Source organism: Ceratotherium simum, chromosome 5, assembly GCF_057802395.1.
Source record: "Ceratotherium simum simum isolate JZ-2026a chromosome 5, ASM5780239v1, whole genome shotgun sequence".
Taxonomy (NCBI): Eukaryota; Metazoa; Chordata; class Mammalia; order Perissodactyla; family Rhinocerotidae; genus Ceratotherium; species Ceratotherium simum.
The window spans coordinates 84,327,744-84,596,857 of record NC_141904.1 but is presented as its reverse complement, the minus strand read 5'-3'; the positions used below and the strand labels follow the sequence as shown (position 1 = coordinate 84,596,857).

The following is a 269,114-nucleotide window of genomic DNA, read 5'->3' as shown; positions in this document are numbered from 1 at the left end:
AACAAACAAAAAAATAACTAGCCTTAAAGACCCTAACTCAGGTTTCAATTAAATTGAGAAAATGTAAAAGTAAGTGTTAATAAGATTATAAAGGTTGGGATGTTTCAGCTAATTTTATATAAAGAGGTTATATCAACTTTGCCTGAGTGTGTTTTAGAATGTTTGACTGGGAATGCTTCCTCTGTCCAAAATTATAAGACCAAGACCTATTGATAAAGTCCTAATGAAAGCTATGATTAGAGGTATAAGAGTTGATGCAATTCAGATGAAATTTTGTAGAAAAATTGATATATTTACAGGCTTTATGTGAAGTGATTGTACCTCTTTTTGCCTGACTGTATTACAGATTGTATTGTGGGGATAGACACTGTGTCTCACAGGGGAACGTTTCTTGTGCCTGATTGTAAGACAGCATGTAAATCTGCTCTTCAGACAGCGTTAATTAAGGTTACCAAAGGGAAGGCAATAGGGTTGCCTGAGCCCACACTGTATGAGAAAAAAACTAGAGGCTAATGTCAGGTGCTAATAAAAATGGATAATAAAAGCCCCTCCCCCAGGTAAATTGGTCTAGGGTTAACTTGTACACTTAAAAAGAGGGCCTTTAAATGCTTTGTGCAGACTTTTAAAGGGGTGGTACATCTTCCTAAAGTTTTAAAACAATAGCTGTGGAGTCTCTGTGTATGTGCGTCTATATGTATGCTATACATGTGTGATATTTTACTTCCGGATGGTATGGCCACGATTAAGAGTGCTGTTTAATTGACTTAAAGTAAGCACTTATGTGTCTTTCAAGTTAACACGATGTGAAATAATCTTTGGTAAACGAAAGCTTGTTTAAGCGTGTTGGTTTGATCAAAATAGGCGTGTCCTCAGAGTTATCAGCAGTGGCTCTGCTGCAGACATGCAGCCTTTATTCTACATTTATTGGTCAAATAAGCTGATGCTCTCTTCATCAGAAAACTGGTTAACAAAAATAATAACTTAAAATAACAGAGCTGATTTTGTCTAATATCTCATGAATCTTTCTTGGATAATCTAAACATAATTGTCGGGAACAAATGACAGCGTTTATAGATACATTTTTAGCAATAATTGTAGTTTGTGACATGTGTACTTAAAATAACTCCCAAAATCTGTTTGGTAACTTGAAACTTTGAAGTTTTGCTAGGTTAATTTAAATGGTAAAAATTCATTGAGTATTTAGATCAATTTCAAATAAGATAAGATATTAGACATTAATTACTAAATATAAGTTTACCTACTTTTGGCTTCTTATTAGAGAAAAACTAAAAGGTGTTTTGGGTCTATTGGTAAACATGTCTTGTATTTTATAAAAGATTGTACTATAAAGTAAGATGATTCCAGAGATTATAAAAAGGTTTATAAATTTGTCAAGCCCCAGAATGCTAATGTAAAAGACAATTCATAATTGCTTGTTTACTTAGTTGTCACTAAAAATTAAGGTTTCTAAGGGTTAAAAATTCTAATATGTGATTAAAACTACTAAAACCTTAAAAAATATATCTTTGTATTCAAGGAAAGGAAGATGTAAGATGTATGTTTTAAGTAAAGAAGGTATAAAAATGGAAATATTTTTGTTTGTTTTGTTAAGAAAGATAAATTTGTGCCAAAATACTAGAGGGAAACTAAGATTAAAATAAATTTAATGAAGTGAATAAGTTTTAATATCAAAAGTAAGCTGGTCCAAAATTAGAATTTGTTTTATGCCCTCTCTTAAAAGGATAATTTTCTTGAACTTTTAGTCTGGTCTTGGTAAAGGGATTATAAAAGGTTTTTCTTTGAGCAGTCTACCAGAAAGGTAGGGATTTTGTGTTTTATCAAAATAAATTTCCTATATTGTTTTTATAAGGTCTCTAATCATAGGTGCTAAGGTTTTTCTTACAGCTATTTAATTTTCTGCATTTGCCTGAAAATCTTTAACTGTCACCACGGTCAAGTAGATAACTAAGCATTGTTTCACAGGGACCTATGATACTGTGTGGGTGAATGTTATTGATGTAAGTGTTTTAAGAATTATGTAACATTCCTAGAATTCTGATCTGTTATCAGTCATAATTCTAGTTATTATCTTAAAGGGTTGTACGTCACAGAAATAACCAAGTTTCCTTGTCAGTTGTCATTTTTAAGTCTTTTGGCATTTCAAGACAGTTATTGTTTTACTCTGATGCTTTTGCAAATGTTTTCATCTTCAGAGAGATTCAGGGAAAGGACTCTGACGTTTACTCTCGAAAGCAGGTTTCTGACAAACTTTCAGGTTATAAAAGTGAACGACAGAACTCTAACAGAGAAACTGACGACTTCATGAAACTGCCAACAAAAGACCAAGATCAAAAGTTGGTTATGTGACACTAAATGAACTGACGATGATTATAATTTTTATGACTTTTCATTTAAGATATTGCTGATTTTTTTTATGGGGCTGGCCCCGTGGCCTAGTGATTAAGTGTGGTGTGCTCTGCTTTGGCGGCCTGGGTTCAGTTCCCGGGCGTGGACCTACACCGCACGTCAGTGGCCATGCTGTGGCGGCCCATGTACAAAATAGAGGAAGATGGGCACAGATGTTAGCTCAGGGCAAATCTTCCTCAGCAGAAAGAGGAAGATTGGCAACAGATGTTAGCTCAGGGCGACTCTTCCACAGGAAAAAAATAAAATAAAATATTGCTGATTTTTAAAAAATGTTTTTTTCAGATTTAAGGAAAACTTTTTCTCTGTTCTCTTAAGCTGACGATGACTTACCGCAATTTGGTAAGCCATGCTTTTGTAAACAGAATTGAAGCATCTATCTTTTTCTCCCTACCTGACCCCTCCAGAATTTGGAAACTCTTAGTGAGTGAGTATTGTTACGTAAACATGTGTTGAGCGAATGAATGAATGAACGCTTGAGTCCATAAGATAGTACGGGAGCCAGCTGACTCTCCCTGTATTTTAGACGCAATGATTTTGAGACAAAGTCTCCCCTCCACGTATGTCCTGAGGGTGTGGTGGAAGAATCCCCCCCCACACCAGGCAGTTTCCTCCCAGTGACCTTTTGACTCAGCCAAATACACACTCCCCTGGCCTGTGACGATTCTAGTCGAAAGGAAGAAATCCTCCACCACTTAGAGTAGCTCTTCCTCTCCCATGCAGCCCATTGCTGGGACTGGTGGACTTTCAAAGGAAAACTCCAAGGGCACTTCTAAGAAAGCCACAGAGACAATTCTTGGGATGCAGAGGCTTGGCTGGGTTGGTAAAGAAAGGATGGCGGGTGTTCCCTGTGAAGACCCCTCCCCAAGAAGCCACCTGTCTCAGGTTGGCTTCCCCCAGAAGCAGACCTTGAGACGAGGATTTGAACGCAAGCAGCTTCTTCAGGAGGTGCCCCCAGGAAGCACTGGTAGGGGCACGGAGGAGGGGGAGGAGGAAGGAAGGAAATAAACGGCTCCTCACTGAGGAGCTGACCGCTGTGGGAGACTGGGGCAGAGAGCACCCCTCAGAGCTGCACCACAGAGGGGTCTGAGCCCGGGGATCCGCCCGCCACCTCCCGCCCCTCAATGGCCGAGGGCCGCTTCCAGGAGCACAGCCTGCCCCGCACCCTGCCTGCCCCGCACGGCCAAGAGGAAGCCCTCGTGAGGAGAGGGCAGGTCCTTGCAGTGGGCACTGCACATCCACCCTCGCCTGAAATGCACCACCCGTCATTCAGCCACAGGACAGAGCCCCCTGTGACGTGCGTCCTGTTTGCTCCTGAGTCCGTGGGTTTGCATCGCCACCGTCTGTGCGGAGTTTTGCCCCTGACATCCCTTCCTCACCGTGTTCACTCGGGCCTGTGAGGTTGTGGGAGCCATCAGCTGCGTTTTACAGAAGAGGAAACTGAGGCATGGAGATTACATACCTTCCCCCACGATCTTGCAGTTGGTGAGTGGGCAAAATAATCGAAATTCCTGCCCTGACGTAGTGTAAATTCTCAGAGAAGACAGACAATAAATAAAATAGGTAAGTAAAATGTACGGAGCTTTAAAAGGCAACGAGTGCTACGGAGAAAACTAAAGGAGGGACGGGGATTGGGAGGACAAAATGAAATGGGGGTATCAGACAAAAGTCCCTGAGGCCACGGCGTTTGGGCCCAGACTCACAGGGAGTGAGGGCAGGAGGGGTCCACGTGAGGGAACCGAGTTGAGGGAGCGCGCAGGGTAAATACAAACCCCTGAGAGGAGAGTCTGCCTGTTGCCCGCCAGGGGGCAGGTGTGGCTGAGATGAGGGGGCGTCCCAGGGGACGGGGCTGGGGGGCTGCTGAAGGACTTTGATGCCCGCTGGGAGAGAGGTGGCTCCTGATTTACGCTGAACAGCATCCCTCTGGCTACCACGCTGAGAAGAGAGTGAAGTCATGTGTGAATGAATGAATGAGCGAGTGAGGCAATTAGTGGCTGAGTGAGAGAATGAGTGAGAGAATGAGCATCCTTGTGCCTTTTCATAGACTGGTCTTAACCCCTTGCTTTCTGGGGAGACGGGAGGCAGGAGAGGACAGGAGGCTGGTGGAAACGCACACCGCGCGCGGGGTCTGGAATCCGGGCGGGCCCGCAGACAGCAGCTGGCCTGGCGGGAAGCTGATGGCCTTTTCTGTGTTCCCAGCTGCCCTTGCCGCCAGCACAACCTCAGGGTGCTGGTGTGACCACAGACATGAAAGTGAGCCCCACGCAGAGCAGATGATCAGAACCCTCGTGACCACTGTTCCCCTCAGAGGGCGGCTGTCCTGAGGCCCCAGGCCGTCCCGGCAGCCTTCTCATCCTCCTCCAGCCCCTGCGCAGCAGCCCCAGGCAGCAGGCTGAGGCTGCAACCCTCCCGCCCCACAGGGGATGGCACAGCTGCCGAGACACTAATCACACTCGGAGGAAGCCAGCCCTGCTGTGAAGGGAGGAGGCCCAGCGGCCTGTGAGGCACGCCTCAGGGGCGCAGGTCAGAATGTCGCCACAGAGGACTGATCCCCCCAAGAGGGCATCAGCTCCTTGGAATCGAGCTTTGTGCCCTCTCTCTCTCTCTGCCTTTGAATGGCAAATCGGGAAGGTTGAGAGAGAGGAAGGAAAAGATGGAGCTCAATGGGCAGGAAAAGGAAGGGGGGAAAGTAAAGGAAGAGTGGAAAAGAAGAAAAGGAGTGGGAGGCCCTTCTGGGAACATCAACTCCAGCAGACACGTTACCGAGGCTTCTATTCGTCGGTTCACTGAAACCACAGGACAGCGCTGGGAAGGAGGTCCTGTCCCTATGCCCGTCCTGCAGATGTGGAAAATGAGGCTCAGAGAGGTTAAGTCACCTGCCCACAGACACAGAGTGAGGAAGTGACAGAGCGGGGGTCCTGCCTCCTAATGCGGACCCTGCCTGCATACGACAGTCTGACGTGGGCGCCTTCTGTGCCTCGTCCCTTGGCGGGCGCAGGACTGGGCAGCCTGAGATCCCTGCAGCCCAGGCTCCGGGCGCGGGTGAGTGACGGAGCCTGAGAGAGGGAAGGACGCCAGACAAGGAGCTCGGCTGCTGCCTGTCTCCGGCCCCCAGCGCTCCCCTCTGGTCCGGCCCCAGGCCTCACTCGGCCCCAAGCCGCCCCGTGTCTCCCCTCAGCCACCACCCCGGACCGGGCCGTGCGGGGGCCTCCGAGAGAACTCAGACGTCAGCCCTGCCCTCACGGGGCTTCCAGTCCAGGCGGCACACACGACCAAACCCCGAGCTAGAAGTTTTCCACTAGTCCCAAAGGACCTCCTTCAGGCTTCAGTGGGAACTCGACCGATTCTGTCCCCTCCCCGCCATTCCCTGCGCGTCTCTCTGGGATGGGCTCTGTGGCTGACCCTGGGGCTACAACGGGGAATGAGAGCTCCCTCCAGGAGCTGGCAGCCAGGCTACCAGGGGAGGTGGAGGTGCACACAGATAGATCCAGAGCAAGAGTATAAATGCCTCTGGGACAATCTTTTCAGAGCTGAGTGAAAACCCAGAAAGTGCTGATGGGAGAACGTAGAGTGGGCTTTGAAGCATGATTAGGCGTTTTCTCAAACCAAGAAGAGAGGCCTGAGCATTCCAGGTGGAGGGAACAGCTTGGGTAAAGGCCCAGGGGTGTGAAAGGTCGTGGTGTGGCCAGGGAATTGCCAGGAGGCCAAGGCAGAAGGACCGACCAGAACGTGCCCTCGTTTCTTCCTCTCTCTTCTCCCCATGCAGTCTCTAAAACTCTCCTTTACTGCAGGAGCCATTCTGCTCTGCCCTCAATTTGCATTCCTTAAGTCCAACGTTCCCTTTGGAGATCTCACCTCCAAACCCCAGAAAGGTATACGAGTATTCAGCCAAATAAAACCCCTCTCTTTCCGGGGAGGAAATGAGCTTCCGAGAGCGTGTGAGTTTCCCCTCTGGTTACCCAGGAGCTGGGGAAGCGCTGTTTCACTCAATCTGAGGACAGGAGTTGGGAAGAGGCTGCCACTAGCCGGGGAGGCTGAGCGACGAGGCGTGGCACGGGAGTGGACTAGGGAGCAGGGCAAGCGAGGGGCGGAGAGGAGGGAGAGGCTGGATGCAGACGAAGGAGGGCAAGAACCCGGCGGAGCTGCTGGAACGCTGCCGGAAGCAGGGGTGCCATGGGCCGCTCGGCCGGCCTGGGACCTGGGACCTGGGCCAGTGGCCACCCCAGGCTTGCTCGGGCTGAGCACAGAGCCGGCACTCGGAGCTGTCAGAAGGGGTTAATTCATCACAACTCAGCACAGTGGATGGAAGCTAATTCAAGCCCCTCCGAACAAGGGGCGGCTCCTGAGAGCTGCGGCGTTAACCTCTCCCTCGCTTCCCCTGGCAGGGCACACTCTGGGCCTGGAGGGGTGAGCGTGGCCGGTGGGCTCTGGGCCGCCAGCCCCCCTCCAGTGTGAGGACAGACTCACGCTCAGCAACTCTGGCGGGCCAGAGCCCAGTGACACTTAGAGATGATCAGGCCCAACTCCTGCCACTTTGCAGACGGAGAAACTAAGGCTCACGGAGGTGCGGGGGCTTGCCCAGGGTCACTCAGCAAGAAAGAAACAGAGCTGGGACTTGCCTCCAGGCCTGAGCCCTTCCCACTCTGCTCTTCTGTCTCCCGGCCCCTGGTGCACACCCACGTGCCAGTCACCACGCCAGCCAGAAGGAAAGGCTAGAGCTGGCCACAGCCCTCAGCTGACTACAGGTAAATAGGTGGGGCCTTGTGGGAGGACAGCAACCTCATCTCATTCAACGCCACACCCCAGCCCCCTGCCCGAGTTCTGATTCAGAGAAGCTGCTTAAGAAAATGTAGAACAGGGCGGGTCCCGTGGCTTAGCGGTTAAGTGCGTGTGCTCCGCTACCGGCGGCCCGGGTTCGGATCCCGGGCGCGCACCGACACACCACTTGTCCGGCCATGCTGAGGCCGCGTCCCACATACAGCAACTAGAAGGATGTGCAGCTATGACATACAACTATCTACTGGGGCTTTGGGGGAAAAATAAATAAATAAAATTATAAAAGAAAATGTAGAACAAATTCATGAATGAGTGAACTCTAATTCAGGCCAGAATGTGAATAGGTGTTTTAATCAGGGACAAACTGCTCTGTGAGTTTGGACGAGGAAGAGATCAAGGAAGGCTTCCTGGAGGAAGAAACATCAGAAGTGGGCCTTTAAGTTAAGAGGCACAGACTGGCCCTGCCTGGGGCTGCTCTGAGCATCTTCTCATCTCATCCTCACCACAACAACCCAATGACGATTACAGCAGTGATTACACCCATTTCACAGATGAGGAAACTGAGGTCTGGTCAGGCTAAGTCCTTTGCCCAGGGTTCCACAGCCAGGAAGCAAAGGAGTTGGGACTTGAACCCAGGTCTTCCTGTCACCAAAGCCCATGCCCTCCCCAGCGTCTGAAGGACAGCTCAAATAGCCTTGCCAAGGGAAAGTCTTCCCAAAATTCCCCAGGATGTGGCCACTCCTGGGACCCCCACGTCACTCCAACTCAAGCTCACGCTTGCCCCCTCCTGCTGTGGGTCCCGGTCAGGTGTGTCTACAGGTGGGGGTCACCATGGCATCGCCCACACCCACACCCAGTGGGGGGCCTTGCAGGCTGGCAGCCACCCACGGATGTCTGCCCGGGAGACTTTAGTCCTGAGACCTGAGATCTCGCAAACGTCCTCCGCTGACGGCTGCTGTGAGGATTCCGGGAGCGCACGCTCCTGAGGCGCCTGGCTCAGCGCTGGGCACGCAGTGGGCACTCCTGCAGGGGAAGGCGCCGGCGGGCTGTTCACTGTTATTCGGATTCAACTAGCCTCCCCTCCTGGATTCAGGGCAATTCCTGTCCCCAGGGAGAGGCAGACCAGGAAAGGTCACAGTCACCTGAGACTCGAAGCCCAGTTTACAGACTCCTGACTCCGCAGGAAGTGCTCCTTGACCCGCAGAAACTTGCCCGCTCAGCCTCGGCTGAGTCCTGCATCCTTTGACAACATAAAAGCCCCTTTGAATGAAATAATTCAACCACAACTCCATCCCAGAACCACGCATCTATTCCCATCTCATCCCCCGTGCCCACCCCCTCCCTGTTCCTAATCAGAGGGTGGAGACATTGCGTGCCAGACCAGCCTGGAGCGTGCTGGGGAGAGTGTGTGACCCAGGGGTGTGTGTGTGTGTGTGTGTGTGTGTGTGAGCTCTGCAGGAGTGTGTGCACAAGAAAAAACGCTCCCCCTGTGTGCGTCTCCTTTACAGTCACACTACTGCCACACTCAACACTACTGACAGCAGATGTGCTCAAGCAATTCTGCAGCACCAGCCGGGCGCCCTACAGTTCAATTCCGTTCCGACACCATCTACCTGGAGTTAGCGTTGGACCCCACAGGTTAAGAGCTCAGTCCCACAAGACTGACCCCACTTCAGATGCCAAATGCATGTCCCAGGTTGTCACCTGTGCTTCTGGCCAACCGGATAGAAATCAGAGTTTCCACACGCCCCTCCTTGGGTGTGATAATTTGCTAGAGGGGCTCACAGAACTCGGGGAAACACTCACTTGTGTTACCAGTTTATCACATAATAAAGGATGTGAGAAAGGATACACACGAACAGCCAGATGAAGAGGTGTGTACAGCGAGGTCCAGAAGGTTCCCCAGTGCAGGAGCCTCTATCCCCGTGGAATCGGGGTGTGCCCCCCTCCCGACATGTAGATGCTCTCTGAATCCCATACTTCTGGGTTCCTACGGAGGCTTCACCGTGTTGGCGTGATTGACCATTAACTCAGTCTCCAGCCCCTCTCCCCTCCCAGAGGATGGGGGCTGGAGCTGAAATTTCGATGCTTTTAATCATGGCTTGGTTTTTCGGGGGACCAGCCCCCACCCTGAAGCCATCCAGGAGCCCACCAAGAATCATCCCCTTAGAACAAAAGACACTCAATCATTCAGGAAATTCCAAGGGACTTCGGAGCTCTGCGTGAGGGACAGGGTCAAAGACCAAGCACGAAACAAGAGACGCCCCTAGGGGTCTTATCCCTTAGGAAATTACCAGCGTTTTAGGAGCTCTGTGCCAGGAACTGGGGGCAGAGACCAACACGTGCTGTTTTTCTATTGTTTCACAGTGTGTGTGTGAGCCCAGTGTGAGTGTGAGTGTGAGCCCCGTGTGTGTGCGTGTGTGTGAAGTGTCTGAGCCCAGTGGGAGCGTGTGCGTCGAAGAGTTGCTTCAGCCAGCCAAGGCTGCGCTCTGCTGCAGAACAAACCCCCCCGCATCTCAGGAGCTCCCATCAGCAGAGCTATTTCTCAGCATCTACCAGTTAATCCACGGTCACCTACGGCTCCGCTCCCTGTCCACTGCCCCTTGGGGCCCGGGGCAGATGGGCAGCCTCCACCTGGGATGCTGCTCGTTGCCACGGCAGAGGGCAAAGGGAACACGGAGGAGCTGTGAGCTGGCTCTTAAAGCTCCCGCCTGGAAGTGACCCTCGGCTCCTCCTCTCCTGTTTCACGGGCAGGAGCTGGTCACGTGACCAAGCCTGTCCTCAACACGATGGGAAGTGGACCCCACCCTCAGGGCCAGGAAACACCCGTGAACAAGGAGACAGCCCACCCCACGGTGATTCAGGTGTGCGAGGAGCCAACCCAAATGAGTGTCTGCATCTCCGTGGGGCTCGGTTAGTGTGAGAAAGTGCAGTGCACAAATCTACCCATTGGGGTGCCCTGTGCTCTGGGTGTGGACAGGTGGAGGCTGGTGTTTCTGGATGTAAAAAAAGTGTGTAAGTGGTGTGTACAAGAACCTGTGGATGAATGGACAAACGTGAGCATGCATGTGAACGCGGGTCAGGGGAGTGTGAGCATATGGGTGTGCATGCATGGGTGTGAGCATGTGGCACGTGTGCACATGAGCCTTGTGCATGGTAGCATGTGTGTGTGCGTGTGTGTATGGAAGTACGTGTGAGCGTGTGTGTGTGAGTGTGTGTGCACACAAGCCCTAGCCACAGCACTGAGTCCATCTGTACGCACACGGAACGCCCCCCACACTCACACCCAAACACACTCTCCCTTCCACAGGGAGAGGCTCCCGCAGATGCGAGACAAGATCCTCAATTTCCCAGCTGATGATTTAGCGGGTTGTTCACCCCTCATTTGCGGCCATCTGTCACCTTCCACGCTGCGCTGTCTCCACCTGGCCTGCGCACGGTGGCTGCAAAGGAACAGGGGCAGGACGGGAAGGCAGGGATTCTGTTCTCAGCTCCCAACTCTGTGGCAGGGGTTCCCCTCCCAGTCCCAGGACTGACTCTCTCGGACCCGCCCTGAGGGCTGGGAGCCCTCTGGGGGACAGACCCAGCCCTGAGCCATTCCCAAGGAGAAGTCTCTTCCAAAGGGATTTGGGGTTCTCCAAAATGCCTTAGACTCCCCTAAACCTCCAGCAACCCTTCCCTACTTCTGGCTCACTGCCTCCTTCCCCACGGGAACCTCCAGCCAGAACAAGCCAGCCCCTGATAATCCCTGAGGGAGTCCCCACTCCTCCAGGGGCTGGGCCTGCGACAGGCTCTGTGCTACGCACTTGACGCGTGCTGTCTCATTTAATCCTACAAAACTCGAGACACAGGTGCTACAGTTCTGCCTGTCTGACAGATGAGGAAACTGAGGCACAGAGAGGTGCACTTGTAGCACACACAGCCCACTCGTAGCAAACCGGGTCTTGTGCTAAGGCCTCCCTGTTCATCCTTTTTAAATGGGTCCAGGGCTGCTCCAGGTCACCTTCTCCAGGAAGCCATCCCAACCAACGGCCTGAGATGTGGATACTGGGGGGGGAGGCAGAGCTGAGAGTCCAGGTCACCCCATCTTCTTCTCTGAGGAATGAGGCCAACCTGCAGTGACACAGCAGGGAGGGAGCCCAGGGACAGACACCCCACTGGGGGATGGGCAGTGTGCCCTTGGACCTGAGCACCCACCCTCCTCCAGGCCTCCCTTCTGCCAGGGCCTCCCACTGGCTGAACCCAGCCCTTCGTCAGAGGACAGGGAGCCTGAGGGTGTAGTTCTTACAGGCCAGCCTTCTGGGCCATAGGGCAGCTTGCAGAAGTCTGGAGAGTGGACCTGGAGCCGAGAACAGAACATGTCCATTAGAGGGAGGTGCCATGATTATCATTCCCTCGTAGGACTGGTAAAGCCATTGTCAGGGCTCAGTGCAAAATGAAATTGCCGATCCCCTTGTTAAAAAATTATCAAGAATTTCAAGACAGTGATAGAATTAAACCACGTCACATGCCCATGAAGCCAACCTTGTTCCCTTGTTACAGAGGAGGAAACTGAGGCACAGAGAGATTAAAGCGTCTCATCCAAGACAGTTATACCTGGGCTTTGAGTCCTGGCTTGGCCCCTTTCTAGCTGTGGAGCCTCAGACAAACCACTTTACTGGCATCCCAGAGGGTCTCAAGATAGCTAACCACTGGGGGGGGGGTGTTACTAAGCAGGGGGGAGTGAAAACAGGGCAGGCAGGCTTGTGCTGGGGGCTCGCCTTTGGGAGCTGTCCAAGGTTCTGATACTGCCTGGGGGCTCGCCTTTGGGAGCTGTCCAAGGTTCTGATACTGCCTGGGGCTCGCCTTTGGGAGCTGTCCAAGGTTCTGATACTGCCTGGGGGCTCGCCTTTTGGGAGCTGTCCAAGGTTCTGATACCGCTTTGGGCGTGCCTTTTGGGAGCTGTCCAAGGTTCTGATACTGCCTGTGGCTCCCTGGGCTCTGCGTGTCTCTTGGATGCTGAGGCTGGCAGCAACCTTTGAAATAACCCGTTCCCACTTCCAGTCTGTCTCTGGGCTCCTCTAAGCATCAGGGTACTGAGTGCTGGAGTGTTATTGTCTGGAGTTTGGGCAGTGATGGGCTGAGCTGGAAAGAGCACAGGAGTGGGAAGTCAGGAAATGGGAATTTAACTAGGGTAGTTTTGACATCGTCTGATTTCACCCTCACAACCGTTCATCAGAATGACTACCTTAGTCACACCACACGCTTTGTTGAACACTTACTGTGTGCCAAGCACGACCACTGCACAATTACTCTATCACGTAAGTGCTGTTATCATCCTCACTTACCAATCAGGAATCTCAGGGCAAGAGAGGAAGTCACTACTGCAGTGGAATCTGTCAGGGCATCACACATCATGCTTGTCCAGTGCACCGGGAAAGCAGCAAATGCTGGAGCTAATGCCCATGGAAACAGCTGTCAACCAATGGCAGGCAAGGTTTGCGTGGAAACATACCCCAGTGTCCTCAGCTGTAGGCTGGGATGACTCCGAGGCATGTTCTACACTGTCTCCCAGAGTCCCTCTTCGGGGTTGGCCTCTAGTTGCCCACAGCGGGACCTGGCTTGATAACACATCCTCTCTTGGCTTCCTTTGCTTCCCCCATCCCACTTCCTGTCACAGCCAGCCTCTAAGCTGGCCCCCAGGATCCCCACCTCCTGGTGTTCACACCCCCTGTAGCCACTCCCATGCTGCATCAGGGAGGGCTATGTGACCAATAAAATATAACAAAAGTGATGATATGTCACTTCTGAGATTACGTTTTAAAGGACACTGTGGCTCCCAACTTGATCTCTCTCTCTCCCCACCATCACTCACTCTAGGGAGATCCTGCTTCCATGTCATGGGTAGTCCTATGGAGAGGCCACATTGTGAGGAATTGGAGCCCATAGCCAGCAGCCAGTTGGGAATAAAGTGCTGCCAACAACCAGGAGAGTGAGCTTTGGAGTGAATCCTTCGGCCTCAGTGGATCCTACAGACGACTGCAGCCCTGGCTGATGGCTTGACTGAAGCTGCCTGAAAGAAACTAAACCCCTCCCAGATTCCTGACCCTCAAAAACTATTAGATAATAGACATTTGTTATTTTACACTGACAAGTTTTGGGGTAATTTGTTATGGCAATAGACAATTAATACACTTTCTCACTTCACTACTTATGTTTCCTGGGTTCACCTCCCAAACAAACTATTTAAACTTGAATCTTTGTTTCAGGTTCAGCCTCTGGAGGAGCTCAAACTCAGACCTTTAACCAAGGGCACCTGCCTGCTAAGTGGAGGAGCCGGGATTCAAATCCAGAGCACATGACGTGTCTGCTCCAGAGCCCAGCGCTGTATGTGTCAGTCACACCTGGCTTCAGCCTGCAAGGACCTTGGTGGCAGGGACCAGAGGTCTTGGTTCCCTCGGCAGCCTCAGGACTCAGCTCAGTGCTTCCACATACTAGGTGCTCAGTATGTGTTGCTTCCCTTCTGCTCCCTGCCCTGCCCTTTATTATGGATGTTTGACTTCATCAAGCATAACTCTGTTGTTTTAGGTTGAGATTTAAGAATACGTACTCTGGATTTAGGCTATCTGCATTCAAACCCCGGCTCTGGAATTCACTAGGGTGTCTTTGGGCAAGTTATTTAACCATTTTGTGCCTCAGTTTCTTCCTCTATAAAATCAGGATGACAATGGTCCCACCTCAGTGTTGCGGGGAGGATGAAATGAATGTATGTATCATCTTGGTCAATGCCCAGCTCTTAGGAAGTGCTATGTAAGGGTTTGTGTTACTAGGATCATTTCATGCCTGTTCCCACTCTCCCTGCACATACCCATCCAAAGCGCACACAGCTCAGGCAGCCATTGCCAGCCTTCATTAGAGAGATGACTTTGAGAGACATGAGAGATGATTTTTTCAATTCCCAGAGCCCCATAGGGATCTTTCCCAGACAGAGACAACTTAGAATGAGGCCTCACCCTCCCTGCCACACACACAGGGAGCCTCTTTGGGAGTGGGAAGGGGATGGGGGTCTGGGGGATGAAGGCATGCCCTGTGAACTTCAAATACGTTTTTTTTGCCAAGAACAAATCCTGTCTGCCTCCCCAGCAGGTGCTCAGTCAATACACATCAAGAGGTGGTTGGAGAAATGCCAAAATGTACATCGCTGCCTTGAAAATAGGGGTGCATGTTACATAAAATAACATCTCCTGGGGACACTCATACAGCAACACCCCTGAATACACACACATGTCCTGCACTCTTCTCTTCCTTCTGAACTGGTGACCCCAACGCTTGGTTGGCATTGATATCTCTAGCAGAGACCCTGAAGGCACCATAATTCATATTCATCTCCCACGTTGGGTTAGGAACATTGGCCCATTTATGCCCTGATTATGCTAACTGACGAGTTTTTTTTTTAAAGGAGACAATTATTACCTTCAGTTTGACGGTTTCTAACTCCATTAGCAGTCACAGCTGCCAGCATCATGGTGCAGATTAGTTACCTCAAATTGCTCAGAGAAAGACAATTAACATCAGGGTGCACCCCCAGCCTCTCTTGCAGTGATGGGGTGCTGGGCTCAGTGATTTCCAGTGAGCTGGAGTCGAGGGAGACGAGGCCGCAGCCGGCGGGGTCAAGAGCTCTGACTCGTCTCAGCAAAGGCAATGCAGTGGGAGCAGGAGGCCAGTGGAGTGGAGATCAGGCAGCTGTGGCTGCCGCTCCCCGCCCAACCATGTCACTTTCCGTGGTCTTGAAACACTACGCACCGGGCCCCTCGTTTCTCCTAACCCTTGGCTCCCGGTCTGGCAACTCAGGGACAACTATTTCCACAGCTCATATTTTTTTCTCTATTTTTAAATTCTTTATCTCTTTATAAACATTTTTGTCATTTTTTTATACTGTCACTGAATAGTTAGGCTGTGACTTATTAATAATTCACAGGAGTGATTTCATATACCTTTGACAGTTCCAAAATGCTTCTGACAGTTACACACTTTATTTTTGTCTCTGAGAGGCTGCGAGGGGGGCTCGCGTGACCTGAGCTGCCTTCCCCAAGGTTCTGCTTTTGAGTGGCAGGTGCACTTGGGGGAGGGTGAGAATGAGGCCTCCGGGAATGCTGCCTTCCACCTTAGGGAGCCGAGGGCCAGGGGCTGACCGGTGCCACCAAAGGGACAGTAAAGAGGGAGACGGGGGTCTTAAGCAGAAGGTGGGAGTCTGGGCCCATGGTCTCTGGCCCCTATCTGTGTCATCTCAGTTATAGTCATATATGTCCTCTATGCCAGGTATGGGGCTAGAAGCACTCCGCAGGCATTTTTCCCGCCTGATGTCCACTAGAATCCTGAGAAGTGGGAAGCATCAGCCTCATTTTGCAGATGAGGATACTGAGACTTAGAGACATCCAGACCCTTTCCCAAAGCTTGTGACTGGTGGATCCAGGATTTGCCCGCCGATTCTATCTGAGTCCCCCCTCCTCTGCCACTTTGCCTCGTCTGTAAGGTGGGCTTATAATCCCCACGGTTGTTGTGGGGACGAGAGGAAACGACATCTGTGAAAGACTTGATAGCAGTAACTGAGTTCCTTTCTTCCTTCCTCCTCCTTAACCCACCGAGAGCCCTCTGCCTCCTCGTGCCCCCACTTGCTCTCCCTGGGGTGGAGTGAGCAGGTCTGCAGTGCAGGCAGGTGACCTGTTGGGGACTCCCGCTGGGACTGTGGGCTCCGTGACCCCCTCTGCCTATCGGCAGCTGTGGCTGGTTTGTATGAGAGCTCCTAGGCTACAGTCTGGAGACTGAGAAAGCGTGCACATATATGTGTGCACACACGTGTCCACATATAGTGGGCTCACACACCCCTGCAGGTGCAGTCACACACGTAGTGTTCATGTGGGTTCAGGACTTGAACACACATGCACAGGGCATGACATGCACATGTGACTCTGTGCGTGAACAGATACTTGCCCCGGGCCCCTGAGCCATCACATACCGCTCTGGGTGAAACAGAGACAGATGGTGGGAGAAGGCAATGGAGGACGTGAGAGGGAGACGGACTGAGGTTGGGAGAAGGAGAAGCCCCAGAGATTGCAGGGAGGAGAGGAACAAGTGGAGGGTGAGGCCACCCAGGGAACACCCAGACTTCCCTCCAATACCTGTGGCATTCACAGGTCACAGTCACAAAGGTCCAACCCACTCACGGAGCAAACCAAGAAACCAAGACCCAGAGGGGCATCCCCCTGTACCAGGTCACACTGTGTGTAGATGGCAGAGTCAGGGTAGGACGCAGGCTCCTGAGCCAGGCTCAGGTTCCCCTCAACTCCGAATCTGAGGCAAGAACTTGCTCGAGGTGGTTTGTGTGAAAAGTGAGGCAGGGCGTAGGATCAGGGGATCCGGGAGAGTGAGACGGGAAGGAGGAGAAGCTAATGCAAGGGCATGATCCAGGCTGCCGCCGTGGCAACAGGGACTCGAAGATGTCAGCTTCTTCTGCAGAATACACAGAAAGCCTCCCGGAAGTGCCCTTTTGTCAAGGGTTGTCCGGAACAGTGGCACTGACTCCCCTGTACTTCTTTTTTTATAATTTTTATTTATTTATTTATTTTTCCCCCAAAGCCCCAGTAGATAGCTGTATGTCATAGCTGCACACGCTTCTAGCTGCTGTATGTGGGACGCGGCCTCAGCATGGCCGGAGAAGCTGTGCGTCGGTGCGCGTCCGGGATCCGAACCCCGGGCGCCAGCAGCGGAGCGCGCGCACTTAACCGCTAAGCCACGGGGCGGACCCTTCCCCCGTACTTCTGAGCTACAGTGCACGAGGTCCAGTAAGCTCTGTGGGCACCCCCCACGTTTAGGCAAAGACTCCAACATGTGCTGGAGCAGAGCGAGGAAGAGCCGCACAGACAGCCGCACTGAAATCAGAGGGGTCAGGAGCGTGCCCAGTTGAGCTCACAGGTGTCAGATGCACTCTGGGCACGAAAATGCATCTGCCACGTACATCGGCTTCCTTTGGGTAACTCCTTGATAATTCACCCGTCTGTGCCCTCTGCCCCTGGCAGGGTCACTCACTCTGATAACAATACCAGATAACACTTACTAAGCCTTTGCTATGTGCCAAGCCCTGTTCTCATCACTTTACATATATGAACTCATTTAAACCTCCCAACCACCCTGAGGGCAGTCCTAATATTCTTGTTTTCATTTTACAGATGAGAAAACCGAGGCAGAGCTAGTAAGTGGTGAGGGTTGGATACAAACCTGGCTCCAAATTCTGAGTCTCTAATTACTCCCCTATGATACCCCAAATTCCAAGTTGCCAGAGCCCCAGGGGGAGCTCTGGGATATTTCTACCTTAGTAACACGTGGCCAGCAGCTGGCTCACATCACTTCCTGGGGAGGGCTTTTGGGCAGAGGGTGTCCCCAGGACTGGGGTGCTGGGGAGAATGGGGCTCCCCTGGCCCTCAAAGCCTGGGGGTGTCTCTTTTAACCCCTGCAGGCCGCCCCGGGGCTGCTCTCTGCAGACCGCCCAGGCTCTCTCCTCCGCCTCTGGCTGCTCACCGGGTCTGGGTCTCAGCAGAGCCTCGTTTCACACGCTGGGGGTGCGGGCACAAGCGCTGCCGAGAAATAGCGTCCAGGCAGCTATTTCCGGACGCAGCTGCTTTCCGGCAGCTGTGGCAGGAGAGTCGCTAGGGCGCTGAGAACCGGGAAGCTGCCAGGCCACAAGTGCCCACTGCTTGCCTCTGAACGCACCTCTCCCTGGAAGCTCAGGGAGTTGCTCCTGACGCTGCTCCACACACTGTGCGTGTGGTCTGTGCATGGTGCCGTGTGTGTGTGTGGTGTGTGTGTGTGTGTGTAGGGTGTCGTCTGTGTGTGGCGTGTGTGTGTAGTTTGTGTGTGTGTGGGGGGGTGTGGTGTGTCATTTGTGTGTGGTGTGTGTGGTGTGTGCGTGGAGTGTGTGTAGTTTGTGTGTGTGTGTGGTGTGTGTGGGGGAGCCCCTGCTAGGTTCTCCCTAGCACCATGATGAGCAGCGTGGGGTGCGGTCTGAGTCTAGGGAACAGGAGAGAATGTTGCTGACTCCAGACCTCACCCAGCCAGCCAGCGAGACTCTCAGGGGGACCCTGCGGTTGCCAGGCAACCATGGCCCTCCCCAGCCTCATACCTGTCTCCTGGCCCCGTGGGTGACGTCTTTCCTTCCTCCCGCAGCTGCACCAAGGACCCGGTGAGCTCCCGTCCTGACTCCCTCCTCACACCCTCACACCTAAACCCGATTGTAGGGCAAACATCTGCCCCCGGGAATGGAGCAGCGGCAAAGTCAGAACTAAGGAAGGTGTGCCCTGGGGGTGGGAGATGCCTGGTTTTCAGCCTGGCTACTGCCAAGCCCTGGAGGAGACAAACAAGAAAGGAAGGGAGGGGTAAAAAGTTCCCTGAGTGCCACCTCTGTGTCCGGCACCCACTCCCCCCTTTAGTTTTCGCAGGGAGGGCTCGCTATCATCAAACCCATTCTACACACCTAGAGTCTGAGGTTCAGAGAGGTGAAGGAGTTTGCCCACGGCCACAAAGCAAGACAGCGCAGAGCTAAGACCTGAGGTTGTCTGACTCCCAGACCCCATGTGCATTTCATTCTGCCACAGTTCTCTGGGCCTCAGTTTCCCCATCTGTAAAATGAGAGGGTCAGAGCAAATAAGAGATAATAAACGGGTTTATCTTGCATGCCAGCTCTGATCCATTGTTAGCACTGCCTGACCACTGTGTTGAGAATTCTGAGGCTAAGGCTGGGCTCGGTGGGAAGGAGTATGGTTGTTGATTAGCAAAGTCTGCCCTGGCTCAGGAACTGAGGGTTATAGTGCACGTGCCCTTTAGGGGCCAGCTTTCGGAAACCTGCCATCTCAGACATTTTGGTGCCAGGATGTGTTGACTCTAGTGGCCTTGGGCAAGTCCCTGCACATCTCTGAGGCCCCATCTCTCACGGGGCCTGGCCTGGGAACGGCTTCCACCGGCCTCTTTGTGAAGGACAGAGCCAGCTGCTCAGCCTCCCCCACCCAACCTCTGCTTGTACCCTCAGCCACGAGCCTAGCAACAAGGGGAGTGGAAGGGACGGAGAGGGCTGCAGAAGCCCGGAATCTGGGCACACATCCTGCCTATCACCCACATCCCAGGCATGGGCCTTGGAGACCCTGTGCCAGCCCTGCGAGGGTCCCTGGAGCTGGGGCCCAGTACCAGGTGATGGGGGGAGACGGGTCTTGAGGGGCCACACAGCTGAGTTCCGTCTGTGGACTCGGGGCATGTGGCCGCGCCCTCCTGAGATCGGTGTCTTTGTGTATGACATGGGTAAATCATCCAACCCGGCCGAGGCACGGGGAGGGTTATGAAGACGATGGGTGTGAAGGTGCCCTGGGAGTCTTAACCCTCCTCCCTCCGAGGGCTCATCTAGAAACTCAGGAACTGGCTCAGATGTCCACCCCTGGCCCAGATGTCTAGCCTGGAACCAGGGTCAATCCCTAGCCACCTACTAAAGTTACTAAGCACCCACCGCGTGTGGAGCCTGGTGCCAAGCACCTTGATACATTAGCTTGTGGAATCCTCACAACAACCCTGGGAGGCAGGAACTAGCCTCATCCCCATTTCACAGATGGGGAAACTGAGACCCAGAGGGGTCAAGTGACAAGTCCAGGGTTACACAGCCAGGAAGTGGCAGAGCCAGGATTTGAACCCAGGCCTGTGTGACTCCAGAGCCTGTGCTCTTGAACTTTGACCTGACAAAGCCTCCCCTAGATCCCCTTTGTTCTACACTCTCCTCCCACCACAGCCGGGCCTGCTCCCTGCCCCTGAGGCCACTCTGCTCTGCACAAGGACATCAGGGGAGGACTTCTGAGGGCTTGTGTCTCCCTCGTCTTCTCCTTCCTCAGGATCGGGACGTTGGAGCCCCTCTTGACAGTGGTGGAGGGGCTCTGAAATCCGTGGATAACAGCATAGGGCTGCGGGTCAAGTTCCCCGCCTGGCCTGTCCACAGGGAGGTCATCTCCTCAGGTCATTTGTGGAAACATCGTGGCCTGGCCTGGCGCCTGCCCCCTCCCTGGGGCCCTGGGCTGGGTGGACAGGGGGCCTGGGTCGGGTATGCAGAGGGGAGCAGGGGGTGGTGCTGCAGAGAGGGAGATACACAGGGACAAGGTGGTCAGACAGGGAGGGTGTAAAACGATGGGAAGGGGGGAGGAGGCAGCAGGGGTGTGCCCAGGAGAGGAGGCCCATGGGAGCGGGGGCGGGGAAGGAGGAGGAGGATTAGGAGCGGGGAGGGAGTGGAGACGCTGAAGAGAGAAAGAGGAAGTGAGGAGGGAAGGATGAGGGATGCTGGAGAGAGAAGGGGCCTCAGAGCAGCTGAGAGGAGAGGAGAGAGCTGACCTGCACACTCCCCAGAAAGCCCTGGGGCTGCCAGTGCCCCTCACCCAGGAGTGGGGCAGGTCGTTCTCCTTCCCAGCGCTGCCCAGGACCCAGGGGCCAAGTGGAAAATCTAGTGAGAATGCCAGTCTCTTTGCCAGAGCTCTGGAGCCCCTGCTGCTGCCAACAGGCCTTTGCTTCAGCTGCCAGGGGATTCTGAGGACCAGGGCAGGGTCTCCACTGCCCCTAGCTCCCCACACCCCAGAAGGTCAGGGCTCCCTTGACCTAGAGAACCACAGGCTCTCCTAGGCAGGGAGAGGAATCCTGGGCTCAGACCCAAAGCATGCATCCCTCCGTGACCTCCTTCCAAGTGGATCTGCAGAATCTCCCTGCATTCCTCCCTCCACGGGGAGCTTACTACCCGCAGGGCAGCCCGACCCCTCCCAGGAGAGTTCCAGGAAGTGAGGTTTGCGCTCCATCTAACGAAGGAGCAGGAGTGAACTGGAATGAGCAGGGAGAGAAGGTGCCGCAAGAGAAGGGACAGCAATGCAAAGGCCCTCTGGTGGCCAGGCACAGAGTGGGCAGAAGTCTGAAATCTGAAAGGAGACCAGGGAACTGCAAGGAGAGGGGGTGGTGGTGTAAAACGAGGCTGGAGAGGAGGCGGTGGCCAGTCCCTGCGGGGTCTTGCAGGCCACAGTGTGGGGCTTCGTCTTTATTCCTGGCAATTCTTTATTCTTTACAGGGATAGGGAGCCACTGATGGTTTAAGCCGAGGGGGAGCGCTGGTGTTCAGATTTGCGTTTCAAGATCCTTCCATCTGCTGTGTAGAAAAAGGACAAACAGGCCGGGACGGCAGCAGGGAGTCCAGGCAGGAGGCTGCTGCAGGGGTCTGGGCACGCGCCAACCGGGCACGCGCTGGGGCGGGGAGCAGTGGGGGTGCAGAGAGCCAGGTGGACTAGAGGCCCATCGGAGAGCAGAACAGACAAGTCTTGTGGATGGATGGGGCTGGGCGCTGTGAGGGAGTCTGGGGGCAGGATTGACCCTTGTCAGGCAGAACCACCGACCCTCACCTGGAGAGTGTCTTAGAACAGTAATTCCTGGGCCCCTCCCAGGCCTATTGATCTTAGATCTCTAAGGATGGGGTCCAGAATCAGCATTTTTAAAGTGTGCTTCCAGCTTATTCCAAGAATCAGTCCATCCAGCGTGGGCAATGGCCTAGAGATTGGGGCACCCTGAGTCAAACCCCTGTTCTACAGAGGAAGAGCCAGGCCCTGGGAAGGGAAGCAGTTTTCCAGGATCACACAGGACTAGCAGAGCAGAAAACTAGCTTTAGACGTCTGCTACTGTTCCCACTCGTGGTCGCCCTTTGAGCAGGCTGTGGGGGGGTGGGACACAAGGCTTGGCCATCGCAGCGACCTTGGCTTAGATCCCGACGTGGCCATTCCCCAGCTGGGTGGCGCTGGGCAAGTCACATCACCTCTGTTAGCCTCAGGGTCCTCGCTTGCACATGAGCACAGACTATGTGTCCCAGAAGACGATGGTGGCGTGTGCACCTGGCACGTGCTCAGTAGGGGAAGCTCTGATGACTGAAGTGCAATGTGGCTGCACCGAGGGCAGCCTCCAGTGCAGGCAGAGGCGGGAGCCATCTCTCTGAGTGTGTGCGCGGGCGCACGTGTGTGTGTGCGTATGTGCGCACGGGCACGTGTGTGATGGGGTGTTTTGAAGAGTCCCTCCCCCTCATGACCCGTCACGACGTCTGAAAGCCCGTCGTTAAAGCTGCACTTTCCTGCGACTCTTGTTCCCAACTTCTTGAGCGCAGAATTTGGCAGCGGAGGAATAGAGGCCAGGGCGAGGGGGAGTCGCCTGCGCAACGCCCCCGCGGGAGAGGCGGCAGGGGCCCCAGCCCGCTGTGGGCGTGTGGCGCACCCGCCGGCCAGGCGGCCCCTGGTGGGGAGCGGAGCGGAGCGGAGCGGAGCGTGTACTCCCCGCAGAGCCTGGGGAGGGGCTGGGCCGCGCTCGCCATCATCAAGGCGCAATCAGCGCTAATCAGCGTGTTCTTGAAATAGACCCAACTGGATGGGGAAGCTAGCAGCCGCCCGGTTTGTATAGCGGCAATCAAACGCGGGCAATTTTAGATCCGCGGGAACAACGGCTTTGTCAGCGCGCCTCTGCCGAGCTCTGCGGAGCCCGCTGCGGCTGGGAGTCACAAACAGTCCTCGGGGCTGCAGCTGCGCCGGCCCAGGAAGGGGGGCTCGGGCAGGGGGTCCAGCTGCCTCCAGGGAGAAGGCCAAACTCTTCAGCACCTTGGCGGGACACTACTATGTGTTGCGTGCACGCGCAGCTGCCTTTTTGGTGAGAAGCGGGCTCCGTTCTGCAGGGGAGAGGATGAAGGCTCAGAGGGGGCTTTGCCCTAGGTCACCGGCTGGAGTGGCGGAGCTGGGATGGGCATCCAGTCTGCCTGACTCCAGAGCTGGGGCCTATTGTTTCCCGGGCAGGGGGAATCAGGCCTAGAAGACATCATCCTAGGTTAAGCCAACACGCGAATGGAACTCCCAGGTCTTGCAAACATCTTAAGGCCTGAGGATTATGGGTCCCAATTAGCAGATGAGGCAAACTGAGGCTCAGAGAGGTGAAGGAACTTGCTCAAGGGCACCCAGATGGTGTAAGTGGTGGAGCCAGCATTTAACCCACATCTGTGAGGAGCCAGAGCCGCCCCACTTGAGATCACTAAGCTCTGAGCTCCTGCAAAGGCCCAGCCCTTGCCACCACTGCCAGGAAGCCTTCCCTGCCAACTCTAGGGGTGCCATCCTCTCTCCCTCTGAATGATGCTTGATTATCGTGGAACTGGCCCCAGACGATGGGTGTGGCTGGGTGATGGACTTCATGGGGTTTTTGGCGACCCAGTGTCATTCTCCATTCTGTGGGTACTGGTGCCCCCCTGCTGTCCTTTTGGGGTGGTAACTTTCAGAAGCAATGCTCTGACAGTGGGCAGTGAGGCGGGAAGTACTCTGGCTCAGGTCCCCCAGCCAGGAGCACCAACAGGTGTGACGTGCTTTATTACAGGAGAGAATGCATTGGAGGAGCAGGGGGGCAGGCAGGCCAGGTGGAAGGCCCCAGCAGAGGTCCAGGTGATGCTGCGGATGGAGGGGTGTGAGTGGATCTGTGAGATTTCCAGGAGGAAGGACCAAGGCGCTCGCTGACTGGTGGAATGCGGAGAGTGAAGAGGGTGTCTCCCCCGACCAGCTGGCCCCATACCTCGGTCATCCTTGACTGCTTTCTTCTTCTCCCACCCCACCTCCAACCACCAGGAAATCTCGTCGGTCTAGCTTCAAAATACGTCCAGAATCTAATCACATCTGCCCCTCTCTCTCCCGGGTCCAGCCACTGTCACTGCTCACCTGGACTAGAACAGCCTCCTCACTGTTCTCCCTGCTTCCACCCAAGCCTGCACAGCAGCTGAAGGGGTCTTACTAAAACAAAAACCAGGTTATGTCCTTCTGCTCACCACCTTCCTGTGGCTCACGTGACATCTACACCAGCCTCCCCGGCTCTCCGTGATCTGCCCACCACGTCTCTCAACTCACCTTTTACACTCTCCCTTGCTCACTTGGCTTCAGCCACCCTGGTCTCCTATGGCTCTGGGAACCCTCAGATAAGCTCTCACCCTGGGGCCTTTGCACATGCTGTGTCCTCTGCCTGGAATGCTCTTCCCAAGACACCCACAGGCTCCCTCCCTCCCCTTCTGGGTGAGGCATTCCCTGACCATCCTCTTCAAAATTCCAACCCCACCCATACTCCCTGGCCCTCCCTATACCTCTTCCTCACTTTATTTCTAGCCCAATCGTTTAACGTCCTTGCCCCACTGTTGTAGGCAGGTAGTGAGTCAGACACAAGCAGGGGAAGGGATAACAGCTGACAAACCACCATAGAAGAAGCCTCCTCGGATGGGCCCCCTTCAACGCTCACAACGTCCTGTTTGCAGCCAGACAGGCACAGAGCCAGCGTCCACCTGCTGCCCCCTAACCTCACCCCCATTATACTAAAATCATAACAAATTTACATCGTGGTTTTGACCCCCCTTGTGGGGGATGGATGCCATGACAGATCCACTAGGGACCATCTAAGGGGAAAAACTCCCCCTCCTGACATAAGGGAGGGGGCAACAAGCCAATTGTACAGACCCCCTTCAATCCCCTCCTATCCCCCTCCACCACCTATATAACCAAAAATTACTCAAACCTCGGGGCAGCCGCTCACCTCGGGACTGCCTGCTCCCTCTCTTGGAATGTATTTTCGCTTTGCAAATAAATCCCTTCTTGCTCTGAACTTTGTGTGTTCACTCACAAATTCTTTTGCAACGCCAAACAAGAACCTGGAAAAACCAGCCAGCCCACCTGGTAACGCTACCTTACAGTTTACTTTTCAAAATATTCCTTGTCCTGTCCTCCCACTAGAATGTCAGCTCCACGAAGGCAGGGTCATAGTGGGTACTCAGTATTTGCTGAATGAAGGACGTGGTTGGATGTGGTGTCATTTATGGACATAGGGAGGAACAGACCGGTGGCATGGGGGTTGGAGGAGATGAATCCAAGTGGAGAAACTGAGTTTGAGATGCCCCAGTGGACACCCAAAAGGAGCTATCCAGAAGGCAGTCGGATATACAAGTGCCTACCTTAGTTTCTCCATCTGTAAATTGAGCTAATAACCCGCTCCCTTAACGGGTGTGTGCGGGGAGGGGGGGGTCTGTGGAGATAAAAGGGGTGGCAGCAACTAGCACACAGTCAGCCCTCAACAAAGGGGGCTGCCTTGCTTGTTTGCTTCCTAACTTCTTTCTCAAACAGCTGTGACAAGCTCCCTGGTCGCCCAGATCCCACAGGGGACGCGCGAGCCAAGGACTGAATCAACATCTGTAGTGGCCACGCCTCCCCTCCCTTCTGCCCCTCGCTGTTTCTTCCAACCACATGAGAATCCTTTCTCAATCCCCGGGGGCCTTCATTTGGGACCAACCTCTCAGTGACAAGGAGAGGATTTTTAAAAATAGCTTTATCAATTTTATTTTTTAGAATATAAAAGCAATAGACGTTCTTTGCTAAAGAAAAATTAGATGGTATGGAAAAAAAGGAGAAAATAAAAATCCCAAGCCTTATCGCTCAGAGATCATCATCATCTACATTTCAGTGTTTGGCCCTCCATCTTTGCTCTACATTTTGTGTTGAAATGGGTTTGGAGCAGGACTCCAGGGCAGATGGAGCGAGGCAGGGACTGGGGGAGGCTGGGCAGGCACCACGCAGCGCCCAGCTGACGGGGCTGTGTAACCGCTGGTGTGAGAGCGCCCCACAGCTGTCCACGCACAGGTCAGTTCTGAGGGGCCACCTGCGCTCCTCACACCTGATCCCCATTTGCGTGTTCACTTAGCCACACCCCCTGGAAACTTGAATATTTTCAACAATCACCTTTCCTGTTTATTTGGAGCTTTATAAACAAATGCCACAGAGCCACTACCTCACTGAATCCTCAGAACAACCAAGAGAGAGTCCCTGTGATTAGCCCCATTTTACAGATGAGGAAACTAAGGCCCAAGAGGCAAAGTGACTTTGTCCAAGGCACACAGATCATTCAGAACTAGGACACAGGTCTCCTGACACCGGCTGGCGCCCTTCTGACTATGGTCCTGAGAGGAGTGACATGCAACAGAAACCACATTCCTTCTATGTGTCAGACACTTGGCACACACCATCGTCTCATTTGATCCTCTCAATGTCCCTGCCAGAAGGGGCTTCTTCTGTCCTTTTGCGCAGATGAGGAAACTGAAGTCAGAGAGGGGAAGTCCCTTGCCTGGGGCCACACAGCCAGCGAGTGGGGGAGTTGAGAAGGAACTCAGGTGTGGCCGGCTGTTGGGGTACTGCTGCAAACAGGAGTTAGGGATGGGGCAGGGGAGGAGGGGGGTTGCGTCCTGTTGTCAAGGGCAGCCTCTTTCCCCTCATCTGGGCACCCAGAGTGGGGCCTCTGGACCCTCTAGTCTCCAGGTCTGGTCCCAGCTCGTCTCACCGCTCAGAGCTGGGACCACAGGCAGGGGGCTTGGGTTTAGCAGCACCGCCACCTGGTGGCTGATTTGCTGCCACCAGAGCCTGTCTGAGCAGGACTCTGGGTGGCAGGGCAGTGACGAGGAGAGGGAGACCAGGGCTCATTCTTCCCTGGGACCCGGGACAACCCAAGAGCTGCCTGGTAAAGAGAAAAAAAAACAAGGACTCTGGGTGTGACAGACCTGGCTTTGAATTTCAGCTCACTCCGTGTGACACTGGGCACGTTCCCACACCTACCTCTCTGAGTCTGTTCCCACATCTGTAAATGAGAATAAACCACAGTTGCAGCAGTGGTTCTGAGGCTTATGGGAAATACCTGACCCTATCCCAGGTGCGTGCTAGGTGCTCAATGAATGATGCTTTAGGTGGTCAATAAATGATGCTTGCCTTTGCTCTACTGTTTCCTCTGACCCCTCTCCCCACTATCTGACCAGGGGCTCCCACTGGTCGGGTCCAGACCCTCTGTTGGGCTTCTCCTGAGTTACCCCTTTCTGCCGGGGCCCGAGCTCCTGCTGGACCGGGCTCCAAGAGAGCTCTCACTCCAGAGATGGGTGGCTTTGGAAAGATACTCAAAGGGAAGGCAGAGAAAACTCCTGAGAGAATAAGAAAAGGCAAGTGTCGGCTAGGACTGATATCTGACACACCTGGGGCAGGGGGGAGCCAAGCCTGCTCCATGCTCCAGAGGTCGAGGTCCTCCGAGCTGGCGTCCCTGGCCCGTGCCCCATGTGTCTGCCACCCCTCGTGGTTTGCAGCTTTGGCCGGGCCTCCCCACCACCTGCAGGGAGGCTCTGCCCCTCTTCACGCACACTCGCTCCAGCCCACTGTCTACACCCCCGCCTCTGAAAGCATAGCCAAGCATTTCCTGCCCTCCTTCGCTTTCCCGAGGCTGCGTCCTGCAGAGTGCTCTTCAGAGGCGCACTTCCCCCGAGGTGACCCCAGGTTCCCCTAGAAGTTTGGTGGTCCCAAAGCCTCCCAGTAATGACCCCTGACATTTTTATAACTCTGGATGGCCCTCAGTAACTCTGACGTGCTTCCCAATGATCCTCTACTTTTCCCAGCAGTCCCCTGTAACTCCAGTACGCTCAACCCCTCGTGACTCCAAAGGGCTCATCACCCACTGACAGCTCAACGCGATTCCACCGGACCCCAGGGCCTCCCACCCTCTCTCAGGTCTCCAGGGTCCCAATGGTCCCTTCCGCTCTCAATGCCTCCCACTGGCCCAAAACATCCCCTTGTGCCTCTCGGTGAACCTCAGTGGCATTATATCATTTCTGGGGAAATGCAGAGGCTTCCAGAGGCCCCTAACATAACCAAAGGTGTTTCAAGGCTCCTGGAGACCCTCAGGACTTCCCCTCGTGGCTTCCACCAACATGGCCTTGAAGGATCCATCAGTGCTGATGGCCATGGCGGCACGTGGTGGCTCCCAAAAGTGGTCTGTGGAAAGTGCACGGGCCTTGGAGCCAGAGAGCCCTGGGGCTGTTCCTGCAGCTCTGCCGCGCTCCGGGACCCTGGGCAGTCGACTCTGCTTCTCTGAGCCTGTTTCCTCGGTAGAACGTGAATACCACGCAAACCCACAGGGAGCCGAGGGCAAGGGAATACTATAGAAGGGCCCAGCATGGTTCCAGTGTCAAGCAGGTCTTCAGTGCCTATTTCTTCCCTTTCCCGAGGCTCCTCACTCCGGGGCCAGCTGGGCACATGTCCATCGAAGCCCCTGCCCGTGGAGCACCTCCTCTGTGCTGAGCATGGTGTAGCCTAAACCCCTTGCTCTGTCCGAGAGGGTGGGGAGGGGCCGCCCCAGCCTCACAGCAGAAGAGGTTGCACAAGGGCTCATAAAAGCAGACCAGGGATGGGGAGGACTTCGGTTTCCATGTCCCCCCAAGACATTTTTCTGCCTCTACCTTTGCTCAGGCTGTTCCTTCATCTCAAATGCCCTTCCCTGCCTGGCGAAATCTTCTCACCTCTCAAGGTGCAGCCAAGTCGCCACATCCTTGGTTAAGTGGTTGGGTTTGTGGGCTCTACTTAGACTCAGCCAACCTTAGTCCAACCCAGCTTCTCTACCTTCCAGGAGGTATACCTGGCATCTCTGTGGACAAATTATTTACAGTCTCTAAACTTTAGTTCCTTCATATGAAAAATGAGATCAACAACGTTTACCTCTTAGATTTGGGAGGCTCTGATGACGGAACGCAGGTGTGACCCCGGAACAGAGTGGGTGCTCAACCAACAGCTCCCACGCCTGCCCTTGGCACCCCCGAGCACCTGGCCCCTGGCACGTCCTGCCCTGTAGGTCCTCGGGGGGTGTTCTGACGCTTCAGCTAGCCCGGACGCTCTGAGAACAGTGCATGTGTATCTCCCACAAAGTGGACTTTATTCCAAAGTGAGGGGCAGAGGAGGCCAAGAGTCGGCAACAGAGACTGACACTGCTCCCTGATGGGTAACAAGGTGCCAGGCCAATGGCTCATTAGACGATGAGACGACTGGACTGAGACGATGCAGGGGGCTGAGTATGAGACAGGAGTGCACATGACTTCTAGGGGAATCTTGAGCCAGCTCTGTTCCCTCTCTGGTCTCACTTTCTTCACCATTCTACTGATGGCTAAGCTGAGGCCCAGAGAAGTGGGCACCCTTGCCCAGCCACACCACAGAGCTCAAGTGGCTGGAGAAGGTTGGGAACGGGCATACAGAATAGCTTCTCCTCCATGCACTTACCCCTGTCCAGGGGAGCGTGGACACCATCCTCGACTAAGAAGACCAGGAATGTTCAAGGAAAGGGGCTGTTCCACTTGTCTCAATATCCCTAGTCCTAGGTCCGGGCATGGAACATGGGCTCAGTAAAGGCCTGCTGAATACAGGAAAGGACCCCGTTTTCCAAGATTTGCAGCTCTCAGTAGAAGGTGCCATCTGTTTGGTGCCTGATCCCCTCCCTCATCCCACAGGAAAATCTCTTAGGCTTGAAGTAGCCTTTGACTTCACTTCCAAAGTTCCCCTCTCCTTCTCTGGCTAATTGCAGTGCCTAATAGAGCTAGGCTGCAGAGTCACACTTGGCCAGCAGGGGTCGCTAGCACACACTGCAGCCTGCAGGGTCTACCTGGTTAATTAATGTCTATGTCATCAATTCTGTAAGCTCAAGAGTCTGCAAATCAGATTTCCTGGGAATGAGGGAGACCCACATTTCTGTGACCCAGCCTCTTCATGTCTTGCTGCTGACTGCTGCCTAATACAATATATGTTCAGACACGAGGAGGGAATGGTGGCAGGGGACAGGCCACTGCACCAATCCCAGTGGCTCTGTGAAGTTAGGAAGTACTCAGGGACCCTCTGGGGATCACAGAGATTTTCTGAATTCTGGAACTTTGTGAGATGCTTTCCCTGTGAGCAGACGTTACCACTGCAGAGAGGGTGAGAGGCCAAGGCAGGTTCAGGGGGACCCCCAGATCCCCTGACTCTTTTAAGCAGAAGAGTCAACCAGTCAGGAACGAGCAGACACCATGCATGGATAATCTTACTGTACCATGCGCTGGCAGGACAAAACACGCTCTGTGGTCTTGAGCCACTGTTTGCAAATCTCAGACATAAATTTAGAGATTTTGTCTAAGTTGTGAACAATACCAAACTTTTAGCACTTAGGCACTATTCATTCAGGATAATAATAACCAGTGAGAATACACAGCCTCACTCATACCCAGAGCTCACAGCATCTTCATAATCACCCTGAGTTTGAAACAGGAGCTACCACCCTTATTTTAGAGATGAGAAAACCAAGGCTGGCGAGGGCAGATCCTGGAGCCCAAACCAGGGCCGCATGCTGTAAATCTTCCTCTCCACCCCACCTGCCCGCCGCAGACATGCAGTGTGCCGACCAGGACAGGTGCCCGGGCTCTGCGGCAGAGGCTGCTGCCATTGTGGGGTGGCTCATGCCTCCTTCGGGGCCTCCCAGCAGGAGAAACAGCAGGGCATAACGATTAAGAGACCGAGCTTTGAGGTCCGACAGAGTTGACTTCTCTTTCTGGTCCTGCTGTTTACTAGCTGTGCAACTGGGCAAGTGGCTTGACTTCTCTGGGCCTCAATTTGCCCTATCTGTCAAGTGGGGGAAGTAACAAACAAATCAAGCGGGGGAAGTGCCTACTCTGGGGTGGCTGTGCGGATTAAAGCAAGAACTTCCGTAAAGCATCCAGCACACGGGAGACATTCGGTGCACGGGGAACACAGGAAGGGAAGTGTGCGCTCTTGACACACCCCTGTGTGTTTCTAATTTGTAATCCCAAGTTGAGACTGCAACCTCCACATCTGGAACCAAGAGGGTTTTGCAGGAATATCACGGAGATCATAAAAAACATGAAGAAAAACCCAGTGAAAACCATTCTGCTGGGAACAGCCATGTATAGTCGGTTCATTCCTTTAATTTTTAAAAATGAGTAAGCAATCGTGTGCCCTTTGAATACCCAATAAAAAACGTTCATTATGCAAAACAGTACAACCTTTTTCATTTTTTAATAACACTGTAAATATCTCAGAAAGGATGTATTGTTTCTAATGAATATCAAAAAAGTCACCACATGGATGTTTCCCCTGCCCCCACATTTCCCTCCCCTCCCGCCAAAGTTACCCAAATACTAGTAGGAAATTACAAAAACCAGAAAGCCCTCCCTCCGCCCGGCCCCAGTAGTGTTACGTGAGACCGCGGGGCTGCGCGTCTGAGAGCTGTTGGTGGAGAACCGGCAGCAGCAGCAGTGGGGAGACCCCCTCCCCAGACCTGGTGGGAGAAGAGCAGACAGGACAGACACAAGCAGGGGCAGTCTTCCTGGGTCCGCTTCCTGGGTCCACCGGATCAGACAGCTCAGGGAGAGGCCTGGGCCGTGCGTGCAAAAGGGTGTCCAGAACCAGGCATCCTGACCTGCCCGGGGGCACCGGGGATCTCTCCTAGCAAACTCGGGCTTCAGAGGGGGCTGGCCAGAGCAGAGAAGCTGGGAGTTTGGAAACTTCTGGATGAATCAAACATGTGTGTTCATTACAGGAAACTAAAACTTCAGTTTGGAGAAAGTTTGCATTTCCACCAAATAAAATTGGGAACATAAAGGAAGAGGATAAAGAATGCACCTTCCCTGTCCCCAAATAACCGAGAATCCAAGGCAGAGGCTTGACATGGGGTCTAATGAGGAGAGAGAGGGAGCAGTAGAGAGGTCTGCAGCAGGGCCAGCCTCCCCCCGGGCCCCAGGCCTGCACCGAGGGAACCGGGTCTCTCCTCCAGGAAGACCTGAGGCTCCTCAGCCCCCTGGGAGAGAGAGGTGGGGGTGGGGGGTGGGATGGCTCCTGAGAAAAGGGTAGGGAAGAAGCCTCCAAAGGTTCTGCTGGTGCCAGGAGGATGGGGAGGGAATTGAGAGGTGACAGGATGGCAGGAGAGGGAGGGAGGCAGGGACAGCAAGAGTGAGAAGAGCCGGTGGGGGATGAAGAAGGGGCTGGAGGAAACCAGGCCCCAGGCCCCACGGGCTCCTTCCCCCGGAGCTGGCGGAAGGTCCCACAGTGCAGATCCCGGCGGGGCAGCGGCAGGACCAACAGCCGCAAGCAGAATCGAGGCCGCTTCCTGACCCGGAAAAGCAGCGCCCGGGCGACTCCAGCCAGCCCCGCCGAGGCTGCGGAGCAGAGCTGCGGCTGCGAGCAGGCGGGACAGGAGCCCATCATGCGGCCAGGACCGGGCTGGTCTCCAGAGAACAAGCGGCTCACAGATGAAATCAAACTCGAGTTTTGGGGAAAACACACATCACCGCCACCATTTCCAGGATAAACTTGACTGAAAAAGGGCAGGTGGGGGTGGGAGCAGGGACGGCTGCCTGCGAGCCTTCGGAAGAAGGCAAGATCTACGGCAGGTCTGCAAGCCAGCGAGGCCGCCAAGAGAATCCCCAGGAGAGCGCCAGGCCGGGAGGGACCTCAGAGATCACCTGATCCCGCCCTCCCCATCTGGGAGGGGGGGAACTGAGGCCCAGGGAGGGGAAGGGAGTGCCCAAGGTCACTTAGTGGATCAGGGCAGAGGGGGGCCGCAAGCCAGGAGTCCGGGGTCTGGCAGGACCTCTGTGGCACAGCCTTGCTCTGGGCAAACCTGCCCTGAGAGGTTGGGGAGGGAGGGGGCTGCGATGGTCAGGGAAAAACAGGGGACATGGACTGGGCGGTTAAAAGGCTGACGCCGGAGGGCAGGCAACGCTCCCACCCCATCCGCCCCACAGCCAGAATATAAAAGTTTGACCATATAATACATTTCTTCCTAACCCCTAGAAAACACTGGTTAAAGCCATCCTAGCACGAGAAGATTCTGCTAGGCCCTGTACAGTAGTATCTCTTCGTAATGTTACTTACATGATAACTGGGGGCGAGGAGGGAATACGACTTTAAACCCGAGTGTACACGGCCACCTTAAAATTAACTTGTTAATAAATCCTGTGCAAAACGAGCAAGCCTCTACCACTAGGTGAAGTACGCGGTTCAGGTATTCACTTATACACATGGGGGAGGAGCAGGAGGGAGAGGCATCCGAGGCGGCAGGTGGACGCTCAGAAGTATGTCTCCTTCTCTGTGATGGCGGCAATGGTCCCATCGCCCTTGAGTTTGGCTTCACAGTCATTAACCGTCACCGTCCGTGGGCCTGCTCCAAGCTTGCCCCGCATTTTCAGATCAGCGCTGGGGGTTGTCAACTTCCGGAATTTCTAGATAGTTGGAGAAGAGGAGAAGAACTGTCTGAGAGCAGCTTCCAGGGTCCTGGGGCCTGCCTCGGCCTCTTCCAACCACACCACCATCAGAGCGAGGGCCGGGCCCCCAGCTCTGCCACTGAGAGCTCTGTCCTGGGTGACAACTGACCTCTGTGGGTCTCAGTTTCCTCCTCTGGGAAATGGGGATAACGGAGGTAGCCACCCCTGGCGTTTGCTGAGTGAGGAGGTGGTGCGCGGAAGTGCTCAGCCTTGTATGTGGCCAACCGCAGGTGACCAGGACGGAGCGCCGATGCCTCGCCCCATCCCTCCGGTGGAGACTGAGTCGCTGCTCGGCCATCACTAGCTGTGTTGGGCAAGTCACCTCACCTCTGTGAAGTGGGATCACAGTACCTGCCTGAAGGGCTGATGTGAGGGTGAGCTGAGGCACCTCTAGGGCTGTTCATACAATGATTGCTGGATAAATGGGTACATTTCCCAAAAAACGGATGTCATCACGCTGCCACCATCCAGAGGAACATGTGGTGGGTACCATGCTCGAAGATGGAAACCTTATCACTAACACCAACACTCACAGCCACAGCCTCACACCGCCTTGCACAGGGCTGGCCCTGGGCTACGCAGACGGGATGGCTATCGTCCCTGCACCGACGAGGGAGCGGAGGCCACGGGCAGACTTCTGACCGGCTCCTGCTGCCACAGCCCTGCCCCGGGGCCCCACACCTCAGCTTCACGTGCACTCCCAGGCTCCCGGGAGAGGATGCCGGGCCAGGATGTGGGAGATCCCTTCTGGGCATAAACCCTTTCCCCAGGAAGCCTGGGAAGACTTTGGGGTGGCTGGTTTCTCATGGTCAAGGTTCTGTCTTTTCGTTCAGATCCTGCCACACCTAAGGGGCTGAGCCGACACTGCCCAGGTGGGAACAACAGGGGGTTCTGCAGACCCCCGTGCAGAACACCTGCTGTGTGCCGGGCACAGGCTCCGGGGCCGGGCGCCTGGGTTTGATCCCAGCTCTGCCACTCAACTGCGGCAAGAAACTTTCTTCTCTGCCTCCTCGTTGTCACAGGGGTAACAACGGTGCCTGCCTTCCAGGATTATCATGAGGTTCAGGTTAGTCGACCTGGCCACAGATTAGCACAGATTATCCATCCTCACAGCAATTCTCCGAGCTAAGCACCAGGGACCCCAATTTTCCTTCCGGATTCTTCCTGTCAGCTGGCAGAACATTCTGGAAATGGAGAGAGGTGAACTAACTGGCACAAGTTCCCTCAGTAAGGAAGGCCTGGAGACCAGGTTTGACGACCTCCAAAGAATTCGCTCTGTGTGCCAGCAGGCGTGTGAGTGTAGGGAGATGGAGGGGGTTCAGGAGAGCAGCCTCTCCTCCCTCCCATGCCGGGCCTGAGATAACCTCTGGAGGATTCTTGAGGAGACGCTGGGTCATTTCTGAACGCCAAATGCCACTGGAAATTCGGGCAGGGGCCTGCAGGGGCCAATGATACGGTTTGGTTCCAGATCGGAATTAACCAACCGCCTTTGAGCTACATTCCCTGCAGGAGCCAAGGAGCCTGACTTTCTCTGGGGGCACGAGCAGGCCTGGGAAAGGGACCTCCCTCTGGCGGCTCCTTCCGACAGCACGTGTGGCTTTTTCTGGAGCGCAGGCCCCTCGGTGGGCCGGGTGAAGCTGTCAGCTGGCACTCGCATCCGCACCGCTCCCATCCCCTCTGGCCTTGTCCTGGGAGGCAAAGGTCAAACCCCTGAGATCCCTGGGCTGTGGCGCTGGGGCAGAGACAGGGCCCCGAGACGAGTGCGGCCAGTCCAGCAGAGGACAGAGGCAGAGAAACTCAGGGGATGAGAGCAGAGTCCCGAGTTTCTGCTCCACCACCCAGAGGCTGTGTGCCCTGGGGCAAGTTGCTTCACCTCTCTGTGCTTCAGCCTCCTCATCTGTGAAATGGGGACAATAAGAGCCTCTACCTCAAAGGACTGTTACGAAGACGAAATGGCTTCGTATTTGTAAATGGCTGAGAACAGTGTCTGGCACACAGCAAACGTCTTGCTAAGTGAGTGAGAAGCTGACTCAAACTGTGTGGTGTGCCGACCGGTGGGAAGGGGAGTGAACAGAGCGGGTGCTCTGGAGGAGGGCAGCCGGGCTCTAATTCAGTCTGCTACACAGACACAAACCATATGATTTCACTGATGGGAAACGTCCAGAACACACAAGTCCAGAGACAGAGAGGAGAGTCGTGGCTGTCTGGGGGCGGGAAGAGGGTCAACTGGGAGTGGGCAGGGATCTTATGAGGGTGATGAAAATGTTCTGAAACTCACTTATGGTGATGATGGCACTACACAGGAAGTCACTAAGAATCACTGAATTGTATACTGAAATGGGTGAATTTTATATTTAAACATACCTCAATAAAATTGTTTCAAGAAATTTGGTTTCCACTATGGAAAACAGTATGGCATTTCCTCAAAAAATTAAAAATAGAACTACCATATGATCCAGTAATTCCACTTCTGGGTATTTATTTGAAAGAAAGGAAAACAGTCACTCGAAAAGATATATGCACCCCCATGTTCATAGCAGCATTATTTACAGTAGCCAAGCCATGGAAGCAACCTAAGCGTCCATTGATGGATGAATGGATAAAGAATACACACACACACACACACACACACACACACACAATGGAATATTATTCAGCCATAAAAAAGGAAATCTTGCCATTTGTGACAACATAGGTGGACCTTGAGGGCATTTTGCTAAGCAAGATAAGTCAGACAGAGAAATACAAATACCACATAATCTCACTTATGTGTGGAATATAAAAAAAACAAAAACAAGCTCAGAGATAAAGAGAACAGACTGGTGGTTGCCAGAGGCAATGGGTAGAAAGTGGGTGAAACGGGTGAAGGGAGTCAAAAGGTACAAACTTCCAGTTATAAAGTAAATAAGGCATGGGGATGTAATGTACAGCATGGTGACTATAGTTAATAATACTGTATTGCATAATGGAAAGTTGCTAAGAGAGCAGGTCTTAGTTCTCATCACAAGAAAAAAAATTATAACTATGTGTGGTGATGGATGTTCACTAGACTTATTGTGCTCATTTCACAAAATATACACACATCGCATCACTATATTGTACCCCTGAAACTAATATAATGTTATATGTCAATTATATCTCAATAAAGAAAATCCTGTTTGCTAATTTTTGCCTGTGATGCTCATTTTTGATTGAGTGATGATTTCTCTGAGCTTCAATTTCTCCATTATATGCAGAAAATGATGCCAGCACCCCGGTTTGCTCTGAGGACTCAAGGAGATACAGCACATAGAGAGCCTGGCACGGTGATGACATGGGACAGGTGTCCCCAAATGTCAGACCCTCCCCTCTGCCCTGGGAACGGGGTCCTCAATGAATTAACAGGACAGTAAGAGGTAACAGGTGCTCACTCTCGGTCCCAGGTTCCAGGCTAAGTGTTTTCCCAATATGAACCACTGAGTCCTCAGGAAAACCTCTGTAAGGAAGCCCGGGACTGCGGTTGGCCCCATATTATAGATGAGGAAACCGAGGCTGAGCTCAGTGAAACTGGCTTGACCCGAGGCCTCACAGAAATGTCTCCACACGATGGTAATGATGAACACCTGTCATGGAGGAGCTGTCCCTGGCTTCCCTGAGCGACACATGGGGGCACGTTCTCATCACATCATTGCCCAGAGGAGGGAGCCGAGCCTCACAGCCTCGCCATGCTCACCAGCCCTCCCGGGCAGGGCCAGGCCGGCACTCCCCTGGCCGTCTCACCTGGGGCAGCGTCCCCTCTGTCTTCCACACCTTGAGGAAGGTCCAGAGCGGGATGCAGAGCATGGAGGACAGGGCCATGAGCCAGCCGATGCTGTAGCCCCAGGCAGGGTAGGTGTAGACGTTGTTGTACTTGAGGGGCTTGTACTTGACCAGGAAGAAGATGAAGATGCCCTGTGGAGAGACGGGCAGAGGTCCCGGGGGCCGGACTCCAGCCCTGCTTAACCAGGAGGGACCCAGGGGTGGGTCTGCGTGCAGGAGGTCGGCAGGGAAGAGGGTCGACCCCACGTGACAGCCTCGGAGAGGCAAGGCCCTGCCCTGGGCCACAGGGGGCTCGAGGCCCGTCCCGCCAGCATCAGAAACGCAGGGAATGGACCCCCACAGATCCCGGGACCTCGCTGGGGCTGTGAGACCCTCATCACCCCCCGGCAGCCTCGGCCCAGCCTCTACCCAGTCAGGAATCAATTTTTATTTTTTCCTAGCTGTTTCCCAGGGCTGGTGTCAAAGCTGCCTTTCACAACTACGATGGTTTGTGAAGACGCTTTGACATACTTGCAGGACCAAGAACTGAGTGAAGAGCAGTGGGGTTGTTCTCGTATTAAACATCTGCTCACAAAGGCCTCCTCGTGGTCTGCTCTGAAGGCAGGCGTGAGCCCGACTTTACCCTCAGTTCTGCTGCTTCCACAGCCAACAACAAAGCCGAACGTGGCCTCCGGCACGATCCTCCCCCCGGGAGGCAGGTCCCAGCTGCCTAATCTGCGGGCACAGACTCTGAGAAGGGAGGTGGCTTGCTCGTGGTCACACAGCAACCCAGTGGCATAGCCGGGCTCCCAGTGAGGCCCTCTCTCGCCAAGCCCGGAGACTGTCCCCACGACTCAAACTGAGAAAGGTGTCAGGTGCCCTGGACTTTCTGAACGCACAGAGCGTCACCCAGGGGGCACCATCTCCTCAGTTTCGGCCTTGGCCAGGCTTGGGCTCTAGAGCGGAAAAGTGGGTGGGTGGGCTGGAGGCGGCTCCTGGCAGGGCGCTTACCGCACAGATCCCGGGGGTGACGACCTTCCAGCACCATTTAATGAGCGACAACGGCCGGTAGCCAATCATGTCTTCGATGTTATCATAGAAGCGGTTGCTTCCTGTCCAGAAGAAAACAGACAGGCACACACACCCAGAGAGTTTCTGTACAAGACTCAGAGGAAAGGCCAGGAGGGTCTGCTTTCCCCGCCCGAGACAGACAAATTGTGGCAGGGATCTTCTTTATCACTTAAAAACTACCCAGATGTTACATGGGTGAGGTTTCAGAACAAACTGCAGCAGGAGGGATTCTGATCCGATACTGGGGACACCCCTCCTGACCCTGGGCGGTGAGGCCCAGGAATGGTGAAGAGATCCTGGGAGAGAGGTGGACGGCAGGGCCACCCACCCTTCGAGAGGCAGGGCCAGGGGTTGGCTGACTTGCCAGGGTGAGGGTCTGGGCTCTGCAGGCGAGGGCCTGGCTGGCTGCTAATGAGCGGGGGGCCTGCAGGGCTGTCTGTTCCCTCTCACGCTCCAAGTGGGAGTGTCCGTGATCACGGGGCCCAGCACCCTCACCCCCTCACTCAGTCTGGGGAGCAGAGGACCAGAAGGCAGGTGCGGATGCAGGGCCGGGCACTGTGCGGCTGCTCTGCCTACTTCCTCTCCTACTTGGAGACACGCTGATAACCACCCCATGTTACAGACGGGGAAACCGAGGCTGTGGCAGAAGGACGGGCCCAAGGTCACAGCGCCTGAGCCCAGAGCCCCTCCCTGTGATGCAGGGCTGCCAGAGCAGGCAGGTCTCGCGACACGTGGGAAAGGCCAAGGAGTCCCTGAGGGGAAGGAGGGAGGACACAGGTGGAGACAGGCCACAGAGAACGGGCGCCCACCCGGCCCCGGGCACCACGGCCTCTGCTCACCGTACACCCAGCCGATGCAGATGCACTCAAAGACGGCCACGAAGAGAAGGCACATCCCGCTGGCGGCGTACGAGTCAAAGAGCTGGAAGACGTACATGCCGCCCTGTGGGCGGGGACAGACACACGGACAGGAGAGCAGGGTCAGCTCCGCCCTGTGGCTACCGCCAGCCAGGAGTCACCGCCACCAGGGCACACTGCTTCTCCCCAGCACCCCAGAACACTGCACCCCCGCACCTGGGCGACCCCCCAGACGCCACCCGCGGCGGGCTGCTGGGATCACCTTGGTCTGTCTCCTCTCTCTCCCCAAATGCCAGAGACAGCACCGACGACCAGAGACTGGAGGTTGGCCAGCCTCAGCTCCTCTCCCGATGGTTCTAACAGCCTCCCACTGGCCTCCCTGCCTCCAGCCTCGCCCTCCCCAATCCTTCCTCACACCAGCTTTCACACGGAGCTTTCTAATGTGCAAATCCAACCAGGTCACTCGCAGTTTAAAATTACACCTTGGCTTCCTCTGGCCTGCCAGTCAGGGCCGCCCTCCTCACTGGGCTTCATCTCCCCTCCTAGCAGCCACCCTCAACAAGCTCCCTCCTGAACAGACCAAGGGACAGCCTCACCTCTGTACCTGGGCACAGGCTGTTCCCTTTCACTTGGCAAGTTCCTTCAAAGCTCAGCTCAAACGTCACCTCCTCCAAGAAGCCCTCCTGGACAGCCTCATTCTTCCTTTGGGCCTCCACAACATGTTTTATGGACTCCCAATTTAAAATAAAGTGTCCCCCTGGCAGCTGCTCTGTTAGCACTGAGCTCCCGCTGGGAAGGCCCGCACGCGGGTCCTCTTCGTGTCTCCAGCCCTCATCGCAGGGCCTGGCTTGCAGTAGGACCTCATTAAGCGCAAACTGAATTGTGTGGAGTGAGAGACCCGTGGGGGAGGAACTCGACTGGCTTGTCCACAGCCGTGTCCCTGTCCTGGCCCAGGACTTGGCACACAGTAGGTGTGCAGTCAATCTTCATGGGATGTGGGAATGACGTGAGCCAGCTCTGTAATACACAAATCTGTGATGATTAAGTTCAGTGGGAGGCCCGGGAGGTGAGCTCAGCTGGCCAAGGTCATCCAGGAAGGTTCCCTAAGAGGGAGGGGGTGTCTGGGTGGGCAGAGGAGGGGAGGCCAGCTGCAGGTGTGGGGAGGGGGCATCTATAACGAAAGTCTATATAACGCAATGAGGGTCCTCAGGGGGCAGAAGCAAAAGCAGGGGCAATAAATGTGCCAAAGGGAGGGAGGGTCAGGTAGGGGAGGCACTCTGAATGCCAGGACGGGGTTGGGAGGCCAGGACAGAGCCTGGACAGCCTCCTGTGTGTCTACATGGGGGCTGATTTGAATTAAGCTGCCTCCCTGCACTCACACAGCCCCCAGGACCTCCCTCTATCATGCGAGCCCACACACCCCGGGACTGTGTTTCCTCATTCATCTCTTCAACTAGATCGGCAACATCTCAGTACCCACAGGGCCAGACAGATAACACAAGTGAGAAAAGTGGGCTGGCTGCGAGACACCAGGGAGTGGTGGGGACTATGGCTAACTGGAGAGTACAGGCCCCATTTGGCCACACAATTCTGGTCAATTGTTGCTGGGGGACATAGGCCCAGGTTGCAGCCAGATCTGCAGATTTTCTGGAAGACACCAGAAATCCAGATTTTCATGAGAAATCTGTTTGTTGACAATCTTTTCATGTTTAAAAAAAATACAGTAAACAAAACCCCAGATATCTGGGCTGTATCTGGTCTGGGGCCTCCCACCTGTGACGGATATGGTAGATATTCGGGTCTGCGAGGGTAAGGAGCAGGTCTGAGGCTCCTCGGTGACTAGCAGCGGGCTTGGCTTTCTCAGCTAAACCACCCTCCTAATTGTTCTCCTGGCTGCCTCCTTCCACGAACATCACGCATTTAAGAAAGAACAAGAGGGCACCCACACGTACTGCTCTCCAATCACCAGGCTCTGTTTTAACTGCTTCCCACGTGTCAATCCAGTCGCTCCTTCACAGTGCGATTTCAAGGCAGGCACTATTTTACCCTGTGTTCATATGGGGAAACTGAGGCACGGAGCGCTAAGAACACGCCGCAGGTCATCCAGCTAGCCGGGCGCGGGGCTGAGGACGGAACCCAGGTGGCCCCGGCTGCAGAGCCCACGCTCTCAGCTACCCAGCACACCGCCCCCGGGAGGGCAGAAGCTCGTGGCCTGTTTTTTCCTGGAGCTGAGCATTAAGTGTCCCTAAATGAGGGACAGGAGCCCGCCACCAACCACGGGGACGGCCGAGGCCGGCACGGCCCACTTGGCCCTCTGGACTTCTCCAGCACGACTGCTCACCGATTCTCCTCCACGGAGGAGGGAGCCGGCATGTGGAGCCCCAGCACCGCTGATTAATGGTCTGGGGCAGCCAAGCGCAGCCCCTGACGGGCCCGCGGCCACGAGGCGCCCTTGGGCACAGCCGAGGCCCCAGGCGGAGGGCGGACACGAAGACTGCGAGCTGGGGGCGCCCAGGGCCGAGGTCCAGGAGGGCCCACCACCCGTCGGCTCTGAGCCAGGGACGCCCACCCAGCGCCCGCTCTTCTTGTAGCCCTGCCCCTGTCAGCCTCTTAAACGCGTCAGGTTAACCCCCCAATTTGTACGTGACAGAAAACTCTACGTTGCGTAATTAATCAGCACTTAACGAGGCCCTGGTTTCCCCGTGTGGGAAGAGGCAAGGTGGAAACGGGAAGGACCGCACAGTTCATTTGCCGGAACGCTGATTATCACTCCCATTAATGTGACAATGACTAGGAGCAGTCATAACACCAGCCACCACGCCCCAGTGCCGCTCTGTGCCCTGGGGGCCTGGCCCAGGGCAGGCACGGAGCCGAGCGAGGCCAGCTCCTGTTCTCGTGGACCTTGGGGTCTGATGGGGGAGACAGGTGGACAGACGGTCATTGTAATGGGGGGAGGGAGGCCGGGCTGGGCTTGGAACAAAGTGCTGCAAGGAAGGAAAGCAAAGGAGGCTTCCAGGAGGAGGCGGCGTTTGGTCTGAGACATGGAGGATGAGGAGGATCAACGGACCTCCTTACTTCAGTACCACAGCAACTGCTTTGACGGATCCTCAGTTCCCCCATTTCTTTCCATGTTTCTTACAAAACCTCTTCTTGTTTCTAGGCAACAGTTTTTTTTTTCCTGCTTTTTAAATTAATTTTCTGAGTGTGGGGAAAAAAGATATCTAATCTCATCTGCCCAAGACACTTGAGGAAGTATTTATGAGACAGGATGGCTGCAAGAGGGGAGAGAAACACGGTTTTATGAGACAGTCTTAATTTGGGGGGGGGTCACAGTGAACCCCTCCTCACCCACAGGCCCAGCAGAGACGAGAAGAGGGGTACACACGGAGGGCTGGGGCTAGAACTCACTGCAGCTGAAGGTGCCAAATTTCATCACGTGTCTATTCTCCGTGATGCCCCAGAAAAGCCTGCTCTGAACTTTAGGCCAGTAACAACTAGTCGAGGGGTCCATGGCTGACACTGTCCCCTTCACCCAGAAGTTACTGTAAGGGGTGGCCTGGGCATCCAGATGCTCACGATTACCAGACAAACCCGGCATGTCCCTCTGTGAGTTACTCCCCTCTGGTAACGAGAGCGGTGACCTTTAGCTGAGCATCCACACATGCGAAACACTGTGCTAAGGGCTTGATGAGAACTTCCATTCGCTTCATAAGAACCCATTAGGAAGATGAGAAAACTGGGTCACAGGGGACTCGGCGTGGCCAGGTCACACAGCCAGTAGATTTCAGAGCTGGGGTTTGACATCACCGCCTAATCCAAAGCCCAGACACTTAAATCGCGTGCCACCTTGTTCACACCGCTTACCCTGTCCACACCACTCACCTCTGTTAACATCACGAGGCCCAGAAAATAGGAGACGATCGACAGGGCCAGGATGAGCAGCTCCCGCCGGTAGCCCCTCCGGAAGACCTTGGGGTACATGTCCACCACAGCGGTCACGAGGCTTTCCACACACACAAACTGCACGGGGTAGACGTGACGGTGTGAGGCCCAAGAAAAAGGCAGTTCTCGGCGGCCCTCGCTCTGGGCCAGCACAGCAGGCCTAAACCCCGGGCTTCCCGCCCACACTCACTCACACTGACGGGGGCCCGATAACAACAGTCCCGGCTCTTACAGAGCTCCAGCAGGCCCATTTAACAGATGAAGACACTGAGGCTCAGAGAGGGGAAGCAACCTGCCTAAGATCACTCAGCAAGGAAGTGGCAGAGTCAGCACTTGAGTCAGGGTCTCCTGACTCGAAAGCTAGCACTTCTTCTTTCCCCTGTGCTGCCTGTCATGCATCTATGTGCATGACAGGCCCTGCTCTGGGGCTGAGGATTTAAAGGAGGGCCAGCCCTTGCCCGGGGGCAGGACGGGAGTCTGGGACTGTCCTGAGAGCTCAGTGCTCCGCGGGTGGGGGGCTCTGGTCAGTCTGTGTGGGCTCTGGCAGTGTGTGCGGCCAGCCTCCATTTGCTCCTGCTCCAGGATGGTGACAGCTGCCCCGCCCTTTGCTTCTGGTGGATGAGCGCCCCTCTGCCGGTGCAGGGCAGTCAGGCGAGCCCACCCTGGCTCTTGTGTTTCCACCGAGTCTCCGGGCCCCGGGCAGACTGTGCAGGCTTAGACGGCGGAGCGTGAGCCGCCAAGTGTCTGCACCACGCCACGCTGAGACAGCGCCAGGCACGTGGTATCAGTTCCACTCCTATTTACCCATCAACACCCAGCCCAAATGTCCCAACACACCAGTCCCCCTCCCCGGGTTCTCCTGGCTCTGGAGGCAGATCTCCTACAGGAGTCTGTCCCTGAACAGAACAGGACAGAACAGACCCTCCCTCTCCTCTATGCCCAGGCCGTGCCCCTCACCCCGAGGGGCCTGTGCTTGCTTACATCTATCTCCTTACAAGAAGGTGAGACTCTGCAAGGCAGGGGCCATGTCATTGTCATCTATTTCCAGTGGCACAGAGGAGATGCTCAGAAAATGATAAATGAATAATAATAATAATAATAATGGCAAACACATGGTGTGTGTTGTGTGTCAGGCCCTGTTCTAAGCAGTTAACAGATATCAATGTATTTAATCTGTATGCGGTAAGTAGTACTATTACCCCCATTTTACAAATGAGCACAGGGAAGCATAGCGGGGTAAGCCCCTGCCCGAGGTCACAGAAGGATGACACGGCAGAGCCTGGATTTGAACCAGGCAATCTTGTTCCAGAGAACTGGCTTTAACCACTGTGCTGCACTCTGGGAGGGAGAGAGGAAGGGACGAGCTAAAGGATTCTTTTGCTGGTCACCATGTGGGGGCACCTCCCTTCCCTGAAGCCATTTCTTGGCCCAAATCCTTTCTGATTCACTTCTACCTCCTTAAGAAAGGTATTTCCATCCTCACTGTGCAGACAAAGGGACTGCAGCACAGAGAGGTGAGGTGACTAGCCCAGAGCCACACAGCTGGCAAGAGTCATGAAGGCTGGGACTCAACCTGAGCCCTGCCTCACTCCAAAGCCCAGACTCCTAGCCTCCCCGCTGCCCTGCCTCTGCCGGAGGCTGGCTGTGCTCATCCTTTCTCCAGGGTCCCCAGGGAAGGAAGGAGACAGTTCAGGGGAGGCTGAAGAGACATCAGAGCACGTGGGCTAAGGGGCAGACGGACCTGGGTGCATGTCACTCAGCACCTCTGAGTCTGTTTCTTCCTCTGCAAAATGGGGGCAACAAGAGGGGCCCCCAGTCCCTGTGGTTATCGTGATGGCGACCCGAGGACACAGCCCAGGCACATAGTAAGCGCAGCACACGTGGAAGTGCGTGCGTCGCCCTCTGTGCCCGACCGCTGGGCCCCCGGCCCCCATGCAGACTGAGCATCCCAGCCTGGGTGCCGGCCTGGCTCAGCCCGGGACTCGCAGAGCTGAGGCCCAGCCCCAACCCCCTGCGGAGGCGGCCCTGTCTGGGTCACGCACAAGCTGCAGATCCTCCGGGGCTCCCCCCGCCCCCCAACAATCAGGAGAAGATCATGGGCAGAAACACCCGGCGTCGCAGCGGCTCGACTTAGCGGTTTCTGAGAAACCATCAGGGGAGGACACTGGACCTGGCTGGGCTGACAGACACGTGGGCCGCGGGGCTCGGGTGCTCAGTGACTCGCCCGAGGTCACGGGGGGCGGGGCGGGCAGCACCTCGCCAACAGCCCTCAGTCTGCGCGCAGAGCCGCCGCTTTGGCGGGAGGACGTTCTCTGGGGTCTCAGGGCAACGAGCCGCGACGCAGCAGCAGGGCGAAGGGCAGGTTTCTGGGAGGGAGGAGCGCGCAGGCCGCAGGACTCGGGCTGGAAAACCAGGGAGGGGACTGCAGGAGAGCGGGGAGGGCAGGCTGGCGTGCGTTTTCCAGGGCGAGAAGACGGAAGCGCACGCATTCGAGTGGAGATAAAGGAGGATGTGCACAGGTAAAGGGCCAGCTCTAACTCCAGCCCTCGCGGAGGAAGGCAGGCTGCCGAGTGGAGGCCGGGTCCGAGGGAGCCTTCCAGACGAGGACGAGAACAGAGCCAGGCGGCGGAGCGGGGGGGCGGGAGCAGGTGGCGGTACTGAGGAGCCCTGTGGCCGCTGGGGCACCTCACAGGGGCCCCAACACAGAGACGGAGGAAGGAAGAGGGGCTTTTCCATGTCCCCGGGTCCTCCGTGACTTGCACGGGACAGGGACACGCGCTGGCGGGGTCCCCGGACCCCAGGAGCCACAGCCCACTAGCTGGGAATCTTCCGCTTTGCCACGTGGTGCGCTTGGGCCGAAGTAGTTTAGCAAAATGGAAGTATTTAGCAATTTTTTAAAAATTTGGATTGGGAGTTGGGAATTCCAGGTGTTAAAGAGAAAACCACAAGCCCAAAATGGTGTCGCTTGTGCTAAAGCCCATAATGCCAAACTTAGATTTAATACCTAACCTAACTGCAGTTTCACACTCGCCCAGAAAAGTAATCTTAATCAAGCAGTCTGGAATTTTCCAGTCAGCACCAATGAGGTAATCCGTCATGCAGGCCCTTTGCATCCCCCGGAGGAAGAAGGGACAATCTACATGATAAAACCCTTGTGGTCCCTTTCCCCCAAAAAGATGCTCTTGCCTAAAAATAATCCTTTCTTTTGCTAATAGCTCCCTTGCCCACTCTTCTTCCTATGAAGACCTTCCACTCTGTACAACCCCTCGGAGAGCATCTCTCTGCTTGCTAGACAAGATGCTGCCGATTCATGAATCGCCTAATAAAGCCAACTAGATCTTCAAATTTACTCAGCTGAATTTTGTTTTTTAACACAGATGAGGAAAACAGTGTTTGGGAAGATGTGGAGGGACCCGAGCAGACGTGTTTGGGGGTGACTGTGGAGACCTGCAGGTGGACGGGAGGGTGTGCTGGAACGGTGGGGGGCCCTGATGACCAACACCAGGAGGTGGTGGCTAGGCCCTGAGCCGCTCCTAAGAGCAGCGTCTGGTCTCCCCACCCTCCCAGCCCGGGCACCCCCTTACCTGGCTGTCCAGGCCCAGGAAGATGAGCATCATGAAGAACAAGGCAGCCCACAGCGGGGAGAGGGGCATCATGGTGACAGCCTTGGGATAAGCGATAAAGGCCAGGCCGGGGCCTGGAGAGGGAGGAGAGAAAGGTGCTGGGTGGAGTGCAGTCCCTCGTTCAATTATTATTTTAATCCATCTGTGTACTGAGTGCTTCTGTTGTGCCAGGCGCTGTGCCTAATTCTCACTCAAATCACTTACATCTCCCAGCCACCCTATGCAGTTGGTACTATTATGATGTCCATTTTGCAGAGGAGCAAGCTGAGGCATAGAAAGGTGAGCAAGGGTCTGGAAAGGTCGGGATTCAAAGCCTGGGTGGTCTGACACACAGACCTTCCTCTGCACAGACCCATCTCTACTGTTCTCACCGAGGCCAGGTTCTTGTTAAAATGCAGGTTCTCAGGCCCACCCCAGAGCCTTGGATTCGTCAGTCTAGGGTGAGCCAGGGACCAGGTTCCCGATGAGTCCAGCACAGGCAGTTAGGAATCCAGGCTTGGAGAAAAGCTGGGCCACCCAGGACGCCTCTTCTTTTGGGGTCCTCCCCTCATTTCCCAGGGCCACATTCACTTATTTTGGCTGCTCCAAATAGAGGGCTTGGTTAGCACGTCCTCAGGATGACCTCTAGCCCTGTAGCACAGAGGTCAGGGGTCCAGCTCTGCAGCCAGACGGCCTGGGTTCAAGTCCTCCTTCTTGACTGTGATCTATAGCTCAGCTGAAAAAATGAGGATAATGAAGTCCTGCCTAATAAGGTGGTTTTGAGAGTTCAGTGAGATGATGCAGAATATGGAAAGCACTTAAAAAGGTAAATGCTTAATAAACATGAGCTCTGATTATTATTTTTTACCTTAAAAGCAGCCTTATTAAAGTCTAATTTACCTACAATAAGCATTCATTTTAAGTGTACAGTTCAATGAGTTGTGAAAAGTGTGTACCCCCAGACAACCACTGCAGTCACACATGGAACATTTCCATCGTCCCCCTGGGCCCCTCGCAGTGCCTCCACCCCCACTCCCTGTCTTCACCCTGGGCAACCATTGATCAGATTTTTTTTTTTCACTTTAGAGTAGCTCTTCCCATCTTACCTAGTAGTGAAATTGCTGGGTCCTATGGCAATTGCATGTTTAACTTTCTAAGAAATGCCAAACCGATTTCCTAAGTAGCTCTGATAACTTTACACTCCTACCAGCAATGTTTGAGTTCCAGTGGCTCCACATCCTTGCCAACACTTGATATTGTCAGCCTTTTAAATGTAGTCATTATAGTGGGTGTGAGGTGTTATATATCATTGTGGTTTTAATTTGTATTTCCCTGATGACTAACGATGTCTTCACATATCTTTATTGTCCATTCATATATATTCTTTTATGAAGTGCCCGTTGAGTGTTTGCCTTTTTTAGAGGCTGTCTCCTTTTTACTGAGTTGTGAGAATTCTTTATATATTTGAGATATAAATCCTTTACCAGAGCAGTGTTACAAATATTTTCTCCTCATCTGTGGCTCGCCTTTTCATTGTCTTAATGGCGTCTTGTGAAGAGCAGTAGTTTAAAACTTTCCAGTTGTTTGTTGCCAGCATCTTAAAAATACAATTGATTTTGGTTTATTGTCCTTTTATCCTGTGACCTTACTAAGTTCACTTGTTAATTTTTTCTGTAGGTTTCTTAGGGTTTTTTGTGTGGTTAAGCATGTTGTTTATGAATAACAACAGTTTTTATTCTTCCTTTCCAATCTTAATGTTTTTATTTTTCTCGCCTTCTTGCACTCTTTAGGAACTCCAGTACTGTATGGAACAGAGGCAGAGGCAGCACACTTCCCTGCTTTGTTTCTGATTTTAGGGGAAAGCATTCAACATTTAACAGTCAGGAAATGAGCACTGGTACATACTATTAGTTAAACCACAGAGCTTATTCACGTTCTACCAGTTTTTCTCCTTATGTCCTTTTTTCTGTTCCAGTATCCAGTCCAGGATTCCACATGCACTTCACGTCTCTTTAGTCTCCTCCAATCTGTGACAGCTCCTCGGTCTTTTCCTGTCTTTCACGAGCTTGACATTTTTGATGAGTACTGGCAACTATTTTGCAGAATGGTTCTCAGTGTGGGTTTGTCTGATGCTTTCTCATGATTAAACTTAGGTTATACATTTTTTGGCAAGAAAACCATAGAAGTAATGCTGTGTCCTTCTCAACATACCATATTAGGGGGTATATGATGTCAATCAACCCTATTACTAGTGATGTTTACCTTGATCAGTTGGTTAGGCTGGTGCCTGCCAGGTTTCTCCACTGTCAAGTTACTCTTTTTCTCTTTGTAATTGATAAATATTTGGGGAGGAAATTTGAGATTATGAAAATATCCTGTTTCTAGTCAAACTTTTACCCATTGATTTTAGCATCCATTGGTGGATCTTGCCTGCAACAATTATTACTCTAGTGTTTGCCTAATGGTGGTTGGTATTTTCTTCATTCCTTCTACATTTACTAGTCAGCATTCTTCTGTAAGGAAGAGTTGTCCCTTCACACCTATTTCTTTCTTTCTTCAATTTTCATTTATTTCAGTATGGACTCCTGGGTATTTAGTTTATTCTCTGGGTCACAATCCAATACTACCATTATTTATTTTGCTGTTCAAATTCTTCCAGGCTTGGCCACTGGGAGCTTCTCTAGGTTGAGTCCTGTGTCCTGACACGCCTCCATCCTTTTTCTGAGCACGTCCTTATCTTCGGCACCACAACATGCTGCAGCTTCATTCATCCTCGACCTGAGTGAACTGCTTCTCCAAAGGGCTCTGGCTCCTTTCGCTGGAGAATGGGGTTTAGACACCAAGATCTGGCCACTGGGGATGCTCACTGCCGCTGGAGTCTCATCGCCCAGAGGCCTTCTAGCACACACAGCTAGGAAATGCGTGTATGTATGTTTACCTACATACACACGCACAGATATTTCTACATCTATCTGTATACGTATTAAAACCAGGAGTTCATGCTGATATCTCCAATTCCCGTACAGTCCTTCTAGCTTCTCCACTTTCCTTATTGCTCAGTGAAAAACCTGGCACTAATTATCTATATTTACTTGTTTGTTCAATCCTACATACACCAGTTACAGAATTGCTAACCCATACCCCTGTGCTACCAGGAGTATGTGCAGAGATTTTTATCTAGCCTTACAGTATCCAGTCAAAATACTGCTTCCGGAAATTTACTCAGCTTAGTTCTTTTCTTCCCCCGTTCTCTTCAGTGTGGAATACTGTAGTATTCCCCTGTAATACAGCTAAGTTCATTTATTTGTACTCCATTTTGGGTTCTATCCACAAAAAGTAACTGTTTGTTTATCTTGGGTGGTATGTGCAACATTACGTGGTTCTAGGAGTCAGAGCTAAGGAACAAAGATATACTCAGCAAAGTGTTGCTTCCCTCTCATCTTACTACCGCATTCTCATTCCTCTGTACTTTCTACCTCTTCCACTCAACTCTGTCAGTAACCATTCTCTTTATTTTCTAGTTTAACCTTTCTGTATTTCTTTTGCACAAATGAGCAGACATACTTTCTTTTTTCTTTTTTTTGTGAGGAAGATCAGCCCTGTGCTAACATCTGCCAATCCTCCTCTTTTTTTTTGCTGAGGAAGACTGGCCCTGGGCTAACATCCATGCCCATCTTTCTCCACTTTATACGGGACGCCGCCACAGCATGGCTTGCCAAGTGGTGCGTCAGTGCGCGCCCGGGATCCGAACCGGCGAACCCTGGGCTGCCACAGCAGAGCACATGCACTTAACCACTTAAGCCACTGGGCCAGCCCCTGGACATACTTTCTTATATCTTTTTTTCTTACATGATGCATAGAATACTATAGATACTTGCTTTTTTAACTTCTATACGCACAAACATTTATCATTTAAAAAAATACCCCCAATTTCTATTTACTTGATTATTTTTTATTGTGAATGGGAGTTAAATTTTGTCAAAGACATTTTCAGCATCTATGGAGATAATTTTATGATTTACTTTGTTGGAGCTATTAAAATGGTATAGGATACCAATGGATTTCCTAGAATTTAACCAACCTTGCATTATTCCTGGAATAAATCCTACTTGGTCATAGGATAGTACCTTCTTAATGTGATTTTGGATGCTAATATTTTGGATTTTGATTTGCTGATATTTTATTAGTATTTTCACATCAATATGCATGAGTGGTATTGATTTGTAGTTTTCTTTCTTTGCATTGTCTTTATTTGGTTTAGGTCTCAATGTTATACATGTTTATATAAGGAGTTAACAAGTTTCTCTTCTCTTTCAGTGCTCTAGAATAACATACAGAACACTGGGACTGTTTGGTCCTCGAAGGTTTGGTAGAATTCCTCCGTGAAACCATCTGGGCCAGGTGTTTTTTTGTGGGGTAGTTCCTCAATAACTTTGTCTATTTCTTCTATGGAAATTGGCCTGTTTATGCTTTCTAAATCAAATTAGATTTTTGGCCATCTGTAGTTTCCTAGAAAACATTCATTTCATCTAGGTTTTCAAATTTTTGTGCATAGACAATTGCAAAGTAATCCCTTATGATTTTTAAAGATTTGTTCTGCTTCAATGTTTATTTCCTCTTTGTCATTTCCTGTTTTGCTATTTATGTGTTCTTCCTTTTTTTCTTGATCATCTGGTGATTTGTCTCTTTTAACTTTTAAAAACTCAGGATTTTAAGTTATTAATTAGATCTACTGTTTCTCTAGTCTCTACTCTAATTTTTGCTTTTATCTTTATTATTTCCTTCCTTGTGCTTTCTTTTGGCTCACTTTGTTGTTTTTCTTGTTTCTTGGTTCTTTTTTAGTTGTGGATATAATTAATTTATTTTCACTCTTTTATTGATAAATATGTTTAATATAGTTTTTTCTTATTGTTAGTTTATTTCTATCTATGTCTGCTTGTATCTCCTGCAGTTTTTGTTTCATAAAGATAATTGCTGTGTTATTTAGCGCATACATTTTCATTCGTATTATAGCTTCATTGTGAATTGTGGTTTTTAACATTAAAAAGTGTGCTTTGTCATGCTTAATCCTTTTGGGCTTAAATTCTACTTTGTCTGATATCAGGATTGCTATCATTGCCTATCACTTTATTTTTAGCCTTTGTGAATCACTTTGTTTCAGGCATGTCTCTTTATACAGCATATAATGTAGGCCTTGTTTTCTGAGCCAAACTGAAAATCTTTTTCTTTTAATAGATGAGTTAAGGCCATTCACATGTATTGATATGACTGATATATTTAGTCTGACAAAATATTTTATAGTTATATGTATTTTTTATATTTGTTATGTTTCTCTATGATTTGTGTGTTCTTTGTTCATTTATTTGTAAATGTATTTTGGTATTTAGGAAGGTTCATGTTTTTGTTCTAGTCGTCACCTTTATACTTACACTTTTTTTAACGCCCTTAGGTCCCTGTTTTCTTATTTAAACCTTTGCTATCTGCTTTCCAGGTTTCCCCCGCATCCTTTACCACCACCTACCGCCATAAACAACGAGCTCTATTTTCCTCTCGCCTTCTCTTTCCATTGTTCAGCTGAATGAGTTCCACTTTGTGCCAGTACGCAGCGTTTCTCCATTAGTCCTCTACCCTCTTCCCCACCTTTGTTTTAGTCTCACAGGTACATTTATATATTTTTAAGTGCTCACCATCAGTCCTTTTTCTGAAGTTTTCCCAGTCATTATTGGGTTGGATGAAGCTCACCTCTAGTAAATTCCTCCAAAGGACTGATAAGTGAAGTCTCTAAGTTCTTGTATGTTTAAATGGTTTTTCTATAGCCTTGACATTTGAAGAAATGGCTGGATATTAAATCCTTGATTCACAATTTTTTGTGAATTAAAAAAAAAACGCTGCTCTATAGTTGCCTTGCTTTGGTTTTGAGAAGTGTGATGGCAGACTAATTCTTTTCCCTTCCTAAGTTATTTGATCTTTTTTGCCTAGAAGCCTTGAAGACTTTATCCTGATCTTTGAAAGCTAATATCTTTACTAAGATGTCTTGGGGTTGATCATTCTGGGTTAATTTTCCCTAGTCCCCAAGAGGTCCTTTCAATGTGTAGATTAAGCTCTTTTTGTTTCTGAAACGTTTTCTTGGTTTATCGTTTTAAAGATTACCTCTGTTCCATTGTTTTATATTTCTTCTCCAGGGACTCTGGTAATATGAATATTTTTCTTCTTTGCCAGTCTTCATTTCTATTTTTTTAGGGGGATCATTTTTACTTTTATGTCATTTTCACTCACTTGGTTGTTTTCCTTCATTAAATGCCTCTTATCGAGACTATTCTCCATGGGGCACTTTGTAATTTATTCTTCATTTCTGAAATTTCTGAAATAACTTTGTCTTTTCTCTTTTCCCATTTTTTTCCTGAGTTCAATTAACTCTCTTTTCATTTATTCCTGTTCTCTCCCTCCGCCACTTGTTAAATTTTCTAGTTCAAGGTGTTTTTTCACCTCCTCAGACGCTTGTTTGAGTATATTTAATTCTGTGCGGAGTGTTGACTTACAACTGCCTTCTGTTTCACAGCTCGTTTTCAAAGGGGAAGTGTGGCTCTTCATTGATGCGTAGGAAACTTCTATTCCTGATTTTCTGCAATAGCTCTGTCAGGACTTTATTTCTCTCTTGTTCATGATCATGCATGTCTTGGGTATTTTACGATATTTCCAGTTGGTAGCGCCCTCTTCTGTCAGTATAGCAAAGTCCAGGTACTTTAGCAGTTTTATTTTGATAATGGGGGAAGGGTGAGCTCCCCTCCCCACTCCCTGATCTTTTTTTATTTTATTTTATTTTATTTATTTATTTCTTTTTCCCCAAAGCCCCAGTAGATAGTTGCATGTCATAGTTGCACATCCTTCTAGTTGCTGTATGTGGGACGCGGCCTCAGCATGGCCAGAGAAGCGGTGCGTCGGTGCGTGACCGGGATCCGAACCTGGGCCGCCAGCAGTGGAGCGCACGCACTTAACCGCTAAGCCATGGGGCCGGCCCCCCACTCCCTGATCTTATGGGTCTCTTGTTTTGCAAGACTTTACATTTTATCTCCTTGTCTTGGTTTTCCCTTAACTACCTAATTGTCAAAGGGTGCTTCTATCTTTTTGCCTTTTTTTCTCCCCTGGAAGCTTTGTGTTTTAAAGGGTGCCTCCTTAAAATTGTGCCTGCCCCTTGAAATGGTCCCTGCCCCTTTAAATTACACATACTTCGAATCTCTCCTCAGCAGTCCCTGCTCCCGAGTCTGCATGGATCCTCTGCAGTATTTTCCGACATAAAGTGGATTTCATCTTTCTGGTGATTGCTCCAAATTACTCTTGGGTCCTGTCACCAGCCTCTGTCCTCTGTCTGTCCCACAGTTCTTCTCAGCGGGGCCTCTGCTCACCACGGCCCTTGCAGCCGTGAGGGCACAGGTGCTAGCCGGAGAGTGTGCACCGAAACTGGTGCTTCTTCCTTTGTTACAGTCTTTACAGCTCCAATATTTCCTGTCTTCAAGTTATGCAGGGCACATGGTTTTGTGTAGAATATACTGTTCCCTTCTTGCTTTTTTCTTGTTGTTTGGGAAAAAAATTGGGGGATATAAGTAGCCATATAGCTGTCATTGTGCTCAGATACTTAGAAGTCCTACTTTCTCTTATTTTTAAGCGTTTGTGTAAGATTGATATTATTTCTTTTTTAAATGTTTGGTAGAATTCACCAGTGAAACCATCAGGGCCTCGAGTGTTCTGGATAGAAAGGGTTTTGATAATGAATTCAATTTCTTTAAAAGATACAGAGCTATTCAGTTTTTCTATTTCTTCTTAAGTCAGTCTAAATCAATTATATTTTTAAAGGAATTTGTCCATTTAATCCACATTATCAAATATATCAACTTGAAGATGTTCATAATATTCCCTTATTCTCACTTTCAATGTTTGTAAGATCTGTAGCCATATCGTCTCTTTCATTCCTGATATTGTAGTTTGTGTTTTCTCATTTTTTTTTCTTGGTTAGTCTTACTAGGGGGTTATAAATTTTATCTTTTCTAATACGACACTTTGGCTTTGAAATCTTCTCTATTGCTTGTATGTCTCACCTTTATTATTTCTTTGCTTAATTGGTACTTTTTCAGCTCCTTCAGAGAGAAACTTAAGTTTTTTACTTTAAATCTCTCTTCTTTCTAATATAAGTATTTAAAGGTATGAATTTCCCTGTAAGCACTTTAACTACATTACACAATTTTTGATATGTTGTGTTTTCATTACCATTCAGTTTGAAATATTTTCTTCTTTGACTCATGGGATATTTAGACATTAATTTACACATGCTTGGGGATTTCCTAGATATCTTCTCGTTATGGATTTCTAATTTAATTCAATGGTAGTCAGAGAATAGACTTGGTATTTATTGAGACTTTTTTTTTTTTGTGAGGAGATCAGCCCTGTGCTAACATCTGCCAATCCTCCTCTTTTTTTGCTGAGGAAGACTGGCCCTGGGCCAACATCCGTGCCCATTTTCCTCCACTCTATATGGGACGCCACCATAGCATGGCCTGCCAAGCGGTGCGTCGGTGGGCACTCGGGATCCGAACCGGCGAACCCCAGGCCGCTGCAGCAGAGCGTGTGCACCCAACTGCTTGCGCCACTGGGCTGGCCCCATATTAAGACTTATTTTATGGCCCAGTTTCTGATCTCTCTTGATGATGTTCCATGCACATTTGAAAAGAACTGTACTCTGCAGTGTTGGGTGCAGTGTTTTATAAATGTTGATTAAGTCAACGTGGTTGATAGTGTTGTTCAGCTCTTGTCTCGATTGCTATTCTGTACAGTCGTTCCAACATTAGTGGAAGAGGAGCGTTAAAATCTCCAACTCTGATTGTGGGTTTGTCTATAGTCCCGTTTAGTTTGTCAGCGTTTGCTTCATGTCTTGTAAATCTCTGTCATTAGGTACAAACACATGAAGGATTACACGTCTTACCAATGAACTGCCCCTTTTATAAACATTACGAAGTGTCTCTCTTTATCTCTAGCAATACTCTTTGACTTGGAGCCTACTCTGTCTAATACTAAGATAGCCAAGCCGGTTTTCCTATGCTTACTGTTTGTGTGGTATGTCTTTTACTCTGTATCTGTGTCTCTAAAGTGTGTCTCTTTTAGACAGCTTATAGCTGAGTCTAGCTTTTTGACTCAGTCTGATCATCTCTGCCTTTTAATTGGAGTATTTGGTCCATTTTCATTATGTAATTATTGATATGGTTGGGTTAAGTCTGCCATTTTGTATTTGTTTTCTTTTTCTCCCTCCTGGGTTTGCTTTATTTTGTTTTTGTTTACTCTGTTGTATTTTTCCTGCCTTCTTTTGGGCTAATCGATATTTTTAAATATTTAATTTAAAATATTTCATTGTATTTCATCTATTAGCTTTGTAGCGCTACGTCTTTAATTATTTTCTAAGCTTTGGGCCAACAATAGGCATCTGTAACTCATCAAAGTCTACCCAGAGTTAATAACGTATCACTTTCTACTGCTATCACACATCTAACACTTCTCACTTCTGATGATCATTCTGACATTTTCTGCCTTGAAACAGACTTCAGGACCTAACCACAATTACACAATGCAAATAGGCCAAATAATCCTATTAAAATATAGAGATGATCAGACTGGATAAAACAGCAAGATCCAACTATAAACTGTGTAAAATCTTGACCCCAGGAGAGGGCTCCCTGACTGGAAACAGTACCAGAGAAAGAGACCGAGGGGCACGTGGGAAAGGGCAGCAAATCTCGGGTGCTGGGCTCATGGCAGGACAAAATCTGAGCCCTGCGAGAGCACATCTGCCTTCTTGCCTCAGGCTCCAGGTGTGCTGGGGCATCTCACTGAGTGTTCTGCCATCTAATTAGGTATTTTCCAAAACTTATTCCTCAGAAAGTGGGCCCAGGTCCTGCCGAGCAAGGTTAAATGGCTACACATTCACTTGCAATTTCTCCAAATGGCGGGGGCTCCTAAGGAAGATCTTGGTCTGATCCACACCCCCAACCAGGGGCACAGAGCAGGCTTCCCTGCTTGGTACCAAGAGCCACACAGGAGGGTGATGCAGAAGAGGTCAGAGTCAGGCTGCACCACCTACAGGCTGTGTGGCCTTAGGTGGACCACTCACGCTCTGAGCTGTGGGGTCCTTATCTGTGACGGGCAGTAGAAAGCCCAGGGCTGCTGTCTATGTGAATGGCGCCCCCGGAGGTGTGCAGCGCACATTCTGCATGGCCACGACGGAGGACTCGACACAGCCCATGCTGCAGAGGTGCCGTGGGCATTTCATGAGGTTGTGTCTGAAAAAGAACCCCCCCAGGCCTGACAAGCGAGACAGAGTAAATCAGTGATGGTACACCAACTCAGTGGAATTCCGCATGGCCATTAAGACTCACGACTGAGATCTCTGTTACGTGAGGCAGAAACTCCGCATACTTATTGTGATGGGAAAATGCAGTCTACAGAATATGAAGGATAATACGATCCAGTTTTCATCAACACAAATATAGCTACATATGCATGGAAAATCCTGGCAGGAGAACCCCGAAGTGTTTTCGGATGTGGAGTGGAGATTTTTTCCTTTGTCAGTATTTCCACATTTTTCTCCAATGAATATGTTTTCAATTTGAAATAAGAAAAAAACCAATAAAATTTATATTTTTACTTGGCTCCTCTCCTTTCTATTTATGACTCCTCTCTGAGCTTCATCCATAAAATGGAAATAATGATTAAGAAGAGTAACAACAGGGGGCTGGCCTGGTGGCATAGCGGTTAAGTTCTCACACTCCATTTTGGCGGCCCAGGGTTCACAGGTTCGGATCCCAGGCGCGGACTGACGCACCGCTTATCAAGCCATGCTGTAGCGGCGTCCCATATACAGTAGAAGAAGATGGGCATGGATGTTAGCCCAGGGCCAATCTTCCTCAGCAAAAAAAAAAAAAGAAGAAGAAGAAGAATAACAACAGTGTACTAGATGTCCCATCTCACTCAACACCCGGGGTGGGAATTAGGACGTCCATTTTACAGAGGAAGGAGCAGATTCTCACAGAGGGCAGAGCTCCCTCAGGGGAGGTACCACTCCCTCCTCACGGGGCTGCCCTGTGGTTTAACATGAGGAAGAGCCTGCATGTTCTGTGAAGCACCAGCTGCTCTGCCCACAGTGGGCAGTAGGACGGAGTGGTCAGAGCGTGGGCTCTGGCGCCAGATGGCCTGGATTAAACCCAGCTCTGTTCCTCCCAGCCTGTGTGACCTTGGGTAAGCGCCCTCACCTCTCTGAGCCTCAGCTTCCTCACCTGTGTAATGGGGGCAGCAAAAGTGCCCCTCAGAGGATCACATGACACAGTTTCTGCCCACAGCAGCTGCTCGAGGATGGAGAGCTTCGGTCACAGTAACATCCTCTGGTCCAGCACTGGACGCCTGATTTTAGCAGAGACTGTCTCTGACACACGGCATCCAGAGGAAGGTGGACCCCGAGTGGCCATGGAGCAGAGCTCGGCAACCGGCTTCCTGCTCTGATGTCCACACCCGCTGCCCTGCCTGGCGAGGTGGGTCAGAGGGTGCTATCGCGTCCGTGCACGCCACACAAAAACAGCCACATCCCGGACTCGGGTTCGGAGCAGAGGCAGTGCGGCCCAGGGGGGCTGGGGTCATCACAGTGAATGGGGGCGGGACTGGCAGGAGTAGACGGAGGCCAGGGAGGCTGCGCTCCCCGTGCTGCTTTTGACAAACTGTCCCACCAAACATTCTTGTAGGTGAAAAGCCTATTTAGACTTATCTGAGGTTAGAATCTAACGCTGCCATGTAACACAAACCATTTTTGTACTTTTTAACATATAATGAATTTTCGCAGAATTCAAACACCACACAAATCAAGAGAAGAGTTATTCACTATTTTGCACAATCACCTCAGCAGCAATAACTGCCTGTGGTGTGTTTGATACAAACACACATCAATCTACACTTAAGAAAGTCACACTCACGGTGATTCTACATCTAGCACAGGGAAAGGGAGAGAGAGGCTCTCTAAGCAGAGGGAACAGCATGTGCAAAGGCCCTGGGGTGCGAGGGAACAAGCTATGTCACAGAAGTGAAAGCAGACCACTGTGGTGGGATGGAGTGAGCATGGGGGAAGGAGGTGGGTGGTGAGGCTGGGGAGGCCACAGGAGCTGGGCAACACAGGGCCTCGTGGGCTAAGAGTTCAGCACTGTGAGAAGCCAAGAAAGGTTTTTCATCAGAGAAGGACCTGTTCTGATTTGCATTTTGAAAAAAATCACTCTGCAGGGTAGTGCACGGAATGGAAGGGGCAATAGTGGAGGCAGGGAGGTTCCTGCGAGAGGTTCCTGCAGTCATCAGGTGAGCAGGGATAGCGGTCTGGGCCGGTGGGGAGACAGCGGAGCTGGCAGGAAGTGGATGAAGGGAAACAACATCGAGCAGGCAGAATCACACAACCTGGGGATGCCCTGGATTCGGGAGTGAGGCAGTGTCAAGGGTTCCCTCCCAGGTAATTCCCAGGATCCTGGTTTGTGGAGGGACCATGGGGCCACCTCCCGAGACCTGAACAAAGGAGAATGAGCTAAGGAGAAAGATCATATTTTCGGTGTAACCATCACCGAAGGCTTCCCCAACCTCTGGCAAACTTACCTGACTCTGCCACCTCAGCAATGGGCACCCCCTGCTCGTACGCCATGAAGCCCAGGACCGAGAAGATGGCAAAGCCGGCCACGAAGCTGGTGCCACTGTTCAGACAACAGAGCATGACGCAGTCCCTGTGGGGAAGCAGCGAGAGGGGCTCGGCTCAGCGCGGGTGGAACAGGCGCTCTGCTCCCACCTGCTGTCTGAGCACCATGGCCGTCTTGTGGGGCCGGCAGGGCAGAGCAGGCACGGACTGCCCCATTTGCCTGATGAAGCCCTTGTGGTTCAGAGAGGTTAGGTGGCTGGTCCAGGGTCACACAGCTTCTCCTGTAGCTCTGGAAGATAAGGTAGGTCACACACCAGAAGCACAGAGAGGGAGTGGCAAGGAAGAGAGGCAGGCAGATGGGAAAATGCACAACTAGTGAGAAAACACTCGGAGACAAACCAACACTCCTGCAAATCCCTAGTAAGGGAGAAAACCAAGGAAAGAAAGAGAGCTCTGATTTCCTGGGAGCTCAAAGCAAGGAGGGCAGGAGACGCCTCTGAGACACGGCTGCCCCTCAGCCAGGGGAGCGCCGCGGACTTCACACCGGAAGCCCCCAGCAGCCTCGGGAGGAGATACCCCTCCCGGCCAAGCTCTGCGGCTGCCAAGGGGCAGCCCCTTCCAGGCCAGACCCCTCACGGAGGGGTTTACCGGAGCAGTGACTGTCCCCTGCTCTTGGGACGGCTCATCAGCAAAGAAGTACCAGCATAAAGCTGCGATCCAGGAGAAATCCGACTACACACGGCGGGGCTTTGCCAAGATGAAGGAGATGGGACCCTCGAGTCCTGGGCTCTCCTCCCTCGGGACCGCGTCCTCACAAGGCCACGCCAGGGAATCGGCCTCAGATCTCCACTGTACTTGCCAGGTAGGCCTACAATACACGCGATGCTCCACTTTAAAGGCAGGAGCCCCTGGCAGGACTGGCCCGAGGCCTGGCTAGCTTAGAGCATCCTGTGGTGGTGGTGAGCTGCCCTGCTCACACCCCAGCGAGCAGGAGCTCGGCCCGTCGCTCCCCGGGCCTGCCCCTGGTCGGACGGCCCCTGCTGTCCACGGCGGGAAGAATCTCCTCATGCCGTGCTCCACCCAAATCCGCCTGCTCTGATACGGTTTCGGTTTCGTTCCACCCTCCCAGACAGCCTGGAGCTCCTTTAGGCTTGGGAGATCTGAAGACAGTGGCCCTACAGCTCCTGAGTTTCTGCTCTCTCAGTTAAACGTCCCAGTTCCCTTACCAGTTCCTCCCCCGCTCCTGATCTGTAACACACTCCAGCTTGCTCGCCCCTCTTCAAATGTCACACCCAGGACTGAACTCTAGCCTCAAGAACGGAGTAGGACTCTCGCCTCCTCTTTTCCTGACACCGTACTTTTTGTAATGCAACCAAAGCGTGCGCTGACACTGCTGATTGTAACCACCTGCTGTCCGGCAACGACCCTGGGGATCAAGGGCGTAGTGGAGAGAGCGTTAGACCAGGGTCAGGAGCGTCGACTTCCAATCCTTTTTGGACCTTTTCTTCTCTCCGGTAATATGTTTTCCTGGGGCTGATCGTACCAGTTATAGGATAAGGTGCTCGATAACAGGGTCTCTTGGGCCTTGTCAGAGATGAAATCAGTTTCCAGTGAGTAGTCACTCCTCCACCTTCTTTCTCGGGGTGGAGCATATCTCCCGGCCCCACTGACTTTGGACTCAGCCACGTGACTTGTTTTGGCCAACGGGATATTAGCAGAGGTGACGCAAGCAGGGGCCTGAGATGCGCTTGTGCGACTGGACTTGTCCTTTATCCCCTCGTGACGTGCCACGAGAGGAACTTCCCCAGGGGAGCTGCTGTCCCCGCAGCCTGCACCCCAGGCCAGAACTACACACACGGAGCAGACCTGCGCCTGCCTGCACCCTGCAGCCAAACCCACACAGCCCAGGGCCTTGAGAGCGTCCCAGGCTGACCAGCAGACTTGCGAGCGACAAAAACAAACACTGGTGGCGGTCAGCCCCTGAGTCCTGGGGTTGCTGGTTACACAGCATTACTGTGGAAGCCAGTGACTGATACGGGTTCCTTCACAGAACCCTTCTGGCACTAGACACAAGCGGGGCTGGCGGACCTGAGGACTTCATCTGCAAGCCTGATTTACCTTCTCGCAAAAGGAAACTGAGCTCAGCCCAGGCAAGGGCAGGGCTCTTCCTAAGGCTGGGATAAATCTGCTCTTTGTGCCCATTTCCTTTCTGGAATTCTCCTGTAACACCTGGACCTGTGGTGTGCCCAGCCCTGCGCCAGGGTTTCTTGAACACTGTGTCACTGAGTCCTGGGCCTCAGGGAGGAGAGTCACACACTCAAGGTCTCAGCCATCTGCTGGTGAAGTTGGGGTGTGCATCCCTTTATCTCAGACACCAAAGCCCACGCTGTTTCTAGGAGTTATACAAAAACGCTGCTCCCTAAGAATTAAGACTTCCAAATCCTGACTTGTGGACAATTATCTCTGGGCATCCACGTAGTTGGTGAAAAACAAATGTCCCTTTGCAAAGTCCCCATCTTCGCCCCAGAGGCCTCCCATGTGATTTCTTCACACCACAGAGAGACAGAGGCTCTGAGTGGACCCGAGGTGCTTCCAGCCCTGTGCCCTGCACCCCCGCGCTCCGAGCACCCACACTTCAAGCAGACAGAGCTCAGCCGCCTGTGTTCTGAAGTGAGGATTTTCCCCGCCTGGCTTGCTCCATCCCCATCCCTCTAATTCCCTCCCTGCACGGCACCTTCCAGGGAAAAGGCTTATGTAACGAGTGCTTTGAAGTTGGCAGGAGCTGAGCTGGGCTCCGAAGACCTCCAGAAGCTATTACGCTGTCAGAAGAGAGGGTATTAATTTACTCCCTCTGAGTTAGGAAGACCTGCTCGTGGAGCAACTTGGAAACGGAAATAAAATGAGCCTTCGGATCTTGCAATGTCACCCAGGGGGTTTGCTCTCTTCTGCTGACAGGAGGGCAAAAACCCTGCTTGTCGGATGGGAAAGCAGACGGGATCCACGGTGACCAGCACACTTCACCCACGTGCTCGCTGGGAACAAGGTTGCTGCTAACCCGAGCCACAGCCTGACGACAAGGCAGTCTGGCCAAATCCTCTTCAGCGGCAGGCGTCGGGAAAGAACTGGCCGCCCCCAGTCATGAGGAACAGGAGAGCAGGAACCGGAGGGGCTCAGGGTCAGAGCCCCGTTCCATCACTGGTGACGTGAACACGAGCAAGTCACGTACCCTCGGGCCTCAGTTTGCTCGTCTGTATAACCGTGTGGCTCCTTCCCCCTTCCTTACGTGTCAGCCAGCACTATACTAGGCTGGAAGGATGGTGGCAAACAAGAAGACCCAGCCCGTGTCCTCACGGAGCTGACAGCCTTGCTGGAGGTGATGGAGAGTGACCACGGATTTCCGCAGTGCCCGGCAGAGAGGGCCCCGCGCTGAGCGCTGGCTGCTGATGTGCTGACAGCTGTATGCAGACGGCACCCTCTCCAGCGTCCCAAGGGTGTCACACTCGCCCCGGGCCAGAGGTCTGCCGTGATGCTCTCCTGTCCCAGTGCCTTGGCCTGTCTGCCCACAGGTACTATTTTGTGTTGTGGCTGACAGCGCTCATCCCCCAGACCCACCACCTGCCCTGAAGGTGGAAAGGATCTTGTGGACAACCTGGTCTGACCTCCACCTCTCTAGAATCCCTCTGTCCAGCCACAGCCAGTTACCTCTCTGCCCAAAGGCCCCCACGAACAGCAGAACTTGCTGCCTAAAGGCGCACTGGCTTCCACAATGGCTCTTCCTTCAGCATGTTGGATCTGCCCACTTGCACTGCCTCGGTTTCCCCAAATCACAATCTCTATAGCCTGGAGCTGTGCCATCACTGTGTGTATCTCCCAAGGTGTCGATTCCGGCGTCTCACACTTAGTATACACACAATGCACATGGCTGACCCGACAAATGGGTTAGTAAAGTGACCACAAAGCTGGCTTGCAAAGGGGACGCAGCAGAGGGCTGGGGTGGAGACGTAGAGACCTTGGCCAGAGTCCAGCTGAGGGACGAGCTCAATTTCCCTATCTGGAAGACAGAGGTAAGGTGGGAGGGACTTTATCCTTGACAAACTTCTTTGAAATGATGCTGCCGCTAGAGCCACACAAGTCACATGGTTGTCAGGCCAAGTGCCTGCCGCCAGCGGAGTGGGACACGCCCTCTCCCTGCACCACCGACACCGAACAGCGTTCATGTCTAGACCTCTGCCGCTTCGCTAGTTGAGGAAAACGAGCTCATCATTTTAAGAGCGTGCTGTTGATTTCTCTATTGGTGTTTAGGTTGCTCATGTTGATCTGCTCCTCTTCTTTACATACTAGTGACACAAACCCTTCGAGTATCATATTATATGTTGTTAGCATGCTCTTTAGCTCTGCAAATGGTTTTCACAGTGTTTATTTGGAGATATCATACAGAAGGGTATGTAGATAACATTTGTATCAACTTGATTTTTTTTAAATTATGAGAGCAATATGTACTCAAAGTGGGAAAAAAACCATTTAAATTGTATAAAACAAAACAAAGCATTTAAACTCTATAGGAAGGTACAGGTGGGAAAAGCCCACCTCCCCATCTCTGACTTCCCAGTCCCACTCTCCAGAGCGGGCTATTTTTAATAGTTTCCTCCCAGAAATTTTATGAGTTCTAGATTTTTATGTGGACCAATCTGTCACTTTTTTCCTTTGTGATTTCTTTAATTATTTTGATATTTTCTATATCCTTTCCCAATCTGAAAACAATATTTTATTCCTAGTTTTAGGATGGTTTCCTTTTAAAAAATATTTAACTCTTTGATCAATCTGACACGGTGGTACACAGGGGACGAGATCTGAGCATCTACCTTGATTATTTCTCTCCAAATATTTATCCTTTCTCAGAATCATTTGCTGAACAACCCTTCCTTTTTCGACTAATCTGTGATCAGGGATGGCTTCACGGCCATGAGTCCACGAGTTTACACCTACATAAGGAGCTCTTGGACTGCAAGGAACAGATGTGTCCAGCCGTCCCTGCACCATCACCTGCTGTGACCAGGCACTGCGTTCAGGGCTGCAGAGGCCTCAGCAAACAGCCCATCGGCCTAGAGTCAGAGACCAGGGTGCAAATTTCACTTCCACTATGTGCTTCCAGGTGACCTTGGACAAGTCCCTGGCCCTCTGTGGGTCTCAGAACTCAGGCTGCAGGCACGAGAGGCCAGGCAGCCAAGTCAGGCAGCCTCAGGCTGCCCTCCCCACGGGAGCCCCCTCCCAGCCCTGGGGACAGCCAGAGGCATGAGGCTGGGGAGGGAGGCCTGTCAGGTCGAGAGGCAAGACAGGGCACCAGCCACTCCAGGTGGGGCAGGAGAGGACCCTACAGTCAAGTGAATAGGGGTAGGAAGCTGGTTTCTCAACAGAAGGCAGAAAAACAAGACCTTTGGTGTTAAAGCCTGGGTTCAAGTCCCAGCTTTGTCACTTACTAGCTGTGTGACCTCGGGCAAGTCACTTAACCACCCTGGGATAAATCTATGCTGCACAGGGTGGGACAGAGATCTAAATAAGATTTCAGGAGTGGATTCGCTTTGCAGCCTGGAATGCACTCTGATCACATTTGCTACTTTCCTATCTCCTCTGGTGGCCCAGGGTAGGGAGAGGCTGAGAAAGAGCCCATCTGTCTCCGCCTGGCCCTGCAAGGTGAGAGGACAAACATGAACCAGCCGGGCAGCGTGGAGGGTCATGGGGTTCGGTGGAGAGCTGGCAGGGCCCCGGGAAATGCTCACCTGTAGCAGTTGTTGTTGTAATTGTTATAACTTCCCAGAGCAGTCAGACAACCCAGGCAGATGGCATAGGAGAAAAAGATCTGTGTTCCAGCATCTACCCAGACCTGCAGGAAGGCACAAAGAAGTTGGCACAGAGACAAGAAGTCAGATGTGTGGAGGCCCTGTTCTCTGGAACCCCCACCCACACCCTACCCTCCAAAAAGACTCCACAAAGGGATAACCAAACTGCCTAACCTTCTCAGGAACGTGTTTTTAGGAGTTCTATTCTGGGGGAATGCTTGATTAAATACAAACGTCCTTAATTAATTCCAGAGTTTTCCAGAGGTTATGGATAATAGCTCACTCAATAGCAAGAACTTGGTGTTTAGGACACTGCTCCAGCTGTGTGACCTTGGAAAAGTGACTTAACCTCTCTGAGGCTGAGTCTCCTCATCTGCAAAGGGGGGAATGACCCTCCCTCTCAGGATTGAGGATTCACGCGGTAAGGAGGGTAAGCCCTGGGACCCGGCGCGTCATGAGGTAAGTTACGTTTAAGCCACACACGTGATTTTCCTTCTTTGTGATGAGACCACCATGAGAAAACTGCCCCAGGATTCCACAGGGGAAACCGTCTGCACAGCTGGCTGAGCACAAGAGGAGGCAGGGATGGAGGGGAAGGCAGAGCCCACCCGTCCAGCCCCTTCCCCACGGGTCTGGGGTACAGACGGAAACGACCTCCTCAGCCTCTAGGTGCCTCTCTGACCACCGCTGTAGACGGCACGGCGTGCACCACAGGAGTTACGGACGCTTCTCATCACCTCCCCAGGCTCTCTGTACCCAGCTCCTGGGTGTCGCCAAGGAAAACCCACGGCTAAAACCCAACTGCAGCTGAGGAGACGCACGCTGGAGAGCCAGATGCCACCTCGAGACCAGGGTGTTGCACTCAATACAAACACTGGCAAACATGCACTGAGCACTCACTGTGCTCCAGGCACCTGTGCCGCACCCCGGAGGCATTACTGCACTGCGACAGTCACAGCAGCCCTATGCAGCAGGTGCTGTTATTAGCCCCCTTACAGCTGAGGAAACCGAGGAACAGAGAGTTGATAATTTGCTCAAGACCACACAGCTGGGAAGTGGCGGACGCAAGTCCACGCAGACCCACCTCTGGAGATGCACGCTGACCCCTCCCAGAACCTGAGAAGTGCTCTGGCGCAGCCTCCACCCAACACAAGACCCTCCTCTGAGTCTCCTGACAGAACAGTCCCCGGATTACCACCAGGGATGGAGAGCTCTCTCTCTCCTGACCCGGCCCCTCTCTTCTTGAGAGAGTTCTGACCATTAGGACATTTCCTAAAATGAAAGGAAGTCTCCCTGTCCATCTTCCTAGCTCTGGGCCCCCCACATCTCTCTGCCCTGTGGTAGCACTTTAGAGATTAGAGGAAAGCACCAGTGCCCCTGGGCCCTAGAACTCTCCCTTTTCCAGACAAAAGATCTCTATGTCCTCTCTCTTGGGGATTTGATTACACGGTCCAGGTCACTCTACCCTGGATTTGCTCGAGTTTATTAAATCATTCAATAAATACTTATTAAAATTGAAGATCCTAATGCTGCCTCTCAACCTAAGAAATGAATCCATTTTTTCCCCTCTACCTTAGGGTCCCTGGGTTTAGTGTCCTGGAGCTAAATGAAGAACTTAGGGAGAATTTTTTAAAGAAAATTTAGAGAAGGGAGGATTTTTGTGTGTGTGTGTGAGGAAGATTGGCCCTGGGCTAACATCCGTGCTCATCTTCCTCTACTTTATATGGGACGCCACCACAGCATGGCTTGGCAAGCACTGCGTCGGTGCCTGGGATTCGAACCCCAGGCCGCCGCAGCGGAGCAACCGCACTTAACCGCTTGCGCCACCGGGCCGGCCCCAGAAAAGGGAGGATTTTTAAAAAACTGGTAGAAACTTGAGGATGCTTAAATGTTGATAGGAAGGGTCTGGTGCAGAAAAAAGTGTTGAAGATTCAGGAGAGAAATGGATGTATTTTAAATTCTTCCTTCTCTGCCTCAGTTTCCCCACTTGCTACCTCAGTGGATTTCCCGTTCTGCTCGTAAGGCCAGTAAACCACGTGGAGAAGCACAAACAGTACAGCTGCTGACCCAGGAAACAAAACCGGCTCACAGGAGCAACCCCCCGGGATGCTCAGGGCTCAACCGAGCACTGCTCCCCGAGTTTCCTGCACTTGGTTTTAACGCCTCTGCAAACGGAGTGTCCCGCTTCCAGAACCTTCTTGTCCCCTGGCTGAGTGCACAGGCCAGAGTGAGAGAAGCCCCCAGACTTGCGGGAAAACCGGCTCCTCCATCGCAGCTGGGCCCCACGGTGAATGCCCCCAAAACATGGTAAATAAACTCTGTGAGTTTGAAAATATCAGAGAGAGCTTTCCATCCACATGTCCCAAAGATGGACCCCCAAATCATGATTTTCACTTGCAGGGAGTTTTTCTTACAGTTTACACACTGAGCACGTCAACACTAAAACGACGTCTGCTGTTTCTGCCCACCTGGCATCCATTGCTCCTTTTCAGGCAACAGCACCTCCATTTTACTTTGGGAAACCATCTCCTCCCCACTCAGATAACTTTGCCAGTTGTCACATGACCCAGGCCTGGCCAATCAAAGCATCTCTCTCGGCCACAGTGATTGGTTCAGGGATGAGCACATGATGCAAGCCAAGCCAATCAAATTCAGTCCTGGGACTCTCAGTGGAGCCACTGGAAACGGGAGACATTCTTTCCTCCTGCAGACATTAAGCTTGTACCTGCTGGGGTCATCGCTGACCACGAGGAAAGAGCCTGCCTGAGAACACGGCCAACACCGCGGAAAGCAGAGTCTAGAGCAAAAAAGACTGATACTCGTGACCTGACTCGAGTCCCTGGATCCAGCCATACTGAAAATCAGACCTACCCTAGAACATTTCAATTTCAGAGGCCTATCAATTCCTCTTTTTCTTAAGTCAAGTTGAAAGGCATTGCCGTCACTTCAAATGGAAAGAATTCTAACAGCAACACTAAGCTCTTAAAAAAAAACCCAGAGGCTGTAAGCCCAAATCCTTCAATTAATCCTGAACTACCAAAGAACAAGCATTTATTGAGTGCCTTCTGTATGCAAAACCCTGTGCCAGACTCTGAAAGAGGTACTGTCCATTATATATGGCACTCCATCTCTGTGCGCAGGTGAGACAAGATTCAGAGAAGAAGGCACCCAGTACCAGGAGTGGTGGATGAGGGAGAAGATTAACACGTGCTAGGACAATCAGAGAAGGCTGTCTGGAGGAGGCACACCTTTAAAGACCAGAGAAGCGATGAGAGAGGACACATTGGGCCTGGAGGTTCATGTGAGAGAGGGATGTGTTCTCAAATGATTTTCCCTCTTGTTCCCTTACCTCTGTGGGAAAAAGCCTGTCATGTTCCTTCTGATGGTTACCATTAAATCGACACCTTTATACCATGCCCTTGGCATGCCCCATTTTTGACAATGTCTGTTGGTTCCCTGCTATGAGGAATATTGAAATAAGCCAACAGTCTCTATTTCTCTCCCTTCCCTTTCCTCTAGCACCTGATTTGAAGAAACATCCATTAGTTCCCAGTTAATATGTAAGGGCAGTGTGTGAATTTATTCTCCTTTTCACACGCACGCTCCATTCTCTCTCCAGTTTCTAATGCCTGCACTGTATCTGCATTATCAGAACCTACAACTGTTCCATATCCTATTATTTCCCTTACAGTCATTATCCAGTGTGAGTCCACAGGTGACTAGAAATTTAATGCTCCCTCTCAGCCCTTATGTTAATATCTCTCCAGTCAATTTGGTTGCCTGTAGCTGGCTGTCTAGTCAATTCCTCTGGAAAGGCTTATGGGAAATATCTCCCAGGTTCCTGCATGTTCATAATGGTTGATCTGCGGCTTTCGTACTTGCAAGTCGGTTTGGCTGCATAAAATCCTTGGCTCTCTTTTTCTTTTCCTGACTATCTTGAGTATGTTGCGTGGTTGTCTCCTGGCACAAAGAGCTGCTGTAGAAAAGTCTGACACCACTCTCATCTGTTTCCCCTTATAAAGCACTTGCTTTTTTTGTCTGAATGACCAACAGGTTTTTTCCTTTCTCTGTGAAGTCCAATAATGTTTATTAGAATATGTCTTAATGTTGATTCTTCCGGGTTGTGGTGTACTTCTTCAAGATGGAAGTTCAAGTCTTGTCTTTTATTTTAGGGGAAAAAATCCCTGAACTATTGTTTTTAGTATTTGTTCTCTTCCATTGCATTGGGTTTCTTCTCGGGGTACTTGTATGCTGGGTCTTCTTTGTCTATCTTTTATACCTCTCACTTTTTCTTGCATCCTTTAAAAAATCTCTTTCTTCATTTCTGACTTTGTTTTTTATTTTCCTCCTTTACAACCTCTATTTACCTTCTGATATTATCCATGGTGCCTACTCACCCCTTTACCCTTCTATTGAGTTATTTATTCTGAAATATTTTTTTCTTTTGTAAACTGCCCTTCCTGTCAGCTCTTTTCAAATCTTCTAACAATTTCACATATGCTACTGTTTCATAGCATCTCTTGGTTTCTCAATTTCTTTTAGCTTGTTTTGAAATAACTAAGTTTCAGTGCTTAGATGTTTTGTGGGTCTTTGTGGAATGTATGATCTATAGGAACACTATTCTCTTCATAATTATTTTTCTTATAATAGCTTTGCATGAGATATGACCACAGTCCTTTTCTGCTGCTCGTGTGTAGGTGAGATGCATGTTCTCGTACTCTTAGAAGGGGGTTTTCTTGTGTCGAGGAATGGGGGTGCTCTGGGGTCGATTTCCTGACCTCACAGTTCCAGGGCTGCCTCTTCTGTTATTACCAAAAAGTCTTTAAACTATGGCCACACAGTTAGTTCTTTCTGAAACTACTGTTCTCCGTTCCCTTCCTCCACTCTTATCTGGAACTTCTCTTTTGGTTTCCTCTAGTGTCTCCATCCTGCTCAATTCGGATTCTGCTTCCAGTGGCTTCTCCTCAGTGTGGGGCTCTCTCTGACCACGGAGCCTCAGCTGGTCAGTCCCTGGAGTTCCCAGGGCCCAGACCCCCACCTGAACTTCCCTCAGTCCTCGCTCACTCACCCATGACTCGCAGCCTGCACAGATCTTTCCCACATTTGTCTCACGTTCTCAGCTCTACCAAGCTTCCACTCCCAGTCCTCTCTTCCTAGAGCTGAGGACATGTTAGAGATTTCGGGGTTTCTTGGCTAGCCTTCTGAATTCCCTTTGCCTTCACCTTCATCTCACCCACAGAGCTGGTATCACACAGACGTATTGCTGTTGGTGTTTGGCCCTACCTGTCCACATTTTGTGGTTCATGGAGTCACCTAGACATGTGGAAGGTGCTGTCCACAGGTTTTTTGTTTTACTATCCTAGTTTCTCTATTTGGGTAGAGAGATTCTGGGAAATTAAAAAAAATTTTTTTTTCTGTTGCCATTCTTGTCTCCTTGGTTCTCAAAAAATCTTTACAGGGCAAATTAAACAAAATCAGTCTCAACTGGAGGTGGCAGAATATCCAGAGCTGAGTAATTTGGTGGATGGGCATGCAACACTCAAGGATGAGCCCGTTTTTGTAAGGGAGGGTGAAGGTGTAAAGTAGGGAAATGGGCAAGTACACTTCTCGGCGAGGCAAGTTTGAGACAGTGAGTGAGATGTGCAGGACCCAGGAGGAAAGTCTAGGGCTAAATATCGTGGTCTGGGCTGGAGACACAGATCTGGAAGTCATCAGAATTTTAGCATCAACTTAACATCTCCACGACTCCAGATCCAAAACTTTCTTCACTGGCATTTTCTATTTTCCACATTTGGAAAACCCATGTTGATATCAACTTTTCTGCTGAGACACATGTTCATTGGGCATGCAGTGCCCAAGAACCTTCAGGATTAGATTTCTTGACAAAGTCTCACAAAGAAGCACGATATGTCTTCACAGGGAGTCCACATCATTAGACTCCTTAACAGACTGGCATAACTGATGTGTGTCTATGTTCTTAAACATATGCCTATGGTTGCGAAAATGCAACAGGGCCCCAGTTGTCAGTCTTCCTCTTCAGTCCGGGAAAGAAAAAATTACTCATAAGGAAGCTGCTATATTTGCTAAGATAATTACTGATAGGCTATGCTGGATTAAACAGTAAACCCCAAAATCTCAATGGCTTAGCACAACAGAAGTTTATTTCTTGCCAGACACAGATTGTGAAGGGGCTCTCTTCCACCCAAGGGCTTAGTGATATAAGCCTTCCTATCTTATTATGATATTTCCATGTCAACACAGCCTCTGAGGCAGAGGAACAGAGAACTGGAGGTTTGCTTGGGAAATTTTTAAGAGCCAGGCCTGGCATTTGGTATCAACGGTATCATTGACCAGAACCAAGTCACATGGTCCCAACCTAAAGGCAAGGGAATCTGGGAAAGGTAGTCTTCCCATTTACCCAAGAAAAAAAAAAAATAGTTGGTGAACACACAGCATTATCTCTGCTAAAGGCATTATCCCAAGTCCATGTCATCTCAGGCTACTTCTTTCTTCAACTAGGAATTCCTCAAACACCCAGAGGTCACACAAGATCACGGTGGCCACTGGAATGACTTGACAAAAGGGGCAAAGAGAGGGTAACAAATCAGGCTAAGAGAACACTCATGAACCCTTCTACCAGTTTGATGACACCTTAAGAAGTAGGAAACTTGAGTCAACATTTGCTGAAAACCTACTGTGTACTCGGGGCTTTCATGGACACAGTCTCATAATTTACAGAATCGTCTCCCTAGGGAAGTGTTATCATCTCCATTTTTATAGAAGAGGAAACAGATCCATAAAAGGTCAAACAGCTAATAAGGGAGCGAATCAGGCTCGAACCCAAGGCATTCTGGCTCCACGTTCTACAGAGAAAAGCTGGGGCCTCCTGGGGTGCTGAGCAGGCCTGGAGCATTGGCTGGCCAGGATTTACATAGCTCTGTGGCTGTCAAGTCAAACAGGACAAAGGCAACCCCACCTCCACGAATGAAGACCAGGCAACTGAGCCCCATTGACCAGCATTTCCCAGGACGCTGCAAAGGGGGCAGCTCAGCGGAGAAAGGGCTTCCTATTTCTCAACACAATTTGAAGGGAAAATAGTCTTCTCAAAACAAACCCTAAGGAAGCTGGGTCAATAGCTGAGAAACGGATCACTCCCCATGTTCTGCAGCAATGAATGGGGGGCGTTCTGGCAGCGTGGCTGGGGGCGGTCCACATTCAGAGGTTTGGAGGACAGATTTGTATGGGAACAGGGGAGCAGAGCCCCTTCAGAAGAGAGGTCGTCCTGCCCTCTAGCTCTGGGGTAACCTCACCTCTCTCTGGGCACCTGGTTCCAATGAACCCCGGTACACAGTAGGTGCAGAAAGCAATGGATTAGGTATAATACGCCTTCCCAACTAGACCCTCAGGGCCCAGCACGGGTCGGCACAGAGTAGGTCCTCAGTGATCTCGGCTGGGAGGAGCAAGGAAGGATGGAGGGACAAGGACACTTCTTCCCTACCCACATTCAGAGGCTATATTTGTCACGATGGATGCTCAGTGTATGCTGCCCCAGTCCACATGCATAGCACTTTACAGTTTATAAGGCATCTTATATCCTGTGACCTGCACACTGCCCTGCGGTGGGCATCATTATCCCCAGGTTAGAAGCTGCATGTGGGTGGAAACACTCTTGCCCTCTCCCCACATGCCCACCTGGACCACGTGAGGGTGTCTAACCTCCTAGAAGTCTGGGGAGAGAGCTTCATGTCTTTTTCTCACCTCTTGGAGAGAAGTGACTTATCCGACCGGGGAGACTGGGGAGAGGGTCACTGCGCACATGTGGCTAGCGCCTCCCTCTTTTTCCCTCACACACAAAAGATTAAAAAGACAATATGTGTGAAACAAATATTCTGCACAGTGCCCAGGTCTTGGGGAGCACTGAGGAAGCACTCAGAAACCCAGCCGTGAGCGCTAACCAACAGCAGGTGCTTAGTCCACATTGCTGCCCCCCAGGACACGCCAGTCTTCAAAGATCTGGAGAAATAAAGCCTCTTCCCTCGTTCCCCACAATAAACATGCGGTGAGTGTCTGCTGTGTGCCAGGCGCAGTTCCAAGAGCTCCCGCCCTCAGGAAGCTTACATTCCAGAGGAGAGACGGCGTACGCAAAGGCAGAGAAGATGTAATATCACACCTGGGGCAGGGCAGTGAGGGAGGACCGGGGAGACGAGGTTGCGGGGCAGCAGGGGCCAGGGCCCGGCCCTGTGAGGGTACGGCTGCAGTCCGGGGAGCTGGAGGGGAGTGGAGGCGCAACAGCGATCTTCCACGGCGTCTACGGCACCATGGGCTACAGAGAAGCTCCCCTAGAAACGTGCTTGGACGAGAGCCACCGTCAGAGCGAGGGCAGCACCTCTGTCCGTCCTCAACGCAGTGCCAGAAGGCGGGCCTGGCCCATCCACCTCCGCGTCCTGGAGTCGGTGGTGGTCGCTGCACTCGTGCTTTAAGGGCTCTGACAAACGCAGCGTTCACCCACCCTGCCACGAGAGCACGAGTAAGAGGAGGTAGGTGATGATGGTGATGCTGATAGCCACAGCGACACCTGCTCACCTCCGTCAGCACCCACGACACAGCAGGGGCTGTTCTAAGCGCTTTACAGGGATTAGACTCACTGTTCACAAGTATTAGACTCAAAGGGTGCTATCATTATCCCCTTTCTATAGATGAAAAAATGAACACTCAGAGAGGTGAGGTCGCTTGTCCATTTAGCTCTGGAGAGATGTACATGCTGACCACTGTGTGAGGAGTCCCCTTGCTCTTAGGGACAAATTAACCTCCGGAACTGCCCCCTGGAACCTGGCCTGGCTTTGGGAGAAGGCACTGAAGCACCAAGCAAAGGGGGACTAAGTTAAATGAGATGGCTTTTGTCGGGTGCCTGTCTCTGAGCCTTACAGGGGCTTAACGGAAAGGGTGTGAGCTTCGGGGCAGGTAGACCCGGGCTGGAGCCCTGTTCTTCCATTTACCTGCTGTGGTACCCTGGGCAAGTTACTTCACCTCTCTGACCCTCAACTTGCTTGTCCGTAAAAGAAAGATATGCTGAATGTAAAGGACGCAGTGGGTACCTGGTACGATTCTCTTAATCTGATTTCTTTTGGTGGCTAACACTTCTCAACTACACTATAAAAACAAGCTCCTACGTCTTTTCCACTATCCCAGTCCCCCTCCCACCAGTGAACTAACCAGATTTCTGAGCAGCACTGCATGCTGTGGCCGCGCATCACTAAAGCAGACGCGCCTGCCCTTGGGGCCGAGAGCAAGGGTACCAGCGAGGGGCGGAAGGAGCCAGCCTCCCACTGCTCCCACGCTCCCTGCCATCCCCACAGCACATGTGGCGTTTGCCTTTTGGATCCAAGTAGCCAGGACAGGGCTGGGTGGTCCTCCTGAGCCTTTTCTCTCTTTAACATTCTCTTTTCAAACAGACAGCCACACACAGACACACAAACACACACACACAACACAACTTTTGTAAGCGGAGCCTTCAACTGAGGCAAGAACATAACTTATATGGCCCGGCAGAAAATGGCTGAATTAAGCACTTTCTTTTCGCCTTTTATATCGGTAAAGATTCTCAAAAGATTAAAAGTAGGTTAGGAGAACAATACAACAGCTGTGTTTCCAGTGTGTACCTGACAGCAGCTTTTGTAGAAGTGAATAATTACATGAAAATCACTTCCTGCCCACCTCTTTCTGGGCCCCTCCAGGTTGCTAGGCGCCCTCTCTCCTCCTCTCCGCTAATGCCACATACAGACGCTGACTAACACAGTATGGCCATTGTGAGGGAAGGGAGTCTGGGGGGGAGGATTCAAACGCTCCCTCCTGGGTGGACTCAACGCGGGGAGAGGGCTCTGGGGGCGCCGACTCTGGACAGATTTAAACGCTAATGCGCCGGGCAGGGGGGCAGGGCCAGCAGGGACAGTGGTGGGAAGGGGCAGAAGCTCTTGGCCTAGCCCACTGGAAATATGTTCTGCAGCCTGTGGCTCCGGCGCCAAGCCCTCCCCTGGGCAGCCAGCCCTGGGGGCCAACTTGGGTCCTGCCAGAGGGCCTGCCAGTAAAGTGTTGCCGGGCCGAAGAGCTGCACTGCGGGCGGCGAGGAGGGGCGGCGAGGAGCTGTTCAGTTCTGTGGGGGGAGCCTGAGTGTGTAGGCTGACCCTCGCGGCCCCTCTGTGTGGAGCAGGGAGCCGGGTCACTGTGGCTGGGCTTTTGCCCAGAGGCTGGACAGCCGTGCCCCAGTCACAGAGCACAGAGGCAGTGGACAGGCGGTTGCCAGCACTGGGCCGATGGCAATGACCTCCATGCCTCGTGGTAGAATCCTGGGGGCTGCACACGCCTACCCCTTAATCCATCGCATGAGACAATGGAGCCCCATTTTACCAAAGGGCTAAACAGAGGAGGTTGGGAGCAATGGAAAGCATGGGCAAGGCCCGAAGACGGCCATCTCTGAGCTTTTCCCAGGATGCACCCTCGGGGGGCTACGTTTTAGGCCAAGGTCTTCCCCCATCGGTGTTCCTCTAAGGGGATGCTACTGGCGCTTTGGACAGGACGATTCATTGTGCAGGACTGTCCTGCACATTGTAGGAGGTTTAGCATCACTGGCTCCCACTCTCTAAATGCTACAGGTGGCCCCGTCATCATGGAACCAGAATTACTCCCCCACGTGTTTCTAAGTGACCCTGGGCAGTGGGCCTACCTAGCCCTGGTTGAGAACCACGGAGGCAGGGCAGTCTGAGCTGGCGTCAGTGGTGGGGCTGCAGAACCCACATCCCATCACTGGGGAGCACAAGGTCAGGGTCTTCTGGGCCAAACCAGACGTCAGCTCCCAACCAAGGCCCAAGCCGGCACGTTCTACTGTGTCAGCCGAGCAAGCAGCCGATGGAGCCTCATCATCTCACACCATAACCACCTCTCTCCTCTCACAGCCATGGAGCTGGTGCCAGGCAGAGAGCCAGGGAGAGAAAGGGCATACCAGGATGCTCCACGCCCTGGGACAGCCAAGAGGCCGCGTATACTCCAGTCTATAAAAAGGACTAAGCCCTTGGGAGGGAAATGAAAAAGGAAACAGCCACAGTTCATGGTTGGTAAAGGCAGCCGCCGCCGCATCTGCCCAGAGACAAAGAAGTAGATACATTTACCCACATCATCATATTCACTGTTTACTGTCTGCGTCCTCCAACTGGAACAGAAGCTCCAGGAGGGCAGGGAGTCTCGTCTGTGTTTTCCACTGACGCATCCCTGGCACTGCGCACACTGCCTGGCACATGGTAAGCACTCAAAAACATTTGTTGAAGACCCACAGCTGCTTAGAGTCTCCAGGACACAGGAAGGGAGCACTCAAGGCTCATACCGAGTCCTAGCTGCCAGCGCACGTGGAGAACGTGCTGGACTGAGAGGGTCAGGACACCTGGTTCCAATTCCAGGTTGCCCTGACAGTTCCTGTGTGTTCTCCTGAAAGCTCTTGCTTTTCTCCTGGCCTCAGTTTTCTAATCTGTAAAATAAGGAGACTGGATTGCAATGGAGATGACAAATACGTGGCATGCACATCCCACCCCCATTCCTGTCAGCGGCAGACATTGCCCATCAATCCTACTCCCATTCCTTCCAGTGGCAGACATTGCTAATCAATCATACCTACCATTCCTCCCGTGGCAGACATTGCTAATCAATCACAGCACTCCTTTGCCCTCAGTCCAGCTATGGTGGAAGAAGTCCACCACCAGTCAGAGTTGGTAAGTGAGCTAAAACCTGAGAGAGATGGTCTTCTAGCCCTGACATCCCAGGCTTATAAAGCAAGGATTTGTTTTGGGGGTCAGTTGAGGCTCATTTTCCTCAGGGTGTTTCAGCCTTACAGTCTTGAAAGCCCAGGAAGACTGTGACACCACAGAGTTTAAGCTCCTGCCCCACACTAGTGACAATTTCAAGTGAAATGCAGGGGGAGGAGAGTCTTTATAAAGGGAAGGGGAGAATGACACCACGTTCATGGAGATACACGAGTGCAATGGCTTTTGGCACTTGTCCTGGCCTGGGAGGAAGTGGCAGCACATTCCCGTGATGCAAGTGGTATCAGCGAAGCCTAGAGGTAGGAAAAGCAAAGACGTGCGAGAAGTCGCCCAGCAGGAGTGCTTATGAGCAAAGGACTGAGAGTGGGGATGGAACGTACCTCCTTGGACCCCACAGACTCACAGAGCTGGTATTTCATTCATCACGATGTCTTTGGTTGGAAGCTTCTCAGAGTTTGAGTGGGAAAATGTGAGTGGCAGCCACAGGGAGGATGCAGGAAGATGCTACTCAATCCCATGGGAAACCAAATTCTGACAGTGAAAGGGAAAGCACTCAAATTCTTGCCTGAGGAGCCACCCAGAGGGGACCCCTAGTGGCTAGGGGGTGGGGACAGTCACAGTCAGCAGCAGAAGAGGTTCCTCCCTGGCTGAGAGCTCCAGCCCTGGGATGAGCTCCCTGTTGCCAGAAGTAACCAAGTAGTTGGGGATGCGGTGAGGAAATTCTTGCATTGCATTAGAAGTTAGGGCAGAAATCTCTGAGGTTTTCTGCTGCTAAGAAACTTAACGGTCAGTGGGTCAACTCCCCCCAACAACATTTTCCGAGCATCATATACCTGCCAGCCATAGAGAATATAGAGATGATTAAGACCCCCATCCCCTGTTCAGGAGCTGCAATCGAGCAAGTGTATGAGGGAAAGGAAGTCAGACAAGCACCCTCCCCGGTCCCCAGACTCACACAGAGCTGGGTGAGTGCCAGCTCCGCTGGGCGACCTTGGGGAGGCCACTTCTGTGAGCCTCAGTTTCTTCATGGGTACAGTGGGGACAGCAGCAGCTCCAAGCGGCCAGCACTGTTCTGGAGACAAAACGAGATGATGTGTGTAGAGCACACACTGACACCTGGCTCACGGCAAATGCAGCATCCGGTGGGAGGGGCTGAGTGGCCGGAGAGGGGTCATTATTTCCAGCTTGAGAAAGCATCTTTGGAGGGTCTGTGGGGCTGAGGAGGTGTGTCCCAGGAGGGGAAGCAGAAGAAAAGTCCGCTATTCTGGACTGGTCCCAGAGCCCCGGCCTCCTCCCCACCCCAGGGTGAGTGCTCCCACAAGGGGCAGGCAGCCTGCCTACTCCCCGGCTCACAGCTCCCCTCCAGGCCCAGCAGATGACCCCAGGGAGCTGGGCTCTGCAGCCTCACTTGGGGCCTCGCCGTCTCCTTGGGGCCATCGCTTCTGCGCAGCATCAGGAGTGAGAATGGAGGGAAACCCACCACCTCTGCTGGGCCTTTGAGGAGCCGTGCAAGCTGCTCAAACGAGCATCACCTGGAGAGGCAAGGGCGCCCTTTGCTCCTAGAAAAAGGTGAGTGGATCCTCTTACACCATCTCAGCAGCAGACAACAGGCCCTCAAATCCTCACGGACTTCACTTCTGCGCTGGGGGCTTACGAGGCTGACAGTTTACATAGTCCTCACAACAACACTGTGAACTCAGTATTACTATTATCTCCACTTTACAGATGAGGAAACTGAGGCCCAGAGAGGCTACAGAAGCAGCCCTCCATCACCCAGCCAGTAAGTGGAAGACTCAAACCCAGATCTGTCTGACCCCAAAGCCCTCCCTTTAACCTTCCCAGGAGATGGGCACCGTCCCAACCCAGAGGAGAGAGCCCAGGGTGACCAGCCTGGCACACACGTCTCTGCTCCTCACAGGCCCAGCACAAAAGGATGCGGTGCCTGACATGCGACCACCTGCCTGTGTCAGCTCAGAGCCTGCTCTCCGGCCACCTCTCCACATCCTCGCCAGCCTTCACGGTCACACGGCCCCTGCTCCACACTGCCTCTCCTCTGCTCATCCAAGTGGGGAGGGGGCAGCTTTCCCCGACACCAGATCCTCAGGAATCTGACGAACGGGGCAGCAAGTCCAGAGCGCTCAGGGCAGAGGGCAGAAGCAGGTGGCGTGACGGGCGAATGAACGACCACAGCAGCACGGCAGGCCGCTTTCACCGCGAGCTTTGACACCATCTTCCCGACCACGGGATGGTTTTGGAGGACAGAACACAGGACGGACAGCTAACCTCACTGGTGGACTAACGGGAGATGTGACAGGCTGCCACAACACTCCCTCCCAAAGGCTGCTCCAGTACTGTGGCCTCGGCTCTGGGCAAAGCCACCACGAGAGAGGGGCTGTCCGCACCCCTCACGCCTCCCTCAGGGACTTCCCCAGGCATCGGCTTGAGCAACAAAATCAAGAACAATAATTTTAAAAATAAATCAATACATGACTACGGAAGTGTTTAGGGGGTGAAGCGTGCTGATGTCTGCAACTTACTTTGAAATGTATCAAAAAAATAAAATGGATGGATTGATAGAAGCCTTGGAGAGGCCTGTGATGAAGCAGACACAGCACGATCTCGATGGCAGAAGCTAGGTGGTGGGTACGTGGGTGCCCCCTGTGCAGGCAGAACCAACAAGACCACAGAGGGGAAGCTCCCGTCCCAGCGGTGGGAACTGGCGGGCTCCCCGAGGAGGGGAGTCACATCTGCCAAAAGGGAAGGGACACCCCTTCCAGGGGCGCGTTGGTGACAAGGTGTATGCTTTGTGACCAGTAACTCACAATCACAGGCGTAAACCGAGGAAATCCCTCCCCTGCCCAGGGGGCAGTCAGGAGCCAAACCCAGTGTTCAGCCCCCCAGCAGAAAACCTGGGAGTGTTCTGGGATTCCACTGTCTCCTCCTTGACATCACCTCAAGGACTAACAATACTTCTGAATTCCTTACATCATCCAACTGCAATTCATGGACTGATCTGAGTTCTTAAACCTCATTTTCAGCCACAGTTCTCTTTCGGATGAGGAGGAATGACCTTCCAGGGCTCAAGGGACAATGAGGAGCCACGGACAAGAATGGACAAGTATAAACCCCCAGGCATCCTCTGCACAGTCTTATGGATTCCTTTCATGTTGTCTCCGAGGCATTCACTAAGAAGCCCGTGTCTGTAGTCCATTTTCCTCACCCGTCTTTCTTAGAGAACGCCTTCTTTCTTTCCCACTTTGTGTCTTCTCCACTTGGTCACCTATTTTGAGGTGTAAACAATTACCACAGCACCCACAGCCCTGGGCAAAAGCACAGCACTGAGATGGAGACCACATTCTACAGCAAGTGTTTAGTGAGCACTTACTATGTGCTGAGCAATATGCAAGCCCCCAGGGGAGAGGTAGGGCTGGATAAGACATTGACCGCGCTCTGGAAGGGCTCTGGAAGGGTAGTCGTGGGTGGTGATCAAGCATAGTTTGGATTATCTCCCCAAGGATGTTGACCACACACTTGCCTAGAATGACATTCATCTGACCCTCTCCCACTTACTCTCCAGGCCTTGAGAAATCGTAAAGCTCTATCATCTATAACCTTGGGACATGTGGCTGATTTATAATACAAAAACACTCACATGACCACAGATAAATCATCTCATCTCTCGGGGCCTCATTTCCACAAAGCACATTTTAAAGAATAATTCCTGGGCTCTGCCTCAGACACACATAACCGCTAATAGGAACTTGCTGTCAGCATCAAACAGCCCATGGGAATGGGCCATGAGGGGGGAAAGAAAAGGGTAATTGACAGAGAAAAGATTGAAAACCAGTGATTTCACTCGCTGTCCTCATTTTATGGCTGAGGGCACTCTGGCACGAGGAGGGACAATGACTGTTCAAGGTCACCGAGGGAGCTGGGTCCCCTGATTCTGAGCCTGCGGGTTTCCCACAATGCAACACTGCCTCCTGGGGGCAGGGAGGGTGCAAAATGCAAGGACCAGGCCTTTCCAACACTGGAGGCTGAGCTGCACGCAGGCGCCTCTAACATTTGCAAGGTCTCGAAGGCTCTAATCAAGGAGACAGCTCTGCCTGACCTCCTTGTGAACAGTGTGCAGGACTCGGCGCCTGCCCTGCAGGCCTTTCCAGAGCGTGGCTTGCATATGAGAAGTGAGGGGAGCGGAACCTGAGATTCACACACCAGTGAGCTTTCACAGAGAAGAACATCAAATGCCACAATCCCAGCAAACTAAGATGTATCAAAGCCCCATCACCCTGCTGCTCACAGACAGAGAAACCCCCTGCCCTCCTTGCTCCCATCTGTGCTGGGTCAGGAATCACCAGAACACACTGCATTTGCAAGGCACTCTTCTTCCTGACCAAGGAGGCGTCGCAGGAGACAGTCTCAGCATCTTAATTACGAGAACCGCACGCACCTCCCTCAGCCCTTGTGTTTCTCGGAGCTCTGTTGTGCATGTCAGCCTGTCTGATACTCTTGACAGTCATTTGAGGTAGAGAGGGTAGGGCTTATTAAGATGGAAGCCCAGAGAGGTTAGGCGATCTGCCTAAGGTCACAAAGCTAGTGAACCAGGACTGATTCCACGTCTACTGTAATCTCTTGATTTCACAGATGAGAAAACAGGCTCAAAGGGTGGAAAGATGACAGACGCTGCCTCCTAGCCCAGCTCTCCACCAGCTGGGTAAGTCACGTCCTTTCTCTGGGAACCAGCCACTCACCACAACAGAAGAAAGTGAGTCTAGACAATGACTCTCAAACTTGTTAAAATAGCAAATAAATGGGATCCATGGGGCTTTCAGTCCAATACCTTGATGAATACGATTTTACTCCATATGCCAGAAGCAAATTTACTGTCAGAAAATATATTCACGGATAGTATGAAATACAAAATCATCGCCACAAACATATGACGTTATGAATAAAATCACACTGTTGAATTAAGCATGAATGACTAAGGGCTACTTCCATCAATATTAATTTACTGCTTAAACATTCACTATGTCATGTTCAAGACCAGCAGGTGAAAAGAAGCAAATACTGAGAATTAAGCATATTTTATGGGACATACAGAAGACATACAATCATGGAATATAATAGACATTTTAAACTCACAGCTTGGCTTGAAAGGAAGATAGAAAATTCTCCCAGATGCCCGAAACGAGAGAAGTCAAAGCTGAAAGATAAGGAAGAACAGACCCAGCAGCCCATGGGGTATCCAAGCACACAGAAGCCCACGAGGCTGGGGTTACAGTTGCTTCCCAAGGACAGAGTTAAGATTGCAGGCCCTGGGCATGACCAAAAGCTGAGTGGGCTCACAGCTAGGAGCCAGAAGGGGATTGTCCTACAGTGACTGAGATGTTAGAACACTCTGCCCCTCAGCCCAGGGCTCAACATGGAAGTGCCAGGTACGGGTGTGACTATGCACTGCTCCTGCAATGGGGGCACCCAAGTTAAACTGTAACTTTAAAATTACCATCCTAGAATTCCATACCCAGCTAAACTCCCATTCAAGAGTGACAGTGAAATAAATATCTTTTCAGACATATACAGACTAAGAGAGCTTAGTTTCCACAGGCCCTTGTGGAAAGAACTACTAAAGGATGTACTTCAACAAGAAGAAAACTTAATCTAGTAGAAAGGAGTGAAAGTAACAAGGAGCAAAGAAATTGGTAAACACATCGTAAAATCCAAGGAAGTATCAACTATAAAAAATAATAAGGCAGAATTTAAAAAGTGATAGATCACAATAAAGCAAGGATGATGGGGGGATGGAATTTGGAGGGAAATTTGTGTCCTATGGTATTTTTTGGTTCCGAAAGAGGATGAGGCTAGTTAGCCACGCTGGCTAATGGGGCCCCCACATTTTCTGTCTTTCCACTGTACTCAGGGGCAGACCCTTTCCTCCCAGCCGGGGCTGCTGTGTGTGCAGCTGTCACAGACTTCTTCGCACTTCACAGGGTGGACATCCACATATAGCCCTTTCTGCCGGAGACAACCGTGGCCACAGCTCTGGTTCTGATTCCTCACTGTGCATTCTTTGAGCTCTTCTGGAAATAACCAGGCCCCTAGGGGTGGAGGAAGGAAACCCATAATACTGACAGCAGTCTTTGGGGAGCCAGGGGTCACCACTCCACTTCCAAGAGCCTGTGCAACATGAGTTTGTTTCCACAGACGCCCCTGCTCCTTGGGCCTTCTTCCCTCTACAGCACTACTGTCCAACAGAATTTCCTGCAATGACAGAAATGTTCTACATCTGCTCTGTCCAGTGTGGTAGCCCCGAGCCACATGCGGCTATGGAGTGCCTGAAATATGACTAGTGAAACTGAGGAACTGAACTTTAACTTTCATTTAATTTCAATTACTTTAAATTTAAATGGTTAGACATGGCTTGTGGCTCTCATGTTGGACAGTGTAGTTCTAGAGGGTGGGCAGTCCCTGAAAGGATCCGTTCCATTCCCAAATGGTCCCGAGAGACGGGTGCAGGGATCCTGGACCGTGCTCTCCCTCCTTCTGCCCTGAGTGGAGCGGGAGCAGGTGGGTGGCCCCGACACCCAGGAAATCCCTCTTGCTCACCTAACTCGGCCCCAGCACCTCTGCCCGCTCTGACCATAGCCCTCACTGCTGTGTCTGACAGGTCTCCCCTGCCCCTAATGCTCTCAGACCGGCGCTCCTCAAACTTTCATGTTATGCAAACCAGCGGGGACGTTGCTGAAACGCAGACTCTGACGGAGCAGGTTTGGGATGGGGCCCGAGAGCCTGCATTTCTAACAAGCTCCCAAATACGGCTGCTGCTGCTGCTGGTCTGCGGACCACACGTCGAGGCGTCAGGTTTTCGACAGCTGTCTTGAGGTGTCAGTTAGCTCTGCCCACAGGCACAGTGACAGCCAGCACAATAACAGCTCACATTAACCTCTGTATCTTCTCTTTTTGCCCTATCGGTTCTCCATAGGCTTTTAAGAGCATACTCTGTGGGAGAGGATGGGTCAAATCGGTTCACGCTATGCAGCATCACAAAAATGCCTCAAGTTTTGGTCAAGACAATAAAATTAAAGGCATATTCATCTCTTAAAGAAAATAATAGCTAACATTTACTGAGCATTTACTATGTGCTGGACACAACGCTATGCGCATTGCGAACGAGCATTCTCTCATTTAATCCTCACAACAACCCCCTTTACAGATGAGGAAATCAAGGCACAGAGAGGCTGAGTAACCCGCCGGAGGTTACGCAGTTCGTAAGCGGACCAGCCATGACTCAGACCCAAGCAGTCTGACGGGAACCCCCACACGGTACCTGCAGCTTTGCTTGAAAGCTCAAGAACAGGGATCCCGCCTACTGGGGACTCTTCTCAAGAAAAATATGCTTAATGAAATGCCTGCGCCCAAATGTTCACAGCAGCTTTACTCACAAATCTGGAAGCACCCAAGGTGTCCATCAATGGAGGAAAGGATAACACACTGTGTACATCCAGACAATGGAAGATTATTCAGAGATAAAAACAAAGAGCTAGCAAGCCACAAAAAGACATGCAGGAACCTTAAATGTTACGAAGTGAAAGAAGCCAACCTGAAAAGACTACACAATGCGCGACATTCTGGAAAAGGCAAATCTGTGGAGGCGGGAAAAAGATCAGCGGTTGCCGGGGCAGGGGAGGGAGGAAGAGGGATGGCTAGGCGGAGCACAGGGGATTTTTAAGGCAGTGAAACTAGTCCGTACGACACTGTAATGGTGGAAACATAACATTACGCATTTGTCAAAACCCACAGAATATACAACACAAAGAGTGAACCCTAATGTAAACTACGGACTTATTCAGTCAATAATAATGTATCAATACTTTCTCATCAATTGTAACAAATGTACCACACTAATGTAAGATGCTAATAATAGGGAAAACTAGGGGCGGGGGTGAGGAGGTCTATGGGAACTCTCCATATTTTCTGACTAATTTTTCTGGAAAGCTAAAACTGCTTTTAAAAAGTTTATTAATTAAGAAAAGTACATGCCTAATGCACAAAATTTTATGTCCAACTTTGGGGAGGGGGCCAAAGACCCTCCCCCAGTTAAAAACTCCTGTCCTAGGACACATCACCAGCCACCCCTCCACCCCACTCCCACTGAGCCCAGCAAATGGCTGGCAAGAGTGGATACCTTACACATTTCAAGACCTAGCCCAATGCCTGGCATACAGTAGGTGCTCAATAATACCTGCTGGATGAAGAAACGTTAAGGTTGGAATTCTACAAAACGGCCTAAGAATTCCTGGGCTCGCAGCCGTCCCTCCCCGGGGCTGGTACGGCTGGAGTTGTCACCCTCCACGGCTCGCACCAGCCCCTCCTGTGGCCACTGTGGTGAAATCTCTCTCCTCTGGGAGATGGCAAAATCCTCAAGGGCAAAAACATCCCTCGCACTCCTACTGTGCGGTCAGGGCTCGCACAGTAGGTGTATCCCGAATATTCGCTGACATCTCTTTGCCTCCTTCCTCTGAGGTACCTCTCGGGCTTCTGGAAGTAGCTGGACAAACTCACACAGTGGCACTAACTCCAGCCACATCTGCCCATAAACGCGGGACGGCACAGCTGGAGGGCCGCTTCTCACATCCCCTACAACACACAGAGCCTCCGCCACCCTGGCAGACAGACTCCTTCCTTGCTCCCCCAGCCCGCCCTCAAATCAAGGTCATTTGATATGTGTCTCCACTTCTCTCCCCTTCACCTCCAAATTCACTCTATTTCCTTGTTCTTTCTATGCACCTGGAGAAGTTTACATGTGCTGTTTCTTCTAACCTTACCGCATCTACGAGGGGGCAGGAGACGTGTAAAAGATTGGACCCTGCCCTCTAGAAGCTTACAAGAGAGGAAACTGAGGCTCAGAGATGGCAAGTCATCTGCTCAAGGTCACACAGTGGGTGGGTGAGAGGCAGGCATTCAAATGCAGTGCTGACTCTAAAACCCTCTGCCACAGAGCTCTGCTGAGCCTCTCTTGTCTGAGTAATCCACCGAAGCTACAGCTCTGTTCACGCCAGGCGATCTCTTGCCCAGAAACACTCAACAGCTGCCCACTGACCACCGAGTGAGGTCTTAGACTCTTTGGTCTTGGCACCCAAGGCTGCCAGTGAAGGGCCTTGGTTTACTGTCTCAACCTTATTTCTTACGATTCCCTGTCACAAAACCTGTCCTGTAGCCACACTGAACTACTCACCATCTCCTTCATATATGTAGACTTTGTGGGTTTTGCTTATCTCCAAGCAGCCTCCCTTTCCCAATCCTTCAAGGATCGAATCAAAGGCGACCTGTTTCATAAAGTCTTCTCTAGGACATGCAATTGGACATAATTTTGTTCTCTTCTTACTGTTTTCAGTCCTTTATCTAAACCACCATATGGTACCCACCCATCCACCCACCCACCCATCCATCCTTTCATCCACCCACCCACATCCATCCATCCACCCACCCACCCATGCATCCACCCACCCACCCATCCATCCACCCATTTATCCACCTACCCATCCACCCATCCATCCATCCATCCATCCACCTACCCATCCATCCATCCTTTCATCCACCCACCCGCCCATCCATCCACCCATTTACCCACCTACCCATCCATCCATCCACCCACCTACCCATCCATCCATCCACCCATCCATCCATCCACCTACCCACCCATCCATCCACCCACCCATCCACCCATTTACCCATCCATCCACCCATTTACCCACCTACCCATCCATCCATCCACCTACCCATCCATCCATCCATCCATTCATCCATCCATCCACCTACCCACCCATCCATCCACCCACCCATCTACCCATTTACCCATCCACCCACCCATCCAGTATTGACTGGGAGCCTAACATGTGCCAGGCTCTGTGCCAGGTGCCAGGGAGTCCACAGTGGACAACACAAAAAGTTCTTTGCTTACACGGAGCTGACATTCCAACTGGGGGAGACTAACTGTGAGCACATCAACAAACGAACACATGCAATTGCTTCAGACCACCATCAGCCCCGTGAATAAAATAAAACAGGGGCCTGGTTAAAGTCAGGGGGTTTAGTGAGGATGTTTGAGCTCAGCTGGTCAGAGATGAGCTGACTTTGGCACCGAGACCGGCAGGGTGAGAGCGAGCCAGCCATGGGAACATCTGGGGGAACAGTGATCCAGACAGACAGAGCCTGTGGTAGGAAAGAGCCTGCAATGCCCAGGGCTGTGTGGGAGACGGGACCAGGCCACAGAGAGCTCCTCAGCCTTGGCCACGGCGAGCAGTCTGGATTTTAATCCTAGTGCAAGGGGAGTTGTAAGCAGGAGAGGTTCTGCTTCTGGTCATGACTGAGTGACTGGTAAAGGAATGGCCCTCCTGCAAAAGCAATTATCAAAGCAGACAGAATACAAGAGGCAACTGTTTTCAGGCCGTAGATAACATGCAGGGCAAGACCACTACCCCCGAGAGATGGGGACCACCAAGGGGTCTCCGCCCAGCCCTCCACCAGGGGACGACAGCTGGAGTCTGAGCAGAACACACGGCCTCACCAAGCTGAGGAGGTAGGGCGAGTGTGGGGCAGCTGAGACAGCTGGAATCCACAGACCCAGAGGGCCAGGTAGAGGTCCCCCGTGAGGCTGTGGCTGATGGCTGGGCTGTAAATGTCCAGGTTTTCCAGATAGCACTGGCATGGGGTCGAGAGTGCAGCAGAGACACTAGAGGTCGGACACTGCTGGGGACTGGGGCTCCCGCCCTGCCGCAGTGGACAGATCTGGTCAACGCCAAGTACTCACCTTGGGTACCAGCTGAGACACAGAAAGACCTCCCTTTAGGAGCAAGAACCATGCCCTCAGGCAGGGCTTCTCCACTGCGGCACTACGGATATTTTGGGCCCCATAATGCGTTGTTGCGGGGGCTGTTCTGTGCACTGTAGGGTGTTTAGCAGCATCTCTGGCCTCTACTCACTAGATGCCAGTAGCCCCCCAAGTTGTGACAATCAAAACTGTTTCCAGACATTGCCAAATGTCTCCTGGGAGGCAAAACATCCCTGGTTGAGTGCCATTGCTCAAGAGTAAGAACTACTCTAGACCCATCCGAATAAAGCCTAAAGCCAGACTCTGACGAGACCTACAGGGGAGACAGAGCTGAGGATCCTATTACAGCCTACTGAGTCCTATTAAGTTAGAGGGCCTCGGGAAACAGCTTGCGACGTCCACAGAGTTGCACTAAGAAAACATAAAGATGAACCACCATAAAATCAGCCAGTAATTGAGCTACCTATTAAAATAAAAACCAGCACTCTTCAGAGGAAGATAACAGAATCCAGAGCTTCCACAACATAGTATCCATAACACTCAATCACAGTCCACAGTATTCAATCAAAAACTAGCAGACATGCAAAGAAACAGGAAAAGATGATCCGTACTCTAGAAAAAAAGATGTTAGATTTAGCAAAGACTTTAAAGTAACTATTATAAATCTACTCAAAGAATTAAAGGAAAATACACTCAAAGAACAATGACAGGAAGCTGCACGAGCCAAGATTGCTTTTTCAAAGCTCCCTCAGTCTGCTGGGTGAGGGATGGAGCAGTGGGGAGCAAAGGCAGGCAGCCCACCTTACAGGCTCTCCTATTAGCCCAGAGGAGGCCGGCTTGTGCCTTGGTTGTTTAGGCTGCACTTATATTGGTATGTCCAACCCTGGTGGATACCCTCAAAGTGGGGCACTGCCAATTAGAGCAGAAGAGTCAAGAAAGAATAAGCAAATTAAAGAATGAATGACTATCTCAACGTTGGGAACCAGGTGAGCAGTGGGGTGTCCCAAAGTGAGAATGAGGGTCTTCGCTGCCACAGGAGGGGCCAGTCAGAGGCTGACCAGCTTACTACAGAGGGGTTTCCTGCACTGGGTGGGGCCACACCTCTCCGATGCTGAGACTCTAGGATTCTTGAAGAGCAGTCACGAAGGTCTGAGGTGCTCAAAGACCCCAGAGCCAGGATTGCCAACCCAGGGCTGGGCAGAGCCAGAGCGAGGCCAGAAAATCAGATACAACAGAGAGTTTCCGCACGGCATCCTTTACACGGCCAAGTCAGACTTACCTCGGTTCAGTGCTAGATGTGCAAGAAGCGGGCAAGTGCTCAAAGCTCTCGGAGCCTCAGTCCCTTCATCTCTAAAACCTCAGGACACAGGGGCTGGCCCAGTGGCGCAGCAGTTAAGTGCGTGCGTTCTGCTGCAGCGGCCAGGGGTTCGCAGGTTCGGATCTCGGGCGCGCACCGAAGCACCGCTTGTCAAGCCACGCTGTGGTGGCATCCCATATAAAGTGGAGGAAGATGGGCACACATGTTAGCCCAGGGCCAGCCTTCCTCAGCAAAAAAAGGAGGACTGGTGACAGATGTGAGCTCAGGGCTGATCTTCCTCACAAAAAATAAAAATAAATAAATAAATAAAACTTCAGGACATAAGTCTGAAAATCCGCACGACCCATAAGATAGGACCTTTCTCCTGGTCACAGGATCTTAAGGACCCATCTTATAGGTCATGAGAAGTTAGGGTACTTACATATAGCACTTAGCTCCTAGGTCTAGAACATCATAATTTTTAATAACTGACTATTTGTTGATTGAGTGAATTGGATAAATTAAATCACAAGTTTGTAAATCATAGTACCCAACATAGAGTCAGCTGCCAAGAAACCATAACTAGCATCACCACACTCAGTGGTACCCGAGCAGCTATTCATCCCCTGAGACTGCAGACTAATAACGTGCTGCTAAAACAGCCAAGAACGAAAGATCAGGAACCTTCACCCTGAGGAAACCCGTGGCTGAGAGAATGTAATGAGGCACCCCAGCAATGCACAGAACCTCAAGGAAGGAGAAACATTCACTATCTTTCTTTAGGTGGGCATGATGTTAGATCACCAATGCGTCTCTAATTCTTGGGGAGTTTACCTGATGGCTGGAAGGAGCACGCCTGTATCAGGTGAATTCCAACCCCAGCACGGCCCTTCACTCTGCAATCACTGACTTAATTATGTGTCTCACCCCAGAGACCGTCATCTCCTTGAAGACGAGAACCACGTGTGATCAGATTCTGCATCCCCAGTGGTACTGAGTGGACAACAAACCAATGCTGGGGGGACAGTGACCCTAACCCAGAACCAAACATACTGAAAGGAAACCTTGGGGGATTTTCAGTCCCAGAGAGCAGCCTCCACGTCACTGAGGTTTGCAATATTTTCAAAATCATACCCAATGTCTCTAAGTCCATGTCAATTTTGCAAATTTGGTTTGAAAGTCCAACAGCCAAGAGGCCCGTTTTTCCTTGGGTCCTTGCCTGGGATCAGAGCACATTGCCACCAGGTGGCAGCAACTCCACGGTCACATCCACGAGGTTCCTCAGGTAGGGTTTTACACCAGGGTCTTGTTTGCCCTGACCCGACCTCCTGTGGTGTGGGGAGGAGAGAGATTTGGTATTCTGAGGTGCTCTCACTGTTGGGGCATCCTTTGACCGCATCCTCAGGGTCTGGACTCCTTAGCTGCAGACTCCAGTTCCCTCCATAGAGGAGGCCTTCCTGGGGAACTTGCTCACGCCCTGGGAAAGCAGACCCCGCGATCTGGATCCGTGACAGGCCTTTCTGTTCTTGCCCTGAAAACACACACTTGAAACACAATGCGGAGTGAGAGTGGCAGGAATCTGGGGCAGGGAAAATGTGATTTCCTGCAAGAGTCCCTCCCTCCCCAAAGTCTGAAAAGACAGAAAATAAAAATTTGAGGGGAAAAAAATTGGAGTGGAAGCACTTCACACTTCAGAGAGAACACAGGGCTGACAGAGACGACAAATAGATGTTTGGAAAGTTATAACAGACCACGGAATGCAAATCGCCAGGAGACAAAGAAGGCAGCTGCTGTGTCGCTTCAAGTTCTTGACGAGAAACTTAATTTACTGGATCCATAGTAAAGGCACTCAGTTCTGAGTTCAAAGCCTCCCCCTTGGGCTGTGGGGCTCGGACTCGTCCTGACCAGAGCCAGTGACATGGAGGCAAAGTGAGGAACAACACCAGTGTCCCTGGAGCCCTACTGCGTGCCACGCCCTGGGCCGAGCACCAAAAATGAGAAGGAAAAGTGCCCTTGCATTCATGTGCACGCTGGCTTCATAGCTACCCTGTGCAATAGATATCCTGACCCCAACAGACAGGTGAGAACCCAGAGCCCAGAGAGGTCAAGGCACACGCTGAAGGTCACCCAGCTGGTCAATGGCAGTAGAGTGACTCAAATTTCCTTCCCTTGACACCAGATTCCACCACACCAAAACCCTCTCTCTGGAGAGTGTACCCACAACCGTAGTATATGCTGCATCACTGCAACACAAAGTCACACAGCCTCTGCCAGAAACTGTCCTTCATTCATTCCAAAAATATTTACTGAGTGCTCACCGTGTGGCAGTGGCTGTTCTGGGGGCTGGAGAGCCAGTGGGGAATGCACAGGTCAGCTCTCTGCCCTCATGGAGCTTACACTGTAGCGAGTGGAGGATGGTGATACAACATGAACGGTGTCTGAGATGGTGGCAAGTGTGACGGAGGAAACCAAAGCCCGGAAGGTGGACGGGATGTGCCGGGGTTGAAGGGGGAGCAATTTTAACCCAGGTGGCCAGGAAACCCTCACGGAGATGATAACAGCATGGCGCACAGCCCTTTAGACCTTAGAGCAACTTCCCTGGCTCTGTCTCTCGACCTCGGGGTCACCCAGCGAGGACGGGATTCTCCTTGGCTTCCAGGCTCTCCACAGGGAGTTCTCTTTCCGTCCTTTCTGGAGACAGGAGGGAGCCGCTATGAATGTGCCCACCCACCCCACTCAACACTTCATCAGCCTCCATGCGGAATCCCTGCCACACAAGCCCAGAGGGGCCAGGAGGGCTCCTCAAAGGGAATTCTTCCTCGACTAAGGCCCCAGAGCTGGGGTCCAGAGCTTTGCACCATCAGGCGCCCTGTGTCCCTTCAGAAATGTAAATGACACAGCAAACAGGCGTGTCTGAGCCCCTTGTAGGCAGTGGGGAAGGGGACCAGGGCAGGGTCTGGAATGAATGGAGGTCCTGGATCATGGATCACGGAGCAGCTGCAGGGCTCCCTCAGAGCTCCTCCTCACGGGGTCGGGATGCAGGGAGCGGGGAGAGGAGCGTCCTACGGCGGGGCGGGGAAGGCACCTGGAGACTGTCTTCTTCCGGGGGGTCGTTTCTTCCCCTCCTCCTGCTGACCTGCATGGCCACTCCCCCCAGTCCAGGCCCCAGACTTCACGAAACCCCAAACATGTCTGCAGAGAAGCAAAGCTCTGATGCTAATGGGCAACCCCACAGCTATTACTGGAGCACCTGGCCCTCCAGGCTGCTGGAGAGAGAAGGCATCTCCCGGGTTCTGTCTAATGCCTGGGGCATCGGCCATCAGCCCTCTCCTCCACCCAAGGAAGCCCCTGGTAAGGCTAGAGAGCGAAAGCGATGGCAAGGGTGCAGCCACTTTAGATCCGCTCCAGTGTATAAAAGGCAGGAGTCGTTCTCAGCTTCGGCACAAGGACCATTATCGATAACAAGCTGCTAGGTTCTTTTCAAAAGACCAAAAGGAAGGATGAGAAGCTCTGATCTCCCCCAACCCCACTTCCCTCTTCCTGTAGGGAGAGAAACAGGCGGGGAGAGGTGCGACTCTGCCCTCTGCCACAGACTATGGGCTCCTCGGGGAGAAGGGGGTCCTATTCATCCTACACACTGAGCGTCTGGCACACAGAGGCATGCCACAAACGTCAGGGGAATAAACTAAGGAACAGCTGTGCCGGACTCTGGCGACAGATGACTGGTACACAGGACTATGGTGACCCCTGACTTCATGGAGGCGACAGACCAGGGAGGACTCCCAGTCAAGGGCTCATTCCACCCCCTGCTGGCCTCAGTCCACCTGAGACCACCCCCAGGGACTGGGTGGAGGAACCCAGGGGGCCAGGGGGGCTCAGAGGCTGGAGACGCGAGTGTGTCCTGGAGTTCACCCTCTGACCAGCCCTCTGACCTCCCCCGGACTCCCTCCCCCGGTCACCTCTCCTTCCCATCTCTCCACCCACAAGAGACATCTCGGTGGCTCCAGAATCGACCCATTAGTCCTCTAGTCCCTCATAGCTGCAGGAGGCCTCAACACTGCAACTTCTAGATCATCCCCAAGAGACAAGGGTGTTCACGCCCAGGCCAGCCAAGCCACCAGGCCTAGTGACACTTCCTGGGAACTTTCCTTCCTGGGGTAATCTGAAGTACAAATGAGGAACTAAGGCAGGACGATTACTCAGGAAACAAAAATCCAGGCTTGTGAAAAGGAGAACACTCCCAAGGGACTCTGGACAGAGCCTTTCACCGACCGCCTGTAAAACGCTTCCAGCCGGAGCTCCCCTGACCTACTTTCCAACTCCAGAGCGGTGCCTCGGCTGTCTTGCACGCACCACGCGCTATCTGAAGTCCCGACGCTATCCCAGGGCGCTTCTCCTGCCCCAGCTGCATCCTAAACGGGAGCCAACCATCTTCCACCTGTGCCGTTTTTCCATGTCCATGTATATTCCAATATTTATTTATAGCTGCCTTTCAAGTGACCTTGCTTTCTATCATATATATGATATGTGCACATAGATGTACGTATACGTGCGTGTGTGTGTGCACATACATGTCTCCTCATTCTAGCAATAACAACTATGAAGTCATGGTTTAATGTTGATGTCCCGGGTTTTTTCTAATGCACGTTAAAATATATACATAACTGTAAAAGGAAAAAAGTGTTCCTCCACCAACTGGGTCATCATACTTGAACTTCACAACCATCTGACAGGGCAGGCAAGTACAACCTGCGACCCTCATGCTAGGGAAGAGGGTGCTGGCCCCAGAGAGGTGAGGAGACAGACTCGAGGCCAGGCCACCAGTAACAGCAGAGCAGGAATCGAAATCAGTGCCCTCCTGCTGCTTCGTGGTCTGGGGTGTTCACAAATGGGAACGGTTGGCACAGGTGGTGTGGATCTGTCGTTCTGTTCTTAAGACCTCACCTTCCCTCATTTAGGAGCTCTCCCCCCAGAACCCAGGAACCCTGGGCTCTAAGTCCTAACTGGGTTGCTAAGCTGCTGTGTGGCCATAGACAAGTAGCTCAGCCTCTCTGACCTGGATCTCTCTATCTGTCGAGTGGACGTTCCAGCTGGGGCACTGTGATTCTTCCCTCAGCACACAGAGACAGGCTGTGCGTGATGCACCAGCCTCCAAAGTTTGAGGAGCCCTCACGACCCCTCCATGGACCCAACATGACTGTATACCCCGCTACCAGCCTCTCAGCCCCGAGAGCAGACTGAGAGCCGGCCCATGGCTGCCCCCGCCTCCCTTCCCAGCCATGCTGGGCCTTCCCTGCAGCACACTCCAGCTTCCAAAACCAGCAGCGACACGATCTTGTCTCCCTTTCCCTCTGACAGACAATCGGCTGTCACTGCTGCTTTTGGGAACACACACACACAGACACACACACACACACTCAGATCCATTTCCTGGGATCACTGATAGAAAATGAGGAAACATTACAGCTCACAGATCTGGTGAGCTGGAATTTTTTAGACTTTTTGCTAAAGCAACAGAATCTTTCTTCAAAAATCAAAATAGCTCTGGCTATTGTGTGATATATATATATACACACACACACACACACACACACATAATTATATAAATATTTCACTGCAAACATGATAAGTACTTTGGAAAATACACGCAGAATACTTGGGGGGGGTATGCATGGGTGGCAGTTGGGAAAGACCTGCCTGACAAAGTGATGTTTAAACTGAGTGCTAAAGGATGAGTGGATGTTAGGCAAAGTGGGGTAGGAGGGTCTAGGGAAGAAAGAGGGAGTGTTTCTAGCAGAGAAACAGCATGTGCAAAGGTCCTGTGGCAGAAAGGAGGCCAATATCTGAAATGAACTGAAAAAGGGGGAGAGTGATAGGGGGTGCAGCAAGGAGGCAGCTCATGGAGGACCTTGGAAGCCCCACCGTTTGGATCTCATTCCAAAGACCACAGGGAACCTGAGAAGGGATTTAAGCAAAGAGGTGCTCATCAGATTTATATTTCTTTATTATTATTACCACTTATTATTATAAGATCACTCTGCTGCTGGGTGGACAGTGGCCTAGAGGGGTCAAGAGCCATTTCTGGAAGACCAGTTAGGAGGCTGCTGCAGTTATCAAGTGGGAGATGGTGGTGGCCTGGACCAGGCTGGTGGCAGCAGAGGCAGAGAGCCACATGAATGGAGTGGAGGTCACAGCCCATCAGCTCTCCCCTCACAGGGGTCTGAGGGTTCTTCAGCTCAGGAATACACAAACTTTTTCTAGAAAAGGCCAAATAGTAAATATTTTAGGTCTTGCAGGTGTGCAGGAAAGAGTGACTGCAGTGGGCTGGAGGTTGCTCTCCAGTAGGGCCTGCTTGCTGCGTTGGCTTTGACTGGTGTCGGAGACCTTGGCTTTGAAGACGGTCCTAAGTGACACGGTTGTTCTGTTTGCCTGGGGCACTGAACTCGGCTGTGCCAGCCTGCCTGCCCTGCTTGTGCAAGCAACGTGATTTATGGTGAACACCTGCTTTCCCTCTGCGAGTCTGGAATTCTGAGGACTGTGGTCGCTCACGCAGGCAGGAAGTACCCGTGCACTTAACAACACGCCCCCATTAAAGACCTGGACTCTGAGTCCTGAGCAGGCTCCTCTGGACAGAAATACCGCCCACAGGCTGCCGCATTTCGATGCTGGAAGAAGGAGCACGTTCCGTGCGGCCTCTCCCGGCAGGAGGGGGACTGTGGGAAGCCTGCGCGCCAATTCCTCCAGACTGCGCCTGATGTGTCTTTTCCTCACACTCGTGGTGGAAATGAACCATATCTCAGAGCGTAGCTGCTTCTGAGTCCTGTGAGCCCTTCCAGTAAATCACCGAATGTGTGGGGGTCTTGGGACCTTCAACATAGGGGGTCATACAGATTCTGTCTCAATTACTCAATGCTGCCTTTGAGTTATGCCTTTGAGCAGCCACAGACAACATGTAAAAGAAATAATAATCACATGGCTGTGTTTCAATAAGACTATTTATAAACACGGGCAGAGGGCTGAATAATTTGGCTCGCAGGTCGTAGTCTGCCCACCCACAGCTCACAGAAAACTCAGGGTTCTCCGAATCCATGTTGAAAACCACTGATGGAATTCAACTCCATCATGTCATCTGTGGGGAAACTGAGGCCCAGAAGAGGAAAGAGAAGAAACTTGTCCTAGGCCCCTCAGGATCAGTGGCAGCACCAGAGGGAGAACCCACAGCCTGACACCCAGCCCAGAGTTTTCCACGACTCCAAGCAGCCGCTCCACAGAACAGGCCTGCAGACCAGCGCTGGCCCAGGAGCCGAGGCCTAAACGGAAGGAGACAGCAGGACACCGGGATGATTAGGGCACAGACGGTCTGAACGGTGAACTGCGTGGCCTCACCTTTGCTCTGCGTGTGAGTGTGTTTCTGCGTGCACATGCGTATATGTGCAGGGCTCTAAGGTTGAAAAGGCTGTCCGGGTTTCCCCAAACTTTTCTGATCATCAGAATCCCCTCTGAAACCTCTTAATAATGATGATGCCCAGTGCCAGCTCAGAGCCCCTGAAACTGAATCTCCAGGGGCAGGGCCTGGAATCTGCATTTTTAACACGTTCCCAAGTGTTCTGATGAGCAGCCAGCTTTGGAAACTGGGTGATGCTCAAGACCTCGACTGACTACCTCGAGAACCAGGAACAGGGAGCCTGTGAGCAGAGGAGAGAACAGGAAATCTGTCCCGGATCAAGGCAGAATTTGTGGACCTAACAAAAATACACAGACCAGTGATTTTGGAAACACATTTTCCAGAACTGCTTCTTCAACTGAGCCTTTGCCGCCCGAGGTTGGAGCGGGCGAGGCCGACAGTCAGGAGCTACTTTCCTTCCTCCTCGGGGTTCTGCCTGCAGCTCGGGATGCTGCCTTCAGGCGCCTGGTGGTGCCCTGAGCCTCAGGGCCCCTCACTGCATGGCAATCCGAGACAGAAACGAGCACCCGTTGCCACCCCCCCGCCCACTTTCATTCACGGTGAGGAGCTGCATCTGAGTCGCATTAACCAGCACTGCACAACATCTGCACCCAAGTTCTCCTAACGGGGTGGCCGGAAACCACAGCCACAGAGTTGACGTTGCTTGCAAGACTCCTGTTCCATTGAATGCGGATTCCACATTCCACCGCGTGAGCTGCCTGTTTTAATAGAAAAGTGGGTGTCTCCTCCCCCACTCACACATCTTGGAGTACGTTGTTTCACACACTGGAATTACCCGGGGACTTTAAAATATACTGACACCTGGGACCCGCTCCGGAAAGTTTAGTTTAATTGGTTCGTGTTGCGCTCTGGGAATTGGGATTTTCAAAAGCTCCCCAAAGCTTCTAATAAACAGCCAGGTTGAGAAACCCATGGCCCCTAAGATGCTCTGCTTCCATCTCTTGTCTAACACACCCCAGGCACACCACCGCAGATCCACTTAGAGAAGCTTAGGTGGAAACAATTACTACGCAATATGCAGAATGGCCAATGCCCTACCAAAGGCAGCTACCAGGTTAGCCAGTTTTCACCAATGCTTTCTAACCCCGAGCTACCCCCACAAAGAAAATCAGTCGCCAACCAAGACCTGGTTTCTCTCAGTGAGATGCACAGCTGCAGAGATCTGTGATCTTAGGTGGGGGGAAAATATGTTTTTACTTGCACTAACCTGTAACTGAAATTTAGCATTTCCTTCAATTATGTATACAGGCAACAAACCACAGTATTGTTAGCAGTAGGGATCCCAGATACTTTCATATCACAGTATAGATATCACCAAATATCCTTTACGCTCATGGCTGCTTTGAAATCGTGGAAATTACTGGACCTGTTGCTGGATCTTGCTATGTAATGTAATGATAAAGAGGCACATATATTATCACATCACAAATTTTTCCTTTTGAATGTTTTGGTGATTGTATTTCAATATATTTAATTTTCTATGTATTTAATTTATGCATTAAACTTATTATTCTGAGAAGGGGTCCACGGGCTTCCAACTGCTCAACTGGCCATGGAGCCTCCGTGGCTGGCAGCAGGGGCCCGCAGAAGGCTTCCCGGTGGTGGCAGGCGACGGTGCAGCAAGCAAGCAACTCTTACCTGCGGGTCGGAGAGCCGGGAGAGGTCGGGGTACAGGTAGAACTTGATGCCTTCGGAGGCCCCGGGCAACGTGACCCCCCGGATCAGGAGGATCAGAAGCATGATATAGGGGAATGTCGCAGTGACGTAGACAACCTGCCCGGGAAAGGAGAGGAAAGAATCAGAAGGGGTGACACGGTGGAGGACACGGTAGGCAAAGTGGAAGGCCCCTCATGTCTCGCCGGGGCAAAGGGCTTTCCAGTGCAGGGACAGGCAGTGAACCCCTAATGCAGCCTGATCTCCCGCCTCGTCTCTCAACATCATCCCCTCAAGGGCTGGTCTCTTCAGCAAGCACCTACTGCGTGCCTACAAGGATGCCTGACCTCAGTGTTTTTCAAACAGTTTTGACCACAACCCACAGAAAGAAATACAGCTGGTATCACAACCCCGCACACAGTGAGCTGAAACAGAAAGTTTCACAAAATCCTATTCACTCTTACACGTGTGAGGCACTCGATACTTTCTATCATACTCTATCTCATTTTTTTTTTAAAGCTGTTGACCCTCCAAGTTCGTGTCATAATTCACCAATGGGCCAAGACCCCCATTTTTGAAAAACATTGCTCTTAATGAAAATCCGGTTTCTACAGCCAAGGACAGGATAGAGTGGGGCAGAGGAGGGAGGGGCGGCCAGACCCAGTGTTGGCCTGGAATCCTCTCGGCTCAGTCTGCTCAGAGGCAGGTGACGGGACCCCGGGAACCGAGAGGCCCTTTCAGCCCAGGGAGTCTGTGTAAGAATCAAGACGGTGAAAGGGACAAAATCTCCCCTGGTCTCCTCACACAAGAGCACTTAGAAGCAACCCCTTCACAGACTGTAGGAGCTCCTGTCCTGGGGCCAGCCCTGCCTGAGGTCCCTGCAGGACCAGCGACCCCTCCAGTGCTGGTTTCTTCTCCTTTGTCACATTCTCTGCTCCAATCACCTGGTTCCTTCCTCCCAGCGGGGTCTGTCTGTGCCATCTGTTTGGATCAGCAACTTGTCAACATGGAGGCCATGGACACTTGTGAGAATCTGAGGACAGCCATGGACCCCCACCCCTTCCCCCAGTGTGCAGAGACACAGGCAGGTGTGCAAGCTTTTGGATGGTTCAGAGACTCATTCCCCAGGTAACGACCCTGTGCAGCCTCTCACCCCCGACAACCCAGGCTTCCTTCTACCAGTGGTTTGGTCCTTCACTCCATTCACTCACCCACTCGTCCACCTACTCACTCACAAATGCCAAAACACTCCTGTGTACCAAGCACTGAGCCAGGCTCTGGAATGCACAAATAAGAATGAGTCACAGGGGCCGGCCCTGTGGCTTGGTGGTTGAGTGCGCGCGCTGCGATGCTGGTGGCCCGGGTTCGGATCCCGGGTGCGCATCGAGGCACCACTTCTCCGTTCATCCTGAGGCCGAGTCCCACATACAACAACTAGAAGGATGTGCAGCTATGACATACAACTATCCACTGGGGCTTTGGGAAAAATAAAATAAATAAAATCTTTAAAAAAAAAAAAAAAAAAAAAAAGTCAATGAAGAATTTAAAAAAAAAAAAAAAAAAAAGAATGAGTCACAGGATGGAGGTTCTGCTTCAAGAGGCTTCCCCACTGGTAGAAAAGACAGACCTGTAGGCAGGTAGGTAATCAATGCACTACGTAATCAGGGGAGTGCAGGATGGTGGAGCACAGAGCAGCTACACTGCAGGGGCAGTCAGGGAGGGCTTCTCCAAGGAGGTGATTCAGGTGTTGGCCCATAAAGGAGGAGTAGGAGTTCAGGACATGGGACAGGAGGATGGAAGGAGGAAGAGAAGAAGTAAAATCCAACTCCATGCCAGGCACTTCACATATGCCGACAGCGATGGCTCCATTTATTCAGCACTTCCACACACCAGGCACTCATTCTTTGAATGGGCATGATTATCCTCTTTTCACATAGGAGGAGGGTCAGAGAGGCCACGAGTAACTTGCCTAGGACGGCCCAGTTAATGAATGGCAGGTGTGGGATTCACAACAAGGCCTGCCTGACTTCAAGGTCATGCATTCAACAGTCAGGCTATGTACAAGACTCGCGACGGCAATGCACACTCGGGGCAAACTTATCCCCCCATTTTAGAGATGCAACTCAGGAAGTAAAGTCATTCGGCTGGTAAGTGATAAAGCAGGTTAAACCCAGTTCTTGAAAACAGGAAACAAGAACCAGCAGGGTGGTGTCAATGGGTCCTGCCGACACAACCCGGAAGGCTGGATTATTCCATCCAGACACTGTCCCCAGCCTACAATGCTGGCGCCATCCTCAGCCCACTCACAGCCCCGCCCCACCAATTTCGGCATCCCTGTTTCCCAACCAACCATCGGCTCAGTCAACACGTCATGTAATCAATACAATCTCCTGCTGTCATATATAATGTAACCCAGAGAAGGTAAATACAGGTCACATACAGAATAACAAGACATCAGTAGCCGATATTAATAATAACGGCCAGCAGTCAACAAGGGTTGATGGTTCCTGCCCAGGGAGCTATCAGTGCTATAAAATAAGTCTCCATCACCCTTAGCTTTGTAGGCACAACCTATCACAGATCTTCAGCATTTCATGTAAATTCTTGAGTCTCTTCCTTCTAAACAAACCCTCCAGTCAACCAGCTTAAGTCTATGAAAAGTCAGGCTAAAAATCTACTGCTTTCACTGAGTAATTTCCACTTTCACCTCTGTTGTACGGCAGAAGATCAATTGTCCAGAATGCCCAGGACCTGATTAACGATATTTTGGGGCTTAGCCATCTTAACCCCCAATGCTCACAAAATTTAAGGAAAAGAACATTACCATGTAAAACGTAAGAAAAACTGAAAATCACAGGAATTTGTCCTTTATCTGTGGGACCACTTCATGTGACTAAACTTGTTGGTTATGCCCCGCTCAGTCTGTTTAGAGTGGACTGGGCCACTGGGGTGTGATTAAGTGGTCACTTATAACCTGGCCAAATGCACTCTTACCATGCCCCTGGCAACACACATAGCTGATGCTCCTCAACGACCTCAGTGCCGTGATTTATTAAAGGGCTGATGACTATTTTGAGGCAATTCCATTGTTTAGAGTTCTAAATGGATACTCTGTTTCTATATTATATTTAGGAGAAGTACACTCCCTCCACTGGTATCCACACCTTCATTTTTACACTCCTTTTATAAAACCATAAGGGAAATAAAATATTCAGATGAATTGCCCAAAGACCACAGCATAGACAATGAGTTAGGCTGCCAAAATGAAACCACTGGCTGGCAGGCTTCAGCTAGAAAAATTCCTTTGTAAGCTGAGGTTTGAGAGCTTCAGGGTACAAAAGGTGATTTAGGGGCACCATTATGTAATGCACACAAATGGCGAGTGGTGTGAAAGGTGAAACACAACGCCGAGGACAGCCTGTATCTGTCGCTGGTGCCAGCTTTCCTAAAAGCCCCTTCTAATCCGTTTCTACCCTCAGCCACACTAGACACTTGGACATCACCTTTGATTTTTCCTGAGGACAGCTGCAGGCTGTCCAAACAATACAGATCTAGCCATCAACACACTGCACATAAACAGCATGCACGCTGCCACACCCCTCCTGTGCTCAGGGCAGACATCACTAATTGATCACAACATGCTGGATGCAGCCTCAGAACCCTCCACACAGGACTCTGGGAGCCCCCATAATCAGTTGGGAACAAACCCACTATCTACCACTCTTTATCTAGCTCATTTTTTATTTATGTGTTCAGAGTCTCCTGCAGGTCCCCAGTCTCTGTCCTCAACAGTCAGACCCAGGTCGTGCGCTGAAGGAAAGGACTGCTGAGTGCGTGCATCATGAACGCGACGCCTGGGGTCAGGACACCACGGCAGCAGGGTGAATCAGGGAAAGGAGGTGAGAGGGACAGGTCAGGAAGGTCTCTGTGAAGGGATTCAGCCTTCTCCTAGCTGTGATGGGGCGGCTGGAGCTGGTCTCCAAGGGTAAGGAGGAACGGGAGAGGCCGAGTCAGGCAGGGAAGACGTGGAACCAGCCAAGGACGTGGAAATGGGCACAGAATCTTGTCCCCTGGGACGTCCAGGAACCTCCAGGGGCTCAAGCTGGAGGCAGCCTCTCCTCTTTCCTCAGCTTCTGCCACATTCAATCAGTACGATCAAGTCCTGCCAACTTGATCCCCAAGTGTATTCTGAAGTCAGACCCCTCTTCAGCCTCATCCTCGGGGGCCCCGTCACCTTTCTTCTCCATCATGCGACAGCCCGCACCGTGGCCCAAGTTTTTTTTTTTTTTTTTTTAATAATTTTATTTATTTATTTTTCCCCCAAAGCCCCAGTAGATAGTTGTATGTCATAGCTGCACATCCTTCTAGTTGCTGTATGTGGGACGCGGCCTCAGCATGGCCGGAGAAGCGGTGCGTTGGTGCGCGCCCGGGATCCGAACCCAGGCTGCCAGTAGCAGAGCGCGCACACTTAACCGCTAAGCCATGGGGCCGCGTGGCCCAAGTTTTAAGAAGACAGAAGTGGCATGTGTCTCCCTGCTCCTCTGAGTCTACCTCCCCCCTCACATTCAGGGTTGTGGGATACTGCAAAGGGCTGGACTTGCAGGCAGGGGGGCCTGGGTTCACACCCTGGCGCTGCCCCGACTCGCGGTGTGGCTGGGCCGGCCTCCACCCTCCCCCAACCACTGCTCTCTCCGCCGCGCCAGGGCCCTCGCCGCTGGGGAGCACGCCAGGCTCCCTCAGGCCTCCTTGCCTTTTCACGCCTCCCTTTGTCCACAACGTCCATCCCCAGCCCCCGGGCCACCCACTGTGTCAGTCCTGGGCGTGCCTGAATCTCCAAAAGGCTGAGGACTCCCCGGCCAGGGACCCCCTCTCCAGCTGCGATACCACTGCCCTACCCACCTCAGAGGGCAGGCAGCAGGAGTCCACAGAGGTCGACGGGAAGCGCCTCAGTCTCACCTCCGGAGCCACGCTCCTACCCGTAAAGCATGCGTCTGCCCAAACGTTGCTGAGAGGCTGAAGTGCCAGGTCCTCCCTGACCCCTGTCCCACGTTCATCCCCCAGACACTCCCGTATCCTCCCAGCACTACGGCTGCTCTCCACCAGCTGTTTTACTGCCTTGTAAGTTTAAAATTTCTACAACGTAAGTTCCACGAGGGAAGGGAGTTCTGTCTGTTGCTTTCCCAGCTGTGTCCACGGTGCCCAGGACAGCATATGGTACATAAAATGTGCTCATCAAATATTTGCTGGATGGATAAACAAATAAGCAGGCTGATATCTGGAACTGAGGTTAGAATGCAGGTCTTCAGAACACCACTCTGTCCTTTGTCTTTAAGAAACAGTGGATCCACATAAACCAAGATTCCAGAAATTGAATCAGATTTTAAGAGGAGTGTTTATAAAGACATCACAAGAGATTTGATTTTAAATGAAAGACCAGTTTGGATACAAAGGGCAAGGAAGTTCGGGTGCAAGGTGCTTCCGGGCAGAGTTGAGAGTCCCTTTTGAGACGCCTGAGGCCCCGGGACTAGTCCGGAAGAGCCAAGCAGGGCTCAGGCATTATGCTAAATTATGCGCGTTTGGTGACGGGCACAATAACGTCAACGACGAGGTACCAGCCAGCCCGGCTGCTCCAGGCCACTGCCAGTGGTGGCTCAGACCCAGCGAGGTGGGCGTGGGGGAAGGAGACTCCAATCTGTCAGACTTCTCAGGCCCCAAAATGAGGCTCCTGCACAAAGCACACCCCTCGGTTAAGAAAGAGGTTTTTACTATTGTTTAGTTTTGTTTAAGCGGGTCAAGTCCTTCTGAATATAAAGGTTAGCACAATTGGTGGTAATTATACTGTATCCTGCTTTAATTGACTCTAATTGCTCATTTGCATTCCAATACTGGAATTGTGGGGGTCTTCCCCTTACTTCCAGGACACAGCCATTTATTTCATAGCAGGGGGATTGTCTGATCATTGGGAACGCCACAAAGGCTGGAGAAGTGCCCCCCTCCCCAAGTTTTCCGGGATAATGGGGTCAGCTTGAAAGCTGAGCGTTGTTCAAAAGGCACTGGGCAAGGAGGGTAAGAACCCAGGACTACAGGGTCAAAAGAGCCAATGTGCTGGGCAGCCTGGGCAAGTTCCCACCCTCTCTGGGCTGGCATTTCACCATCTACAAAGAGGCAGGGGTGAACTAATCCAAACTTCAGTCACTCTTGTACCATTTTCCCAATATTTTTTTTGCCATACACATGTACCGCTTTTGTATTATTTACTCAACATTTCTATAAATCAATATGCTCTCTTGCATTAAATAAATATATGTAATGAGAAAACTGTGAATTATCATCATAAACCAAAAACTTTTATCTCTTACCACAAATAGAAGGTAAATGCAAAAACAAATGCAATGAAAACCAGATGTGATTAAATTCCAGCCAGAGGCTCTGAGTCCCAGCTGTGCTCTCCCTTTGTCCAAAAGCAAGAGTAGCAAGTGTCAAAGTGGAGCCGGCTTACTGCTCCCGTTGCCTTAGGAGACACGCAAAGGGAACGTTTTCTCATCATGTGATTGGAAGTTCTTTCATCTGTGTTCATGTACCACTAAATCATCCTGTGGACTGCCAGTAGGAAGAACACTTCCCATATTTGTGGGAAAGACCAGACGGCTGATCGTTGAGGTCCATCCCAGCAACTGCAGTGTTTTCTAGAACAGTCCACCATCAACCACAACCCTTTTCAAAGGACCAGGACTCCCTGGAGCTATCCAAGGTCCTGACACTGATCTGGGCTGAACATTCTGTAAGCCAATTACAGAGCCTTGGAAGACACTGCCATTATTGAGCACCTACTGGGCACCAGAAGTGTGTCATGGAGTATCTCTAACTGACCTTCATACCCTTAAATAGGTTCTATCCTCATTTTGCAGACAAAGAAGAAAACCGAGGATTAGAAACAGAGTGGCTTGTTCCAGATAACAGAGCAGTAAGTGATCGGAAGTCTGCTCTCTACCATGGCTGTGCTCTCTGCGGCACACCTGGCCAGGCATTGTCTTCCTGTTTCCAACTCCTGTTTTCTCCTCTGTCTGCCCTTAACCTCAAAAGTCCAGCTCGCCTGACTTTTGGCAAGAAGTCATCATTCCCAGCCTGGGAAATACTGTGTTAGCCCAGCCCTCCCACAATTCCCTTCCAGCCAGGCTTGCCTCTGTGTCTGGGGTACATCTGCCCATCCCATATGGTTGGAAAGCATGGTACTGAACATCCAATCCTCAGAGAATCATTGTTTTGAATGCCAAAAGATTTTTCCCAGCTTTGGTTTTTGCGAGAGCACTACCTGAATTCCCAGGAGAAAACACTACAGCAGGCACCAAATAGTATGGCATCACGTCCACTAAGATGATATTCATCTCTGGGAACACGATGCTAAGAGAATGTGAATCTGAAGAAGGGAGGTCATCATGGACACATCTGGCCTCTTCACCATTGTTTGAGGTATTCTTAGACTATTCGAACAGAAATAGTAAATGGAAAAAAAAGTTCTGTTTTAATCAACCCAATTCTAAATAGCTGGAGGGAGTCATGTTTTCATAAGAAAATAGTGAAGATATTCATTATTCAAGGAGGTGATGGTATTTTAGCAATGCAGCAATATTTCCACGTGGAGCTAAAGTTACAACTTTTGTGCAATGACAGTGGCTTGTCATTAGCTATGAAAGTTAGCCATGTGTGGAGCCTCAAGAATATACCAACATACTGGCTCACCTTGGGATTCCTGTCTCATGGCATCGTCCCTGAGCTGGGCTGAAGAGGAAGAGGGGAGAGCTGACGAGGGACAGGGTTAGAGCAGGTTAGAGCAGCCCACACAGGGTGGGACGACCAGGTTCTAGTCCCCACTCCACCACAGCGGTAGAGACCATGAGTCCCTCCCCCAGCAAGAGCTGCTCTCCCTTCTTCTGCAGTAACAAAACCCCGAATTTTCAACTAGATCCATGGCTACCTAGAATAAGACATTTCCCAGCCTCTCGTGCAGCTAGGTATGACCATGTGACTACGTTCTGGCCAATCAGATACGAACAAAGGTGCCGTGTACAGCTCCCAGGTCGTGTCCTTAAAGGGAAGGTCTGTATCCTATCCTTCCCTTCTTGCCCTTCCCATGGGCTGGAAGGAAGACCAGGTGTTGAGCCACCTTAGACCATGGAAATGAAGGCGACACCCAAGGGAAGGCAGAGCAACAAAACAAAAGGAGTTTAGGTCCCCAAAAGCAGGCAGCTCACGCTTGGACTATTAGAGGAGAGAGAAATACACTATCTTGTTTCCACTATTGCTCTTTGATGTCTCCACTGTAAGGAGCCTAACATGTAACCTAAATATCTAACCACCCATTGCCTCTGTGATCATGGGTAGGTCCTGTTCCTGCTCTAAGTCTGCATCATTTTTTGTTAAATGAAGGCCCCAGCCCAGATGATCCACACTCTTCCTTTCTACTCAGAATGAAGAGAAGATGCTGAGGACGAACTGAGGATCCCAAAGGTGGACTCTTGCGAGTGACCATCCTACACTTGGGGTCAACCAGGAATGTCAACAAATAGTCAGGAAGTCTTCAGAAAGGTGCAGTCAGTAACATGAAAAGAGCAGTTAGAACAGACCTGCCAAAGAGATCACCATGTCTTGGTAAGCCACAGTTCTAACCTCCTCTGTCATAGTTTAGAATGAGCCTCACAGGGTGGGGAGCCAAATTTGGTGTGGACCCCACCATCAAGTACCAAGCTGTGTGCATGTGTTAGAAAAACTCTGAGGCTTTCCTCTGCCTCCATCTTCCTCACGTGTGGAATGAGGATAATGCCTATTTCAAAGGTGGACGTGAGGATTAGAAATCACACAAAGCACCTGACACAGACATCACTCAATAATTGGAAGGATTATGATTGCCTTTGCTGGCCATCACTGGGTCAATAAACAATGCCCCTCCAGTCCAGCAAGTGAGTGGCCTTGACTGGCAGAGGGGTTCAAGAATGCAAACAGAGAGGCTGGAGTCAGCCCTGTCTTGGCTGTAAGGGGGGCTGGGGGAGTGGCTCCTGAAAATCCTTATGGGATCCTCTCACTGACAAGGGAGGTGACTGGCAATGTGGCGGCAGTGGAAGGCTGGTGTAAAGAGGTGGTAATACATTAGCTGGGAAAATCTGCGTGAATAGGACGCAGAGATAAGAAAACCACTAGGACAGAAGGGAAGTGTACACAGCCATGCTGAGGAGTTACAGCAGCCAGACTCTGGAATGAAGGCTAGAGGGCAGTAGGAGTAAGCCAAGATAACCATTACGGACCAGAATTCTCTGGAGTCCCAGCTCCAGCCAACAGCTATGGCAGCTGAGGGGCCAGGGTGAAGACAGTCTTAGATGGAATGGAAGATATTACTGCAGGAAGGAACCAGGTGAGACCAAATTCCAATTTAAAAGAACAGAAGGGACTCAAAAGCTGAATTGGGGCCAGCACTGTGGCATGGTGGTTAAGTTCACAAGCTCTGCTTGGTGGCCTGGGTTCGCGGGTTTGGATCCCAGGCATGGACCTAGACCACTCATCAGCCATGCTGTGGCCGTGATCCACATACAAAAAAAAAACAAGAGAGGAAGATTGACACAGATGTTAGCTCAGGGAGAATCTTCCTCAGCAAAAAAAAAAAGGCTGAATTGAAAGGAAGGATAGGCCCTGGCTGTGTCATCACAGACACATACGTGACAGGAGTGAAGCTTGCCCCGTAAAGAGCGAGGCCAGGCTTTGAGGAGAAGCCAAGGACAATGAGCATCACCAACCTTTGTGAGGCTCCAGTGAGAAAGGAGCTGGGGGATTCCCCACTGAGGGGTACATGGTTGCTGTGGGCTCAGTGCAGCTTATGGAGGGAAACTTGCTGAGACTCCTCAGATACGGATCCCACAGTGCCACTCTCAGCCCTGATAGGTCACGAGGAAGGATTAGATCCACGCAGCATCTTCAGGGGTTGGGGCATTGTGGGCAAGAAACCAAACGCCTTAGGAGCCCAGGGAATGGCGTTACTCCTTCTTCTTGCTGATGATGGGGACCATAAAGATCATCGACACCCATGGCCTGTTCTAACCTTGAGATTCCATGGCTTTCTTCTTTAGTAATCAGGGACACCCTGGTTGGAAGCAGAGGGCTTACGAGGGAAAAGTGCTCAGGTCAGAGGAAATGGAAGATCGGGAGGTATCTAATAATAACGGGACTGACATTTACTCTTGGCTCTACACGTTTCATTCTTATGTCACCCAGCTCTATAAGACAGAAACTATCATCATTCCCACTTGGCACAAGTAGAAACTGAAGCACCCAGAAGTCGGGTATTTGGCCCATGGTTGCACAGCTCGAAAAAGGCAGGATTCAAGCTCAGATCCATCTGATCACAGCCTGACCAACCCCCACCCGGCCCACGGGGAATTTCAGTGCCCCCAGAACCCAACCAGCTTCACCTCACACCACATCTTCCCGTGTTCCTTGAACAAACGACACTTTCCTGCCTGTAAGCCTTCGCTTTTGTCACTCCCATCACCTGGAAGATCCTTGCTCCCTTCTCTACTAACCACAATCTTGCCAGGCTTCAAGACCAGCTCAATCACTAAGTCTTCCAGAACTGAGCACGAGGCCATCCAGGCAGGAAGAAATGCTTCTTCTACAGCCGACAGCACACTGGGAAATATGGCATGCAGATACGGGATCCGCCCAAGTTCAAATCCAGCCTCTGGCGCTTTCTATGTGTGTGACTGACTTTCCGCAAGTTATTGTCTTTCTAGGTCTTGTTAGTCTCCTCTATAAAATGGGGATAATGCAGCAGATTAACTCAATCCCTTTGAGCCTTAGGTTCTTAATCTATGGAATGTGAATAAGAGTTCCCACCTCCCATGGTAAGTGCGAGAATTAAATGAGCCACTGTCACACAGCACCAGGCACAGTGACGCGGTACGTCAGCCCTTAGTAGACAGCTCCCCTTCCTCCTTTCACTTAGCCCTATCTCAGTCCAACTTCTCACACACCTGCCTCTCCCGCTAGGCTGGGAGCTACTGAAGGGCAAGGGCGTCACTCACCTTTACAGGCTCTGAAACGCTTCCTGCAAAGACATACATAGACTGCAAATAGTTGATGAATGAATACATTCCGACCTCAATAACCCAGTGAGAAGGAATGGAACAAAACGGGGTATGACCCCCCGTGTCTGCAATGGGTCATCGGTGCACACAGCCCCTATTCTCACTGAGTTTCTCCATCTGAGAGTAAAGAACTTTCTGGTTAATTCCATTCATCAGCCATTTACCGAGCCCACTGTGTGGCAGGTGCTGCCCTGGCTTCAGAAAGCATGCTGAGGAATGAGCCGGCCCTCACCCGCAAGGGCGTATGAGCTAGCCCTCGACATGGTCAGACATGATGGCCCATTCAGGGGATGGCAGTGGTGGGAGCTCCGGGACACACAGAGTGACAAGGAACAGCTGGACAGGTCCTCCTGGAGCTGGGCTCTGAAGGGGGACAGGCTGTCCCTGTCACTCCAAAGACTCCTGATCTAGAAAGTATCAGGTGAATCACTCCTTAGAGCAAGAAGGGCTCGGGACATGGAGCATGTGGGATGCTTCAGCCTGGAATGTCACCTCCAGGGGAAGAAACAAGCTCTGCGTGGTGGCAGGGAAGCTGGGCCCGGAGGTGACAAGATACTTAAATAGCAACCACTATCATTAAGACGGTTGAGCCCAATTCAATCCTTGTCCACAGGATATTTAAAAAGCACTGGATGGGAGTCTAGTGTTTAAACCTATTTCATGGCGAATTAAGATTAGCCACAGAGTCAGTGCTATTGATTGTTACATAGTTCCACCGTAAAGACCACACAAATGAAAACAAATCCCCAAACAAGCCCAGCGACATAAATATTCCATGCAGTATGTCAGGCTTACACCGGCATTAGGAGCTATTATTTACTGCCTGGAAAACACACTCAGTACCTTGGCTAATAATGATTTAAACCCCATCCATCTCTCTTGGACTAGAAGGCTGGTGTCGCCATGGTGACCAAGGGCACCATTAAAGCACACCACTAAATCCCAGGCAGGGATTTAGCAGTGTGGGGAGGCTGTCGGATGAGAAGCACCACTCCATGTCCTCCTACCCTAGTCTTCAACACGCTCCTGGTGGTGGAGGTGTGGAGAGGAGGGCGCCGACGCTCGGGGACCACGTCTGCAGCCAGAAAGAGCAACGAGCTGCCTGGACGCTGCAGGCATCACCTGCTCTCTACGACAGACTGTCTCCCGTCCATCCGGCAGGCCAACAACCTGGGGCTCTCCTGCGCCCTTCCTCAGGCTCCCTGAGCAACACGGGTCCCTCCCAGGCCACCTGCGCTGGTTACAACACGCTGCTTCCAAAACAGCTTCATTTCTTGAAAGAGAAATCTGTGCTCGCCTCCCATCCTCGCATCAGTTGACAGCGGTCTACCTTCTGCCTCCCGCCTCTCCACTCAGCAGCCACCCCAGAGGACACCAGGGCCCCTCTGTTAAGTCAAACGAATAGCTTCTTAGGGCTTAGTCTTCTCCAATTTTTCAGCTTTAAACCTCCCTCATTAGACTTTTCTGGTTTTCTGCTTCCTTTCCTCATGATTTTTTTAGTCTCTAACAGGTTCATTTCTTCACACATTCTTCCCATCAATTAATCAACCAATCAATCAACCAACTTGGATTAGCACCTGTTATGTGCCAGATACCACGGCAGGCACAGGGCACACAAAGACAGACCAGGAGCGGGCCCTGCTCTCCCGCTCACCCTGTGGCGGCTTGCTCTCCGTACATTTCTAAGCTGTTTCCCACAAGTCTGGCCTCATCCCATGTCTATTCTCTCTCCACTGCTCGCCTGGCGTTTCTTACCTACTCCTGTGGGTTTAGGAGCCAGCGACGTGCCGACGAGCAATCTCTCTCATCAGCCCAGCAGTATCGCTTGAGTTTAAGACCCATTATTTTCAACTTTCTTAGGAAATGGACCTGGATTTCCTACCTAAATTCCACACGTTCAAAACCAAAACCGTGACTTTCTCCCTGAAACCTGTTCCTCCCTGTGTCCCCTTCTTGGATAACGGTGCCACCCAAGCTACAACCCCCAGGCCATCTTTGATTTCAACTTCTCTCTCTCGCCCCCTCTCCGTGAACAAACCCTTTCAAAGGAGAAATGCACAGTCAGGCTCCACTGCCCTGCAGCCCCTCCTGCTCTCACCAGGCATGGCCGGTCCCAGGGGGCTCTCCCTCTCCCCCTCCTCCTCTCCTCGACGCCTCACCATCCTGAATTTTCTCTGCTTCCCAGAGAACTCAGCTTCCACACAGGCTCCTCCTCTCGGCTCCCCAAGTCCCATCTTATCCCTCCGCCCTTCTCCCGAATTCTCTCCCTGAGTCTCTCACTGTTGCCAGAGCTTCACTTCCATCAATCCTAAGACGCACGCTTTGAGCACGGTTCATCTCATTACCTCTGAAATCCGGATGGCCCCCAGGTGGCAGCTGCAGTGTAGTTCCAGCTCCCCGAGTGTCAGGGACCTAGATCAGAGCTGCTCCTATTATCATCACTTCAGTTGAGTTACGGGCTTTGTTGGTTAAAATATTTTTATTTAAATAAATTTAAGTCAATTGCTGTTTAATGTTTAGAGTGTCTTTTTAAAAGATTACACTGTGTTTCTGCAGAAAGGCACAGAAACAGACAGGGGAGAAAGTTGATACTGTAAAGCAAATATAAACCATTAGAGAACTGACCACGATCCCATATTTTCCTGCAAAGAAACAACCAAGTACTCTATAGATCTAAGAAGATACCCACGAGTAGATGAAGCTGTATTATGCTGTTACTGCAGTACCTACAAACTGACTGCTATTATCCTCAAACAATACACGATTCCTTTGGAAGACATAAAAAAACTTCAAAGCAACAAGAGTCTGGTATGGTATCTCATGTGCCACACAGGAAGAACTTTAAGGCAATGTAGAGCAGATGACTTGGAAGTGTTTTTGCTTCTGGTAAACATCTTTCTTAATTGGTAGTATTAGGTACCTTCTGGTATATAAAATAATGATGTAACTTAGACCAGATGAAATACGGAATATCAGGAGTTTCTCATCTTTTGGGGGATACAGGCCCATTCAAAAATCAGATGATACGTTGTGTTTTTATTTTCATTTGCCCTAAGTTCATGGCAGCATTATTCACAATAGCCAAGATGTGGAAGCAACCCAAGTGCTCAGCAATGGATGAACAGATAAAGAAAATGTGGTATACACACACACACACACACAATGGAATACTACTCAGCCATAAAAAAGACAAAATCGTACCATTTGCAACAACATGGATGGACCTTGAGGGTATTATGCTAAGCAAAATAAGCCAGACAGAGAAAGATAAACATTGTATGATTTCACTCATATGTAGAAGATAAACAAACACACGGATAAGGAGAACTAGTGGGCACCAGAGGGGAAGGTGGTGGGGGGCGGGGAGGCAAAAGGGGTAAAGGGGCACATATATATGGTGATGGATAAAAACTAGACTATTGGTGGTGAGCACAATGCAGTCTATATAGAAACAGACATATAATAATGTACACCTGAAATTTCACATGTTATAAGCCAATATGACCTCAATAAAATAATTAAATTTAAAAAATCAGATGATTGCTATGGACCCTCATCCTAGAAAAATGTACTTATTCACATGATCCCATAATTTTTATACAATTCCAAGGGGTTCAGGGGCCTCTGGAAGCATCTGTGGACCGCAGGTGAAGAAATCCCAACATACATGCTGATGACTCGACTCTACTCCCTCTCCCGAGCTCCACACCTCCTCAGTCTCAGGCATCACAAACATATTGGGTCCCCAAAGAGACGCACTGTCCCCCTCCACTCCAGCCAAGCTCCAACTCCCGCTGCCTCACCCCACCTCTCCCAACCCCCTCCTCCCGCCGCCTCTCCCCACCCCTCCTCACCCCACCTCTCCCAACCCCTCCTCCCGCCGCCTCTCCCCACCCCTCCTCACCCCACCTCTCCCAACCCCTCCTCCCGCCGCCTCTCCCCACCCCCTCCTCACCCCACCTCTCCCAACCCCCTCCTCCCGCCGCCTCTCCCCACCCCCTCCTCCGGCCGCATCACTCCATCTCTCTCAACAGCACCACCGAGCACCAGGCACTCAAGCCAGGAGGTGCACCGTGGACATCTCCGTCTCCTTCACCCTCTACATTCAGTCACCAGCGCTTATGTCACACTCGGGTATTTCTCAAATCCGACCTCCTCTGTCCACCTCAAAGCCGCCACCATCTCCTACTGAACCCATCTCCTGCTGAACGACCACTACGTGGACTCCAGCCTCGGCTCCCGTCTGCCCACTCCCCACGTCACAATCACACTGCCTTTTTACAAAGAAAACCGGTCATCCCCCCCTGCTTTCAGCCCCTCAGTGACCGTCCACGGCCTTCCTCTTCTCACAAGGCTCTCTACGTGCCCTTCCCAAGCCGGCCCTGCCTACAGTCCAGCCTGCCCCTCCCGCTCCGTCTCAAGGACTGCCCGCTCCCGCCACACACAACCTCCTGCTCCCTCCTGAGCCGCGTTCTCGCACACGCTGCACAGGGACCACAGCCTCGATATCCGCCTGTGTGTCTCCAGGACTTACCAGGGTGCTGTAATCCAGTGCGTGTTTAGTACTCGCGTGTTGAGTTAATCTTAAGGCACATGGTTCCATAAACACCAACACACTATGAAACGCCACAGCGAGGCAGACGAACAGGGCGGGTTCCGGGCCCAGCGCCGTGACCCTGAGCAGACCAGGGCGCCGCTCTGCGCCTCAGCGGGCGCGTCCACGAAGTGGGGGTGGACACAGACTGTGGAGGACTGCTGCAGAGCTTAAACCGCGGAATCCAACTTGGTGGCTGCCACACAAGCAGCACTGTCCTCCGAGGGGCAATCTGGGGACATGCGTGGCCCTCTCAGGCCATCACAAAGATTGAGGGGTGGCATGTAATGACCAAGGGCTAGGAAAGCTGGAATACTGCGATGCAGGGGGCAGTCCTCGCACAACAGAAAACCGCCCCGTTTCTCATGATTTCCAGCCGTCCCCCCAGACATTCGTGGTGGGGGGGCTGTTCATAATTCTCAAGTCGAACTCTGTTTTACGTATAATCTCAAAGTATATTTTACCTCATTTTAATATAAACTGAATTTTCCACAAATGCAATTACCATGTAGAAGAGGGAAGGCTGGACTCTCATTCAGCGCTTTCCCAAACATTATTCATCGTTTCAGAAAATCACATCACGACGGCGCTGCCACCCGTGGAGTCTGAGAGGCCGGTGCAACGCCCTCCCCTCGGCCCACACTTGTGGCCGCTGGGTTTGCGGCGATGCTGTAGGAACAGACGTGGTTAGCCCTCCCTCAGACGGGAACCACAGAGAACAAGCACTGGCAGGATGCAGCGGAACCTCGGCTCCCTCACCTCACGTCCACACGGGGTCACTCCAGGTGGCGGCGGCTCCTAATACTCCCTTACCCTGAGAGTGCCTACGCATTGAGAGTGCCTACGCATTGACACGCGTGCTGTTTTTTCACAAGTCGCTTCCCTTTTGCTTTTCCTTTAAAATATAGCTAGAGTACTCTATCGATTTTCTCGAACTTACTCGTGCAGGTAGATTATTTATGAGTTGCACCTCAGGGTAGTAAACGCGCTGTTACAAATCCTCGTCATACACAAGGGGTGCTGGGTCCGTGAGTGGCTTCAGCAGCGCTGGGGGCTTGTAGAGGCCCCCGTACCCGGGCTGGCATGGAGTACGCACTTGCTTCCTGGTGTTGCTACTATTATCGCCAGCATCCTGGGTCAGTCATAACTGTGACAACACACTTGTGATTCAGGATAAAGATCATGCCTGGCTCCTGCAGCGCGTGAGCGTCTGCTCCAGTTCTCACGGGAGGTTCTGGTTCATCACACACGGGGGCCGTCAAACCGGGAGGAAGACAGCTGCTGCTGCAGCACAGAGCATGGTGTGAGGCCCGTCTGTGATGTCTCCACCTTCCCAAAACATACTCCTGCTCAAGAACCCTCAATGGCTCCCCACTGCCCATGGGACCGTGGTCTGGCACTTGTGCTCCCCTACCCTAAAGTCTGTCCCAGCCTATTGCTTCCTAACCTCCACACCCACCCCTGACCCCCACTTCCTCACCCCTCCTCCACTGGGAGGCCCAGCTCAGCCCCTCCACTTGGCTGCCCTTCAAAGTAAAATCCCACCTCTTCCAGGAGGCCCTTCCAAACTCTGGGCCACTTCCTTATCCAAACTCGGTACCAGCACTGAATGTGCCATTATTTGACAGTTAATATACACTACAGAATCGGGTTCATTATCTTCAGGTGAGTGAATCCCATCTTAGCTCCCCACCAGATTGAGAACTCTTTTAGGTCAGAGAATGCGTTTATAAAAATTACAACCAATGGGGGCCAGCCCAGTGGCACAAGTGGTTAAGTGCGCGCGCTCCACTGCAGCAGCCCAGGGTTCGCCAGTTCGGATCCCGGGCACGCACCGATGCACCACTTGTCAAGCCATGCTGTGGCGGCGTCCCATATAAAGTGGAGGAAGATGGGCATGGATGTTAGCCCAGGGCCAGTCTTCCTCAGCATAAAAGAGGAGGATTGGCAGCTGTTAGCTCAGGGCTGATCTTTCTCACCAAAAAAAAAAAAAATTACGAGCAATAAAATAAAAACAACAGTGATTTGCGTGTTGACCGTGCGACAAGCACCCTGTGAGCGTTTACACGCATCCGCTCACTGAAGCCTCACGGCGACCCAGTGAGACAGGTGTTCTTACTGTCCCAGTGAAGGCTGAGGATGGTGCTCGCAGGCAGAGAAGCCCACGTCCACGGTCAACCACGGGCAGAGCTGCGATTCAAACCCATGCCCACCCGGCTCTGCTCTCTGGTGCCTGACCACCTCCACGCCACCAACCAGCAGTGCCCGCTCACGGTAAACACTTGGGCAGGTGGGGGACGAATGTTCACCTAGGCAAGCAAGGGAGCCAACACCTCCTGAGGGCTCCGCATGCACCGGTGGGAAGAACACTGGATTTGGCATCCATCCTGGCAGTCCTGGGTTCACATCCTGCCTCCTCCACTAGCTGTGTGACCCTGTGCACACCACTCACCTCTCTGGGCCTCAGCATTTTCATTTATAAAGTGGGCTTGCTAACACTTACATGTTGTGAAGGTTAAATTAATGAATGAATGCAGGGTGCCAAGCCCCACGTCAGGCACACAGTAGGTGCTCTGTAAATGATGTTTCCTTAGCTTAGGAGACCGGAGCTTCGACTGGGCCAGTCTGACTCCTTGACTTCTGTGCCCCTCCCCATCTCTATGCATGCCTTGGCCTGCGATCTCCCCCCATGTGCGGCACGGCTGTGCACCCAGGATCACACACATTCCTACCGACCCTGCCTCATTCTTCACTCCTCGCCCCTAATCAGGTTTTCCCTCTGCTGCTTCCTTAGCCACTGGGGGGAGGGCCTGGCTGTGTGACTGTCCGGAAGTGCTGTGGAACTTTCTCCTGTCAATCAGACGGGTCCCAGCACATGACGGCCATCACACACACCTGGCTGACGGCATCGCTCCCAACACCTACCAGGTGGCTCCCCAGGGACACAGACATGCGTAAGAGCCCCTGACGTGCAATGCGTGCTCACTCGACACACAGGAGGAGGAAGAGAGAAGGGAAAGGAAGAGAGGAGGGAGAGAGAGGACGCAGCTGGCTCTGGGGCACTGTCCACAGCTCCTCTGCCCTGGAATCCTCTTTCTCCACGGCCTTCAGTAATCAATAACCAGCCATGCTTCACTGGCCTGCTCGGACGCCACTCCCTCCCCGGGGCCGTGTTTACCCCCAGCACAGGGAGGTTTTGTAACTGCCCGTTTACCTGTCTGCCTGCACTCGAGCCTCTGAACTTGCTCAGAGTCGATATCTGCAGTGCCCGGCACAGGACATGGTACACAGGACACTCTTAATAAATATTTGCCTCCTGGGCTAAGAAATCTCCCTGGGCCCACAAGCCAGGCAGTCATGACACAGTAAGAGGCAAACTCAGGGCAACTGGATGTTGCTGCCGGCAAGAGGCACAGGAGGACTGAGAAGAAGGCCAAGAAGGATGAGGGTGGGAGGGTCAGCGCAGGCTCCCTGGAGGAGCGAGAGACAGCAGGGTGATGAGGAAGTGACAGACGGAGGAGGGCAAAGTGCTGCCCGTCACCCTGCCAGGGAGCACGGGGGGACTGGAGGCGAGGGGCAGAGATGGGGGCCTGCCCGTCACCCTGCCAGGGAGCACAGGGGGGACCGGAGGCGAGGGGCGGAGACGGGGGCCTGCCCATCACCCTGCTAGGGAGCACAGGGAGGACTAGAGATGAGGGGCAGAGACGGGGGCCTGCCCATCACCCTGCTAGGGAGCACAGGGAGGACTAGAGATGAGGGGCGGAGACAGGCGCAGGTGTGAGGGAGCAATTGTTTGGGGTGAGGGAGACAAACCTCCTCCATCCAATTCTAACATTTCCCAAATATCAGGACAGGACTCGAGCTGGGCTTCAACCATGAGCAGAGTGTCAGGGGGGAAGGCATCCAGGCACAAGACGAGAGGTGGTAGGGGCCCAGGCTCACTGAGGGAGGCAGAGAGAGGACAGAGATTTTCCGGGCAGATAAGACAGGCGATTGTGGCAGATGTTGCCCACTTTTTAAGCTTCCTAACAAAATGATCTCCCCGAGGGAAGAACAACCATGTGAAAAAAGCATTTCCTTTAGCATTTTCCTTTCTTTTTTTTTTTGGTGAGGAAGACTGGCCCTGAGCTAACATCTGTTGCCGATCTTCCTCTTTTTGCTTGAGGAAATTGTCCCTGAGCTAACATCTGTGCCAATCTTCCTCTACTTTGTATATGGGACATGGTCACAGCATGGCTTGATGAGTGTTGTGTATATCTGTGCCCGGGATCTGAACCTGCAAACCCCAGGCTGCCGAAGCAGAGCGTGCGAACTTAATCACTACACCACCAGACACTACCAGGCCAGGCCCCCTTTAGCATTTTCAATGACGTGAAAAACTGTAAATATCCTACAAGTCCAACAGTCATGGAATAGTCTATGATGTCATAGGATATTTACTCAATGGAATTTAAAAACCATCTTTCGGCAAAATGGCGGTGGGGGGGACGCTGGGTGATGGACTGTTAAATGAAAAAGGCAAAATATTAAATTCTATCATATCATTAAACAAGGTACAAACCATGGTTACACACATCTAAGTATTAGAGGGAACATGTAAATGATTTGAGGAGACTGTTTTTTCACTTTGAAATAGTTGTCGTTACAATATTGTTTGGGCAGTAGGCGCCCCAGGTGATGGGAAGCTACTGGGGAGTTCCGAGGGGAAGAGTTACGCAATGGAAGCCATAGTCAAGGAAGCCGAGTCTGGCAGTGGCAGACAAACGGCCTGGGCAGGCGTGGCAGGGTGGCCTCTGTGCCATCGTCCTGATGTGAGGTGGGGCACGCGTGGATGAAGGTGCTGGGAAGGCTCTGTAATATGCACGGTCTGGGCTACAGTCCTCAGCTATCCATACACGAATTGAGGTGTTGCCATGAAGGTGTTTTGTAAACATGATTGAAGTTCATCATCAGTTGACTTTAAGTAAGGGAGATTATCCTACATGACCTGGGTGGGCCTGGTTCAATCAGCTGAAAAGCCTTTCAAGCAGAACTGAGGTTTCCCTAATGAAGAACTTCTACCTGCCGACAGCAGCTTCAGCTCATGCCAGAGAGTTCCAGCCTGCCCTTCCTGGCAGCCTGCCTTCTGGATTCCAGACCTGCCCCACCAGCCCCCACGACCACCAATTCCTCGACCTGCGTCTCTTAATAGGTATCTCTCATGGTTCGGCTGCTCTGGTTGAATGCTGCCTGACACAGGTGACAAGGGGTGGGGAGGAAGGGGCATCCAGTGTGCACTCTGGAGGATGACAGCGGCTCCCTGTCAATTCCCACTGCTCTGGAGTGGGCTGGCCCACCACCCCTCGGCTGACAGCAAATGGGGGCCTCTGTAACCTGCCAGGCCCCCACTCAGCCATCGGGCCACAGTCTGCCCAGGCTCACGTCAGCTCTCACTGCTCCCCAAACACCCCTCGGGGCCTTTGCTCATCACTGTTCCCACCACTTCTGCCAGAGCCACCCACATGTCACCCAGCCTGGAGCCTCTAGAACATACTGACCCCATGTCCTCCCCTGCTCCGAACACTCTGGCTGCCAGGCCCCCCGACCCACTCGTTCTCTCACTAGCGTGAGAGAACATAGCCCCCAACCTGTCACAGCACTTGTCATGCTAACCCTGAAAAAAGGGGAAACTGAGGCCCAGAGAGACGAAGTGACATGAACAACCAGAGAAGGTCGTGGTGGCCTGCACTAAATGACACAGTTGGCAAGCGGTGGGGCCGGACTTGTGACTCTTGACATTGGCTCATTTCATCCTTCTTCATCGTTACCTCTGTCTTTCTCTTCTTTGCCCAATTCTTGAGGGCAGATACGCAGATAACAACTCTTTTAACCCTCCCCCAACCAGTGCCTAGAACAGTGCTAATATGCCGTAAGCACAAAATCAATACGTCACTCGTTTCTGGTGTAGTTGTCCAACAGCAGGGTGCTTGGTCTCCCGTGGAGAGCAAAGCTACATTGACTCTTCCGTGCCTGCTCTCGGGAGGGTGGGTTTCCGTTGCCCTGGGAGACCCAGGGACGTGGGCGGGCTCTGCACAGTGCCAGGCCCCCCGAGGTGCTCCCTAAGGGTTAACGGCGCCCACCCCTGCCAGGGCCCCCTCTCAGTGCTCCAGCCAGCTTTCTCAGGAGGCAGCCAGCCCTGCAGAACCTCTCCCACCCAGCAACCACTCGGACTTTGGGGGGCCTTTGTGCTTTAATAAAGACGGTATTACTGAGTCACAAAGCTTCCCTCCTTTCCAACCTTCCTCGCTGCCAGGGTTCCCGCTAAAGGTGAAGCGCTGTCATTCAAGGCCAAAGAAAGGGCTGAATCAAGATGCTAAACTGTTTTGACTTAATGTTACCATCCAGGGCTCTCCGCGAACCACAGCTGTGGGAGAAGTGCTCCCAACTCCGCACAAAAGCCCCTCGGCGGCCGCTTAGGGCGTCCTGGGTTCTGGGGGCCGAGGGCAGGGCTTTCTGCATGCATCTCATGAGCGCTCTAGTTTCCTCTCTGAATGCAGACATCAGCCGCCTGGAGAGCCCCGCCACCAACGCCGCTCCTTGCTCGCTTCAGGCGGCAACAAAGGCCACTTGAGGGCCGAGAGACAGCACTGCCCAGTTCCTTTCCTGGGCCTGTTCTCTTCCCTTTCACACGTCTTTCCCTTTCATTCCCCCCCTTTACTCCCACTTTCTGCCTCATTGAATCCATTAGCCACTTTACAGGGTGCTCCCGAAGAATAAATTTCTGTGTGGGGCTCCTGATGGTTTCCCCGCTGGCGGCTCCAACCCGGCCGCGTCTCCATTTGGCAGCTCTTGGGCGGGCTGGCTCGGGCAGGCGCCCTCACCTGCCAAGGGCCCCACCCTGCTCCTCCCGACCCCGGCGGGCTCCGATTCCCCCAGATCCTAGGGCAAGCAGCTTGAGCCCTGGGAGCCTTTGTCTTCTCTCTGCAAAATGGGGATGATAACAGTCCCCTTCTCCTAGGGTCATTGCGAGGACTCAATGGGTTAATGCAGCAAGGGCCTTAGAACAGCGCCTGGATAGTACAAAACGCCGCTCAAGCATCTGCTTTCCTAGATCATCGGGCGGACGGCACGGGCTGTTTAAGAGTCCTTGTGCCACCTCCAGTTTCCCCACTTGCTGGTGAATGAAGAGAAGGAAAGAAAAAAGTCAATTCAATTCAAGGCTATTTGCGGCTGTTTCTGTGTGAGCGCGTCTGTCTGTGTGTGTGTGTTTTCTTTTTTCCTGCCTTGGTGTCCTGGAGCTCTGAAAAGAATAAAAACAGAGCCCTGAAGCAGTGAAAAGGCAAGATTCTTCTTAAAATCCCAGCTAATCCTGCAGCTTCCTTTAAAGTGGCAAGAGGAGGAGGAGGGGAAGGGACCAGAATTGTTTTTGCAGCGTCCTCCCCTCCCAACCACTGCTCCTGGAGACCAGGAAACGAGGGGGAAAAATCCATAAATCATCCACGGAGAGGAGGACAGAGAAGGAACCGGGCAGGGGAGACAGCAAAGAACAGGAGCCAGCTGGGGAGGGAGTGGGGGCGGCATGAGGGGACACTGACTATCTGGTGGGCAGGACGGCTGCCTGCAGAGGGCAGAGCATCCTGGGCCAGCTGCCCTGGCTCAAAAGTGGAAGGACAGCAAGGTCTGGAAGTCCTGTGCAACATCGGGCCCTCCAGCACCAAAAGGTGTCTCTGATCTGACCAGTTCTCTCCATTCTGCTGCCACCCGCACCCTGGTCACCCGCTAACAGGACTCCCACAGCCTCTCTGTCCCCTACACATCCATTCGCAACAAGCAGCCAGAGCCAGCTTTTAAGGGTGAAAATCAGATCATGCCACACCTACTTAAGAACTTTCAGCGGCTCTCCATTGCACTTAGAATAAAATCCCCGACCCTTCACCATGGCCTGCGAGGTCCGGCCCCTGCCGACTGCCCCTGCCTCCTCTCATGCCTCCATCTCCCCCCACCACTGACTCCGTCTGACCCCCAACTTGCTTTGCCTCTCCAATTCACCAGCTGCTTCCCACCTGAGCACTTCGTTTGTGCTGCCCACCCGGCCAATCCCTTCCCCTCCATCCCATCACAGGTTGGGGAAGGCTCTCCTGAACCCTCTGAGGAGTCCCCTGCCCTCATTCTTCTCACAGCCCCCTTCTGCCGTCCACAGCACTGCTGTGACTTGTTCATTTTCCATCTCCCCACCAGGCTGTAAGCTCCATGGTCTGGTTCACTCCCCGCTGACAAGAGCCCCCGGCCTGGTGCCTGGCACACAGCAGGTGCACAATAAACACTTACTGGATGAATGAAAGAACGAACGAGCGAATGAGCAACATCCAGAGCAAGCGAGCATTTGGACACAAGAAGTAGCATCTCTGGGGCTGGAAAGGCCGGGGTGAGATTTTTGAGGATCTTTCAGAAAAGCTCTCCATTGACAACCATCACTGTAGCTTTTCGGTGTTTGAAACCGTCCATGCTCTGAGTGATAGCAGTTTAGATGTTAGTTTCTTGTTAAATAGCAAACAGTTCGCATGAAGTAGTTTAATAGCTTAGACTAGAGAGCCACAACTATTTTGTAAATGGCCAGATAGTGAATATTTTAGGCTCTGTGGGTGATGTGGTCTCTGTTGCAACTACTCAACTCTGCCATTGCAGTAGCACAAAAGTGGTCATGACAATGCATAAGTGAGTGGAGGTGGCTGTGTTCCAATAAAACTTTATTTACAAAAACAGGTCGTGGGCTGGATACGGCCCCAAGGCCATAGTTGGCCAATCTGTGGATTAGACTAAAGCCTGGCAAAGCAACAAGAGAAAGACACATAGTAATGACCAGTTTTTTGGTCTTCAACAAATATGCATAGCAGGTACTAGGAATATATCACAAAATCATAATGTTGCTTCACATGCTGTCATATGATAAAACAGAATAAAAACAGGAACACCTAGAATTTATTTGAAATTATTGTTTCATAGAATACAAAGGATTTCAGTTGTCTCATTCTGTATGTCAGGAATATGTTTGTACAAGTGGGAAATTCTCAGAGTCGTTTTCACTCTGGAGGTACTGGGGAGTCACTGAGGGTTCAATATTTGTTGACTGTGTGGGTGGGTGAGTGGATGGATGGATAACAAAAATGGACAGGATAGGATGTTTTCCAGGGTGATTACAAAAGTAGACTTCGTCAATAATTGGATGAGAGGTAAAGAAAGAAGTTGTCAAAAATGACTTAGTGGTTTCAGGCCTACAAAACCAGGGGGAGGAGCTACTCGCAGGGATGGCCAAGATGAATTTGGTTGATGAATATAAAAACAAGGTAAGAGCAAAGATAGTCTTTTCAATAAATGGACACCCACATGTAAAACAACGAACTAGACACAGACCTTATACCCTTCACAAAAATTAACTCAAAATGGATCATAGACCTAAATGTAAAATGCAAAACTATAAAACTCCTAGAAGGTAACATAGGAGAAAACCTATATGACTTTTTAGATACAACACCAAAGGCACAATCCATGACAGAAATAATTGATAAGCTGGACTTCATTAAATTAAAAACTTCTGCCCTGTGAAAGACAATGACAAGAGAATGAGAAAACAAACCACAGACTGGGAGAAAATATTTGCAAAAGACACATCCGATATATCCAATATACACAAAAAACTCTTAAAATGCAAGAAGAAGAAAACAACGTGATTACAAAACGGGTCAAAGACCTTAATGGACACCTCACCAAAGAAGATACACAGATGGTAAAGAAGCATACGAAAAGATGCTCCACATCACCTCTCATCGGGGAAATGCAAATTAAAACAACGAGATGCCACTACACTCTATTAGGATGGCCCAAATCCAAAACACTGACACCACTAAATGCTGGCGAGGATGTGGAGCGACAGGAACTCTCATTCACTGCTGGTGGGAATGTAAAATGGGACAGCCACTGTGGAAGCCAGTTTGGCAGTTTTGTACAAAATCAAACATACTCTTATGATAAGATCCAGTAATTGCACTCCTCGGTATTTATCCAAAGGAGCTGAAAACTTATGTCCACACAAAAATCTGTACACGAATGTTTACAGCACTTTATACATAATTGCCAAATTTGGAAGTACCCAACATGTCCTTCAGCAGGTGAATAAACCGTGGTGCATCCAAACAATGAAATATTATTCAGTGATAAAAAGAAATGAGTTATCAAGCCATGAAAAGGCATGGAGGAACATGCATATTACTAAGTAAAAGGAGTCAATCTGAAAAAGCTACATACAGTATGATTCCAGTGATATGACATTCTGGAAAAGTCAAAACTATGAAGACAGTAAAAAGACCAGTCATTGCCAGGGGTGGGGAAGGGGGAGAGGAACAGAAGAGAGCACAGAGGATTTTTAGGGCAGTGAAACTATTGGTGAATACATGTCATTACACATTTGTCAAAACCCATGGAATGCACACCACCAAGAGGGAACCCTAAGGTCATCTATGGACTCTGGGTGATTATGTCGTGTCAATGCAGGCTCATCAATTGTAACACATGTACCACTCTGGTGGGGGATGCTGATGATGGGGGAGGCTGTGCTTAAGTGGTAATGTGGGAACTCGTTGTACCTTCCTCCCAATTTTGCTGTGAATCTAAAACTGCTCTAAAAAATAAAGTCTTTAAAGACAAAAACAAAAAACAAGGACACAGGAAAATCACAAACATGTCTCCACGTTCTGGTCATTTGATTTCAATTATCCATGTTCCAATTTTCCAGACTGAAACTGTCTATCATCTAGAAGATGACAAGTGATAAACAGCCTGCAAGTTTCCTCTGAAGAAACCAAGTGTTTCAGAATCCTACATTTTCTCGGGACTTAATATACACCTGAGAAAGGTTCTTATTTATTTTTTTAATCCAGACTTCTAGAATTTCCAACAGCGTCTGGAGAGAGGAATGACTATGCAGAACTGAGGGTGCAGCTGTCGCGCTGGGGCAGGGAGACGGCTTACCAAGCACCTGCAGGGGCTCGGAACCGTGATCGACGCGCTCATGTTGAACCTCACGTGGACTCCCAGCGCGAGGCCTCAGAACAGATGAGGACCAGGCTTACAGAAGGCAGTCGACCCGGGTTTGAATCCCTGCACTGCTCCTTCCAAGTAGGGTGGCCTTGGGCAACCCTTGGGACCTCTCTGGGCCTCCACTTCCCTATTTGTAAAATAGGGTTTAGACTTAAAAGCCAAGATGCCTCCCAGCTCTGACATGCCATGTTCTAATCTTCCAGAGCCAGTCCTCAACCGTTAGAATCCCTGCGTTCTCGGGATCTGATTCTCTAACTGTCCTTTGTTTATTGCTAGCACCGATACGTACACTGAATCGCAACTGCTTCCGTGTCTGTGCCCGCCCTACTAGGATGCACGCTCTGCGGGGACAAGACTGTCCCCCGTCCTCTCCATTGCATCCCAGCGCCTCGCAGGGAGCCCCAGGCACAGGCGGGATTCATTCCCTCCACAAATGTTTATGAAGCAAAGGGATGTGGCACCCTGGAACCAGCTGGAATCTGGTTAATGTCTCTCTCAGCCCAGAGCAGCTTCCTCTGAGAGTAGAGGTTGCCCGCTCTGACCCTGGGGAGACCCCGAATGCCAGCCTCTGTGTCGTCAGAAGGTTGTAAAGCACCTGAGGAGGGTGCAGCTGAAGGACACCTGCGGAGGTTGGCCCCGGGGGACGTCAGGCCAGCGCAGCCTGGGGCCTCGCACTGCCCCACAGGCCCCTGGGAGCATGGCCGCCCCGTCACCTGTGGCAGTGTCGAGGCCTCACCTGTACCCTACTTATTTGTGACCTGATCCCAAATCCCCACTTAGACAAGCAACTCCCGAAAGGCTGAGCCCGCAGTGCCGGCCCACCTGCGGGGGGACGTGCTTGCCGAATTGAGTCCAAGTTGGGGTCCTAGTTTTTACCTTGGAGACAGGAGGGCGCCAGGAACTTTCCTCAAATTAATAAAATTTCAGAAATCTCTGCTTGCGGCCTGAGTATGGGAAGTGGGCTGGCACTCGGGATGAAGAGGAAATGCCAACTTAGTCGTGGCCCGGACGACGGCGGCAAGATGGGGTTCTCCTTCATGAGCAGCCTCGTGGAAACGGCTCTGGCCAGGGTTCTGCAGGCAGGGGGCAGGGGCGACCTCTGACCACTCGGGAAGACTCAGATGACCCAGTGTTTATTTTTAGCTGTTTTTGTACAGAACCCGATAAACCTTTGGACGCTGTGCTCATGGCCAAGGTGAGGCAAGTAATAAACAGTAACTTCTCCTGAAGAGCCCACGTGCCGATCCGGGGACTCCTGGTCTCCAGAAACTACCCGACGTGACCCCAGAACCTCATCAGTTATAAACAGCCGGGGAGCTGGGCCACCAGGCTCTAGTTTCTGAAGTGACACTTACTCGCTGTGTGACCTTGTTCCCCATCCATAAAATAAGGATGGGGGTGGACCAGACAGTCTCTAAGGAATCTCACAGCTCCAGCAAACCACATCTCAGCCCGATGCTAACTCTGGTCTTGGGCATGGAACACGGGGAAGAGCCCATGAAACCCAGCCTTCAGGAAAATCCTTAATCGGCTCATGTGATTTCAGCATTTCACTTAAAAGCACCATTTAGATCCATCTGCAACAAACAACCATTGAGCACCTATGTGCTAAGCTATCTCATTAACTGCTTTTCTGTAACTAGCCCATAAGAAAATCGTCATTGTCCCCATGTCACAGGTGACAGGCACTATGGAACACTCATCCAGAGCATGGGCCAGGCGGTTACCAAGGCTTGGGGTTAATACTGGCCACTTGCTTCCTGCCTGAGGGTCCTTGAGCAAGCCAGGTAATCCCTCCGAGTTTCCTCATCTGTAAAATGGAGCTAACGCTAGCGCCAGCTCATGGGGTTGTTTCAAGGTCTGAATGGAAGTGGCACATGAAGTACTCAATAACTATTACTTATTACTACTTATCAGTATTATTACTACAGCCATCATTACCATTTCTACTGGAGAGGAGAAACAGCAGGCTCAGGGAGGGTGTGTGAAAGGACGTCACTCAAACCACCACAATGTTCTACATTTTCATCGAGTCCAAGTTCAGGCAAGGCGGAGGAGCTCTCGGTCCGTGCTGAGGTGCAAAGTTGCCGTGTAACTCCGTACTCAACCTCTCGGCCTCAGGGTCTCCGCCTGTGACACAGAGGCACTATCTCCCCAGTTTCTGGGATCTTATGTGCTAACGTAGAGGGAAGACCCCGGGCACGGGGTCGAGTGAGCAGCAGGCCGTGGATGGACGCTCTCCCCTGTGCCTTCCCCACATGCCTCTCCTGAAATCTCCAAGAACGTAGCCTGCCTGTCCTTCCTTGAAACTCGGTCCCTGCCTTGGAATTCGAACACACAGGTTCGATGGCCCAGCCAATAGCCAGTGGCCCCACCATGGGATCGAGCTTCCCCCTGAGGGCAGAGTGGAACCAAATTTTGCCATGGCCCATCCTGGGCCCAAGCGTGCAAGGCCACATGTGCACATGGACAACTGACACGTGTACACGCACCACAACCCCGTCCAAGCAGTCCTCGCAGCAACCGCACACCACACCACGCAGCCAAGCCCCGCTGGCCTCAGCGTCGACTCCCAAGAAGGCAGCGATTGCAGTAGGAGGAATGATGAGACCAACCCTGACACCCCCTCCCGCCTCGCTGTGGTTCACAAAGCGCTTTCATGCATGTTGTCTGGGTGGGGGAGAGGCCACCTTTTACTCATCTTTAGATATCTGCTGGATAACGCTATGTATAGAGCAAATACTCAGAAACTACTGCCTAAATGAATAAATGTCATCTTCATAACAAGATTTTTAGAAATCACCATCACTCGGTACTTACTCTTAGTTAACACTCTGCTAAGTGCTGAATGTGCATCCTTGCATTTCCTCCTGGAAACCACCCTGTGAGGTGAGCTCCATTATCAATCCTTGTCTTGCAGAAGAGGAGACTGAGGCTCAGAGAAATTAAGTAGCGTGCCCAAGGTCGCAGCTAGTGCACGACAGACCTGAGGTGTGAATCCTGACTCCAGACCCTGGTTCTGGATGCCCCCAGTCACAGTCTCCTCCTCGTTAGCCGGAAGAGGCAGCAAGGAGGGTGACAGGGGCAGCGTGTGTGTAGTCTGAAGAAGTATATCAATAATGCAATAATTTTTATATTTGTAAAACCAGAAAAACTCTATTGTCTTTATGATACAACCAGAGAAGTAAAGACCAGCCAAGTCACCTTGGCTGAAGGGACACTGGAGTCTCTGTTCTGCTTCCTCTGGTCCCCACGCACACTCGTGACCACTTTCCAGAACATGCTCAGCTTCTCTACAGCCCACAGCACGGAGCTTGTTGACATCTCTTCTCTGCCATCCCAACCTCCCTCCTGCAGCTCCCCCACATCCAGCATTCTAGCAGTCTCCTCTTGATCCCACCCACCGCTACGGGAGCCAAGGGGACCATCTTTTATAAAAGGGCCCAGAATTGTTAAGTTCCTGTCTCCTTGGAGGTTTTAACTCTAGCCCCTGTCCCAGCCAATAGCTTAGAATAAAGTTTATGAGCAACTGCCTACCAGAAGCAGGCAGGCAAGGAGAGTCGTGGTCGGGGTGACGGAGGCATAAGAAAAGCTTCATTTTCCTCTTTTCCATAAGAAATGAACAGCACAAATGAGGAAACTAATGGCACTGACATTCCGCCACAGGACTGGGGCGATAAGGAATGGTGAGGACTGTGGTCAACCAAAGTATCCCTAGGAGGAGGCGGCTGCTGCTCAGCTCAGCCCAGTGCTGCCGTGTAGGTACGCAGGTGCAGTGTTGCCAAATCTTTCAACTTTCTAAGGGTTGCCAGAATCAGATTTCTTTTTTCCACCCGAAATCTCCTGATTTTTAAATGTTGGCAACTAACTCTCCCCCCACTGCCGTCTGCTCTTTTTTAAATAAAGCACATGAGCGGGCTGGACTTGGCCATGAGCTATAACCTCTGTATTGATCCTTGTGGCATGGACGGCCAGGCTCCCGGGTGACCCTGGGCTCCCCTACACTTCCCGGCCTCCCTTGCGGTTAGGTGAGGCCCTGCCTCAGGTTCTGGCCGGTGGTCTGCGAGGGGAAGAGCCGTGGTAACTGCCAGGCCAGGGCAGTTAAAGCTGGCTGTCTCCTCCCATTTCTCTCCCACTGATGAGGCGCCGGCCCTGGAGGCCACGTGGTGCGGGCGGCACAGCAAGGCAATGAGATGGAAGCGGCTGCCCTCCCTCCACGGACGCCAAGCGAGTGAGACCTCGGGGTCTGTCAGCGGAGGCTGCCAGCACTACCTGCGCCAGCACACGCCTCGAGCGCACGTCTGAATTACAAAAAACTACATGGCGGCAGTTCGGCACTTCCTGGCTGTCAAAGCACTTTAGTTCCCCTTTCCTTGTGCGACTCTCAGCTCAGTAAGAGGGACAAGGCTTTGCTATTTCACAGATGAGCAAACGGAGGCTCAGAGGGTAGAAGGGAACAGCCCTGAGGTGTGCGGCCAATACGTGGTGGACTGGGATTCTGGCTCTGGGCTCCTGAGTGGACTCCAGTCCAGGCTCCTCCTCCCTCCCAAGTTAAGAGCTGGCCTTTGCAACGCGAACTCCTCGCACTCTCTGGGTCTCCTGTGAGCTCGTGCAACGACAGCTCGCACCCACCCCCGGCCGCGGCTAGGTGCCTGAAGATCCACCTCCTACCTTCCCCGTGGACTTGGTCCCCTTCCAGATACAGAAGTAGCAGACGGTCCAGGCGGCCAGGAGACACAAGGCCAGCTCCCAGCGGAGGTTCCCGATGTGCTCGATCCCATCCGAGATGGCCAGGACCCGGCGCCTGCAGAAGGGAGGGCGGAGAGTCAGGGGGGCTGCAGACAGCCCACCTCGATCCCCACCTCGGGCAAAGCTAGCACTGCAGAGGGGCAGGGTCGGGCCCACGCGCTGACCCGCCCGCCCCCAAAGCGTCTTCTCTGAGCCAAACCCAGGGCTGGGCGTGGGGGCCTCAGAGAGGAACAAGACCCAGCCCCCCGCCTTCATGGATTCCCTCCATGGGGGAAAGAGGGCCAGTCGGAGATGGTTTACCGCACAGCGTGGTAAAGGCGAGGATGCAGGAAGTGCAGGGGCTTTGGGAAGACCGAGGAGCACCCAGCCCACCTCAGGGGAGCCGGGAACTCGCAGTACTGTCCACAAACACTCCAGGTCCTCCCTCAGGGAAGAGTACACATCCCTGGCCTGCTGAACTCAGCAGTGGCCAGAGGACTCGTCCCTTGGACAGAAGCTTTCAGAGCCAGGGGGTGTGGTTCGCCACGTTCTCTTTTCCCTATCTTACTGTCACGACAGGAGCATGTGTCACAATGGAGCCTCTAGAAGCCTGAGTTCCTGAGTGACTATGTAAGCCCTCCCGCCACCCTGTGTCAGAGATGTTTTGTGAGTAAGAAATAAACTTTGTTGCTTTAAACTATTGAGATCTTTGGGGGCATTTGTTACTGCAGCATAACCCACCCTATCCTGACTGCTACAGGGGATCAGGGAGAGCTTCCTGGAAGAAGGGATATTTGAGCCAAACTTTGAAGGATGATGGAATTTAGCCAGGGGAGGGAAGGGGTAAAGATTGTTTTAGGTCAAGGGAATAGCACAAGAAAAGTCCAGAAGGCAGAGTATGGGACACCTGGAGAAGGCTGGAGCACAGGGATCAAGGGGAAAGCAGGAAAGGTCAGCAGAGGAGGACCACAGAGCCTTGACCAGCATGCTGAGGGGAGGGGTGTCTCAGACGGCCCAGGCCACGGGAGAACGAGGATGCCTGGGTGCACGGGGCCACGGCTCGAGCCACGGCCTTCCCTCAGAACCATCAATGCTTCAGAGCTGACACAGGCCTGGCTCCAGAGCCCATGCCTGGGGCTTGTGTTCCTTTAAAGTCAAACTCGCCACGCTCCATATTGTGCAGAACCATGGCACCAACACAAACTCCCTCCAAACTCGCTCCACGAACCCCGTTCCAGCTGCCAAACCACCCCCACCGGACCACGCCAGCCGCCTCAGTGCTCTGGGAACGTCCTTTGAGAAAGCAGCTCCCATCCCACCAAGCATGAAAGCCTCCCTCAGTGTCTGTCGCCCTGGGAATCCGCTCAGGGCCTGATTCTGCATTAATTACTCAATGACACCAATTAGCACTGGTCTGCAGGCTCCCTCCAACCCCAAACCCCGCTGGAGAAATCAGGCAGGCCCCCAAACAAAATCGGGCTGTGTGCGGCCATGGATTTATGCAAAAGGAAACCAGCTCTCAGACCTATGGCCAGGACAAGGGGGAACATCAACTTAAATACACACTCATGGAGCACCAACTGCGTGCCAGGCACTATGTTGACACTGAGGATAAAAACGGGCACAGGGTCTGGCTCTTGCCCCCTACTAGGATAAGCCAGACAAAAAAGAAGTCCAAGTTATTTGAGAAAGAAAGGAGGCAGGCACGTAGTTATAACAACCGTTACTTTATCTGCTTCTTATGTCTTACCAGTATCTGGCTCTAATTCATTTTAAAACTACAGACCTTATTAAATGAAACCTTCAAGAGTTTCCATTATTATAACAGAGCGGTGGGCCCCAGAGCATGGTCCTTGTGGGGTACTTGCCAAACACACAGAAATTCCTGCACCCCATCCCAGACCCACTGAGTCCCAATCTCTGTGAAGGGCTCTCCCAGGAAGACACATTTTGCCACGTTTCCCCAAGGCCTACTTATGCACGGTATGGCTTGAGCACCATAGAAGCAGTTTGCCAGCAATGAAGGAATGACCTACAAACTCCACCTGAATAGTTTTTTTTTTTTTTTTTTGGTGAGGAAGATTATTCCTGAGCTAACATCTGTTGCCAATCCTCCTCTTGTTGCTGAGGAAGATTGGCCCTGGGCTAACATCTGTGCCCATCTTCCTCTACTTTATATGTGGGATGCCTGCCACAGCACGGCTTCATAAGCTGTGCATAGGTCTGCACCAGGGATCCGAACTTGCAAACCCTGGGCCGCTCAAGCGGAGTATGCGAACTTAACCACCACGCCACCGGGCCGGACCCTTTTTATCCTTTTTTTTGGCAAGGACCTGGGGAGGGAGTGAGGGGTGTTTTGAGAAGCTACCATTGGGATGGGCTTTCTCCCCGGAGAAATTCCCTAATGCACCTACTCACTCCCAGAATTCTGCAGGGAACTCCAGGGTGCTCACCGGCTCCCCTGTCTCCGGATGAAGAACCTTGCAGCCAGCCTATGCCTGCCACCTTACAAACTGCCCCCAAAAGCGTCCCAAATGCCCCTCAGCTGGTGAATGAGAAGGGACAACCCCGAGCAGGAAAGAAAACGGGCCGCTGCAGGGGGAACCGACCTGGGTGTGCTCCGCCCCAGGCCACTCCCGACTCTGCATGTTTCACTAAAGGAACACACAAGGCCCCTAACTAGCAGGGGTGCACACACATGCGTTCTTGTGGATGTCGCTGTTTTCTGAACGGAGAATCTGAAAACTGGAAACCGCGTGGGATGGAGGGAGAAAGCAGCAGCAGACCTGTCAGGAGCAAACCAGCTCCGGTCCCCTCTCTTCCACATTCTGGATGCTGCAAACTTTTGAGCCATGCAGCCTGCGTCAGCGCCCTCGCTTAACTGAACACTCTCACCCCAGAGTGAAGCAGACTACTAGAAGCGACGCAGGACCAACCGCTCTTCTGTCCCACCAGACACTATCTGAGAACATCCCCAAACTATTTTCTTTAGGTTTTACCAGCGCTGACTCTAGCCACAGACCTTGAGTCCCAAAGGAGGGGCTCGGAGGCCAGGTTCTCAGCCTGCAGGGCTGTGGGGTTGTTCTGAAACCCCCAAGGGCAGCCTTTGAGAGCGCGGGGGCTGGGACACTCAACTCCGGAGACTCGGAGAAGGCACAGCTCCTCCTGGGAGAACGCTCTCTCAATGCCTCTCCCCCACGAAGCGCTGGGACAGAAGAAAGCCCTGAATGAGGACAGGCTGCTGTCAGCACCCTGGCCAAAGGAGACCCAGGACAGCCCTCCCACCACCGCCCAGGGAGCAGGAAACGCTGGAGACGAGATGGGGCTCTGAGGCCTTTAGTAAATATTACTCATCTACACGAGCAGTGTTGTGCAGCTACTGTGAGCCAGGCAAGAAAGCAGATTCTGCATGAAGCGTGTTTTTCTGGCCATAAGAGTAGAATATTTCTGGAGATTTCCACCCAGAGGCTGAAATCTCAGAGCCTGCAGGCATAATACGTCTGATTCTGCAGCCACTGGCACACACAAAGACAGGCTGGGCTCAAATCCAAGCTCTGCTCCTTACGAGCTGTGTGACCTCAGGTAATGGCATCACCTCTCTGAGCTCCCTCATCAGTAAAATGGGAAGGATGATACCTCTCTTCTCCAGGTTTTTAAGCACAAACTCATCTAACTCTCTCAACAATCCTTGAGGTAGGCACAATTACTATCATCATTTCAAAGATGGGGAACCTGAGGTGCAGAGAGGTTAAGTAACTTGCTGGAAGTCATATCACAAGCAAGCGACAGAGCTGGGATCTGAACTCAGGGCTCCTGGCTCCAGAGCCCACACTTTCAGCCTCAATGCTCTCTCCTGGACTCCCCACCACACTCAAATCACCGCCTTCCCCTCCTTTGTAAGCTAAAGCTGTGGTAAATGCACGCCCCAAAGCTGTCTCTGTGTGCTAAGTAAAAGGAGTACACAGCACATGTCCTTCATGCATTTGTTAATCTGTTCAAGTAATCCTTAGTAAGGTGTCTTCAGTGTGCCAGGTCCTGTGTACGTCTGTGCGTCCTTAAAGAGCTTGTGCTCTGATGGGGAGGGCAGATGAGGAAACAGAGCAGGGCGTGGAGAGGTCATATAGAGAAAAGCCGGGACCCTCATGGGGGTCTGGCCAATCTCAGGATGTGGGGGTGCGGTGGCGGTCCTGAAGGGTAGGAGGAGAGTTAGCAAACCAGAAGGGGGGTATTTGGGGCAGAAAGTCCATCAAGGGCAAATGCCAGGAGGCTGGAAGGAAGGCTCGGCGAGGCCAGGGAAGGGCATGGCGTGTTGGTCAGTGCAGAGGAGGCAGGGAGAGGTGGTGGTGAGGACAAGGCTGGAGGGGAGAGCAAGGGCCGGACCGTGAGCCTTGCTGAGGAGCTGGGGCTGCATCCTGAGGGCGGTGGAGGCCTAGAAGAATCTTAAACAAGGGCGAGACCCCGTCAGATGCACGTTTCAGAAAACTCTCTGGCTGCAGTGGGAAGAATGGACGGTAAGGGTGGAACGGGGCAGGGTGCCCAGTGCAGAGAATTTTGCCTTAATTTGGACAATAAACGGGGAGGCTGTGGACCAAGGAAGGGGAATGGCCCTAGACGGGAACAGGAAGGTTTGAGAGCAGCAGAAGCACAAGGGGACTGCCTGGGGGTAGTGGGTACCAGGGAAGAGGGAGGTCTAGGCAGACAGCCAGGTTCACACCTGGATGGACGGAGGTTATTAGCTGAGCAGGAGTGAACTGCACATGGGGAAGAGGAGGAGCTGGAGAATCAATCTTTCAGAGAAGAGGATGTTGAGGTGCTTGCGGGACACCCCTACTGCAATGTCTAGGGCAACTGGGTCTCTGGGTGCAAAGCTCGGGGAAGAGATGCAGACCTGAGCCCTCGGCCATCGGGGTGCCCCGGGAGAACATGAGGCTGCCCTGGGAGAGATGGAGAAGGGGCAGGGAGGGGGCCTGCAGCAGAGGCCCCGGAACCCCAACACTGACAGGGCAGAGAAAGGAAGGGAGGAGCCCCTGAGGGAGGCGGAGAGGGTAGGCAGAAGGGCAGGGGACAGCAGGCGAAGGTGGGTCCCCTAGGCAGAGGGAGAGGCCTCCAGGAGAGGAACAGCCATCGGCCCAGGCAGCAGAGCAGCCTGGTAGGAGGGAGAGTGGCCGCGGGACTTGAGACCCGGAGGGGTGGGTGAGGCAAGGAGGGCCGCTCACCGATCACCGGTGGGGCACACTTCAGAAGGCAGGGGGTGGCGAGCAGACAGGAGGTGAGACCCCGGTGAGGCGGCTCTTTAGGAGAGTTTGGCTCTGACGAGTCAGAGTCAGGGGCAGCTGGGGGAGGCAGATACTGAGAGGTGAGCTTAAACGGAGCTGGCAGTGGAGGAGACTGTGGCAGGTGCCACCCGAGAGCCCTCACATCTCTCTGCACTCAGTCCTCCCTGTCAAGGCATTATTATACCCATTTTACAGGTGGGGAAGCTGAGGCCCAGAGAGGGGCAGCAACGTGCCCAGCTTGGGGCTTGAAACCAGGTTCTTCTGACGCCCACACATCCCACTGCCTCACCAGAAACCGACCCCGGAGAGAGGATGCATCCTGCCTAAGGCGTCTCGTACATCCTTCACATCTGAGGGAAGCGGCTGGAATCCCACCCGCTCCTCAGGCATCACCGTCATTCCACCCACACAGAGGGGCTGAGTCTGGAGAGAAGGACACAGCCACACAACTGGAGCTTCCCTGCGTCCAGGGCCAGGCATGGCGGGAGCAGAGAGAGCAGAGACGGAGCAGACCCCTCTCTCCCACCACCGGCAGAGAGCCTGGGAGAGGCGGGTGGGAATGGCTCCCAGCCGGCCTGGCCTGGCAGGCCTCATCTTAATGTCCAGCACAGAGCCGGCAAACACGTCACCTTTCTTCAACCTGCCCTGGAGGAAAGAGCTGCCAGGGATGCAGAGACCGCCCTACGAGCTGGCGCTGAGGGGCTGGGCTATAAATAGCCTTGTTCGGTCCTCCTTTCTGGTCTCCCAAAGCAACAAACAAACAAAAAGGGGCCCATCACCAAAACAAATGTGCCTTCCCTGGCCCTCGCTCTCGGGGTTCTGCTCTCACATCTCTGGGAAGAAAGAAGCGAAGTGCAGGCCCCCAACTCTCCCCATGTACAGGCCCTGCTCCTGCAGAGCCCACAGCAGAGGCCCTACACCAAGCTGGGGACTCAAGGCAGGACCCTCCCCGGCAACAAACTCAGGCCTCTACGTCATTCAGCAGATACTGCTGGGTGCTAACTCCATGCTGAGCGCCCTAAGGACCAGGGCGCCAGTCATGAGTAAAGCAGGCGTGCTCTGCCCTCAGCGAGCTTCCCTTCCAGGAGGATAAAGATATCAGCAACAAGGACAACAGCTTGCATTTCCCTCATTGTGCTTACTCCTGAGGAGAGCGCCACTATCATTCCCATTTTACAGGTGGGAAAACCGTGGCTTAGGGAAGTAACCTGCCCAGGAAGGCAGAGGCGGAGGCTGAAGCCACATCTGCCTGACTCCAGAGGCAGAGCTCAGACTCACTGCTCAGTCTTGGGGAAGATGGACCGGCCACGTGTCATTCAGGGAATACAACTGGGGACCTAAGTTGTCTTGAGGGGTCTGGGGCTACCGCTCCACGTTCTCCCCTCGCTGCATAAATCCTCCTCCCAGGCCACACAGAAGTCCCCACCAGTCCCCAAACACACCTCGCACTTCTCCACTTTCTAGGATTCCTTTCCCCTGTTCTCTCTGCCAGGAACGTCCTTCTCAATTCTCCCAAGCCGTCAAAATTCTACCTTCAAGCCTTCAAGCACCAGCTCAAATAAGCCTCACAGAGTGCTTCCTCAGTCCCCACCTGTACCCTGAGGGCCTGTCCCTCCTTCCATCTAAAGGTTAAGTGAGCACCTGCTGTGCACCAGGCGCCCCTAGGTCAGGGGTCAGCAGACTGTTTCTGTAAAGGGCCAGACAGTAAATATTTTAGGCTTTGCAAGGCATATGGTCTCCGTCCCAGCTACTCAACTCTATGCAATGTGAGAGCCTCCAAAACAATTTGTCAATGAATGGGTGTAGCTGTCTTCCAATAAAACGTTAACAAAAACAGGCAGCAAATGGCACACGGCCCACAGTTTCTTAACTCCTGTCCCAGGCTAACGCTTCCCACAGAGCACTAATCCTTCCCAACACCCTGAGTCCCAGGTCACAGTGGATCTCATCTGAGGAAAGGCTGCACACGCACTCTGCCCTCCTCAGAGCTTCCCAAGGCTCCTCAGAATGTTAACGGCTCCGAGAAATCCTACAATAAAGACAGCTCTATAGCTCTGTCTAACCCAAGGCTGCCCACATTTATTTAGAAGTATTCCCCACTAAAGCGCAAATTAAAACCACAATGAGATACTACTTCACATCCACAACGGTGCACCCGCTGGGACGGCTGCCATCAAAAAGACAGACAATAACAAGTGTCTTCAAGGACGCGGAGAAATGGAACGGTCAGACATCGCTGGTAGGAATGAAAAATGGTTTAGCCATGTCGGAAAACAGTTTGGCAGTTTCTTAAAAAGTTAAACATAAAATTTAGCAATTCCATCCCTAGGTTATTCTTAACAGCCAAAAACCAAAAACCACCCAAACGTCCATCAACTGATGGAGAGACAGAAAAAGAAAATGTGGTGTACCCACTCAGTGGAACATGGTCTAGCCACTACAGGCTATAACACGGATGGACCCCGAAAACATTACGCCAAGTGAGAGAAGACAGTGATGAAGGACCACACGTGGTCGGAGCCCATTTGTGTGCAACGTCCAGACCAGGCAAATCCACACAGACAGACGGTAGAGGAGCGGCTGCCTGCAGGTGGGAGTGCAGATTAACTATAAACACACATGCAAGATCCCCACAGGGTGATGGACAGGCTCTAAACCCACAGTGTGGTGACAGTTTCACACTCGGCAAATTTACTCAAAATCACTAACCTGTACACTTAAAAGAGGTGCAGTTTACGGTATGTAAACTAGACCTCAAAGTTATTAAAAAGTTGTTAAGAAGGAAGTGCCCCCACCACGCTTCTGTCTTTCCAAAGCGATACTTCCTAACACTGTGCAGACACACGCTGTGGGCTGGAGCTGTGGGCACTCTTGTGTGCGTGATCTTGTTTCATACCCCTTGTTCAGAGGAAACTGAGGCCCCAAGTGGATATGTGCCTTGCTTGGATCACAGACTGGTAAGTCACAGAGGCTGGCCTCACACCGCAGTCTCCTGACCCCAAGTTCAACGCCATTCCGGCCCTCCACAGCTGGAGGGTGAGATCCAGGGAAGCAGGAGGCAGTGAGGAGAGGAGAGCCGGTCTAGAGATGGGAACCATCAGAACACAGGGAAAGCCCCCAAACTCGGGCCTCACGGGGAGAAGTGAACAGAGGGTCTGCAGGTCGGGAGGCACAGCACACAAGGGGCAGGATGAGAAAGAGAGGCTGCCGCGGCTTTGGGAACCCACCACAAGTTCACAAGCCCATTCTCACACATGGCACATGGATCCCACGAGGTGGATGGGGTCACGACCCCATGGCTGAGGTCCCAGGGCCCTCAGAGTCCTGCCCCTTTCTCTCGCCCACCAGGACTCACACAGCCCCAAAGTGCCACCCGAGCCTTCCCAGCCCCAAGCCTCCAAGGCACAGCAGCTCTGCATTACGTGGGACCAAAAGTTCAGGTCAAGTCTGACCAACTTTGCCCCTGTTGGCCCCTCTGAGATGGTCTGTGTTAAGGCTGGCAAAGAGCAAAGAGCCACTGTCTGCCACAGAGGGCCGGCAACCGGGACAGGCACTCATGCCGTGGGGAAGAGCCCGGGAGAAGGAGGTCCGGAGTGAGGAGCGGGGGTCTGCTGCCAGCCGTGTGCAACCCACCAGGAGACCTCAGACCTCCGTTCTTCCAATGTCACCTCATCCAGCACAGCTGTGGGGTCAGGGAGGCGGGCGGGTTGAGAATGAGAGACGCAGGGGTGAGAGAAGCTAACATTGACCTGCGCCTCCCTACCTACCACTGTCACTTCACACTGACTGCGCCCTGAAGGGCGGGAGATGTACACCCGTTCCACCAACGAGGAAACGGAGGTTCCGCATCACATGCTCAGGGGCCCCACTAGTACACGGAAGAGTCAGTCCCCCAGCTCTGACGCTTCTTCCCCATCCTGGATGTCTTCCAGGGAGAGCGTGGAGCAGAGGTGACCGTGTGCGTGTGTGTGCGTGTACATGCGTGTGTGTGTAAAACTGGGGAGTTTTATATACTTTCCCATGGTTTTATTTAAAATAATCTGGAATCGAGATAATGCACTAAAATTGGGTAACAGCCACGTCTGAGTTATTCCATGCCTGAGTCTGAATTAAATTCATTCATCAGTGCCCCGTGCCACCAGCTGCAGGGCCACAAGCTATACACGGCGAGGCCATCATCAGTTTACATCTGTCACCACAGCAGATCATAGTCCACAGGTCTCACACAGCACCAGGCTCAGCTGGAAACCAGTTTTCTTCTAAAAGCAAGATTCAAGTCCTTTCCTAAAGGAACCTCTTGAAATCCAGAGAAGACATAGGCCAACAGGTTTCTTTTTGTTTTTGCTGGGCATTGGAGCCTTCTCTTAAGTCATTCCTCATTAGTCTCCCTCTCCCTCTCTCCCTCCCTCCATCAATTATACCTCCCCATCTGCTGCAAAACTCTTCCTTCAAGAGCCTAGATCCACAGGGCTGCAGAGAGGAGGAACACGCCAGTCGGATTCTGCCCCGAAATAAAACAGGCAAAGGATGCATTTCAGATACCAGCAGGAGGAGCACGGAGGGAGGAGGGATCAGACGCCGCTCTCAGCCCAGCTCTGGCCCCTGCTCGCCAAGAGAGGCACCTGGGACAAGCCCCTTAACCTCTCCCTGCATCAGAGTGAGATGAGGATCCAGACATCACTCATCCCCTGGGTTGGGTGGATTAGTGAGGGAACGTGACTGGACGGCCCTGCTCAGGGCCAGGGTACACAGCAGGTGCACAGTAACTAAATGAGAGTTCCTTTCCCTCACTGTGTCCATCAGGACATGAAAGACCCTCAGACAAAACTCTCCTGGTTCAGTCAATCGCAGCTTCCCAGTATTTAGTGTAAGACATCCACTATCAGTTTGTGAAAACAAATACCCTCGTGGCTGACTTTATATACAAATATCTTTACTCTAATGATCAAGAATGGGTAATAATAGTGGATCACAGCTCTTCAGCACTTACTAAGCCCAATTCCTCCTCCTCCTCCTCCCCCCGCCTCATTTTGCAGACAGAGAAAGTGAGTTGCAGAGAGATTTAAGTAACAAGCCCAAGGCTAATAAGTGGAAGCACGAGGATTCAAACTCTTGCTGTCTGGCCCCAAAGCCCAGGCCTCTGCATCCCCACACCCTATCACGGGACTTTTAAAGAGCATCTCGACCACGGTACACATAAGCAGCACCTCGGCCCTCAGCTCCTGCTCTCAGCGCTGTGCTCAGATTGCATCATCATCAGAACTATTAACTGGCCCTCTTGGGCAGGGGCTCTGGGCACGCGGGCATCCCTGGGGCTGACCACTTCCTTCGGGGGAGAGAGAGGGACCCTCGGGCGCTGTCATCGAGGATTCGAGGAAGCCGGAACGGTGGGCCCCCCCACCCCACTTCAGCAGTGTGGAAACTGAAATCCTATCGCGTGTTCTTTTTTCTTCTTTTACTTAAACATACGTCCTACATTTTCTACAAAAAACACAGATTACTTTTGCAACAAGGAAATCAAGTGTCAATGGGAGAACCCACTTCTAGAAAACGGAGCTGACCTAAGAGGTGAATTAAATTTCTGAATCTGGGAACTTATATTCTTCAACAGACAGGGCAAACAGGAAAGCAAAAAGAATGGTACTAAATGTACAGGGAAAGCCTGGCAGGAAGAGAATGAACTGTTAACAGAGTTACCTCTTCGTGGGCAGGGCTGGGGGGAAACGTTGCAAAGCACTGAATGTTTGTGTCCCCGCAAAATTCCTAGGTTGAAATCCTAATCCCCAACGTGCTGGTATTAGCAGGTGGGACCTCCGGGAGGCGATCAGGTCATGAGGGTGGGGCCCCCGTGAATGGGATTAGTGCTTTACAAAAGGGACCCCCCGGGAGCTCCCTCACCCCTTTGGGATTAGTGCTCTATGAAAGGGACCCCCGGGAGCTCCCTCACCCCTTTGTGATTAGTGCTTTATGAAAGGGACCCCAGGGAGCTCCCTCACCCCTTTGGGATTAGTGCTCTATGAAAGGGACCCCCGGGAGCTCCTTCACCCCTTTGGGATTAGTGCTCTATGAAAGGGACCCCAGGGAGCTCCCTCACCCCTTTGTGATTAGTGCTCTATGAAAGGGACCCCAGGGAGCTCCCTCACCCCTTTGGGATTAGTGCTCTATGAAAGGGACCCCCGGGAGCTCCCTCACCCCTTTGGGATTAGTGCTCTATGAAAGGGACCCCCGGGAGCTCCCTCACCCCTTTGGGATTAGTGCTCTATGAAAGGGACCCCCGGGAGCTCCCTCACCCCTTTGGGATTAGTGTTCTATGAAAGGCACCCCAGGGAGCTCCCTCACCCCTCCTGCCACATGAGGACACAACGAGAAGACAGCCTTCTATGAGCCAGGAAATGAGCCCTCACCACACACGGAATCCGTCAGCACCTTGATCTGGGACTCCCCAGCCTCCAGGACTGGGAGAAATAAATGTTTATTGTTGAAGCCACCCAGTCTATGGTACTTTTGTTACAGCAGCCCGAATGGACTAAGACACATATTTCTAAGTGATTTATAATCTGACATGCAAACGTTATCACATTTATATAACTGTTGTGTTTTAATTGCATACAACAACATTCACTATTTTTGCCATCAGGTTAAATATTATAAACAATTAGAATAAAAAGACACAACACCTTGCTCGGGCAACCAAGTGCGGATTCAAGTTTGCTTTGGTGCATCTCCTAAGAGCTGGGAAGCGCTATGCCCTCAACTGGCCCTCCTCTCTCTCCTCCTTACATCAGAGCCCTCCTCCCTGCCGAGGAGGAACTAGCAGGAAAGAACTTCCTCTGAGGGGAGGCTCCTCTGTCCGTGGGCACAGCGCATGCAGGGAGAGGGAGCACCCTCCCTCCTCCAAGGGAGCAGGGCCTTCTGGAGAAGCCGGCTGCCCGGAGGCTGTCAGCTTCTCCAAGATTATGTTTAGTTAACCGGAAAATGGAAACTTTTTTCTTCTGCCTGTCTCAAAGGGCTGATTTAAAAATTAAATGAAATGATGTTAACAAAAACGATTTGTAAAATAAATAAAATATGATTAGAAAGGTGAAACCAGGTCTGTAAATGGGATTTGTCACTTAAAGAGGAAGGATGGTTATAATGAATGTCATCTTATTCAGTAACCCCATGGCTCCTTTTTTTTTTTACTACTATGAAATAAACATGCTCCTGGTTTTAATTTTTTTAAATTCAAATATTACAAAAAAGTATAAAGCAGAAAGTAAGACCCTCTCTACCCTCTCGCTTACCCCACCCACTCTCCGGTGATCACCACGGTTAACAATTTTTTGCGTTCCCTTCAGAAACGTTCTATGGAGATAAAGCCGTGTACGTATATTTTATACATGTGTTATTATATACAACACTCTAGACCTCGCCTTTTTCACTTAATTTTATCTTAGAGATCGTTTCCATACCAACACATTCTCTGCCTCCTCCCTTTTTAGCAGTCACGGCAGGAATAAACGATAATTTACCTAATCAGGATCATATTTAAGGTTTTACACGTGTCTTTCTTTTAAAAAGAACGATCACCATCAGTGCTGCCATCCACACCCTGCACACAGGCAATGCGGTCGCGCCCGCAGCCCTGACTGCAGAAGCGCAATTCTGGGAACAAGGCGCGAGCGCGGCCCACGCGCCAGGGTGACTGCTGAGCCGGCCTCCGCCGCCGAGCGAAGGCCGCGAGGGTCCAGGCCAGTTCGCAGCCTCCCCTCTGCCTGGCACGAGCGCCCCCCGAGCTCGCGCGCAGGTAGGGGAACCCGAGCGCAGGCGGGAGGCTGCGGAGGCGCTAGGAGATCAGGGGCAGCGCTCTCCTCACCCGGCGCACCGCATGGCCGGGAGAACGACCATCGTCCTCCCAAGACTGCTTCCGCCCGTCTGCCCCGCAGGGAGGGCACCCCTCCCCAGCCAGCCCCTCCCCAGGCGGAAACCTCCGCTTCCGCACCTGCACCGCAGCACGTGCCCCCACTGCCCCGCCTCCACCCGGAAGCCGGGGACCCGCCTTATTCCCAGACCTGATCATACTACTCCAGGGACAGAGCCCATGGAGGGCCCGGCAGGTCGTTTCAAACCCTTTAGAAAGGCACGGCCGTCCTCCACGCTCGCTCGGCTCGACTCTCTGCCCGCCTGCTGCTCCCCGAACACCCCCACCATCTGCCCGCTGCGAGCACCGCCCTCGCTGCTCCCTCAGCCTCAGAGCTCGTCCCCACAGCGCACGGCTGGTTCCCTCACTTCTCTCAGGTCCCTGCTCAAACGCCACCTCCTCCCTGACCCCACGACACTCTCTGCTCCTCGCTTGCTGTTTCCTCAGGAGACGGATCCCAACTTAAACCTAATACCTCCTGCTTATTTGGTTGTCTGTGCCGTCAGCTCCACCACGGTGAGTCTTTGTTTCCTTCACGCTGCACGCCAGAACCTACGACTATACTTGACATATAGTAGGTGCTCAATAAAGACTCTGACGCCCTGCCTACGTCCTCAGCAAAGTCCCTACCATTCCCCAGGCTCCACATGCAGCAGCGTTCAGGTAAAGTCTACACGCCTCAACACACAACTTCACGTCTCTGTGCTCTTGCTTATGCTATTTTCTCCACCTGGCATGCCATTCGCTCATTCCACTGTCAACCACATGAACTCCTATTCACCCTGCAAAACACAGCTAAGCATCACCAACTCCATGAGTCCTTCCCCAAAGCCCAGGCATCCAGGCTTCCTCGTCTTGGCTCTGTGCAAGTATCCTACAGATATCTGTTGCCTTCTATTTCAAAAATTCATTTCATTTTTATTTTATATTTTTTACTTTCCAGCTTCCCCCATCAGGCTCTGTACTTCTTCAGGGACAGACAGTGTTCCCCTCATCTTTCTGGCTACTGATAAGTTGCCCAGCACCCAGTAGGTGCTCAGAGAATGTCAGAAGCTAACAACCAAGTGAAGAAAATGCACTAAGAGAGTTCTCCAGGTCCACAGTCAGGGGCAAAGAGACCTGGCTGATGAGGCTTCTCTACAGAATGTTGAAAAGAACCCATGTAGATTTTCAAATATCTGGATGAAGTCTTCCTTGTAAAATTAGCTACCATATGTTGAGCATTTAGCACATGCAAAGCATACGGGCCTCATCTCCTCTGATGCTCGCGACAACCCTGAGAGGTAGGGACTACTACCATCCCATTTTCAGAGGGGCCGATGGAGGCTCAGGGAGGCTGTCTAAGTCGCCCAGGTTGTGCACACGGCAGGTGGAGGAAGCAATGACTTACACTGGGCTCCAGAACTTGCTGGCTGAAGTCTACACTGTGGCTGTGAATGGGGTGATATATTGGGAGTGGGGTAATCCACATTAACAGAAGCAGACGGTGCCATACAGTGCTGGGTCTGACACAGGGAAAGGGTCTGGGGTGCTTCTGACCTGCAGCAGGAGGCACAAAGGCCACTTCAGACACACAGGCCGACGCTGCCCAAGGCTCAGCCACAAATCTGCACCTGCAGAGGCAGAGGCCAGGCAAGACACCGAGGCTCAGGACCAGGAACTAACTCAGGCACCCCACTTGCAACCCATCAAAGTTCTCAGCATGTGTGATCTCCTTTAATCCTCACAGCAACCTGGAGAGGCCGGCAAGGCAGGGAACAGGGCTAATCCCCATCTCACAAACAGGAGAGTCAATCAGGAACATTCTCTTTCTGCATTCAAACCTTTCCAAAGGGCCTAAGCTATGCCAGGCTCGGTACAGGAGAGGTCTCATCTAGTACTCATCTCAGCCTTGCAGGTGGGTGTTACCATCATCATTTCCAATCTATAGACGAGGACACTGAACTCTAAGGGATTAGGAAACATTCATTCTTTCATTCATTTATTCACTCCTCCACTCATCTATTTCAACTAATATTTATTGAACACCTAGAACATGCTGGCAAGACAACAGGGAATAAAACAGAATAGTCCTTGCTAGCATGGGGCTCATACTCTAATGGAATGAGAGAGAGAATAAACAAGTAAACAAAGACACGAGGATTTCAGCTAAGTGCCATGCAGACAATAAAACAGGGTGCTGGGATGGAGAGGGACTGGGTACCCATTCAGCTGGATGGTCAGGGAGGGCTTCCCCAACGACATCTGAATTAAGACCCAGTGATAAGAAGGAGCCAGACACACAAGGCTCTGGTGAGGAACCTTCTGAGCAAAGGGCACGACAACACCTGAGATGGATCCTGGGACAAGCCCAGTATGTGCAAAGGACAGAAGGAAGGCCAGCGTGGAGGAGGGCGATGGGCAGAGGGGACGAGGAGTCTGAGAGGGAGCAGGGACCGGCCAGATCCACAGAAGAATGAGGTTTACCTCCAGCTCCTTTGATCCCAGATTTTGCGACCAAAGAAAATCAATCAAGTGGCCATGTGATTTAGAAATAAACAAATTGAAAAAAACTCCTCCAGTAAAGATAAACCAGAAAGACAGGCCTCATCCTTCTGAATAAAGATAGAGAAGTGAATACCATTAGAGTTTAATTCAGGCCCAGCACACAATATGTGCTCAACAAATGTTTGTCGAATGGATGCCACACAATAACGATTTCAACTGCATACACAGCAGCATGGACTTGCCCACAGAACCCTGGACTGACCGGACTCGAGGGCTTGAGGAAGGAAGGCGAAGGAAGGTCAAAGCCCATCTGATGCCACGATGCGGGTTACACACTTTACAGCCCTGGATCCCACCAGAGACAGGCTCAGAATTTAGAACTGCAAACATATTTAGATAAATGCACAGACGCCAGATGCATAATGAGTTACTAAGGGAAACCAGGATGGCGTGATTTTGAAATCTGACACGAGAAAGACAAACTGCCCTGGCCCCACAGGCCCCCTGCCTGAGACAGAATCCAGGACTGACCCAGGGACTGCGCTGTTCTCAGTAATTTAACTACACCCTGAAAAGGGCAATGAACCTTCAAGGTGGGGTGGGTCAGGCCAGGTGCCCATGGTCAAGGTGAAGCCAAGGCCCCTCGGGGGCAGGGAAGCAGCACCTTGTAACTGATTTTACGGTAATCTACGGGCTTGTCTCACCTCTGCTTCTAGAAGGCGTGAACCACATCTTACACTTCTGCCTCCTCCAGATACGTAGAGTGTCCTTCTTATGTGCACCAGGAGCTCAGGCATTTGCGAAATGCATGAACAAGCAGAGAGCCGAGGCAGTCTACGTGGACCAACCAATGCACTGTGAATGAGGTCCCAGCCACTAGAGGCAGGGAGAAAAGGGCAGCAGGGGCACAATGGAGATCTGCATCACAGCCGGGCATCCATGAGCCAGGCCACACAAGGAAACAGTGAAGAGAATGGGAGAAGAAACATTTTTGAGGAAACCTGATCCAATACTTGAAGGGCTGTCACATGGGAAAGGTATTAGGCATGCTTGATCCAAAGCCCCAGGAGCCAGCTGGCAGCTGAATTTAAGGAAGAACTTCCTCCCAGCAAAGTGGCATCAGTGTGTTAGTGGAATGGTAGCATGACAGGAGCGGGGGTAGGGTGGTGGGAGGAGGGGAAAGATTCCAAATGATCCCACAGGAAAATGCATTTGGGGGTTTGGGTTAATCACAGGTTATGGATGTTCTTACTGAAGAGCGCAGTTTTCAGCCCTTCTCCAATTTATGTGGCCCCAACAGTTTTTCACAGGATGCTATGACATCTCACACAGGCTCCACCTCCCAAGCTCACCCCTGGGGAAAGATGAATTAGAGTCGTCTGACAGAAGCACAGTATGCAGGGGCGTCCCGCCAGTAACCGAGTATTTCAGGATGCAGAATTCAACTCTGCACAGAAGGTACAGATGCCATCGGAACAGAAAACTAGAACCATGGGTTTATTCACCCATGGACTTGCATCTTCAGTGGCCGAGCAGCAGTTACCAGTGTAACTGCTGGTTACACCAGCAGTACTGGTGTAACCACCAGTTACACATGAGGTGGGAGACTAACTGCCCCTCACACCACTTGTGTCCAAATAAATGCTGATATAGATATTGCAGAGGGATCCTGGAAGCAACCAACGCTGTCAGCTGGGGAGCTTAGTGACAGGATGGGTTCTTGCCAGAGCCCACTTTGACTCTTCTCATGTAGTACTTTCGAGAAAATACTGCCCGCCTGCCTTCCTCCCACATATCTATCCATTCTGTAAATATTCAGTGGAGGGCCTTTCATAGACCAGCAGTAGTGAGTAAAGCCAGACGAGGTGCAGCTTCATGACTGTCTAGTGGGAAACACAGACAAGAAACACACATATCGCACAAATAACGATTTGAGGTTTTCCATATATGTCACAAAGGAAATAAATGGTGCAAAACAATAGTAAGTTACACAGAGACTGCCCAGTGTGGGGTTCCAGGATTGGTTCTTTAACGGAGCACAGAGACCATGTTTTGCAGAGCCTCCAGTGTGCAGGTCTCAAACAAGTCTCTGTGACATTCCTCTGGGAAACCATGGCCACACAGGCCCTCCCACCACAGCACCCTCCTCTCCGGCACACATCCTCTGGATGCTCTATTTGAGACTGTGACTCAGTAGGTCTGGGGAGGGCTGGAGAATTTGCATTTCTAACCAGGTGCTGCTAGTGCTGCTGCTCTGCCGACCACATTTAAGTAGCACTACTCTATGAGGCATTTAAAAAGACCTAAATAAATGGAGAACTACACCATGTTCACAGGCAGAGAGGCTCAATCATCAAGATGTCAGTTTTGCTCAAATTAACCTATACATTCAATATACTTCCAATCAAAATCCCCGTGGAGTTGTTTTGTTCTTTATTATTGTTTAACTTGACAAGCTGATTCTAAAATTCATTTGGAAGACAACTTTGGAAAAGCACAAAGTGAGGGACTTGCCTTACCAACTCAAGGCTTACAATAAAACTATAAGTGGGGTATTGACACACAATTAGCCAAAGAGACCAATACAGAACAGAGAGCCCCAAAACAGACCTGTGCTTTTAGGAAAACTATATACGGAAGATGGCATTACAAATCAGTAGGGAAATGATGAACAATTCAGCAAACACTGCTGGAAAAATTGGTTATTTTTATAAAAAATAAAACGAGATTCCTACCTTGTACCATATGCAAAAACAAAATTCCAGGTAGATTATATTCCTAAATGTGAAAATATAAAACTTTAGAACTCTTAGAAGAAAATATAGAAAATTTTCACAACTTTGGGGTAGGGAAATATATCTTAAATAAGACACCAACTGTGCAAACCAAAAAGAATAGACTGGCAAATTTGACTTAAATAAAACTGAAATTCCTGTATGCCATAAATAAAAAGAAAAGCCACACACTAGGAAAAGTTATTTGCAGCAAAAACACTAATATCTAGAATGTATCAAGAAACTAATATCTAGAATGTATCAAGAATTCCTACCTATGAGAAAAGACACACAATCCAAAGAGAAAAGGATATGAATAGGAAGTTCACAGATGAGGAACCCAAACAGAGGAAAAAACATGAAGATGCTCAACCTCACAAGTAATTAGAGGGATGCAAATGTAAAATAGTGGGATACAGTTTCACACCCATTACACTGGCAAAACTTAAAAACCCTGACCAGACCAAGTGCTGTCTAGAATATAGAGCAGCAGAAATTCTCGCACATTCTTGTTCGGAGAGTAAATAAGAACAATCCTTTTAGAAAGCAATTTGACATTATCTGATAAAACTGATAATGCACGCACCCTACCATTCAGCAATTTCACTTTTTTTTTTTTGTGAGGGAGATCAGCCCTGAGCTAACATCCATGCCAATCCTCCTGTTTTTTTTTTTTTTTTCGCTGAGGAAGACTGGCCCTGAGCTAACATCCGTGCCCATCTTCCTCCACTTTATGTGGGACGCTGCCACAAGATGGCCTGACAAGCGGTGCGTCGGTGCGCGCCCGGGATCCAAACCCGGGCTGCCAGCAGTGGAGCACGTGCACTTAACCACTATGCCATGGCGCCTGCCCTCAGCAATTCTATTCTTAAGTATACAACCTAGAAACCTTCATTCACTCACACAGGAAAGCACAGACAGGACATTCACCCAGTGTGCTTAATAACAGTGGGAAACAGGAGAGAGTCTAAATGCCCATCAAGAGGAGCTGGCTGATACAGTGTTGTCTATTTACACACTGAAATACTATACAGAAGGAACAAATAAGTGAACCAAAGTACACATATCAATGTGGAGACATCTCAAAACCAATGTTGAGCAAAGAAACAAAGTTGTAAAAAAATGTAAGTGATGGATACCATCAACATAAAACTTTACAACATGCAAGAAAGATCTGGGTGCTATTTGAGGACATCTATCTACACACACACTTACAGGGTCATGCATTGCTTAACGACAGGAATACGTTCTGAGAAATGCGTCATTAGGTGATTCGTCATTGTGCAAACATCATAGAGTGCACTGAACGGTAACAAAATTTGTCACCCCAGAATGTGCCTCTTTAACATGAGGGTGATTTTAGGCCAATCATTTTTAAGAAACAAAAGATTCAGAAACTTTTTCTTGTTACCTCCCTCTTAACTGCCTAAAAGAATTTAGATTTTAAAAAACCTGTCTTAGGGCCAGCCAGTGGCGCAGTGGTTAAGTTCGAGTGCCCTGCTTTGGTGGCCCAGGGTTCGCAGGTTCGGATCCTGGGCGCAGACCTACTCACCAATCCTCAAGCCATGCTGAGGTGGCATCCCACACAGAAGAGCTACAACTCTACAACTATGATACACAACTACGTACTGGGGCTTTCGGGAGAAAAAAGAAAAAGAGGAAGATTGGCAACAGATGTTAGCGCAGGGCCAATCTTCCTCAAAAAAAAAAAAAATCTTAAAAAAAGAAAACCTGTCTCAGGAAGCGAGCTATCACCTTAGCATCATATGAACTTGGTAGTAGACAGGGAGGAACCTAGAAAAGCCTCTTTGTTGGGCCCCTCTGTGTTCTTCTGTTTCTGTGTGGCCAAATACCTGTTTTCCAAACGTTTGCTCCTTTTCACCTACTTGTGAATCGCCTTCTTCCCTTTGAAGTCCCTGACTCTCCCCACCTCTAACACCTTCTTTTGTCTTTAGCTGAGAATAGTATTTAAGGTGAGGGCTTTGGCCATTTTGGGAGTTACTTAATTTTCCTGAGTTTCTCCCATTTATACATGGTATTAAACTTTTGTTTGTTTTTCTATCAATCTGTCTCATGTCAATTTAATTCTTAGATCAGCCAGAAGAACCTAGAAGGGTAGAGGAAAATTTCTTCCTCCCCTACAGGACTTACACAGACCTAGATGGTATAGCCTACTGCACATGGGCTATATGGTACTAATCTTATGGGACCACTGTTGTATATGCCATCTGCATTGACCAAAACATCCTGATGTGCATGACTGAAGATGCATATATTATACACATATATACTGTTATATCCATTATCAATGTATACATATAATAATTAATGTACTATATACATTAATGCATTATATATATTATATGTAATGTATTATAAATACTATATAATGCATTATATATATATAAAATGTGTGTGTGTATATATAGAGAGAGAACTATTTTATATATATCCACTATAAACATGAGAATGATCAATCTAAATTCAGCACAATGGCCTCTAGAGAGAGAAGGAGAGGAATGGTATCTGGGAAAAGAATAAAAATCACTCATAAAACCACTGTCCCCTATACTAATGTTAACCAGCATTAGGGATTAGGGTAGGGGATGTTCTTCAATGAAGCCAGACTTTTCATATTGAAAAGGCTGAGAGCCTTTAGTCCAACCTTTGACCCACAGGGGAAACTTCTCTCCAACACCTGGAGCAAGGAAGCCTCCCACCTCTACAGAGAAGCTCCTAAGTCAGGGCCACTGTGTACAGTTATACAGGTTGGCACTGCATAATTCTGGAGTGCACATTTCACAATGCAAATGATGCCCCCTAGGGTTGTGCAGTGAACAACTTATACAACAATATGTGGCAGCCCTGTAACTCCTAGGTCATAGGCCCCTTTGGAACACTGATGAAAAATGCCATCTCTGAGAAAACGCCCATCCACACAATGGCTGCCCATGATGTCAGCGGATTCCCCAATGACGATCAGCAGCCTTACACTGGCCAAACACTTCCCAAGGTGGGTGATCACGACCCTCGGAGTGAGTCTAAGCTCTTCCTTAAGCACGTGTGAAACCTGCCTCTTTATAACCTCTATCCATTAAAGTTGATTTACTTCCCTTCTGCATGACACTTCAGCTACTGAAAGCAAGCTAACCTGTCCCCCCGGGAGACTTCTGCCTTCCAGGCTAAATACACTTTTGACTTAGCTCATTGCAAACATGCTGTAGCTTCTCTTTTGTCAAAAATGAACTTTTAAACTGTCCATCATTTTACCAAGCACTTCTTGCCCTAACAAGCAACTAGGCATGCTGACATGTCGTCAAAGAGTAAGAAAGCATTTCTCTCAGCAGCTCCTGTGGGAAACCTCTCAAGATTTCCACTGGCTTCCAAAGCAGTCAAAAGCCCACAGAAGCCAGGAAGTGAGAGGCTGGAGGAAGGAAGAGTCAGGCTTTTTCCAGGGGTGGGAGCAACGTTAACTGAGCAGAACCAGGACAGAGCCCCCCGGCCAAGGGAGACAAGTCATTTTCCACTTACTCCCAAAACTCCATGACGGGAGAGGTGGCGCTCTGCAGGGACACGTGGCTGTGGTTGCTCACGTTCAGTTTCTGGAATTCCGTGCAATTCTCTACGGGGAAAACAAGACAAGAGATAACAAGATTAACCTCCGCGGGGCTGATCTTGGAAAACGTCAGAGCTGACGGTGCAACCAGGCCTTTCACCCAGCCACTCCAAGTCAACACACCTCAAAGGGCAGTGGGGGGATCAGTGACTCCAAACAGTGTAAGAGAGGCTTGGCCTCATTCCAACAGGAGGACAAGTGTTGGGGGCAGGGCCTTCCTCTCTCGTTCCCACTCCACGTGCCCTGTCACTCTTTCCTCCCACCTTGTTCCCAAATCTCCTTTCCTTTCCCACTTCCCCACCTAAGGCCTGCCTGTGGCATCCACCTGCCCCGCTCAGCAGCCCCACAGGAACGGGGGAACTAAAGCAGTGGGTCAGTCATGGCATCCTTAGGGCAGTGATGCAGTTGAGACTTGGTTTTCCTTCACGTAAAAAGAGGCTGATCTCACAGCTGCCTCCTAAAGACATGATGACTGGATGAAACAACGTGAGCCTGCATGTGTGAAGAACCCCTCGTTTCCTCACCATTCCCTTGCTCCATCAATCAGTCCAAGGAAGGTCTAGCGAATGTCTCATTTCACAAAACTTGATGACCAAGCGAGATTTGAATCTCAAGTAAAAATATCCAAGTGTTCACCCTTTAAGGCTGAGATCAACCCATTAGTCCCTCCCTCCTCCAGGAAGCCTTCCCGATCTCCCTCCCCTGAATTCTAAGAATGTTAGAATTTAAAGGTCCTCCAAAGGACCACCTTCTCCAACTCCCTTTATTTTGAAGAGGAGGAATCTAAGGTGCAGAAATAGTCAAGGGGCCTCCATTCACACCCTCTCCCTCCTCTACAAGTCACCAGCCAGTTAGGGGCAGAACTGGGAATCAACCCCAGCCAAGTCTCCATCTCCTTTGCCATGGTTATTGTCCAGCGCTGTCGGCCCAGCGGACCCGTGCCTCTTTACAGCACTCCTCTGTTTACAGCGCTCCCCGTGGGCAGGGCCTCCTGCACCCATTCACTTCCGAGCGGCTGCGCCCAGCACAGTGGCCAGCACGGAGCCCGTGTTCAGCCTCACCCTGGCATCTCTCTCTTCTCACGTGTGTACGAACCCTCCAAACCACACCTGTGATCTCTGGAGCAGGAAGCACCTCCTGTACGTGATGTTTCACCCATCTCAAGTGTTCATATGCCTTTAGAGAAAGGGGAGCGCAAATCAGTGGAAGAAAGGTTTGCAGTTGGCTGGGGACAGTCCCCCCGACAGTCTGCCTCCTTCCCACTCCTCTGGGCAAGTGCTAACCACACTCTGGAAGCAGGTGGTCTGTGGGGCCCCCAGTTCTGACAGGAGTCTGGAAACCTGATATTATAGGCAGAACGTCAGAGGTGCCCTTGTGCCTTTTTCTGGGGTGAAGAGCCCTCAGCATTGATCAGATTCTCTCAAATAGTGTTTCTCAAATGTTTTTTCTAGAGTAAAAAAATTTCTCAGACACCCAAGGTTGACAAGGCATTTTTATTAAAATGATATTTAATCATGTACGAATAAACAATGAGTTATAAAGTCTTTGTGATTGTAGTAGTCACACAACTATAAAACCAGAACTAAATCTACAAATTAAATATCGACTAATCTATGGACCCAATACAATTCAAACTGACAGCATAAAATGGATGGGAAAGATAATGCCAGTCTGCGAAATTAGGTGGATTTCCCAACAGAAAAACGGAGCTGCTGGGTAGGGCAGGGCCAGTGAGTTCAACTTGCCTGAACCCCACGGGCTGTTTGAGGCTCAATCCCAGCAACTGTTCTCTGTTCACACCGTTGCGAAACCTTCATTGCTACGGTTTGCTGCGTTCTCAACCGGACCTCACTTGGTACGAATGCCTCATTTATGAATTAAATCTCTCTGCTTTTTCCCTGGGCTGCCATCATCCTATTTACTAAGGACGCACCTTTAACTGTAACCACGCACAAAGTCAGGCACTGAAATCTCCTGACTGTCCTCAGTTAGAAGGTGGCTGTGCAGACAATCCAGAACGTGTGCATATTTTTAGAGCAGCCTCAGAATAAACAAACACAAATTATCATGGACAACTCACAGGCCTCCAAGAATATGTCCTGAATTTCAGTTTAATAAACATCTCTATGAGGTCGCTGGCCAAAGAAAGGTTAAGAGACAGGCCCTAAAGAGAGACAGTGAGACTTCCACAAAATGTGATGGGTGGGGGAGCAGGGCAAAGTCAGGCAGGGCTGGAGGCTAGTTCACAGCACTCTCTAGGCCTAATGCCTGCTGTCCCTTCTGCTGGTGACAAACATCCTACCCAGCCTTACTGTAGCTCAGCCTTCAGGATGACAGGTCACTTCCAGGGACAACCTAACCACAGATAACAACATGGATGGTAAATAGCTTAAAGCGTGTGTGCCAGTCCCCATCGAAAGGCAGTGGATGCCTACAGCACTGCTGAGAAGGGTTCTAAGGCCAAGACCAGACTCAAAAGGACCGAGTTCTACAATTGATTAGTGATGTCTGCTCTGAGCACAGAGCATAGCATAGATGGGGTTGGCACATATTTGTCTTCCCTAGATCATAAGACTCAATCCTGATAGGAGGACAAATTGAAAAGCAAACAGTACATAGAATCAGAAGTAATCTAAAAAGTTATCCATTCAAGGAGGTGGGGTGGGGGTGGTGAATTCAAATATTTACCCGGGTTGGACAGGTAAAGTTAATGAGCGAAGTGATGTGGGTGGGGACTGTGGTCAATTTGAGGATAGATGCCTCACCCAAAGGCAACAGCCACTTCTCAGCTGCAGCAATTGCTGTCAAGCAAGAACGTGGGAACGTGGGTCTGGTGTTGCCAGATATTTTTAACTTTTCAAGAGAAGCTAGAAGTCTGGATTTTCACGTAGTCTTCTGGTTTTTCAATTTTGGCAACCAAATACATTTTTGAAATTTGCTGGTCACTGATCTAAAGCCTAATTGGCCAATAGGCCCCCTGTCTGTGACCCTTGACCTAGTCTAACCCCTTCATCTCAGAGGAAAACCTGACACTAGAGAGGTACGGCTGGAATTGGAGCCCGGACCTTTCACACCTCCACTCTGCCCCCAAAGGGCTCAGCCTCCATATTTGGCAAAGCGAGGAAAGAGCATCACCATTCTTCCACTCATGCCAATTCATGGGCCAGGGCTCAGCTCAGGCTTCAGGGCTGAGACCCACAGAATGTACGCAGACCCAGTGCAGAGCCGATCTCCAGTTTCAGTGGAATCTGGACTCATGGCAAGAGGCCAGAGGCCGGGACTGGTCTCCAGGACAAGGACACACCCCCAATGCCAGGCCCCCAGCAGGACCAGCAGAGACACCCTCCCTGGGGGCCATACCTGTGTTCCACTCGTGCCCACAGGTGGCCCAGGGGAGCTCGGTGGTGAAGCAATTGCTCAGGTAGAAAATGGCCCACGCCAGGATAATGATGTAGTACACGTTTAGATGGGCCTCGATCACCTGTGTCGCGTAGCCAATGCCTGAAAGAGCAAAGGAAGGGAGCGATTTGAGTCTCTCTCCACCTGGTTAAAACAGTCTCAACGACTCTTCACAGCCTGACATCACCTGGGCATCATTTTATTTTCCAATTAACTCAACACTCACCTTCAAATAAAGGGCAAACTTTTCTCCAACATGTAATGCCACCTTCACTCGTGAACTGTCCCAGAGCTGTTTCCAGGAAAAAAACAGGAATTCCACAGCAAACAAAAAACACCACGTAGGGAATCAGGAACGCTCCTGAAAGGATGCAGAATAAAGGAAGTAGGTTAAAATTGCCCCCACCACTTCACGTTCAGCACAAGAAATCTTTAATAAGCACCCACTACAGGCAAGACATAACGTTTCCTGAGCGTGTGTTCAAGTTCACACTATGAGGGCCGGAGTCAGCCCCCACAGCCCTGGGGTTGTACTCTCCTCCGCCTATTACGCCTTGAGTAAGTCTACGTCATATCTCCCAGCCTCCACGTCTTCATCTGTAAAATGGGGCTTTAAGACTTAACATCTGCACCATTTATGTCATAGAATCGTTGAGACGCAGCTAAGATGATAATGTAAAATAAAGTGTTTTATTTGCCTGATTCTTTTATTTACACATGTCGCCCCCTGCACAGGTCAAATCCACTCCCTCCCTGAATGTTGCATCCTCCTTTTTTATTCTAAAGCAACTTCAACAGGCCAGGTGAGGGGAACCTCTTCTTCATATTTACTTTGGAAGTGAACTGCAAAATATCTTTTTCATAAAGAAAAGCATTCTTAAGGAGATATGCAATGAGCAGTATCAGGCCCCGATACAACGAGCCTCAGATATGGAGGTGAGTTATAAGGAGTTTGCAGCAAGAATCTGTCCAGAAAGGCTAGCGTTGAATCAATCTGAGAAAAGAGCATCGCAAGCTTTAGTGCTCCTATCTTGAAATACAATCCATTGCCTGGGCCTTTCTGTGAAACAAATTAAATAACTGAGGTGAACATGAGCTATTACAACCAGAAAGGAATTTTTCCAAATCCCTCCTTCTCTCTCCCATCTAATAACAAAGCATGGAAACACAGGCTCTTCCTTGCCAGCTGATCTCACAAATGAAGGCTTAACTGAAATTGCTTTTTGCTAAATGAAGTCTCTTACCCGCAGGATTAATAGCAACAATTTTGATCAATCCTGATAGCAGGACCATATCTACCAGGTTTCGAAAGTCTGTTAGCTTTCCTGGGCCAGAGACTACTTTTAAAGTTTCATCTTGGGAAAGAAAGACTTTAAACTATTGTTGGGATCTATGAGTAGAGCTGTATAGATATTTTTTTTAAAGTAAACAGTCGATAAGCAGATATCCCAACTACATTAGAAGGCAAAAAGTGTGTGAAAGGGGATAAGAGGGTCTGTGTGCTGTATCTAAATCTAAGTGATTAAAACAAGCCACAGCAGGATCTCTAATATGTTGTAATTTACCTGCGAATCCTTCAGTACATAACAGATGACACTTCCTGAAAGCCTTTTGGCCTGTGTATTCAAAGCCAGCAATCCTGAAGATAACTAGCTCAAGTCAACCAGGAAATCTGTGTACCCAATGGAGACTCTTGGCAAGTTCGAGTAAGAAAGAAAAAAAGAATGACTCATTTTTAAACTTTACTCGCTCCAACCATTTTTTTTTTAAATCTGTGGCAGAATTTGTAATTAACCCAACTTACTGTGTTTTTTGCTTTTAGGAATGCTTTTTGTTTTGGCATAACAATTTCCCGGATAAAAAAAGATCTTAAAACAATTTTTTCCAGGGACTACCCTAAAGGGTTTCCACAGGTTTCTAAGCAGACACGGCTGCTTATGAAGGCTGAATCTGCAGAGAGAGGCGGGATTCGCAGCCGAGGGCACAGGGCACGTCTGGGGTCTCCGAGTCCACTCCCTCTCTCCCCCTTGCCAAGCCACCAACACCGGTGGCCACTTCATTACCAGTGCAGAGCAGGCTTGGAGCAGCCTGTGCCTTCAGGATGAATGTCTCCAAAGAAATGGCCTGGGCCAAGCAGTACTCTTCCCGCTCTCCCTGCAGCTGCTCGCACAGGAAGTCCTGCTCTACACAGGCTAACAGCATGGGCCCTGCCAGCCAACTTCTGAGCCACCTTCACTGGGGTCTGGGGATCTGCTGGAGGGGCAGGGGCACAGCAAAGGGAGGGAGGAATACATAGAAAAGGCTTTTTCTTGGAGAAACCGTGCCACCCAAGAAGGTTTGACAAGGTCCCTTGCCCTGGACCCGCTGGCTGTCTTGCTGACGACAACAGGCGGGGGCTCCTGAAGTCTGGAGCGCCTTCCTTGAGCTGGGAGATCTGAGGATTCACTGCTGCATCTCCACCAAACTGACTTGGACATGTGGTCACTAGACATGACTCTCTCATCACCTTTCTTTCCCTGTCGTCGTCCACCCCGCCCCCCAATCTCTGAGCATTTCCTAAACATTAAATCAGTGTTGTTGCTATTCGTTGTGGGTGACTGAGACCAGCAAAAAAAACTGCTGGGGGCCAATTCTTCCACCAGAGAGACCCGAAAAGAGGCCCTAGAAGGGGCCTTAAGAGCAAATGAAAGCCTGGGCAGGAAATCCAGGCCTCACCTAAAAGTTCTCCCTGTTGTCAGTCCAATTTCAGTTTAAAACAAGGCCTTTGGTGTCAGAATCTCATCTTTATCACTAAGTGAGTGGCTTCTCTGACCCTTAGTGTCCTCATCTGCAAAACGGGTATAGCGCTACCTAGAAAGATGACTGTAAGGATGAAATGAGATGACGCAGGTAAAGCTTAGTACCCACCCTGGCATTTCAGCAAGCGCTCAAAACCCGAGCTTACTCAGATCATTATTCGAGTCCCCTTCCCCGATGCCGGTCTCTAGCTGGGAAAGCTAAGGCTGAAAGGGTCTGTCTCCTGCCCTGTTTCAAACAGCAGTGCAGCTACCACAAGCAAGGGCTCCTTGTCTCGGTCTGCACCTCACGCTGGGACACAATGCACCTGGTGGGCAAGTCCCCGCGTGCCAGCAGGCGGCACAGTCAGGTGCGAAGCGGGAAGTGCGCATGCGCACTGGGAAGGCGCGCCTGGCCCCGGGTCAGCTCACGCGCCGGTGGCCTGGGGCGGGCAGTCTCCCGAGGGTCCCGCTACACGCAGGCGCGGGAGGGGCCTGGCGCACACCCCCTCGCTCCCCGCCCCCACCAGGCTGGTCGCGCCTCCCTCCGCTGCCCCCAGTGCCGCGTGCCCTCACCTCCTCCGTTCTTGTAGCACAGGTAGGGGAAGCGCCAGACGTTGCCAAGCCCCACGATCTCCCCGGCCATGCTCAGCACGAACTCCACCTTGCTGTTCCAGTGGCCGCGCTCGTGGACAGCCTTGTCGCGCTTGTCGCGCGGGTCGCGCGCGGGCGCCGCACCCCCGCTGCCGCCGGCGCCGCCAGCCGCTGCCTCGGACAGCCGCGCCTCCTCCGCAGCCTTCCCGGTGCCCAGAGGCAGCGCCTTCTCCGCCGTCATGGCCGCGCCGCCTGCCTCGCGCGCCGGCCCGGCTCTGCGCCGCCGCCCCGGGCGGGCTGGCTTTTCAGGAGGCGCGAGCGGGCGGGAGGGGGAGGCGGGGGTGGAGCTGAGGGGCCGGGCCGGGCCGGGCGGGCGCGGGGACGGGGACTGGGGCGCGGCGCGGCGGCCCCGCCCTCAGGGCGCCCACGCCGCCGCGGCCCGGCTGGCCCACCTTGCGCGCGCCGAGCACCTTGCGCGCGCCGAGCACCTTGCGCGCCCTTCCTTCCGCTGGCCTCTTAGCGCAAGAGTGGAAGCGCCCATTCAGGCCTAGGCTGAGCTCCCGAGGACACCAAGCCCTGAAGTGCAACCACTCTCTCTAACCTCCAAACGCTTGGCCCTCGGTTTCCCATCTCTGATAAGAGAAGTGGGCTCTAGACCAGGCTTCTCCAACTTGAACGTGCGTACCAAGCACCTGCGGATCTTGTTAAACTGCAGATCCTGATCTGATGGGTCGGGCTGGGCTGGAGCTTCTGCATGTTTAACAAGCGCCCAGCTGCTGCGGATGCTGCTGGTCCAGGGACCATACTTGCAGGGAAAAGGGGTAAACGAATTCTTGGTTTCTTCCCAGTGCTCAGGGACTGTGAGCTCCCCTAGGGTGGGGACGCCTCCAGATCTTGTTCATCCTGCTGCCCACTGCTATAAACACAATGAGTCAGGACAGTGTGGCAGTTCAGTGCTCCTGTCTGCAGACAGGCAAATCTAAGCTGAATGACATGCTCCACCTATCTTAGTTGTGTGAAGTCATCTGACCTCTCTGTGCCTCTGTTTCCTGATTTGCAACAGGGAATACCAATAGTGCCTTTCTTATGGGTGGTATGTGTGTTTGTGTGTGTGGAGTTAATGAGAAATTGCTTATAAACTACTTCAGCAATTACTAGTATTATCATACAATGTATAGTCACACACATACACATATTTGTGCATCTTGTTTAATATCTGTGTCCCCACTCAACTATAAAGATGATATACACTGTCTTGTTCATTATAATAGCCACAGCCTAGCACAAGCCCTAGCACATAGTAGATGCTCAGCAAACATTTGAGGAAAGAGAGAAAGAGGAGGCGAGGGAGGGAGGGAAAGAAGGAGGGAGGAAGAAGAAAAGGGAAAGAATTTTAGATCTGCAAGAGGCCGCAGAGATAGTCAGGTCCACCTTTGTCATCTCAGCCCTGGGGAAGTCCACCCGCAGGAGCTGTCGCTAACGCTACCCGTGTGCTCTCCACCTGTCCCCTGGAGCTCCCTCTGGGGCTCTCTCAGGGGGAGCCTCCCTGTCGTGTAGCCTTCAGCCTCTCCTTTTGTTCTGGCTTACAACCGCTCACATCTCTCCCCACCGTCATCCCCCAGGAAACCCTTCCCCTTTCAGGCTGCCTTCCTCCCCTCCCCCTTACTATCATATTTCTTGAAAGAGTGAGTTTATATGCTGCCGGCCCTGTCCTCACCTCCCACTCATTTCCCAGCCCACAGCAATCTGGCCCCCACCCCACCCCCCCACTCCTCTGAAAATGCTGTCTGTGAAGGCCTGGAAGCCCTCTTAATTTGGCAAATTCTGCGGTTCCTTGTCCAGCGCCATCCTGCCTAGGTAACTGTCTGCACCGTTATTCCCTTCTTTCCTTCTTAAAACTTGCACTTGCGTGATTTCCTGGACGCTGCCTGCCTCAGCTTCTGTTTCTCTCCCTGCTTCTCTGGTTTTCCTTTGTCTCCCTTAAATTTGGTCTTTCTCGTGCCTTTAGCCACCCCACTAAACGCTGATGGCTCCCAAACCTCCACCCCATGCGCTGTCCAGGGTATGTTCGAAAGCAAAGATCCTGCAGGGTGTTTAGGGTGAGTAAACTGAATTCAGGTGGATGTGGGTTCAGATCCAGGCTCTGCCCCTTGTGAGCTGTTATCTCTTGCCTCAGGCTCCTCATCTGCCAAGTGGTGTTGATATTAATTCTGACCCCATGGTGAAACCGAGGATGAAGGAGTTCAAGTTGCCCTGGATGAGAATGAAACTGTGCCTGTAGGCACAAGGTTTACATGGGAAACCAAGTAATCCAAGTTTCTGAGCTGCCTTCCAGAACAGCGGGAGGACCCTGATGAGAGTAACTTGCTGACAGCCCTCCGCCTGACTAAGCATCACGCAGGAGCCTCGAGAAGCTAAAATGATGGATTGTAAGCTGCACACGTCAAAAGAAACATGAAAGACAGTCACCCCTGCGCAAAGAACTCTTAGAACTTCAGCCACCAAGGCCACCTGCTTCCCTCCCCGTTTTATGCTCACAATGTGCTTTGGAAAAACATTTAGAACTGTATGTAGGCAAACTGATCTGTGACCAGTAGAAAGAGTAACTTGTTAGCAGAAAATTTATGTCCTCTGCCCAAACGGTCCCTTCCGTCCCAGGTAGGAAGTAGCTGAGGTTTTCTTAGATTCCTCGGGAGTGCTGCGTTCAGCAGATCTGCTATGGAGAGGCGCCCGACGTTCTGCCGCCATCCATCACCCGACACTCCGGAGCCCCCTCCCCAACCCCGTTTGCCTTGTATAAGTCACTTCCACATCAGTTCCCTTTCATACGGGTTTTGGGGAGGGTAGTCCGCCGTGGTCCCATACGCGAGCTTATCGCCTGTTCGGGTTCCTGCTCTGCCGCCACCTGCCTGGCCTCCTGTCTGCAGCAGCAGCCTGAGCCTTGAGCCCTGGCTCCACATCGGTGGGCGTGTGTGAGGGCTGAAAGCCTTGAGCACCGTGGGTGCTCTGTGGACAGTAGCTATTATTTTTATTGTGATGATGATGATGGTGATACCATTCGCTTGCTTAAAAGTCTTCACTAGCCCTTCTTTTCCTAAAAAGGATAAAATCAAATTGCTGACCTGGCATTCAAAATTACCCTACAGTCTGCTTGTCCCAGGCTTTCCTTCTAAATGAAGGCCGTTCTTCTCCCAGGCTAAAGGTCCGCGTGAGTGCTCTCATTTTCTTTGGGGCGGTCCTCAAGGCTGCATATGGAATGGGCAACAGAGGAGGGAGTGCGTCTCTGACCTTGACAGTCGCTGCGCACAGTAGGCACACAGGACCTAGGAGTCTGTTTGTTAAATGAACAACTACCTGGAAAGTTAGAGACACGTTCTCAACTCTTATTATTGCAATGTTAGGCCGTCTGCCCGGAATCTGTGACAGCTCCTTTGAATCCGACTGTACTTTGCTTTGTAATCTGCTTCTCAACATAATGAGCCCCAGGAGTTGACTTCCCCTGAGCAGCTCTGACTCCATGAGACCTGCCTGGGGAGTGGCGCTGCACCAGCTTGAGAAGGTGGGGCTGGCCATCCTCTGGCTCAGACCTGGGCTCAGTTCTGCCATTGGGGAGTTCTGTGGTCTTGGGTGCATCTCCTACCCTCTGAGCTTTGGTGTCCTCGGTTCATTAAAATGGGCCTGATTGTCCTCATCTCCCAGGGTGGTCTTAGAGGTGAAGCGAGACCACGTGCAGAGAAGAACATTGGACACATACCAGTGTCCCAAACTCGCCTCTCAAGTTTTAATGTTTCCCTTTATGAAAGTTGACCAGGTCAGTTTCCTCCCATTAGAATTTAGTAAATAAATGTTTAAAGTCCATCTCCTTGGCTAGTTTGTGGCTCTGGAAAAGCCTTAATCTGTCTTTCGTTGCTGTTAGCGCCATTGAGTCGATTCCAACTCCTAGTGACCCTGTGTACACGAGGACCAAACCCTGCCCGGTCTTTTTTTGTGCCTTCTGGCACTGTATCATACAACGCTCTGCTGCTGTTCATAGGGTTTTCATGGCCAGTTTTTTTGGAAGTGGCTGGCCAGGTCCTTCATCCTAGTCTGCCTTAGTCTGGAAGCTCTGCTGAAACCTGTCCACCATGGGTGACCCCACTGGTATTTGAAATACTGGTGGCATAGCTTTCAGCATCACAGCAACACGCAGCCGCCACAGTATGACAACCAACAGACGGGTGGTGTGGTTCCCCGGCCGGGAAATGAACACGGGCCACAGCGCTGAGAGCACCGAATCTTAACACTAGACCCCCAGGGCTGGCTGATCTGTTTACTCTGTTCTTATCCAGAAGAGCCACATCTCCCCCATCGGTATGGAGCCTCATCTCTGGCCCTTTTCCGTTCGTTCTTTCTGTGTTGAGGTGCAGTGACCTGAAGAGCACACCCCCAAGTCCACGGGGTGGATGGACTTATGTTGGAGCCGGATGGGAACATGGGCCGTGTCTCCTTTCCAGAGCTGAGCCTGATGCAGCACACACAGTGGTTAGGGACACAGGCTCTGCAGTCCCACTCCCTGGGTGCGAAGCCCAGCTCCACCACCTTGGCAGGTGACTCTGAGCCTCAGTTTCCTTATCTGTAAATGAGGGTCCTAACAGTATCTACCTTTTGATTGTTGTGAGGATTAGATGGGTTAGGATTAGTAAAGCACTTGGATTTCTGCCTGATACAGATGTGTTTGTAAAATAAATGTATAAATAGTCTTCAGAGAACAAAATGTCCTGACTCCCTTGTTCCTTTCTTGGGAAAGCATTCAAAGTCTTTTATCTTCTGGAAACAGCAATTGCTGTCCTGAAGGCTCATTTAAACTTCAGCATTGCTTGTTCGTTCATTCACCAAATATTTATGGCTCTTCAGTTACCTTCCAGATACTTTATTGGTCCTGAGGGTACAAAACCAGCTACCAGGCCTGCCCTGGTGGTACTCTGGAGCCAGCTTATTCTAGCTCATGAGAGCTGATTATTAAGTTTTCAGGGATTTTGTGAACCACAATGGTTGGTAGCTTGAAATCTACCCTGGTGGTTGTGTTTACAACACAGGAATCTGCCAGCACTACAAATGAGCCCCACTCACACCAGCCAGTGTACCAGCCCCCCATTATGGACTAGTGAAGGAGGCAGATGCTAGTCAAGTAATCGCAGAAATGAATGGAAAGTTGGAGATTCTGGTATGTGCTGCAAAGAAGTCTGTGGTGCTAGGAGAGCTTGCAACTGAGAGATCTGACCTTGTCAAGGGGATCAGAGAGGGCTCCCTGAGCAAGTAACAGATGAACTGAAGCCTGAAGGAGCAATGAACTGGATGAGGAGGGGTTGGGGATCCTGAAAGATGATGGCCGGGGCCAAGGCTGGAGTGCAGAGTGTGGAACAAGATGTTCCTGAAGGGGAAACGTTTTTAGCAGTGGGTGACATGAGCATATTTGCATTGTTAAGGGATTAGTGTGGCCACAGTGTGAAAAGGGGATTATGGGGGGGGGGGGGCAGTGAAAGGGCTGCTGTAGTGGTCCAGGCGAGAGAGGGCGGCAGCTTAGACGAGGGAGGTGGGAGTGGAGAGAGAGAGAGGAAGGTGGAGTAGAGTGATGGGGCGCTGCCCACCGGGCTTGCCCTGGGGCTGGGTGTGGAGGGTGCGGGAAGGGAAGGTGTCCAGTCTGCCCCCTGGGTTAGTGGGCCTCGAGCGCCCCTCTGTGGGGGTGATGGTCCTGCTCCGCCTTGTGCCGGTGCGCCCACTGCTGGCTCGCTCAGGGAGCGATAAACCAGAACCACTAGACCAGTGCAGTCTCCTCAGTTGTGTGAATGGCTGCTGGACCAAAAACCTACGTGGCACAACCAGGACCAAAGAGAGGAAGCTAAAAGGCGTCAGGTACCAGAAAGAACTTGCTGCAAGTCGTCTAGTCTGAATAATCTGCTCCAGGAGGTGGTGAGCCCCTCAGCGCTGGAGATGTAGAGGTGGAAGCTGGCCTGGCACCCAGCAGGGGTGCCACGAGGGGACTGAGGGCTGGGATTTCCCAATCATGAGAGCCCCTGGGAACACAGTTGTCTGCAAAAGCCTTGCCTCATTACTACCACCATGCTTCTTCTAAGAGGTTTGTGTCAACGATCCCAATTCTTCACCCTTCCCTGTATTCACGCCATTTGCCAGGTAACTCTGCGGGACCCTCCAAGCACTGGAGTTCGGTCATGTGACTTGCCTTGGCCATTGGAAAGAGGAAGCAGTGATGACGTGCCAGTTGCGAGCCTCAGGAGACCGCAGGTGTTTCCTCCTCCTGCTGCTTCTGCCATCACCACGCAGAGGATGTTCCAGGTCAGTTGCTGGTCCAGGAGGAACACACAGTACACACAGAGCAGAACCACCACAGCTGAGTTCCCCAGACAAACCGAGACTAAAGCAGAGGCCCCCTGACCTGCAGAGGCGTGAGCGCACCCAGCCCGGATCAGCCCACCTCCCGCCTCCTGCCTCAGGAGCTGTAATGATCAGCGTCTGCTGTCTCGAGCTGCTGGATATCGGTGAGGCTCATGCACTTCTGCTCGTGTCCTTGCTCTCCCTGAATGCTCCTCTCGTTCATAAGACACAACTCGTTCTCTTCAGCCCACTGTATTGCTCACCCTCATCATGAATTCTACAGTGATTTCTCCACCCTCTAAATTTTCTGGGCTCCTTGATGACCCTAACTTCCAGGAAGAAGCATCATTTTGCAACCTTTACCCACCAGACTTAGGACCTGCCTTGACCAGTTGCTGTAGAAAACTTCCTTTAATACCCTCAGGGCTGGTTCAGGGCAAGATCTTTACTGGTAGGGCCAGAGTTCAGAGGGGAGGATGGGCGACCCCTCCTGCTGATACTCCCTCCCCTGCTCCTTAGCAGTCTCCCTAAATCCTTACTCGTCTGCTTATCTTCTGCAACAATGCCTACGACAACCTGCTTTTGAAAGAAGGAAAGCTATGAGAACTACCTGGTTTTCCACTGAAATGTCTGGATGAGCGAGCACGAGCAGATGATAATTCTGTCTGCATACTGTAATAGAGTGAAGGGCTGTCCGACCCTTCGCTCGCCCGTCGTGTGTTCTACACCCTCTCCTGTGTGGCTGGTGATGGGCAGATCGCACCTCTCCGTGCCTCGACTCGGGCTTGGTCGTGTGGCTCACACTGGCCACGCAGCGGTTTGACGTGTGCTTGCGTAGTCGGGCCTGCCCTCTTCTCTGCTGACATCACCAGGGGAGGAACATACCCCGTGGAGCTGCTGCCCCTGCAGCTTGGGCGCCAGAAGGAGACAATGGAGCAGAGCTGCCCCAGCCAACCGACCGTTACCGAGCAAGAAATAAACGCTCCTCATTATATGCCACAGAGATTTTGAGGCTGTTATACAGACAAAGCTGACTGATGGGCTTATCGGTGTGCTTGGGCCCCCCTGTACCCCATCTCTGTTAGGCTTATCGGTGTGCTTGGGCCCCCCTGTACCCCATCTCTGTTAGGCTTATCGGTGTGCTTGGGCCCTCCTGCACCCCGTCTCTGTTAGGCTTATCGGTGTGCTTGGGCCCTCCTGCACCCCGTCTCTGTTAGGCTTATCGGTGTGCTTGGGCCCTCCTGCACCCCGTCTCTGTTAGGCTTATCGGTGTGCTTGGGCCCTCCTGCACCCCATCTCTGTTATGCTGCACGATACCACTGTGGCGTAGGGATGGCAACATCTTTATTCTACAGGTAATGAAACTGAAGCTCAGAGAGGTTCAGCCACTTGTCCAAAATCACACAGTGGAGCCAGAATTCAAACCGACTTCTCTGACTTATACTCTGTGACCTGCCAGGTCTGACTTCAATCCTCTTCCAGCCAGTGGTGTCACCCACATGAACTCTGTCTTTCCCTGTTTGATCTGGGTAGAAAAGGAGAGGACAAAGGAGGAAGTTCATATCTTCTTCCTCATCTAAGCCCAAGAACATGAGCTCAAAATTTCATCGTTATGTCTTGGATGCCAGCCTGGGAGGAGAAGCCCCCATCTGGGCCCTGTTTCCATTGGAGAATGCTTTCCAAGCTCCCAAACCCTGATTTTCCACTTGGACGCTGAGCTGCAGTCCTTCTGGAGTTGGGCAGCGTGTGTGTGAACACACGTGGTTCCTCGTGTTCTGAGTGTCCCTGTGTTTTCTCTCTCCTCGCTATTCTGGCTCAGATGTCTAAAGCCAGCGCCATGCCGCAGACATTTACGTTTGCCCACAGGTAGGGCTTCAGGACCACTGCACCCAGCCAGCAGGCTGTGCGTCCTCAGCTCCAGGAGCACTGTTCACGTTGTTACTCTGGAGTTGTGTGACACAGTGGCCCTGACCCTCTTAGTACTCATGTCCACACTGACCCCGAGTTACCCAGCTGGTAAAATGCCACGCTCCCCAGTGGCCCCAGATATACATGCCTTGTAGCTCTGTATCAAGGTTGCTCAAATATTTCCTGCAGAGGATCATAAACTAAGAACTGAATGACTATTAAAGAGACATACAGCCCCAAATCACAGCTCTCTGGTCCAGTTTCTCTGGTAACAGTGACTCCCTAAGCAATGTTTTCTACCACTTTCATTATTGTGAACCAATACAAAAAAGAATTAATGGGGAACTTTCAAAGACGTTTTCCTGATGCCCTAACATCCTCATCCTAGAGAGAGCTCCATAATTACCCCCTAAAGCCAACAGCTGTGATTGAGGGTCTGCCATGTGCCAAGCAACGTGCTAAGTGCAGGTGACGGCTCCGAAATGGTCTTGGATTTTCGGGGAGGTAACAAGCAATAATCCACAGTGGTGGGCTCTTGAACAGAGATGCATACAAGGTCCTATGGGAGCACAGAGGAAAGGGCACCCCTGCTCCAACAGGGTTGCATAAGACTTCAGGGAGGAGGTGACAATTGCACTGAGCCCTTGAAGGATGTGCGAGAGTTCAGGTGGGGGAGGAGAGGAGGCTGTGCCAGCAGAGGGTACAGTGTAGGCAAAGGCATGGAGTTGTAGAAATGCCTGGTGGGCGTGGGGGATGCCAGCTGCCCAGAGCTGCACTGTCCAACAGAGCAGCCACCAGCCACCCGTGGTTACTAAGTGCTTTAAACATGCCTGGTCCTAATTGAGACGTGTAAAACACATTCTGGATTTCGAAGACTTAGTATAAAAAACAAAAAGTATGTAGAATAGCTTGTCAGTATTTTTAATATTGATTACACGTTGAAATGATAACATTTTGGATATATTGGGTGCAATTGTGACTTATAAGAAATATATGTTTGGCCATTCGGATATATTTCTCATATATGTTTGGTCTTTGTCCACAGTTCCTGGCTCACATCTCCCAAAACCCTTGGAATTTCCTGAGCAAAAAGAACAATGGGAACATCTTTTGTCAAAATATTGGGTCTCTTGTCCTCAGTTCCTGAAATCGATTCAGAGCCGTAAAGGTGAAATGGTGTCTTGTTGTTCATAACAAATCCCTTTCCATGACAACTGGGTTTATGTTAACGAGGTGACTTTTGGAGAGCCCCTAAGCTGGGGGGGGGGGTGCGGGTTGCCAGGGGAACCAACCGTGAGTAGAGGGCTGGAACTTCCCGTCCCGCACCCTGATTTCCACCGAGGGGGTGGGGGGGATGGAGGTTGAATCAATCACCAATGGGCAATGAGTCAATCAATCGTGCCTCTGTAATGAAGCCTCCATTAGAACCCAAAAGGACGGGCTCAGAGAGCTTCTGGGTTGGTGAATAGGTGGAAATTTGGGAGGGTGGTGCACCTGGAGAGGGCATTGGAAGCTCTGTGCCCTTTCCCCACACCTTGCCTTATGCATCTCTGCCGTCTGCCTGCTCCTGAGTTATATCCTTTTATAATAAACTGGTAAATCTAATAGGTAAAATGTTTCTCTGAGTTTTGTGAGCTGCTCTAGCAAAGTAATTGAACCGGAGGAGGGGACCAAGGGAACCTCTGATTTATAGCCTGTCGACCAGAAGCACATGTGACAACCTGGACTTGCACTTGGCATCTGAAGTGGGGGGCAGTCTTGTTGGACCGAGCCCTTAACCTGTGGAATCTGATGCTAACTCTGGATAGATACTGTGAGAATGGAGTTGAATAGTAGGACACCCCGCTGACGTCCGAGAATTGCTTGGTGGGGGTGGGGGAACTCACACACACACACATTGGAATTGGTGATCAGAATCATTTATTGGGTTAAGTAAAATATATTATTAAAATTAATTTCATCTTTCTCCTTATACTTTTTAAATGTGGATACTAGAAAAGGTTAAATTAGTTATGTGACTTACATTATATTTCTATTAGACAGTACTGGTCTAGAAAAGCTGGGGCAGTAGAGGGCAGTAAATTCAGATTTGAGCCTTTAGTTCAGCTGTGGGCTGAAATGAGCCTGTAGACGTGCCCAGTTTGCCACACAACTCACAGTACCAGCCACTCGCTATTATATGGCTCCCAGCCTCTTCACGCTGTTCTGTTCTCTGCCTGGCCCCTGAAGCATCTGTGCTTTTGATCCCGCTGTGAGCACCTGTGTGGTTGCCACGCTCCCCAGAGTGGCACCAGAGTGTTGAGTGTCCCAGCTTTTCTAGACCAGCACTGTCCAGTTGAGATATAAAGGGAGAAAGTCCAGATTCTCATTCCTGGGCTGCCTGGGAAAAAGTTGGTCCATGCTGCAAACCCAGTCTGAGTCCCATCCAGGTAGTTCTCAGGGGGCTATTTGAGGTCTCGAATCATTGCCAAATACAAGTCAGACATTTTCCTGCCTGAGGCTGAGTATTCAGCCACGACTTAGAGATCAGGCATTCCCAGTGGGCCATTTGCTTCTCAGCAAGCCATGAGTTACGATGTGCTGTGCCCGTTTCTAACTGCCCATCTGTTCTCCTCTTTGGAGAGTGGCAGGGAACAGGTGTCTGTCACTGCTCCAAGCAGATCTTTCTCAACTGTCTTCCTGCAGATTCCCTCACTCAGTCTATACCACAAATAGCGTGTGGTTTGTATTATCATCCTCTCCAATTTACATTTGAGCAAACCAAGCTGAAAGAGTTTAAATCGCCCGCATGGCTGGCAAGCAGGGTTGCTGGGGCATGGATTTGGGTCTCCTGGCTCCAAAGCCGTCTTTCCATTGCCTCGCCTGGAAATAAAGTGTACAATTTAGTGGTTTTAATATATTCACATAGTTGTGCAAGCATCAGCACAACCAATTTTTGAACACCCCAATTTTCATCACCCCAAAAAGAAACCCTGTACCAGCTATCACTCCCCATTTTTCCCCACCCCACCCCTCCCCCAGCCCTGGGAAACCACTAGTCTACTTCTGTCTCTCTTGATTTGCCCATTATGGATATTTCGTATAAATGGAACCATAAAATATGTGGCCTTTTGTGCCTGGCTTTTTTTACTTAGCATAATGTTTTCAAGATTCATCCATGGTGTAGCACTTCTCAGTACTTCATTCCTTTGTATGGCTGCATAATACGCCATTGTGTGGATATACTACATTCTATTTATCCATTCATCGGTTGATGGACATTTGGGTTGTTTGCAGTTTTTGGCTATTATGACTAATGCTATGAACATTCCTGTACAAGTTTTTGCCTGGACATATGTTTTCACTTCTCTTGGGTATATACCTAGGAGTGGAATTACTGGGTCATTTGGTGAATCTATGTTTGGCCGTTTGAGGAACTGCCAGACTGTTGTACGAAGCAGCTGTGCCATTTTTACCTTCCCACTAGCTGTGTATGAGAGTTCCAATTTCTCCACACCCTCGTCAACACTTAGTATCTTTTTTTTCTTATAGCCGTTCTAATTGGTATAAAGTGGTATCTCACTGTGGTTTTGACTTGCTTTTCCTTTATATTAAGTCACTTTGTTTATATTTAAAGGAGACTTTATGTTGTTACCCCAAGTGCAAAGAGCATTATTTACCACAGATAGAAGGTAACTCGTTAATAACATAGCTATTAAAGTGACACTTGTCTGCGTATCACATGCTGTAATAGATGGTTACCACTTTTTAGGGACACCAATATAATCTAGGTACGGGTCTTATTAATGCCTCTGGCACAGAGCTGGTGCTTAATAAACATTAAGCTATCGTTTTTATCCTTTATCATTTTCATTATTGTTTGTGAGGCGTAGGCAAAGGCAAAGGGATTTTTTTTTCAGGAAGAGGGTGGGGTGAGAATCAGAGATCAGAAAGTCTTTAAAAAGAGAGGGGAGGCCAGCTAGTGAGAGAGAGCAGCCCTAGAAAGTGGGAAATAACCAGAATGTGGATGGTGAGAAGTGATGAAGTAGGGTTAAGTATAAACTGTGAGATCAACATGCCGGCTGGCAGCTGTGCGAGTTCAGGGGTTGTTTGCTGCGGTGTGTGTTGACCTAACTCTTCCACACACCCTCGCAGGGCGTGCTAGCCTGTGAGCTCCTAGAGCTTAAACAGAACAGCACTGGGCCTGATTCCGCCTTAGACACGACCCCGTCCCCCCAACCCCAGCCCCCGGCCTCCCTGCTGCAGCTCAGACACCGGCTGTGAGGAGGGCAGGGCAGGTGGGGCGTCCTGACCTGGCGGCCAGGGTTGAGGCTCAGAGGGCAGCAGAAACCTGTGCAAGTTCACTGGCTCATAGGTGGGAGATCTTGGACTAGAATCTGGGTCTCCAGATCCTTCTACCGTTTTTCTTTCTGGAAAGCCCTTCTTGGCTCTTTATTTCACCTCTTTGTTTAGTGAGATGCCCACAGATTCCTTGTCAATACATTATTTCCTACCGGAAGTGTGGTCCCCAGCAGCAGCAGCAGCAGCTAGGAGCTTGTTAGAAACACAGACTCTCTGGCCCCGCCCAGGCCTACTGAACCAGAAGCTGCATTCTAACAAGCCCGCCAGGTAATTCCAGTGCACGTGAATGTTTCAGAAACTGGGACTAAGATATCAGTCTGGGTTTGTCCATCCAGAACCCGTGTTTGAGCACCTGCTGTGTGCCAGACTCTGGTAAGTGCTAAGCAAGCAGAGACGAGTGAGTCCCCATTTCTGCCACCAAGAAGGTCCCAGGCTAGTCAGGGAGAAGGATGAGGAAGCAAAGGTCACAGACCTCCCACGGACTTTTTTTTTCCTGATTGAAAAAGTAGTTACTTTATCGCTTTCTCTAGAAATGAATTGCTAAGAATTCCATAGTGGCTGTTGTGGGTGTTTTTGTACGTCTGTCCAGAATGCTTTCCTTCTGTCTTCTTCCAGATCCTTTGGGAAACTTCTCCCCGACTCTTTTTATTTTTATTCAAAAATATTTATCGAGCACCTTTACATGCTGAGTCCTGTTCTAGACACTGGGGGTACAGTGATCAAGAAATCAGTTGAGGCCCCTCTTTTCAAGGAGCTTCTTTATGTTCTAGTGAGGAAAGAGAAATAAATACTATCAAAGAGTGATAAGTATTATGGAGAAAAATAAAAGGACCACGGGGCCAGGGCGGGGTCTCCCTTTGGTGGTTGAGGAAGGCCTGTCTGAATAGGTATCATTCTCACCCAAAACCTGAGAAGGAGCAGTCCTGGCATCTCAAGGAAGAGTGGTGGGATGGTTTGGGCGGGGCTTTCACTCAGGGATCTAGGGCTGCCCTCCGGCCACAGTGATTGGTGCAAGGATGAGCATGTGATCCAAAAGAGCCAATCCCAATCCTGGGATTGACATATAGACATGGGGAGAAATCAGTTGCTAGTGATTTCTTTGTGCCCCTGAGCGAGGTTCTTCCCTTCTCTGAGCCTCATTTTACTGATCTGTGAAATACAAGTTTAGACCACGTGCCATCTAAGCCTCCACTCCCTCTGACTTATGGTTCTGACAGATCCTGCTTTTCAAAACAAAGCATCCCAGCACTGGCTTCTTTGGGGGTCTGTTCTCTCTCCCCCTTCTCAGACACGCCTCAAACAACAGTCTTAACCACTGAAGCTCACTCCTCTTTGAAGGTGTGGAATGCTCAGTCTCTACTTAACAGGGCTTCTGTCTCTTAGAAGTTTGACAAGGTCCATCTACCACCCCTACGTGTGTTTCACAGCTGGAGTGTGAGAAGGCCTGGCTCAGACCCGGGTTCTGCCTCTTGCTAGTTGGGGGTCCCTCAGCAGGAGTCGTGCCTTCTCTAACCTCAGTTTCTTCCTCTGAAAGTGGGTGTAATCGTGTACATCTCAGAGGATCCTTTTGAGGAGTCAGTAGCTGTCCCTCGCACCTCTCCTTCCCAGAGCTTGTGGCTGGTGGGTCTGTGTTCACCTTCCGCACTAGGCTAGACTGTATGCAGCAGCAGGGCATGGACTGGGGCTGATTCTACATGCCATACAGGTAGCCATTATTATTATTAAGAAATACATTGTTGATTTTTGTCTTTTTAAATAACTATAGCAATCTGTTAGCAAGATTATAGAAAGGCTTGGGCTAAGGTAGGGCTTTTTAGGGGTCTCTGGTGAAAGTGTTGGCTTAAAATACATGGGAATAACAAAAGGAAAAGAGAACGGGCATCTGTTGAGTACCTCCAGTATGCCAGTCAGTGTGCAAGGAGCCTTCACATCCAACGTCCATTGACCCCTCACCATAGTCCCAATGAAGTGGGTGTGATTGTTATCCCCATTATACAGATAAGAAATGGGAAGCCCAGAGATGTTAAGAAACTTGTCCAGGGTCACACAGCTAACAAGCGACTTAGATGAAATTCAAACCAGCCTGGCTTCCGGGGCTGACTACTCTCCACCTCTTCCAGATGTAGTTCTGCAGAGGTGATAGGAAGAATGAGTGCTTGGTCAGGAGTCAGGGAGACGGGTGTTTTCTGGCGCTTGAGGAGGGAAAGAGACCTTGCGTGTGAACTGAGGCAGGGCTTCTGTGCTGAGACGGTGATCTTGGGCTGAAAACAGGAGATGTCTACTTGTGTGGCCAAAGAGCTGGGGTCCCATAGTGACCAGAGCTCAAGTACTGTTTGTTGACTGCCACTGTGTGCGATGCTCCATGGTTAGCTTTACAAGCATTCCCTCACAGCAGTGACAGGAGATAGGATGTTATAAGCCAGACCTCACAGATGGGGAAACTGAGGATCAGAGAGGTGAAGCTGTGTAGTGGAGGTCACACAGCTAGTAAGGAGCAGAATCCAGGGTTGAACGCTTGTCTGTCTGATTTACAAAACAAAGTAAATGCTGTCTTTTATAATGCGTGATCTTCAGGGGGAAATCAACAAAAACCAGTGGACAGCGAAAGGGTCCCAAATCAGCTGGCTGTCATCCCTGCACCCTCCCAACACTCGGGCGCACTCCAGCCCACCTTCCCTGGGCCTGTCATTACCACAGGTGAGTGGGGCCCACTCTGCATGCCCGGGTCCTTGGGGGTCTCTGAAGGCAGCAATGGGATTCCCTGGACTATTTTAAATATTTCAAAAAGCTTAAAATTATACAGTTCCCTACAGTAGGAAGATACAAGAGAACTAACCCATACTTGCTCTTGTTGAAGGTACACCTTCTTCTACCCAGGACAGGAGGAAGTGGTGTGCAGTAGTTAAACAGACCTGTGTGTGATAGTGGCTTTTGACACGTCACTTCTCCTCTCCTAAGCCTCGGTTTCCCTGTCTGTAAGATGGGGATAATAGTAGCTCCTACTTCAGGGGCTGCTGTGGGGGTTATCTGTGTTGAGAGCTTAGCCCAGTGCTTGACGCACACAAATTATGCGTGTCCCTGTGTCTGTGCAAGAGTGACTCTGGCTAGCTCAAGCTGGTCAGACGACCTGGCTGCCCGCGATTTGTCTTTAATTAGTAAAATGTTATAGCACACAGTAATCACTTTACAAGAGGTGGTGGGCTACAGTGGAGAAAACACGGGATGTAAAGCCTGGCAGACTACCTCTGAATACCAGCCTGCCACTCCCTAGCTGTGTGACCTGGCCTGTTCAGTGCACCTTGCAGAGCCTCGCTCTCCCCTTCCAGGGAGGACTTGCCCAGCTGCGGGGAGTGCGATCAGAAAGCAGCTTCCAGCTGTCGCCTCCCGCAGGGTTGGCTTCAGCTGGAGAGAAACCCCTTGCCGAGCGCATGCCCTGCCCAGGACAGTCTGCATCGAGTGGCTAAGTGAGGCGAGGGTGTAGGGTCCAGCGGTTTCTGCTGGTGCAGGATGCTCTGATGCTCAGACAGGACCAGAGCTCCCCTGACGAGCCAAGGCTTCGTCAAGCTTTCCACATGCTTCAACTTCGCCCTCTGCCAACCCTGCTTTCTCTTTCTTCCCTTCACAGCTGTTGATCCCTCTTAACATCTTGCACCCCACACTCCACCTGGTGTCTACTCTTGGAGACCCCGACCTCCAGGAGTTGGTGCCAGGACTGGTCTGAGACGGCGGGTGAGAGGATGGGCTTTTGGAGCTTCAGTGCTCACGGCCTGGATGGGAATGGTTCCCATCACCGGTGGCTGACTGAGCAGAGACAGCCCACGTGTCAAAACTTCCATGAGCAGGGAATTGGGAGGGTGGACCTGTGGAATGGAATGCACGGGCAGGTGTGGGACCCTGGGTACTTGACAGGGATGGAGAAAACAGTAGCCACGAGGCTCACTGGGATTGATGGCGATGGCTAAGCACCACTGATGCTCTGTACCAAGGGTCCACAGGCTTTTTCCTCTGAGGGCCGGATAGCAAATATTTTAGACTTTGCAGCCCGTACAGTCTGTTACAACAACTCAGCTCTGCTGTTGTAGCGCAAAGCAGCCACAGATGATACGTAAACAAATAAAACTTTACAAAACCAGCCTGTGGGCCAGACTTGACTCATGGGCTGTGGTTTGCTGATCCTTGCTCTATACTAAAGAAGAACAATGAACACCTAAAGATGACTAACAGATAAGTGAAAGCCAGAGGCCCTCTTTGGTTGCTTCCAAAGAAAGAAGCTTTCATTTTTTCTAGCAGTAGAGAGAAAAGCTGAGGACCAAGGCTAGGGCCCCAGGATGTGACAGAGTTGACTTAAAGACGGTTAAATGACCAACCAAGGCGGGTCTGTTATGCTGGATCATCACCCTACAGCCTGTGGTTTTCTGGGGAAAAAAGTCCTGATTTATATCACACTGTCTGTCCAGGCTGCTCCTCTCATAGCAGGCTCCTCCTCACCCTCTGGCTCTCAGCTAAATATCCCTTCCTCCAAGGAGCCCTCCCCAACTGACCACCCCAGCCAGATTCTCTTTCCAGCACTCTGTTGGTTTCCATCACGGCACTCTCCACACAGTAAGTCAACCTTATTTTTTGAAGCGTGACATACGTAAGAAGAGTGTACAAGTCATAATTGTGCAGCTGGGTGAATTTCACAGGGTGAACCCTTCATGACCAGCACGCAGATCAACTAATGGAACAGAGCCAGCACCAGAAGCCCCTTCATGCCCCCTCTCGGTCACCACTGCTCCTAAGAGGACGACTACCCTGACTTCCAACCCACGTACGTGGCTTGCTCCTCCCTGCTTGTGCACTTTACAGAAATGGGTCCTAGTGTGTGTACTCTTTGACGTCTGGCTGGCTCTTTTACTCATCATTATCAGGTGAGCTTCATCCATGTGGTTATAGCTTGTTTGTTCCCATGTGTGAATATCCTGCAATGGATTAATTCTATAGTTGCTGGACATTTTTCATTGTTTCCACTTTGGGCTATGAGGAATAGTGCTGCTGTGCACATTTTTGTGTATGTCTTGAGCATATGCACACATTCCTGCTGTGTCTATTCCTGAGTAGAAACGCTGGGTTGTAGGGTATGTGTATGTTCGGTTTAGCAGATCCTGCCAAGGGGTTTTCAAAATGCTTACACAATTAACACTCGTACCAGCAACGTATGAGAGTTCCATTTGCTCCACATTCTTGCCAACACTTAGTATTTTCTGCCTTTTTAATTTTAGCCATTCTGGCCGTGTGTAATGGTACTGTATTGGGTTTGTAATTTATGTTCTTAGCTTTCTTTGGTGAGTGATGATGTTTAGTACTTTTCATACGTCTATTGACCACTTAATGGCCTCCTCTGTGAAGTGCCTGTTCAGGTTGTTTGCCCGTTTTTCTGGGTTGTTGGCCTATTTGATTGACTTGTAGGAGTGGATCTACAAGAGTGTGGATCTCTTCTGGACCCTTGATTTTGTTCCGTGGGTCTATTTGTCTGACCTTGTGCCAATACCACACTGTCTTAATTACCACAGTGTTTACTACCTCTTGAAATCTGGTAACGTAAATCCTCCAATTTTGTCTGATTGTCTGTTGAGGTGATCACAGGCTTGTTGTTTTCCTCTGTTCCAGTCTGTGAGCAGGGGAACTGCACTGACGTTAAATCTAAAGCCAACCTTGATTCCTGGGGTAAACCCCACTTGGTCGTGATCCTTTCACATGTTGTGGTTATGATTTACTAAGTTTTGATCGTTTGCATCTATGTTCATGAAAGATACTGGTCCGTAGTTTTGTTTTGCTGTTTCTTGTAGTATCTTTGTCTGGTTTTGCCATCAGGTTAATGCTGGCCCATAGGATTTGTTGGGAGGTGATCTCTCTTGAATTTTCCAGTAGAGTTTGCGTAGAATTGATATTATATTCCTTAAATTTTGCATAGAATTCACCAAGGAAGCTATCTGGGCCTAGAGTTTTCTTTGTGGGAAGAATTTTAACTACAAAACAAGTTCTTTACTAGATATAGGGCTATTTAGGATATATATTTATTCTTGAGTGAGCTTTGGTAATTTATGTCTTTCAAGGAATTTGTCCATTTAATTTAAATTGTTGAATTTATCGGTATAGATTTATACATAATATTCTCTATTAACCATTACTGTCTGTAGGATCTATAGTCATGTCCCATCTCTCATTCCTGATATTGGTAATTTGTGTCATCTCTTTTGTTTTTCCTGATTAGTCTGGCTAGTAGTTTATCAATTTTAATGATTTTCTGCAATAACCAGCTTTTGATTTTCTTTATTTTTCTGTTTCTATTTCATTGATTTTTAAAAATTTTTTCCTCTATTTTTTTTCTGCTTATTTTAGGTTTAAGTTGCTGTTTTTATTCTAGTTTCTTAGTTAGAATAAATTTGATTAGAATAATAAGTTAGAAACCTAGGTGATTGATTTGAAACTCTTCTTCTTTTCTAATATAAGCATGTATTACTATAAATTTTCCTCTAAACACGGTTTTAGCTGCCCACAAATTTTGATATATTGTGTTTTTATTTTCATTAGGTTCAAAATATTTTGTAATTTCTTCTTTGATCTATAAATTAACAAGGAGTGTGTTGTTTAGTTTCCTATAATTAGAAATTTCCCAGATCTTTTTGTTACTGATTCTTAATTTAATTCCATTGTACTTCAGGAACAAAATTTATATTGTTTAAGTGCTTTTAAATTTATTGATTTCTATGTTGATCCTGTATCTAGTGACCTTGACAACTTCGCTTATTAATTCTAATTGTTTGCTTGGCCCCTAAGGTTGTAAGCAGGATACCGGGCATCTTTATCTTTTCCCAGCCACAGGAGGAAAGAGTGTAATACTTCATCAGTAACTGTGATGTTGGCTGTGCATATCTTGTGCATACTCATTACCTATTTAAAGAAGTTCCTCTATATTCCTAATACTGAGAGATTTTTATCATGAATAGGTGTTGATTTCATCAAATTTTTTTTATAAATCTTTTGAGATATGATTTTTCTGTTAGTGTGCTAAAATGTATTGATTGATATTTGAATTTTAAACCATGCTGGCAGTTTTCAAAGAAACTTCACTCAGTCATGATATATTATCCTTTTTTAAGATACGTCACTGTATTCAATTTGCTAATATTTTGTATAGAATTTTCACATCTCTGTTCATGAACAATATTGGCCTATAATGTTCTTTTCTTATAATATCCTTGTTTGGTTTGGATACCAGGGTTATGTTGGTCTCAAAATAAAGTGTTGGGAGACGTTTCCTCTTTATTTGGTGGACAAGATGATGTAAAATTGCTATTTTTTAATGTGTAGAAAGAGTTGTCTTTTTTTTAAAGGATATAGGACTATTCAACCTTACTGTTTCTTCTTGTTTTCATTTTGGCAAGTTGTGTTTTTGGAGGAATGATGGGATAAGAATTTCCCTTTCAGCACAGCAGCATGAACATCAGCTCCGTGGAAAGTCTTCTGGAGCAGAGCGTGTTTGTTTTGGCTTGTCAGCACCCCCACTGCGGCCAACAGCAAGGCCGGGAAAGTCACCCCACCACTTCTGGAGAAAAAACTACGCAGTACATGACAACACTTTGCACATTGTTTAGTGCATGTTGAAAGACCGTTGCTGGTTTTTAGCGAGATGGGAACATATTTTAGAATGCCTGAGGCACCCTTTTGCTGAGCCTATCTGCTCAGCTATCTGCCTATCTGCTGTGCCAAGATGGGGTGAAAATACAGCTTGCACGGGGCCTCCCAGCATCCAAGGGAAGCTCTTGTACATGTCTGCATCCCAGGTCCAGAGCAGGCAGGAGCTGAGCTCCTTCTGGCTGCTAAAGATACCTCGCTGGAAATCACTTCCTTTAGTCAGCATCTTCCGGGGAGCTGGGCCCAGAAACAGCAGCGCATGAGTCAGAAACCGGAAGAATTCTCCAGAATCTGTGTGTGGGTCTAGAGGCAGCAGCAAGGTCAAAGTCAGAAAGCAAGTGCAGGCCAGGCGGGGCCACAAGCCCCTGAGCTGAAGTCTCCTCCTAACTGAGGGCACTCGGGTCCCTGACCGGCCGCCTGCCTGTCCCTCCCGTCTCAGGGAGCAGGGCTGCCCCGGCGCCCAGGTCACCAAGCGAGCCGCCGGCTCTGGCTGCAGTGGGGTGGATGTTAGGACACTGATTTGCCCACTTGTGTGTCTTGGGTCACCGCTGCGGTGCCAGTCCTTTCGGTGCCTTCTACCCTGGGGGACACGAGCCTTCCCTCCCTGCCTTTCCCGTCTCATCCCCGCTTCTTCCTAGCTTCATGTTTCTTTCCCTCTCATCCTTCCTCTCTCTCTCGCCTCCTCTCTCCTTTCCTCCTTTCCTCTCCTCCCTCCACCTTCCCCTCATGTCGTGGCCGCCCTTCTTCCCGTCCACCTTTAGGACACGTTTCTCCCTCTCCTCCCTCCCTGCCACTGTTCTTGTCAGACAGTAAGAACCATGAAGGTGGTTGCCAGGATACTAGACTAAAACAGCGATAGAAATGCCATCTAGAGTTGTTTGAGCAGAAATGAGAATGGAACAAAAATTCAGGTCAATGCATGTCAAGCCGTAGATCTTTCAGGTCCAGCCAGCCTTCCTGGTCTGAGAAGGAAGGACCAATGGCTCCCTGGCCCTTTAAGGGGACTTAATGCTAATGAGCGTGGTTCTCCTCTTGGGACAAGGAAGGGGCATGTAGCTGTGCTGGTGCTCTGCACCAAGAAATTGGGAAAGAAGAAAGAAATCGGGAGAGTCATTACCCAGAATTAGAAAAAAAAGGGCAAATGTCCTTCCAGAGCCAGAGGTTCTACTTAAAATGGAAGTCCCAGACACGTGATCAGGCTATCACAGGATGAGTAATTTGAACCTGTGGAGCATCTGGTACTCATGTCCCCACGTCAGGGGCACCATGAGACAAACAGTAGATGAGAAATCATAAAACCAAACTCATTGCCCTCGCCAGGGGGCAGTGACGCAGGCCTGCAATTATGGAGATGGCCACTAGGGGAGGTAGTGATTAGTGCAGATTTGGGGCAATGGACACAGTGTGTGTAACAGATCTCAGAGCATGTGCGAGCGTGTGCGCGCACGCACACGCACACACACACACAGATCTAGCTCTTTATCAAAACAATAGCAAGTATTATTGAACTACTATAAAATATAAGATCTTGATATCAGATTTAGAATAAGATAGGGAAGATGCAAATATCTAGATCCAAGCCGCACCTTTTCTCGTATTAAACCTCAGTTGGTTTCTAACGTGGCATATGCTGAGGCTGGTCCCTGGTGTGACATCGGGAAGACACAGTGGCTTTCTGGGGCTCTGGGGTCCCCATCTCAACTTCTTGCTTTTCTTTATGGGGACTTCAAATTGATTATCTTAAAAGCCTTTACCTATTCATTTGCTCTTATCAGATAAAATGAGGTCATTGCCCTTTTCAAACTGTTTCAGCTGGAGAACGTCCTGTGCTGACTACCTCTCCAGCTTCGTTTCTTCCCCATTCAAACACAAGGCCTTTCTTTCACCCGAGCGCAAAGTCACAACCCAAGAAAGGTTTCTTAAAACCGGGAATTATATACCCGATTTCCTCACGCCACAGTCATGACTCTTTCCCTTTTTAATCAGGAGAGAAATCCCAAGCGTCTAAACCCTCACCTTCTCCCTCCTCCCGCTCTTCAAGTTCAGGCTCGCTGGGACGGAGCGCAGAAACAAATTACTTGTTAAAACTCTATCAGCAGGCCCCCACCCCGCAGGCCTAACATTTTGCATTTTTCTTCCTCTGAATATTTAAAAACCCATTTTAAAAACGTTTGAATAAATGAGTTTTTAACCAAAGTTTGAACAATGAGTCTTCTTACATGATCACAGATTCTTGGGAACAGAATTGATCTGAAGCCAATGGGCAGTGCACAGCGGCTCCTCTTCTGAGCCAGCTCATTTATTTGCATGGGACAGTGAATGCTCTAATCACAACATATTTGGTTTCCTTTGTAATACTGGAATTCCTTAAGTGTCCTTGGACACCTTCCAACCCCCCAAATATTAGTCATGCCACTTGATGCTCAAACAAATCCCAAAGTCGACACTCGCAAACACATCTTTTCCTACTTGCATGGAAATGAGATTTTAAAAACATCAAAACGAAAACAAGTTTCATAGCCCGTGTCCACAAAATGCCTCTCCATCGGTAACTGGACTGTAAACTTTGCTTCCAAATAGTGGCTCTCAGTTCCATTAGTTTATGGTGCTTGAGGAGCTGGGAGGGAATTGCAAGCTGGCGCCCTTCACTGTCGCTCGGGGAGCTTTTCCCTCGGTGCCAGCTTCACTGTCTCTGGCTTTGCTTAGTCTGAATTGAAGCACCTTCGGGTTTTTACCTTGGTACTTTTGTTATACAGTAAAAAAAGTAGACCAGCTTTTGATCTCAAGTCCATAACATATCACATTGATTTTTAAAAATCAGAAGGTAAAAAATGCCCTAACCATCTTTGGCAAGGGATAGAAAATTTCATTGCCTCCAGGGTGGGCGTTAGGAATGATCGCATCTCACGATTCTATCCTATCATTTCTTATTAACTATTTAACATTTTATTGAGCACCTCGTATGGACCAGATGCTGGGATGTAGAGATAAAAATGATAGTGCGTACGCTGGTGGGGAGAGACATGTTAAGAGATTTGAGTAGAAAGCAATGCATGATATAATAAAAGCAGAAAATCAGCTAGGTTTGTGGGAAAGTGGATAACTTTCTGGAGAAGTGAGGGAAGCCTTCCCAGAAGAGGTGGCATTTGAAAAGTGCCCTGGATAAGAAGCAGTGTCCTAGCTGGACGTGGAGCATATGGCACGTGGAAAGGGAGTTTGGGTCAGATTTATGAAGGTCTCCAAATGCCTGGCCAGGAAGTCTGGCCTCCCTCCTCCTCACGTGCATTTGGAAACATTTATTGATTTATTGGTTTATTCAACTATCTGAGCAGCTGGTCCCTGGCGCCAATGGTGCCAGTGGTGTGCTGGGATCTTCCACTGGCTCCTTCGGGTCCACTGGGAACCTTCCTCTGTGCTGCTCTGTGCCCCAGGAGGCTGACCCATACGGCTTGGGTCAGCAGGCACCTGTGCCCTCTGGGTGCTGGGTAGAGGTGGCAAATTAGAGGCACTAGCAAGAGAGCAGAGGGCGAAGAGAGAGAGACCAGGGTATCTGTCTCCCCAGTTCCCTCCCTGGGGGAGTAGCAGGGCCCGAAGCTCCCAGGCCACAGCTGCCGTCAGTCCGCCCTCTCAGATAGCTCTCAGGGTCAGAGAAACCGCTCCCTCTTCTTGACCCTCAGGCCTCAGCTGCGGTGGCTGCCTGCTGTTAACTCGTCCTGGGCTCTGCACCATCCTTGTCACTCTGCTTAAACTCCACCCACACCTTTCCAAGTAGTCCCGGGCTGTCCTCAACTCCCCAGCTTGGTGTGTATGCCATCTGTCTCCTCCCAGGACCATGTCTCATAAAAATGGCAAAAGAGGTCCCAACTTCCATGGAGCTTGTCACGTAGTCCTCTTGAATTTGCATCAACAGGGGAGTGACTGAATTGGATATTTACGTGTTGGAAAAATCACCCAGATGGCAGTGAGGAGAAAGATGTCAATGGAGGGGAAGGGCCATGAGGGAAGGGGCTGTTGCTGTCGTCTGGGCAACGGATGCAGGTGCCCACACCAGGGAGGATGGGGGAGGGGATGAAAGAGCCATCTGGAGAAGCACGTGGGTTGGCAGGACCTGGTGAGTGAGAAGGAATAGTCAAGGCTGGTGCACACGTCCTGGCTGGGGTAACTGGGCAGATGTTTCGGCTCTGAGCTGGGGGACCCAGGAGAAAGAGTCGATTGGCACGGGGTGAAAACGAGGACTTGGGTGTTGAGCATGTGAAGTGTGTATCGCCGGTGGGACACCAGGTGGAGGTGTCCAGCCAGCTCTTGGAGATGCGGGTTTGAGTTTGTGGGAGAGGTCAGAGTGGGAAACATGGATCTGGGCATCCTTGGAGTCTAGGTGGGCGTGAAGTCGAGGAAGTGGTAAGACAGCCGAGAGAGAAGGTGTTGGGGAGCACCACAGAGAGCCCGAGAGAGAGCCCGTGGAGCTGAGACGTAAGGCGCAGCCCAGCACTGACGCAAGGGCCTGAACCTCCCCACGCTCGGTGCAGGTCCCTCCCGTCAGCCCCGGGCCACAGCTGGGGCCTCAACCAGCCGCGTGTCTAGGGAATGCCGCGCACCTGTCCTTGGTGATGCAGGTTTGCCGAGCAGCCCAGGCTCTTCATTCTGCTGAGTGTGGAGAGGGGTCAGGAAGAGGTGGGACATGTGAGGTGAGTCTGAATTAACCCAACATGTTGAAAAAAATAAAATGCCTGGTAGGTGTTGGTAACGTGGCTGCGGTCACCCAGCTGGTACGCAGACTCGTGTCCATACCCCTTCTGACTCTGGTGCCTGCAGTGGCACCCCAGCTGGCTCACCAGCGCCTGGATCTGATTCCAGGTGGTGATGAGAGGCGACAATCATTCTGGGAAGGTAATGAGCAAGTGTGAGGGGAAGAGGCACCCAGGGGAAACAGGAGGCCAGAGGCTTTGAACACGGCCTTTTAGACATCAAGTGAAGAGACTTGCCACTTCCAACATCGCAGTAATGGCTTTGGCAGTTTGGTCTGCAGAGTTCTCTCCTCCTCTCTGAAAATCCACGTACACACTGTGCTGACTCACCGACTGGCCTCTAAGAAGGCGTCAACACACATCCTCAGTCAGAACACACACAAAACAAAGAGCGCAGAAGAATTTAAGTTACAGTTGTACAACCCTGAGCTGAGAAACCTCAGACGAGGGGAAGCACAGAAATACAAAAGACACACGGAAAAGAGCGGTGAGGGAGAAGGGATGGGCAGGGCAGGGCATGGCCTGGGTGAAGCAGAGCCGAAAACAGAAGGGATCCAATCCTTGCAGGGAGGAAGTTTCTAGTTCTTGCTGCATGTGCTGAAGGTGGCAGGGAGGAGGTGGCACCTGCTGGCTGGTTAATTGAGTGACGGAATCGAGAAAACGTGAAATGAACAGTTCACACTCAGAGGAGACTGGAGAACACAGGAGGCTCTGAGAAATGCCACAGTACGCCTGATGGAGCGTGGCTTTCATCAGACTTTCCGAGCTTCCCACTCTTGGCTCTGCACCCTGGATTCTTCCAGGGGGAGCCCCTTGGGGCCAGACTCATTTGTGCTCCTTGCTGCAAATATCTCCTCTGGAGATGCCCCTGTAGCAGGGTTGGCTGGCTTGGTTTTAGGAAAGGGGAGGCTATTGGAGAGCTTACTCCATCTGCTGCATTTTCAAGGTGGGGGAACTGAGGCACCAATTGGGACATGCCATCTCCAGCCTTTGCTCAGCTGCAGTCCTGGCCCTCTTGAACGTGGAGACTCAGCCCCCGCCACCTTCCTGAGTCATCCTGGCCCGCAGGGTGTGTATGTCATGGGGAAGGAGGTATTAGGAGTCCTCCTCCCACGGGCACGTGAAGCTGCACTTCCTCTAAGGCTGGGGTCGGAGAGCAGCACCCCCAGCATCAGGTGAAGGACTCCCATTCCTCACACTCACCCCTTCTCCGTGGGTTCATCTGTGAGTACAAAGGCAGCAAGTTGATTTAACTTCCTTTGGCAACTCTCATTGAGAAGGATTTGGAGACTTCCAGGGTACCGTTCTGTGATGGATTAGTTATGTCTGCCAGAGACAGAGGCTGCAGAGTGGTGGTGGCATGCAGGCCACGGACTGGCATCCCAATGAAGCCATGTCTAGTGCCTGCTGGACCTTGAGTATCACTGCAACCTGGGTTCTTCTGCCCCACCCGAAGTTGGGCCCCTGACATAGCTGCCTGCGGCAACCAGCCCCAGGAGTTTATGCCCACTCTCCCCTGCTGACCATCCACCTGGGCCCTCCCTCGTGGCTGGATGAGTGTGTCCAGTCTCCACTCCTACCTGATCCCAGCCACCTGCTTGAGAGGAAAAAACAAGCAAATGCATGCGGAGTATTTGGCAGCATCCACACATAGTAGGTACTCCATGTTACCAATAATTTTATTATATCACAACTGTCTTTCTTAATAAATGATAATTGAGTGCCTACTATGCATCAAGTGTTTTCTATAGCTTCTCCCTTTTAATCCTCCTGACTGCCCTGGAAGGTAGGTCTTACTCTCATAATTCCCATTTTACAGAGAAGGAGACTGGGGCTAAAGAGGTGAGGTCATGTGGTCAAGGTCAGGTAGCTTGTAAGTGATGAGGCAGGGGTTCGACCCCAGTCAGTCTGGTCCAGGCTCCGTCTCTGTTGGATGTTTCCCCTGCAGGCTGTCTCCAGCTTGAACCCCCAGCTCCCGTCGGAGCGTGCTTTCCCTCTCGGCGCCTGTACACAGGCTGAGGATCTTCGGTGCCGCCGCTGCTGGGCGTCAGCCTGCACCTCTTGCCCTCAGAACACAGAGGCTCCTCGGGGCCTCCTTGTGCAGTTCTGGTAGGACAAAGGCATGGGCTCGTGACCAGCATCCCCTCCCACTCCCTGAAACCCTCCAAACCTCTGGCCACAGGTCCGGGACCCCAAGACTTGACCAGAGGAGGCCGCTGTTCCCATCAGCCCCCAGCCGCCTTTGCATTTCTGGCAGGGAAATTGCACTTAATTACCTTTCAGTGCATTTAATTGAGCGTTCATTCTGGCTCATGTCGTCTGTGGAACCTTCTGACGTAGGGGAGAAAAGACCTCAGAGGTGTGCTTTTGTGGGCTTTCTCCCTGAGGCCGGCTGGCCACACGGTCTGGCACCGCTCCCCTCAGAGGGTGCCGCCCTGGCCACCTGGCTGTCCAGCTCACATGGATGCCGGCCTGGCTGCCCTCTTGGGCTGCACGGTGAATTGCTGTGTGCTCTGGGCTTCCTCCCTCACTTCCCAACGAGTTGGTGGATGCAAGTGAGGCATTCTGGACATGGACTTGGACAGCGCAGAGGAGGGGAGGAAGAGGGGAATGGACACGTCCTGCAGATGTGAGCCTTGGGGCGGTGCCTGGGGCATCTCAGGCATCCTCATGCCTTTGTCTCCATCTCGGAGGATACGGTTATTTCCCTCCCTTCCACATCATGGGGTCAGACGCTGCCCTCTGCTGCCCACAGACACAGCCACAGATTCACTCCAAGTTCTAAGCCAACCCTGGCCAAGGTGGGTAATATGCCAGTGGCCCTGGCGCCAACATCCTCCCCACAGTTCTGAGCCCCAGAATAATACCCAGGGAGCAGACGCTCTTGATTCCCTGCCGGTACCCCGTCTGCATGCCGATAGATACCTACAGTGGGGATCTGGGGATAAAAACCCCTGTTGGGATGACATGTCCTACACCGTCCCCCAGGGTCCCCAGCAAGACCAGGCCCCAATTGTGCAAGGGGTCACTTGCTCGATAAGAGCCTTCCCCTCCCCTGCTGGTGTTTCCTAGGATCACCTTCCAAATAAACAATTTATACTTCAACAATTGCTTCAAGTCCGCTTCTGGAAGAAACAGACCAAGACACCCTCACACGTATTCCCAAGATCTCCTGGCTGCCTCTAGCTCAGGGACGGGCTCCCCAGAAGACACCTGCTGGTTCAGGCCTTCCTCTCTCACTACACTCCTTTCTAGCTTGTGCCCCCCCCACCTTCAGGACTGGGGTCTGACTCCCAGAAGGTGTCTTGCCCACGGGGGCCTTAAATATTGACCACTGTCTGGGTTCCCTCCGTTCTGCTCCATCTGTCACAATGGCATCCACTTCCAGCATCGACTAAGACCCTTGAGTCTGCTCTGACCGTGTGGCTGGTGCAGCCGCAATTTCACAGTCAGGTCCTCACTCTTTCTCTCCCATCAGCTGAAGGACCTGGCTCAGCCAGGAGATATAATGCCCCAGGCAGAGGCAGGACAGCTCAGTGGAAAGACACCACACTTAGGAGGCAGGTAGACACGTGCTCAGGTCTCAGCACTGCCATTTTCAAGCTGCTCTGCCTTGAGCAAGTTCATCTCTCTGAGATTCAGCATCTTTGTTCTTAAGTGATAGGTGGCAGAGACGGCTAACTGCCCCCTGTGGTTTCCATTGTACAGAGTTGGACAGTGACTGCCCAGCCAGGGACAGCATTTCTCAGCACGCCCTGCACTTAGTGACTAGTTCTCACCGGCAGAATGAGTGGAAGGAATGTGCCTCACTTCCAGGCCAGGGTGGTGAAGAAGCGGCTGTATCTTCTCCGTCATCTCCTTCAGCTTCCTCCCAGATGCCAGGCCTCCAGAGTTCTAAGCCTGGGTTCCCTGAATCACCGTGTGGAGGGGAGCTGCATTCCAACCAGAAACACCTGCACCGGAGCGTGTGAGCAAAAACATCTGTTAAACTACGGAGTCGTGGGGGTTATTTGTTACAGCAGCTGGCATTACCCTCACCGATGCACAATTGTATCTCTACATTGTCAAGACCTAGAGAGATACTGCAGATACTGCTGTAATGAGTGCTCATTCTGCCAGGCACCATTCTCTACCTGCACTGTCTTATTGAATCCTGGAAGCAGCCACGTGATCCACGTCTTGTAGCTGGGGAAACCCTAGCGCAGAGAGGTGAGATTCCATGGCCAAAGTCACACAGCGGGGAAATGCCAGATCTGACTCTAAATCTATTTCCTAACCACTAGGCTAAACTGCCTCTCGTGCATGCACAGCATCCACACAGTGCCTGCCACGAGTGAGTTCTTCCTAAATGGGTCACATCTTTGTTAATCAGGCCTAGCAAATTTGACCAGGACCTTCTGGTACCTATATGGAGCCTTCGTCTACATGAGGCAAAGCCCTGCCCCTCTGGGCAGACGAAGTGGACGCGGCACCCCCTCTGGCGGGAGGCACCGCTGCCCCTCTGTGATTCCTCAACTGGACCCCTTGCTGGTGGGCAGCCTGACATTACACCCTCCGTCCCAGACTTCTTGCGGCTAAAACGTGCCCTCACAGCCCCTCCCTGCAGCCAGCAGCCCTCGGGCACCGGCAGGCGGCTCCCGCGCCCCCTCGCAGAGGCCTCCCGAGGCCCCCGGGACCTCTCCTCAGCCCTCCGCTTCAGCCCAGCCTCCAGCAGGGCTATTTCTGGCCAGGCGGGTAATGGATTTCTGTCTCCTTTTTGAGGGCCTTTTGTGTGCCCTCAAACCCAGAGCCAAATGCTCCTCCTCCAAAAAAAAAAAAAAAAAAAGCCGTGATTCCAGCCCCCGCGTGAGGAGATTGCGGAGTTGGTGGACCCTGGGGGAGAGCCGGCCCCAGGGTTTATTTACGTTAACTGCCCGCCCTCTTCCCCACCCCTCTCTCCACAAAGCTCCCTTGTGGGCCACCAGTGAAGCATCGAATGTGCGGTATACGAGGAGGCGAGGGTGCCTGCCCCGCATTTCCCGGCTCCTGAGTTATGAGGTGGGGCTGCACTTGCCTTCCTCCTCCCCGCCCGACCCTGCCTCCTCCGGGAGATACAGCCTAGAATTCTCTGTGATGGGGTCCAGGATGGGGTGCCCCGCCACACTGCTCCAAGAACCTACTGTGCCCCTTCCACCTGCGGGTCAGAGGCTCAAGGAAGCCAGTATTTCCACTTGATGTATAGGGAAACTGAGGCACGATTGGGGAGCTTAGGCCTGTAACGAGAGGCCAGTGTTTCTCACCTCACTAATGGGAATCTTCTGGGAGGTGTTGAAAAATACTGATTCAGCCGTGTCCGGGGCCCGTGGTCATACGCTTCAGAGAGCTGCGCAGGGATGCTGCTGAAACATACAGAAGCCCCAGCCCGCCCTGAGCGTGGACCCCGTCTTGAGTCTTCCGGGACGGGGCCTGGGTGTTTTGCTTTCGATGAGGTCTGAGAAACTCCCAAATATGACAGCCAAAAGCAGCTGTGACGTCCGTAGCGTCCAGATTTCTCGTTTTCCGGAGGAGAAGATTGAGGCTCCGAGGGAGGTGGGGTCTGGGCCAGGGTAGCACAGCGGAGTGGTTGGGGCTCCCTCTGAGGCCGGGGGGGCGTGGGGCGCGGGTGCCTGGAGAGGTGAGAGCAAGCAGAGGAAGTGCTGCAGCGCTTCGGGTGTGGACGGACTGGAATCCTTGGACTCGGGGAAGCTGGACCTGACGCCTGAGCCCAGGCGTTCTGTCCCCCACCACTTAGTCTAAGAAAACCCTTCCCCACCTTCTCCAGGTGGGGCAGTGTCCTGCTCTCCAGGTTTGTCAGGATTTGGCATCCACAGAGTTGCTTTGAAGGCTGTGTCAGGCCCCTGGACAGGGGGTCTGGGCTGTTCTAGAGATAAAAGCCAGAGCCGCCCTCAGGCTGCGCGGACGTGGCCCCGGTCTGCCTTTCCCCAGGACCCACCCCGACAGCCCAGGGGCCCTGGGGCCCCCAGTCCCCGGGCCTGCGTGCAGACTGCTTTGACGGCGGCCGCACGTGTGTGTGTATTCGACAGAAATGGATGGATGGGAGGGAAACAAGTTACCATTAAGGAAAGATGGTGCTTCATTTAGAACTTCCTCTCCCTTCGAGTTTCAGAACTTTTGGTCCACTGTGAACGGCAGCTGTGACCTGACAGAGGAATGCTGGACTTGGAGCCAGACATCCAAGGGCTCGCATCGCGGTTCCGGCACGTGGCCGTGTGGCCTTGTCAATGCCGCCCACCTTTTCTCCAAGCCTTGACTTCCCTCATCCGCAAAATGTGGGCTATCGTCTCTCGCTCACAGCTTGTTGGGTGCGTGACCTGAGATGCTACAGGTGCTAGCGTTCCTAGCATGCTTTAGGTGCTGGGCAACTACTTGTTAAATATGAGCCTTAAAGGGGACACAATTTGCAGTGAGCCCTCTCACCTGTCCATGCAGAGATTCCGCACAGCAGCACATTCTTTTTTGAGATGCCTGTGTTAGCAGACATGGCCGTTCTTTCAGTGTTTCCAAAAGGGGCGGGAATATAGTCGGGGAAACATTTTTCAGGAAAGATGTTTCTCTCTATACTTTTTCTGCCCTCAGACATTTGTGAAAATGAAGGGAATGAACACAAAAATACCTTCTTTAAGGTTTTTCCCTTAATTTTTACTAAAGCACAACAGACATGCAGAAAAATGCACAAATTGTACCTGGTTAGCTCCATGGGTTTCACTAGCTGACAAAATCCATGAAACTGGACCCAGATCAGGAAGCTTCTAGCACCAGCACCCCAGGAGCCCCCTTGATGTCCTTCCCAGTCACTTCCCACCCTCAGCTTGCAGAGGCACTATCCTGAGTCCTCCTGGGAGCTTTGGAACTCTGTAGGAGCAGAGTCCTACTGTGTGTCGTGTTTGTGTCTGCTTTCTTTCCTTGAACGTTACGTTGGTGAGATCCATCTATACACGTATGTTAGTCTCAGGTGCTCCCCCTCCTTGCAAATGCCTGCCTTGTCTGTCTTGCATTCTAGCCATTCTGGGGGGTGTGTAGAGGTATTTTACCGTGGTGTTAATTTGCCCTTCCCTGGTCAGTAATGAGGTTGAGCCTTCTTTCATATCCCTGTTGGCCATTTGGATGTTTCTCTGCGTAAAGTGCCTGCTCAAGTCTTCTGCCCAGCTGTCTAGTGGGCTAGCTGTCATCTTCTTGGTTTGTAGGAGCTCTTTGTATGTTCTGGATGCTCTTTAGTTTTTAGGGCCTTTTAGAGGACTTCCCCCCTCTCGCCCAGACATTTCACGCTGAGTACTTTGGTTGCTCTGGTTTGGATGGAAACTCTTTGAGTACGAGCATTGTAGAGACCTGCTCCTCCCTGGCTCTCAGTAACAGCTCAGTGCTGCTGTGTCCCCTTCCGAGTGCAGGGCGGCTCCTCTGCACAGAGAGAAGCTAGAGAGCTTTGTTCTGGCCCCTCCCACCTCCACCGCCCTCTGTGCCTGTTTCACTTTTTGGTAACCCACCCCCTAGGTTCTGTTCCCATGAGCCTTGCTCTCAGCTTCCAAGGTTTCTATTGATCAGGAGGCTTCATTCCCTTTGGTTTCTGGATGGAGGGGAGGGTTGGCTGTGGGGAGTTGGACCTTACAAAGTGGCTAGGGCCCTCCCACCGCCTGTCTCTGTGCCTGAGATTCCACCATTAATGCTTTAATCTCAAGTGACAGCAGCTACAACACGAGGGAACTTTTTCCGTATTTTAACAACAGGTTTAGGTGTCCCAGTACGCACCAGCTGAATACCAGCAATGCTTGTGGCTGAGCCCTGACAGGGTCTGTGGTGCCAGGCTTATTCTTATCTTAGCCTCACCCTTGCCTTGTTCCAGAAGGAACAGCTTCCATCCCATAACATGGCCCTTTAGATGCTTAAACCTGATGCCAATTGCACGTTCCTTTTCACAAGGCAGCAGGCTCACGGATTCCACTTTGCTAAGCACCATTACAGGGCACGTGGGAGGCCAGAAGGAATAAAGCTTTGATGGCGGAATTACAGGCACCGTCATAGGTGATTGAGGGAGATGTCTTCGCAGACCATCAAACCCAGGGAATCCAGCTGGCTTAAGTGAACCAGTAAAAGGCTACACTCCGTGTTCTTGGACATCTTTCTAGAGGATGGATGTACATTACTCTCTGCTGCCTAATCGTCCCCAGAGCAGGAAACTGAAAGGTCTCGTGGAAATTATTGTCTTGACATTTTGACTGAGCCGTTTCCCCTCCAGGTGGGTGGCCCAGAGCTTATCTGTGTTGGGCAGAAACCAAAAATAACGTCCACTGGTTTTAAAGCCATGTCCCCAAAGCATTTCCTTCTGCACATCCAAGTTCTGAAGGATATTTGTAAAAGGTTAGGCATCTCCTCCGGGAAAGGCATTTTGTTGTCTTGCTTGAGCAGAGAATGCACTTAAGGCTTCCAGTTGACACTGCCAGCCTGAGCAGAAGAAGCTTTCCTCTACAAGGGTCGCTGTGAGGGTAAAACTCGAAACACTTTTAAACAAGCTTTTTTTTTCTTTAATGAGATACATGCCAAAGAGGAAACATTGAAATAATACAGAGGATCTGAATACTCAGCCTAAATTTTCAGCACTTTATGGCGAGAACAAGCATGTTACCAGCACCGTTTCCATGGGTACATCAGTCAGCATCAGCTAAGTTATGCTGTGGTAACAAGTAACACCAAGATCTCAGTGTCTTACAACCGTACAGATTTATTTCTTGTTCAAGCTGCTCGTGTGCTGGGAATTGGCTGTGGTTCTGTGTCACGTCTCTTTCTCTCTAGGACCCCGGCTGACAGAGTGCCTCTGTTTGAGATGGTGCTGTCTCATAGTAAAAGGAAAACAGAGAACCTGATGGCACCAAGCAATGGCTCTTTATGCTTCTGCCCAGAAGGGACATGTGTCACTTCCTCTCACGTTTCATTAGCCAGAGCAAGTCACATGGCCAAGCCAGAGGTCAGTGTAGCGAGAGCAAATATTTTGATCAATTATACAACCTTCCATCATGGGCAAAGGTCAGAATGATCTTCTGCCTCTATAGACCGTTTATTCCCACCACCCTATGGACCCCTTCACCCTATAGAATGCTCTCTCCCCAGCATGTCCCAAAATGTGTTCCACAGCATGCTATTTTCCCCAATGTCAGTAAGTGTTAAGAGACAAAAGGGTTCCATGGTTAAATAAGTTTGGGCGACTTTGGGTTGAACAGGGGCTCTCAGAACCTTTGAGAGAACGTGGATTATCGGTCTTAAAGGAGATAGTCAACCCCCGGTCCTTCTAGGTCAGCATTTGTAACTTTGGCTGCACATCAGAATCACCTGGGGGAGCTTTTAAAGAAGTCCTGATGCCCAGGTCACACCCTAGACCAATCGCCTGAGCATCTCTTGGGGTGAGACTCAGTGTGGGTCTTTCTTAAAGCTCCCCTGGTGATCCTAATGGCAGCCCAAGTTTGGGAACCACTTCTAGGGGGATGATAAATCTGGGGAATTGGCCTTCTGCAGGCTCAATTCAGCAGCCAGCACTCAGAAGGGGCTAAGGTTGATTTGTAACAGTTCCTTGCACCTAGTGAGCAAACTAGCTGTAGCCAGAATGTTCAAGATAGTTCAGATGGAGCAAGGAATGTAACGATCACGAAGTACCTGATGATTCAAGGCTCTGATGCTGGCCAAAGCCTCCAGTATGTAAGTGGTGGCACAGGTGACTTGATATCTCGGTGGGGGACTTAGCAGTGCCGGAGGCCTGAGCCCCAACCAGGGCACACGCTGGAACATCCCAGATTTCTCTCTGAACTCCACACCAAACAGGTCCGTTTCTACGGTCTTTGCCTTTAAAGAAACAGTAGACTCTTTCACGATGTCACTGGTGTCTTTCTGCCGATCTCCATCCATCCTGTTGGGACCCCTGCCACCAAGTGCAAGTTCTCAGGCTCCCTGGATCCTAAACCTTTTCCTAAAGGGCGTCCAGGCACAGGTGTCCATGGACCCCTTCACCCTGTAGAATAGGCTTGTCCTAAAGGGTGTGAGGAGATCTTAAGGAGACACTCTTCTCCCTTGTGAGTCATGCCCCTGTGGCCATCCTCCTCCGCAGGAAGGATGAGATGCCCACCCCCAGGGGGCTGACGTTAACTACATGGCTCCCTGGTCGGAACGACCTTGTCACCGAGCCCTGCTGTTGCCAGGACCTTCTTGTTGAGCTGGGGAGATTAGGTATTAAAGATGCCTTAGCTCCAAGCGGGGTGCTCTCCTCAGTGTCTGTGGAAACCAGTGGAAAAGCAGAGGGTGAGTCTCTGAAGCATTTTGTGCTCTGATTCCTCTCATCGGTGGTCTTTAGAAATGAGTCTGGAAGAGTGAGGAGGGGCTAGTGTAGAGTCTGCCGCAACGGTATTCCGCATCAGGTTTAAGCTGGACTCGTCCTGGGGGGGCGACTGAGTGTGTCACCACTGCAGCCCCTGGTGACTCCTGGAGCCGGGGCCCCACGGTCAGGGTCACAGCCTCGCGCCTGGACATCCTCCTCCGGCCGTCACATGCACCGCACAGTAAGGAAGCGATCCGTCGCTCCGTGTGCTCCCCGCAGTCCCCAGGTGGGGACTGGTGCCCACCCACCTCCGCATCCCCGTGACCCCGCACGGTGCCTGGTGCAGCAGATGCTCAGTCAGCGTCCAGCACGTGCAAAAGCGTCCCTCGCCTTAAAGGACCCTTCACGCTCTCAGGGCTGAAGTCGCCCGTGTCTGTTTTACAGGGTTAAATTCAGATAAAGCCGAGGGAAGCGGGATGGGCTTTCAGATCCCTTGGATGTCCAGGATGGGAACTATCAGCACAGGTTTAAAGATTAGCAGCTTTACTGTGGCTGCAGAGGAAATGGAGGATTAAGGCTTATGTTTTGGGTTGCAAAATGGAAGTGGTTCCCTTGACGCCTCTCGGCGGAAGAGAGAAACATCTCCATCATCTCAACTTATAGAAAGCAATCTTAAGGCCAAGAAGAGACAAGAGGAGTGATTCAGAAACCCTCATCACGGGCAGTTTCTTAACTCCTGTGAGTCTGGAATTGCCACACAGGGACTCGTCTGCGAGCACTGCCCTTCCCGGGGCGGCTGTTCCTCAGAGAGATAAGGGAGCAGGTTGTGGGGCTGCAGCCTCTGGACGGGGACACAGACACGGATAGCGACAGGAAGGGAAGGGTGGGAGCTGAGTGTGGTGGCAGCCTGGACTGGCAGGCCAGGAGCCTGGGCTCTGTCTCCTAAGCCAAGACCTTAGTGCCTATAAGGCTGATGTGGGACCCTGTTGAAAACACATCTGCCTGTACCTTCCCCCCAAGATTCTTGCTCCGCCGCTGTGGGATAGGAGCTACTCAGGCTAGTGAATTTGAGCGAGCGCGTGACGCTGTAGTGGAGGAAGCCAGCCTCCTGGGTTTCCCAGGCACTGTAGCAGACACTGTCATCGGCGTCCTGCCTTATCCTCTCATTCCGGCCCCTTTTGTGCACACCACCTGACTTCCAACCGCCAGCCCTGCGTCCCTTTCTTGAGGGCCCTCTCTGGCCCCAGAGCCGCTCTGCCCTCACCAACAGCAGGCTGGAGATGCCAGGGGAATTAGTGCCTTCTAGAGCAGTCCTGAACCGATGCTGATGGGAAGGGAGCATAAACACCCCAGCTCCCTCGTCCGTGGAGCAGGAGAGCTGGCAAGTGCATGTTCTACTGCTCCCAGAGGTTCCCAGCAGGCCTGAGCTCCAGCTGCCCCCAGGGGTTACCTGCTTGAGGACATACCCTCAATTGGCCTCCCTCCCTTTCCTGTCTCACTTCCTGCCCCCCTGCTGTCTTTCCAGGGGTCACCTCCCGGTAAACCACTTGCCCTCAAACCCTTGTCTCAGGCTCTGCTCCCGGGAGGCCTAAACCACAGCCATCAGTGAGAGCTGTAGGAGCTGAGGCAGGGGCTTCAAGCCCTGGAGTCCACGTTTCCTCATCTGTGGAATGGGGAAAAGCTTACCTGAGCCCTAGGGCAGCTGTCACACACAGGAGGCCTGGGGACTATGCGTGGGCTGAAAGTAGGTTTCCCTGATCTCCAGGTTTTAAAATAATTTACCATGGAGTCCATGTCATGCATTCCAAAGAAAAAACATAATGTACATATGAGGTGTAAATAATCATGTAATGAACATCCGCGTACCCACCCCCAGCTCGAGAAACAGACCAGCCGAGACTGCAGAGCCCCCAGTGTCCCTCACCAGCCCCCCACCCCCAAGAGGTCACCACTAGGCCGAATTTTGTGTTCATCATCCCCATGCGCTATATGCAGTTCTACTTTAGATGTAAGTGATATATTGTTTAGTTTTACATTTTTACAAATTGAGAAGATTCCCATCAAAATCCAGATTTCTGACTTCCTTTAGCAACAATCAGAAGATCTGGCCAGGCTGGACACACAGTCCCCCGTGGGGACAGTTGCTGGTGCTGAGTTGTTGGGGACGTTCCAGGAGGGGCAGAGATCCGAGTGCCCACAGTGCCCACCACCCCCTGCTGTCCCCCCCGGGCTGTGGCATTCCTTCCTGTTACTGCCTGTTGTCCCCTATACACGTCTGAGCAGTGAACCCTCATTGTGAGACACTTCGCAGTGAGGTGACCCATGCAACGCCCTTCGCAGGGCGCCTGGCACAGAACTAGTGCTAAATAAAGTTGCTGCTTATCCCTGTCACTACCAGTGCCGTCCTGGGAGGTGGCCGGGCTCAGTGTCCTTGTCAGGAGGCTGATGAGGTGGTGCAATGAGACCAAGGCCACCTGTGTGGACAGAGGGGGTCAGGCCGCCCTGCACGGAGGTGTGGTCAAGAGTGTCTGCAGATCCACGGGCCTCAGCTCCAGGGGCAGGGGCCGGGCCTCAGGTGCCCCCGCTGAGCTCTGCTCGCCGCCCCCAGCGGGCCGCCCCCTCTCGCTCAGCCCCCACTCTGAGACCAGAGGCTGGGCCGGGGGTGGGGGACCTCTGGCCGATGTTCGTGTCTCGGCCCCCTGGGTGAGGGGGAGAGGGGTGCCCGGGGTCCGCCTCCCAGAGCAGACCCGCCCATGTTGCCGGGCAGGGAGGTGGACACCGGGACCTGTGACCCGTCGCCGACGGAGGGGGCTTTGTGTGCCTCACTGAGTCCCCAGAGCAGGGGCCGGCCGGCAAGAGGGCTCTCTCCTGAGGGGCTGGACTTTCCCACAGGAACAAAGGGGGCTTGTTAGCCAGGCGTGAACCTTGGCATGGGGCGGCCCGGCCCGGCTCGGCGCTATCAGGCCAATGCCCCTTCCCCGCAGCTGGGCTGACAGCAGGAAGCCCAGGGAGGCTCCGACAAAGGCAGAAAAGTGGGCCACGTTTATTCATTCCCTGACAGCCCTGGCCTGGCTGGCCCTGGGGCCCTGTCGCCATGGCGACGGGCGGCCTCCGAGCTCCCGGTTGGCTCCTCCGTGCCCACCGCCCCTCCGCTCCCGCACACCCCGCCACACTGGGCCGCGGCATCCTGCGGCCGCCTGGGCAGGGCTTTGCTCCACGGCGGCTGGGGGAACAGCAGCTCAGCTGAAGGAGAATCAGGGGCTTGTAAACAGTCAGGAGGCAGCCTGTGTGGAGTTCTGAGGGCCACACACGTGGGCAGTCTTGGGTGAGTGGGTTGGGGGCGATGGGTGCAAGTCCATACATGAGTAAGCACCTACTGTGTGCGGGGCCAGGGCACACATGCATCAAGCTGACTCAGCTTGTCCCGGAGAGCTTCTACCACAGCAAGCAAAAACAGAGGTCTGTTTGAGCCCAGTGAGCGAGACACTATTGCCTAGGGGAGGAGGCATCAGGCAGGGAGGCTTCCCAGAGGAGCTGTCATTGACATTGAGTCTTGAAGGATGCATAGGAGTTTGCCAAGCGAGGAGGGAAAGGGCATTCTAGGCAGAAGAACCAGCGTAAAGGTGCTGAGGCCTGAAAGTACGTGGTGTGATTAGAGTAACTGGAAGTCTCTCCTCACTGCAGTGAAGAAGGACGTGGCTGGAAATGAGGCAGTAATGGGAGTGGGGAGACCAGGTGATAACACCTGCTCCCCAGTCACTGCCCAGAATAGGCCCGTGGGCTGGCTGTGAGCTCTGAATTTCTGGGGACATGAGTTAATGTCTGCCCAGTACTTGGCAGTTTACAGAGCCCTTTCATATGTACACATTATCTCATGTAGCCCTCTAGCCACCGGGCAGGAGGGACCCTACCGAAGAGGAAACGCAGGCCCAGAGAGGGGCCAGAGGTCCCCGAGCCAGGAGGTGGCCTGGCGGGAGGGAAGGCAGGGGACGGAGTCTGACAGTCCCCCCTCTACAGGGAGGTCGTGAGGGCGCACACCCGGGAGGTGCTTGTAGCACAGTGATGCTGGTGCCCCTAAGTGGGCTGGGACCCTGAGGGACGAGGAAGTAATCGTGATCATCCCTGCTCAATGCTCTGAAGTTCTAGGACAACTGCAGAGAAAAGAACCCCAAGTTCCCTTCCCAGCACCATCTGGAGCTGGTACCAGAAGGAGCTAGAAACTCCTGGGCAGGGATGGGTGTGAATCCAGGAGGACTTGGGATCTGGGAGATTGGGGACATGCCAGGGCCTGGGGACAGGGACGAGAGAGGCATCCGTGAGTGATGACCCAGACGGCCTGTCTCGTCTCCCACAGGCCCACTCCAGAGTCTCCCGGGCTGAGCCGGGGGCCAGGCCTGCAGGGGTTCACCTGGGACCCGACGCTGGCAGGAGGGCGGCCATGAGCCACGGGACACTGCCAGGCTGCTGTGGCCGCGGTGTCACTTAGTCTTCACCACACCACCTGAGGCAGGATTGTGGTCTCCATTTTACTGGTGAGGAAACTGAGGCTCAGAGAGGCACGCGGTGCTAGAGCGCGGCGGCAACCCCGGGGCCCGGGCTGGCTCCACCCCCAGGCACCAGTTTGTGCTCGGCTGGCTCGCCGTGACTGCGTTTCCTCGCTCTCTAGCCCCTCGTCCCGGCCCCGGGGTCCCTGGCCTCCTCCCCGGCTCCGCGGGACGGCCCACGCCCCCTCGCTGTCTTTGTTACCCTTCGTGTGTCGCCTTCAGTGTCTGACTGTTGCCCACCTGACCTTGACTCCCAGTTCCTTCCGCCCTTCAGACTGTGACACTGTCGACTCTGAGATCTGGCCTGAGTCTACGTCACCTGGTCATCCGACCCAGAAAAGAAGAAGAAGAAGAAAACAGAAAAAGAGAAGACGAAGGAAGGAGGGAGGACGGAAGGAAGACAGGGCACGAGAGAGATGCACCAAGAGCCTAGAATGGAGACTGCATACTGGCCTCTCCTCAGAGTGGTTTACCCTTCAGGCTAAAGAAGAATGAATGACAATAATGATATCTTACAACCATTTAGGACAAAAATGGCAAATATATAGCATGGGAAGGGGCACCCTCCAATCTTGCACCCACGGCAGACATAACTAAGCGACCACAGCAAGCTTTCTGGCTTAGCTCGGCCTCAGCTTCAGAATCCTTCTCAACATAGTGATCAGGCAGCTACGACTAAGCAGAGTCGACACCCAAGAGAACATGTATTGTCATCCCTGCCCGCTCTGTGCTCTGGGAAGAGCTGGCTCACCTCTGACCTCATTTTTGTCCTATTAGTCAGGGCAGGTGTGACTATCTTCATTTTACAGATGAGGAGACCGAGGGCCAGAATGACCTCCTCTGCAGCACACAGCAACTTCATAACAGAACTAAGGATGAGAACTGAGGGATCTCGGCTCTTACTCTGTTGGGGACCTGTTAGAAGTCCCAGTGCAATCAAGATGGTAGTGTTTGAGTAGATTTCTCCTTTCTTCCCCCCACCCTTCCCCACCCCCACCAGAAACCCACCCAGTCCCATTTTCCCCTGCTTTGGCCAGGGAACGAGTCCCCTGCTGTCATCCAGAGATAACAGGCATCACTAAATCCGGCCTCCCCCGAAGCGCCCAGCCTCGCGCCCATCCTGGAGCACGCGTGAACACCGCTGCCACAGATGCGCTCTGACAGCCGCTGACAAGGAGAGGTGAGCGGTGTTTGTGCCGCTCCGTTGGGCCAGAGGAGCTGCTTGGGGAAGCTCCCCAGGCTGGGGGGCCGGGGCACCTTGAGAGCAGCCCAGGCGGTGGGTTCACGGCCCCCCAGCTGATGCCGATTCTGGGGTGCAGGCACGGACGACCCGGGCTCCTGACCCTGCACGTTTGTTTGGCTGCCGCACTGGATGAAGCCTCGTTCTTAGAGCCATCCCCTGCTGTGTTCTCACTCTCTCTAGTTCTTTGACCTTCCTCTGCACCTCCACACTCAGTGGGCGCCAACTGTCTGCCACCTGCCTGCCTGGATGCCTGCCCATCACCGGCTCCCAGGTGCTCTGTTTTTCTGTTCACCTGCTGGGACACCCACTGGGCACCTCTCCTTGCTGCCGGCCTTGCCTCCGCATGGGAATCTCTCTCCTGCCCCCATCCCACCTGCCAGGCTGGCCTTCTTCCCCATCGCCTGCAGATGGGTCCCTCTCCAGACACACCTGCCCCACCCGTGTAAGGCCCTTGGCCCCCTTTTCTCCTGGGTACCACGAGCTCTCCAGACACAAATTCACCTAAACCTTTCTGGACCTAGCTCTGTCCCAGAAATTGCCACCTTTGCAGGAACAAACACTTGCATCAGCTGCCAGGTGAAGTGACAGGTACTCACCATGCACTCGCCTGTCTCGGGCACTGGATGGGGTGGGGGGCTTTTTTCATTCTGTGTCCGGCTCTGATGAGCAAGTCTGGCTTGGGATTTTATAGACGTGGCTCTCCTTCTCCTTCCTCCAGCTGGGCAGTCGTGCTGATGAGACAAGTCCGCGTTTGCTGGGCACCTGCTCTGTGCCAGGCGCTGTGGGGGGCTCACCCACATGGGCTCAGGGAGTCTCTGAGATCTTGCAGAAGAGGCAGCATGCTCCCCTATTTTACAGAAGAGGAAACTGAGCTTCGAGAATGGAGGTCACTTTGCCCAGGTCGCCAAGCCAGTAAGACATAGTGGCAGAGCTGTGTCCAGAAGTCAGGACTGACTGACCGCAGAGACCAAGCCCACCTTGGCACACTGCCTTTCCAGCCAGACAGGGGAGGCTTAAGGACAGCTACCGTTCATAATGCTTGCTTGGAACTTCATTGGAACACAGCAGAAAATGATACATGGTCCTGTCCTCAAAGGACTGATACTCTATCGGGGGAAATAAAACAACTCATGTTGCCAGCCAATATTTATTGAAATTTCATATCAGGAACAATGGCAAAAAGGTTTCATTTCACCCATCAACGCTGATCATTTGGTGATATCTGCTTGAGTGTGTGTGGCATAGGTACCAAAGGCAGCCACGGACTCGGTGAAAAAAGGTTCAGCAATCAATTATTAATGTCTGTTTGGGGCACAGGAGCAGGTAGTGGAGGTACACATGCCACAGATGTCATTTCTCTGAATCCTACACAGTAGAACACGTGAGAGTTTCTAATAAGTTGCTAATTATGTAGAGCAGACAATAGAGGAAAGAGAGAGACTGGTGTGATTAGGGAAGGCTGCCTGAAGGAGGTAACATGTGGGCTGTTTGGGGTCTCTGCACCCGCTGGGGTCTGAGGAATCAGCAAGGCCAGGTGGAATTTACTCAGATAGGATAAACAGTTGGATTCTTCCCTATACCTTGGTTTGCCTTCTTTAAAACAGTTAATTCTGTCAAATGAAGATCTGGAAGGTCCTTTCTGACCCCATCATTACTGAATAATGATGTATCCTAAGGGTGGAACACTACAGCTCTCCTCCTCCTCCCATATCCGTTAGCCCATTTGTACTTCACAACAAGCCAACGAGGCAGCCATTCTAAAGATGGGAAAACTGAGGACCAGGGAGCTTAAGTGTACTTTTTACCCAAGAGCCGTTACCCAGTCCAGTTCTCCTAACTCCTCCAATCATTTTCCAATCTGAAAGTATATTTAAGCACTTCCAAATAATTAGGAAAGATTGGTCATGTTTGAAAGTCCCTCAGGTTATTCTAGCATTCAGCCAGGGTTGAGACCATTGCTAAAAAGTTAAGTTTTATGACTGACTTCAGAGGAGGAAATACAGGCTCAGAGAAGTTAAGCAACTTGCCCGAAGTCACACAGCCAAAAAATAGTGGAGTGAGAATTCCATGCCAGGCAGGTTGACTGTAACCCATGTGTTTATCGTGGTCCAGGTGCTCTCGTATATAATTTCTTTTTTTTTTTTTTAAGATTTTTTTTTTTATTTATTTTATTTTTTCCCCCCAAAGCCCCAGTGGATAGTTGTATGTCGTAGCTGCACATCCTTCTAGTTGCTGTATGCGGGACTCGGCCTCAGGATGAACGGAGAAGTGGTGCCTCGATGCGCACCCGGGATCCGAACCCGGGCCACCAGCATCGCAGCGCGCGCACTTAACCACCAAGCCACAGGGCCGGCCCTATAATTTCATTTAATGCTCCCAACAACTTGATTGTTCTTTAAAAACTGAGGAAACCAATCCAGAAAGGTTAAATAACCAGCCCAAAGTTGCAGAACTAATAAAAGGCAGCTACTAATGGGTTCTGTCATGATTAGATTTGGGTGCACAAGTGGATACATTTGTCAGAATCCGTGCAGTCTTCACTTAAGGTCTGTGCATTTCACTCTATACTGATTTTTCCTTTAGAAGAACATGAATAAACACTGAACTCTAGGTAATGATTTAGAGCAGATATATAGAGATGTTTACAACTTATTTTGAAATGCACAGACAAGTAGGATGGGTGAATAGAGGGATACAAAAGTGGATAAATAAGTGGTAAAGGTGGTGGGCCTCTGGGTGTTCACTGTACAATTCTTTCAATTTTTCTGCGTGTTTGAAATTTTTCCTAATAAAATGTTGTGTGGAGGAAGGTAGCTAATAACCTCCATTAGCCTGTGAGGTCAGTGAGGATGGAGATCTGTGCCTGTTTTGTGACTGCTGAGTCCCCAGCTCCTAGAGCAGGCCTGGCCTGAAGCAGGTTTTCAGCAAGTATTGGCTGAATGGAAGGTGATGGGAGGTGAGTAGCCTGTGGCTTTAACCCTTAAAATAAACACCTTAACGAGGACTTGATGACGTCTGTGAACCGGGGGTGGGGAGGAGGAACACGCGGCAGAGCAGAGCGGGTGGGCACGGTGCGGAGAGGTCTCCCCGCTTTCTGTGCATGAGTCCCTCCCTCTGGGGGCGGCAGTCAGAGCCCCAGGCCCGGGAATCGCTGCTGCCGGAGCTGGGAGTTGTGCGGGTGTGTGCTGCCCTCATGTGGCCAAGGTGAGTATCGCATGAGTGTTGGAAGGGCCTCTGCCCCTTGCGTCGCTCTGGGCCGTGCTCAGGGGCTCAGACTCTGCAAAGGCAAGCCGGGTCCAGAGGGGCTGCCTTTCTGGGCCTGGGGCCGCTTGTCGGCATGCTCCCTGTCAGCCAGTGGTTCTCCCCATGGGGGTGTGGGTCTCCCACGACCTCGCTGCCACCCTGGGATTTGGGAGAAGTGGCTGACGTGTACCGGGCCCCCGCCCACCTGCCAGCGCCCTTCCACGGTCTGTCTGGTTTCATCATCACGCTGACCCTCCAGGTAGGTGGCACGATGGCTCAGAGAGATCAAAGCCACACAGCAAACTCGGGACAGGGAAACTGCCTCGAGGGGTTCCAGACAATGGCACAGAGGACCCTAGCCTTCCTCTGGTGGGGTTTAGAGGACTCCAGGTCTGGAAGGCTGCGAGGAGTGGGCGGAGCTTGAAATACCCCCATAGTCACATGTATGCCTTGAGCCCTTCAGCTATCATTGAGGCACCATGGCTGGCTGTTCACCCGCCCCTTCCACACCCTGCCTGCCCCTGCTGTGCGACTCTGGGGAAAGTTACTTAACCTCTCTGAGCCCTGCCTCAGTGTGTCAAACGGGGCTAATAATGGCCTCACCTTTTAGGGTTGTCATATAAATAATCAACTGAATGTAAGCAAAGCAGGCAGTACGTGCTCAGAAATCAGTCCCCCGAGATGGCAGCGTCCACAAGGGCCGGGTCTGTGTCTGTGTGTTTGCTCCTGTAACCCCGGCGGGTTTGGAGGGGTCAGTTCTCAAAGAGCAAGGTCGGAGTCAGGAGTGGGGTCTTTGCGATCAGATACCCGAGTCCAAGTCCTGGGCTGCGTCCTCAATCTGGGTGACCTGACGCGATGTCTAAGAGTCTGCGTCCTCACCTGTAAAGTGGGGCTGACAGGCATCCGCTCCGCAGGGTGCAGGCGAGTGGGCCGATGTGAGTGTGGCCCCCGGCAGGGTGCCCAGCACGTGGAAATGCCCCAGTGATGCTCGCCGGTGGCCGTGATTCCGAGACGGGTTTTCAGCGCAGCTGTTGTTGTTGTTGTGAGGACTAAGTCAGGGCTCGTGCCAAGTTCCCTTCACGGCTGCGCCAGCTGCTGCTCTAACCTGCCCTCCTCTGAACTCACGCGTCGGGTGGAAGAGGGCAGTGACGGGAGTGCCCTCCTGGTCCCCTGGGCCCAAATGACCCTGCACCACCAGCACGAGGTCACTGAGCCCTCGGTAATGGCGGGTCCCCAGTGAATGGAGTGGGCTGGAGACTTGCACTGTCCCCGCCCTGGGCCGGCCCGTGACACTCTGTGACTGGGCTGGGGGCTCAGGGTTGGGACACGAGGGACGCTTTCCTCCTCGTGGGCAGGTCACACTGGTCTCAGCCCACTGTGCGCCGGGTCAGAGCCGGCCTTAGGGCTGGCAGAGAAAGCGGTGTGAGTGTGGCGACGTGGAGACAGTGAGCCTCAGCCCTCAGCGCAGGGCCCACCTGGGGGTCTTGTTGGGACGCAGACTCTGATCCAGTGGGTCTGGTGGGGGGGCCTGGGGTTCTGCATGTCTAACGAGCTCCGGGTCACCCGATGCGGTGGTTCAGGGCCACACCGCGAGTATCAAGGGGGAAGGAGAAGGAGGCTGACTCGTGTTACAGGTACGCTGTGAGGCGGCAGGCCTGGGGTCGCCGGAGCCGTTGGCTGAAGGAAGAGGCGTGCCTGCATGGCACCGAGGCCTGGACAGGCAGAAAGGGCACTGTTGTGACCCCAGGCCCGGGCGGGTTCCGGGGTGGTTTGCATCCGCTTCTCAGCATCGCTTATCGATAATAATGAGGTTGACGATCTGCACCTGGTCTCAGGGAGCCCTCGGAGAACTTGGCCGTTAGACTGGTTGCGGAGCAAGAGTCGGGCCGTGTGACCGGGTGGTGTGAGAAGCCCTGGGCTACACTCCATCGCCAGCTTCCGGGTTCTGATCTCCTGCGTGTATACACCAGTGGTTCCGGATCTGAGAGAAGAAGCACATGCAACATGCTGCCACATCAGTGTGAGGATCGGAGCCCTCATTGACCTCTTGGGGCCCCTGGCTGTGACACAACCTTTGGCTGTGATGCATTTCCAGACTTTGAGTGTGTGTGTGTGGGGAAGATTGTTCTTGAGCTAACATCTGTGCCCACCTTCCTCTACTTTGTATGTGGGACGCCGCCACAGCATGGCTTGATGAGTGGTGTGTAGGTCCATGCCCAGGATTCGAACCCATGAACCATGGGCTGCCAAAGCAGAGCACACGAACTCAACCACTACACCACCAGGCTGGCCCCAGATGCATATCCATACTTTAAGGCTATTACTGTCTTCTTTTTTCTCGGCTTTACGGAGGTATGATTGACAAATAAAAATTCTGTATATTTAAGATGTACAGCATTATGTTTTGAGATACAAAACATTATGTGAAAGGATTGTGAAATGTGAATGATTACCACAATCAAGCTAATTGACATACCCATCACCTCACATAGTTACCTTGTGTGTGCGTGTGTGTGTTGAGAACTCTTGAGATCTACTCTCTCAGCAAATTCCAAGGATACAATGTATTATGATTAACTATCGTCACCATGCTATACATAGTCCTTCTCTTACTGGCTTGTGTCTTTTTCCTGCAATAAACCTTAGACGGGTAAGCACCGCCACTTAGGGTCCTGTGAGTTTTCTTTGCCGTGGAACCCAGCCTATCTGGCTCCATCGGTGCAGCGGGTATTTACATACTCCTGGGGGTGGCGTGCTGGGCTCAACCCGGTGGAGATAGACGTGGTTAAAGTTCTACTCTGTTCCCCCAGGAGAGCTGTGGTTCCCAACCTTGTGTCTACATTGGTGTCACTACTGAGGCCTGGGCCCCATCCCAGAGATTCTGATATAATGTTGGTGGCCGGGTGTGGCCTTGGCACTGGGTTTTTTAAAGCTCTGCAGATGGTTCTAGTATGCAGCCTAAGGCAGGACTCACTCCACATGAATGCAATGAGTGAACGCTGAACAGCAATCCTGAATCAGAGGGGAAAGTGCTGGGTGTGGGTTGAGAATGGAACTAGGCCACCATCAGTGTCGTGGTCACTAGAGAAAGGGACCTTCACAAAGTCCTGTCTTGGGGTGCAGTTGATGTTAAACTTCCTACCTGTGATGGTAAATTTTGTGTCTCAACTTGAGTGGGTCACCAGGTGCCCAGATTAAACATTTTCTGGGTATACTGGGTATACTGGGTGTACTGGGTGTACCCAGTGAGGGTGTTTCTGGAAGAGATCAGCATTCCGAATGAGAAGGGCAATACTCAACCCAAAAGAAAGACTGTCATCTGCGAGGGTGGAATCTCTGACCTCATCATGTCTAGGTGAGGAGACACACATTTCGTGCCTTTGGTAGTGTATACTGAGGATAAAACCCACTGCCAGACACACCTAAGAGTGTCCTGCAGGCCCAGGGGATGAGGAGTGATGGCTTTGCTCTGAGACATGGTTCTCTCTTCCGGGGTCTGAAGCAGTTCAGCCTCTCTGTGCACAGCTCTGGTTACGGAAGCTGTGTGTTTGCCGTTGACCTTGAGCAAGGGCCTTCCTCTCTCCATGCTGTATTGTGATTCTCGCTTCAGAGAGCTGACCTCAGGGTCCAGCTGTCTTGCATTGCTGTTGTCACCAGGGCCTCACAGCTTCTCCTCGTTCACAGCCGATTCACTGCACAGTGATGAGCCCCAGGAGGAACTGGCCTTAGCCAGACCAGAACCAAAGAAAATTTTGGACAGAGTTGGGCTCGTAAGTTGTGCAGCCAGTGAGGAATCAATCACTGTCCAGTGAGCTAGGACAAGAACAGTGACTGTTACTCCTAGAAAGTCAGCCATCTGTTGGTTTTTACGTAGCTCCTCCATCGTAGGCTTTCTGGTGGGGAAAGAGGAAAAGCAAGATAAAGTGCAAAGAACTTCAGAGCCTAGAGTCTTTGTGGATCACGGGTCTGAGCCCATTAGATGGGGACATCTCGGCAACGCCGAAGGATCGAGTGCTGCCCTCTGAGGAGGAGTCGTAGTCCAACAGGCCCCCCAATCTTTTGCACATCTGCTTCCCCTTCAGAATGGGAGGCATTGTCTCAGCGTGACTTTGGGTCGTTCCTTTCATTTCTCTGGGGCTCGGTCTTCTCACCTATAATATGGGCAGAGTAGGGGACCAATCGGCTCTAGATATCACATACACACAGGACCCGGAAGTCGGCAACAAGGAGGGGGATGCAGTTGGATCTGAGGTTGGAATCTCAGAAGGGCATTTGTGACAGCCACTTTCAGCTCCAAGATTTCGTTTTGCAGTCTCTGCATCCCTGGTCATTGCGAGGCCTCGTCTGGGAATGGAAGGCTCCAGTCGCTTAATGCTCGGAAGGGGGCCGGGAAGGGACGCTTCTCCGTGCCTGTCCAGGTTTGCCGGGCCGCTGAAGTCCTCGCAGCTCCCCCGCAGGCTCAGCGCTCTCCAGGGTCCTGACCTGGCCCGGGCTTTGATTCTCCGTCCGGGATGCTGGCTCCTCAGTCCAGGTTTCCCGGGGCAGGATCCAGGGCTCAGAGGCTGCTTTGCCTCATCACCCTGGGACACATTCAGAAACGTATTTTTAATTGGCTTTAAGCCAATTTTTAAAAACGGGTTATACCTTTCCCTGCCAATGGTTTAAAATGACTTGTTGAAGAAATATTTTCAGCCTAGGTGTGGAACGTTTTTGCTTTTTATTCTTTGATTGCATTTGTCTGTCAAGTCACATGTTCTTCTCTCTTCTCTCTCTCTTCTCCTGCTAGCCTTTCTCTCTCTTTTTTCCCTCTCTCTCCTCTCTCATTTTCTCTCCCTTTTTCCTCTCTTCTCAGAATGAGTGTCCCCTTCCTCCAGGGGGAGAAGGAAACACATGCTAACCATCTTCTTAAAATATGATGCTCATTGCTTCATTTTAGTCACAGGCTGTATTTGAACTTGAATAATGATGTTCTCCGGACTAGAAAACCCTTACTTCCCCGTAAGCTGCCATGTTGCTAGAACATTTTCTTGCCCTTTGGTACTGAAAGCTATGAGTTGGAGTGGCTTTACCACTTCCTGCATCAGACCCGAATCAAAGCGGAGCAGCTTGGTCGCACCATCCACTCATTCAACAAACGTGTGCTGGCCCCTCTGTGTGCCGACCTGCTCTAAATGTAGGAGGTTCCGCCGTGAGCAAGGCAGGCGCAAATCCTGCCCTCGGACGTGCTCACAGGGCGAGGATATGACTATACTGTTAGAGGGAAGCCTTCCCATCGCTGGATGGAGCTGAGAAATCATCTAGACAAAACACTCATCCTTCTTCAGAACCAAGAATAAGATACTCCCAGACATCCCCCGTGACCTCAAAGGGTGCCGGGCTAGGTGCAGCCCTGGATTCCCATCCTTGTGGGTGTGCGAGGCACTGGGACCGTGGGTCTCCCCATTGGAGGAAGGGGGTGCAGAGACAGGTCCACGGGAGAAAGAGCAAGGGGGAAAGTTTCTTTCTCTGAAATTCTTCACTTGTTCCAGGTGTCAGAGAACTGAGGAGAAGGAGGAGCAGGGATTCGGGTAAAGAGGGCGAAGGTTTGAGGTCACTGGGCTTTCGAGGTGTGAGCTCTGAGCCAAGTCACAGCTTTGCCTGAAGGTGGACTGCTCTTCTCCAATTCACACGCCTTCCGAAAGCCCCGGACTGCCTACGATGCCCAGAAATGGCTTCAGACCTTCCCCTGCCCATTCCCAGGGCACCCACCCGGGCACTGCTCGTGTGGGTGTGAATTGGTACAAGCCTTTGGGACAGCCATTGGCCGACGAGGATTAGACCCACATGCTTCAATTCAGGAACACCAATTCTGCAAATTTATCCCATGAAGTAACTCGAAAATAGGGAAAATGCTGTTGTGACAGGGAAAAAATCCTATTTGAAGCAGTGGGAATTAAAACTGTGAAGGACCAGAAACAGTATAAAAGTCCTATAGTAGGGTTAAGTGAGTTGTGATGTATTAATTTGGTGGAATATTAAATTTATCATTAAAATGATAAACATAAGGCGCAGTGGATTATAAACGTCAGAAACCCTCCAGGTCAACGGCCTGTCTTAGAGGTGAGGAGACTGAGTTCTGAGAGCAGAGTGACTTCTCTGCGATTGTATGCACGTCCAGAACCGGACAAGGACTAGCCTCAGGCTGCCTCACAGTCCAGCTCCCTTTCTGCCCTTCCAGAACCTTCCAAAGAGAGGCTCCTGCCTCACTCAGAAAGTGAGCTTGAGTTTTGGGGGAGCACAGGCAGGACGTTAAGTGCCGCGAATTCGGGGACATGAAATGCCTGTGAGTGACATGGTGAGAATGTCTGGGCCTCTCCAAGGCCCTCTGGTCCTGGTGACTCCTCTACAAGGCCTCGGGATGGGGCTCCTGGGCCAGCTTTATTGAGGCAAAACTGGCAGATAAAATTGTATAAATTTAAAGGGTACAATGCTTTGATTTGATATATGTATACTTTGTGAAATGATTACCACAAGTTGATTAGCACATCCATCACCTCACGTGGTTACCTTCGTGTGTGAGAGAGAACGCTTAAGAGCTACCGTCTTAGCAGATTCCACGCACACAGGACAGCGCCATTAACCGTGGTCGCCACGCCGTCCAGCCCCCGGGTCGCCAACGTCTCCCCGACACTCGCCGATCTCTCTTCTCACAAAGAGCAAAGGGGGCGGGGAGGTTCCTGCCCAGAGCCCCCAGCAGGTAACAGTGTCTGTCTACAATTTCATCAGGTTGTTTTCATCCTTATTTTGCTTTTACAGTTGTATGCTAATTATGGCTAGTCACACTGATTTCCTATTTCTGGTAGCATTATAAGATTTCTTTTAAAATAACGTTATTTAAATTAAAAGGCGAGTTGTTTTAAAGAAAAGTATTGAATGGAAGAGCATAAAGGGCATATACGGTTGTGGCGAAAGTTGGGAAGTGGAGCCAGAATGAAGGATATACTGCCCTGAGCCACCGTGCATCTAGAACATTCGTCAGCACGTGCGGGGGTGGTTAGGTGAGAGAGGAACTCAGAATTGTTACCTGCACCTTGATGGCAATTACATAAAAGAGAGTCATGTGTCTGGTTGGTGGTGAAAGGAAAGGCAAAGATGAGAGCTAAATGGGCAAGGAGGGGTTTTGTTTTGTTTCGTTTGCTTTAAAACTAGAGGCTCAGACATGTCTGTAGGCTGAGCGGACAGATTCGGTAGAGAGGTGGACACTGATTCCTTCGTGCGTTCATTCACGCCGTCGTCTGGATTAAGCATTTGCTTTTGCCAGGAACTCTGCTGGGTGCTGGAGATACAGCGGTGGACAAAACCAAAAAAAGCCTCTGCTTTCAGGGGTTTGCATCCTAATGGGGGAAGACAGCAACAAATAAATGAATATTATGTGTCCAGTGGTAGAAAATGTCATGAGGAAAAATAAGGCAAGGAAATGGAGATAGAGAGCAAGAGGGAGGGTTGGGACGCTATTTGTTGTGCGTGGTCAAAGAGGGCCTTACTTTCTCTGAGGGATATTTGAATAAGTCCCAAGTGAAGAGAGAGAGTGAGCTGTGGGAGATCTGGAAGAAGAGTGCTCTAGGTGGAGGGAACAGCAAGTGCAAAGGCCCTGAGGTCAGTGTGTGTTTGAGAATCACTTAAGTGTGGTTGGGGTGGAGCGAGTGGCGGGTAGAGCCGCAGGAGAATCAGAGGTCACGTGGGGCTGGGTAGGACAGTGGAAAGGACTTTGGCTTTCACTCTGAGTGGAATAGGATCCACCAGAGAGTTTGGAGCAAAGAAGTGTCAGTATCTGACTGACATTTTATGTGCAGGACCTTGGATATTGAGTTGAAAAAAGACTGCAGGAAGACAAAAGAGATGAGCGAGGAGGCTATTGCAATAGTCCAGACCAGAGATCTCAGTGGCTCAGACCTGGGTGGCAACTGTTGAATACAAACATCAAGTAAACAATAACATGAATGGTAACTAAGGGGGTAATTAATGGTAAGGCAAGGGCTGCAGAAGGCAGGAGGGAAGGAGACCAAGGGGACTGAGGTGAGAGAAGTGATGCATTAGCCTGGAAAGGAAGGCAGAATAGTCCCTCCTCTGGGGAGGAAGGAGATGCAGACCACTGAGGAACAGAGACACGGAGGAGGAGGTAAGGGAAAGTGAGTGGGGTCAAGGGCAGGACGGTGCTGCTCCCAGGACACAGGACCCAGAGTTTCCCGTCAACATCTGCAGGGGAGGGGACATCCGCAGGCGGAAGGAGAAGTGCCCGCTCTTCTCTGTCATCCCTACTCTAATGTAAGCCCCACAGGGGTGAGCCCCTGCTGGGCTCACCACTGTCCACTGAACCCCCAGTAACAGGCCTGGCTCACAGGGAGCACTCAACCCATTTTTGAGTGAATGGACGGAGGAAATGGACAGGAGGATGGATGGAAGCAAGTTGGATGGAAGGATGGATGGATGGAGGGAAGGATGAAGGGAAGATTGGGTGGAGGGAGGATGGATGGAGGGAAGGATGGAGGGAAGGATGGGTGGAGGGAAGGATGGAGGGAAGGATGGGTGGAGGGAAGGATGGAGGGAAAGATGGATGGAGGGAAGGATGGGTGGAAGGAAGGAAGGATGGAGGGAAGGATGGAGGGAAGGATGGATGGAAGGGTGGGTGGAGGGAAGGATGGATGGAGGGAAGGATGGAGGGAAGGATGGAGGGAAGGATGGGTAGAGGGAAGGATGGAGGGAAAGATGGATGGAGGGAAGGATGGAGGGAAGGATGGGTGGAGGGAAGGATGGGTGGAGGGAAGGATGGATGGAGGGAGGATGGAGGGAGGATGGAGGGAAGGATGGGTGGAGGGAGGATGGAGGGAGGATGGAGGGAAGGATGGGTGGAGGGAGGATGGAGGGAAGGATGGGTGGAGGGAAGGATGGATGGAGGGAAGGATGGATGAAGGGAGGATGGAGGGAAGGAAGGATGGAGGGAAGGTTGGAGGGAAGGATGGATGGAGGGAGGATGGAGGGAGGATGGAGGGAAGGGTGGGTGGAGGGAGGATGGAGGGAAGGATGGATGGAGGGAGGATGGAGGGAAGGATGGGTGGAGGGAGGATGGAGGGAAGGATGGGTGGAGGGAAGGATGGATGGAGGGAAGGATGGATGAAGGGAGGATGGAGGGAAGGAAGGATGGAGGGAAGGTTGGAGGGAAGGATGGGTGGAGGGAGGATAGAGGGAAGGATGGGTGGAGGGAGGATGGAGGGAAGGATGGGTGGAGGGAGGATGGAGGGAAGGATGGGTGGAGGGAAGGATGGATGGAAGGATGGATGGATGGAGGGAAGGATGAAGGGAAGATTGGGTGGAGGGAGGATGGATGGAGGGAAGGATGGAGGGAAGGATGGAGGGAAGGATGGGTGGAGGGAAGGATGGAGGGAAGGATGGGTGGAGGGAAGGATGGAGGGAAAGATGGATGGAGGGAAGGATGGGTGGAAGGAAGGAAGGATGGAGGGAAGGATGGAGGGAAGGATGGATGGAAGGGTGGGTGGAGGGAAGGATGGATGGAGGGAAGGATGGAGGGAAGGATGGAGGGAAGGATGGGTGGAGGGAAGGATGGAGGGAAAGATGGATGGAGGGAAGGATGGGTGGAGGGAAGGATGGGTGGAGGGAAGGATGGATGGAGGAGGGAGGATGGAGGGAAGGAAGGATGGAGGGAAGGTTGGAGGGAAGGATGGATGGAGGGAGGATGGAGGGAGGATGGAGGGAAGGATGGGTGGAGGGAGGATGGAGGGAGGATGGAGGGAAGGATGGGTGGAGGGAGGATGGAGGGAAGGATGGGTGGAGGGAAGGATGGATGGAGGGAAGGATGGATGAAGGGAGGATGGAGGGAAGGAAGGATGGAGGGAAGGTTGGAGGGAAGGATGGATGGAGGGAGGATGGAGGGAGGATGGAGGGAAGGGTGGGTGGAGGGAGGATGGAGGGAAGGATGGATGGAGGGAGGATGGAGGGAAGGATGGGTGGAGGGAGGATGGAGGGAAGGATGGGTGGAGGGAAGGATGGATGGAGGGAAGGATGGATGAAGGGAGGATGGAGGGAAGGAAGGATGGAGGGAAGGTTGGAGGGAAGGATGGATGGAGGGAGGATAGAGGGAAGGATGGGTGGAGGGAGGATAGAGGGAAGGATGGGTGGAGGGAGGATGGAGGGAAGGATGGGTGGAGGGAGGATGGAGGGAAGGATGGGTGGAGGGAAGGATGGATGGAGGGAAGGATGGATGAAGGGAGGATGGAGGGAAGGAAGGATGGAGGGAAGGTTGGAGGGAAGGATGGATGGAGGGAGGATAGAGGGAAGGATGGGTGGAGGGAGGATAGAGGGAAGGATGGGTGGAGGGAGGATAGAGGGAAGGATGGGTGGAGGGAGGATGGAGGGAAGGATGGGTGGAGGGAGGATGGAGGGAAGGATGGGTGGAGGGAGGATGGAGGGAAAGATGGGTGGAGGGAGGATGGAGGGAAGGATGGGTGGAGGGAGGATGGAGGGAGGATGGAGGGAAGGATGGAGGGAAGGATGGGTGGAGGGAGGATGGAGGGATGAAAGAACGGACGGGAGGCTGGTGGTGGAAGAAGAGGTGGAAGGAAGGATACATGGCTAGAAGGATGGGCTAGAATATGCTAGAATAGGAGTCAGTTCAAAGGTACTCATAGTTCAAAGTTACTTTTAAATGAAGGAATGGACGAAAGAGGAAAAAGTTTCAAATGGTGCATTGGGGAATAACGGATCTGAATCAGATTTGAATGGATGAAAACCAATTTATAGGGCCGTCCCCATGGCGTAGCGGTTGAGTGCATGCGCTCTGCTGCTGGAGGCCTGGGTTCGGATCCCGGGCACGCACTGATGCACCGCTTGTCAGGCCATGCTGTGGCGGGGTCCCATATAAAAAAAAAAAAGTAGAGGAAGATGGGTACGGTTGTTAGCCCAGGGCCAGTCTCCCTCAGCAAAAAGAGGAGGATTGGCAATGGATGTTAGCTCAGGGCTGATCTTTCTCGCAAAAAAAAAAAAAAGAAAGAAAGAAAGAAAACCAATTTATAGGTCACAGTTTCCTTGGAGGATTGGAATTAGAGCAGAAGGGGTTGGTATTCTGAAGGGATGTTTTACTCAAGCTGCCTGGCCTGACAGACGCAGTTCTTTCTCCAGCGTGGGGTTGGGAAGATCGCACTGTTCGTAGAGTCAGGGCAGCTGGGTTCAAGTGAAGCAGTAGCTCCCCTTAAGTGAGCACAGAGCTCAGTCTGAGAGCTCAGTCCCCCGGGGGAATACGGGCTGAAGAGACTGGTTGTCAGGCCCCCAGCCGAGAAGAGATGCACTCCAGGCTTGGGTAGAATCAAAGTTTTCAAGATAAATTGAGTCATACGTCGTACAACCTCTCTCTCCCCTACCTCTGAACTTATTTCTTCTGTTTCTCATTCCTTCAAGATGCCACTAGGAAACCAAGCTAATCTGCTAGGCTAATTCACACTAAAGTGTTAGTAGCTGTTGAGGATCAGCCGTTCCGCTACCCTTCACCAATTTCTGGGTGTTGAAACTGGGCCAAAGAGGGGAAGTGACTTGATCAACCTGGAATAGACAACAGGGTCATGGAGAGCTGTTTGGACATGACACTTGTGCTGAGTCTGGCAGGTAGCGTGGGTGTTAGTGAATGAAGAAGAGCGTCCCAGGGAGAGGGAACAGCGTGAAGGAAGGCGTGGAAAGACGGGGCTCTTCAAGCAGTTCTGGATGCGTGGGGCAGGGATGAGGCTTGGAGAAAGGTAAGACTGGAGAGGTGAGATATACCGAGTCACAGATGAAGTCGTGTAGTGATGCAGGAATTTGAACTTGATCTTGTAAGCGCTGGGACGCTCCTGAAGAATTTGAAGCCAATCGTATTAGAAGCAATAAATTATAATGGTCAAGAGCATGGACCTGGGGCCAGACTGTCTGGGTTCAAATCTTTCCTCTGACACTCATTGGCTGTGTGACGTTGGGCAAGTTACTTCACCTCTCTGGACCTCAGTTCCCCATCTATAAAACTGTACCTTCCTCATGAAGGTTGTGAAGATAGTTGGTGTTATGCAAGTGCTGAGAACCCTGCCTTGCACATACTAAGTACTCTGTGTTTCTATGCCAGCAGAGATCTCCTCCTCCTCCTCCTCCTCCTCCTTCTTGTTATAATTATCATCATCATCATCATCATTATTACTTTTAGCTTTTGAAAGGTTCTTCTAATAGCTCATGTTTCTGGGTGGGTAGGAGCGGGGTCAGACTGCAGATGGGAAGACGAGATGCGGTAACTCAGGTGGGATGGAGTAGACTGTGGCCCGAAGGCCAATCCAGCCTGCTGCCTCTTTTCGTAAATAAAACTTCCCTGGCACACAGCCACGCCCACTGACTGACACGCTGGCTACTCTTGCTCGCACGCTACAGCAGCAGGATCGAGTAATTGCATCAGAGACCATCCGGCCCTCAAAGCCGAAAATATTCACTCTCTGGCCCTCTACAGAAACAGTCTGCTGACCCCTCAGGCCAGGGAGCAGGTCAGCTTTGGGGCAGGGGACCCGCTTCATGCTCCTGCAGCCGTCTCGGGAGGGACTGCCCTCCCTTTCCAGGCTCAAGAGACGCCTGCTCTGCGTTTCCCAGCAGAGTCACCCCGAACAGATGGGCGAGAGGTTTCCATTCTCCCAACTCAGTTTCCTCTACGATGAGTTAGTTCTGCTTTATTGTTCTTTTGCGGATTAATTCTTGCATCTTCAAATCTGTAAAGGAAGAAAATATTGAGAGCAGCCCGTGACCTTTCTGGAGGTTTTCAATTTCTTTCTTCTTCATTTTTAGCTCTCATTACCCCCAGGATAGCATCTAATTATTTCTTGAATAATCACGTCTCCTGGGCGCCGAGGAAATTTGAGAAGTTTTCTTCCTATTATGTCTTCCCAATTAGTTTCTCTTCAATTTTCGTGCCTTTTCTTTTGTCTTATCATCTTGGTTCAGCCAAAAATAGTTTCTCAAATTGAGTGCTAAATTCTTTGGGATTTCGTTCACTTCAATTAACTTTCCTCAGGACTCTCTCTGGTTTTATAATGAGGTCTTTGCTCATCAGGATTTTGGCCGTAGGCTTCTGGGCTGTCTTTTCGTGCCAGCCTCGCCTCTTGTCTGCATCCTTCGTATAGGGGCTGCAGGGGGCGTGTAGGAAGAGGCAGAGAACCTGGTGTGTCTGGACTCTGCTGCTTACAAGCTGAGGGATGTTGGGCAAGTTGACCTCAGTTTTCACATCTATAAAATGGGAGGAGACGCCCACTGCATTGAACAGCATGTCAATGAGAAGTCTCAGCATTTTAATGATGGGAGAAGGCATGAAGGGAATAACACTCCTTCACTGTTTCTGGGCCTCTAGGAGAGTTGCCCAAGGTCAAGGCGGCTCTCAGATTCTCATAGTCTAATGGCCAAGCCCTTAGCGCCAGCTTCACTTACAGGAGAAAATCAGAAAACAATCGACACTACTTTATTAAAATCATAATAATATTGGCTATGTAGTGGAATGTTCTTCAGTTCACAGATTGCTTCCACACCCATTATGTTATTTCACAGCCTCCTGGAAACCTATGGGGTACCTTAAGCTACGGAATCAACCCATTTTACAGATGAGGAAGCTGAAGTGTAGAGAGAGTACATGACTCGCCCAAGGTCATACAGCTAACCAGGGGCAGAGTCACTTAAAACACTGAATCTCACTGTTTTTCTTGGTACGTGCTCTCTCCTTCCTTTGTTAGTGTTTTCGGTGTCCAAGTAGAGAGCATTGTCTTCTTAATGATCCTTTTGATGGGTGTGTAATATTCCAACAGTCCGAAAGTCAGGATTGGCCCAGCCTGAGCTGGGAGTCAGGGCTCATGAGCACCACTGGACGTGAGAGTTCAGTCCAGCCTGAGCTGCTGGGGGCCAGGAGCTGGGCCAGGCTCATCTGGGGACCCCAGCTCCCAGCATGCACTGAGCTCACTCCAGGGGCTCTGAGAACATGCAGTGAACTCCACGTGTGAAGTTGGGGAGATTAGGTGTGAATCTTGGTTCTACCACTTTCTACCTGGGTCATCTCAGGCAAGTCCCTGAACCCCTCAGAGCCTCAGTCTCCTCATCTTTTAAATGGGGGCAATGCCCATTCCATGGGGTGGTGACAGTGTTGAATAAAAGACTGTGAGAGCATGTGTGGAGCTGCATCTGTGCTCAGTGAGCATCAGGTCTCCCTGCTTCCCTTGGCCTCTGCTTCCCGCTCTCCCTTCCTCCTCCTTCCCTCCCTCCCCCCACCTGAAATTCCACCACTGGAGCCTTGTTTCCTGCAGCTCTTGTTTGATCCGGTGATCCGGGATTTTTCTCAAGATCAGTTTTTAGAAACTAAGAGGAAGAGTGGCTGCCGGTGGGGAGGGGACCCTGTGGAGGGAGGGACAGGGGTAGAGAAAGGAGAGCGCAGAGGCTCAGAGGTCAGGACTGAGCCCTGGTGGGGGGAGGGGTGTTTTCCCTCTTTCTTTCACTTTTCTCTCTTTTTAAAATATAGACCTATTTATAAAGTGCCACTAAAGAGGAAAAGTATGTGTGACACTATTTCTTGGTAGAACTTTTAAAAATGATTTTTCTCCAGGAAGTGTCTTTCCCTCCAGGACTGTGTTGATGACCCGAAGAAGCTTGTAAGACCGGAGGCCTCTACGGCATCGTGGCTCAGAGCTCAGGCCGGGGCCAGGAGACCTGAGTTCAAATCCGAGCTCTGTGACCCCGGACCAATTGCTTCACCTCTCTGTGCCTCAGTTTCCTCATCCGTAAAGTGGGGGAAATGATGGTCCCTAGGTCAAGGGTGGTGTGAGGATTAACGAGATAATGTGTGCAAGCTCCTAGAACAGTGCCAAGCAGAGCAGTGATAAAATAACAAAAATATAAACATAACAAGTATAAGATAAAATACAGTAATATAAAATATTTAATATATGATTATATACAATATAGGAATATAATAATGAAATGTGTGCTACACAGTCATATATAATATAATAATAAAAATATAAAAGGAGAATTCATGTATAGTCCTTCCACCTGATCCACACGCCTCCGGAGAGCCTGAGTGGCACGGATGGACAAGGCGGGATCTCCCGTGGCTCCCTCGTCCTCACAAGTATCATTTTTGACGGGTGCCTGATATTCCGCGAGTCCCCTGCCCACTGGCCGCTCTGGTACTCGGTCATATTCCACTATGGATCATGCCAGCCGCACGAGACCTTCTTGGCTCCTGGGGCTTCCCTCCTGGGGTCTCAGGCCCCTCTGTTGACCTGCGAGCTGGTTGAAGAATGGGGTGTGAGGAAGGTGTCTCAGGAGAGGAGGGAGTGGCAGCCTCGGATCATCACAGACCCCCATCGGCCATCGCGGCCACCAGGAGCCGGGCCCAGGCTGGGGGCGTGGGGTGGAGCTGGGAGGGGCAGCCGCTCTGCCCGGCTGCTGTGATGGCACCTAGCAGCACTGGGTGGCAGGCTCGTCCAGCTTTTAAGGACGCCGGTGTCCCCACAGTGCATTCCAGAGTGAACGTGGGGGAGGCTCTGCTGGCGTGGGCACCGCCCCTCCTCTTCCCGTGCCCATCTCTGCCCTTCTCCACTCCCAGGTGCTCCCCCACCTCTGTGCTCGCCGGGGGTGCTCACCCCTCTCCTTCCTAAGACGGGCTTGAGTTGTAACAGCCCTCACCACGGGGCAGGCACAGGGCTCACTCGGCACTTCACGTGTCTAATCTCGTTTCCTCCTTGCCACCAGCCACAGGTTAGTCCTGTACCCACTTCACAGCAGAAGAGATTGAGGCCCAGAGAAGTCAGGGCACTTCCCCAGCCGGAGGAGGAACCCGGGTCTGGTGCCAGAGCCTGTGCCCACGGCAGTCAGAATTTCCCGACTGGCTCACTCGCCTGGTTCGCGGGCCGTGGCTCCAAGGGACTGACGGAGGTCAAGGATTAACTCCACGGCTGAAGGGCAGAGGCTCGCATTTCTTGAATGTATTCGAGGGAGTGGCATTCGATGTCGTCATGTGCCGAGTGCCCTTCCCGGCAGGCTGTGGGACTCTTCAGGAGGCGGGAGTCACATCACTTCACCTTTGGGTCTCGAGCCCAGATCTGGGGCTGACACCGAGCCCCAGCTCTGCAGCTGCTTTTGAAAAGGGAGCGCCCCAAAGTGGGTCACGATGGCTTCTTGGGGGAAGTGGGCGCTCTCCCCCGGCAGGTCCACGTGGAAGCTGTGGGACTGCCGTGATTTGGTGGCACTTCTCGTATGTCCAGGTTGCCTAGGGCACACCACACCCTTCCAGGCTGGCCCACTGTCCCGTCGCACAGAGAGGAAACCGAGGCTGGCGTGTGTGCACGCGCAGGCACAGGGGAGCGCGGGCGGCCGTCCACCCCCTGCCAGGCTGCGGTCGTGGGTCTTGCTACTTCCGCCCACGGTTTCCTAGGCTTGAGTCTGGGACAAACCCCAAGCCCTGGTCACGTCATTCAGAGCCGTTTCATCTGGGTCTTCTCTTCTCTGCCTTCCGGGAAGACGCCCTGTCCGTGTCATCCTGGCAGACCCTGCGCTGTTCCCTCTTGATGCTGACTCTCATCCTCTCCACCGGGCCCCCTGGGCACCTCCTCCCCGCCTCCGGCCGGGTGCAGCTGTCCTGGCGCCAGTGGCCGGCGAGGCTCCGGCCCCCACACTGGGCCGGTGGAGGCGTCCCGGCCGCGCTCTTGCCTGCCTCTGGGGCACAGTGCCCGGCCCTGAGCTGCCCTCATTGTCAGGAAACTCAGGACTTTTCTCTGCGTGCCTGTGGCTCCAAACACTGCTGAACAGTGTGCGTCCTTCCCCCCTGGTAGTGCTGCCACCTCTGCTGGCCTGGCGAGGAGCTGACAGTCCCCCAGCGGGGTCTGCGACCCCCGGCCCTGGCCTCTGCTGACACCCCATCTCTTGGCTCCCCATCTCTTCACAGCCATCTCCTGACACCCTAGCTCTTGCGCCAGCCCGGCCCAAGCCCATCCCAGCAGGGCAGGACCATGTCAGTGGCCCATACCCATAAATCACGCGTGTAGGGCTGGAAAGGTTTGGGGCCAGCCCACCCCGACCAGCCCTGGCCCCCAGACAGTCTCTAATGGCCCCTTCCCCGCTCTGGGGGACTAAGCTTTTGCTCCAAGGCCTACCCTGAGGTCTGTCTAGGGCCCTGCCTCGGCCCTCAGTCTCCCTCTAGGGGTACCCCGAGAGCCCGAGGAAGAGCCACCCCACACTGCCTGCTCCCAAGTTCTGACCTCCCACCTGCACTCTGTCACCACGGGCCCGGTCCTTCCTGGGAGCCACCCTCACCTGCATCGAACCCCACCTGAGCTGCCATCAGGTAACTGCCCATCCACGGGCCTGGAGTCACACAGACTTGGGGTCCCCGCCCAGGTCCCCCTCGCTACTGTGTGAACTTGGGTCACATAATCTCCTCTCTTAGCTGAGCCGTCACAGCACTAAAAAGAGAGCCGGTAATTCCCACTTTGTAGGGTGGGTGGGAGGATAAATGTGGAAACATCCAGCTAGGACTCAGTCTCCTCCATCAGCGGTCGCCTTCATTCATTCAGCATTCACTGAGCGTCTCCTGGGAGCCCAGCGCTGGGAATACGACGGTGGGGACGGGCCAAACTGCTCCTCGCCTTCATGCTCCTCACACTCTAGTGAGAGAGACAACAAAAAGACACACAGCCAGTATAGACTGAGGGCGATGACTAATATGGGGTGGGGGTGGGGGTGCTGTCTTAGTTGAGGGGTGCCTGGGAAGATGGGAAGGGAAGATTTGAGCGGAGACCTGAGTCATGTGAGGAACCAGCTGTGCAGGTGTCTGGGGAAGAGGGAATTGCCGTGCAAAGGCCCTGAGGCAGGACCCTGCCTGGGGGGCAGTGAGGAGGCCAGCAAGGCTGAGCAGACAGAGCGAGGGGGATCAGGGGAGATGGGGTCAGCGAGGTTGGTGAGGGCTGGACTGAGAAGGAGTTTGGTTTTGCTCCAGGTATGGTGGGGGGCCCGTGGAGGGTGGAGAGCAGGCTGTAACATGGTCTGATTTACATTTTTGAGGATTGAGGACTGAGTTACATTGAGGACTGAGTTACTGGCCTGTGCTGGAGCCGGTGGCTCCACCAGCCACAGTGATGGCCTGGAGGACACGGGCCTCTGCCAGGTGTGCACCTGGAAGGGGAAATCGCCATATGTGGAGGGGAAGCCAGACAGGCTCCCCAAGAGTGGAGCTTGACCCCCAGGTCCCCCAGTCCCCTTCCGGCCAGCCAGTCAGTGCAGGTTCCCAGATGCTGACCACACGGGGAGAGCAGAGAGGATGGCTGAAGGCCCCAGTGCCCACAGCAGGTTTCCAACCTCGGATTCAGATCCCAGGGTAACTTGGTTTCAGTGAGGAAGCTGGCGAAAGGGGAGGGGAAGAGCGAGGGGAGGAGGGGGAGGAGGAGGAGTGGAGGAGGAGGAGGGGGTGGGGAGGGGGAGGATGAGGGGAGGAGGTGTGGAGGGAGAGGAAGACATTAGGAGGGAGAGGAGCAGAGGGAGGAGGGGGAAGTGTCAATTCACCCGTGTGTCAAAACCCCTCTGGACCCGTCAGTACTAGATACCCACAAGTTTTAGGAGTTGGAAACCAAGTAGTTTCAGAAGAAAAAAAAAGCTGCCCTAGTTCTGTGATTGGTTCCCAAGGCTCTGCTCAACGATGATTAAAACACAGGCACGAAGTCTGGGAGAGAGGTGGCTTGGGGCCCTGTATTGATCACTTGCGTCGGTAGGAAAAGCAGAGGCCTTCCGCGGAGTGTCAGCTAGGGTGCATTTCAAGGTCAGATAATTAACTCTGTTAAGGAAGAGTCAGATTTGCAGAGGGAGTAGGGACCGAGACGGGGTGCCCCTCACTTGATGGAAACCTGCTGAACAGGACTCCCGGCCTCCGTCTGACGTCACGGTTTCTTTGAACAGGGTTCTTAACGTGAGGGCCGTGGACCCTCGCCTTCCTGAAGGCACGGAGAGGCTGCAGGAGTCCAGGAACCTCCTGAAACTGTAGACACAAGTTTTCCAGGTCAGTGGTTCTCGTGGTGTGAGACCACAGCCCTGGCCTCGCTGGGGAAGGTGTTAGCAATGCAGATTCTCAGGCCCCGCCCCAGACCAACTGAATCCCACACTCCGACGGGCCCAGCCCTCTGTTTTAACAAGCCCTCCAGGGGATAACGCGTAGTACGCTGCAGTGTGAGGCCGGCCAAAGCTGCGCTCTCCCATAGAACCCAGCGGCCGAGGGGATGGGCCTGGAGTCACACTGACCTGGGTTCAAATCCCGGTGCCGCCGTTAGGAGCTGCATGAGCCTGGGCAAGTCACTCAGCCTCTCCAACCTTCTGTCCCCCATCTACAAAGTGAGACAATGAAGACCTCGGGATATTGGGGGAAGCTTTAGCACAGGAGTGATGACAGGGGAGTGGTGTGAACACAGTGTGGGTTAGAAAGACGACTCTGCAGGATGACTTGAACACCTGAGTGGCTACAGGTCGCCTCACCAGTGATCAGGGCTGTGGCTAGAGTGGCCGCTAGGCGGGGCGGGCGCATGTGAAAGGGTCATCTGAGGTCAAGTGGATGGGGCTTGCAAACAATTCAGTTCATTGAGCACCTGCCGTGTGCCTGGCCCTGTTCTGGACCTGGGAGTGCCGATGGCAGAGTCCTCGCCCTCCCGGAGCTCGTATGCTGGCAGGAAATCAGTCAGGGAGCAAGCTCGCGAATGCGTGAGAATGTCAGACCACGGCCGGTGCCACGAAGCAGGCTGAGCAGGGAGGCAGGGCAGAGTGACATAGGATAGTAGGGTGGTCAGAGCAGGTGACGCTGAGCGGGGACCTGACTGATGAGTAGGAGCTGGCCAGAAGATCCAGGGGACAGCACACAGGCAGAGGGAGGCGCGGGTGTGAAGGCCTGGAGGCCGGGCGGAGCGTGGAGTGCTGAGGAACAGAAGGGAGGGCAGGGGCCTGGGGAGCCCACCTGAGGGTGTCCAGGGCGCTGTGGCTCTCACCTCCCCGAGCCTCCTCTCCCTCATGCAGGGCCAGCGTGAGGAGCTGGTGGTGACGAGCGTGGCCAGCTCTGGCACATGGTGGGCCCCAGGAAAACACTCCCCCGCAACGGCCAGCTCAACAGCCGTGGGGCACCACATGCGGATCCCAGCCACATAGCGAAACCAAATCCAGCGTGAGCACTGGAAACAGAAGCTCTGAGCACTCTGGACCAACATCACGTGTTAAAGCAGGAGGCAGTTTCCTTCAAGCAGCAGGTGTTCGGTGCACATCCACCAAGGACGGTCAACTTGGGGAACACAGAGCAGTGTGGATGCCCCCGTCCCCAGCTCATGTCCAGGTCGCGCTGTTTACCTGCAGTCCCCTCTGTGGGGGAGGGGAGGTGCCCCACATGGTTTAGCCTCATAAGCGCTTACTGAGTCAAGCCCCCCAGAACGTGCGAGGTGGTGGGATCCTGAGCTGACCTGCGATGCGAGGGGGACCCTCAGTGGATGGAACAGCATGGAGAGTGGGGAATCTGGGTGCAGAGCACGTGAGGCTGTGACAACGGTGACTGGAAGGTGACCAGTGAGAGTCCCTCCTTGACTTCGCTGAGCCTTAGTTTCCTCATCTGTAAAATGGGAATAATCCCAGTACCCACTGGGTGGTTGTGAGGATTACATGATATAATGTTGTAGACTTCTGGGAGCAGTGCCTGGAACAAACTAAGACTCATGAAATGGTAGCTGCTATTATGAATATCGGTGTCAATATCATCGTCAACACTATTACCAGCAAGGGAACTTGTGCCTCAGGGCTGCCTGGAGGGACCCACCCAGCCATGATGCCTCTGTGGCCTGGTGTGGGACCCTGGGAGGGCAGCCCTCTGTCAGCCAGGCCTAGTCAGAGCTGGGAGCCCCAGAGGAGAGGGCAGGGAGCTTTGGGGAACTCCAGGCTGATGGTGGCAGGGGGCAGAAAGGAGCTGGATTGTGGTCACCTCCTCCTGGAAGCTTTCCCATATTGTTTTGGGCGCTTCCAGAGCCCTTGTGCTTACCTTTGGGGGGGCCACAGATCCTGCTATGGTGTAACAGTCTGTCCCTCCATCAGACTGGGAGCTGTTTGACGTTAAGGCCTGGGGTCCGTTTTTGTACTTCCAGGGTCAAGCGCAGTTGCCTGGAGTGCAGTGGTTGCTTGAATGAACAAGCAAACAGACAGCTACAGTGAAGAGTGAGTGCCTAGTGAACGGAGTAGATGGGCTGGCCGGTCCAAGGAGGAGTGGGTTTGGAGTGGAGGCGGTGAGGAGAGAGACCTCTCTCTCCCCGGGCCGGGATCTGGGCTTGAGGCAGCTGCACCTCTTTCCTCGGGCACAAGAGGGCGCCATCCCCACAAAGCCGGGCGTGGGGAGGCTGCGGAATTAGAACACCTCCCAGTAAAGGTGACCTAACGCTCAGGTCAGATGGGACCCAGTCCTTCTCGGGCACAGACCGGCCTCCCTCAGAGTCTGGGAACAGAGGAAGAACTTGCTGACAAGGACAGCCGCCTACAACAGAGGTGGTGAGCTCTGCCTGGCTGCAGGTGTGCAAGCAGGGGCTGGCCTCGAGTCCGGGTATCCGGAGGCGGCCCCAGGCCTCTCCCCGAGACAGTGAGGGCCTCAGCAACGGCTGCCTGAGAAGGGGAAGGGAAAGGCTCTGGCTCTCCTCGGAAAGTTCTCTCCTCCCCTCCTTCCCACCTTCGACCCGTAACAACTGAGACAAGTTCCCCAGCAAGTGGTTCCGATTTTGTTTTTGTTTTGAATCACTTTGAATTTACAGAAAGTCGCAGCAGTGGTAGACAGAGCATCTCCCCTCTGAACCATTTGAAGTAAGCTGCTAACACGATACCCTGTCGCCCCCACGTGCTCTGTGTGTATTTCTTGCAAACAGGGACATTCTCTACCTCCCCACGAGCACCCACACCTGTGCATTAGTCATCCGGTCCTCAGACCCTGCTCAAGTTTCACCAGCCACCCCAATGATGTCCTTTATAGCAAAGGGTCCAGTCCTGGACTCTTTAGGCTGAGTCTCCTTCATTCTAGAACAGCCTCAGCCTCCCTTAAGCTTGCACGACCTTGACCCTTGTAAGGATGACAGGCCAGATGTGTTGAGAACGTCCGTCAACGTCATGTGGTTGCTGTTTCTTAGTTATTGCATTCAGGTTGCCCCTCTGGTAGGAATATCACAGAAGGATGTCTTCTCGGCGCATCCTGTTAGGTAGCACACAATTTCTACTTGTTCCCTTACTGGTCACGTTCACTTTGATCTCTTAATTAAGGAGGCGTCCACCAAGTTTCTCCACAGTAAAGTTCCTTTTCTTCCCTTTTGTTACCAAAAAAGTATTTTGTGGAAGAAGTACTTTGTAATTATGTGAACATTCCATTCCCCATCAAACTTTTACCCACTGGTTTTAGCATTTATTGATGATTCTTGCCTGAATCAAGTATTACTAAGATGGTTGTCAGATGGTGATTTTCTGATTCCACGGTTCCTTCTAAATTTCTTGGTTGGCAACCCCATCGTGAGGAAAAGCTTTCTCCTCTCCCATTCATGCACTCATCTGTCTATGGACTCAGCATGGACTCATAGACTCCTCTTTTTATTTAGTGGGTTATAATCCATCACTGCGATTGTTTGTGCTGATGCTCAGATTGCCCGGGATGGGGCCAGCGGGAGTCCTTCAGGCTGGCGCCTGTGTCCTTTGCCATGCCCCCAGCCCTCTTTTAACACTTCCTTACTCTCTGGCACGAGATAGTGCAGGCTCGTCTGGTATTCCTGCCCTGGCTTTCCCTGTCTGAGAGGCGCATGCGTTTACTATCCTGCAGAGGGGCATTTTGCAAACTGTTGCTCTCACTCCCCAGCCCGAAGAAGACTCACCAGGCGGGAGTCAGACTGACCTGGCTTCGGATCCCACCACTTATTAGCACTGCTTCCTTGGGCAAGTCACTCAGCCTCCGTGAGCCTCTCTTCATCTGTAGAATGGGCGTAATAGTCCTGCTGCCTCCCAGGGGAGGGAACGAGGGGGACTTCCTAAAGGTAGGTGGCCATCTCCCAAAACTCACTTTTTCACCGCCACTGTTTGAAACTCCCCCAGCACCACCCCGCGGCCAGTGGCCTGGAAATGACAGGGGCTTCCAGCTCTGCCGCAGAGGGTGGAGAGCGAGCAGGAGACTCTAGCTCAGCCGGGCTCACCTGTGCTTTGGCCTTATCTGTCCAAGTGTCACTTCATTGCTTCCAACAAGACTCGACGCTTATTTTCTGTCCTCCAGCACCTTATCAGTGGGAAAGACAGACGTTTGGAAGAACAACACGCATGCAGTTGGGGTTTTGTGAGGGGGAGCCCTCTCGTCTTAGAGACGCCCCATAAAGCGAGTGTGTGCCCGGAAAGCCTGGTGGCAGGTGAAGTGCCTGGCGTGCAGCAAGTCCTCGATAATTGATGACTGCTGCTGCGCCTCTAACAGAGGCAGAGGGTCTAATGAGTTTGGGACATGCTGCATTCCAGGGCACTCTTGGAGACTCACAGTGCAGGTCAGGATAATGTAGATCCCGGTAATGCAGACTCATATTTTGCTTCTGGGAGGCAGGATCTGAGCCTTCCTTGTCTCTGAACTCTCCACATTGCCCACAGCTCAGGGTTGGTCACATAATACATGCACAGTACATGCTAAATGGATCGGCATCCTTCCTCCAGCCTGGATCTCCTCACCCACTAGCCGGTCTTCCTCCTCACTTTCCCATTGTTATGCCATGGACCTGTCTCCTAGTCCCTCTGGCTCGGATTCTCTCCTCTGTCCTCCACCTTCCGCCTTTCAGTCCCCCCCTGTGGTCTCTCAAACACGTCACACATCTCCAACTGCAGTGGTCCCGGCCTGCATCACCCCTTGCCTTGCTGGGTCTCAGTCTCCAGGCCACAGCATCGCCCCCATGCATTCCACACGCTGCATTCCAAACCCTTCAGTGAATCCATTGCCTGCCCAAGTCCATGCCAGCTCCTCAGCCTGGCATTCGGGCCACAACCTTCCAGCCCTGGGGGGTATTCCTGTCCCCAGGTGGAACCCCGGAATCCACATGTTAACCAGCTTGCTCCAGGGAATCCTGCTTCCCTGCGGGGTATTAATATGGCCACCCCAGTTTTCTTTAGCTTACTGTTTGCATACTGGATCTTTTTCTACCCTTTCCCTTTAAACTGATTTGTATCTTTATATTCAAAGTGGGTTTATTGTAGACAGCATATAGTTGGGTCTTGCTTTTTTATCCAGTCTGATAACATCTGCCTTTTACTGGGGTATTTATACTTTTTACATTTCGTGTGATTGTTGATATGATTGGGTTATTTCTATTTGTCCTATCTATTTGTTTGGCTTTCTATTTGTCCTATCTATTCTTTATTCATTTTTTTCCTCTTTTTCTATTTTTTTTCTTTGACCAATCAAGTATTTTTTATGATTCTATTTTATCTCCCTTATTGGCTTATTATATACCCAATTTGTTAGCCGTCGCTGTAGGGTTTACATCCTATACCTCTAACCTATCACGGTCCACAGTCATACGTGCCGCTTCTTGTGAAGCCTAAGAGCCCACCACAGAACTCGTTTTCCCTCTCTCGGCTTTTGTCCTAGTGCTGTCACACATTTTACTTCTGCATATATTATAAATTCCACAATAAAAAATTATTATTTTTGCTTTAAATAGTTAATTATCTTTTAAGGAGATTTAAAAAGAACATTTCCCGTTAACCCGTCTGTTTCTCATTTCCGGGACTCCTCATTCTGTTGCGTAGATCCATATTTCCCGCCTGATTGTAATTTCCCTTCTGCCTAAGGAGTTCCATCAACATTTCCAAGGTGCTTGTGATGAAGTCTTTCAGGTTTTGTGTCTGAAAAAGTCTTTATTCCACCTTCGCTTTTATTTTTAAATAGCAGCTCCACTGAGATATAGTTTCCATATAAAATTCATGCTTTTAAATTGTATAATTCAACCATCAGCACTTTCTAATTTTAGAACAGTTTTCATCACCTCCAAAAGAAACCCTGTACCCATTTGCACTCACTCACTCTTCATTTCCCTCATCTCCCGGCCTTACACAACTGCTAATCTACTTTCTATCTCTATAGATTTGCCCATTCTGGAAACGTCATGTCATTAGAAATATATAAAATATGGCATTTTGTGTTTGACTTTTTTCACTTAGCGTGTTTTTGAGGTTCACCCATGTTATAGCATATGTCAGTATTTCATTCCTTTTTATGGCTAAATAATATTCCATCATATGGATATTCCATATTTTGTTTATCTGTTCATCAGTTGATGAAGATTTGGGTTGTTTTCACTTGTGGCTATTGTGAATAATTCTGCTATGAACATTCATGTACAAGTTTTTGTGGGAAACTTGTTTTCAGTTCTCTTGGGTATTTCCTGCGAGTGGACTTGCTGGGTCGTGTGGTGACTCTATCTTTACCCTTTGAGGAGCTGCCAGGCTGTTTTCCACAGCAGCTGCATCATTTTACAACCTCACCAGCAATGCATTAGGGTTCTAGTTTCTCCTTTGCTGTTTGTTCTCCTTCACTTCTGAGAGATACTTTCACTATGTGTAGAATTCTAGGTTCACAATTTTTCCTTCCGCTACTTTAGAAATGGCAAGTGGACGTTGTTCCACTTTCTTCTGGCTTTCATTGTTTCCAACAGAAAGTCTGCTGCTCCGCTCTTCATTCCCCCGTTTCTCTGTACACACTGTGTGCTCTCTCTCCGGCTGCTCCTCTCTTCATTCCCCCGTTTCTCTGTACACACTGTGTGCTCTCTCTCCGGCTGCTCCTCTCTTCGTTCCCCCGTTTCTCTGTACACACTGTGTGCTCTCTCTCCGGCTGCTCCTCTCTTCGTTGCCCTGTTTCTCTGTACACACTGTGTGCTCTCTCTCCGGCTGCTCCTCTCTTCGTTGCCCTGTTTCTCTGTACACACCGTGTGCTCTCTCTCTGGCTGCTCCTCTCTTCGTTGCCCCGTTTCTCTGTACACACCGTGTGCTCTCTCTCCGGCTGCTCCTCTCTTCATTCCCCCGTTTCTCTGTACACACCGTGTGCTCTCGCTCCGGCTGCTCCTCTCTTTGTTGCCCCGTTTCTCTGTACACACCGTGTGCTCTCTCTCCGGCTGCTCCTCTCTTTGTTCCCCCGTTTCTCTGTACACACCGTGTGCTCTCGCTCCGGCTGCTCCTCTCTTCGTTGCCCCGTTTCTCTGTACACACCATGTGCTCTCTCTCTGGCTGCTCCTCTCTTCGTTGCCCCGTTTCTCTGTACACACCGTGTGCTCTCGCTCCGGCTGCTTTTAAGGTTTCTCTTTATCGCTGGTTCTAAGCAGTTTGATTCTGATGTAGTTTTCTAATGCTTCCTGTGCTTGAGGTTGGCTGTGCTTCTTGTGTCTGTGGATTAACAGTTTTCATCAACATTTTTAAATGTTTGGCCATTATTTCTTAGGATATTTTTTGTCTCTCCCACAACCTCTTTTCTCCTCTTCTTTGGGGACTCCAATTTTGTGAATATTAGGCCCCTTGTTTCACGGCTCACAGCTCCTTTGTTCTCCTCCTCCCCCTTCTCTCCCCATGTTTCCTTCTCGATAGTTTCTATTGCTGATCATAAAGTTCACTAATATTTTCTCCTGCTGGGGCTAACTTGCTGTTAATCCCATCCATAGCCCAGACATTCTACTTTTGATCTCTAAATATTTGATTTGGGACTTTTCTATATCTTCCACATCTCTCCTTTACATGTCTATGCTTTCCTTTACCTTCTTGTACATATAGGGTATTTTTAAAATAACTTTTAATATCCTTCTACTAATTCTATCATCTGCATAATTTCTGGATCTGTTTCAAGTGAATGAGTTTTCTCCTCATTATGGGTTACATTTTCCTGCTTCTTTGCATGCCTAGTAATTTTTTAAAAATTTATTGTGGCTTTAATGTTGGATGATGGATTTCTTCAATTTTCTTTAAATATTTTAAAACTTTGTCCTGAGAAGCAGTTAAGTTACTAGGAAACAGTTTGATACCTCTGAGGCTTGCTTTTAAGCTTTGCTTTGTGGGAACAGAACATCCTTTAGTCTAGGCCTAATTTGGCCCCACTACCCAGGGAATAGCCTTCTGAGGAATTCACCTGATGCCCTGTGTGCTAAAAGGTCTTCCCACTCTGGCTGGTGTGAATACAAACCATTACAGACCCTGTGCAAGTTTGGGAATTGGGAATTATTCTTTCCATTGCTTTTCAGTAGTTCCTTCCCAAGACCTGGGTTGTTTCCTTGCAGACGTGTGCTGATCAGTACTCAAGTTAAGATTTGAGGGAAATTTTCTAAAGTTCTCCAGGGCCCTTTCTGTGCAGCATTCTACTCTTTGGTACTGTGCCCTGAAAATTCTAGCCTTCTTGAGCTCTGTGAATGATCAGTTCTGCCTCCTCAATTCAAGGAGACTGCTGGTCTCTGTATGAGTTCAGCTTCTCTGTTCTGTGGCCTGGAAACGAATGGGAAACTAAGCTAGGGCATCATGTGGCTCCCCTCATTCAGGGCATCGCAGGACTGCCCTCATCTCCCTTCTCTCAGGGACTGCTGTACTGCACTCCTGCTGTCCAATAAGTGAAAACTGTTATTTCATATAATTTGTCTGTTTTTCTTTTTAGTTGTTCAAGGTGGTAGCTGTGTGTGTGTGTGTGTGTGTGTGTGTGTAAATCTGGTCCCTGTTATTCCATCATGGTCAGAAGCAGAAGTTCCTATTATTTGTATTAAATCTTTGTCAATTTGCTTGGTGAAACTGGTATCTCTTTGTGTTAAAATTTTAACTTGTTTCATTACTACTGAGGTTAAAGATTTTTTTCAAGGATAGACAAGCCATTTGTAATGCCTCTTTTATCAGTTTTTCACTTCTCTTTTGCTCCTTTTTCTGGTAAGAAGTCGTATTATTTTCTTATTGGTTTTTATCTGCTTTTTGTATTTAAAGCTATTACCCTTTATCAATTTATTGCAGATAATTTTTCAGTTTTTGCTCTTTATAATAAATAACTTTATTGCAATATACATATAGAGAAGCACACAGATCATAAGTGCATTTCTTGATGAATTACCACAGTGAACACACCTCTGTGACCAGCACCAAGGTCCACAAGTAGAGCCTTCCAGGACCCAAGAAGCCTCCCCTTGTGGCCCTGCTATTCATGACTTGCATCTTCTTCCCCAAAGATAACAAGTATCCTGACCTCTAACCATATCAATTAGATTTGCCTTTTTGAACTTTATATAAGGAGAATCATATGGCATATGTCCTTTTGTATCTGACTTGTTTCATTTAACATTATGATTGTGGGATTCATCCATGTTGTTGCATGCGGTAGTAATGCATTTCTGTTCAATGTCATGTGAATATACCACAATTTATTTATCTGTCCTACTGTTGATGGAAATTCAGATTCTTCCTAGTTTTTGGCTGTTTTGAATAACACTGCTTTGTTTCATTTTTCACATTTAGATCTAAAGTCCACCTGATTATTCAGTTAATCCATCTCTATTTATTGAGCTCTATTCCATTCCACTGGTGTATTTGCCTCTCTGTGTTTTAATACCACTCTGTCTCAATTATTACAAGTTTATAGTATATCTTGATATCTACATGTTATAACATTGTTCTTTCCATCTGTTATCTTTTGTTATTGCCCATGATCACATACATGATCAACTGAGATGAGCTCTGCTTGAACTGAGTCTTTGCTTCTCGTTCAGCCCACCATGGACATGGAGATCAGCTTCTCTTCCTTGCAAACCAAACACTGGTAACATAAATCATGCCTGGAGTTCTCTGCTTCAGAAGCCTCCCAATCTCACACCTGGAATCTCTTAACACCCCCCCCCCACGTACATCTGTTTCTGGGACTGAGACTCTGGAGTCAGACAAGCCTGAGTTTGAATCTCATCTCTGCTACTGAGAGACCTGGGGCACAGGAGAGACCTGGAGCAAGTTGCTCCTCTTTCTGGGTTTCTGTTTTCTCATCTATAGAATGGGAATAGTCATAGCACCTAACTAAAAGGGTTATTGTGAGAATTAAATACGACTATGTAAAATGTTTAATACGTGCAGTAATCGACAGATATCATCATCACCTCCATCATCATCCTTATCATTATTGCCCCACAGTCCCTCCCAGCCTGTCACCAGGAATAGCCAGACCCCGAGTCAGCCATCTGGCTGCATTGACAGTGATCATGTGGCCCCTTCTGAGAATGGGGCTTCAGCCTTCTTCTTGGGGCAAGACCCCTCTCTGTCCCCCTCTGCACACATCCAGTTGCCCAGCCCTTGGCCTCAGAGACCCAGCCCCTGTCTGCTCCCCTGTGCTGCTGTGGGCCCAGCTCTGGATGAGCTTTCAAGAATGGAGGCCAATGTCATCTCCATGGAGAGACCTTCCCTGCTCACATCCCCGTCCCATGACTGTCTGTCTCTCTTCCTGCTTTGTTTTTCTTTGTAACACTTGGCACCTGCCATTAGATCCTATATTTCTTTATCTGTTGTCTGTCTTTGTCACTAGACTGTAACCTCAGTGGGGCAGGGACTTGTATTGTCATTGTTGTGTCTCCAGCACTTAGAATAGTGGCTGTCACACAGCAGGTGCTTGATAGATACTAGTTGATTGGATGAATGAATCCTGTATCTGAGTACCCACTCCAAGCCTGAGGGCAGCTCTGCTCCCTTTTTGTGAACATTATTCATCCATTGATTCAGTAGATATTTGCTGGGCATCTGCTGTGTATCTGGCTCTTGGCATCTGTTATGGGTTGAATTGTGTCCCCCAAAAGACGTGTTGGAGTCCTAACTCCAGAACCTCAGACCGTGACCTGATTTGGAAATAGGGTCATCGCAGATGTACTTAGTTAAGATGAGATCACACTGGAGTAGGGTGGGACCTTATCCAATATGACTGGTGTCCTTATAAGAAGAAGAGAAGAGACACAGAGACACAGACACACAAGGGGAGAAGGCCATGTGATGACGAAGGCAGAGATTGAAATGCTGCAGGTTCCAGCCGAGGAACGCCGATGATTGCTGGCAAACCACCAGAAGCTAGGAAGAGTGAGGAAGGATGCTCCCCTCCAGGTTTCAGAGAGAGCATGTCCCTACTGACACCTTGATTTTGGACTTCTATCTTCTAGACCTGAGAGAGGATACATTTCTCTTGTTCTAGTTTGTGGTACCCAGTTTGTGGTACTTCGTACTCAGTTAGGAAACTAATACAACATCCTTCTCTGCTCATTTGCCTGATAAGACACCAAACCCTTATCCCTGCCTGGAGTTCCCCATGTAATCAGCACTCTTGATTTCCAATGATAGACGCCAGGAAAGGCTTAAGCAGGAAAGGACATCCAGCAGTATATGGAGTCTCCTGGAAGGCTGGAGAGGGGGTCTTGGGGAATGGCTGGGATCGAAGAAGGAAGACACTGGAAATAGCCCAAATCCAACCGTAGGGCCCGTTGGGGGTGTGGTAGGCAGATCCCACAGGGCTCCCAGTGATCCCCACCTCCAGGGGTTCACACCCTGTGTACTCCCCGCCCCTGAGTGTGTGCTGGGTTTGGGGACTCACTTCTGATGAAGAGAAGGCTGTAAAACGTGATGGGCCATGTTGATTCTTCTGTTGGGTTACAAACGGGCTCTGGCTCTCATCTTGCTCACCGTCTCTCGCTCTCTCGCTTGCTCTGCTGGAAGGCAGCTGCCCCGTGGAGAGGCCCACATGGCAAAGAACCGAGGGAGGCCTCTGGCCAACATCCGGCGAGGAACGAGGCCTTCGGTCCAGCGGCCTGTGAGGCACTGGATCCTGCCAGCAAGCCCGTGGGTGGTCTGGGAAGCTGATCCCCTCCTGGTGGAGCCTGCAGCCCCGGCTGACACCTCGACCGCAGCCTCGTGGGCGACCCTGGGCCCCAGGACTCAGCTCAGCAGAAGCTGTGAGGCCATGAATGCTTGTTCTGTCAAGCTGCTCCGCGTGGGGTGATTTGCTTCACAGCAGCAGATACCTAACGCAGGGCGCACCCCTGCAGGAAGCCCCGCCCCCTCGGCCGGGGGTTTGTGCTCACCTCTTCCGCCTTCTGCACGAGTCACCTGCGGTCCCTGCCCCTTCGGTCACCGCCCCCAGATCTAAAGACCCCTAGGTGGGCGCATTGGATGGACTGGCGGGATTTAGGTCATGTGCTGAAAAAAATCGATACAGATGTTGTGTGAATAAAAGGAAAAATAAATGTTTAAATCTCCTGTTTGTGTGCGTATAGTAATCCTGACTTCTTCTTAGCACTTATTAATTATCTACGTCACTAAGTCATTAAAGTCTTGTCCACTAGACTAGGCTCCGGGAAGGCAAAAGCTGTCTGTCTTGTTCAATACCGATTCCCCTGCACCTAACACAGAGCCTGACATAGTAGGTGCTCATTAAATGCTTGATGAATGAATGGATGGAGGGATGGATGAATGAATGAATGAATGAAAACTGCACCACTCACTCTAGTTGACGCACGTTGTCTTTGACATGAAGTAACATTTCCCAAACTTTCCTTATCATGAGAATCAGTTGGGATGCTTCTTAAAAATCCAGACTTGTGGGCTCCACCACAGGTCTGAGATGGCCAGGGAAATTGCATTCTAACAAGCACCCCGTGTTATTTAGGTGGCCTGGAGCTATAACATCATTTGTCTCTAAGACCTTGTCCCTCAGCCCAGCCCACCTCTAGCTGAAACCCACCTGGATGTTTTGTGGTCTTCTTCCCTGGGACATAGGACTCTAATTTCTCTCCTCTTTCCTTGGAGGACCTGCTGGTCTCCACTCCCCTCCCCTCCCAAGTCACCTGTAGGGTCTTCTTGGCATTCTCTCTGCTTTCTCTGTGACCTTCAAACATCAGTCCTGCTGTGGACGCTGAGGAACTCATATGCAGGATGGTGTACGGGGCATCCCAGCCTCTAGCGCCCACAGGCAGCATTCGGTTATGGAACTCACTCAGTGTTGGGCTCTGGGGATGGCGAGAAAAGATGTGGTCCCTGAAGCTGGGCTGGAAAATGAACATAAAAAGATGATGATTATAGAAGAGACGCATCTGCTAAATGATGAACAGTAGGGACGGTGAGTGCCCGGGGAGTTAATGTAGGGAGTGAGGCCAAGAACTGAAGCACTCAGGGAGGTCTGCATGGAGGAGGAGGAACAGTATGTAGCCTCAGGGTGGTCGGCTGGCTTGCATAGTGGCCAGGCCTCCAAAGCTGAATGTCTAAAGAGACCCATGTGGAAGCTGCATCACCTCCTAAGACCCAGCCTCGGAAGTCCAATAATGACGTTTCTGCTGAGCTCTGTTGGTCAAAACAGTCAGAAAAGCACACCTGGTTTGAAGGCAAAGGAACCCAAATCCCACCTCTCACTAGAAGGAATGTCCAAGTCACCCTATAAGAAGAGATGTGAGGAGGAGACATTGCTGCGTTCGTCTTTGGAAAACGCAATAGATCTGCCACAGCAACTTTGAGGAACACGCGGAGACCATTTTGGCTGTACCAAGGAGGTCTGTGATGGCTAATTTTATGTGTCAACTTGGCTGGGCTAAGGAATGCCCAGATCACTAGTACAGCACGATTTCCGAGTGTGTCTGTGAGGGAGTTTCCAGAAGAGATTAGCATTTGAATTGGAGAATTGAGTAAATCGAATCCCCCTCCCAATGTGGGTGGGCTCATCCCATTCTTTGAGGGCCCGGAGTAGAACAAAAGGCGGAGGAAGGGAGAATTCAGGCTCTGTTTGAGCTGAGACTTCCGTCTCCTCCTGCCCTGGGACATCGCCACTCCTGGTCTCAGGCCTCGGGACTCAGACTGAAACCCTCCTCCTGCTTTCCCGGGTCTCCAGTTTGCAGACCACAGATCCTGTGACTTCTCAGCCTCCATAGTCAGTTGAGCCAATTCCTATGATAAATCTCCAGAGAGATATGTAGTATTGGTGCTGTTTCTCTGGAGAACCCTGACGAGTGCAGTGTCCGTCTGGTAGTTGGGGGAATTAAGCACGTAGAGATTGGGAAGGGTGAGCTTGTTGAAAGAGATGAATTTGGACTTGATCTGAAGGCAGAAGGGAACAATGGAGGTCTGTGAAACAGGAGTGAGCTTGGCACGGCTTTGGGAGACGTAAGATTTGGTGCTGCTTGGGGAAAGCAAGGAGAGCCACCTAGGGATGGCAACACCACCGTATCGTGGACTCAGCTTGTGAGCCTCTGTGACCCCTGGGTCTTTTTCTTCTGTGTCTGGGCTCATTCCCGCATTGGCACTGCTTTTCCATCTCTACCAAAGTCAAAGTCATTACACAGCTCCAAGAATTTTGTACTTTTGTTTGCAGGATCGTGATTTTCCATCGGTCAGGAGCACTCTGAAGGTTTTCTTCCTTCTCCCAAGAGTATTAGCGCCTACTCCTAAGGCAGTATCATGTGCAGTTTTGATGCGCACACTCTAGGCCCCTTTGTCTGGGCCCTGACTTGAGCCGGGTGGGTGCTGGCTCTGCTCTCAGGAGGCCTAGAACGCTGACGCCAGACTGTGGCAATCTCCTGCAGAGGGAGCCCCCGGCACTGCCCCTTCCTGGCTGCCCAACTTGGTGAAATTACTTATCCTGTGTGCGACTCAGTTTCTTTATCTGTAAATGGAGAGTACAACTGCTCCCACCCCACAGAGCTGTGCTGAGCATTTAGCAAGATCAGCCATGAAGTGTGTTGAGCTCAGAGCCCGGCCTCTAGCCGCCTCTCAATGAGCATGAGCTGTTATTACTAAGGTCAGGTAAGTATCGTCTGGTACAGGATCAAAAGCCCCGTTTGGTGTGGTAGAAGGAGGACAGGCTCCTGGGGGCAGAGATGGGTCCAACGCCCAGCTGGGCCATTTGCTAGGAGTGTGGCTTTGGGCGAATCACCATCCTTCCATCCGTCCATCCATCCAAAAACTATTGCTTGAGTACTTTCAGTGCTGAGGATTTATCCATGGGAAGGCAGTCCCGGCTCCTCCCCTCATGGAGCTTATCATCTCTCAGGGAGGACAGATGGCGAGCACCGAGCAACCTGCAGGCTGTGTGTTCAGGATGGAGTAGCAAGGGGCTAACCCAGTGATTTTCAACCAGGGACGGTTTTGTGTCCCCCAGCAGATGTTTGTTAATGTCTGGAGATATTTTTGGTTGCACAACTTGGGGGCTGCTACTGGCATCTCGTGGATAGAGGCCAGGGATGCTGCTAAACATCCTACACTGCACAGGCCAGCCTCCACAACTGAGAATCGTGCAGCCCAAAATGTCAAAGTGCCCAGGTTGAGAAACGCCGTGCCGTAGGAATGCAGGGTTATGCTATAGAAATGCGTGGCCGTGCCGTAGGAACGCGTGGCCATGCTGTAGGAACACAGGGCCGTGCTGTAGGAATACAGGGCCGTGCTGTAGGAACGCGTGGCTGTGCTACAGGAATGCAGGGCCGTGCTGTAGGAACTCGTGGCTGTGCTGTAGGAATACGGGGCCGTGCTGTAGGAACGTGTGGCCATGCTGTAGGAACGCGTGGCTGTGCTGTAGGACTATAGGGCCGTGCTATAGGAACGCATGGCTGTGCTACAGGACTGCAGGGCGGTGCTACAGGAATGTGTGGTGGAGGTCTGCACCTCACTGGGAGGAGGGGGTTGTCAGGGAAGACTCCGCTGAAGCAGTGACACTGGAGAACTGAGGACCAATTAGCCAGGCAGTGTGTATGTCTGTGGATGGGGAGCTGGGGGTGGGAGAGTGTTCCTGGCAGAGGGACCAACATTGCAAAGGCCTGGAGGCGAGGGCGAGCAGGGCCCCGAGGTACTGAGGAAAGTCCACGGCTCCTGGAATATGGAGAGTGCTGGGGGTCGGGGGAACTGAGGCCACAGGAAAGGTGACACTCCTAACATTCAGCGGGCCAGGCCCTGGGCCAAGCACTTCACAGGCATCGTCTCATTGAATCCTCCCTGCCTCCCCCTGCAACATGTGTTGTTGTTTTGCCCTCTTGCTGCTGGTTCAGAGAAGTGACAAGTGGAAGGTCACGATACTCCGTCACGATGTTCTTGTTGCCATGGAGCCTGGCACCAAACACATGTAAGTCCAGGCACCAAGGAGGGGCTCACGTCGTGTTTGTTGACTGAGTGAGCGAGCGAATGAATAAGTAAACCAAGCATAAATCTGGGAATCCTAAAGCGGAACTGGGTTAAAGAGAAATGACTGTCCCGTGGGGCCTGCCGAATTGAGGCAGAGCCACACCCTCCTTTAGACCAGTGAGGAGGTGTCCCGGCACCCAGCTGTGACTTCCTGCCTGGCCCTGAATGTCCTGCTTCTCTTGTTCCTTCCTCCCCCTCGATGGAGAGCGTGTTCCAGAGGCAGCCTTTGTGCTCAGCTGGGAGGGCGTGGGATCGGCCCGGCACATCATTGCCGTGGGATTACCCGAGGATGCATCTGGTGACCCACCCTGTACCTTCTTACAGCATGGCCCTCGGGGTCCACAGCAGCCCAGGAGGGGGTCACAAAAGCACAGGTTTCTGGACCCCATCCCAGACTCTGAGGGCCGGGGGCAAGAAGACTTAACAGTCTGTGGGTTGTGATTTTCACAATCTCCCCAGATGACTTTTAGGCAGGCTGAAGTGTGAGAAACGGCAGCACAAGAGCCTGCATTTCAGTGCGCAGCCTGCGTCCCCCACAGAGGTCCCCGCCTGGGCTGGTGGCGGCTACGTTTGCTGAGGCCCCACTGCGCGCCAGCTCCAGGCCCAGCCCTTCCCCGCAGGGCTTGCTCAGGGAGCTGGGTGACGTGCCGGCACTATTCCCCCATTTTACAGGTGGGGAAACTGAGACCTTGAAAATTGACGTGCCCAGCCAGAAAGATGGCTTTCCTCCAGGCAAGAGGCCTGATCTGTGGTTCATGAGAAAACACAGCCTCATTCCACACGGGTGTTGAAATCTGTTTGTGGCTGGGAGGGGTAATTTGGTTGAGCTCACCTTGCTTGCTTGTGAAATCACTCGGCCTTTTGTTTTTTTTTGCCAAATCATTTACTCGAGAGAAAGGCCCCTGGAGGTTTTGGAATGAGCTGGGGGAGACGCAGTGTGAATCCCAACTCCAAGGGAGGAATGAGAAGAATCAGAGAGCAGGGAGGTCGGAGAAGGCCAGTGAGGAGCTGGGACAGGGCCCTGGCGGGGCTGGCGTCCTGTGGGAGGGGAGTTGACTCTCTGAGACCTCTGGGCAAAGGTGTCTCGCACCCAGGAACTGGAGTGACGGCACTAAGCTTGTTTACAGCGATGGCACTGTAAACACGGGATCTTTGCTTAGCCTCAGAGAGTGAGCCCACTGGGTTGGGTCCAAGACCCGGAAGTGCCTCCAGAAATCCGCGTCTGCGTCCCACCACCAGTGTGTTGAGAAAGATGCCTTGGGGTGCCATGGAGGGCTTTGGGCTGGGGGTCCAGAGATCTGAGTGTGACTCCCAGTTTGGTCCCTTTGCTGTGTGAGCTTGAGTCAATGTCCGTCCCTCTCTGAGCCTCCGTGTTACCTGTTTGATGTTGGGTTTGAACCAGCTGCTCTCTAAGGGTCTTCTAGTTGGGCCGGCCCCATGGCTTAGCGGTTAAGTGCGTGCTCCGCTGCTGGCGGCCCGGGTTCGGATCCTGGGCGCGCACCAACGCACCACTTCTCCGGCCTCATGGCCGCGTCACACATACAGCAACTAGAAGGCTGTGCGACTATGACATACAACTATCTACTGGAGCTTTGGGGGAAAAAATAAATAAATAAATAAATTTAAGGGTCTTCTAGCTCTAGGCTGTAAATTCTCAACCTCAGGACCTGACACAGAGTAGGTGCTCAATAAATATGCCTTGAATAAATGAATTTACGTTCGTACAAGGTTTCTCTTCCTTTGCTGGAAATGAGGTTGGCGTGGTGTTCAGCCTCTTCCCACTCATTCCCCACAGATATAGACACCAGCTCCGGTCAAGCGCTTTCTCTGGCTCCCGTCTGTAGCCTGTTTGCCTGTCTGTCCTCCAGGCCACACCGCCTGGCTGAGTGCCCCGGCTGCTCGCTGCGCTCCCTCCCACCCACCACCTGCGGTCTCCTCCTTCCAATCCAGCCCCCACAGTGCAGCCAGGGGGTCTTCCCGCAGCACGACTGGAGCCAGCACATCCCTCCTCCCACACCCAGCAGCTCATTGCCTGTCCGCTGGCACCTCTCCCCTGTACCGCACACCACCTTCCACTTCAGTCGCCACCATTCTCTCCAAAGCCAGGCCCGAGGGGTTTTCCGGCTCGGCTGGGGGAAGTTGGGAAGAGCGGGGGGGATGTGGTCACTTCTCTGTGGGCCCATGTCCCTGGTCGCTCACGGCTCCGTGGCGTGGGGAAGGGCAGAGAGACTGGTCCCCAAATACGTGTCACGTGCGTCAACATCCCCACCCTGGGTGCAGGAAACGTCACCGTGGGTGAGGACAACGGGGGGTGCAGAGAGGGCCTCTGGTGGGCCCTTTCGTGGCCAACCCGAGACAACCGCACAGATCTGCGGGAAGAGCGGCCAGTGGGGAGCTAGCCCCTGGCACGCCGCTCCGCTGACCGGCTGTGTGGCTGCGTGAGGCACTCAGCCTCTCTGAACCCCAGTGTCCTCATCTACACCTGGAGCCGGGGCCCCACCCCTCTCGGGGTGGCTGGGAAGTTGCACAGGATAATGGAGGGAAGGTGCGTTGTCAACCCTGGGGAGCTTTGCGCGGACCGGGTACTACTACCGGGCGTCACCGATGAGGGCTGGCCCCGGCCGGAGTCCGAGGTCACCGAGTCCTGCCACTTTCAGCTGCTCCGGTAACGGCCTGCCCCGGGAGGCTGGCTGCGTGGCCGGTTCCTGCTCTGAAGCAAACACCGATCTGGGCTGTACTCTGCGAGGATGGATGAGTGGACACCCAGCAACTCCCAGACTGGACCTTGGCCTTTAAATGATTAATCGTTCAGGCTGCAGATAGTGCCTCGTGTCCCCCTGCCTCCAGGAGGCCTGGGAAGAAATCGGCCCCTCAGCACTTTTGGACACAAGGCCCGAGGCGGGGCCGAGACGTGGTCCTGTCTGCTGATGTCTCTGCCCTGTCTGCTGAATTTAGGGTCGGGCGCTCTTTCATGTAGACGGGGTGCTGCAGTGCTGGGGAGCAGGGCTGTCCTCCCCTCTGTTCAGGTGGGCTTGAGGTTTTGTTTCCTTCTTCGTGACCTGGAAAGTAGCCTGGGTTAGGACTTAAGAGATGTGGGCCTGGGCCTTGATGTTGTCTCCAACTGGTCTGTGGCTTCTCTAAGCTTCGGCGTCCTGTGTATACAGTGGAGACATTAGCCTCACCACGGAAAAGCTCTGGGGACCAAGAAGCAGACCCCAGGCAGGCATGAAGCTGCGGGTCTGGGGGGGACTCTGTGCATCGAATGAAAATCGCACGGGGCTGTCTCTCTGCTCTTCGGCTGACACAGTGGGACGTCAGAGAGCCCTGAGCTCAGCCTTGCCCCTGGGCCCAGGGCAGCTGACTTGGGGCATCTGGGTCTCAGAGATGCTCCCTTTCCTCTCTTCATCCCTTAGTACCCGGGACAGGCCCAGCACATAGCAGGCTCTCAGAAAAATGGTCATGGAATGGATGAGGGCACCACTGCAATGACAAAGGCTGGGTCGTCCACCCAGCCCACAGGAAAATGCACCGGATGGAAGCACCCCCCATAAACGGCATCTTGCCTGTAGGTGACTCCCGTTCCATGATCCCCGTGAGGGCAGGGACAATGGTGCGGAATTACATTTTGTTAATTTAACAAATTGGTAATCCGGCTCAGGCCTACGGGGCAGCTGTGTGTGCCGGGCACTGTCTGAGGGGCTCGTCCAACTGTTCCCTCGTGCTCTGCTCCCGACACCACAGGGAGATGGGAAATCACTCACTCCAGTTGGCAGATGAGGACACTGAGGCTCGGGGCTCAGCCAGGTGCCCACGTTCACAGGCCCCCAAGCAGCAAAGCCAGGCCTCAAACACCAGTTTGTTTTTTAACTCCGACCCCAGTGCCTTCCCCACCGTGATGCCCTGTGGGCACAGACCATCACGGGGCTTCAAGACAAAGAGGAGGTGAGACTGAGAACATGCGGGAACCTGGGTAGGGAGAGAAGGGCGTAGAGGGTCAGACGTAGCCTGGCAGGGGCCAGAGGAATAGTGCGCCGCCATCTTCACGTGGTATCACTCAGGAAGGAAGCCCTGGACTGGGAAAAAGAGCTACTTTTATGACGAGAGGTGGAGAAAGGAGATGCCTTATCAATGCGACTCGATTCATTGGCTGCCTCTTTCAACAGTCCCCTGGACGCTCAAGAGAGTCATTTAGATTTTGCCTCATCTTTGAGAAATGAGGACTGTCTCTCTACGCTCTCAGGTTATTTTTGAAATTAACATTTCCTCCACCCCACAGAGAACTCTGAAATTGTTCAGAGTTCTTTTTTTTCCATTAACTTCTTTTTTGGTCTAGTTGAATCCCAGAGGGGATAATAAATATATATAGCAGGAAGCAAAACAAAAGAAAAGAGATAAAAACAACTCAGTTTTCAACAAACCACCTTTAACAAATGGGTTCAGGATTGTTAACAGGTCTTCATCTGCTCTCAGCAAACCTTTAAGAGGCTCTGTTCTGAATACAATGACCACAGTTTGGAGAAGTGAAGCAATGGGGTTGGGAAAGGATGATTCATTTCTATCTAGAAGAGCCCTCTGGTCTTGATCAAATCCTCTCAGAAGATGCTGCCCTTGGCCAACAACTGCACGGCCCAGGCCTGTTTGAAAGCCTGGGGTGACAGCTCCGTTAGGCGGCTCTGCTGAGTGACCCAAGGAAGCCCATTTGATCACCGGGAAGCTCTGACCAGAACATTGCCTTCCCGGCCCTAGCACCTACATGCCCTAGTTCTGCCCCATTCGTCTTTCCTGGGACAATCTACAGGGGCACGTGTTTTATCAGATTTCTCACTCAGTGCATATAAAGTAGGTCACTGATTTGTTCCAAGAGCCCGAAGCCTTGATGTCAAGACTTTTCAGGTTGTGTTACATCAGGTGGTAGGCGGCAGCCGCTGCGGGGGAAGCGTGGAAACCTGGAGAACAGGACTCTGGTCGCGGGGCCACAGAGGTGGGCTCCACATTCACGAGTGTTTTTTGCAGAGGGGGGTGTGCAGCTGCAGAAGCTCTCCCAGAAATGCATCTCTGTCACTCTGATCATGTCACAGCTGCTTAAACCCTCCCATGCTCCCTGTCACCTTCCGGATGGAACCCAACCACTCTGCTGTGGCCTCTGAGGCCTGTGGTCCTCTGGCCTCCTCCGAGGTGGAATGCCGCTTCGTCACCTATTACACAAGCTTCCCACTTTGTACCCCAGAACACCGAGTTGCTTCTCGTCGCCTCCACGCTCCGTGCTGCTTCCCGCCTCGCTGCCTTTGCTCTGGCTGTGCCTCCCGCCAGGCACGCCCTTCCTCCCCTCTCATGCACGCACACACGCCCCTGGGCGACTCCTGCTGTCACCCGAGATTGGACTCCAGCTCGCCTCCTCCCAGCAGCCTCTCTAGCTGTCCCTGGACTAAGGTAAGGGGGCTTTGTCCACCTGCCTCGTCTCTCTCACACGGCCTGTGAGCTCTGAATGGGGAGAGGAGGGTCTGTTTATCTGTGTCTCCTTCCACCCAGCGCGGGGCCTGGGCCCACGAGGAGCTCAGCAAAAGGGGGGGATCCGGGAAAGCCGGCTGATGCAGGGCCCTCGGGGTCTGTGGGACAGTCTCCCGCTGTCTCCCGCGTCAGCTCACAGTCAGACCTCGTCCCCCGAGTCAGTGGAAATGCAGCATGGGTCCCGGGCAGCTGCACGCTGAGGGCACTGCTCTGTGCCGCGGTGCCCGTAAAGATGCCCGTGGGGGGCAGGAAGTACAGAAGGAGGCCGGGAGCACAGAGCCCCCGGCTCCGTTCTCTTCTGATTCACTTTTCTTGAAAGGATGTAACAGCGTTAAAGGAAAAACTTAAAACAGCCAAACACAAAACTGTTTTCATTCATTCTCTATTTTTTTCTTCTTATTCTCCACATTTATACGTAATTTTATGTAGTCATAATCAGGGTGTTGCATTTTCCTTCTGAGGAGAAGTTTCTCCCAGGGGCCCGCCCCAGGCTCGGTCCTGGGAGGACGGCGGCGGTGGCGGCGGTGGTGGCGGGGTCACCATCTGCGGGTCCCCTTCCGAGCCCTCCTGCCAGTGCTGGGGTCTGGCCCCACTCCAGGCCCCGACACCCCTTCTCCTCCCTCCACCCCGCCCCTAGCACCCGCAGACCGCCCCGCACACCGCGCCTTTACTCCTAAGTGGAGGGGGTGGCGTGGATGGAGCGTGCTCGGTGCTTCCCGGAGAAGAGCCCGTTCAGCGCTCCCCCTGCCCCGGGAGGCCAGCAATATCTCCGCACTCCTGCAGATGTGGAAACTGAGGCTCGGAAGCGAGGCAGCTTGCCCACCAGCCAGGCCTCCGGACTCTGAGGCCTGGGGTCTTGGCTACTCCCGAATCAGCGGATCCCACGTTCCTGCTCTGGTCACCCTCCTGGTACCTGGTTCTCACCCCACAAACACGGTGTAGCCCCATCAGCATCCATTCTCCGGTCATGAGTAGAGACGGGCCCTGCACGGAAGCATGGTGTCCTGGGAGCCAGGGGAGTCTTGACCCGGAGCACATACGGGGTGGTTCTGCTGCGTACAGGCTGTGGTCTTGGGCAAGTTTCTCAAGCTCTGTGTCTCAGTTTGCTCACCTGTGAAATGGGATCTACCCCATAGGACTGCTGGAAGGGTTAAATAAGCTGATAGAAGAAAACCACTGAAAACAGTGCCTGGCACGTGACACATGCTATGTAATTGCCATTATTATTATTGTTATTATCACCATCATCATCATCTCTGACTGTGACAAGTCATTTCTAGGCAGAATATGGTCACCCCTGCCCCACTGGGTTCCCTATTACATTTTTTTATTAGAAGGTCGAGGTCTCACAGGTCATGGGGTTTCCTGATAGATAACATTTATTGTAGCCCTACTATGTGTCAAGCCTTTTCTATCTATTATCTCTACTCCTAACAACCACCCTGCAAAATAGGTATCACTACCACCAGTTTTCAGATGAGAAAACAGGTTCAGCCTCCCACAGCTTGTCAGAGGCAGAACCAGGAATCCACCCTGGGGCGATGAGGGGCCAGAGCCCTGGCTATCTCTTTACCCCCATTTTCCGCTGGCAGATGTGCTGCTCACAGTGGCTCTCCTCCCCGAGGATTCTGATGGCTCAGTTCTCACGATGATGGCGCACCGCCCTCCTCAGCGAGGAGCAGCGGCTTTGAGCGGATTATGTGGACTTGATACTCTAGATCGTCACCACTGTTGGCCAGGAGAGGTGGGGAATACAAGGACCCTATCCCCGACTGGAGCCTGTGTCCTCAGCACAGGTGCCAGTCACCATGATGGCCACAGCACTCCTCCCCAGGTCTCTGGAAAGTTCTTCTGGGGAAGCTGGAGGTGAGAAGCTTTCTCCATCCTTCCCTCCTTTTGCCTTCTTCATTCATCACCAAATTTTTTTGGAGCCCTACTATGTGCCAGGCCCTGTGATAAGTGGACTAGCACATGCAAAGGCCCTGAGGTGGGAGGGAGTTTGGCGCGTTGGGGAACAGAGAGGAGGCCGGTGTGAATGGAGCCGGCTGAAGCTGGGGAAGTGAGAGACGAGGAGCGTGGAGAGGAGGGCAGTGGCCAGACTTTGGCGGCCTCCTCTGCTCTGTGAGGAACTGAGACTATAGTCTAAATGTAGACGCCCTCGGGCTGTTGTTCTGAGGCTATGGAGACGAGTGTGAGCTTATTAGTGGCCCTAACCACACCCGCCCCACCCACCCCAGGATCCCTCCACTCATGTTCTCCTCGCCCCACTAGCTACTCATGCTAGCACTCCAGTCATCCTAAACTCTTCCCTCACCCTCCATCTGTCATCTTATCCACGTCCCCTTCTAGACGTTTCTCAAACCCATCCCTTCTTATCCAGCCCCGGGCCCCTCCTCTGGGTCAGGGTCCCCCCTCTCTGTATGACCTTGCTGTAGCCATTCTCCTCCAACTGTCTCCAACCCTGGAATCCATCCTTCACAAGCCCTCTCAAACTAAAATCTGGCTGTCACTCCCCACCTGCAAAACCTTCCATGGCTCCCCAGGGTCTACACTGCACTCTCCAATATGGTAGCCACTGGCCACATTAGATGTAAATTAATTAAAGTTAAATAAAATTTAAAATGCAGTCAAGTGAACCCCACCTCAAGTGCTCACATGTGGCTACCCTGTTGAACAGCACAGATACAGAAGAGTTCCCTCATCACAGAAAGTTCCGTTGGACAGCGCTGGGCTCTAGGAGATAAAATCCTAACTCATTAGCCTGGCATTTATGGCCTTAAACGATCGGGCCTCACTGGCCTGTCCCGGTTCATTTCCCTCCAGTCTCTCCCCGTGCACACTCAGCTCCAGCCATGTCACACAGCTCTACAATTCCCAACTATACTTGTGTTAGTGTGTCGGGTACCCTTCTAGAGTGTATGCAAACGTGTGCAAATATGTGTGGGGCGTGTGTGTGAGTATATCTGTGTATGTGTGTGCGGGGGTCTGTTTTCTTGTTTCCCCTCCTTTCTCATATGAAAGATAGAGTACTAAGGTTTCTTTTTTGGACGATGAAAGTGTTATAAAGTTAGATTATGGTGATGGTCACACAACTCTGTAAACATACTAAAGCTGTTGAATTGTTAATTTAAACAGATGAACCTTATGATAGGCAAATTACATCTCAATAAATCCATTTTTTAAGAAAGGTAGAGTGCTACATATACTGATATAGACTGTTTTGCACCTTGCTTTTCTCATTTCACAAGATAGCCGGGAGCTCTTTCCTCATCACTGTGTGCAGCGCTTCCTCGTTCTTTATACAGCCGCGGAGTGTTCCACTGTGTAAATGTTCTGTGGTTATTTACCATGGCTCTGGCTCATAGACACTTGGGGTCACTCCAGCCCTTTGCTATTCTGGACAATGCAGCAGGAATAACTTGTTCCATGTGTGGGCTGGAGTATCCACAGAACAAATTGCTATAAGTGGGGCTGCAGGGTCAGAGTAGCTACATTTGTAATTTTGGCAGATATTGCAAATCTTTCTCGGTAGAGTTGTATTGATTTGCACTCCCGCTAGCAATGTATGAGAGCACCTGTTTCCCCAAACTTCACCGACAGACTTGAATGGTTTATCAGTGCAGTTTTAAATTACATTTCTCTTACGAGTGAGATTGAGCAACTTCTAACACGTGTAAGAGCGTTTGGAGTTTATTTTGGGGAAATGCCTGTTCATGTCCTTTGCCCATTTTTATTATGTTGCTGGTCTTTTCCATCTTGATTTCTAGAAGCTCTTTATATATTGTGGCAATTAACCCTGGTCTGTGATATAAGATACATTTTTTTCCTCAATTTGTCATTTGCCTCTTGTGATTTTTCTTATGTTTTTTTTTCACACATAGAAATTTAAAAGTTTTTTTTATCTTGTGAAATTCACCAATCTTATCTTTTCTGGATTTTGGATTTTGAGTGATAGAAATACCTTACTCACTTCAAGGTTTTAAAGGAATTTGCTCAAGCTTTATTTTGATACTTTATGGTTTCATGTGTTTGCTATTAAATTAGAATTTTGATGCACTTGATCCATTTGGTGTATGGTGTGGTGTAGGGACCCAAGCATATCTTTTTCCAAATGACTATCCATTCATCTCAACACCATTTATTAGTAAGTCCATTTACATCCCCACTGACTTGAGATGTTGCCTCTATCATATACCAACTTGCTACATGGATTTGAACCTATTTCTAGACTTTCTACTCTGTTCCATTGGTATGCCTGTCTCTCGTGTGCCAGAGCCACGCTGGTTTATATGATTGAGGTTTTATGGTATAATTCCGATCTAAATCCACCCCTCCATGATGCTTTCCACGAGATCCTTAAACAAATAGGACCTCCTTTCCCCTCTGCTCTTAATGCACCGTGTGCCTCTGACCCCCACTGACTGCAAGCTCTGTAAAAACAGGGCTTTGCCCTCTATGACTGCTGACCCAAACTGCCTGGGGTGGGGCCTGGCATGGGACAGGCCACCGACACCCACATTCATCCCTCTCGTCACAGAGATAGCCTTCAAGTGCACTGGGCTGTATTTTCCCAGACATCACATTTTTCCTTGTTGGAGAATCAAGACATAGCTTCCCCACCTCCAGCCTGCGGGCATTTCTCCCCAAGTCCCCCCAGATGTCTCAGGACCCAGGCTGGTAGCTCTGCAGTGAACTTGGGTGTCTTTTCAGAACCAGATGCTCCTCTTTGGACCCTGGACGCTCAAGGGCCCCCTTGGACTGGCCTCTCCTCCCCTCTGGTGGGCTTCCAGCCCCGGGGACCCAGCCCCTCTGTGTCCAGGGGGAGGTTCCCTCCCTTTGCGGAGAAGGCGGAGTTGGAGTCCCATTATTCTTTCTTCTGTCAACATGACAAGAAGGTCACTTTGCCCTGCTTTTGGTGTCCACTCCCACTCAAGACTCTGCAATGGAAAAAGCCTTTTCTGTTGACCCTAGAGACATTTTGGCAAGTCTGGGCCCCCTCATGGCTCTCAGCTCTTTTTAAACATCAGGCCATTTTAAGGGCTGCCTAGCACTGGCAAACATTTCTGGAGACTGTCCTCCACACCAGACCCTGTGCCAGGTGCCAGGGGACACCAAGATGGCTTCCATCCATCCTTGGAGAGCTGCGTTTCCAGTACGGCACCCAGAGAGACACAGAAGAATCCAACGGCATGGCATTGACACGAGAGGGTGTGCATCCGGGGGTCTTCCGGGTCCCAGTTCTCTTTCCTGACACAGAGGTTCGCACAGTGTGGCATTTTCTCAAGCGGGGGTGAACTCTGAGCCTGTCTAATCTACCTCCTCCCTGCGTTTCACTCCTGACAACACTGAGCCTCAGGGCGGTGACAACACCCCAGGTTCCCGGGAAACCAGACGCAGAGCTGAGAATTGGGGCCCACAGCCTGGTTCTCGGGCCTTCCACCAACCTGACTGTTTTCTCTCTGCCTCAATCCCAACAGAACCAGCTCCACGGCCAGTCACCACACCCTCCCACCGCCTCTCAGGTCCCTCTGTCTCCCACCACCCCCACTGCTGCACGCAGGATCCAGGCCAGCATCACCTCCCCGGATTGTCTCAGTGCCTCCTCACTGCTCTCCCTCTGCTCCTCTGGGAAGCCAATGGGATCTTACCACAACGCCATTGTGATCAGGTCACCTTTTTGCTTAACTCTCCGTGGCTCCCTGTTGCTCTTTTTTTTAAATTACTTAAGCTTTTTATTTTGGAATAATTGTAGATTTGTGTGCAATTGCAAGAAATAGTAGAGGGGTCCCGTGTATCTTCTGAAACCCAGTTTCCCCAAGTGGCGACATCTTGAATCACTGTTCCCTGTTGCCTGTAAGATAAAGATAGAGATTGTTACTCTAGTTTGGCCTGGAACCAGAGAGATCTGGGTTCAAATCCTGGCTTCACCACTAACAGAGTGACTCTGGCAAATTATTTTGCCTCTCTGAGCCTCAGCTTCTTTGGGTATAAAATTTATAATAAAGGTACTCACCTCAAAGAGTTGCTTGAGGCTTAATGAGATAATATTTATAAAGTGCTTAAAACAAGACTGACATATTAATCGGCACTCAATAAATGGTAGAATGGCCTGGAATGCTCTGGCCCCTGCCTACCTCTTCCTGCCTACAATCCCCCTTACTCTCTCTGCTTCAGCCACACTTACTTACCTTCTTTCTGATTCTCTCTCTTGTCTTGCTCCTTCCCCACCCCAGGACCTTTGCACATGCTCTTCCCGCTTTCCTGAATGTTTCTCACCCCTGCACACTGTTAACTCTGCTTTAGTCTTCAGCCCAAGTGTTCCTTCATCAGAGAAGCCTTTGTGACCACACAGACCTGCTCATGTTCCTTCTCTCATAGTGCTGTATGTGTTTAATTTTCCCTTATGAGTCCTTATTTCAGGATGTAAATATATAATAATTTGTGTTATTACTGATTATTATTCTCCTCCACCAAACTATGAGTTCGCAAAAGTCAAGATAATGTTTGTTTTGCTCATCAACATATCCCCAGCACCTATTAGAGGGTCTGGCACTGACGAGGGACCGATAAATATGTCTCCACTGAAGCAATGAGCAAACAGCAGGGGTGGGTGGGGAGAGAGGGTGATGATGAGGACGATGGTGAAGATTTTATTAGCAAACATTTATAGAATGTTTATTGTGTGCCACACAATATGCTCAACACTTTGTGTGAATTATCTCATTTAATTCACTCACATTTAAAATAACCTCAGTCTTTCTCTATCCAGCTTTATTTTTTCCCTTGGCTTTTTATCACTGCCTGATATGATATGTTTACATAGTACCTGATTTCTTCACTAATGTAAACCTCACAGGCTCAGGAATCTAGTCTTGTTCCCTTCTGTGTCCCTCGAGCCCAGCACAGTGCCCAGTACACAGTAGGCACTCAACGAATATTTGTGGAAAGAACGAAGGATCACGAGGAACATACGAGGTAGGCACACTTATGACCCCACTCTCATTTTAAACACGTGGTGACAGAGGCCTGGAGAAATGAAGTACCTGGTCCAGGTAAAGTCTGGAGCTGGGGCTGAACCTGAGCCCTCTCACTGCAAAGTCCATGTGTTTAACCGTGATGCTCTCCTGGTTCGGGTTCCCCCAAACGGACCCTGAGACCAGGATTCAAGCTCATGTAGTTGATTCGGGAGATGATTCCAGGAAAGACCAGTAGGGAGAGGGGAGTGAGGCAGGGAAGGGGGCCAGCAAGGTGCCGCGTCAAGCAGCTCACCCCTGTGACAACCAGAGCTGACTCCCACGGGGCGGCTGGGAGCTGGGGTAGACCAGCAGGCTGAGCTACCCTGCCCGAGGGGCGGGGGGCTAGAGGACTCATATACCAGCTCCCACCCTTGCTTGTCGAGGGCTGCCCCAGGGGGTGTGAACTCTCCAGCAGGTCTGGCTTGTCCCCCGTGGGCTGATGCTCCCGTGGCCAGACAGAAGTCCTCAGGCAAAGAGTCGCTCGTCTTTGCCAAGGGAGTGTAGTGGGGCACTCCTGGACCTTTTTCAGACGCCATACAGAGTCTCACCACCAAAAGGTTGCTGTGTTTTCTCCAAAGATGACATTTAAAGACCACGTATTTATAGGAGAAAAGCTCTTCCTCTCCCTCCCCCGGGCTTGGCAGCTCTTCTCACCCACACCCTCTTCCTCTCGCTTCTTGGGGTCCTTCAAGGTCTGGTTTAGATCCCGTCCTGGGTCCAGGCTGGAGGAAGTCCCAGAGACGACTTGGTGCACCTTCCAACTCAGCAAAGGAGTTCAGCATAGGTCTATGGGACGGGCCCTGTCAGGGCTGCAGTCTGACCTCTGGGTGGCCCTATTCTACCCTCCCAAGTCCTACAGAATGCATCTGGTCCCTCTGCTGCATCACGGTCCATACATGTGGCCTGAAAACCCTCCTCCCCCTCCCCAGCAGCCTCTGCAGTTCCTGACGTGACCGGGTTTCCTGCCTCCACCTGCGTGGGCTTTCCCAGCAGCCTGCCCTGGCATCTCTTAAGCCCGTCGGCTATCTGAATCCCCGGGGCTCTCCGTCAAATCCCTGACTTCCAAGTCAGACGGAGAGCCCCCATCTGAACTTGAAGGACAGCGTCTTCAGAACCACAGTACAGAACGGGCTCTTGGTCTGTGTTGAAGTTCACCTTGATAAACACAGTCCCAGGGAGGAACCAGTCTTGTCCGTGTCGTCCTGCCCCCCTCACCCCCGACCATGCTGGCCTCTGTTCCTCCTGAGGGTCACTCTCTTTCACGGAGAAGTGGAGTTGAACTTCCCTTATTTCTATCCTTCCTCTCTCCGTCTCAAGGAGGGGCTCTGCACCTACCTCCTCTTACCACAGAACCCAGCTAAAGTCACCCAGTTCTGCTCTCCTGAGCATTTGGGTTTAGGGCAGACCTGAGCTGGTGTGGGCCTATCCCCTTTCCTGACCCCCTTCCCATCCCACCAGCCCCTCTTGAGGAAAAGGATTTGTGCACATTCATCTTGGAGCCCTGCACACCGTGCAAGGGCCTGGCTCACCGTAGACACACGTGTCAAATAAGTGAATGGATGAATCCTCAGCATGGGACCCGAGACCCTCTATGGCTGCATGGTCGTCCTCCTGCCTCTCTCCCTGTGTCTCCCTTCACACACCCACGCTCCAAGCTCGTCAGACCCCTCACCTGCACATTCTCATCCCCATGCCCCCTTCTCACCTCTGTCGTCTCCCTCGGAGTGCCCTTGCTCTGCTTCCTCATTCTCTTAGGGAAGCCCTTCTGGGGATGGAGAAGAGGCAGCCGGCTTGGCCTTCCTCTTTCTAGATCAGTGCCTTAGCTGATGCGTGCCTTCGTTTGCTCAACTGCAAAATGGGGATAAGAAAATGATCTGAGGTCTGGTTCCCCAGAGGCAGAGCCTGAGATGGGCATTCTTGTGCATGGAATTTACTGAGGGAGTGCTCTCGGGAGAAGTCTGTGGGGGAAGGAGGGAGGCAGGTCAGGGAGGGGGAAGGATCTTGGCAAAGATGTGGTTTCAGGAGGACACCCTCAGCCTGATGCCATGGAGAGCGGTGGAGGGTGAATTGCACCACAGAGGTTGTTGTTAGCTAGTGGTTCCCATCAGCCAAAGACAATACCCTCAGGAACCCGTGCAGGTCTGAGAAGCCAACACCCACAGAGCTGGGCTGGGTCTACCTGCCAGGCGAGGGCAGGGCGGAGCCTTGATAATATCCACTAACAAACACCTGCCTCACAGAATCAGGGGAGGGAATAGGCGTATTTAAAACACTGAGCCTAGTAATCGATGCTTCAGAGCTGAGCTATTGTTTTTGTCAGTCGTCCTCTGGCTTCACAACTCAGCTGAGATCCCGCCTCTGAAGTCTTCCTCACTCCCATCCAGAGGATTAAGTGTCCCTCCCCCTGGCTGCCTCTGCACTCTGTGTTTTTCCCTTCTCCTTTAAGTTTTAGAACTGCACAGTAAAACACGGGAGCGTTGCTACTGTAAGAGAGTCTAACAGGGCCTGAAATACATAGGGTGGAATGTTCTCTCTGCCCCACATCCTCCCCAGAGGAAAGCCCTGTTAAACCTTCGTTGGCGGCACTTTGTTCCTCCAGTGTGTCGGCCTCCTTGTATTTGGGGAGCTGGGTTTTCCTGGCTGCAGTCAGAGTCCTTATGGGAGGTATCTGGCTCGTTATTTTCTTATCCCCTGCTCCATAAACATGTCTCAGCTCCGAGCCAGCCCCGTTTTCTAGATTGTAGGATGGCGCGGGCTAGGTTAGGGTGTCAAATACAGGTTTCCAGCCTCCTCCCCTTGGAGATTCCCACCTTGGAGACCTGAGCCAGCCCCAGGAATCTCTTTAGAGATTCTGGCAACAAGTTCTCCAGGCACGTGAGGTACAAATCTAGCCTGGAGGATGTTGTGTTAAAGGGGGCTTCCCTCTGATGAACATCTCGCCCATGATTTATTTAGACGTCTCCTCCTTTTTGCCTAGTAGGATTATTATTTGGTGTGTGCATTTAATAACTTTGCTGCTGAAACAGTAAGACACAGTCATTGCAGGGAATTGGAAAATAAAGTCAGCTTTAATCCCATCCCATCCCGACCACCCTGAGGGACTTTCACGGGGCCCTGGGCTCACGCAGTGATTCCCACTTTGCTGCCGGCCATTTCCCGCCCCGGCCTCTCTAACGGGCCAGCGGGCCGGGGCCTCCTTCTCCTCCTCCTCTCACTGTGAACTCAGCGCTGACGCGCTCACCAGCTCGCCCAGCGCCAGTGGCTTCCCCGTCTCTTCTTCCTGGTCGGGCAGCGGGGAGCAGCGTTTCCCTCGGTACTTGCTGCCAGTTCCGTCTCTCAAGAAGCCTTCCAGTTTCGAGAGTCTGTCAGGGCCCTATTTTTAGCGGAGCGGGACTTCTCTGGGCGGCCAGATTGTCGAAGCCCCCTCACCACCAGATGCGCTTCCGCGGCGTCAGTGGAAGCTCCGCTCTCCTCAATTCTCACACGCTCGCTCGCTCATCACCTCGCAGAACCTTTGCACGTCTGTCATCCCTCCCCTCGCCCCGCCCAGTGTCGGATGAGGAAACTGAGGCTCAGCGGGGAGAGGCGGCTCCTCTACGTTCCCACATGCAGTAGGGGTGGAACGGGGCCTTCCGCTCTGGTTGGGATCCGAGTGCCTCACCCATCCTGGTGGCCCCGGGGAGGTGCTCCTCCACTCCACTCTAGGACCCTTTGTGCCTGGGATGTGCACATGACCACATTCTGCCGGAGAGAGCGGGGCGGGGAGTGTGTGTCTGTGTATAAATAGACAACACTGATCTTCCTCCGCTAACCCAGAGGGCATAAGCTGCCAGCCCGCTGGCCAAAAACCTACCACAGCTATGTTGTGTTCTGTCCTCTCAGAGTTTTACATTTTTAAAAATTAGTTCATGACGTTTAAAGATCAAGAGTATTCACGTAAAAATCCAGATGTCCAGCTTCTTTTGAAAAAATAGAAAAGTGGCCGTCTGGGCTCATATCCCTGCTTGCCCACAGTCAGGTGGAGCTGAGTAGTGGCTGTACCCATCTAACAGGGCAGACGCCACAGTCCCCACCACTCCTTATTACCTCCCCAAAGAGAGACAGTGTCAGCTGCTATGTGTCACCTCACACACACTGTTGCTTTTTCTTATTCGTAGATGCCAGGGCAGACAGCCCTAAGTCAGAACCAGCCCACCTCACTGAGTATTGCCTGGTCCTTACAGGCGTTTGAGTTTGCTACCTCTGCTGTCCTTCAGATCCCTACCAAATCATCCTTGCAAATCCCAGAGCCTCAGCACACAGTAGGTGCTCAAAAATAACGATAGCTACCATTTGGTGAATGCTTATCCTGGAGGAAGCTGTGGAATTGATCACCCTTTTCAGAGATGACCTGACAGGCTCGGAGAGGGTGAGGGCACGCCCCAGGTCACACGGCTGGTGAGTTCATCACTGGGACTTTACGGCGTCACTCCCTTTTGCACTGAGTTGCCTCACATTTTGCAGCTTTTCATGCGCATTCCTTTTGTCTTTTCATCTTGCCTGCTGGTTTCTGAAGGTTTCATAAAAGAGATAGTAACTAACGCTGAACCTTGACACTACGCCTGGGCAGAGACTGACTGAGAGAGGCAGAAAGGGATTTTCATCGTAGAAACAGCAGAGCAACACTGACATGGGATAGTGCTAAATGTGTGTCAAGGAGGGGCATTGTGAACCAAGTGGAGAAAGGAGTGGAAAGGTCAGTTGGGGCCAGAGCACAGAAGGCCTTGAATGGCAGCCCAAGGCTATGGGACTTCTGAGGGCACTGGGGAGCTATGAAAGGTTTTAGAGCAGGAGTGGACATGATCTGTGTCTGGCTTCATGAACACTAGTGTGGCAGCAGGATGGAGGCAGCGGGGATGCCACTGCAAGAATCCAGAAGAGAGGTGCTGGGGGCCTGAACGAAGGCCCTTCAACAGAGGGCAGAGAGCAGAGTCCAGGGAGACGGCGGAGACCCGTCCATGAGGACTTGGTGATAGAGTGCCGACAGCTGGTCACTTGGAGGCACCGCAGTGTTGTTAACTGGGATGGGGAAGGTGGGAGGCGATATGGGCTGCTGGGGCATCTGTGGGGAGATGTCCTCCGGGCACCCCAGAGGGAGGACCCAGCTGCAGCCGGAGATGCAGTGCCGCTTGCCAAGCCAAGTGTGGAGCAGTGAGAATGGGGCGCTCTGAGCCAAGAAGAGCCTGGAGACGCCTCCTCTCACACCTGCCGGACTTCCTTCTGGTCACTGGCTCCCAGGCCCCCTTTTCCCTCTATGCCCAAGTCCCAAAGAGTGAACATCCTCTGCCCCATCCCAGGGCTGCAGAGCACAGGCCATGATGAATTCTGTTCCCATGAAAGGTGGCAGGTGGCAAGATCCCAGACATGCCTGGGAAGCAGATGTTCCCAACACCCCGAGCCCAGCGTCTCCGGAGGCCCTAGCCCCTCATTTACCAGAGGGAAGCCTGGGGAAGAGGAGTTACCATGGTCAGGCCCCCTGCCCTACCCCCATGGGGGCCCATCTTCTTCTCTCTTCCTGCGAGCAGAGCACTGCATTTGGGTTTTTATAAAGCCAATAAATAAATAAGGAAGGGGGCATGATTAATTGATGGCATGGAGCAGACCAAGGCGCTGGGAGTCAGGTGGCCAGGCTTCCTGAAGGAGCGAGGCTTTTCAGTGACCTGGGGCCTGTGCCAAGGAGGGGAAGCCTGCTTTGCGGAGATGCTCTCAGTGTGCCCGGGGTTTTCGCCTTTCTCCGCAGGCAGGGCCTCTTTCCTGGCCTCCTCCTCCTAGGTGGGCCAGCCTGGAGGCTGAGGGCCAACAGGTGCCCCGACCTACCCCCATCTTTTTCAGGGTCTAAATGCCCTCGGACTAAACTCCCTAGGATCGGTCCAGCCAGCGCCCTCCCTCAGAGCCAGGTCTGCTTGCTCCATCTGCCTGCTCCACATCTCAGTTCACCGCACACTGTGTGACCCCAGCCGCAGGTTGCAGTGGCGCTGGGGAGGCCTGGGGCACCCTCACGCAGGAGGAAGGGTGGGCAGGCTGACGGCGGGGGTGGGGTGGGCTAAGGGCTGGCGCTGACGGCGGTACCTGGAGCTGGCGTCGGAGAGAGGCGGGAGACCCCGCCCCAAGGCGCCCGGCACGTGCGCGAGGAGGAGGGCGCGGGCGGGCCGGCGCGCTCCGGGTCCCGCAGGGCGCTCTCGGCGCGGAGTTCGGGGCGGGCCGAGGGGAGCGCGTGGGGAGGCGGGAGCGGGGAGGGCGGGAGGAGGCGGGCAGAGCGCAGTGCAGCGGCGGCAGAGGCGGCGGCGGGGCGCGGGGCGAGGCGGGCGCGGGGCGGCCGCGCAGAGGAGCCGCAGCCGCAGCGGGGCCGGGCCGGCCGGGCGCGCTCGGGCGGTGGCGGCAGCATCTCGCCGCGGAGCCGGCGCAAGCAGGTGAGGACGGGCGGCCGGGCCGGGGCTCTGGGCCTCCTCCCCTCTCCCTCGGTCTCGAGCTCCCTTCCTGCCAGTTTCCCTTCCATAGGCGCTCGGCCCCGGGGGCCGCTGCCGGCCCGAGCCGGAGCGCGTCCTGGGTCCCCTGGCCCCGCGCAGGCGGCGCCTCGTCAGCGGTGACCTTGAGCCGGCACCAGGCGGCGGGCGGGGCGGGCCGGGTGGGCGCCTCGGACCCGGCGCCCACGGGCGCGGGGAGGGGGCGCGCCGCGCGCCTGCCGCGCGCAAACTTTCCGGGCTTGGAGCAGCGCCGGAGCTGGGGGGCGTCCAGGGCGCTAGAACCCACCAGTTTCCTCCTTCCCAGCTGTCTGACCTCTGCGCCCAGCGTCCCCCCAGTGTTGGGGGCTCCCGTTTTTCCAGGCCCTGCTTCCTGCAGGCCGGGGACGTGACCAGAGCTTGGCGGTTGACCCTGGGCTGGGGGCTTCTCCCGTCGCCAAAGGTGGTGTTCAGGCTTCTAAGAGCTCAGGCGCTGGAGGACGCTCCGCCGGGTGCTCTCCGCATCTTCTGCCTTGGCTTCTCCTGGCGTCCCGCACCCTGCCCACAGCCCTTCCACAGGCACCGCGCGGGGGTCCCCCACCTGGTGACACAAGAGCCCCGAAGCCCCGCAGTCAGTTGGGCTCTCAGATCTGCAGCTTGATTTTTCAGCCCAGCGGCAAAGGCTCCTTCAGACAGTGGGCTCGGCAGGTACCTTCGGGACCCCGTGGAGGATCACTATGCTCCTGGACACCCGGAGTCACCCAGGGCCTGGGCCCCCTGAAGCCCTGTGGTGTCAGGAGGAAGCGATGTGCTGGCCGTCAGGAGTGTTGTCGCCTCCTAGGATATTAGCCTTGGAAAAGGGAATTGTGGCCCAGAGAGGGTGAGCCAGCCTCAAGGTCACACAGCCAGCCAGGGGAAACAAGAACTGGGCTTTGTTATAATGGATAGGGGAGGAATGGAGAGGACTCCTGTTTGGTTCCTAAACCGGGGGATTTGGGCTCAGGGACGCTTTGTCTCTTAATAGCTGTGTGACCTCTGGCAAGTGGCTTCTCCTCTGACTCGCTTTCCTCAGGTGTAAAATGGGGGTAGCTACCTCAGAGGGCTGTCCTGATGGCTGAGCTGAGGTTCTTCAAGTGCTTACCCTCATGCCTAGTGCATGGTCTGTGTCCAAAAATTTTTGGCTACCAACATGTGCAATTTCCCTTCTGATCCTGGAAGGGAAGGAATCATTCCCTCCTTCTCCTCCTCCTACTTCTGGCACCAGGTTTGGGAGGGTTCCCCCGTGGCTGTGTGGTGGAGGGCAGCAGCTGCTGGAACCCTGAGCACCTGTGCTCTATATGGAATGTTCAGTGGAGGCAGGGGCCTGCTGGACCCACCCGTTGGGCTCACCCTGGGCTGTGGTTTCCTGCTGCTCCCATGGGGAAACCAATCCCTGATTTCTAGCTGGGAAATGAAGACAGGGCCCTGCTGTCACCCCAGAAAGAGACCCCCTCTCCACACGGGCTAGTGGGAGGAGCATCACCCTCTCCTCCTCCGTCTGACTCGCTCCTCTGCCGCCCTGTGTGAGGTGTCATGCCTTCCCCTAGAGATACTGTCGGCGGCAGAGGAGATGGCCAGTGGGGAGGGGGCCTCGCTCATTGCTTCTTCTGCTCACCAAGTCTTGGTTCATGCCTTCCCTGAGTCAAGAGGTGCTTGGAAATGCAGAGAAATCAACCGTATCCAGCAGTTATGACGCTCCTGCCAGGTCCCAGGCACTTGCTAGGCACTGGAGACTTATTCATTCATCAGACAAATTTTTATTAAGTGCCTAATGTGTGTTAGCACTGTGTGCTGTGCCAGGGACACATGGGTAAATAAGACAGACTTGGGCCCAACTGCTTGGGGTGACCATATAATTTGTCCTCCCAACTGAGGCACTTGTGAGAACGAGAGAGGGCATTATTAATAGTCGCACAGGACCACAGGCACCAACCAGGATTGTGGGGCTGAACAGGGATGAGAGGCGATCCTGTGGCCTCGAGGAGTGTATGCGGCAGTGTTCAGGGAGAGCTGCTACTGTTTTCTGAGCCTGCTTTTTGCCAGGCTCTGTGCTGAGGGCTTTTGGGTTACCATCTGGTTTAATCCTCACGGTGCCGTGCGGCTGGTGTCACCATCTGCATGCAGCTGGTTAGTGGTGGAGCTGGGACCGCCTCTGCTACTTAACTGCTGGGCTGCACTGCCTCCCGGAGATGGGTGAGAGCCCAGGCCCAGGGTGCCCTCACTCTCTCTTCAAGAGGCCCACGGACGACTGTGCGGCAGGAGCACGACGGGGGCAGACGGAGGCCCAGGTTCTGCCTGGAAAAGTCAGAGGCAGCTCTCCAGAGGAGAGCACCTTTGAGTTGGACCTTGAAATGTGAGTCAGGATTTTGACAGACTGCAGGTTTGGTGGGAGGGCATTCCACGCCCAGGTTGCTAAGGCCCTGGAGGTGTAGGGTGTGTAGACTGTTTGGGGATACCACCCCAAAATAGGTCGGGATCCGGTTGTGACGGACAAGAGTTAGGTCTGCAGCAGCAGGAGCCAGCAAGGTTCAGTCCGAGAGTGGTGGGCTGTGGCACACGATGCGCACTGCGTTTTGGAAGGATGCTCTGAAGATGAGACTATTCTGTAGGTGGGGAGCAGAGAGGGAATTGGTTGTACTGGATTTCCCTTTGACAAGAATTTTCTATTACCCGATCTATACGATGGATTGCCTGCAAGGTCAGGGAAATCATTTTGTTATATAGAATCGCTGCAGAAGAATTCTACCGGCATCTGTAGCAGCAAAAAGGTTTCACCAAGCAAATTGAGTGCCGACAAGAAAAATATTAACCTACTTAAGGGAAAGGGTTTTTAGTAGCATCATTTGCAAATAAGGAATATGCTTATTATAAATGAAATCTTTTCTGCTTGTGAAATCACATCCAAGAAGCTGTAACTTCCTCCTCTCGTCCCTCCTTTCCATGTCTCCTCTGTCACCAGGTAAATCGGAGAGCTGTAGAACCGTATTTCTTTAGTAATGTCTTATTTCTCAGACTTTTCGTTAATTCAGTCTGGCCTCCTTTCCTCTCTCCCCAGTGAAGTGGAATTATTAAAGCGTTATGGGATCTAAAAATTTGAATCCATTAATAGAGAACAAAAAGTAGGATCATCTACTGGGGCCTTGGGATTGGAAGATCAGGCTAGACAGATTTGAGAAGCAGGAGAGAACCTGATGGAAGGGAGGGAAGCGGGGGAGCCGGGCCCTTCGTGGGCCCACGGCCTGTGCAGCCACACAGCCCCTGCGCTAGGATGAGCCCCACGCTTGATTCAAGGCTCTGCCATCGCGATATTGAAATTATTAATAATTTTTGAACAGGAGCCCCCCATTTTCATTTTGCACTGGGTCCCACAAATTACGTAGCCAGTCCTGGGCAGGCGGGAGGGAGAGAGAGTGGGGCGCAGGAAGAGGTAGGAAGAGGGGAAAAGATATGGATGGGGAGAGAGAAAGAAAGTCACGTTTTAAAGCCGCTGCCGTGTACCGGCTGCTGTGTGAGGCTGTTAGCCCTGTGTGTCTACTTTCATCTTCGTGACAATCCGGTGAGGTGGGTGGTAGTGTCCCTGTTTTAAAATGTAGATTTTATTGTGATTCAGGTGTGATGAAGCCAGCAGATCAGGAGACGGCTGGCATGGAGAAGACAGTTGCTTACTCATGGTCCCCAGAGTAGGGGCACGGCACGCCGCGGGGGGCCACACGGGGAAGCTCGGGGTGCTCAGGAGGCAGAGGGCGTGGGGGAAACGTGGGCAGGAGCCTTTATTGTGTTTCCACGGGAAGGAGCAGGCGAGGCAGGGTAAGCCAGTTTAGGATTGCCTAATTTGAATAATTTCAGTGGCTCTGGGGCATGGGGACTGTCCCTGGTTGTCTGGGACCTGGCCCTGGGGTGATTGGGGCAGCGGGATAGTGGCCCAGAGTGCCAGAGCTCCGTAAAGGAGGTGGCTGGGAGGAGTGTGGGAGGCTGCCCGTGCTTTCTCTGCCCTTTGCCACCTGTCCCCGCCCCAGAAGGTCACAGAACTTTAGAGCTAGGATTCCCCTTGAGGAGTATCTGGGCCACTCCTCGATTTCACAGAACAAGTGACAAGATAGGCCCAGAGAGGGAAAGTGACTTCTCCAAGGTCACACAGCATTTTAAGAAGGCTGCACTAGACCTAGCATTCATGTCTCCTACTACTCAAACCACTACTTGGTTATTGTTTATTTTTTTTCTAGATCAGAGTTATGACTAGGCCAGATCTACCAGACTGTGAACAATTTAGGGTCTGAGTTCCTGTCTCATTTAATGTCACATCCCCAGTGTGTCTGGAACATAGGAGATGCTGGGTACACAATTGAATCAGTTCCTAGGGCTGCTGTGACAAATGACCACAAGCTGGGACACTTAAAGCAACAGAAATGTGTTGTCACACGGTTCTGGAGGCTAATAGTCTGAAATCAAGGTGTCGGCGGGACCCCCCTTCCTCTGCATCGTGTGGGGGAGGCTCCTTCCTCGCCTCTTGCTGGCTTCTGATGGTCGTCAGTGATCTGGGCTGTTCCTTAGCTTGTAGCTGCATCATTCCAGTTTCTGCCTCTGTCTTCACACGACTGTCTTCCCTCTGCCTGTGCCTCTATCCAGTCTCTCTCTCCTTATAAGGACGCCAGTCCTAGTGCAGTAGGGCCCATCCTACTAGAGTATGACCTCATCTAAACTTGATGACACCTGCAGAGACCCTGTTTCTACATAATGTCACTGTCATAGGGACCGGGGTTAGGACTCCAGCGTACCTTTTTGGAGGGCACAAGTCAACGCACAACAATGAACCAAAGAGTGAGGGAATGTTTATGACTTCAGGCGAGAAGCGGCTCCCTGTTCCCCCAGAGTTAACACCAGTTCTGAAGAATCAAAAGTTCTGTAGGAGGAGAAAACAACAACAACTGTTCCATCCACATTTGGAGAGAAAAACAGACACGTGTACACAGTGGCACCTGCCACGGGGGCCAGCCTGCTGGGCTCGCGGCCCTGCTGCCGTCGCCTGTGAGGCGTGACCTTGGGTGAGTGGCTTCAGCTCGCTCTGTTTCCTCATCTGTGAAACAGGATGCTCACAGCGCCTACCCCACGGGAACTTTTGTGACGAATGACGGGAGGTAAGACAAGGCAAACTCTTAGAACAGGGCCTGGCACGCGGTAGGCCTTTCTAGATGTCAGCTGTTATTGTTCCCATCATCATCTTGTACCTTACGGAGCACTTTTCACACGTCTTTGTGTCTTACAGCAAGCCCACGAGGTGGCTCGATAAATATGAGCTTCCTTTCTCCATGAGGTGGTTACGCACTAATGAAGCTGGATCTCAAACCCAGTCCTCGGGGGTCCAGTTCCAGGGCCTCCAGGACCACGTGGTGCCCTCTCTGCGTAGCTGGGAGCCCGCTGGTGTGAAGATGTTGCTAATGGATACGTCCCGGCTTCGTGGGGCTGGGAGGTTGGAGAGCAGTGATGTGGTAGACCCTGGTAGGGGAGGACGTGAGGGGAAGGGGGCGGCACCCAAGAAGGGAACCACCTCAGCGTCTATTGCCCAGTTGTCACTGTGCTTCTCGGGAGGTGGGAGTGACTGGGTCTTTTTTATTTTTAACTTTGTATCCTCAGGCCCTGGCACATAGTAGGTGGTTAATAAATGTGTGTTGGATGAGTGAATTTCTTATGAAACACAAATAGTTACTGCCCCTCCAACAACAAAACCATGGGATGAGGCCACCTGGCCTGCGCAGTGATCGCTGTCCACAAAAACTCACGGTGGGCTGTCAACGTGTGATCGACTTGAGAAATCTGCTTTTGATGCTATTTGAGGAAATGAACTGGGAGAGCTGTGAAGGGTGGGGTGTGAAGAGGCTCCAGCGTGTAGGTGGGAGATGGGAGGCACAGTGTGTGATGAACCGGCACTGGAGAGAGGCTGTGGTGAATGGGATCTCGCAGGCGGTCGTCAGGAGTGGATGAGGACATGAGGCCAGGGAGGTTCTCTCAGCAAATCAGTGCAAAGGGCAAGCGGCTGAATTCTGAAATAACTGAGTGTTTCTGTTGGCACTGGTCACTGTTGACTGTTCAGGAAGACAATGATGGTTAAGAGTGCCTAAGAACAAATTCTGGACAGACCTCTTACTTGCTGTATGACTGTGGGCAAGTTGCCTAACTTATCTGTGCCTCCCTTTTCTCAGTAGGAAAATAAAAGTAGCGTGTGGGATTGTTTTAAGAATTAAGCTTTGTAAAGTGTTTGGCAAAGGTCCTGGATCATAAATATCATCTCTTCCCTTGCCCTCTTTTTCCTCCTGTTTTTTTTTTTTGTTTTGGTGAGGAAGATTGGCCCTGAGCTAACACGTGTGCCAGTCTTCCTCCATTTTCTGTATGGGACACCGCCACAGCATGGCTTGATGAGTGGTGTCGAGGTCCACACCCGGGATCTGAACCCCGGCCTGCTGAAGTGGACTGTGCGAACTTAACCACTGTGCCGCCGGGCTGGCCCCTCTCTCCCTCTTCTTTTTAATGTAGTAATTTGGTTAGTCAGTAGTGCTATAGAAATATTTCCAGCTCCTTTTTCCCTAGGCACATGATACATTGAACTTCCTCGCCTGTTTTGACATTAGTTGTAGCTGTGAGTCTTGCTTTGGCCAATGAACTTTGAGAAGTGGCGACGTGTCATTTCTGGGTGGGAGCTTTAATAACCAGTGTGCTGTTAGCCACTTTCTCTTTTCTCACCCTTGGCAGTTGAGGTAGCCTGGAGATGGTGCCTCCCTCAGTCGATTCCTGGGTGAGAACGGTCAGAGCAGAGCCCCTAGGCAACCCCTGAGGGACATATAGCATCAGTGAGGAGTAAGCCTTTGCTGTAACCCCCTGGCACTTGGGCTTATTTGTCACCACAGCATAACCTGCCCCATCCCGACTGATAGGGGTAGGGAGTGAATTGAAATAATAACAAGTTGTTTAGAGATATATTTTTGAGTCTTTTAATTCCTTCAAGTGTGATGCCAAAAATTTTAGAGTTTGAGGGTGCTGTGAACACAAAACAGGTGAGAACCACTGCCCTATGAGGTGAAGGCCAGTCTCCCTAGCAAGGCGTACGTGGACGTTTCCAGTTTCACCTGGGCCTCATTTGCTTCTGTCCCCACGTGTGCTCCGTGCTCTGCTGGACATGTCTGCAGCATCCTTGAGATGAGCCACGTGCTTGCACATCTCCAGGCCTTTGCTCGTGCTCTGCCTAGAATGGGGCATCCCCAAGGAAATCGTGTCACTTGATGAGTGGCTGGGGTGGAGGGTGACAGTGCGTGGGGTGAGTGGGGACCATTGGGCTTTTTCGGTGAGCACAGAGGCAGAATTAGGACTGAGAGCGAGATTCCTGGTCAAGGTGAGCGAGTTTTCTGGCCATTAGGGCTTGGCCTGAGCTCACCACACTAGAAAGTTTCCAGGCAGAAGCGGGGTGTCACGGAGGGGGTTCCAGATTGGCAACACTAGCACAAGCTCTGCTGTCCTGTCACACACGACTTGAGGTGCGATTGCCCAAAGAAGGTGGATCTTAGCTGCAATTCTCGCTCTGTTTTTCCCTTTCCAAATAAAAGTAGCTTTCCCCCCGATGATAGCCATGTTACATAATGATTATAGAAGATTCAAATGGTATCAAAAATTATCAAGAAGAAAGTAGAACTCAGATGAAATGCCATAAAACAGAGCTAACCTCCAGTAACATTTTGTCAAATGTCCTTCCGGAGATTTCTCTATGATTGATAGGTATATAGATAGATATTGTTTTTTTCTATACCTTTCTCTCATTCAGTAATAGAATATGGATATCTTAAATATCAATAAATATACCTCTGCCTCCTCTTTTGTAAGTGGCTCTGCCATAATTTATTTAATGGATCCCTTCCTGATGGGCACTTAGGTTGTGTCCAGAATTTTGCCATTATAGACAACACTATGATGAACATTCTTGTATGTGGGCCCCTGGGCATGTGTCCAGGCATCTCCTGAGGATGAATTCCTAGAAGTGGAGTCGCTGAATCAGGCAAAACTGTTTGGATGAAAGAAAAGAGCGCTGTGGTGTGGGCAGGTAGAGAAATCACTTGTGGCTTAAGGCCAGCCTGCAAGTGTCTGAAGGGAGAGAGAGATGAAAGGGAGATGGCGGCTGGGCTGGGAGGCTGGAGGGAGTGGAAGAGAGGGGGAGGGCGTGGAGGGAGCTGGTTTTGAGGCCCCCATCCCCACTTTTAGGTGAGCCACCCCACCTTCACCCCCCTGCAAAGGCTCAATGCAGACGGCAGTTGTGGTGGATGTATGGCCAGACAGTTAGAGGCACTTTGGTGTGCACAGTCCCATTCGAGCCTCACCACCACCTTCTGGAGACAGAGGAAGGTCTCTGTCCCCATCTTGTCAGAGGAACACAGTGAGTCCTGGAGAGGATGTGTCAGAGGAGCTGTTGTCCTCGTTTATAGTCTGTGGGCTCCCTCACGGCTCCAGAACTTTCCTTTGCACACACCCTGGGCTGGCTGACGCCTCCCGTCTTTGCAAATGCCATCTCGTCTGACAGGCCGACTCCTTCTCACTCTTGGGAAGGAAGACTGCCATGTGTGACTCGACTGGGAACTTTTCCTCATGGCACCCCCCCTACCCCGAAAGCAAGGCAGAGTGGGCCAGGGCTCAGAAAGGATGCCCTGTAGGCCGTCTTCAGAGCGTTAACTATTGTGTGTTAACTGCTGACCCAGGGGGCCTGCTTTTCACTTTAGTGAACTGGGTTCCCTGACTCCTCTGACAAACAGTAAGACCGCTGCTTATCTCTCATAACCGGAAGCTCTGGAGTTGGCTAACCCAGCAGCTCTCGCATGCCATCGAAACCCCCGGTCTTTCTGCACTTCTCCTCTGCCGTCATCAGCCGGAGGGACGGCCCCTGTCCCCAGCCTCCCCTGCAGGTTTCACAGCACCCGGGGCTCAAAACGCAGAGGACAGCTCTGTGTTTCTTTCATCAGAGAGGAGTCCCTTCCCAGAAGCCCCCAGCTGACTTCCCCTTGTGTCTCATTGGCTGGAATCGGGTCACATGGCCATGCCTAAACCAATCACTGCGGACTAAGGGATGTGACTCAGGGCTTAAAAGGACCGGGACTTATCTCTGAGTCAGCTGGGAGCACAGGTGGATGCCCAACGCAGTCAGGGCTCTGCTTGCAGGAAGGAGCGGGGAAGGGCCCCTGAGGAGGCAGCTCCCAGCGTCTGCCCAACTGTGTGCTCACTCTCCAGGCTCCCCTGCTAGGCTGGGAGCTGTGCGAGGACAGGGTATTGGGGCCTCCGCCTTCCCGTGTCCTCTGCAGGCTAGCACAGGGCTCGGCATGTGGTCGATATTGAGGAAAACACTGGTTGAACGAAGGTATGAATGGAATCAGTAGGTGTTTCTGGAGATTCCATCAAACCCTGAGATTTTAGGATCCTCTCTGTATCAGCGATACCAGTGCTCTGTCAATCTGGGGTGGTGGTGTAGGTATTTCAGAGAGTATAGGAATGGCTTTGCCCTCAAAGACATTGCAGTTTAGTTGTGGGGAAAACACTGAACCCAAAAAAAGCTGTGGAATTGGGGCCTGGGCTCTGGTGCCGACTGGACAGCCGTGGGAGGTAAATGCCTCCATAGGTGCCCAGAGAAATAGGACAGGGCCCGTTAGGGACCAGATACCATGATAGGCAGAGGTGAGTGGTGGAGGAAAACACTGTGTACTCAGAGAGTGGATGTGAGTGTGGCAGATTTGAGGCAGTGAAGGCACCGACGGGGCTTAAAGGGGACTCACTCTTGAGGGCCTACTATGTGCTGGGCATCAGACTTGTACTCATTTTATCTCATCTTTCATGTGTCTCAATGAGGTGGATCATCCTATCCCCACTTTGTAGATGGGAAGCTGAGACTCAGAGGGTGAGGTACTTGCCCAATGTCACACAGCCGGGAAATAGTGGAGTTTGGCTGAGAATGCAGATCTGTTTTGAAAAGCTGGCTCCCTTCTGCAGAGGGACTGTGATGGCTGTAGAGGGCCTCCTAGGACCAGCAGGTGGGAGAGGGGAGCTGGAAACTGACAGGAGGGGCTAAAAAAGGCTTGGTGCAGCGAAAAATCCCAATGGGAGAAGTGTTTCTAACAGGACTCGGGATGGACTTGAGGAGCCACAATCTTTGGCATCAACTTAAGTCCCTGCTCTGCCAGTTAATAGCTGCGACCTTGGGCGGGACACTTCCCTTTATACCTCAGTTTCTCCGTCTGTAAAATGATGATAACAATTAAATGTGTGCCCAGTGCCCGGCACATAGTAAGAATTTAATGAATGGATCTATTCTTATTGTCATTCTTGTTGCTGCTGTTGTTTTAGATTTGGATCTAGAGCCCGATCTAGAGGGGCCTCCCTTGGAGCCGGGATCCTGGGTTCCACTTCTGCCTTGGTCACTGACTTCCTCCTCCTAGTCTGGCTCTCCATGCTTCATCTGTAAACTAATGGGGTTGGGCCAGGTGATTTCTAGCCTCTTCCTCTGCTCCAAACTCTGCACTTGTGTTAGGCGGAAGGGGGAGGCTGTGCTGACAGAAGGGATCAGAACAGAGTAAGGAGGTGTCTCGGGGTGCTTTGTTCTGGGGAAGCAAAGGAAGGGAAGGGCAGAGGATGGAAGGAAGAGCAAGAAGGAGCCAGAGGAGGCCGAGCGGCCAGCAAGGAGCGGGCAGGTGTGCAGACCGCAGGCTGGGCGATTTGGAGGTGGGCACAGAGGCGAACGGCTGAAACCAGATGAGGCAGCAGCATGTTGAGAACAGCTGCAGCTGACTCCTGCCCTCGCTGTGGGGGAACCAGAGGGCGAGGAATCAATCACAGCTCTTCCTGATGCTTAAGACCTGGGGGGCAGGGCTTAGAAGAGTGTGTGTTCAGAGACTGAAATTGAATTTCTCCAGAGTTTGCAGGAACACTGCAATTACGCCTGAGAACATGTCTATGAAATCCCCTTGAAATCTATTTTTGGGCACAAGGTTTTATAACTCCAGTCAGAAATTGAGTGGAAGTGTGTGGAAGGCTGACCCTGGGCACTTTCCGTGTTTGGGAGGAGGAGAGAGTACTTTTCACGGCAGACACCGTGTCTCATAGGGTGAGACTGGGGAGGAGGCAACTCACCACTTTGGGTTTCTCACCTACTGTCAAGTTAAGACGGGAACTGTCTTTGACAGAAGTTGTTCAAGTTTCTCATTCAGAGTGGGTGGCTGGGGGCTGGGGAGTGAGCCAGAGAACTTGTCTGGGACTTTTGTTTATTGGAACAGAGATCTTTGAAGCTTCATCTGCCAGAGATTCCTTCAAATCTGTCTTGTGCAGTTGTCACAGTGAGCTTTGTCCAACTGGAGATTTTCTCCTGCCCTGCTGTATCAGTTAGCTATTGCTACGTAACAAACTGCCCAAAACTTGGTGCCTTGAAGCAATAAGTTTGTACTATTGCTGACTAATCTACAGGTCAGTTGGATGGTTCTCCTGGGCCTGGCTGGGTTCCCTCACATGTTCGTGGTCTGCCGTTGGTCAGTAGGCAGCTCTGCTGGTCCTGGCGGCTCTCACGTGTTTGGGGGTTGGCTGGCTCTAGACTGGCCTAGGACGATCTCAGTGGGATGGCTCGTCTCTGCTCCATGCAGTGTCTCATCCGCCAGCGTCTCGCCTGGGTTTGTTCACTGGCAGTGGCAGGGCTGTGGGAGACAGAGAGCAGAAGCACAGTGAGAGAACTGGCAGTGTCACTTCCAGTGCATACTGTTGCCAAAGCAAGTCACAAGGTCACTCCAGATTCAAGGAGCAGGAAGATATGATGGCACCTCTTGATGGCAGAGTCACACTGGAAAGGACTGGGATCCAGG

At 51.7% G+C, this 269,114-nt stretch overlaps 1 protein-coding gene across 1 annotated transcript; it reads right to left on the bottom strand.

The window, feature by feature from the left end:
- Positions 1–31,249: 31,249 nt before the first annotated feature.
- SLC6A11 (solute carrier family 6 member 11) lies at positions 31,250–158,904 on the bottom strand. The gene is made up of 14 exons (XM_004443786.3): positions 158,556–158,904; positions 155,432–155,566; positions 155,167–155,307; positions 151,722–151,812; positions 129,697–129,829; positions 98,212–98,346; positions 65,114–65,217; positions 59,300–59,424; positions 46,619–46,731; positions 42,975–43,112; positions 39,075–39,177; positions 38,176–38,276; positions 37,147–37,317; positions 31,250–33,345 (listed from the first exon to the last, which is right to left on the bottom strand). Exons 1-14 carry the CDS (start codon positions 158,812–158,814, stop codon positions 33,193–33,195), a joined length of 1,902 nt encoding a protein of 633 aa, XP_004443843.3. The 5' UTR covers positions 158,815–158,904; the 3' UTR covers positions 31,250–33,192.
- Positions 158,905–269,114: the final 110,210 nt, after the last annotated feature.

Excerpts from the sequence above, each read along its gene's own strand:
- SLC6A11 (XM_004443786.3), bottom strand. The coding sequence starts at position 158,814 with ATGACGGCGGAGAAGGCGCTGCCTCTGGGCACCGGGAAGGCTGCGGAG. Across the intron at positions 155,308-155,431 it reads AGTTTGCCCTTTATTTGAAG|GCATTGGCTACGCGACACAG; the intron begins GTGAGTGTTGAG and ends TTGCTCTTTCAG. Across the intron at positions 38,277-39,074 it reads CTGCATCGGCTGGGTGTACG|GAAGCAACCGCTTCTATGAT; the intron begins GTGAGCAGAGGC and ends TCTTCTGGACAG.